Here is a 288,358-nt window from a genome sequence, read left to right as displayed (position 1 = left end):
ATCAGCTCTACACAGAAAGTGACACGCTATCAGAGAACTACCATGGCTTTTCAAACATCAGCTTCACCAAGCTGTCCACATCTGTCCCCACCCTGCCTTCCTTCCCTCCTGTTTCAGTGCTGTGTCCCCGCCAAAGAACAGTCCTTCTACCTCTGCCCTTAATCCCTATCCTCTTCCAGATTTTCAGGAACTTTATGTTGGCAGTTGTCTTTCCTCTGTATAGTGACTTCAGCCTTCTTCTTGATGTGCTTCCTATTATCAAATATCCTCAATCTATTCCATCTTAAGGAGAAAAAAGTCACCCTTGATATAACATTCCCTTCCAGCTATTCTTTTCTTGGCTTTTCTTTACCTCTACCTAACCATTAGGTGATGGAATTCCTCAAGGTGAATAACAAATGCTCTTCTCTTTTCAGTCTATACTCTTTTTTTTTTAACTTGCTTATTTGTTTATTTCTTTTATTGAAGTATATTTGACTTATTAGTTTCAAGTATACAACATAGTGATTCAGTATTTTTACAAATTATATGCCATTAAAAGTTATTACAAGATAACGGCTATAATTCCCTGTGCTATACAATGTATAGCAACAGGTTGCTTATGTATTTTATACATAGTGGTTTGTATCTCTTAATTCCACACCCTTAAATTAATACACCTTTCTTTGTTACCTCTCCTCTCCAGTAAGCACTAGTTTCCTGTATCTATGAGTCTTTCTGTTTTGCTCTACATTCATTTGTGTTTTTTGATTCCACATATAAGTGATAACACACAGTATTTGTCTTTGTCTGATTTATTTCACTAAGAATAATGTTTTCTAGGTCCTTCGATGTTACTGCGAATTACAGAATTTCATTCTTTTCCATGAGTGAGTAACATTTCATTTTTTATACACACACACACACACATATATATACATCTTTTTGTATTCATTTGTCTGTTGAGGGACATTTAGGTTGCTCCCGTATCTTATCTGCAGTAAATAGTGCTCCTATGAAAATTGGGGTGCATGTATCTTTTAAATTAGTGTGTTCATTGTTTTAGATATATATCAAGGAGTGAAATTGCTGGATCTTATGATAGTTCTTGAAATTTGGCCTTGGAGTACAAAATGAAGCAGGGCAAAGACTAATAGAGTTTTGCCAGGAGAACGCACTGGTCATAGCAAACACCCTCTTCCAACAACACAAGAGAAGACTCCACACGTGGACATCACCAGATGTTCAACACTGAAATCAGATTGATTATATTCTTTGCAGCCAAAGATGGAGAAACTCTATACAGTCAGCAAAAACAAGACCAAGAGCTGAGTGTTGTCAGATCATGAACTCCTTATTGCCAAATTCAAACTTAAATGGAAGAAAGTAGGGAAAACCACTAGACCATTCAGGTATGACCTAAATCAAATCCCTTATGATTATACAGTGGAAGTAAGAAATAGATTCAAGGGATTAGATCTAATAGACAGAGTGCCTGAAGAACTATGGATGGAGGTTCGTGACATTGTACAGGAGACAGGGATCAAGACCATCCCAAAGAAAAAGAAATGCAACAAGACAAAATGGCTGTCTAAGGGAGGCCTTACAAATAGCTGAGAAAAGAAGAGAAGCGAAAGACAACGGGGAAAAGGAAAGATATACCCATTTGAATGCAGAGTTCTAAAGACTAGCAAGGAGAGAAAAGAAAGCCTTCCTCAGCGATCAATGCAAAGAAATAGAGGAAAACAATAGAGTGGGAAAGAATAGAGATCTCTTCAAGAAAATTCGAGATATCAAGGGAACATTTCATGCAAAAATGGACACAATAAAGGACAAAAACAGTATGGAACTAACAGAAGCAGAAGACATTAAGAAGAAGTGGCAAGAATACACAGAAGAATATACAAAAAAGATTTTAATGATCCAGACAAACACGATGGTGTGATCACTCACCAAGAGCCAGACATCCTGGCATGTGAAGTCAAGTGGGCCTTAGAAAGCATCACTACGAACAAAGCTAGTGGAGGTGATGGAATTCCAGTTGAGCTATTTCAAATCCTAAAAGATGATGCTGTGAAAGTGCTACACTCAATATGCCAGCAAATTTGGAAAACTCAGCAATGGCCACAGGACTGGAATAGGTCAGTTTTCATCCCAATCCCAAAGAAAGGCAATGCCAAAGAATGCTAAAACTACCGCACAATTGCACCCACCTCACATGCTAGTAAAGTAATGCTCAAAATTCTCCAAGCCAGACTTCAGCAGTATGTGAACTGTGAAATTCTAGATGTTCAAGCTGGATTTAGAAAAGGCAGAGGAACCAGAGATCAAATTGCCAACATCTGCTAGATCATTGAAAAAGCAAGAGAGTTCCAGAAAAACATCTATTTCTGCTTTATTGACTATGCCAAAGCCTTTGACTGTGTGGATCACAACAAACTGTGGAAAGTTCTTCAAGAGATGGGAATACCACACCACCTGACCTGCCTCCTGAGAAATCTGTAGGCAAGTCAAGAAGCAACAGTTAGAACCAGACATGGAAGAATAGACAGGTTCCAAATTGAAAAAGGAGTACATCAAGGCTGTATATTGTCACCCTGCTTATTTAACTTATATGCAGAGTACATCATGAGAAATCCTGGACTGATTGAAGGTCAAGCTGGAATCAAGATAGCTGGGGGAAATATCAATAACCTCAGATATGCAGATGACACCAACCTTATGGCAGAAAGTGAAGAGAAACTTAAGAGCCTCTTGATGAAAGTCAAAGAGAGTGAAAAGTTGGCTTAAAACTCAACATTCAGAAAACTAAGATTGTGGAATCTGGTCCCATCACTTCATGGCAATAGATAGGGAAACAGTGGAAATAGTGACAGACTATTTTCTTGGGCTCCAAAATCACTGCAGATGGTGACTACAGCCATGAAATTCAAAGACACTTGCTCCTTGGAAGGAAAGTTATGACCAAACTAGACAGCATATTAAAACACAGAGACATTACTTTGCCAACAAAGGTCCGTCTAGTCAAAGCTATGGTTTTTCCAGTAGTCATGTGTGGATGTGAGAGTTGGACTATAAAGAAATCTGAGTGCTGAAAATTTGATGCTTTTGAACTGTGGTCTTGGAGAAGACTCTTGAGAGTCCCTTGGACTGCAAGGAGATCCAACCAGTCCTTCCTAAAGGAAATCAGTCCTGGGTGTTCATTGGAAGGACTGATGTTGAAGCTGAAACCAATACTTTGGCCACCTGATGTGAAGAACTGACTCATTGGAAAAGACCCTGATTCTGGGAAAGATTGAAGGTGGGAGGAGAAGGGGGTGACAGAGGATGAGATCTTTGGATGACTCAATGGACATGAGTTTGATTAAACTCTGGGAGTTGGTGTTGGACAGGGAGGCCTGGCGTGCTGCAGTCCATGGGGTCGCAGAGTCGGACATGACTGAGTGACTGAACTGAACTGAATGGTAGTTCTGTTTTTGGTTGTGTTAGTTCTCCATTCTGTTTTCCATAGTGGCTGTACCAATTGGCATTCCTACCAACAGTGTACAAAGGTTCTCTTTTCTCAGACTTCCTTGGCAGTCCAGTGGTTAAGACTCTGTAATTGCATTGCAGGGGGCACAAATTTGACCTATGGTCAGGGAGAATCCCACATGTTGTATGGTGAGATAAAAAAAAATGTTCCCTTTTGTCTACATCTTTGCGAACATTTGTTATTTGGACACCTTTTGATGATAACCATTCTGATAGGTGTGAAGTGATATCTCACTTGGTTTTGATTTGCATTTCTTTAATTATTAGTGATGTTGAGCTTCTTTCTATGTGCCTGTTGGCCATCTGTAAGTCATCTTTGGAAAAATGTTTATTCAGATTTTCTGCCCATTTTTTAATTGGTTGTTTGGATTTTTTGATACTGAGTTATAGGAACTGTTTATATCATTTTGATATTAGCCCTTTGTTGGTTATATCATGTGCAAATATTTTCTTCCATTCCATAACATGTCTTTTCCTTTTGTCAGTGGTTTCCTTTGTAGTGAAAATGCTTGTAAGTTTAATTAGGTCCCATTTGTTTATTTTTGCTTTTATTTATTTTGCCTTGGGAGAGCAATCCAAAAAATATTGCTGTGATTTCCATCAATGAATGCTCTGCCTGCGTTCTCTTCTAGGAGTTTTACGGTCTTACATTTAGATCATTAATCCACTTTGAGTTTATTTTTTTTAATAAAATCCAAAAAGGTGAGGAAATGTTCTAATCTCATCATTTTACATGGAGCTGTCCAATTTTCCTAGTGCCAGTTACTGAAGAAACTATCTTTTCTCCACTGTATATTCTTGTCTCCTTGCCATAGATAACTGACCATAGGTGCGTGGGTTTATTTCTGGGCTTTCTCTCCTGTTCCATTGACCTGTATGTCTGTTTTTGTGCCAGTACCAAGCTGTTTTTATGACAGTAGCTCTGTAGTATTGTCTGAAGTCTGGAAGGATGACACTGCCAGTTTGTTCTTTTTTCTCAACATTGCTTTGGGAATTCAGAGTCTTCTGTGGTTCCATGTGAAGGATCACTCTACCCTCTCTCTTCAGGAAACCTCATCTACTCCACAAAATTCCATTTTCTTTTCGTCTCCAGCTCAGACTTATGCTCTGAGTCTCCAGTCCAAATAGCCTACTGCTTACTTGATATTACCATGATATCACATGATGTGATGGTGATATCATCATGATATCACGTGATATCTGGTTCCTTAAATTCAACATGCCCCAAAATGAACCTGAGATAGTTTCCATTAAGTTTGTTCCTTATCCTTGTACTCTCTCTCTGTCATTAAATGCCATTAACAACCACTCAGATACTCAAACCAAGCACCTAGGATTGACATTTGACTCATCTCTCTTTCCCAATTAAGTCCATAAGCAAGTATTACTAAATTAGTTACCTGAATACCTCTTAAGTACCTTCCCTTTTACCTTCACTTTTATCTGTCCTCACTCTCCAGTTCAAGCCACTGTCATCACTTACTGGATGACTGAACGCTTCTCCCCCATCTATTCTTTTTGGGCTCTAATCCTTTTTCTACTCTGCATTTTAAAAATGCAGACTTGTTTTAAAATCTTTCAATAGCTGCTCTTTTGCTCTCAAGAAAAATCCAGATTTTTAACATATTTCCACAACTCTATCTCATTCTTTACCTCATGTCCCTCTTCCCGCACTTTCTACCTTTGAGTCCTGTAATCCTTAGGACATCATAGGTGCTCCATGAATATGTTTTTGATGAATGAATACCTTTTAAAAACAGTTTATAAAATGTACCACATATAACATAAACTGATATAAAATAATTCTTTTCTGCTCTAAACACAGAATAAAATATGGCTAAAACTTTAAGTATGTGGCTCACTTGAAACCAAGAGAGCCCCTCCGTATGTCAGAATTGAAGAGGGAATGTCAAATCAGAGTGCTAAGCAGACTCTTATGCCCAAACAGCTCATAGAATTGTTGGAACCAGATATAGGCCTTAGATGCTGAAACTGGTTCCAACAACTAACTGCCCTGGAAGGAGAGCCCAGGCTCCAGGCCCTCGGAGGAAAGCTGGAACTGAGCTATTTCAATAAATCTGGGAGTCACAAAGGATTGTGGCAACTTTGAAATGAAACTTAGGCAACTCTTCCCAACAGCCCATATAAACAACAAGAAGGTTTATAATATCCCAGGATCATAAATGAGAAAACCTCACCTACAAGAAATCAAAACCCCAGATGTGTGCCACATGCAGATGGAGAATCTAAAATCACCTTCCTTGTGTGAAGGGACCTGAAGCTGGGAAATCAACCTGAGCAGAAATCTGATTGTTTTGCTCAAGTTGAGAAGAGCAGCACCCTGTAGACTATTTCCCCAGAGGGAACTCTCTTCTAATGACAGTCACAAATGATAAATCATACCTTAAAACAAATCACTATCTGTAAGAGTCAGCAGATGAAAGAAAGAGGAGCCAAAGCTTGAAAGAGAAGAATAACTAGAATAAAATGTTTGCAATATATGTTTTACATGTTCAAAGCAATGAAGGAAGGAGTATAAAACATAAGGGAAAAAAAACAACAGGAAAAAATGATAAGGATTTTTATAAATCCAATAGAATTTAGAAATCAAATATAATGTTCTTTTCCATCTGAAGACCTTTAGTAAATGTTCTTGCCTCTGCCTGTGTACTCATGCCTCACTGCTCCACCTTCAACCTCCTACTCATCTTTGCTGACCTGTGAGAAGATGTTGGTTTCCTCTGTAATAAATTCTCATGGTTCCTTTGCTTCCCTTTTTAGCAACATTCATCACTGTAGTAATGTCTTGTTCAATGTTTATCATTCCTAGATGACTATAAACTCCATGATGACAGGTGCGATTTCTGCCTAGTTTTCCACCTTATCCCTAGTAACTAGCACAGTGTCTATCTAATATGTGGATTATTGATTGGGTAACAGTATACTAGGGACATTCCAGTTTACATCTGCTGCCTGGAGTAACGATTAATAATTTCTTTCACTTCCTCTCACTGTTTGAGCAATAAAACTTATATGAATACCCTGATTGTGGGCTGATTGGTTTATTGAACCAAAATGCCTAATTCACTGTCTCCCTCTTTCCTGGCCCTTAAAATCTCATTGAGACCTCTGGTTTCTTTGATCCTCCTCCTTTTCTTTTTTACTGCAAACTCACCTAACCTCTTTTAGCTTACTCTCTTGCCTAGCTACTTTAGACTGAGCTCTTCCATGAAAAGTATTAATATCCCATATCTCTTGATCCTTTTTTTTTTCCCCTGTCCAACAACCCTTACAAATCTCTAGGTCTACCATAAATCCACTTTGTTTCTTTGCTTTTTTTTTTTTTTGACCTGGTCTGATATTTTTTGTGATTTTGCTGTAGCGGCAGAGTGAGTTGATTCCACTGCATATTCACTGTCTCCATTCTGAGTGGACCCTCAAGGCTTCCTAGTAAAGTTTCCCTGCTACTCCTGTCTCTAAAATCCTGGCAAACTGCAGGTGTACCTCTGCCCTAGCATTGTCACACTGTTCTAGGGTTATGTGATTGTGAATCTAGTTATCCTGCTGAATAGAACTCCTTGGCAGTGGGGCCCTTCTCTTACACATCTCTTCCTCTAGCATCTAGCAGATTTCCTGGCACAGAGAAAGTGCCAGAAATAAGTACCTGAACAATGAATGAATGAGGACAAGAATGAATGACAAAGAACTAATGCAAGAAGCATAAGTGGGAACAACGGAGCTTAGTCTCAATATTCATGTGGTGTGACAAGATTCAGTTCAGTTCAATCACTCAGTCGTGTCCGACTCTTTCAACCCCATGAACCGCAGCACGCCAGACCTCCCTGTCCATCACCAACTCCCGGAGTCTACCCAAACCCATGTCCATCGAGTCTGTGATGCCATCCAACCATCTCATCCTCTGTCGTCTCCTTCTCCTGTCCTCAATCTTTCCCAGCATCAGGGTCTTTTCCAATGAGTCGGCTCTTCGCATGAGTTGGCCAAAGTATTGGAGTTTCAGCTTCAACATCAGTCCTTCCAATGAACACCCAGGACTGATCTCCTTTAGGATGGACTGGTTGGATCTCCTTGATGTCCAAGGGACTCTCAAGATTCTTCTCCAACACCACAGCTCAAAAGCATCAATTCTTTGGTGCTCAGCTTTCTTTATAGTCCAGCTCTCACATCCACAAATGACTACTGGAAAAACCATGGCCTTGACCAGACAGACCTTTGCTGACAAAGTAATCTCTCTCCTTTTTAGGTTGCTGTCTAGATTGGTCATAACCTTTCTTCCAAGGAGTAAGCATCTTTTAATTTCATGGCTGCAGTCACCATCTGCAGTGATTTTGAAGCCCCCCAAAAAACAAAGTCTCTCACTGTTTCCACTGTTTCCCCATCTATTCGCCATGAAGTGATGGGACCAGATGCCATGATCTTAGTTTTCTGAATGTTGAGCTTTAAGCCAGCTTTTTCACTCTCCTCTTTCACTTTCACCAGGAAGCTCTTTAGTTCTTCTTCATTTTCTGCATAAGAGTGGTGTCTTCTGCATATCTGAGGTTATTGATATTTCTCCGAGCAATCTTGATTCCAGCTTGTGCTTCTTCCAGCCCAGCATTTCTCATGATGTACTCTGCATATAAGTTAAATAAGCAGGGTGACAACATACAGCCTTGACGTACTCCTTTTCCTATTTGGAACCAGTCTGTTGTTCCATGTCCAGTTCTAACTATTGCTTCCTGACCTGCATACAGATTTCTCAAGAGGCAGGTCTGGTGGTCCGGTATGCCCATCTCTTTCAGAATTTTCCACAGTTTATTAGCACCTAATTTATAAACTTTTTAAACCATGGCAAAAGAGACAAGAGTATATTATGTTTTTTCATTTGCCCCAACATGAACGGACCTAGAGGTTTTCAAACTAAGTGAAGTAAGTCAGACAGAGAAAGACAAATATCATATGATATTGCTTACATGTGGAATCTAAAAAAAAATTATACAAATGAACTTGTTTATAAAACAGACATAGAAGACAAACTTATGGTTACCAAAGGGGAAAAGGGGGGATAATTAGGAGTTTGGGATTAACATATACACACGACTATGTATAAAATAAATAACAATAAGTACCTCCTCTCTCTGCCTCCTGAGAAATCTGCAGGTCAAAAAGCAACAGTTAGAACTGAACATGGAACAATAGCCTGGTTCCAAATTGGAAAAGGAGTACATCAAGGCTATATATTGTCACCCTGCTTATTTAACTTATATGCAGAGTACATCATGTGAAATGCCGGACTAGAGGAAGCACAAGCTGGAATCAAGATTGCCGGGAGAAATATCAATAACCTCAAATATGCAGATGACACCACCCTTATGGCAGAAAGTGAAGAGAAACTTAAGAGCTTCTTGATGAAAGTCAAAGAGGAGAGTGAAAAAGCTGGCTTAAAACTCAACATTCAGAAAACTAAGATCATGGTATTCAGTCTGATCACTTCATGGCAAATAGATGGGGAAACAGCGGAAACAGTGACAGACTATTTTCTTGGGCTCCAAAATCACTGCAGATGGTGACTGCCGCCATGAAATTAAAAGACACTTGCTCCTTGGAAGAAGAGCTATGACAAACCTAGAGAACATATTTAAAGGCAGAGACATTACTTTGCCAACAAAGGTCTGTCTAGTCAAACCTATGGTTTTTCCAGTAGTCTTGTATGGATGTGAGAGTTGGACCATAAAGAAAGCTGAGCACTGAAGAATTGATGCTCGTGGACTGTGGTGTTGGAGAAGACTCTTGAGAGTCCCTTGGACTGCAAGGAAATCCAACCAGTCCATCCTAAAAGAAATCAGTCCTTAATATTCATTGGAAGGACTGATGCTGAAGCTGAAGCTCCCATACTTTGACCACCTGATGCGAAGAACTCATTGGAAAAGACCCTGATGCTGGGAAAGATTGATGGCAGGTAGAAAAGGGGATGACAAAGGATGAGATGGTTGGATGGCATCACTAGCTCAATGGACATGAGTTTGGGCAGGCTCTGGAAGTTGGTGACGGACAGGGAAGCCTGGTGTGCTGCAGCCCACAGGGTCACAGAGTCGGACAAGACTGAGCAACTGAACTGAACGGAACTGAACCTATTGTATGGGCTTCCCAGGTGGCTCAGTGGTAAAGAATCCACCTTCCTTGAGTCAGGAAGATCCCAGGAGGAGGAAATGGCAACTCACTCCAGTGTTCTTGCTGGGACAATCCCATGGACAGAGGATCCTGGTGAGCTACAGTCCATGGGATCGCAAAGAGTCAGATATGACTGAGTGGCTGAGCATGCACACACCTACTGAAGCACTAGGAACTATATTCAAAATGTTATAATAGCCTGTAATGGAAAAAATCTAGCAAAGAATATATCTACACATATACGTGTGCGAGTATATATATATATATGAATCACTTTGCTGTACACCTCAAACTAACACAGCATAAAAATTTAAGAGTATATTTTTCTTATTTATAAGTTATGTAATATGAGATAGCATAATAATTAAAGCTGTAGGTACATCATACTAGGATTTAATTGTATTTTTATGCTTACATCTAGCTGACCTTATATTCCTCTGTGTTATCTGTTCTGAGACGCCAAATGACACTGAGATCAAGGATATTTGAAAATTCTGTCACTGGAGGTTGCCAGTTCATATATTTCCAAATACACTCTCAGTCTTACAAAATGCTTTCAGTTTTGCTGAGTTGCTATAGTTCCTACCCTAGGGAAAGCTCCATGCTACATTTCCAGCCATCTGTGCCATCATCTGGAAGTTCTCATCCTAGTCCTTATTCTGGTTGTCCAGTATCTGTTCATCCTGTTCTATCTCTGCTGATGTCTCTGTTCCTAATTGTTGTCTAGCTCTTGAACATTGGTAATTTTACATTTGTCTAGCCTCTCTCCTTATCACCTATTTTCTATACTCATGGATGACCCTGAATTTGACAGTCATAAGGTCTTTATCTCTTGGATGCAGATTAATTCTTATCTGAGTAAATCCTAATCATAGTCCAAATGAAGTATCTTAAAGCAATCAGCCTCATCCTAAATTGCCAAGAAATGAGACCAATTCAAAAAATGTTTTTAAGTGTATTCTTTGTCTCTGTCTCAAAAAGAGGTGCTAACAGTTCATGAAAACATATTCTCTCATTAGGATTTAGGTTAAACAATTGTCTAGCAACTCAAGAGGTATGTTTTTTGTTGTGGTAATGTTAACTGGTGACCATCACTGAGGAACAGCTTAAATTCACCCAACTGAGGAGATTCTATTCCTAGATCCTACTATTCTGCCAGCAAGAAACATAAGCTGGAGAGAGAAGAGGTGAAATTAGAGACTGCTAAGTAATCTTTGGCAACTGTGTGGGCCACATCTAGGTATACTGAAGAGAAGGGCCATATTTATGTGGAATATAGTACTTTTTACTCAAATATCTGTGCTGTCACATGTTTATTAGTCAGTACCTAAAACATAAGAGACAGGGTGATATAGTAGGGAAAGCATTCAAATTGGCCTGGATTCTAGCTGAGTCTGCCTTCCCTTATGTGTGACCTTTGATAAGTCACCAAACTTCTCTGAGACCTTGTCTTCATCTGTAAAATGGGAAGAATAATAGTTACTTCACTGGGTTGTTAATATAGTAAATAAAAAAAGATATTTAAAAGTATCTGAACATCTGGCATGAAAGAGACAATTATTTAAAACAAGTTTTTGTTAAAATTTCATTTTGTCTTATTCATCTACATGATCTTGGTCTCAGGACTTCAAGCTGGAGAAGGAAATGAAGTGGGTTTTTACCTCAGTTTGAGAAATATGGAACCGGGCTGGTCTGCCAGTAGGAGCAGGCTATTTAGATGAGTCTATTTGATTTCAGGACGTTGTCCAGCCTCATCCTTCACCAGCCTGAGTACTGCTTGTCCCAGAAGTGCATTGCTGAAAGAGTGGAGTCATACAGAGTCAGGCATGGGTGTCTCAGGAAAGCAATGCCAGGACACAGTTTTGGAAACATGGTCTGGTAGTCATCCAATAACACTTATTAGTGTTCTGTGCATAGAGACAACTAGACAATGTGAGGTGATGCAACAGAACAGATCAAACTGAATTTTACAGCATAAAATTTTTTTTTCTAGAGTTGACCTTAATTACTACTATATATTGCTAAAGATCAGAGTCTACTTCCTTCATTTTATGGATGAAGAAATGATCGTCTGGAGAAGTAACTTGGCCACTTTACTGATAATCCAGTATATTTGCCACTAAACTCTTCTGGTGGTACAATTTCTGCTTCATGTAGAAATAAAGAAGGGGTTCTCTCCTCTCCTGGAGGCCTAAATCATCTGCTCTTCCCACAGAATTAGAATCACTGCTTTCCAGTTCTTGACCACTTGTCTTTGGAAAGATTAGGAGTCATAAAGACATGGTTCTGATCTTGCAGCCTGTCTTTGAGCTTCTAAATGCAAATTGTCCAAATTTTACATAAAGACAACACAGAAAGATCTATTAACCAATGTAATCACTTCTGGTTACATAAAGAAAACTAAATTTGTTACTATAAAAAAAACAACTTTCCTATAAAGTTTGGAAACTTTATAGGAAATTCCCTCTGATTTAACTAGAAATTATTTTTGGTGCTTATATGGCAAATTCTCCCTGTAGAACGTGGCCATCTCCTGAACAAATGCTGAAGTTATTGGAATGACTGGATTCAGGGGGCACAAATCAGGGAATATCTTAGGCAAAATGTTTCTCTGGGCAGCCAAGATATGAAACCTATAAGACATGTGTAGGAAGAGTCTGTTGGGATCAGAAAGAAAATGGGAGTTTATGACATTTAGAGAGGATAGAAAGTAAGGATGGAGCAAGTAAGAAATGCTATGTTGCTCATCCATGTTTGTTTTTCTTGACTCCTTAGGATTCTCAATAAAATTTCACAAAGGCCTCATTTCAAGATAGAGGAGACAATATTTCCTTCTGAAAAATTTTAAACATAAATTTCAGACTCTCAAACAAAAGTCAAAGAGGCCTAAAAGGTTGACTGGACTCTAACTAAAATTTGCCTCACTTACTCAAATTCTTACTGGCAAAAGGCAAAGGCTGGCTAGCTCTCTCAACATTCCTATGTGGGGTTTCTGTTTTCTTTACTTTCTGATTACTTCTCGGGTGCTGGTTTATAATATTGTAGGAGATATGGAGGAATAGTCTGTATTAATAAGATATGTTTTTACAACACCTTTGAATTAACTGTGAAATCGTATTTCCTGCCTTTCAAATCTCATTGATTTATAGCCAGGGCTAAGGGGAAAATGTATGCATATTGTGAGATATAAGAAAAGCCGGCAGGCAGTGTTAGAATCAGAGGTCAGCAAACAAGGAGTGAAGGAGTTTGTGGTATCGAAGCCATGCAGCAGATGTGAATGCATGTCCAGGTATGAATGCGTGTCCAGGTATCTTCAAACCTTCATTTGTTTTACCAACATGACGTTGCCTGTGGCATCCATCCTGCCTTTAGCCTCTACACTATTTTCTCAGGCTTTATCTGACAGTGTCCCCAAAACTGTCACACAGGCTCTTTAACTGGCCTGCATACCACCTTCTGCTGACAGTGACTCACGAGATCCCTCTGATGGATGGACAGTGCCTTTTCCAGGACTCCAGTCAATCCTCTGCTGGGATGTGAGCCCACAACGTCCCATCTGCTGGGGAGGCACTTGTCTCCGCTTGGCCACTCTGTCCTAGGAGGAACAGAACCCCCTCTTCCCAAGGCCCACATAACCACCAGGCTAGAGAGGGGGAAATAATCCCACAAACCTGAGAACTAGGGTATCCTCCTAAATGCCTATTACCTATCCCAGGATTTGCTTCTTTTCTAGAGTTCTCAAAGTAGGACTGCTCATTTTCTTCTAAAGAAACTGTAACCTCAAGCTGTGAACTTGCCCTCTAAGCCCCAGGACATTTGATAAAAAAATGCAATTGCTTGGCTTAAGAAAATGTGATTCTTGTAGCCCTCCCTGGTGCTACCATGGATGCTGCATATTGAGGGTATAATTGGCCTATAGTGGTGGCTTTCAGACTTAAGCATCAGGATTGCCTAAAGTTTCTCTTAAAAGAGATTACTGGACACAAACTCCAGAGTTTCCAATTCAGCTGGTCTGGTGTAGTGCCTGATAATTTGAATTTTCACAGGTTCTCATGTGATCCTGATGCTGTCGGCCCAGGAATCACATTTTGAAAACCACTGGCCTGGTGTATGGTTAGATCTAGACAAAATCACAACAAAATACAGTGGCCCAACATCAGAATGCCTGGACCACATATCACATAGTGAGGGTATATTTGGCAAAAAAAATATTAAGCTATTTTTCAGTAAGATAAAAATATTTTAAACTGACAACATTGAGACAGAATATCACACTGTAAGACAATAAATCACTAAGAAAGCTCCCAAGCATCACCATGGCATCATTATATTCAAATCCTCACAGAGAATGAAGTGCATTGTTTTCCAGACTCATACAAAACTGTGGTCCTCGCATCCTGCTGTCCTCTATTTTCCCTTTGATATCAAGGAATGAATTGAGTATTTTTTTCTTTAGAGGTCCTTTACTTCTTTTAAATCCTGAATTTAGCCCAGACTCTGCTTAAAGGTAAGCTGAAATCAAAAGGACAATAAAGAAAGTTGACATCGTAAGGTAGACAAATATAGTAGAATCAGCAGAATAGCAGATTATTTCCTTCTCTTATATAGGATGACTCTGTAATGTAAATAGCATCACTATTTATTACCATAGATTCACTTGGTCTTAAAAATGATCTAGAAGTTGTGATCTGTGATATTCAGGAAGGTAAACTGGGGAAGGAAATACTTCTGGCCATGTCTTACAGCTGTTAGATGCTGGCACTTGGCGCGGCTATGTTTACCGTCGCTGAGAACCAGTCTTATCCTCTGTCATGCACATCAGGCTGCCTGAAGAGATTAAGAACGTGGAGCACACCCATCAAGGCAAGGGGCTTCCGCGGTGTCCCAGGATCTAACTCTCAGAGCATTTAGAAGCTCAAAGACAGGCTGCAAGATCAGAACCATGTCTTTATGACTCCTAATCTTTCCAAAGACAAGTGGTCAAGAACTGGAAAGCAGTGATTCTAATTCTGTGGGAAGAGCAGATGATTTAGGCCTCCAGGAGAGGAGAGAACACCTCAGAGTGCAGGGAAAGGTCTGTTCTGTGTGTAGACAGGGCAGGGAGACTGCAAATTGAGCCATGCCTCAGAGCTGCCAGGTGACCCAGATACCTCGTCAAAATGCCCACTTTGAAAACAAAACACAGCCTGAGTTGGAATGTTTCTGTTACTTTGCTTCTTCAATCCCAGAAATGAAATCAGATTCCTTCTCATGGCTGAGTCCCATTTCTGGTCATCAAATTACTGAGTAGGACATCATCTCAAATAGGAGACTGAGCCCCAGCATGCCCAGTATCCATTAGCCATCACGTGGAGTGCATGAACAAACCCAAGTAGAGGTATGATATTACACTGAAAATGCATTTGGAGGATTTTTACTATCATTCTAACTTTGTGAGTGTGCCAGCAACATCTCTTTCAACTCGAGGTAAACAAAGCTAGGTATTTAGAGAGATGAAGTTTTTCAGACCCAGACTAGGTCACCACTGAAGGCACTTGTGCAGGGAGAAATAAGCCTCTGTGGGTCTTTAATGTTCATCTTTCAAAGAGAATATATGGATATATGTAAAAAAACATCATGATCAAGAAATAGAGTTCACACCAGGAATGTATATATGTTCATGTGTATGTATGTGGAAATGAGTAGTACGTATCCTTAAAAATACATAGTTTAGTCTTTGGCTTATAAATTTTACATAAATTGTACAAATTCGCTTATTTTTTCACTAACAATATGTTTTCAGATTTCACATTTCTATACACTGTTTAGAATAACATTTTTCCGTCTCACTTCTGCCTGAGTCATGATTCTAGTAATAAATGTAGTATTAATATATACCTCCAATTATTCAGATCTTGTATATTTAATAAAATTTTGTAGTCTTATGTTTAACTTTTAGAGAAGTTTCTAGACTTTCCTTATATATTCATTGTTGATTTATGTAGAATCTTCTTAGTTTTTTGTTTTTTTTGTTACTATTGTGATAGCTTACCTTCTACTCGTTGGAAAGTGGAACGCCACAAATTTTGATATGCTCATTTTCTACCCTATTTCTTATTTCTTTTTAGTTATGTAATTTTGAACTTTTATTGGCCAGGACTTGCAGTGTTCTGTGCCAGTGATAAGGAGAATCTTCATCTTGTTCCTGAACGTAAAGGGAACGCTTTTTAAGTTTTTCCATTAATATGATTCCTGCTAAAGGTTTTTTGATAATTTTATCAAAGTAAGGGTCTTCCTTCCCATTTCTAGTTTTGTTAAGAGCTTTTTAACATATATAGATTTTGGATGTACTCAAATTATTTTTCTGCATCTATTCCTTGAAAGAAAAGCTATGACCAACCTATTCAGCATATTAAAAAGCAGAGACATTACTTTGCCGACAAAGGTCCATCTAGTCAAAGCTATAGTTTTTCCAGTAGTCATGTATGGATGCGAGATTGGACCATAAAGAAAAGCTGAATGCCAAAGAATTGATGCTTTTGAACTGTGGTGTTGGAGAAGACTCTTGAGAGTCCCTTGGACTGCAAGGAGATCCAACCAGTCCATCCTAAAGGAGATCAATCCTGTGTGTTCATTGGAAGAACTGATGCTGAAGCTGAAACTCCAGTAATCTGGCCACCTGATGTGAAGAACTGACTCATTGGAAAAGATCCTGATGCTGGACAAGATTGAAGACAGGAAGAAAAGGAAATGACAGAGGATGAGATGGTTGGATGCCATCACCAATTCAATGGACATGAGTTTGAGCAGAGTCCGAGAGTTGGTGATGGACAGGGAAGCCTGGCGTGCTGCAGTCCACACGGTCACAAAGAGTCAGACACAACTGAGCAACTGAACTGATTAAGTTGGTCATATACCTTCCATCCTTAGACTTTACCTTCCTGGCATGAACTCTACTTGATCATGATGTTTTGTTGCTTTTCTTGTCCTTGTTATTATTATTTGTAGCACACTGGGTTCTATTATTTTATACCTTGTTTAGTATTTTTGCATCAATGTTATATATATAATTGCCCATAATTTCCTTTGCTTCTCCCATCCTTATTATATTTTGTATGAAGAGAATACTAGGGTTATAAAATTAATTGAGTAGCTTTTCCAGTAATTGGAAATTATGGACTTTAGCCAGTTTTTAAAGATTTTTTTTAAATAATTGATTAAATTTTCTTAGTACTTATTGATCTATTCAAGTTTTCTTTCACTTGGCCAATTTTAAAATTTTATCTTCAGTATTTTCATTTCATTAATTTTTCAAGTTCACTAATTCATTTATGGTATTCTTTCATAATTTAAAAAAATCTGTTATCCTTTTGACTATTTTAACTTTTTTGTTCCATATATTGTTATTTACATCTTCCTTTTCTTTTCTCTTAATAAGCCTTCATTCATTTCTAAATATTTTGAAATTTTCCTCATGATGTTTCTTTTAATTATTGCCATTACTGCTGCTACTGCTAAGTCACTTCAGTCGTGTCCAACTCTGTGCAACCCCATAGACGGCAGCCCACCCGGCTCCGCCGCCCGTGGGATTCTCCAGGCAAGAATACTGGAGTGGGTTGCCATTTCTTTCTCCAGTGCATGAAAGGGAAAAGTGAAAGTGAAGTCGCTCAGTCGTGTCCGACTCTTAGCGACCCCATGGACTGTAGCCTACCAGGCTCCTCCGTCCATGGGATTTTCCAGGCAAGAGTACTGGAGTGGGATGCCATTGCCTTCTCCGATTGCCATTACTGACAGAGTTACTGAGAGAGGGACAACTCAATAGAGTGAGCAAGAGTTTCACTAAAAGACACTCAACATAGTTACATGCATATATGTGTGTATACATATGCATGTATATGCATATATAGGTAAACATGTATGTATATGTATATACATACATGTGTGGATATAATACATGAAGACAGCACTTTTTTATGAAAGTTAGTTGAAAATGTTTAATAACAACAGATTTTTATCAACATTAATATCTATTTACATAATTAAGATGTGATCCATTAAAAATATTTTACTTAGGCTAGGTGACCTTTTTTACCATCAGTTTTTTTAATTTATTTTATTATGTTAAAAACAGCTAACGAGATCTACACACAACAAATTTTAAATGTATAATATATTATTGTTGTTTGTAGGTAGTGTTGTTCAGCAGATCTCTAGAGCTTATTTATCTTGCTTAACTGAAACTTTATGCCTGATGATTAGTAACTCATTTCCCCTTCCCCAAACCCCTGGCAACCAGTGTTCCAGTCTTTGATTCTGTGAATTTGACTATTTTAGGTATCTCATATAAGTGGAATCATGCAGTATTTGTCTTTCTGTGACTGGCTTATTTCACTTTACATGGTGCCCTCAAGGTTCATCCATGTTGTTATATAAACCCTGAATACACATTGGAATAGTGAAGATGAATAGTATTCCACTGTATGTATGTATGTATATATATATATACCACATTTTTAATCCATTCATCTGTCAGTGTACATTTAGATTGTACCCATGTCTTGGTTGTTGTGAATAGTGCTATGATGAATTTGTTGTTGTTTAGTCACTAAGTCCTGTCTGACTCTTGCGATCCCACGGACTGCAGCCCACCAGGCTTCTCTGTCCATGGGATTTCCCAGGCAAGAACACTGGAGTGGGTTGCCATTTCCTTCTCCAGAAGATAACACTTTTCTATTGAAAAGAAGTTATGTAAATGTAGTCAATTTTATTTATAATTTATTTAATTTGTTGTTGTTCAGTCACTCAGTCATGTCCGACTCCCTGCTGCCCAATGGACTGCAGCACACCAGGCTGGTGTCCTTCATTACTATCTCCCAGAGTTTACCCAGACTCATGTCCACTGAGTTGATGATACCATGCAACCATCTCATACTCTGTCTCCCTCTTCTCCTCCTGCCCTCAATCTTTCCCAGCATCAGGATCTTTTCCAATGAGTCAGTTCTTCTCATCAGGTGGCCAAAGTATCGGAGCTTCAGCTTCAGCATCAGTCCTTCCAATGTGTATTCAGGGTTGATTTCTTTTAAGACTGACTGGTTTGATCTCCTTGCTGTCTAAGGGACTCTTAAGAGTCTTCTCCACACCACAGTTTGAAAGCATCATTTCTTTGGTGCTCAGCCTTCTTTATGGTCCAACTATCACACCTGTATATGACTACTGGAAAAACCTTAACCTTGAGTATATGGACCATTTTCCACCAAAATGATGTCTCTGCTTTCTAATATGCTGTCTAGGTTTATCATAGCTTTTCTTTAAAGGAGCAAGGGTCTTTTAATTTCATGGCTGCAGTCACTGTCCACAGTGATTTTGAAGCCCAAGGAAATAAAGTCTGTCACTCTTTCCGCTTTTTCCAATCTATTTGCCATGAAGTGATGGGACTGGATGCCATGATCTTCAGTCTTCATTCTCTCCATTTTCTCCTACACCCCCAAGCCTCCATATGACATCATTTTTCTTCCACATTTAGAATGGTGACCAGTTCTCTCAGCTTTATCTGAAAATGTCCTTGTTTAATGTTTATTTTAAATTGGTTATGGAATTTTTTTCCAGCCCTTCAAAGCTATCATTTCATTGTCCTCTGGCTTTTTTTTTATGTTTTAAATTCAGCAATGAATTGTATTGCTTTGTGTGTGTGTGTGGTGGTGAAAGTGAAAAGGTTAACCACTTAGTTATGTCTGACTCTTTGCGACCCCGTGGACTGTAACTCACCAGGCTCCTCTCTCCATGGGATTCTCCAGGCAAGAATGGAGTTGGTTCCAATTCCTTTCTCTAGGGGATCTTCCCAACCCAGAGATTGAACCTGGGTTGCCTGCATTTCAGACAGTTTCTTTCACCTTCAGAGCCACCAGAGAACCCCCTGTGTGTGGCAGTGGGTGGGGCAGGTAATCTGTTTTTAAGATTTTTTCCTCTTTCTACTTGTTTTAGCAGTTTTACAGTTATATTCCTTAGTATTTTTCCTCTATGTTTATTCTCCTTTGCTTATCATTCTTTTGAATCTGTAGCTTGTTACTGTTTTTGAAAAATTATCAGTCATCATCTTTTCAAATGTTTCTGTCCCATTTTCTTTCTCCTTTTTGGAACACCAATTACATGTATATCAGACTGTCCCACTGCAATTTCTGTCTTTTACATTGTTTTCTCTACTTTTCATTCTTCTCTCTGTCCTTCAGTTTGGACATTTTCTTGTGGTCTGTATTCTAGTTCATCAATCCTTTTTTAAGCTGTCTGTAATTTGCCTTCAAAGCAATCCATTGCTTTACTATTGTACTTCTCAGTTCTAGAATTTCTATTCAGCTATTTTGTATCATTTTTAGTTCTCTGTCAAAATTCTAAATCTTGTTTGTAGTTCCTTGAAAATATTGTGTTATTTTAAAAACAGTACCATATCTGATAGTATCTGTATCTTTGTGCCTCTTTTTCTATTGTCTGTTATTTCAGCATGTTTTCTAGTATGCCTAGTTTTTTAGATTGAGTGCTTGAATTGACTCTGAAAAATTGTAGAAAATTTTGAGGCCAGACTGTTGCTATTTTTCTTCCAAAGAAGATTTACCCTTGTAGGCAAGTGTCCAGGGATACAAGTGATCTCAGATTATTTTAACTCAGCCTAGTTGTTTGGTGATTTGAAGCTGGCTTTTATATTTTAGTTCACTTATTCCTCAAGTGTAGCATTTGGGGATGCCACCTGAAGCTGGGGGTGTTACTAGCCCCATTTAACACTTAATTGGTCTTGAACTTCAGTCTTTATGCTGCTAATCCTGTGAGTCTATGACAAGCTCATTTCAGCTTTTGGCCTAATTAGCTGATTCTTCAGTAATTAATAGATATTCCTAATAGCAGGCTTCCTATCTGTATTTCTTCTCCTGGCCTTGGTACTGTGATTCTTCACATGCTCTCTGATGCCAGTTTTTCTAGTTGTTCTCAGAGGGTGCATTGACTGGAATCACCAGGTTCACCATTACAGGAAAAATACAAAATTTTTAAACTTTGCAAGACATTATTGCTACTGTTTTATATCACTCATTGTTTATATAGGTTTACCTGTATAGTCATCATTTTATTCATTTATAGATGCTTTGAATTCTCCTTACTATGAGTGTATTTTGATAAATGCTTTCGTTTTTGTCACAAAATGACTATTTTGCCTTTATTCTTAAAAAATATGGTTGCCGAGTCTAGTTTGACTATTATTTTTCAGCACAACAAAGATGCCATTCTACTTCCTTTTTCCATTGTTGCTGTAAAAATCAGCTGTAAGAATTGAAAAAGACACGTGTACCCCAATGTTCATCGTAGCACTGTTTATAATAGCCAGGACATGGAAGCAACCTAGATGTCCATCAGCAGACGAATGGATAAGGAAGCTGTGGTACATATACACAATGGAATATTACTCAGCCATTAAAAAGAATACATTTGAATCAGTTCTAATGAGGTGGATGAAACTGGAGCCTATTATACAGATTGAAGTAAGCCAGAAAGAAAAACACCAATACAGTATACTAACACATATATATGGAATTTAGGAAGATGGTAACAATAACCCTACATGTGAGACAGCAAAAGAGACACAGAGGTATAGAACAGTCTTTTGGACTCTGTGAGGGAGGGCGAGGGTGGGATGATTTGGGAGAATGGCATTGAAACATGTATATTATCATATGTGAAATGGATTGCCAGTCCAGGTTCCATGCATGAGACAGGGTGCTTGGGGCTGGTGCTCTGGGATGACCCAGAGGGATGGGATGGGGAAGGAGGTGGGAGGGGGGTTCAGGATGGGGAACACATGTACACCCATGGCTGATTCATGTCAATGTATGACAAAACCACTACAATATTGTTAAGTAATTCGCTTCCAATTAAATAAATTTATATTAAAAAATAAATAAAATTAAAATTAAAATTAATTAAATAATTAAATAAATAATTGAAAGCAAGAACAAGAAGAAAAATCAGCTGTAAGTTTTCTTGTTGGTTGTTTGGATTTCTTGAATATATAAAAAGGTGTCTTTCATAAATTCTATACACAGCTTGGTTGCTATCTTTTAAAATATTGATCATTCTCTTCTTTCATCTGAGACTCCAGCTGATTGTTAGACCTTCTAGTCTGTCCTTTAACTATATTACCCTCTCTTTTATATATTCTATCTTTTTATCTCCCAGGGCTGCATTCTGTATATTTTCTTCCTTATACCAATTCTCTCTTCAGCTGTTTGTAATCTACTCTTTCACCTTTCCACTGAGTTCTTAATTTGGTTCATTGTAGTTTTCAGTGCTAGAGGCTTTGGTTTCTTTTGGATATGATCTATCGGTTTTCAGGTTCTCCTTCCTTGCAGACTTTTCCCTCCAGATTTGTCTTATTTATTTAAACATAGTTGTTTTATAGTCTGTGACTAATAATTCTGGTATCTGAAGGTTTATAGATCTATTTCTTTTGTCTGTTGTTTTTTCCGGTTCTTGTTTGTTGTGTTCTATTTATTGGTTATCTTTGGCTGCCTTGTAGCCATTGTACTTAAAAAATATTACAGAAAATTCTGAGATCTAGAATACTTTTTTTCCAGAGAAAATTTAAATTGGCTTCTATTGGATACCTAGGAACATTAATTGTATCACTATAATGTGCCACCCTGAGGCAAGTTCAAGACTTAAGGTCCCTCGGTCTGCTGCAATTATGGAAATGTATACTATTATACATATATGTGCTGATTTGTTTCCAGTTAACCCCAGTCTCAGAGTCTTTGAGATCCCAGCTTATTATGAGAAATGTCTAGCATTAGATTCCTCACCTTGTCTGACACTGAGCTTTTTTTTCTGATCTTCTCATTCAAATGAAGTTATCAAAATGAAAGTTCAAATTTACTGCGATCAGCCTTCAGGTCAAAAGAGCACCCTGGGAGAGAGCAGAAGATGGCGGAGGAATAGGACGGGGAGACCACTCTCTCCTCCACAAATTTATCGAAAGAACATCTGAACGCTGACCAAACTTCACAAAACTACTTCTGAAGGCTGGCTGAGGACGTCAGGCTTTCACAAAAACTGCGCATTATCTTCAAAAGAGGTAGGAGAAATTATAAAAGATAAAAAGAGAGACAAAAGAGTTAGGGACGGAGACCCGTCCCGGGGAGGGAGTCGTAAAAGAGGAGGAATTTCCAAGCACCAGGAAACCCTCTCACCGGCGGGTGTGGGGGAGGATTTTTTATCTCGGAGGGCAACGTAACTGGGAGGAAAAAATAAATAAAATCGACAGATTACGTGCCTAAAGCAACTCCCAGCAAAGAACCCCAGACGCTCGCATCATCCGCCACCAGCAAGTGGGGGCTGAACGGAGAGGAGCGGGAGGCATTGCCTAGGGTAAGGACCGGGCCCGAGTGCCCCGAGGGCAATCTGAGGGAGCTAACGTGAGATAGTAACCTAAACTGTGGGACAGCGAGAGAGAGAGAGAGAGAGAGAACTATCCCGCGAAAAGCCCAACTCTAAGGCACTGCCGGCCCGCTCACAGAACAAAGGACTGAGCGATACCAGAGGAGAGCTAGCCGGCTGCGGACCGCGCCATCCCCCGCCGGACACAGCGGGCAGGCGGGGCCCGCTAGAGCCGGAAAGGGGCAAACTCGGCTCCAGAGAGGGCACCCCCTACCAAACTGCAAACAGGCTCCCAGTTTTTAAGCAAAGACTGCCTGAGATCCCGGAGGGTCGACAGCAGCCGGGAGGGTCGCAGCCAGAGACCAGCTCCCCAGAACCGACACAAAGCACACCGGAGCCGGGCGCGCCCGTAAACCGAGGCGGGGACCAGGGAGGTGATAAGCCGCACCGCCCCAACAGGGGACAGCGCCCTCGCCAAACTCCTGGCCGCCTGGGCAGCTCCGACCGGGAACGGCACAAGCCGCGGGCAAAATCGAGTCTGCGCCTTTGTGGAGTAACCGGGAGCCTGAACCTGAGCGGCTTAGTCCTGGGAAGTGCACGCAGCTCAGGGCCCGCTCCCCGGCCGAGTAACCTGAAGCCTGAGCAGGGTAGACGGGGAAAGCACACACGCCGTGAGCGGGGGCGAACCCAGTGCGGCCGAGACACTGCGAGCTTACCACACACACGCCAGAATTGCAGTGTTCCTTCCTCCCCACAGCACGATTGAACAAGCGAACCTAAAGAGATCACCTCCACCGCTTTGTTGCAGGGCGGAAATTAGATACTGAAGAGATCTCCAAACAGAAGCCAAATAAACAGAGGGAAGTGCTTTGGAAGGGACAGGCCAACAGATTAAGATCCCTGTAGCTAATACCGACTGCACTAAAAAGGACCTACAGATCTTGAAAAGTATAAGCAGGAATAAGGATCTATCTAAAATTGAGCAGATCCCACACTGCTCACAACAGCTCCAGAGAAAGTCCGGGATATATATATTTTTTACTATTATTTTTTTTTTTTTTTAATTTTTTTTTTAATTTTTTTTTTAATTAAAAAAATTTTTTTTTCTCTTCTTTCCTTTTTCTTCAAGTCCTCTATTACACCTTTAACTTTCATTTTCATAACACACTATTAACTTGCAAAAAAAAAAAAAAAACCCTATTTTTGAAGCAAACTACATACATATATCTTATACCTTTTGTGTTCTTTTTTTTTTTTTAATGTTTTTTTCCTGTTCTACATTTTTTTACTGTTTCTTTTTTTACTGTTTTACTGTTTTCTTTTCTTTTTACACTGTTCCCTTTTTTTTTTTTTTTAGATTGTAAGTTTTATAAGAGTCTAACCTCTACTCTAGATTTTTAATCTGTGTTTTACATATTTGATAGCAACTTTGTACATTTAAGAACCCAATCTTTAGGACCCATTTTTACTCAGGAGTGTGATCACTGGCCTGATCACTCTCTCCCCCTATTGATGCTCTTTCTTCTCCCCCAGGGAACCTCTATCTCCCACCCTCCTCCTTCTCTTCTCAACCCAATTCTGTGAATCTCTGAGGGTGTTCTGGGTACCGGAGAACACTTCAGAAACAGGATACTGCCCAGATCTCTCTCTCCCCTCTTAATTCCTCCCTTTCTACTCATGCTCACCTCTGTTACCTTCCTCCCCCCTCTCTATGTATCTCTGTGAATCACTCTGAGGGTTCCAAACTGTGGAAAGCACAGAGGGAAGTGCTTACTGGCTAGATTGCTCTCTCCACATTTGAATTCCCCTCTTCCCCTCCTGGTCACTTCAACCCACCCCCCCCACCTCATCTCTCCATGTAACTCAGTGAACCTTTCTGGGTATCCCTCACTGTGGAGAATCTTTTCACCATTAACCTAAAAGTTTTATTATTGAGGCTGTATGGAAGGAGAAGTCTTGAGGCTACTGCAAGAATAAGACTGAAAGCCAGGGGAAACATTAATTAATAAGAGACCATCCAATAGCCTCCATAAATTCACTGAAACCAAGCTCCACCCAAGAGATAATAAGTTCCAGAGCAAGACATACCACGCAAATTCTCCAGCAACGCAGGAACATAGACCTGAGCATCAATATACAGGCTGCCCAGAGGCACACCAAATCCATAGACATCTCAAAAATTAATACTGGTCACTCCATTACACTCAAGAGAGCAGAAATCCAGCTCCACCCACCAGAACACCGACACAAGCTCCCCCAACCAGGAAACCTTGACAAGCCACCTGTCCAACCCCAACCGCAGTGAGGAACCTCCACAACAAAGAGGAACTTCATACTACCAGAATACAGAAGGGCCACGCCTAACACAGCAATCTAAACAAGATGAAAAGGCAGAGAAATACTCAGCAAGTAAAGGAAAATGAGAAATGCCCACAAAGCCAAACAAAAGAGGAGGAGATAGGGAATCTATCCGAAAAAGAATTTAGAATAAGGATAATAAAAATGATCCAAAATCTTGAAAGCAAAATGGAGTTACAGATAAATAGCCTGGAGACAAAGATTGAGAAGATGCAAGAAATGTTTATCAAGGACTTAGAAGAAATAAAAAGGAATCAATATAGAATGAATAATGAAATAAAGGAGATAAAAGACACTCTGGAGGGAACCAACAGTAGAATAACGGAGGCAGAAGATAGGATAAGTGAGGTAGAAGATAGAATGGTGGAAATAAACGAAGCAGTGAGGAAAAAAGAAAAAAGAATCAAAAGAAATGAGGAAAACCTCCGGGACCTCTGGGACAATATGAAACGCCCCAACATTCGAATCATAGGAGTCCCAGAAGAAGAAGATAAAAGGAAAGGCCATGAAAAAATACTCGAGGAGATAATAGTTGAGAATTTCCCTAAATTGAGGAAAGAAATAGTCACAGAAGTCCAAGAAACCCAGAGAGTTCCAAACAGGATAAACCCAAGGCGAAACACCCCAAGACACATATTAATCAAATTAACAAAGATCAAACACAAAGAACAAATATTAAAAGCAGCAAGGGAAAAACAACAAATAACACACAAGGGGATCCCCATAAGGATAACAGCTGATCTTTCAATAGAAACCCTTCAGGCTAGAAGGGAATGGCAGGACATACTTAAAGTAATGAAAGAGAATAATCTACAACCCAGATTACTGTACCCAGCAAGGATCTCATTCAGATATGAAGGAGAATTCAAAAGCTTTACAGACAAGCAAGAGCTGAGGGAATTCAGCACCACCAAACCAGCTCTCCAGCAAATGCTAAAGGATCTTCTCTAAACAGGAAACACAGAAAGGATGTTTCAACACGAACTCAAAACAACAAAGTAAATGGCAACGGGATCATACTTATCAATAATTACCTTAAATGTAAATGGGTTGAATGCCCCAACCAAAAGGCAAAGGGTTGCTGAATGGATACAAAAACAAGACCCCTATATATGCTGTCTACAAGAGACCCACCTCAAAACTAGGGACACACACAGGCTGAAAGTGAAAGGATGGAAAAACATATTCCATGCAAACGGAGACCAAAAGAAAGCAGGAGTCGCAATACTCATTTCAGATAAAATAGACTTTAAAATAAAGGATGTGAAAAGGGACAAAGAAGGACACTACATAAAGATCAAAGGATCAATTCAAGAAGAAGACGTAACAATCATAAATATATATGCACCCAACATAGGAGCACCACAATATATAAGGCAAATACTAACAAGTATGAAAGGGGAAATTAACAATAACACAATAATAGTGGGAGACTTTAATACTCCACTCACGCATATGGATAGATCAACTAAACAGAAAATTAACAAGGAAACACAAACTTTAAATGATACAATAGACAAATTAGATTTAATTGATATTTACAGGAGTTTCCACCCCAAAACAATCAATTTTACCTTTTTCTCAAGTGCACATGGAACTTTCTCCAGGATAGATCACATCCTGGGCCATAAATCTAGCCTTGGTAAATTCAAAAAAATTGAAATCATCCCAGCCATCTTCTCTGACCACAATGCAGTAAGATTAGACCTCAATTACAGGAAAAAAACTATTAAAAGTTCCAACATATGGAGGCTAAACAACACGCTTCTGAATAACCAACAAATCACAGAAGAAATCAAAAAAGAAATAAAATTATGCATAGAAACGAATGAAAATGAAAACACAACAACCCAAAACCTATGGGACACTGTAAAAGCAATACTAAGGGGAAGGTTCATAGCAATACAGGCGTACCTCAAGAAACAAGAAAAAAATCAAATAAATCAACTAACTCTACACCTAAAGCAACTAGAGAAGGAAGAAATGAAAAACCCCAGGGTCAGTAGAAGGAAAGAAATCTTAAAAATTAGGGCAGAAATAAATGCAAAAGAAACAAAAGAGACCATAGCAAAAATCAACAAAACTAAAAGCTGGTTTTTCGAGAAGATAAACAAAATTGATAAGCCATTAGCCAGACTCATCAAGAAACAAAGGGAGAAGAATCAGATCAACAAAATTAGAAATGAAAATGGAGAGATCACAACAGATTCCACAGAAATACAAAGGATCATAAGAGACTACTACCAACAGCTATATGCCAATAAAATGGACAACTTGGAAGAAATGGACAAATTCTTAGAAAAGTATAACTTTCCAAAACTGAACCAGGAAGAAATAGAAGATCTTAACAGACCCATCACAAGCACGGAAATCGAAAGTGTAATCAGAAATCTTCCAGCAAACAAAAGCCCAGGACCAGACGGCTTCACAGCGGAATTCTACCAAAAATTTAGAGAAGAGCTAACACCTATCCTGCTCAAACTCTTCCAGAAAATTGCAGAAGATGGTAAACTTCCAAACTCATTCTATGAGGCCACCATCACCCTAATTCCAAAACTAGACAAAGATGTCACAAAAAAGGAAAACTACAGGCCAATATCACTGATGAACATAGATGCAAAAATCCTTAATAAAATTCTAGCAAACAGAATCCAACATCATATTAAAAAGATCATACATCATGACCAAGTGGGCTTTATCCCAGGAATGCAAGGTTTTTTTAACATCCGCAAATCAATCAATGTAATACACCACATTAACAAATTGAAAGAAAAAAACCATATGGTTATCTCAATAGATGCAGAAAAAGCCTTTGACAAAATTCAGCATCCATTTATGATTAAAACCCTCCAGAAAGCAGGAATAGAAGGAACATATCTCAACATAATAAAAGCTATATATGACAAACCCACAGCAAACATTATCCTCAATGGTGAAAAATTGAAAGCATTTCCCCTAAAGTCAGGAACAAGGCAAGGATGCCCACTTTCACCACTACTATTCAACATAGTTTTGGAAGTTTTGGCCACAGCAATCAGAGCTGAAAAAGAAATAAAAGGAATACAGATAGGAAAAGAAGAAGTAAAACTCTCACTGTTTGCAGATGACATGATCCTCTACATAGAAAACCCTAAAGACTCTACTAGAAAATTACTAGAGTTGATCAATGAATATAGTAAAGTTGCAGGATATAAAATTAACACACAGAAATCCCTTGCATTCCTATACTCCAATAATGAGAAAACAGAAAGAGAAATTAAGGAAACAATACCATTCACCATTGCATCAAAAAGAATAAAATACTTAGGAATATATCTACCTAAAGAAACAAAAGACTTATATATAGAAAACTATAAAACACTGATGAAAGAAATCAAAGAGGACACAAACAGATGGAGAAATATACCGTGTTCATGGATTGGAAGAATTAATATAGTGAAAATGAGTATTCTACCCAAAGCAATCTACAGATTCAATGCAATCCCTATCAAGCTACCAATGGTATTTTTCACAGAACTAGAACAAATCATCTCACAATTTGTATGGAAATATAAGAAACCTCGAATAGCCAAAGCAATCTTGAGGAAGAAGAATGGAACTGGAGGAATCAACCTGCCTGACTTCAGACTCTACTACAAAGCCACAGTCATCAAGACAGTATGGTACTGGCACAAAGATAGAAATATAGATCAATGGAACAAAATAGAAAGCCCAGAGATAAACCCACGCACATATGGACACCTTATCTTCGACAAAGGAGGCAAGAATATACAATGGAGAAAAGACAACCTCTTTAACAAGTGGTGCTGGGAAAACTGGTCAACCACTTGTAAAAGAATGAAACTAGAACACTTCCTAACACCGTACACAAAAATAAACTCAAAATGGATTAAAGATCTAAACGTAAGACCAGAAACAATAAAACTCCTAGAGGAAAACATAGGCAAAACACTCTCCGACATAAATCACAGCAGGATCCTCCATGACCCACCTCCCAGAATATTGGAAATAAAAGCAAAAATAAACAAATGGGACCTAATTAAAATTAAAAGCTTTTGCACAACAAAGGAAACTATAAACAAGGTGAAAAGACAGCCTTCAGAATGGGAGAAAATAATAGCAAATGAAGCAACAGACAAACAATTAATCTCCAAAATATACAAGCAACTTCTGCAGCTGAATTCCCGAAAAATAAATGACCCAATCAAAAAATGGGCCAAAGAACTAAACAGACATTTCTCCAAAGAAGACATACAGATGGCTAACAAACACATGAAAAGATGCTCAACATCACTCATTATTAGAGAAATGCAAATCAAAACCACAATGAGGTATCATTTCACACCAGTCAGAATGGCTGCTATCCAAAAGTCTACAAGCAATAAATGCTGGAGAGGGTGTGGAGAAAAGGGAACCCTCTTACACTGTTGGTGGGAATGCAAACTAGTACAGCCACTATGGAGAACAGTGTGGAGATTCCTTAAAAAACTGGGAATAGAACTGCCATATGACCCAGCAATCCCACTGCTGGGCATATACACCGAGGAAACCAGAATTGAAAGAGACGCGTGTACCCCAATGTTCATCGCAGCACTGTTTACAATAGCCAGGACATGGAAGCAACCTAGATGTCCATCAGCAGATGAATGGATAAGGAAGCTGTGGTACATATACACAATGGAATATTACTCAGCCATTAAAAAAAATACATTTGAACCGGTTCTACTGAGATGGATGAAACTGGAGCCCATTATACAGAGTGAAGTAAGCCAGAAAGAAAAACAACAATACAGTATACTAATGCATATATATGGAATCTGAAAGATGGTAACGATAACCCTATATGCGGGACAGAATGAGAGACACAGATGCATGGAACAATTTTATGGACTCTGAGGGAGAAGGTGAGGGTGGGACGTTCTGGGAGAATGGCATTGAGACATGTGTATTGTCATATGTGAAACAGAGCACCATTCCATGTTCGATGCATGTGACAAGGGCTCGGGGCCGGGGCAGTGGGATGATCCAGAGGGATGGGAGGGGGAGTGAGGTGGGTGGGGGGTTCGGGAAGGGGAACACACGTAAACCCATGGCTGATTCTTGTCAATGTATGGCAAAAACTATTACAATATTGTAAAGTAATTAGCCCCCAAGTAAAATAAATAAATTTATAAAAAAAAAAAAAAAAAAAGAGCACCCTGTATGAGCTTACCTCTTTACCTTCCTCTGTGCCCTTTAGGCTTTGCCTAGTAATTTCTTACAGTCTTGTCAATTCTTCATTAATTTAAAGAAATCTTTAAAAATCGTATATTCAGTATATTTAGATTTTTTCAACAGAAGGATTCATCCAGTAATATAGGTTGCTATAACCAAAAACAGAGGAGGAGGGCAACCTTGTGAATATTGTGAATGATTTTCCCTTCTAATTTTACTGCATTAGTGTCAGAATATACATTGTGTCAAGTCACTCAGTCGTGTCTGACTCCCTGTGACCCCATAGGACTGCAGCACACCAGGTTTCCCTGTCCTTCAGCATCTCCCGGCTTGCTCAAACTCATGTCCATTGAGTTGGTGATGCCATCCAACCGTCTTGTTCCTGTCGTCCCCTTCTCCTCCTGTCTTCAATCTTTCCCAGTATTGGGGTCTTTTCCAATGAGTCAGTTCTTCACATCAGGTGGCCAAAGTATTGGAGCTTCAGCTTCAGCATCAGTCCTTTCAATGAACATTCAGGACTCATTTCCTTTAGGATTGACTGGTTTGATCTTCTTGTAGTCCAACGGACTCTCAAGAGTATTCCCAAACTCCACAGTTCAAAAGCATCAATTCTTTGCCACTCAGCTTTCTTTATAGTCCAAGCTCACATCCATACATGACTACTAGAAAAACCATAGCTTTGACTACACGGACCTTTGTTGGCAAAGTAATGTCTCTGCTTTTTAATATGCTTTCTAGGTTGGTCATAGCTTTTCTTCCAAGGAGCTGAAGTCACCATCTGGAGTGATTATGGAACCCAAGAAAATAAAGCCTGTTTCCATTTTTTCTCCGTCTATTTGCCATGATGTGATGGGACTGGATGCCATGATCTTCATTTTTTGAATATTGAATTTTAAGCCAGATTTTTCAATCTCTACTTTCACCTTCAACAAGAGGCTCTTTAGTTCCTTTTTGTTTTCTGCAATAAGGGTGGTGTCATTTTCATATCTGAGGTTACTGATATTTCTCCTGGCAATCTTGATTCCAGCTTGTGCTTCATCCAGCACAGCATTTCCAATGGACTGCAAGGAGATCCAATCAATCCATCCTAAAAGAGATCAATCCTGGGTGTTCATTGGAAGGTCTGATGTTGAAGCTGAAACTCCAATACTCTGGCCACCTCATGCGAAGGGTTAACTCATTGGAAAAGACCCTAATGCTGGGTAGGATTGGGGGCGGGAGGAGAAGGGGACGACAGAGGATGAGATGGTTGGATGGCATCACCGACTCAATGGACATGGGTTTGGGTAGACTCCAGGAGTTGGTGATGGACAGAGAGGCCTGGCGTGCTGCAATTCATGGGGTCACGAAGAGTCAGACAAGACTGAGCGACTGAACTGAACTGAACTGAACACTTCATATTAATTAAATAAACAAGGTGACAATATACAGCCTTGATGTACTCCTTTCCCGATTTGGAACCAGTCTCTTGTTTCAGGTCCCGTTCTAACTGTTGCTTCTTGATCTGCATAAAAGTTTCTCAGGATGCAAGTCAGGTGGTCTGGTATTCCCATTTCTTTAAGATTTTTCCACAGTTTATTGTGATCCACACAGTCAAATGCTTTAACATAGTCAATGAAGCAGAAGTAGATGTTTTTCTAGAGTTCTCTTTCTTTACCCATGATCAAACATATGTTGACAATTTGATCTCTGAATCCTCTGCCTTTTCTAAATCCAGCTTGAACATTAGGAAGTTCTCAGTTCCTGTACTATTGAAGCCTAGCTTGAAGAATTTTCAGCATTATTTTGCTAGCATGTGAAATGAGTGCAACTGTGCAATAATTTGAATGTTCTTTGGCATTTCCCTTCTTTGGGATTGGAATGAAACTGACATTTTCCAGTCCTGTGGCCTCTACTGAGTTTTCCAAATATGCTGGCATATTGAGTGCAGCACTTTCACAGGATCATCTTTTAGGATTTGAAATAGCTCAACTGAAATTCCATCACCTCCCTTAGCTTTGTTCGTAGAGATGCTTCCTAAGGCCTACTCGACTTCGCACTCCAGGATATCTGGCTCTAGGTGACACACCATCGTGGTTGTTTGGGTCACTAAGATCTTTTTTGTACAGTTCTTCTGTGTATTCTTGCCACCTCTTCTTAATATCTTCTGCTTCTATTAGGTCCATACTGTTTTTGTCCTTTTTTGTGCCCATCTTTGCATGAGATGTTTCCTTGGTATCTCTAATTCTCTTGAAGAGATCTCTAGTCTTTCCCATTCCATTTTTTTCTTCTATTTCTTTGCATTGATCATGGAGGAAGGCTTTCTTTTCTCTCCTTGCTATTCCTTGGAACTCTGCATTCGGATGGATGTATCTTTCCTTTTCTCCTTTGCCTTTTGCTTCCCTTCTTTTCTCAGCTATTTGTAAGGCCTCCTCAGACAATCATTTTACCTTTTTGCATTTCTTTTTCTTTGGGTTAGTTTTGATCACTGCCTCCTGTACACTGTTAACAAACCTCCATCCATAGTTCTTGAGGCACTGTGTCTACCAGATCTAATCCCTTGAATCTATTTCTTACTTCCACTGTATAATCATAAGGGATTTGATTTAGGTCATACCTGAATGGTCTAGTGGTTTTCCCTACTTTCTTCCATTTAAGTCTGAATTTGGCAATAAGGAGTTCATGATCTGAGCCACACTGAGCTCCTGGTCTTGTTTTTGCTGACTGTATAGAGTCTCTCCATCTTTGGCTGCAAGGAATATAATCAATCTGATTTCAGTATCTACCATCTGGAGATGTCCATGTGTAGAATATTCTCTTGTGTTGTTGGAAGAGGGTGTTTGCTATGACCAGTGTGTTCTCTTGGCAAAACTCTGTTAGCCTTTGCCCTGCTTCACGGTGTACTCCAAGGCCAAACTTGCCTGTTACGCCTGGTATCTCTCAATTTCCTACTTTTATGTTCCAGTCCCCTATGGTTAAAAGGACATCTTTTTTTGGTGTTAGTTCTAGAAGGTCTTGTAAGTCTTCATAGAACAGTTCAACTTCAGCTTCTTTGACATTAGTACTGTGAGCATAGACTTGGATTACTGTTATACTGAATGGTTTGCCTTTGGAACAAACAGAGATTATTCTATCATTTTTGAGATTGCATTTCCAACTTTTTTGTTGACTATGTGGGCTACTTCATTTCTTCTAAGGGATTCTTGCCCACTGTAGTAGATATAAAGATTATATGCATTAAATTTGCCCATTCCATCCATTTTAGTGCACTGATTCCTAAAATCTCAATATTCACTCTTGCCATCTCCTGTTTGACCACTTCTAATTTACCCTGATTCATGGATCTGACATTCCAGGTTGCTATGGAATATTGTTCTTTACATCATCGGACTTTACTTTCACCACTAGACACAGCCACAGCTGGTCATTGTTTCCGCTTTGGCTCAGTCTCTTCATTCCTTCTGGAGCTTTTTCTCTGCTCTCCTCCAGTAGCATATTGGGCACCTACCGACATGGGGAGTTCATCCTTCAATATCATATCTTTTTGCCTTTTCATACTGTTCATGGGATTCTCAAGAATACTGAAGTGTTTTGTCATTCCCTTCTCTAGTGGACCACGTTTTGTCAGAACTCTCCACCATGACCTATCTGTCTTGGGTGGCCCAACACAGCATGGCTCATTGTTTCATTGAAGTAGACAAAGCTGTGATCCAAGTGATCAGTTTTGTTAGTTTTCTGTGATTGTAGTTTTCATTCTTTCTCCCCTCTGATGGATGAGGATAAGAGGCTCATGGAAGGTTCCTGATGGGAGGGACTGGCTGTGGGGAAAACTGGGTCTTGCTCTAGTGGGCAAGGCCATGCTCAGTAAATCTTTAATCCCTTTTTCTCTTGATGGGTGGGGCTGTGTTCCCTCCCTGTATTTTTCTGGTAATTACCCCTAAGGTACTGAATCAAGGGCATTTACCTAAAGTTTATCAATATCTCAGTCTTTACCACAAGCAAACCAGTAATGTTAACTTGTTCTTTTTTAAAACTAATTTTTATTGATTTATCTATTTTTGGCTGTATTGGGTCTTCATTGCTATGCACGGGCTTTGTCTGGTTGGGGCAAGTGGGGGTTACTGTCTCACTGTGGTACATGGGCTTTTCATTGCTTGGCTTCTCTTGCTGTGGAACATGGGCTCTAGGTGTGTGGGCTTCAGTAGTTGTGGCTCAAGGACTCCAGAGCTCAAGGGCTCAGTAGTTGTGGCGCATGGGCTCACTTGCCTCGAGGCATGTGAAATCTTCCCAGACCAGGGACTGGGAAGTCCCTGTGCCCTGCACTGGTAGGCAGATTCCACTGGACCACCAGGGAAGTCCTTTTAATTCGTTATTAACACACAAGAGAGTTCCAGAAAAACATCTACCTCTGTTTTATTGACTATGCCAAAGCCTTTGACTGTGTGGATCACAATAAACTGTGGAAAATTCTTAAAGAGATGGGAATACCAGACCACCTGACCTGCCTCTTGAGAAATCTGTATGCAGGTCAGGAAGCAACAGTTAGAACTGGACATGGAACAACAGACTGGTTCCAAATAGGAAAAGGAGTACGTCAAGGCTGTATATTGTCACCCTGCTTATTTAACTTCTACGCAGAGTACATCATGAGAAACGCTGGGCTGGAGGAAGCACAAGCTGGAATCAAGATTGCCTGGAGAAATATCAATGACCTCAGATATGCAGATGACAGCACTCTTATGGCAGAAAGTGAAGAAGAACTAAAGAGCCTCTTGATGAAAGTGAAAGAGGAGAGTGAAAAAGTTGGCTTAAAGCTCAACTTTCAGAAAACTAAGATCATGGCATCCGGTCCCATCACTTCATGGCAAATAGATGGGGAAACAGTGACAGACTTTATTTTTGGGGGCTCCAAAATCACTGCAGATGGTGACTGCAGCCATGAAATTAAAAGACACTTACTCCTTGGAAGGAAAGTTATGACCAACCTAGATAGCATATTAAAAAGCAGAGACATTACTTTGTCAACAAAGGTCCATCTCGTGAAGGCTATGGCTTTTCCAGTGGTCATGTATGGATGTGAGAGTTGGACTATAAAGAAAGCTGAGTGCCAAAGAATTGTTGCTTTTGAACTGTGGTGTTGGAGAAGACTCTTGAGAGTCCCTTGGACTGCAAGGAGATCCAACCAGTCCATCCTAAAGGAGATCAGTCCTGGGTGTTCATTGGGAGGACTGATGTTGAAACTGAAACTCCAATACTTTGGCCACCTCATGCGAAGAGCTGACTCATTTGAAGAGACCCTGATGCTGGGAAAGAGTGAGGGCAGGAGGTGAAGGGGACAACAGAGGATGAGATGGTTGGATGACATCATCGACTCAATGGACATGGGTTTGGGTGGACTCCGGGACTTGGTGATGGACAGGGAGGCCTGGTGTGCTGCAGTTCATGGGGTCGCAAAGAGTTGGACACGACTGAGAGACTGAACTGAACTGAACACACTTTGACCTATACAACCACAAACTCCTATTTGTATCATTTAGTGTTTAAATTCCAAATTCATATTGATCAAGTGGGTTTATTTGTACTAATTACTGAGTTAAACAATAATAAAATACTCAATGCTTTAGTCCTTCACACATTTCTCACTGCCTGCTCCTGGGCTCTTAGATCTTTTACCTGGAGTAAGGCCTGTGATAGTTATTTCAAAAAGGATATATGGTAAACTTTCTGTAATATTTATTTTGTCTTTGCATTTACGGTTTAGCTGGAAATAAGATTCTAGGTTTGAATGTTTTTTCTTTCCAAATTTTGAAAGTATAACTCCAGCAGGGCTAAGATGGCAGAGGAATAGGACGGGGAGACCACTCTCTCCCCCACAGATTTATCGAAAGAACATCTTAACGCTTAGCAAACTTCACAAAACAACTTCTGAACGCTGGCAGAGGACATCAGGCATCCAGAAAAACAGTGCATTATCTTCGAAAGGAGGTAGGAGAAAATATAAAAGATAAAAAGAGAGACAAAAGAGTTAGGGACGGGAACCCGTCTTGGGGAGGGAGTCGTGAAAGAGGAGAAGTTTCCAAACACCAGGAAACCCTCTCACCGGCGGGTTTGGGGGAAGATTTCGAATCTCGGAGGGCAACATAACCAGGAGAAAAAATAAACAAACCCCACAGATTACGTGCCTAAAGGCAACTCCCAGCAAAGAATCCCAGATGCTTGCATCCACCACCGGCAAGTCGGGGCTGAATGGAGAGGAGCAGGCGGCACTGCTTAGGGTAAGGACCAGGCCCTAATGCCCTGAGGGCAATCTGAAGGAGCTAACATGAGATAGCAACCTAAACTGTGGGACAGCCAGAGAGAGAGAACTATCCTGCGAAAAGCCCAAATCTAAGGCGCTGCCAGCCCACTCACAGAGCAAAGGACTGAGCAATACCAGAGGAGAGCTAGCCAGCTGTGGACAGCCCCATCCCCCACCGGACACAGTGGGCAGGCGGGACCAGCCAGAGCCGGAAAGGGGCAAACTCGGCCCCAGAGAGGGCACCCCCTACCAAACTGCAAACAGGATTCCAGTTTCTAAGCAAAGACTGCCTGAGATCCCAGAGGATCGACAGCTGCCAGGAGGGTCACAGCCAGAGACCAGCTCCCCAGAACTAACACAAAGCACACCAGAGCCGGGCGCACCCGTAAACTGAGGCGGGGACCAGGGAGATGATAAACCGCACCGCCCCAACAGGGGAGAGTGCGCTCGCCAAACTCCTGGCTGCCTGAGCTTCTCCGACCGGGAACAGCACAAACCACGGGCCCAACCGAGTCTGCGCCTTTGTGGAGTACCCGGGAACCTGAACCTGAGCGGCTTAGACCTGGGAAGTGCACACATCTCAGGGCCCACTACCCGGCCGAGTAACCAGAAGCCTGAGCAGGGTAGACTGGGAAAGCACACACACCGTGAGCAGGGGCAAACCCAGTGTGGCCGAGACACTGCGGGCTCTCCACACACACGCCAGTGATATTGGTTTGCAGTGTTCCTCCCTCCCCACAGCACGACTGAACAAGCGAACCTAAAGAGACCACCTCCACCCCTTTGGAAGTGACAGGCCAACAGATTAAAATCCCTGTAGTTATCACCGACTGCATTGAAAGAGGCCTATAGGTCTTGAAAATTATAAGCAGGAACAAGGAGCTATCTGAAACTGAACAGACCCCACACTGCTCACAATAGCTCCAGAGAAAGTCCTGGATATATTTTTACTATTACAATTTTTTTTTCTTTTTAAATTAAAAAATTTTTTTTTTAACTTTTTTCTTTAAGTCCTCTATTACACCTTTAATTTTCATTTTTATAACCCACTATTACCTTGCAAAAAAAAAAACAACCCTATTTTTAAAGCAAACTGCATACATATATCTTATACTTTTGTGATTTTGTTTTCTTTTTTCTTTTTTTTATATTGTATTTTTCTAAGAATCTAACCTCTACCCTAGATTTTTAATCTTTGTTTTACATATTTGATATCAATTTTGTACATTTAAGAACCCAATGTTTACTACCCATTTTTATTCAGGAGTGGGATTACTGGCTTGATTACTCTCTCCCCCTATTGACGCTCTCTCTTCTCCCCCAAGGAACCTCTATCTCCCACCCTCCTCCTTCTCTTCTCAACCCAATTCTGTGAATCTCTGAGGGTGTTCTGGGCACCGGAGAACACTTTGGGAACAGAATACTGCCCAGATCTCTCTCTCCCCTCTTGATTCCTCCCTTTCTACTCATGCTCACCTCTATTAGCTTCCTCCTCCCTCTCTATGTATCTCTGAGAACCTCTCTGAGGGTTCCAGACTGTGGAGAGCACAGAGAGAAGTGCTTACTGGCTAGACTGCTCTCTCCACGTTTGAGTCCCCCTCTTCTCCTCCTGGTCACCTCAAACCCCCCCCTTCACCTCTCCATGTAACTCAGTGAACCTCTCTGGGTATCCCTCACTGTGGAGAATCTTTTCACCATTAGCCTAAAAGTTTTATTATTGATGCTGTATGGATGGAGAAGTCTTGAGGCTACTGCAAGAATAAGACTGAAAGCCAGAGGAAACATTAATTAATAAGAGATCATCCAAAAGTCTCCACATATACACTGAAACCAAGCTCCACCCAAGAGCCAATAAGTTCCAGAGCAAGACATACCACGCAAATTCTCCAGCAATGCAGGAACATAGCCCTGAGCATCAATATACAGGCTGCCCAGAGGCATACCAAATCCATAGACATGTCAAAACTCAATACTGGACACTCCATTGCACTCTAGAGAGAAGAGATCCAGCTCCACCCACCAGAACACCGACACAAGCTCCCCCAACCAGGAAACCTTGACAAGCCACCCGTCCAACCCCACCCACAGTGAAGAACCTCCACAATAAAGAGAAACTTCAATCTACCAGAATACAGAAAGGCCACCCCAAACACAGCAATCTAAACAAGATGAAAAGGCAGAGAAATACTCAGCAAGTAAAGGAAAATGAGAATGCCCACCAAACCAAACAAAAGAGGAGATAGGGAATCTATCTGAAAAAGAATTTAGAATAATGATAATAAAAATGATCCAAAATCTTGAAAACAAAATGGAGTTACAGATAAATAGCCTGGAGACAAGGATTGAGAAGATGCAAGAAATGTTTATCAAGGACCTAGAAGAATAAAAAGGAGTCAATATATAATGAATAATGAAATAAAGGAGATAAAAGACACTCTGGAGGGAATCAACAGTAGAATAACAGAAGCAGAAGATAGGATAAGTGAGGTAGAAGATAGAATGATGGAAATAAACGAAGCAGAGAGGAAAAAAGAGAAAAGAATCAAAAGAAATGAGGAAAACCTCAGGGACCTCTGGGACAATATGAAACGCCCCAACATTCGAATCATAGGAGTCCCAGAAGAAGAAGATAAAAGGAAAGGCCATGAAAAAATACTCGAGGAGATAATAGTTGAGAATTTCCCTAAATTGAGGAAAGAAATAGTCACAGAAGTCCAAGAAACCCAGAGAGTTCCAAACAGGATAAACCCAAGGCGAAACACCCCAAGACACATATTAATCAAATTAACAAAGATCAAACACAAAGAACAAATATTAAAAGCAGCAAGGGAAAAACAACAAATAACACCCAAGGGGATCCCCATAAGGATAACAGCTGATCTTTCAATAGAAACTCTTCAGGCTAGAAGGGAATGGCAGGACATACTTAAAGTATGAAAGAGAATAATCTACAACCCAGATTACTGTACCCAGCAAGGATCTTATTCAGATATGAAGGAGAATTCAAAAGCTTTACAGACAAGCAAGAGCTGAGGGAATTCAGCACCACCAAACCAGCTCTCCAACAAATGCTAAAGGATCTTCTCTAAACAGGAAACACAGAAAGGATGTTTAAACACGAACTCAAAACAACAAAGTAAATGGCAACAGAACCATACTTATCAATAATTACCTTAAATGTAAATGGGTTGAATGCCCCAACCAAAAGACAGAGACTGGCTGAATGGATACAAAAACAAGACCCCTATATATGCTGTCTACAAGAGACCCACCTCAAAACTAGGGACACATACAGACTGAAAGTGAAGGGGTGGGAAAACATATTTCATGCAAACGGAGACCAAAAGAAAGCAGGAGTCGCAATACTCATTTCAGATAAAATAGACTTTAAAATAAAAAGGCTGTGAAAACAGACAAAGAAGGACACTACATAATGATCAAAGGATCAATCCAAGAAGAAGATATAACAATTATAAATATATATACACCCAACATAGGAGCACCACAATATATAAGGAAAATACTAACAAGTATGAAAGGGGAAATTAACAATAACACAATAATAGTGGGAGACTTTAATACTCCACTCACGCATATGGATAGATCAACTAAACAGAAAATTAACAAGGAAACACAAACTTTAAATGATACAATAGACAAATTAGATTTAATCGATATTTACAGGACTTTCCACCCCAAAACAACCAATTTCACTTTTTTCTCAAGTGCACACGGAACTTTCTCCAGGATAGATCACGTCCTGGGCCATAAATCTAGACTTGGTAAATTCCAAAAAATTGAAATCATCCCAGCCATCTTCTCTGACCACAATGCAGTAAGATTAGACCTCAATTACAGGAGAAAAACTATTAAAAATTCCAACATATGGAGGCTAAACAACACGCTTCTGAATAACCAACAAATCACAGAAGAAATCAAAAAAGAAATCAAATTATGCATAGAAACGAACAAAAATGAAAACACAACAACCCAAAACCTATGGGACACTGTAAAAGTAATTCTAAGGGGAAGGTTCATAGCAATACAGGCGTACCTCAAGAAACAAGAAAAAAATCAAATAAATAACCTAACTCTACACCTAAAGCAACTAGAGAAGGAAGAAATGAAGAACCCCAGGGTTAGTAGAAGGAAAGAAATCTTAAAAATTAGGGCAGAAATAAATGCTAAAGAATCAAAAGCTGCTAAGCTGCTGCTAAGTCGCTTCAGTCGTGTCCGACTCTGTGTGACCCCATGGACGGCAGCCCACCAGGCTCCACCGTCCCTGGGATTCTCCAGGCAAGAATACTGGAGTGGGTTGCCATTTCCTTCTCCAGTGCATGAAAGAGAAAAGTGAAAGTGAAGTCGTTCGGTCGTATCCAACTCTTAGCGACCCCATGGACTGTAGCCTACCAGGCTCCTCCGTCCATGGGATTTTCCAGGCAAGAGTACTGGAGTGGGATGCCATTGCCTTCTCCGAAAGAAACAAAAGAGACCATAGCAAAAATCAACAAAACTAAAAGCTGGTTTTTTGAGAAGATAAACAAAATTGACAAACCATTAGCCAGACTCATCAAGAAACAAAGGGAGAAGAATCAGATCAACAAAATTAGAAATGAAAATGGAGAGATCACAACAGACTCCACAGAAATACAAAGGATCATAAGAGACTACTACCAACAGCTATATGCCACTAAAATGGACAACTTGGAAAAAATGGACAAATTCTTAGAAAAGTATAACTTTCCAAAACTGAACCAGGAAGAAACAGGAGATCTTAACAGACCCATCACAAGCACGGAAATCGAAACTGTAATCAGAAATCTTCCAGCAAACAAAAGCCCAGGACCAGACGGCTTCACAGCTGAATTCTACCAAAAATTTAGAAAAGAGCTAACACCTATCCTACTCAAACTCTTCCAGAAAATTGCAGAAGATGGTAAACTTCCAAACTCATTCTATGAGGCCACCATCACCCTAATTCCACAACCAGACAAAGATGCCACAAAAAAAGAAAACTACAGGCCAATATCACTGATGAACATAGGTGCAAAAATCCTTAATAAAATTCTAGCAAACAGAATCCAACATCATATTAAAAAGATCATACATCATGACCAAGTGGGCTTTATCCCAGGAATGCAAGGTTTCTTTAACATCCGCAAGTCAATGTTCCTGACTTTAGGGAAAATGCTTTCAATTTTTCACCACTGAGGATAATGTTTGCTGTGGGTTTGTCATATATAGCTTTTATTATGTTGAGGTATGTTCCTTCTATTCCTGCTTTTTGGAGGGTTTTTATCATAAATGGATGTTGAATTTTGTCAAAGGCTTTCTCTGCATCTATTGAGATAATCATATGGTTTTTATCTTTCAATTTGTTAATGTGGTGTATTACATTGATTGATTTGTGGATATTAAAGAATCCTTGCATTCCTGAGATAAAGCCCATTTGGTCATGATGTAATATCTTTTTAATATGTTGTTGGATTCTGTTTGCTAGAATTTTGTTAAGGATTTTTGCATCTATGTTCGTCAGTCATATTGGCCTGTAGTTTTCTTTTTTTGTAGCATCTTTGTCTGGTTTTGGTATTAGGGTGATGGTGGCCTCATAGAATGATAACAGAGTCTGACTAATTGGAAAAGACCCTGATGCTGGGAAAGATTGAAGACGGGAGGAGAAGGGAACGACAGAGGATGAGATGGTTGGATGGCATCACTGACTCAATGGATATGAGTTTGAATAAACTCCGGGAGTTGGTGATGGACAGGGAGGCCTGGCATGCTGCAGTCTATGGGATCACAAAGAGTTGAACACGACTGAGCAAGTGAACTGAACTGAACAGGAGAATGAGAGGAAAAGAATTTAGCATAAGCACACTCCACATCTATGCATACCCCGTTTGTAGCCCTGTGGCCCTTCCCTCCAGCCTCATCACCATTTGCCCTCTCCATTGTGACTTCAGCTACTTTTTGATTCTGAAGGACCACTAATAGGGCTTGTTTCCATTGCTGAGCCTGACTCTGGGTTCATAAATTTCCTCCTCCCTCTTGTGGCCTGCCCAAAGTTTAGTGTAAGGTGAAAACTATCAGCCTGGACTCAGTTCCCTCATCTGGCAGAGCTGGGCTTGCATTATTCTTCAACTCTCATGTGGTTCTTTAACTTTGCATGAGTGTATGTAGGTGGATTAACTTTTTCCCCAAGATGCCTGACCTAGTCTACTATAAACAAATTCCAAAACTAGTTTACTATGGGAATAACACCTCAAGCTGGAGAGAGGCAGGATAGCATAGTGATTAAGAGTGTGGAGCATGTGGTCAGGTGGCCAAGGCTCAAACCTCAGCTCTTGAGGTAAACCAATGCTTTTTAACTAAATAAGTTCCTTCAGCCCACTGTATCTCAGTTTCCTAATCTCCAAGGTATATCCGGCTAAGGCACATCTTTTTCCCCATTGTTTTTCTTTACCAGGTAAGCACTATCACTGACCTTGCATTTAATGTAGGTGGCAGCTGGGTGGCCAAGGATAGTGGAGCTGAAATACAGCAGCCTTTTTGAAGAAAACAATATGAAATTAGACACAGGGCCTTGGAAGAGGCTATGCAAGTGTGGGCCCCTAAATTTTTTTAAGTTAATTTTTATTTGAGTATAGTAGCTTTACAATGTTGTGTTATTTTCTGCTGTACGGAAAAGTGAATCCACTATATGTTTACATATATCCCCTCTTTTGTAGATTTCCTTCCCACTTAGGTCACCATAGAGCACTGAGTAAAGTTCCTGTGCTATGCAGTAGGTTCTGACTAGTTATCTATTTTATGCGTAGTAGTATATATATGGGCTTCCCTGAGGACTCAGATGGTGAGGACTCTGCCTGCAATGGAGGAGACCCAGGTTTGATCCCTGAGTCAGGAAGATGCTCTGGAGAACAGAATGACAACCCACTCTGGTATTGTTGCCTCGAGAATTCCATGGACAGAGTAGTCTGTGGGTTGCAGCCTATGGGATCACAAAGAGTTGGATACAACTGAGTGACTAACACACACACAGAATATATATATATATATGTCAGTCCCATCTCCCAATTCATCCCACCTCCCTTTCTCCCCTTGATTTTCATATGTTTGTTCTCTACAATGTGTCTCTTTCTGCTTTGCAAATGAGTTCATCTGTACCATTTTTCTAGATCCCGCATATATGCGTTAATATACGGTATTTGTTTTTCTGACTTACTTCATTCTGTATGACAGTCCTTAAGTCCATCCATGTCTCTGCAAACAGCACAATTTCATTCCTTTTTATGGCTGAATAATATTCAATTATATATGTGCCACATCTTCTTTATTCATTCCTTTGCTGAATAATGGACATTTTTAGTTGTTTCCATGGAGGACCCCCAAGTCTTAAGTCTTCGCTTCGTTGCATATTCACTGCTACAATGGTAATGACATGGAATCTACTTTCCTGTTATTCTCTTCTCTCTATTTAAGTGTTCTTACTTAATACAGTCCCTGGCAAATAATAAGTGCACAATCAGGGTTAGCTTTTATTATTTTTGGAGGGGAAAATAAGGATCTGTGTTGAAAAAAGTGTGGAAATGCTATACAGCCTTTCACTCTTGGAAATTTACAATGCATGTTAACATAATTTAAATGTACAGATAGCTTGTAGCTTCTTCACTTTGTAGCTGATCTGGTCTTCTTCCCATGCTCACCATTCTCTGCTTAAAAAACAATAAAAAAAAAAAAAGATGTCCAATCCAGTTAAAAGTCTTATCCAATATTTTAAATAATTCTTCTGGGTAGTGCTTGGGTTTTCTTGCATAAGATACTGAGTCTCTTATCTATCTTCTTTCCTCCTTCAGGAGGGCCAGATACCTGGGGAGAGAGGTACGTGGCTTACATGATCTTAAGATACAGGGGCAGGAGAGGCTCCTGGGACCCCAGGACCCTTCTTAGCTGCCTCCTCTCCATGAGGAGTAGTGGCCCCTGTGGCCTGGTGGCTGAAGGAGACTGCTGATCCTTCTCAACTTGGGCAAAGCCTCCTGTGGGCCTCACAGACAGACTCAGCCTCACTTTTAGGCTTCCAATGGCTATAGACCAGTGCTTTAACATGAATCAGTCATCTGTAGAGCTTATTAAGATGCAAATTCCTTGGTTTTGAGAGAATCAATTCCTAGGCAGGTTGATAAAAAGTCCGGGGTCCCCAAGGAGGAGAAAGGGGTCTGGGGCTCTCAAAATGGAGATAGGGGTCTGGAATTCTCAAGGAGGAGCGAAAAACAAACATCTTTTTTTTTTCTCTACATTCCTTAGCCTTAGTCACATAAAACGTTTTTTTCTTTAAACTCGGAACTGATGATTACAGAACAAACAACTCAGTTTAAACTCTGTACTAAGGATTATATAACAACAATGTATCCTGCTTGAGGACAGTTTCTCCTTCCTGAAAACATTCTGGCTAATCCTGTTATCTTAAAATGCTAATTATGGGAGTAGGTCTAGTAAGATCTTTACAACCTTGAGACATTCTTTTGATTTATTGTAATAACTAATTAAAAAAGTATATGACTCCCTTGCTTAGACTAGCAAGGGGGGCACTCTCTGTCCCCCTTCTGATGTCTATGTCAGAAGCTTCCTCTTTCCTTTTTTCACTTTAATAAAACTCTGCTACACAAAAGCTCTTGCGTGATCAAGCCTGGTCCCTGGTCCCGAAGCTAAATCTTTTTCTTCGGAGATCAGGAATCCAACATCCTTCATAGTAAGCTATAAGCTTCAACCCCAGATATTCTAATTAAGTAGATCTAGGGTAGGGCCTAGGGCTTCCCTTGTAGCTCAGATGGTAAAGAATCTGCCTGCAATGCAGGAAACCTGAGTTTGATCCCTGGGTTGGGAAGATACCCTGGAGAAGGGAATGGCAACCCACTCTAGTATTCTTGCCTAGAGAATCGCATGGACAGAGGAACCTGTCAGGCTACAGTCCATGCGGTCGCAAGAGTTGGACACGACTTAGCAACTAAACCACCAAAACCAGGGTAGGGTCTAAGAATTTAAATTTCTAACAAGCTCTAAGCCAGTGGTGATGCTGACGCTGCCCAATATAGGGGCACACTTTGAGTGAGCAAGCTCCCCTCTGAAATTTGTGACTGCCATTCAGTCCTGCCTGAGAAAGCCAGCTTCTGAGGATGGTCATCTTCCCTGCCCATGGCCACCGTCTGATAAGTTTCTCAGCCCAGAAAGCTAACCTCTTAGCTTCTGTCTGTCTGCCCATGCTTGGCGGGAGCGGGGGCGGGGGCGGGGGCTGGGGTCGTGCAGAGAGAACTTGCTTCCAGAAAATGGGGAGAGGCAAGAGCTGTTCCCCCTGCCCTGCCTTTGGTATTTTCTTGCCCACTGAACACACTTCCCATCTCTAAGCCAAAGCCAGGAAAGCAGAAACAGGTTCACATAAAGGCTTTCCTCAGTATTTTCTCCAGAAAAGTTTGTGATAGCTATCTCCTCCACCCTAAACCACCCACAGAACTGAGTCATTTGTGGAATATATTTACAGGCACTTCCATTAGAAAATATTCAAGAGAATTCAAATGCATTACAAATAAGAAATTATTGTTTGTTTCCCTGTTTTATTTCTGGATTTTCTCTTTTAAAATGAGAAGTGTCAAGTTCCTTTAAAAATACGCCTTTAGGGATTAAAGAATGAATATGACCTGAAGTTTTTTTGGAAAACTACTAATGCAAGTGCTGACAACGATTACAGACAGGTAGACTTTTCAAAGGAGTCAACCTCCATGGCCTTATATGGCGATCTCAGGACCCAGTATAAGCAATGAAACAAAGAGGAGGAAAAGTATGTACCTGTTATTTAACCATTTGTTCTACATTGAAACTAGAGGCTTAAAATACCCAAGGAATGATAGGGGGGCTACATGATTATGTGCTTGTAATGGAAGGAAGTTCTTAAGCAGGCTGCCTGCTGATGAGTGGGAACATTTTGACAGGCAATATGTGAGTTTTTATGCTCTTGAAAAACAGTGTGTCTGCACGGCATTTGGATGGGCCAGTGAACTGATTGATAAACTGAATGTGGCTTGTGTCAGCTTTTGTCACAAGAGAAAAGTAATATGTGTTAAACTACTAAATGGTTAACTGCTTTTGAATGGATTTTTTGAGCTATAACTGACATGCAGCATTATATGTTTCAGGTGTGCAACATAGTGATTCACAACATTTAAAGCTTATATTCCATTTATAGTTATTATAAAATATTGATTGTATTCCCTGTGTTGTACGATATATCCTTGTAGTTTATTTATTTTATGCATAGGAATTTGTTCTCAAAGGAGGGGTTGAGCTAAGACTGCAACCTAGTGGTGAGTTTGTTATTGAAAAAAGTGGCTGGACCATTGATGAATGCTGCCTTTGAATTCAGAGTGGGAACACACACACACAGACAAGTGTCCTGGTGCCATTCTTGTGTAAACTGACCTTCAAGTGGGCTAGAAATGGAGGAAGGATGACTTTAATCAGATTCCTGAAGCTGTTCATTTGATGTAGCATTTTCTACAGGGTCTGAAGCTTCTGATTATATCTCTCAGTTTGTCTCTTTAAAGATGCAATAATACAACATTGTAAATCAAATATACTCCAGTAAAAAAAAAAAAGAAGGAAAAAAAAGAATAAATCAAAAGAAAAGTTTAAATTAAAAAAATTTAAAGCTGGAAAAAATAATTTTAAAAAAGAGGCAGTAAGATCTTGACAGGACCAGCAAACTAATTTCTCTTATTTGCTTGTTTAATCAGTTCTACTTTACAGCAGACTTTTAGTTGCTTTTATCTTTGTGATTGAAGAGATTACACTATTCTGTAATCCAAATAAATTTTTCATGTAACATGATACTAGATATCATTCTCGTTATAATGTTTTGCTTTTTGCAGCCGTGGGGTTTTAGCTGTTGCTGTTTTTGCTGTGTCACATGGCTTTCAGGATCTTAGTTCCCTGACCAGGGATAGAACCCAGCTCACCAGTAGTGGAAGCTTGGAGTCTTAATCACTAGAACACCAGGGAAGTCCCTTAGCTTTCCTTTTGTATAGCTTTATTTTACCTGCAAAACTTTACCTGTGATTCTTTTTTCTTTGTTTGCCCCTCCAAAATCTTTTTCTGAAAAAGCTTGGTATTTGGGTGTGAAGTCTGCTTATTCCTCATGTGATAAATCAGTCTTGGGCTTTTGTAAAGGTTATCAAGAGATAATATCATTAGCTTTTAAATTCTTTCTTCACCTCAAGTCTTCCACATTTAATTCAAGTGTATTTTTAGACAATGTCTTAATTCTTTCAAATTTATATTCTCCTAAGTTTGGAATATATGACTCTGTAGCATTGCCAAAAGCAGATAGCTCACAATTACAAAACTTAACTGAAGTACGTTGAGTACACGAAGCCCATCTGTCAGTGAAATGATGTCCTCTATATAATTCAAAGGATTTTTTTTTGTCTCCAATGCCACCTTAATGAAATGGTGTTAGATTCTCTTGTGCTCTTTAACACAACTTTTGTCTACAAAAGACAAGGACTTGACTTATAGTAGGGGGGACGGTGAACCAAGAAATCAGCCTTTGTACTTGATGCAAGAATCAGTGCTGAAATAGCGAGTTATCTGAGAGAGCTTTCTCTTTTCCTACTCCTTTTTTGGGATATATGTTGAGAAGTCTGTTACATAAAGATCACAGTGCCTGACATGGCACTCTAAAGGCAATCTGCTATTAATGAAAGTTCATGGGACTTGCAACAACATGAATGGAACTGGAGGATGTTATGCTTAATGAAATAAGTCAGACAGAGAAAGATAAATACTGTATGCTACACTTAATGTAGAATCTAAAAAATCAACTAGAGAATATAACAAAAAGAAACAGACTCAAAGATATAGATGACAAACTAGTGGTTCCCAGTGGGCAGAGAGTAGGGGAGGAGAGCAAGATAGGGGTAGGAGATCAAGAGGCACAAACTAAATAAGATACAAGGATATATTGCACAGCACAGAGAATATAGCCAATATTTTATAATAGCTATAAATGGAGTATAATCTATAAAAATTTTGAATCTCTTACATTGTACACCTGACACTAATATAATATCGCAGATCAATTGTATCTCAATTTTAAACAGTTCATAGGCAAAATGCCTTTCTGTAAACTAGTTAATGAAATGTTGAGGGCAAAAAAATAAGTCTCCCCTCCCCAACACACTAGAAAAACACCAATACAGTATACTAATGCATATATATGGAATTTGAAAGATGGTAACAATAACCCTATATGCGAGACAGAATAAGAGACACAGATGCATAGAACAGTCTTATGGACTCTGAGGGAGAAGGTGAGGGTGGGACGTTCTGGGAGAATAGCATTGAAACATGTATATTATCATATGTGAAACAGAACACCATTTCAGGTTCAGTGCATGAGACGGATGCTCAGGGCTGGGGCGATGGGATGGCCTAGAGGGATGGGATGGGGAGGGAGGTGGGAACGGGGTTCAGGATGGGGAACGCTTGTAGACCCATGGCTGATTTGTGTCGATGTATGGCAAAAACCACTACAATACTGTAAAGTAATTAGCCCCCAACTAAAATAAATAAATTTATTGAAAATAATAATAATAATAATTATACCGTGGAAGGAGGAGGCAAGTTAATAAAATAGCACAACAGGTCTTATAGCTATTGATTTTCAATGAATACTTACATAAAGCTATGTAAAATGTATTACATGAGATAGTTTTACCCTCAAAATCTTTTTTAAAGTAATGTCTTTAATAATTCATGTTTATTAATTGTTCTAGAAGTAATGTATTAAAAATGAAGATACATTTTATACTGGAAAGTATCATTATATAAATTTTTATTAACAAAAAACCATGTTGTGTTAAATATGTATAAACTACAGTGATCTGAAAGCACCTTAATGGTATCCTTTTAAAAAAAATCCTTATCCATGAATAATGCCCTAGTTCTCATATATAAGCGAAATCTACAAGGTTTATTTTTCAGCTCTCATAGAGCTATTTTATGTGGCATTCTAAATATATCTAAAATAAATATAAGGAGTATTGTACTATTTTATTTCCTTCTTTAACAACAACAAAATCTTCACTTGGTGGTTAATGTTACTTTACATCCATAGGAAAAGCTCCTGGATATGGAATTGTTTACATGCATATTATAATAAGTTACAGAATTAGGAGTTTAGTTAAAGAAAGACAAAGCAAACAAATTTTGACCCACAAAATCATAAATTTGCGGAGGGTAAAAGTGGTAAGAAAAAGGAGTGGAGTAAGTAGTTTTAATTTAAAGAATAGACATATAAATGACATGAAAAGAATTGGCATGCTCCTGTTTTTTACTCTGTGGGTTTAAATAGATGATTTCCAGGCAAGAATACTGGAGTGGGTAGCTATTCCCTTCCTCCAGGGGATCTTCCCGACTCAGGGATCAAACCTGCATTGCAGGCAGATTCTTTACCATCTGAGCCAATAGTTGTTGTTCAGTTGCCGAGTCATGCCCAATTCTTCACAACCCCAAGGACAGCAGCATGCCAGGCTTCCCTGTCTTTTGCCATCTCCCAGAGTTTGCCCAAGTTCATGTCCATTATATCAGCGATGCCATCCAGCCACATCATCCTCTGTCACCCTCTTCTCCTTCTGCCTTCAATCTTTCCCAGCATCAGGATCTTTTCCAATGAGTCGGCTGTTCACATCAAGTGACCAAAGTATCGCTTCAGCATCAGTCCTTCAAGTGAGTATTCAGGATTGATTTCCTTGCTGTCCAGGGGATTCTCAAGGGTCTTCTCCAACACCACAGTTCAAAAGCATCAATTTTTCAGTGCTCTGCCTTCTTTATTGATTGTCCAGCTCTCGCAGCTGTACATGACTACTGGAAAGACCATAACCTTGCTTATACGGACTTTTGTTGCAAAATGATGTCTTTCCTTTTTAACACACTATCTACGTTTGTCATAGCTTTCCTGCCAAGAAACAATCATCCTCTGATTTCATGGCTGCAGTCACCATCTGCCGTGATTTTAGACTCCGAGAAGAGGAAATCTGTTGCTGTTTCTACTTTTTCCCCTTCTGTTTGCCATTGATGGGACCAGATGCCATGTTCTTAGTTTTTAATATTTAGTTTTAAGCTGGCTCTTTCACTCTCCTCCTTCACCCTCAGCAAGAGGCTTGTTAGTTCCTCTTCACTTTCTGCCATTGGAGTGTATCATCTGCATACCAAAGGTTATTGATGTTTCTCCTGCCTATCTTGATTCCAGCTTGTAACTCATCCAGCCCAGCGTTTCTCAAAACGTGCTCTGCATATTAGTTAAATAAATTAGAGCCACCAGGGAAGCCCCTAAATAGTAATAGATGGCTAGAAAGAGAACACACACACTCTCCTCAAGTTCTGACATATTTGTGTATTTGGCTAAGGTCACACAGACTTAATGGAAACCAGCTGGCCACATTTCCTGGCATACCTCAGTGCAGCTTCCCTTGGCCACCAGAGCCCCTGAAAAGAGAGATTTACAACTGCTAACACTAGCTGCATGAGGCAAGTCCTTCCAGATCTGGAAAGCTTAATTTTGTCTTGTGCTTTGGATACCAAGGACACATATCACTATTTAGGAAGCCCTTAGGAAATATATGGGCTTCCCTGATAGCTCAGTTGGTAAAGAATTCACCTACAATGCAGGAGACCGCAGTTCGATTCCTGGATTAGGAAGATCCACTGGAGAAGGGATAGGCTACCCATTCCTGTATTCTTGGGCTTCCACTGTGGCTCAGCTGGTCAAGAATCTGCCTACAATGCAGGAGACCTGGGTTTGATCCCTTGATTGGGAAGATCACCTGGAGAAGGGAAGGGCTACCCATTCCAGTATTCTGGCCTAGAGAATTCCATGGACTATACAGTCCATGGGGTCACAAAGAGTCAGACACAACTGAGCAACTTTAACTTTCACTTTTCTTTAGGAAATATATATCCCACTGTAAAAAAAAAAAATTGACATCTGGAACTCTGGTTTTCTAGTCTAACTCTGTGATGAACTCATTCAGAGGAAAAACTAAACTGAATGCCCAAATATTCACAAGTGGTGTCCAGACTCCAGCTTTCTGGTACCTTGGAAAGCTTGTTTTCCTACCACATACTCTTTCCTCCTTCAATCCTGTATCCCCAAGGCACTACCCAGAGCAACAAATCAATAGGATACAGAGAAATGAATAGTAAATGTATAGATGATAAATCTTGGACAAGCTCTGTGCTCAGGCAGATCTGAGAGAACCGGTAAAGCTTTGCACTGTGTAAATGTACTTTGTAAAGAAATGATTTATTTATTTGTTTATGTTGGGTCTCAGTTGTGGCACCATCTTTCATTGTGGTGCACAGGCTTAGCTGCACCATGGCGTGTGTGGTCTTAGTTCCCTGACCAGGGATTGGACCCATGTCCCTTCCATTGCAAGGTGGATTCTTAACCACTGGACCACAAGCAAAGTCCCTAAATGTACTTTTTATACTACTACAAAATTAAAATGTACGTGGAAAAAAGCATCATAAACTGTACTTGCCTTTCATAATCAGCAAGCAGATGATTGAAAATAAAGTAAATTTTTTCCCAGTAAATTCTCTTAGTCACATTTTTCTTCCTCCTTAACTATTAGCATAATGTTTGGGATAAGAGTGAATGGAATAAGTCAAAACTTAGTTCCAGCCTCAGCTTACATTTCTCTTTGTTCTTGTCACTTGGTGTGAAATATATGGACCAGCATCATGGGGGGACTTGTTAAAAATGTAGAAGCTCAGTCTGCACCTTATATCAACTAAGTTAGACTCTGCATTTTAAAAGATCCATGGGTGATTCACAGCATATTCAATTTTGAAAAACACTGCTTTATGTAACTTTTTGTAACTGAATATCTCTCCTGCTTTGTTTCTCTTTGATGTTTCATCATCTTTGACCAGATGATGATGTTGATCTAGATATTGTATATGTATTGTATATTGTATATGAACTGAAAGGAATCTATAGTAAGGGTTAGTGGTTTAGGGCATGTGGACTATGGAACCATTGTGCCTGGATTTGATTCCAAATTCTGCCACTTACTAAGTGGGCAGATTATACAGCCTCTTTGTGCCCCAATTTCCTCACTTGAAAATAGGAATTTTAATAATTTCTACTTCATAAAGTTGATGTGAATAATTGAGTTTAGTATAGATAAAGTAGATTGGCGCTTGATACAGAATACGCACTATGTAAGTATCAGCTCTCATTATGAGTTAAGATTCTTGACTAATAACATTCTAGAACATGTGGAGGTGCCAACGGACTTGAAAGTTACTAATGAGTACGTGTGGAATCTAAAATATGACACAAATGAACTTACTATGAAACAGACTCGCAGACATAGAGAACAGACATGTGGTTGCCAAGATGGAGGGGGAAGAGGGAGTGTTGGATTGGGAGTTTGGGACTAGCAGATGCAAACTGGTGTATACAGTATGGATAATCAAAAAGATTCTACAGTATAGCACAGGGAACTGTATTTAATATCTGTCATAAACCATAATCGAAGAGGATATATGTATTATATGTATATAATATCCTATGTATATAATACATATATAAGATATATGTATTATATCTTCCATAATGGAAGAAGATACATATAGGTATTAATATAACTGAATCACTGCTGCACAGCAGAAATTAACACAACATTGTAAATCAATTGTACTTCAATTAAAAAAAAACTTAAGTTACTAATTGAGGGTGTTCTATTAGTGTCAGTGTGAAGAATTGAGGAAGCTTTATGGAGGAATGGGAATTCAGAATAGTTTTATGGGATAACTAGATTAGGAAATGATTAGAGACAAAAACCTGAAGAGTTTTCCAGGTAAAACAGACTTAAAGGCAGTAATGAAGGTTTGGAGAGGGACTGAGAAAATCAAGGATCATGTCTGCTAGGTGCCAGGAACTTTGAGGAGGGCACAGGGTGACTAGAGCAGAGGCTTGTTGGACAGTTGAAAGGCTAAGATTGGATCCTCTTAATTCGAGACTTAAAAAAATGTTAGCTTAAACTGTAAGGAATAGAGAATATATATACATATTTGTGCTGGAAAGTAGAATAAAGTGATAGGAAAACATTAATCAGATGGCTCAGTAGAAGAGAGCAAAAGGAGTAAGAAGCTAGATTTTGGCATTAGACACAGCGAATGTGTAGGGGAGGAGGCAATTATGGCTCCAAGACTTTAAGTCTGAAGGACCACCAATGTGATGGTACTTTTAGCAAAAATGAGAATGTTGGAAGCATAACTGCTTTCAGGAAAAGATGTTTGTTTTGAAAGTGTTGTGTCCAGGTGATGGGGATGTCTGTTAAAAGGCAAAGACATCATTTTGCTGACAAAAGTCTGTGTAATCAAGGCTATGATCTTTCCAGTTGCTGCTAAGTCGCTTCAGTCGTGTCCAACTCTGTGCGACCCCATAGACTGCAGCCCACCAGGCTCCCCCATCCCTGGGATTCTCCAGGCAAGAATACTGGAGTGGGTTGCCATTTCCTTCTCCAGTGCATGAAAGGGAAAAGTGAAAGTGAAGTCACTCAGTCGTGTCCAACTCTTAGCGACCCCATGGACTGTAGCCTACCAGGCTCCTCCGTCCATGGGATTTACCAGGTGATCTTTCCGGTAATCACGTACAATTGTGAGAGCTGGACCACAAAGAAGGCAGAGCACTTAAGAACTGATGCTTTCGAATTGTGGTGCTGGAGAAGACTCTTGAGAATCCCTTGGACAGCAAGGAGATCAAATCAGTCTGAAAGGAAATCAACCCTGAATACTAATTGGAAGGACTGATGCTGAAGCTAAAGCTCCAATACTTTGGTCCCTTGATGTGAAGAGCTGACTCATTGGAAAAGACCCTAATTCTGGGAAAGATTTAAGGCAGACAAAAGGAGAAGAGGGTGACAGAGGAGGGCATGGCAACCCACTCCAGTATCCTTGTCTGGAGAATCCCATGGACAGAGAGCCTATAAGGTTAGGAAAAAACAGCATGAAAGTTAATAAAACAGCATGAAAGTTCTCAAAGCTATTGATTTTCAGTGATTATTTATATCAGTTCAGTTCAGTCACTCAGTCGTGTCCGACTCTTTGTGACCCCATGGACTGCAGCACACCAGGCCTCCCTGTTCATCAAAAGCTCCCAGAGTTTATCCAAACTCATGTCCATTGAGTCAGTGATGCCATCCAACCATCTCATCCTCTGTCGTCCCCTTCTTCCCCCGCCTTCAATATTTCCCAGCATCAGGGTCTTTCCAAATGAGTCAGTTCCTCACATCAGGTGACCGAAGTATTGGAGTTTCAGCTTCAACATCAGTCCTTCCAATGAACACTCAGGACTGATCTCCTTTAGGATGGACTGGTAGGATCTGCTTGCAGTCCAAGGGACTCTCAAGAGTCTTCTCCAACACCACAGTTCAAAAGCATCAATTCTTCGGTGCTCAGCTTTCTTTATAGTCCAACTGTCACATCCATACATGACCACTGGAAAAACCATAGCCTTGACGAGACGGACCTTTGTTGGCAAAGTAATGTCTCTGCTTTTTAATATGCTGTCTAGGTTGGTCATAACTTTCCTTCCAAGGAATAAGCGTTTTTTAATTTCATGACTGCAGTCACCATCTGCAGTGATTTTGGAGCCCACGAAAATAACGTCTGTCACTATTTCCACTGTTTCCCCATCTATTTGCCATGAAGTGATGGGACCAGATGCCGTGATCTTAGTTTTCTGAATGTTGAGCTTTAAGCCAACTTTTCCACTCTCCTCTTTCAGTTTCATCAAGAGGCTCTTTAGTTCTTCGCTTTCTGCCATAAGGGTGGTGTCATCTGCATATCTGAGGTTATTTATATTTTTCCCAGAAATCTTGATTCCAACTTGTGCTTCTTCCAGCCCAGTGTTTCTGATGATGTACTCTGCACAGAAGTAAATAAGCAGAGTGACAATATACAGCCTTGACGTACTCCTTTTCCTATTTGGAACCAGTCTGTTGTTCCATGTCCAGTTCTAATTGTTGCTTCCTGACCTGCATACAGATTTCTCAAGAGGCAGGTCAGGTGGTCTGTTATTCCCATCTCTTTCAGAATTTTCCACAGTTTGTGGTGATCCACACAGTCAAAGTCAATAATGCAGATAGATGTTTTTCTGGAACTCTCTTGCTTTTTTGATGATCCAGCAGATGTTGGCAATTTGATATCTGGTTCCTTTGCTTTTTCTAAAACCAGCTTGAATATCTGGAAGTTCACGGTTCATGTACTGTTGAAGCCTGGTTTGGAGAATTTTGAGCATTACTTTACTAGCATGTGAGATGAGTGCAATTGTGCGGTAGTTTGAGCATTCTTTGGCATTGCCTTTCTTTGGGATTGGGATGAAAACTGACCTTTTCCAGTCCTGTGGCCACTGCTGAGTTTTCCAAATTTGCTGGCATATTGAGTGCAGCACTTTCACAGCATCATCTTTTAGGATTTGAAGTAGTTTAACTGGAATGCCATCAGCTCCACTAGCTTTGTTCGTAGTGATGCTTCCTAAGACCCACTTGACTTCACATTCCAGAATGTCTGGCTCTAGGTGAGTGATCACACCATTGTGATTATCTGGGTTGTAAAAATCTTTTTGTACAGTTCTTCTGTGTATTCTTGCCACCTCTTCTTAATATCTTCTGCTTCTGTTAGGTCCATACCATTTCTGTCCTTTATTGAGCCCATCTTCACATGAAATGTTCCCTTGGCATCTCTAATCTTCTTGAAGAGATCTCTAGTCTTTCCCATTCTATTGTTTTCCTCTATTTCTTTGCACTGATCACTGAGGAAGTCTTTCTTACTTATATAAAGCTATGTAAAATATATGATATGAGATATTTTTACCCTCAAAATCATTTTGAAAGCGATTGTCTTTTATTATTGAGGTTCCAGAAGTAATGTATTAAAAATGAAGATACATTATATACTGGAAAGTATCATTATATAAGTTTTTATTGACAAAAAAGCTTCTTGTCTTAAATACGTATAAACTACAGTGATCTGAAATCACCTTAATAGTATCCTTTAAAAAAAATGCTTATCTTTGAATAGTGCCCTAGTTCTCATATATAAGAGAAATCTACAAGAGCTTTTATGTGGCATTCTAAATATATCTAAAATAAATATAAGATGTATTGTTCTATTTTATTTTCTTCTGTAACAACAACAAAAATCTTCACTTGGTGGCTAATGTTACTTTAGATCCATAGGAAAAGCTCCTGGATATGAAATTGTTTACATGCATATTCGAATAAGTTACCGAATTAGGACTTTAGGTAAAGAGAGACAAAGTAAACAAATTTTGATGCACAAAATCATAGATTTGGGGAGAATAAAAGTGGTAAGAAAAAGTGGGTGGAGTAGGTAGTTTTTATTTAAATAATAGACATATATAAATGACATGAAAAGAATTCGCATGCTCCTTTATTTTACTTTATGGGTCTAAATAGATGATTTCCAGGCAAGAATACTGGAGTGGGTAGCCATTCCATTCCTCCAGGTTATCTTCCCTTCCTTCAGGAGATCAGTCATGTCCAACTCTGTGCAACCTTATGAACCATAGCCCTCTAGGCTCCTCTGTCCATGGGATTCTCCAAGCAAGACTATCAGAGTGGATTGCAGTGCCTTCCTCTGGGGAATCTTCCAGACCCAGGGATTGAACCAGTGTCTCTTATATCTCCTGCATTGGCAAGCGGGAGTTATAACAGACTGAATTATGGGAAGACAAACAACATAGCCTGCGGTTACATAACTTACAGTTGTCAATCGGCCTTAAGCGTATGCCCATTTCCATTCCTTTTCATTGATTGCTTGTGGGTACAAGCCCTACTTTGCACCAGGCATAACCAAAAGGAGGAGACTGGACGTATAAAAGGGGGAAGCCAAGAGGGATCGATAGGAAGGATGACCTATCGAAGGATGATCGATAGGAAGACTCCTTTGGGAGTGTCTGATTAATAAAAGATTTGTCTGCTTGAGCTGAACTGAGCTTTAACTTGTCTGTTGCTCTGCACCTTTTAGTCTGTCACTCCAAATTATTGTTGCAATGAGACAAGAACTGATGAAGAGGAATAAACCAACCTGACAAAAACAAAGCCAATAATGCTTTCTCCTTTTATTGTATTACTGAGCACTTCACTAGCATCAATACAAACAAAGGTAAAACCTTAAAATTCTGTAATGATAACATCTTTGTTTTCTTTACGTATTTCAAATTCTTGTCTGTCTTTCCCATTAATCTAAATGAGTTGCAGTATTTATTTATGAATCAACAAAAGAACTTGAAAGAAAAATGAGTCTCAGATCCATTATTCTGTCATTCTGCTCCCTGGACAGCATTTGTACTCAGACTCGAAGAAATTAAGAACAAATGAAGTAGGTAGCTTTCAGCCTTTTCTACATCCTCCTAGGAGGCAAAAATAATGTTTTTGTCCAGGAAACAGCCCAGCACAATTCAGTATCCACGAGACTATTAGCCATCACCAATAATGTTTATCAGTCTCTTGCCTTTAATGAAACAGGAGCAGAGAAATTGATTGGGAGGGGGTATATGTATTGTCATAATACTGACCATTGGGTAAAAAGTGCATTTATGACCAAATCTAGTACTGCCTAGCAACTGTCTCTAGGCAAAAGGTGGCTGGGAGACGGGCGCTGCTGCCACCTTTCAGGAGCCATCTGCCTGTTTATACACACTTCCTGGGAGATCTGTTTTGGGTTATTTGAATTCCAGTTTTAAGGTACAATTTTTCTTAGCCACTCTTAATATTAAATATTTTGCTTTTTAGTGACTGATACAATAAATGTACAATTATTACTTTTAACCCATCTCTGAATATAACGTAAATATATAGATCTTCTAAACTACAGTATAATATGTCTGAAGTCAGGAGCTTTAGTGATTTTTCAAAAATGTTCCTCTCTGTTCCTTTTAGGCTTGATACATTCTTGAGTGGTCTAGGATGATAACCCAGATTTATACCCACTTCCAAGAGCATAAGCTATGGTGTTAAACATACCTCAGGAACTTTCAACTCCTCCTGAAAAACCCATCCCTGACCACCTTGTATTTCCACCTTGTATTTCTACATTTCTACTCCTGCTACTGACTGGGATTTATTTTCTTGCTTCTGGCCATTGCAGCAGGATACAGCTCAGCTAATAGCAGTGAAGCAGGAGTTTCCAGAGGAACCAAGGGTTATGCCAGAACTTGATGAGGGACATCCAGACCATCTTAGTGGAGAAGTCTGTCCAGGGAGAAGGATTGTAGTGAATACTGTAGCTTCACACTGGCTGAGTACTTCCTGATACTCTTGGTCGTTCAGCCCCTCTAACCATGTCCAAGCTGCTTATTCCCAGAGTTCTCACATGCTTCCCTAAGTATTCACGGCATTCAGTCAAACATACATCTGTTCTTTGATCCCTGTGGATGCTTGGAAGTCTCACCCTCTCTCCTTGCCCATTTTCTTACTGCTGTCCAGTCTCCAAATTCAGTTCCACAGGGTCCTCTGAAAGCCCTATTCCTTTGCAAATGCACTTTGCTCAACCTGTTCAGAGTATATTCCATTGCATCTTTACTTCAGACCGTATTCATGTTTCAGCCCCTCAAACAGAGCCTGCTCTTTGTGCATAACTTTAACCTCATAAACCAGAGCCAGGGGGCAGGTTGTCATCCACTTTAGCCACCTAGGCCACTTCAGACTTTTCTTACTTTCATGAGAAGCCCTTCTTCATTTGGGAGACAATGTATATAGCATTTAGGATCATGGGATTTGGATTTGAACCCATATTTTGAGATGTTGAATAGATCACACTACATTTCTGAGTCTTGATTTCCACATCTGAAAAAGGGGAGTTTTTTTTTGCAAGGCTATGGAGATTAAATGTACTCAAAGTACTCAACAAAACAAATTCTTCTCTAACAAACCTTGTAGTTTCATGAGTCAAGAAAGTTGAATATACACAAATAATTACAAAATCTAATATGGGAGAAAATATAGGGTGTTGTAACAAAGGTTTATTTAGAGATATAACTTAGGTGGTGGAGAGGTGGTCAGGAGGCAAGGCCTGAGGAGGTGCATTTAAAGTGAGAGGAGCAAGACAGGTAGGATATAGGCAGTGGAGCAAAGGAAGGCGAGAGCTTTGTAGACAGGGGACCTTAAAGGCCTTTGTGAGAGAGCGTGAGTGTCACAGAGCATGGTTAGAGATGGAGGCAGGGCACACAGTTTGTGGGACCCGAATGTGAAGGCCACATGAAGGAGTTTTAATTTCATTTTAAATGTAATGAGAAGCAATGATTTTACGTAAGGGTGTAACATGACTTACACAGGTAAAAAATATCTCTGAGGGCAGCATTTAGAACAGTACTTATTCAGTAATTGAAGTTACATTCACGTGGGTTTGCTCTGTAATATTTATTGAGTGTAGTCTCCCTGGGTCAGTTTTTCTCTCTAATCCAGACTCCTGCAGCTTTCGGTTGATAAGCTCATCTTCTTCTCCTATTTCAGAGCTCCTGACATCCTCAACTCCAGGGGCCACCCTACAGGAGACATCTTATATGCCAGTAAACTCCTGACCACAATTTCTGACTTTCTAATTCCTGCCACACTTACCTGTGGCCAGGCCTCCGGGATGGTAGGAGATAAGGAAAGAAAGATAGGCCAGAGCCAGCTTGTGAAGGATTGCTCTGAGGCTAAGGAACTTGAGATTTATCCTACAAGCATAATAAAGCCACACTGATGCTGGCACTTGCTGTTGCCTGCGCTTGCAACACTCCCTCTTCCAGGGTCTTCTTCAAGCTCCTAGTCATGCTTTAGAGGCTGGCTTGTGGCTCAGATGGTAGTCAGTCTGCCTGCAAAGAAGGAGAATCAGATTCGATTCCTGGGGTGGGAAGATCCTCTGGAGAAGGGAATGGCTACCCATTCCAGTGTTCTCGCCTGGGAAATACCATGACAGAGGAGCCTGGTGCGGGCTGTAGCTCACAAAGAGCCGGAACATGATTGAGGTACCAACACTTTCATTTCACTAACGTCTCTCTCTTCTGGGAAGACTGCCTTGGCAAAGAAGGTAGTTAATCATGTTACATATTGCATATAGTTCTTGGTGCTCTTACACTGCATAATCAGTGTTTTTTTTGTGGTCTTCCCTATAAGCCTGAACTCCTTGAGAGCAAGAAATTGTATTCTTATTGCATCCTCAGTACCTGACATAAATGATTTCATTAAAATTTGATTTTGTCAAGTTTTTTGAGTTTTCAGCTTCCACTAAAAAGGAAAATACCCTAATAAAAGATTGGCACATTGAAAGTAAAGATTGGTAATTTCCTCATATAATTCTCTAAAACTGCGTTACTTTGCTAAAGTTTATCCAGATATCTTTGCTCTAAAAATTGGCATGAGGTTTTAAAAAAACTTTATATTTTTAGTTATTTTAATTTGATTCAGTCAGTTCAGTTGCTCAGTCATATCCGACTCTTTTGCAATCCCATGGACTGCAGCCCACCAGGCTTCTCTGTCCATGGGATTTCCCAGGCAAGAACACTGGAGTGGGTTGCCATTTCCTTCTCCAGAAGATAACAATTTTGTATTGAAAAGAAGTTATGTAAATGTAGTCAATTTTATTTATAATTTATTTAATTTGTTGTTGTTCGGTCACTCAGTCATGTCTGACTCCCTGCTGCCCAATGGACTGCAGCACACCAGGCTGCTGTCCTTCATTACTATCTCCCAGAGTTTGCTCAGACTCATGTCCATTGAGTTGATGATACCATGCAACCATCTCATCCTCTGTCTCCTTCTTCTTCTCCTGCCCTCAATCTTTCCCAACATGAGGGTCTTTTCCAATAAATCAGCTCTTTGCATCAGGTGGCCAAGGAATTGGAGCTTCAGCTTCAGCATTAGTCTTTCAGTGGATATTCAGGACTGATTTCCTTTAGGATGGACTGGTTGGATCTCCTTGCTATTCAAGGGACTCTCAAGAGTCTTTTCCAACACCACAGTTCAAAATCATCAATTCTTCAGCGCTCAGTTTTCTTTACGTGAAAGTTTTCTCAACTTTCACATCCATACATGACTACAGGAAAATAATAGCTTTAACTAGATGGACCTTTGTCAGCAAAGTAATGTGTCTGCTTTTTAATATACTGTCTAGGTCTGTCATAGCTTTTTTTCCAAGGGGCAAGTATCTTTTAATTTCATGGCTGCAGTCACCATCTGCAGCAATTTTGGAGCCCCAGAAAATAAAGTCTGTCACTGTTTCCACTATTTCCCTATCTATTTGCCATGAAGTGATGGGACCAGATGCCATGACCTTAGTTTTTGAATGTTGAACTTTAAGCCAGCTTTGTCACTCTCCTCTTTCATCTTCATCAAGAAGCTGTTTAGTTCCTCTTTGCTTTCTGCCATGGGGTGGTGTCATCTGCATATATGAGGTTATTGATATTTCTCCCGGCAATCTTGATTCCAGCTTGTGCTTCATCCAGCCCAGCGTTTCTCATGATGTACTCTGTATATAAGTTAAATAAGCAGGGTGACAGTATACAGCCTTAACGTACTCCTTTCCCAATTTGTAACCAATCTGTTGTTCCATGTCTGATTCTAGCTATTGCTTCTTGACCTCTATACAGGTTTCTCAGGAGACAGGTAAGGTGATCTGGTATTTCCATCACTTTAAGAATGTTCCACAGTTTGTTATGACCCACACAGTCAAAGGCTGTAGTGTAGTCAATGAAGAAGAAGTAGATGTTTTTCTGGAATTCTCTTGCTTTTTTGATGATCCAACAGATGTTGACAATTTGATCTCTGGTTCCTCTGCCTTTTCGAAATCCAGCTTGAGTATCTGGAAGTTCTCAGTTCATGTACTGTTGAAGCCTAGCTTGGAGAATCTTGAGCATTACTTTGCTAGTGTGCGAGATGAGTGCAATTGTGTGGTAGTTTGAACATTCTTTGGAATTGCCCTTCTTTGGGATTGGAATGAAAACTGACCTTTTCCAGTCCTGTGGCCACTGCTGAGTTTTCCAGGTTTGCTGGGATATCGAGTGCAGCACTTTCACAGAATCATCTTTTAGGATTTGAAGTAGCTCAGCTGGAATTCCATCACCTCCACTAGCTTTGTTCGTAGTGATGCTTCCTAAGGCCTACTTGACTTTGAACTCCAGGATGTCTGGCTCTAGGTGAGTGATCACATCATCATGGTTATCTGGGTGATTAAGATCCTTTTTGTATATTTCTTCTGTGTATTCTTGCCACCTCTTCTTTTTTTTTTTTAATTTATTTATTTCTGTTGGAGGCTAATTACTTTACAATATTGTAGTGGATTTTGCCATACATTGACATGAATCAGCCATGTGTGTACATGTGTCCCCCATCCTGAATCTCTCATCCACCTCCCTCCTCATCCCATCCCTCTGGGTCATCCCAGTGTACCAGCCCTGAGCACCCTGTCTCATGCATCGAACCTGGACTGGTAATCTGTTTCACATATGATAATATACATGATTCAGTGCCATTCTCCCAAATCATCCTACCCTTGCCTTCTCCCACAGAGTCCAAAAGACTGTTCTATACATCTGTATCTCTTTTGCTGTCTTGCATATAGGGTTATCGTTACCATCTTTCCAAATTCCATATATATGCATTAGTATACTGTATTGGTGTTTTTCTTTCTGGCTTACTTCACTCTGTATGATAGGCTCCAGTTTCATCCACCTCATCAGAACTGACTCAAATGCATTCTTTTTAATAGCTGAGTAATATTCCATTGTGTATATGTACCACAGCTTCCTTATCCATTCGTCTGCTGATGTACATCTTGGTTGCTTCCATATCCTGGCTATTATAAACAGTGCTGTGATGAACATTGGCATACACCTGTCTCTTTCATTTCTGGTTTCCTTGGTGTGTATGCCCAGCAGTGGGATTGCTGGGTCATGTGGCAGTTCTATTTCCAGTGTTTTAAGGACTCTCCACACTGTTCTCCATAGTGGCTGTACTAGTTTGCATTCCTGACAGTATAAGAGGGTTCCCTTTTCTCCACACCCTCTCCAACATTTATTTCTTGTGGGCTTTTGGATAGCAGCCATTCTGACTGGTGTGAAATGGTACCTCATTGTGGTTTTGATTTGCATTTCTCTGAAAATGAGTGATGTTGAGCATCTTTTCATGTGTTTGTTAGCCATCTGTATGTCTTCTTTGGAGAACTGTCTGTTAAGTTCTTTGGCCCATTTTTTGACTGGGTCATTTATTTTTCTGGAATTGAGCTGCAGGAGTTGCTTGTATATTTTTGAGATTAATTCTTTGTCAATTACTTTGTTTGCTATTATTTTCTCCCATTCTGAAGGCTGTCTTTTCACTTTGCTTACAGTTTCCTTCATTGTGCAAAAGCTTTTAAGTTTGATTAGGTCCCGTTTGTTTATTTTTGCTTTTATTTCCATTACTCTGGGAGGTGGGTCATAGAGGATCCTGCTGTGGTTTATGTCGGAGAGTGTTTTGCCTATGTTTTCCTCTAGGAGTTTTATAGTTTCTGATCTTACGTTTAGATCTTTAATCCATTTTGAGTTTATTTTTGTGTGTGGTGTTAGAAAGTGTTGTAGTTTCATTCTTTTACAGGTGGCTGACCAATTTTCCCAGCACGATTTGTTAAAGAGATTGTCTTTTCTCCATTGTATATTCTTGCCTACTTTGTCAAAGATAAGGTGTCCATAGGTGAGTGGATTTATCTCTGGGCTTTCTATTTTGTTCCATTGATCTATATTTTTGTCTTTGTGCCAGTACCATACTGTCTTGATGACTGTAGCTTTGTAATATAGCCTGAAGTCAGGCAAGTTGATTCCTCCAGTTCCATTCTTCTTTCTCAAGATTGCTTTGGCTATTTGAGGTTTTTTGTATTTCCATACAAATTGTGAAATTATTTGTTCTAGTTCTCTGAAGAATACTGTTGGTAGTTTGATAGGGATTGCATTGAATCTATCAATTGCTTTGGGGAGTATTCTCATTTTCACTATATTGATTCTTCCAATCCATGAAGATGGTATATTTCTCCATCTATTTGTGTCACCTTTGATTTCTTTCATCAGTGTTTTATAGTTTTCTATATATAGGTCTTTTGTTTCTTTAGGTAGATATATTTTATTCTTTTCATTGCAATAGTGAATGGTATTGTTTCCTTAATTTCTCTTTCTGTTTTATCGTTGCTAGTGTATAGGAATGCAAGGGATTTCTGTGTGTTAATTTTATATCTTGCAACTTTACTATATTCATTGATTAGCTCTTAATATTCTGGTGGAGTCTTTAGGGTTTTCTATGTAGAGGATCATGTCATCTGCAAACAGTGAGAGTTTTACTTCTTCTTTTCCAATCTGGATTCCTTTTATTTCTATTTATTCTCTGATTGCTGTGGCTAAAACTTCCAAAACTATGTTGAATAGTAGTAAGAGTGGTCACCCTTGTCTTGTTCCTGACTTTAGGGGAAATGCTTTCAGTTTTTCACCATTTAGGATAATGTTTGCCGTGGGATTGTCATATATAGCTTTTATTATGTTGAGGTATGTTCCTTCTATTCCTGCTTTTTGGAGGGTTTTTATCATAAATGGATGTTGAATTTTGTCAAAGGCTTTCTCTGCATCTATTGAAATAATCATATGGTTTTTATTTTTCAGTTTGTTAATGTGGTGTATTACATTGATTGATTTGCGGATATTGAAGAATCCTTGCACCCCTGGGATAAAGCCCACTTGGTCATGATGTATGATCTTTTTAATATGTTGTTGGATTCTGTTTCCTAGGATTTTGTTAAGGATTTTTGCATCTATGTTCATCAGTGATATTGGCCTGTAGTTTTCTTTTTTTGTGTCATCTTTGCCTGATTTTGGTATTAGGGTGATGGTGACCTCATAGAATGAGCTTGGAAGTTTACCTTCCTCTGAAATTTTCTGGAAGAGTTTGAGTAGGATAGGTGCTAGCTCTTCTCTAAATTTTTGGTAGAATTCAGCTGTGAAGCCATCTGGTCCTGGGCTTTTGTTTGTTGGAAGACTTCTGATTACAGTTTCAATTTCCATGCTTGTGATGGGTCTGTTGAGATTTTCTATTTCTTCCTGGTTCAGTTTTGGAAAGTCATACTTTTCTAAGAATTTATCCATTTCTTCCAAGTTGTCCATTTTATTTGCATATAGTTGCTGATAATAGTCTCTTATGATCCTTTGTATTTCTGTGTTGTCTGTTGTGATCTCTCCGTTTTCATTTCTAATTTTGTTGATTTGATTCTTCTCCCTTTGTTTCTTGATGAGTCTGGCTAATGGCTTGTCAATTTTATTTATCTTCTCAAAGAACCAGCTTTTGGCTTTGTTGATTTTTGCTATGATCTCTTGTTTCTTTTGCATTTATTTCTGCCCTAATTTTTCAGATTTCTTTCCTTCCACTAACCCTGGGGTTCTTCATTTCTCCCTTTTCTAGTTGCTTTAGGTGTAGAGTTAGGTTATTTATTTGACTCCAAAAGTCACATTCTCTTATGTTCCACTGGCTAAAGCAAATTTAATGGCTGAGTCCAAATTCAAAGGGTGGGGAAGTTAACTGCATTCTTAGAGAGAAGTTGCAAAATATTCTTACTGTTTTGTCAAAGAATGGGATCTACTCCAGGCAATGAGGTGGACTGCCTATGCAGGAATTAACTGGGGTGTGGAGAGAAATATACACCTGTAGGCCGATCTCCCCATGAAGAAACTATGCAGGAGAGAGATGTTTTTTGAACCTTACCTAAGAATCCATGTATGGACTGGGTAAAAAAAAGTCTAATGTGAGAGTTGTGAGTTCAGTTTTATTTGGAGTTTAATTGGACTAGAGCCTGGGAGACAGCCTCTCAAATAGTTCTGAGGAACTGCTCTAAAAAGGTAGGAAGGTGGGGAGAGTCAGCATATGATTTTGGTGAAGGGAGTATGTGTAATTAAGCACACATCTTCGTAGAAGATTACTGCAAATCACAAGGCACAGATATCTTAGTTAATGATTTTAGTGCTTTTCTAAGCATGAGAAGATACAAGAAATTGGGATTCATAAAATTTTCTCCTGCAAACAACTATCTGACACCTGTTCCTTGCCCTTTCTTCTCACTCTAAGCAACAGAGTATAGCTTTGGCCTAAGTTAAGACAGCATAAGAGAAGAACTGACCATCAGAATGATGTCTTTCTGGTAGTTGGAAATGTCTGCATGACTGTACAATCTTGCTAAGGGAATTAAAGGAGACTCTCCACAACAAAAAGGGGAATTTAACAGAGCACAAAGACTGAAAAAAAGGAATAAGAAGCAGAGGTGGAAGACACAAGAGTGAAGGGGGCATAACTAATGGAGCAAGGTGCTCAGGGAGGTTGAAAGGGTTGGAGTCAATAAAGCCTGGATTTGAAGAGGAGGAATCGAATTTCATCCTTCAGAAATAGAGGAAAGGTGTTAAGAATGGGTTTGAACATAGGTGATTGTGCATGGAGGAGTCTGGAAAGCTGATAACCTCAGTTTTTTAAATGAAGTAAAAGGAAGTAGGAACAAGTGTGTCTGGTGAGAACAAGGACAGCTTGAACAGTAAGGAAGGTTTAGAATGTTCATTGAAATACTAAGGTTAAATTTGACTCAAGATAGAGAGATAAAAATAAATTACTTTTTTCTGTACTAGCAGCAAGTTATAGAAGAGAAAAAAATAACAATGGGTCAGCTGGAAAACTTTATACAAAGACATTAAAAAGTATCTGTTTTTAGATAGAAAGATTTAATATCATAAAAACATGAATTCTCCCAAAATTAAGCAAATGTAATACAATTCTGATTTAAATGGGAATAAGATGGGTAGATAAAGTGATCTTAAGGGTTATTGAAATCTTGTAAATAAGACTAGGAAAGAATTACTTGTGTCATATGATTGAAACATATTATGACCTCCTTTTTGGCTCTGATTTGAGTTTAGAAAGAGACCAGTCAGAAAACAGATTAAAAGGTCAGAAATAGATCTTAGTACATGCAGATATTTGACATAAAACAAAAATGGTATTTCAGTAGCAAGGGAATAGATGAGTTATTCTTACAATGGTGCTAACTCAACAACCTAGTCATCTGGAAAAAAGTATATCAGATAACTTCCAGATTGACTAAAGAAAAGAAAGAAGAAATAATAGCTTTTATATACCTACAAGTATCACTTAGGTTGTAGATTAACTAGGAAGCTGTAAAGGAAAAGATACTCATTTTAAAATTTGATCTATTTACAAAAGATTAAATGTAAATTAGAAAGAAATGAAAGTTGTGCTTCAATAAACTTTAAAGAAGAGAATAATAACTTAGGCGAAGTTATTTGAAGTACGTAATAGAGAAGATCTAAACTATACAAGATTGCAGGGAGAAATATCAATAACCTTAGATATGCAGATGTCAATAACCTTAGATATGCAGATGACACCACCCTTATGGCAGAAAGCGAAGAAGAACTAAAGAGCCTCTTGATGAAAGTGAAAGAGGAGAGTGAAAACGCTGGCTGAAAACTCAACATTCAAAACAACAAAGATCATGACATCTGATCCCATCACTTCATGACAACTAGATGGGGAAATGATGGAAACAGTGACAGACTATTTTCTTGGGCTCCAAAATTGCTGCAGATGGTGACTGCAGCCATGAAATTAAAAGACATTTGCTCCTTGGAAGAAAAGCTATGACCAACCTAGAGAGCATATTAAAAAGCAGAGACATTACATTGCCAACAAAGGCCCGTCTAGTCAAAGCTATGGTTTTTCCAGTAGTCATGTATGGATGTGAGAGTTGGACTATAAAGAAAGCTGAGTGCTGAAGAATTTATGCTGTTGAACCGTGTTGTGGGAGAAGACTCTTGAGAGTCCTTTGGGCTGCAAGGAGATCAAATCAATCCTTCCTAAAGGAAATCAGTCCTGAATATTCATTGGAAGGACTGATGTTGAAGCTGAAGCTCCAATACTTTTGCCACCTGATGTGAAGAACTGACTCATTGGAAAAGACCCTGATGCTGGCAAAGATTGAAGGCAGTAGGAGAAGGGGAAGACAGAGGATGAGATCATTGTATGGCTTCATGACTTGATGGACATGAGTTTGAGCAAGCTCTAGGAGTTGGTGATGGACAGGGAAGCCTGGTGTGCTGCAGTCCATGGGGTCACAAAGAGTCGAACACAACTGAGCGATTGAATTGAACTGAAACTATACAAAAGTGCTTACCAATGAAGAAAAACATAAATAACCACAAAGAAAAATGGGCAAATGAGATTTGGAGAAAACAAATCCAAGTGGCCAGTAAATGTGAACTCCTGCTCAACCTTGCTAGGAGTTAGGGAAGTAAACAATGACATAGCCTCTCAAAGCCATCAGATGACCAAAAGCTGAGAGTGAAAATACCTGTTGTGAAGAAAGCTGGGGAGAAGGGTACTCTAATATATGTGGAAATGGCCATTGTTTCAGTCATTTTGAAAAGAAATATGTTATTAGCCATTGAAGTTAATAACACATTTACTTATACCACTCTTAGGAATCTACTCCAGGGGAATAAAATCACTAGATTAGGTACATAGGAGATTATGTTTAGTGTACACTGTACTAGTCAGAGTGAAAACAAAGTGAATGACACTCAGGAGGTAAATGATTTAAGTATTTATGGCATAACCATATCAGGTATTGTGCAGCCATTGAAAGAAAGAAATTGGGTTCTTATGAAGCGTTTCCCCTGGTAGCCTCTCATGTGATCCTCACAACAACCTGATGAAGTAGGTAGTAATAATATTACAGGTAAGGAAACTAAAATAGAGTTTTTACAAAGTTATTCAAGGCTTCAATGAACACTGTTCAATACACAATATTTTCTCTTTACACCAGTTGACTTGGAGAAATTTTCCTAATATTGTTCAGTATGAAAATCTTCAGTTCAGTTCAGTCATTCAGTTGTGTCTGACTCTTTGCAACTCCATGGACTGCAGTATGCCAGGCTTCCTTGTTCATCACTAATTCCTAGAGCCTGCTCAAACTCATGTCCATCAAATCGGTGATGCCATCCAACCATCTCATCCTCTATCATCCCCTTCTCCTCCTGCCTTCAATCTTTGCCAGCATCGGGGTCTTTTCCAATGAGTCAGTTCTTCACATCAGGTGGCCAAAGTATTGGAGTTTCAGCTTCAACATCAGTCCTTCCAATGAACATTCAGGACTGATTTCCTTTAGGATGGACTGGTTGGATCTCCTTGCAGTCCAAGGGACTCTCAAGAGTCTTCTCCCACAACACGGTTCAAAAGCATCAATTCTTTGGTGCTCAGCTTTCTTTATAGTCCAACTCTCACATCCATACCAGACTACTAGAAAAACCATAGCTTTGACTACAATGCACCTTTGTTGGCAAAGTAATGTCTCTGCTTTTTAATATGCTGTCTAGGTTGGTCATAGCTTTTCTTCAAAGGAGCAAGCATCTTTTAATTTCATGGCTGCAGTCACCACCTGCAGTGATTTTGGAGCCTCACAAAATATAACATTATTGTAAAAATAAATGGCCCCTACACTTTGTATACAGATACACACAAACCCCATATATGGCATGCTATGTGTCTAGGATATGTTTGTATACCAGAAAAGTCTGGAGTGTTATATATGAGGTAACATTATTTCTTAAGGAATAAGGAAATTTACTATTCATGGTAAAAGAAAATTTTGAAGCCTCTATTCCCATATAGCTATTTATGAAAGAATGATTATCTGAGTATTAAATAGTGGATTGTTTGTCATTTTTATTTTTACCTTGGTTTTTAATACTTAATTGTATTATTATTTAATGAGCATGCATGATTGAGGGAACAGAAAGTGATACCGACTGTGGGGGAAAACCTAAGTTAATGGGGACATAATAATGATAATAATTCTGTAAATCCACCTCAAGATTATTTCCCCCACATCTCTAGAACTTAAAAAATTAATGCTAATGAAAAGGTATGGTGATGATATGTAAGATTTTATATGTAAGACTCTAAACATCAAGTCATGAAAGCAAAGGTGTTTTCAGCAGAAGTTAAACTTAATATGTATTTTAATATGTATGCAGATCCCTCAAGAAAATAATTTCATTTTAATGTGGTGACATACTGTTTCTTACATTAATTAATTGGAAGCAAATTAAAGTGTGTTTCACTTACTGAGTAGGAACCAGTAACAATTATTTTGACACTCCTATAGAAATAATTACATATCTGAAATGAATTTTGTCATACACAAGCTATAATCGTATTACTTTTAATAGTATTGATTAAATTGTGAATTCCTGAGGAGCAGCACAGACTTACATTATCACTGAAGAGAATTTTTTTTTATTCTGTTCTCCATGGATAACATCATCTCTGCATCATGTGGACACTAGGGTGGAGAAGCGTGGACCCAAGCCCCAAAGTTCCCACTGAATAAGGGAACATGTGTAAGGGATGGATCTGAAAGGGTGGGGAAGGAAGTTCCCTGGTGGCCTAATGGTTAGAATTCTGGGCTTTCACTGCTTTGGCCTGGGTTCAATCCCTGCTTGGGGAACTGAGATCCCACAAGCTGTGAGGTATAGCCAAAAAATAAACTCATTAAAAAAAAAATAAAATAGAAAGGCAATGAAGCATAGCAGAGAATATGATCCCACAGCAAAAGCCTCAAGAAACAGGGAAATGCTCCTGTTTGGAGACGTGTGCACATAGAGAATCTTCTGTCCATTTTGGAGGACGGGCTGCAGGAGAAGAGCTATCCTCGGAGGAGGCCCAGGTTCCCCTTAGGGCCTAGAGGCAAAGAGACTGCTATGACAAGATGAGGATGTAGGAGGTTGACTGGACCGGGATTAGGGTTCCAAAGGCTGCAGTGAAAGGGGCTGAGGTGAAGGATAACAGGGGGATTCACCAGGCTGAGGAAACAGAGGAAGGGCATAAAAGAGCTAGAGAAGACAGGTGGTCTTAGCTGGGCTTGAGTTCTTGCCTCGCTCCCTCTACATGAGAGTTATGATTAGCCTCCACCAGTTTGATACAGATTCTATTGGTGATGCTGTAACCACCTGCTTGTCTCGGGAACTTGTTTATATGGGCCTGGAGACAGTGGTGGAGCTGAAGGGCAGGTCCTCCAAGGAGGTTCATGGGAGTTCTAGGTGATGCATATTATTATGCTGAGCTGTTGTGTTCTCACTTTCTATCCAAGTCACTATTAACAGTGGTATGTTTTTGAGTACAAAAATGCCATTGTTAATAGCTAGTATTTACTCTTTGGTTATGAGCTAGACTAGACTCAATCTCTGGAGATGTTTGGGTTTTTTTCACCTAATTCAGGACATGGCCTATCTCAGTTTGTGAAGTAGAGCTGTTGGTGTGTTGCGGTTGTCATATTTGCCTGTGAGCTCCTTTCTTTGAGCTCCCTTTGTATTGTGAAGCTTGGTTTTCTAAGTTCTCTTGTCCTCAAGGTCCTTGGCTGAGGACTGCTTTGTAACCACATTCTTCTAGACAGCCTGACGTAAAGTAACAGAGCTTGCCAGTAACACTCAATATCTCAGACTGAGAGATCACTTTAAGAAAAAAGGCTGACTTCAGTGACTCACAAAACCAGACTTTTGCCATATATAGGAGGAGGGGAAGGTATCAAGGAATTCAATGAAGAAATGTGAGAAAGTTCAAGTTGCAGTAATTTATTCTTAAGAGCCATTGTTGGCCCCATTTGTGTCTATTCTTTAACTTCTCAAAACTGCTGTCTTTATCTGAAAACATTAAAGTATTGTGAACTGGACTCTGTTAATGCCAAAAAAAAGGAATGTATGAGTTTAGAATTTCATTGCAAATAAAACTTTATTGCATAGATGTTAACTAGACTTATTGTAGTAATCATTTTGCAATATATATATAAATATTGAATTATTATTTTGTATGTAAAAAGTGAAAGTGTTGCTCACTCAGTCATGTCTGACTCTCTGCAACCCCATGGACTGTAGTCCACCATGCTCCTCTGTCCCTGGGATTTCCTAGGCAAGAATACTGGAGTGGGTAGCCATTGCCTTCTCCAGGGGATCTTCGCAACACAGAGATTGAACCTGGGTCTTCTGCATTACAGGCAGATTCTGTACCATCTGAGCCACCACCTGAAACTAATATGATGTTATAATGTCAATTAAAATAAAACTTTATTGAACACTTTCTGTTAATGTTTCGGCTTAGAGTTCAGGTATTTCTTTAGATCCAGGCAGTTACTGTGACAGTGGAGGTTCGTTTTCAACATTAGGAACTTTTTAAGGGCAGTCAAGAACCGGTTGATATTTTCATGGACCTAGTTTTGATGTGACTTTCAATCCCAAGTTACTTTGATCTTTTTGGCTTCTATTTTTTGAATTAAGTTGCTTTGAAAACAACTACATATTCAGAGCCTAGGAGTGGGCTGATGATATGGTCATTTATGAACTGCCGTTGGACATTGGTCTGTTATCCCCACACTCTCCTCCAGGTTTTCCTACCTTCCTTGATGGGACTAGTTCTAGAAAAAGGCTTTTTTAAGCCATGGTCCTAGACTTATCAGTCCATGTTCCTCTTTGGGGATATCCCACCTCAAAATATGAACCCTTAAATACTAGTTTCTTAACCTTTTATTTATAGTTTTTGTGAGAATTGAATAGCTTCCCATATCCTGGGCTGAAAGCATACACTTTGAAACATGTTTTCTCCCATGATATCTACAAAATATGATTAAACTTGTGTGTTGACTCATGGAATGGGAGACAAATTGGAATTTTAGGATATACTTCTTTCTCCTTTAATGCAGATATGACTATTGTGCTTGACCTACACTATCTAGTTAAAGTGACATTAAGGCAAAGTGTTTTATATAATTAGCTCTTTTTATTCATTTAGGATATTTTAAGAGGAGTAGGCTTTGAAAATTAAAGATAGATATTAAATAATAACCACAAAAGACTTCAGCTTGAGCGATGATTAATGCTTGAGAGATTCCAAGACAGATAAGTATATTAGCCCACGGATAACTAGCTTTTATTTCTTAATGTAACAGTAACATTTCTTAACGATGCTACATGTTCATTTTCAGTTACATAAAAGTCTAGTCACACTTGCTTTAAATTAGAAAGAAATATATTCCAGATTGTTTCCCTAAGTGAAAATATGGTTTCATTCTCTTAAATACTATAAATATAGTCAATAATTACAGAAAAGTCAATACTATTTAATGTTATTTGAAATAAAAGTCATATTATGGCACTATACTTTTATAAGAACCAGTATATAAAATGTAATTTTAGATAGTTACTATAAAATATATAAAAGATTGAAAGGAAATATATCAAAATATTGAAAGATTTTATCTTTGAAAAACATGCTGTCAGGGGACGTTCAGCTTTAAGGAATCATATATATTGTGTCTTCTTCCTTGGTGTGCCATTTCTCAAGGGTTCTCTGTTCCTTGTCAGTTCCTATTCTGGGAACAAGTAGAGCTGCACGCAGTGCTCAGGACTGAGATCATGGGAAAGGGTACCTGCTTGGGTTCCTTTCAGTAACTCCCTTCAGTGACTCTTTTCAGCGTCAGCGACCTTGTATGTATTAGACTATCCATTTTGTTGCAACTGATGGAATTTCATTCTTTGTAATGGCTGAGTAATCATTTTACTGAAGATATATAAGCCTGCATTTCTGCTAATAAAATACCCTTGCTTCACTAGAGACCTGGGTCCCCTGTGTTCTTTTGTCTCTGGCTAGTGCTTCGGAGCATGGAAGCCTGCCGAGCTCACTCTCTCACCCCGGCTTTCAAGACCTCCTTGAGAGGACGCCCTGTGCCTTCATGAGCGGTACGAGTCCTGTGTATGGGCTTTATTGGTTTTCCATGTAACCTGAGAGATACTGCTCTCTCTCTCTCTTGTTCTCTCTTTCTTTTCATTGACTCCGGTCCACCAGGCCCTGGTCTGTAAAAGAGCACACATGCTTATTTTTTTTTTTCTGCTTAGTCTTAAAATAACTAATAGTAGAGTTAGTTTAATTTCTGTATCACTTACACTCTTAAGTGGAAGTAAAGTTAATAAAATACTGACCTATGAAGAATGTTAAAATTTAACTTTTAGTTGCTTTTTGATGATTCATTAGAAAAACCTATAGAGGAAACAGTCTCTAAGAGGTGAATATTTTTAAAGCTTCTCAGTTACCTAGGGACAAAACTGGAGATTTAATTCAGTTCTCTTGATTAATACATTTATAATTAAATTAAGCTTTCTTCTTAAAAATATACATGGTGTGTTCAGGCAGGATGCATACAGAGATATACAGAATCTGAGTAATTCTACAGGATAAATAATTCAGTCTTTTCATCACAAGGAAAAGAAAAGAAAAGGAGAGTGGCTATTATAGATTTTAAAAGGATTAAATTATATTTCAGTTAGTACTCTGTAAGATACTTATTTGGATCCTAATAAAAAATCAAAGCCAGAGATTTAGGTCAGACAGGTACATTGGACATGGATGTTTCCATGTGCCATTAGGGAATAATTGTAGTTTTTGTTAGCTATTAATATAATGGTGATATTTTGGTTATTTTTAAGGCCATATTTGTTATAGTTTATGGTATAGTATTATTGTGTGTGTGGAGGAAGTAACTTCCTTGGGTTTATACATAAAGTTGTATGGTATCTATAATACTGTTTGACTACAAAAAAATTGGAAAAGTGTAAGCAAATATGAGAGAACAAAACAATTTAATCAATTGTCAATTATTTTCTGACTTCTCAAATCATCTTCAGTTTATTGTGAGGGTCATTTTCTGATGCTGCAAATTATTCTAAAGGATAATTCTAAAATAGGACTCATGCCTTGCTTTTCTCCTTCTTGCTGAAGTTGTTGAGGGAACAGGCTAATATCCAAAGGGGGCCACCGTGAGGGAGTAACTGAATTTTAGCTGCTCTTGAAGAGAGGTTTCCACTAATTTCAGTGAAGGTGCTGGCGCTTGAAGGAAGACCTTATCTCCAGAAATGATCAATGACACTTCCTATGGTGACATATTTATTAACTAGTCGTTTGTTTGCCTTTAATCAGCCCCACAGGAATGGTCTAATATGGTTGAACCCAGAATGTAGTTTATACCAGCCTTTATAAGGCATTTCTTTAACCAAGTGGCAAACTATTCCCTTAGTAGGCGTTCCATCTAAAATTATAGTAGATTTGTTTTCCATGGACTTCCCAGCCCTACATTCTAAGAAACTAGCAGTGGACTCCAGGCATAACCACTCCATTCTTTTATTATTGTTATGTTGTCTTGTGGAGAGATCTGTTAGACTCACTGTGAAGCAGATTATTAGTTTTCTTTTTTTTGATCTTTCATCAGCCTTTGACTCCTGGAATGGGAATCAGTTATGAGATAAAATGCAGCACCTGTTATAGATGCTTGTGCAGAAACAGGGGCTGAGCAGTGGAAATATTCTCTTGTTGCATATGAAAATATTTGGGAGTGCATAGGAAATAGGAATGTGTTCCAGACTTACTTTTGGGTAAATGGGTTATATTTTTTTTTCTCAGCCTCCAAAAAGAAAAGACCTCTATTCAGATGATATATTGAGTTTGTTATCAGGAACCAGGAGTGACCTTAGAAGGCTCTTGTTTCTACTCTCTAATCTCTGCCAGAAAAAAAAAAAAAAATGACTTCAGATCAACGATTCCAAAACTAAAGTCATTAACCTAGTTGGTAGTTGACAGCCCTGTAATCAACTTTCCTCAAATGCATTGCTGCCTAGGATGCTCCCTTCTGGTACCGAGGACATGAGATTTACACCCAGAGACTCCTCAGATCAAGATGGCCAACTGAGCACACATGGCTACTTCTCAAAGTCCCACCTTCACTTTCAGGATGCTCCCTGGTGGGGTGGAGATTAATTAGGATAGGTTGTAGGAAATAGAGAAGTTATGTTCCTTGAAAATCTGAGTAGTAATATGAGTTAATTTTTATTCTAGTACAATAGCTTTTTAGCAATTTGGTTATGCATATATTGGTCCTAGCAAAGCAATGCTCAAAATTCTCCAAGTCAGGCTTCAACAGTACATGAACCATGAAATTTACATGTTCAAGTTGGATTTAGAAAAGGCAGAGGAACCAGAGATCAAATTGCCAATGTATGCTGGATCATCAAAAAAGCAAGAGAGTTCCAGAAAAACATCTACATCTGCTTTATTGACTATGCCAAAGCCTTTGACTGTGTGGATCACAACAAACTGACCTGCCTCTTGAGAAATCTGTATGCAGGTCAGGAAGCAATAGTTAGAACTGGACATGGAACAACAGACTGGTTCCAAATCGGGGAAAAAGTACATCAAGGCTGTACATTGTCACTCTGTTTATTTAACTTCTATGCAGAGTACATCATGAGAAACGCTGGGCTGGATGAAGCACAAGCTGGAATCAAGATTGCTGGGAGAAATATCAATAACCTCCGATATGCAGATGACACCACCCTTTTGGCAAAAAGTGAAGAAGAACTAAAGAGCCTCTTGGTGAAAGTGAAAGAGGAGAGTGAATAAGTTGGCTTAAAGCTCAACATTCAGAAAACTAAGATCATGGCATCTGGTCCCATCACTTCATGGCATATAGATGGGGAAACAGTGGCTGACTTTATTTTTCTGGGCTCCAAAATCACTGCAGATGGTGACTGCAGCCATGAAATTAAAAGACGCTTGCTCCTTGGAAGAAGAGCTATGATCAACCTAGACAGCATATTAAAAAGCAGAGACATTACTTTGCTAACAAATGTCTGTCTAGTCAAAGCTATGGTTTTTCCAGTAGCCATGTATGAGAGTTGGACTATAAAGAAAGCTGAGTGCCAAAGAATTGATACTTTTAAACTGTGGTGTTGGAGAAAACTTTTTTGAGAGTCCCTTGGACTGCAAGGAGATCCAACCAGTCCATCCTAAAGGAGATCAGTCCTGGGTATTCATTGGAAGGACTGATGCTGAAGCTGAAACTCCAATACTTTGACCACCTGCTGCAAAGAACTGACTCCTTTGAAAAGACCCTGATGCTGTGAAAGATTGAAGGCAGGATAAGAAAGGGATGACAGAGGATAGGATGGTTGGATGGCATCACTGACTCAATGGACATGAGTTTGAGTAAACTCTGGGAGTTGGTGATGGACCGGGAGACCTGGCTTGCTGTAGTCCATGGGATCACAAAGAGTCAGACATGACTGAGCAACTGAACTGAACTGAACTGAACTGATGTTGGTCCCATGATAGCTTTCTGTTTAAGCAGAATATTCCCCTTGACCACCCTAGGCAATGAAGTAGTTGGGAAAAAATGGAGTGAAAGTCTTTCGAAGGAAAAGAAGCCATAAATGTGGAATATATACAGAAGAAACAATTATAATTTAAACTTTAAGAATCATAAAGAAGCCTTGGAAAAGAAAATAGAATTGCTAATAGAGCCACAAAGGCAACACCTGAGAGAAACAAGTTGAATAGTAATCTCTCTCCCATTTAGGACTGCAGAGGTAAGGCAGGAGGGCTTTATGCCTTTTGATTCCTCCATCAGTAAAATTGGAATGATCATGTCCCCATGCTCACTTAACAAAATACCAGGGAAATAATTATTTAAGAGTCTTGTTTAAGGTTTATTGGTAATAAACACAATCCAAACTTAAACTCTGGTAGACATATCTGAGGAATCCTTTGGATTTTTCTTGCTTAAGAGGTTGGGCACATGGGAGTAATTTCTAAAGAAACATTTTAATGAAAATTTCGTATCTGGAATACAATGATGGTAGATTTATCATTTTAAGTAGTTACTTATTTATCTAGATATTTGAGAGTAAATTTTTTTATTTCACTAGAAATAAAAGAATAAAAGTTCTTATACAAGCAAATACCATTAGAAGGGAGCAGAAGAGTGCATTATGATAAATATGAGCAAGATTGTCCCAATATTGAAACAGATTACTGTATCATGTTGAGATAGACAGCATCCAACTGTGTTTTTTGACTTTAGCATTTGGTTTCTGTTAGGTCACCCAGGGGATATCAAGTTCTACAAAATTTTGTCTTGCCCTGTGATTTACAAACCTGAGATGTTTACTTGGAATTCACAATTCTCTCTAGTGTATTTATAACTTCCTTTAGTTTTCATCTATTTGACACATCTTAAGTTTCCATTAGGTATTAAGTACTCAGCTAGGAATTGGGCATGCTAATGAAAAGACATCTTTTTTTTTTTTAACTTTTCTATTGGAGTACAGTAAATTAACAATATGGTGTTAATTTCAGATGTACAGCAAATTAAGTCAGTTATACATATAAATGTTTCTGTTTTTCAAATTCTTTTCCCGGTTTGGTTGTTATATTGAGCAGAGTTACCTGTGCTATACAGCACGTCCTTGTTGGTTATCTATTTTATATATAGCAGTGTGTTCATGTCCATCTCAAACTTGTTAACTAAAACATCATTTCTGTCATTTGAGTGAGAATACATAAATGCAAACCATTCATTACAACTAAGTATATCTTATTAGGGACACATATATAAAATGTAATGGGAGGATAGGGAAAAGTGCTCCTAAATCAGTCAATGTAGACTATGACTAGTTCTTTGGCCACTAGCTGTGGATCCTTGGTTTCCCATTTTCAGAAAGAATATGTAGGAATTTTAACAAATCATATTATACCAAGTTCCAGTATGTGTGTGTATATATTTTTTCAACCAATGATTGTTAGGATTAGGATAGCATCTTGTAAATCTTTTTCAGCCATCATTCAGAAAAGGTAGCATGAGAGGTCTTGAAAAAACAAGACTCTAATATCTATGGAGGAACCATTCAGTTGGGCTCACAACTACTGAAGGAGACTAGTAATAGTTTAGTGAACCTGATAACTTCAGGTTATTTTTTCCTGAATAAAAACCCTGAAGTTATCTGATGTTAACTGATGATTTATAGTGAAGCAACATTTTTCTCTTTGCAAGATATTTACTTTAAAAACTTAGTTCTGCATTTCAACAGGGAGATGAATCTTTGTTCCAGTGTTATAAGAGCATGCCTCTTAAAAATAAAATTGAATCTAATTTATGCCTAATGTTGGAATTCTGGAACTTGAAAGAAAAAAACTCAATGATTAAATTTATTATAAACTTTAAAAATTCTCGAAGTAGTAATTATTTTATTTAGGTACTTCCAATTACAGTATTTAATTAGATATTTCTGAGCGATGTTTTTGGTTCTCAGCTAGGCAGATTTTTTAGAATGTACAATATAATGGAAAGATTTTCATAGGCTAAAATGATAATAAAACTTATATTCATTGAGTGCACACTAATTATCAGATGTGGTTCTAATAGTGATGAGCATTTCTAGTTTTGGGGCTATCATAAATAATGATGCTGTAAATATTCATGTCTCTTGGTACACATAAATTTTTATTATGAATGTGATTTCCATATCTTATGATAGGAAAATATTTCAGTTCAGTTCAGCTCAGTCTCTCAGTCGTGTCCGACTCTTTGCGACTCCATGAATTGCAGCACTCCAGGACTCCCCGTCCATCACCAACTCCCGGAGTCCACCCAAACCCATGTGCATCAAGTCAGTGATGCCATCCAACCATCTCATCCTCTGTCCTCCCCTTCTTCTCCTGTGCCTAATCCTACCCAGCATCAGGGTCTTTTCCAATGAGTCAATTCTTCGCATGAGGTGGCCAAAGTATTGGAGTTTCAGCTTCAACATCAGTCCTTCCAGTGAACACCCAGGACTGATCTCCTTTAGGATGGACTGGTTAGATCTTCTTGCAGTCCAAGGGACTCTCAAGAGTCTTCTCCAACACCACAGTTCAAAAGCATCAATTCTTCGGCACTCAGCTTTCTTTATAGTCCAACTCTCACATCCATACATGACTACTGGAAAAACCATAGCCTTGACTAGACGGACCTTTGTTGGCAAAGTAATGTCTCTGCTTTTAAATATGCTATATAGGTTGGTCATAACCTTCCTTCCAAGGGGTAAACGTCTTTTAATTTCATGGCTGCAATCAACATCAGCAGTGATCTTGGAGCCCCCCAAAAATAAAGTCTGACACTGTTTCCCCATCTATTTGCCATGAAGTGATGGGACCAGATGCCATGATCTTAGTTTTCCGAACACTGAGCTTTAAGCCAACTTTTTCACTCTCCTCTTTCACTTTCATCAAGAGGCTCTTTAGTTCTTCTTCACTTTCTGCCATAAGGGTGGTGTCATCTGCATATCTGAGGTTATTGATATTTCTCTCGGCAATCTTGATTCCAGCTTGTGTTTCTTCCAGCCCAGCGTTTCTCATGATGTACTCTGCATAGAAGTTAAATAAGCAGGGTGAGAATGTACAGCCTTGACGTACTCCTTTTCCTATTTGGAACCAGTCTGTTGTTCCATGTCCAGTTCTAACTGTTGCTTCCTGACTTGCATACAGGTTTCTCAAGAGACAGGTCAGATGGTCTGGTACTCCCATCTCTTTCAGAATTTCACAGTTAATTGTGATCCACACAGTCAAAGGCTTTGGCATAGTCAATAAAGCAGAAATAGATGTTTTTCTGGAAATCTCTTGCTTTTTCAATGATCCAGAGGATGTTGGCAATTTGATCTATGGTTCCTCTGCCTTTTCTAAATCAAGCTTGAACATCTGGAAGTTCACGGTTCACGTATTGCTGAAGCCTGGCTTGGAGAATTTTGAGCATTACTTTACTAGCGTGTGAGATGAGGGCAATTGTGCAGTAGTTTGAGCATTCTTTGGCATTGCCTTTCTTGGGGATTGGAATGAAAGCTGACCTTTTCCAGTGCTGTGGCCACTGCTAAGTTTTCCAGATTTGCTGGCATATTGAGTGCAGCACTTTCACAGCATCTTCTTTGAGGATTTGAAATAGCTCAATTCGAATTCCATCACCTCCACTAGCTTTGTTCATAGTGATGCTTCCTAAGGCCCACTTGACTTCACATTCCAGGATGTCTAGCTCTAGGTGAGTGATCACACCATCGTGATTATCTGGGTCGTGAAGATCTTTTTCGTACAGTTCTTCTGTGTATTCTTGCCACCTCTTCTTAATATCTTCTGCTTCTGTTAGGTCCATACCATTTCTGTCCTTTATCGAGCCCATCTTTGCATGAAATATTCCCTTGGTATCTCTAATTTTCTTGAAGAGATCTCTAGTCTTTCCCAATCTGTTGTTTTCCTCTGTTTCTTTGCATTGATCGCTGAGGAAAGCTTTCTTATCTCTCCTTGCTATTCTTTGGAACTCTGCATTCAGATGGGAATATCTTTCCTTTTCTCCTTTGCTTTTCGCTTCTCTTCTCTTCCCAGCTATCTGTAAGGCCTCCTCAGACAGCCATTTTGCTTTTTTGCATTTCTTTTCCATGGGCATGGTCTTGATCCCTGTCTCCTGTACAATGTCACGAACTTCTGTCCATAGTTCATCAGGCACTCTGTCTATCAGATCTAGTCCCTTAAATCTATTTGTCACTTCCACTGTATAATCATAAGGGATTTTATTTAGGTCATACCTAAATGGTCTAGTGGTTTTCCCTACTTTCTTCAAATTAAGTCTGAATTTGGCAATAAGGAGTTCACGATCTGAGCCACAGTCAGCTCCCGGTCTTGTTTTTACTGACTGTATAGAGCTTCTCCATCTTTGGCTGCAAAGAATATAATCAATCTGATTTTGGTGTTGACCATCTGGTGATGTCCATGTGTAGAGTCTTCTCTTGTGTTGTTGGAAGAGGGTGTTTTCTATGACCAGTGTGTTCTCTTGGCAAAACTCTATTAGCCTTTGCCCTGCTTCATTCTGTACTCCAAGGCCAAATTTGCCTGTTACGCCAGGTGTTTCCTGAGTTCCTTCTTTTGCATTCCAGTCCCCTATAAAGAAAAGGACATCTTTTTTGGGTGTTAGTTCTAAAAGGTCTTGTAGGTCTTCATAGAACTGTTCAACTTCAGCTTCTTCAGCGTTACTAGTCGGGGCATAGACTTGGATTACCATGATACTGAATGGAAAATATTTAGCTCTAGGTAATAACGCCAAACATCTTTCAAAATGATTGTACCAATTTTCCTCCCATTTGTAGCATATGAGAGTTCCAGTTGTTTATTATCTTAACCAACATTTGGTGTTCTCCCAAGTCTGATGGGTGTCTAATGGTATCTTATTTTGATCTTAATTTGCACTTCATAGTGACTAGTAATGATGAGCACATTTGCATATATTTATTAGTCCTCTAGTCAAGGCTATGGTTTTTCCAGTGGTCATGTATGGATGTGAGAGTTGGACTATAAAGAAAGCTGAGTGCCGAAGAATTAATGCTTTTGAACTGTAGCATTGGAGAAGACTCTTGAGAGTCCCTTGGACTGCAAGGAGATCCATCTTGGACTGCAACAAGTCCATCCTAAATGAAATCAGTCCTGGATGTTCATTGGAAGGACTGATGTTGAAGCTGAAACTCCAATACTTTGGACACCTGATGTGAAGAGCTGACTCATTTGAAAAGACCCTGATGCTGGGAAAGATTGAGGGCAGGAGGAGAAGGGGACGACAGAGGATGAGATGGTTGGATGGCATCACCGACTCAATGGACATGAGTTTGTGTGGGCTCCAGGAGTTGGTGTTGGACAGGGAGGCCTGGCGTGCAGCAGCTCATGGGTCGCAAAGAGTCAGACATGACTGAGTGACTGAAATGAACTGAACTGAACTGATTGATCCTCTTTTGTAAAATGCCCACTTAGATATCCTCTTTTGTAAATTGCCCATTAAAATTTGTAGCATTTTAAAAATTGGGTTATCTTTTTCTTGCAGAAGTTACTTTTATTTTATATGTGAGTCCTGTTTAAGATACCTTTATTGCAATTATCTTTTCCTATGTTATGTTTCACATGTTCATGCTTAGTATCATTTCATAAAAAGAAGGTCTTTCTTTTAATTTGATACTGTTACTCAGTCTTGTTTATGGATATCCTTTTTGTGCTCTGTTTAAGAAATATTTGCCTATGCAGGGTTATGAAAAAATACAAATATTGGCAGGTTTTACTAAATAGTTTGATGTCATTTCTATTGTCTTTTAGCTTTCATCAATTCTATTCAAAGGCAGTTGTAAATACATCTTTTGAGGATGATTTATAATATCTCTTTTCCTCTGCTGTTCTGAGATCTTCTATTTGTTTTTCAGCAGTTTTACTAATAGGTGCTTAGATGTGATTTTATTGGACTTTATCTAGCTTGGTATTCATGGAGGATCTTGAATCTGTGACTTGATGTTTTTCATCAGTTTTGGAAAATCCTCTATTATCTATTCAAATATCACTTATGCCCATTCTCTATATCTTTTCCCGAAACTCTTAATTTCACCTATAATACATATTTTCCTCTTATAAGTCTGTTACATTTTTCATCTTTTTAAGATTTGAAGATTAAGTCTGGATATTTTTTGTGGTCCAATCTTTCTCTTCACTATTCCTCTTATTGTTGTTGTGGTTAGATGCTAAGTTGTATCTCTTTTGCAACCCCATGGACTAGACCCCACCAGGCTCCTCTGTCCATAGGAATAGGAGCAGTGGTCTTGGTCTTATGCACTGGAGGAAATGGGAGCTGAGATCCATGCATAAAACTGAGATAATGCAGTTGTTGTACAGATGTTCTGTTGTACTTTATCCTAGGTAGATTCACTCTTTTCTGTTCTCTTTAGACTTGTAGAGTCGATCTCAGTTGTTAGATCAGGCTTGGAATCAGGTTAGGAATCTGTGATGATGACTGTAGATTATGTGTGTTGAACTTCCTTGTCCATAAAGACTGAGTAATCCTAGATCTGAATAAGTAGTAATGTCCCAGAAATTGAACTCTTTCTGGAACTGAGCTAGGCGTTCTCCTGGGAAATAATTGATGGGCCCCCAGTAACCGCTTTTAATTGGAAGCTAATCCTTTAATTTGAGATGATCAATTTAGCTCAATTGCAAGTAGTACATTAGGTGGAGGAGGGGTCATAGGAGGAACTCTGGGAAGCCAATGAAATGATTTAAAGCATCTAGCTCCTTTGGTTTAGGTCATAGGTTATCCCTAAATTGCCTCTTGCACAAATAATTCTAATTCTCTATTACAACATGGAAATAAAAAAAAATTTAAAGGTAAACAGTGAAAATACTGTCCAAAATATTTTACTGAAGGTCAAGCAAGGCCTGATAAAGAAGCTAAACTGCACTAGCTAAAACTTTATTAAAACCAGTAGCTAATTCCTAAACAAGGACCCCTTAACATGATCATGGTTTCTTACAGGTGGTCTAAAACTATTCAACTTTTCTTTTCAAAATGTAAACTGTCTTACTGGGTTTTTTCTGACTCCAAATGTAATCAGTGTTCATTACAAAAAGGTTAAGTTCTCAAAACAAAAGGCTTTCTCAAATTCCAGTAATTTCAGACTCAGCTAATAGCTGTCTTATTTTTACTGAGCAAACTGAGTGATTTCTTCAACTCCACTCTATAAATATGTATGTGGTAGATACTTTTTATTGCCTGATCAAATTTCTTATTACTTGAAATACTTAAAACTCAATGTATACTTAAGTAATAAACTCCAGTAAGCTTTAAGTGTTTCAGATCTTGGTAGTTCAGATCTTGGCAAGAATAACCACAGATAAAGTTTATGAAGGGAACATAACAAAGCATCTTCTATGAGTATTTTTTCATTCTTAGACATTATAGTAGGCCAGGTCATGGTATTTTTCCATTTGGATTTCTGCAGAATGATTGGCTTGTGCTACAAATCTCTACCTAATTACTTAGAGTTGCCAAATTAATCCTAAATCTATTCTAGTCGAGGACAATTTTTATTACATCACTTTATAATTTAGGAACTTTCAGTGGCTGCTTTATGTCTCTAAACAAATCACCCTAGTGGGCCCCAAGCCTTGCTGTTTCTCATGGATTCATTTTCTTCCCATTTATATGTGTTTCAGGCTCACTGCCACCCCTGTGGCTATAGCATCAACTACACATTTTCTTTCAACAATTAAAATCCTATGCTTGTCTCATGACCCTAATCAAAGCTTACTCACTTTTCGCTGACCTCTTGTGATTTACATTTTACAGTATATTCTGTCCTCTGTCCACTGGTATGTACTTACTGGCTGGTTTGCTTATAGCTCTTTTGTAGTGATTTCATGACTATCGTATCTCTGTGGCTGGCCTTATGGAGGTACTCTGCGCCCCTTGAGCACATCATGAACTAGCACTGATTTCCCAGTGCGGAACCCAGAGGTCTCTTACGGATCACTGCAGCACAAAGTTGGTAAAGGCTTCAAGTGTGAAGAGGGAGGGCAAACAGTGACGCCTTCAGTGAAGAATTAGGCCTAACGGGGGAACCTTGCATTTGATCCTAATTATTTAGTATGATATGCCTGAAATATATAGAACTAAATACTTGTTTTATCTTAGTGTAGTCAACTAGTATACATTAGAAATTAATACTGATCAGACAAATCAATTAATATAAGTATTTCATATTCTAAAATTGTCAGAATGTGACTACTCCAATTCCATCAATATTATGCTGAAGGGAAATTGTATTCCTGAGCTACTGTCTTTGTGTATAAAAGTTACTTTAGTTAATTAAAGCATTGTAATAAGTAGGAATGTTTGATTCATTTAAAGTCTAAAAAAGTCTGAACTATTTAGATTTTGTATAATTTATGCTTCTCCACCACTCTGCAGTCTAGGCATATTCTTTACTATACCTCTAGAGAGCTAACCCTCACGTTAATCTACAGACTGTGAGCTGTGTAGGTTCCAGCCTTTCTTTTTCACATTTAGTTTTGCCACTGGACTCTGGGCCTCTGTCCTCACCTGTTATGTAAGGAAGTCAGGTGAAGTTATCACCAAAGTCTCTTCAAGCGTGGGTTTTCCATGACTAATCCATTGTAGAACACAACTAAAATAATGGTTCTTCTGTAGTTCTTTGGGAGCTTTTATTGTTGCTAGGAATCACGCTGGAAAGATAGAGGCATCACAGGGAATGTGCACGGAAACATCACTGAATTATGGCCAACATGTTTGAGACTTAAGCACCAAGAAGAACCTAGTAAAGGATGTTTTGTTAGTGGTGTTTTACGGAGAAACATGCTTGGAAAATGTTGAGTATTTCTGGATAGAGAAGTACCAAATGGATGTGTCCTTTTAAATGTTTAATTACATCAAGCACTTTTGCCCTGCATTCTCAGTGTGCACACTAGTTAGGAAGGGCAGAGTCCCTGACCTAGGCTTGCATGGTGTGAGGTTCTGAGGTCAAAGTGGGTTTGGCTGCTCAGCCTGGACCGGAGCGCCAGAACCCTTAGCTGGGAAGACCTCGGTGAGGCTGCTGAGTTTGTGCACGTGGGCTCCCGTTCTCCCCCACAGCCGCACAAGGGACCAACCCCTCTTCTCACCTGGCAGAGCCCAGAGTGTTAGCAACCCTGGTGGCTCAAATCAGGGGCCAGGACCGTGAAGTGACTTGCTCGTTTATGTTGTCTGAAATTTGGGGGTCTCATTCCTGCTGGGGTCGGGGACAGTCGCAGTCTGGATAGTGTATAGAGGGTGGGCGTGAGGGCGGTGGCCGGACCCGCTAGTGGGACCCGCTGGCCTCACGGCCCAGCTCCGCCCTTGCCCGCGACCAGCGCCTGAGGACGTGATCCCGGCTGCCCCGGCCGCCCGCCGGGCGCTGGAGTGCCGCCCGCAGAGGGCGTGCCCTGGAACCGGGCGCGCCCCTGCGCCGCCACCTGCGGGGCCGGCCAGCCGGGTGCTGGGCGCAAACCCTTCTGGAGCACACGGCGGCGGCGAGAGGAGGAGCCCGGAGCGTGGCCGAAGGACACCCCGTCCTCCAAATGCTGCCACTTGACTGAGCCGCCGCTGGCGAGAAGGCGGCGCCACTGCCCGCACAGCTGGATCGCACTTCGCTCCGGGCCGGGCTCAGCTCCCGCCCGCCCTGACGCCCACCCGCCTCGGATGCCTTCTCCCTCCCCGCCGCCAGCCAGACGCCCGAAAGGCGCGAGCCTGCCCGCGGTCCTGTCGTGTAAGTGAACTCCTGGGAGGTGGGCGACCTGTCCGTCGGCCTCTGCTCCTCCGTTTTGCCTTTTTGATTTTGAGTGACAGAAATCTGAGTTGCAGGAGGCTTTGATTAAACCAGACCTTTCTTGGCCAGCTTTCTGCTAGAACCTCGTGTCTCCGGCTCCTAATTAAGAACGTAGCCCCCGCCCCATCCCCCTTTTTCGCAGCCCCCAAATTCAAAGCTTTGCATTAATGAATTGCAGTTTCACCTTCTTCCCTCCTTCTTACCTAAGAGTGAAGATTTTCAGGTAAAAGATTTGCCTATGAACGTTTAATTTGTATGCCAAGCTGTCAGGCTTGTGTTCTGAATGGCATGTCAGGAGCAAAATGTGAGCTCCCGTTGGAGCTGTGGGAGGCTGAATCTGGAGGTGAATAATTATATTGCAAACGGGAAATGAAGCAGAGCTGACAGTAAAATCCTTTGGCTGTTAACGAAGGGGTCTGGGAAGCAAAGCAGAACAATTAGAGTTTGTTTCTCTCCTGTGTCCTGTCTGCCCATCTCTTGTGTCCCGCTCCCCATCTCTTATGGAAATAGTGAACATTCTCATCAAAGACCCCATCGTTTTCTGATCGGAGATTTATGGTGTTTATCTTAGAGAATATTTTAGTTAAGAATCCAGAGCAATACAGGGTCTATTTTTATTATGACAGTGTATAAATCACATCAGGATCAACAGTTGAATATACCTTTAATTTTTGGATGAGGTAGTTTTCAAGTACTTGATATAGATACCATATGTAAGTGGGAAATAACTAATGTTTAGGTATTCAGCAGAATAGTCTGTTAAAACCGTAACTTCAGTTTTTAACTTCTTTGTTTTGCCATCAAACAAAAATTACTTATTAGGCCCACGGTCTTACAACAAAAGGATACTTTAAAATCATTGACCAACCTCCTGTCCATTTTAACATTCCGTCTATTGCTCTCCTGACAGACTGGCCACACTTTGCGGGGAGCATTTCAGTGACAGGAAGCTCACTGCATTGTGAGGCGTCCCTCCTTTCTGTTATTGTCAGCAAGGCCTTGTTTATACTGAGCTGACAACTGCTTCCTTGGACCAGCTTCTCATTAATCCTGCTTTTGCCAGTAGCCCTCTAGCTTGTGAAATTATATGTAGAACTTTTCAGCAGAGAAGATCTAAGACTTTCATCCATCAGAAAAAGTTTGTGACCAAAAAATTGTTAAGAAATGGAAAGTCTAAAATGATTTAGAGTTAAACTTTTGTTTCCTTTACTTGACAGCTTTGGTTTCCTCATCTGTAAAATAGGAATGATAATATACTCTGTCTACCTATAGGGTTTTTGTGAGAATTAAATTAGATAATATTCATAAAGTACTTATCATAGTTGCCTAGAAGTTAGTAAATGTTTAGTTATCATCCCTAAATAATATTCATTTTGTTTCCCCTTACCTAAGACCTTTCTCTGTGCTAAAGATCCTTAGTCCCAAATTGAATTCAACAATGCAGTCTAGTCTGAACAGTACAGACTGCAATGAGTTCCTTGTATTTACTACAAAAGCCGATTAAAAATCAGATGATTTTGTTTGAAGATAGGAATATCTTCAAACAAAATCATCTGATTTTTAATCGGCTTTTGTAGTAAATACAACAAAGTTGACTAAAAAACTCACCATCACCACCATCCACCCCCCACGCACCCCCCACACACACTTTGCTGTCTAGGTAGGCTTTATTCATTTTTAAATTATGCAATTAATTTCTTGAATATGAACATTTTTTCTCTTGTCGTCTATTACTTTAAGTCTCTCTCCAATTTCCAGCTTGTTGTTGTTGTTCAGTTATTAAGCCCTGTCTGACTTTTTGGAACCCCATGGACTGCAGCCCGCCAGGCTTCTCTGGCCTTCACCATCTCCCAGAGCTAGCTCAGACTCGTGTCCATTGAGTCGGTGATGCCATCCAACCATCTCATCTTCTGTCACCTCCTTCTCTTGCCCTCAATCTTTCCCAGCATCAGGGTCTTTTCCAATGATATGTGTTAATCTTGATTGTGGCTTTCATCATGTTCACTCTGCCTGCTGGCTTTGTGTTACCTCCACATGTGGTGACTTTGTTCACTAGACATTTATATCATTGATAATACATGGGACAGGTCCTTTTGGCATGTGGCATTCTATAGAAGCCTGTGGCACATAGAAAGATGTGGACTTTTGGATCCTGATTTTGGAGCCTGGCTACTAGCTTTGTGACCATGAGAAACTTCTTTTCCATATCAATAAATTGAGGTTAGGAGTTTCTGCCTTTTAGGTAGTTATTAGAATTCAAAGTAATGTACTGAAAGTGCCAACTACAGTACTAGTTGGGAAGATGTATTTGGCCCTCAGTAGGTATTGCTGAGACTAATTACTCAGCTGAACTTAGCACTGTCCTTCAGATTAAACTCTTCTAGCCCACAGATCGGAGAAGGCAATGGCACCCCACTCCAGTACTCTTGTCTGGGAAACCCCATGGACGGAGGAGCCTGGTAGGCTGCAGCCCATGGGATCGGGAAGAGTCAGACATGACTGAGCGACTTCACTTTCACTTTTCACTTTCATGCACTGGAGGAGGAAATGGCAACCCACTCCAGTATTCTTGCCTGGAGAATCCCAGGGACGGCAGAGCCTGGTGGGCTGCCGTCTCTGGGGTCGCACAGAGTCGGACACGACTGACACGACTTAGCAGCAGCAGCAGCAGCAGCCCACAGATCAGTCTTCTTCATACAGACATTTTGAGAATAATTTTAATCAAATGCTTTACTAAAATTAAAGATCATGCATATTCTCTGATCTATCACAAAAGTAAATGATGTTGGCTTAAAAATGACTGATTCTCAGTAAAGTCCTAGTTCTTTGAAACCCTCAGTATTTTTCCCCCTGTTTTCTGATTAAATCTTGAATTTTGCTGGAGATTGGTGTTAAATTATCTGATTTGCCTAGGAATTCTAATTCTTTCCTTCAGTTTTGAATTCTTTTTTAATTAGGGGAGAAAAAGTGTGTTTCCATCTCTAGTCTCTTGAGACTTCCTTCCATGTTTCTCTGAGGTTGTCAGAATATTTTTGTGCTTACATCTGCCAATTCTCTCTGGAATGTGATTCACCAGATTTTGAAGACATGAACTCTTTTAAAGTGGCCTCTTTTGCTTGTGCCTTGGTTCTCTCTTAATGAGGTTTCTTCTGTATTTTGCAGCTTAAAGATCATTTGCTTTTAAGAAAGCAACACAATCGCTGAGCAGTTCTGTTTCCTCTCCCTAATTGATTAATATACCATCTGCCTTGGATTGGGGATTTCTTTTTTTTTTAAACTGAAGCCTATTTTCCACAGTAAGATTGATATGAACAGAATGGTGGTGGAGAAATACTATATTATCATGTTGAAAGTTTAGGGAGTAATAAATTACTAGTCAATATATGATATAGGAAGAGCCTATACTTGAAGAATTTATTCCTTATAAATTAAGAGTTGTGAAATAAAGGATGTTTCACAAGGGGCTTTGAAGGTAACGTAAACTAGTGAAGCTGGATGGGTTCCAGACACAAGAGAGTGACAAGAGTCTTGCAAACTGGAGAGTGAATGCCCAGCTTAGAGCTATTCTGATTCAGAGCAGCTGGAACATTACACTGGCCAAAGGAAACACCGGCCCTAACACTGCTGTGAGTGTGTGGCTTCTGCTTGCTGCAAGTGTCCTGAAAGAGGTAGAACCACATGGAGTTTCACTGTTTTATCCCCAATATCTAACACACCTTGAAGCACATGGATATTTGATAAATAGCCAAACTCTAATTAGCATTCATTAAGTGCCTCTAGGTAGAGAACTGTTCTCTGCCAAATAACAAAAGGAGAAATTGCTCCTGCCCTTGAGGAATGTTTGATCTCATTTGAAGAGGCAGCACTTATAAATTAGTAGGCTGGACACGAGTTCAAGAAGAATTCTGGGTAACGGTTTGAGGAATTCCACGAGGTCTGCACGAAGGAGATGGCGTTTCCTCTGGCCTTAAAGATGGCACAGATTTGGTTTACGCAGGGACGAGGGAAAGGGTTTTGGAGATACAGGGTGGAGACACAGGGCAGGTGGTGTTTTTCAACCTAAGAGAAAGTCGGAAGGAGAAGATGAGGATGTCTGTGTGTTTGTGGTAAGGATAATCGTGTGATGGGGGAGGAAGTATCCTTGGATTAGTGAGAAATTAAATCCAATAGGTAAAAAGAAAACTTTTTAGAAATGTTTAAATGTACCTCTGCCGTACCTTACCTCCACCACCCTGAAATACTGTACCATCAGCTAAAGAGACTAGGGTATAATCACTCTATAATCACTTCTTAGTAGTGTGGTATATGTATCATGAGAACATTATAAAAATTTAAATAGCAAAGCTTTCAGAATTCTTGGTCTTTTGACCTAGAGTCCAAGTGGATTTGGATACCATGTTTTCTCATGTCTCTACATAAGAATAATGGTTCTTTTAGTTATTCAAAATTATGTGTACTGCTGCCTGGAATTTAATTCAGTGCATAGCACTTAACACTCATTATTTATGCCTCCTACTTGTTCTAAAATATTTGAAGTGGCTTCACTACATAACATAAGGACTAACTTATTTTGACTATTTAGGGAAGAAAAAAAAGATCATCTACTCTCTTAGGGTCATTGGCTGGGCCTGCAAATCAGAATGGTTAACAGGAGAAAGGAATTAACTGCCTCTGTACGCATGGGAGTTCACAAAAAAACATGTTTCAAGGGGATGGTTAAAATTGCAGACTTACATATCATCTTAACAAAGGATGTTAAAGTGTGGAAAGAAGCTAGACTAAAGAAAAGGGCATGACAGTGAGTTCTGTGAAGGTGGCTAGGAAATATATGACAAATAGGGTTGTTTGTTCTGCAGAGAATTGTCTCCAGAGTGGCACTCCTCTTGGTATAGGAGAGTGAGACACCTTTACAAAGGTGATTTTGCCCTGCTTTTGGACAAAAAGTTGGAGGGCAGAGGCCTAATTGCCTTTGGCTCAAAACAAGGCTTGGGCAGTGTGGCATATTTCAGGGTGACAAACCCTAATCCCTCTCAAATTCCTTAATGACAATTGAGATAAATAAAATGTAATGGCTCAGAAAAAAATGTCAGTTAAGATTATTTGATCAATTAAAATGATTAAGATTTAGGTATTTTGGACCAACCTTGATTAGACACTACATATTAAGGTTCAGGCTTGACTAAGGCAAAATTTCTACCCTCCATGAATTCATAGGTTTGTGAAAGAGACTGACAGACCCACCATCCATCCCATTAGAATGGGATATGCATTCACAGTGAAATGTAATTCCACAAGGATCAACATTTTAGAATTGTTTTGGAGTATATGGCTTCCACCTTTAAGAGAAGTTTTGAGATTGAGGTATCTGATGTGTTTCTTACGGGTAGATTTTTGTGGGGGAGATTGGAAGAACTGTTCAGAACCAGGAAATGTGAGTTACCCAACATAATCTACTCAACAGTCATCTTTTCCTTCCTTTTCACAGTGTTTTCTACCTTCTTTTTACCTCCTTATCAGTTTAGTAATAATAATAGCAAAATAACTGCTACATTTCTATGGTGCTTTCTGTTTTTCCTTATCACTATTCCCGATGAATTTGGGGCAGGCATTATTACATCTAGTATAAAGACGAGGAAGCAGAGTCTCAAAGAAGAAAAGAAAAATTCCTGTGGTTGCACTGCTAATTAATTTTTTTAGACAGAAGTCATGTGAATAGCTGTCTAGTTAGAATCTATTGGTTTTTCTGACTTTTCTGAGTACAGAATGACACAAGTTTGCTGTGCATGATAAATTTCTCTCCTTAAGCTCATAATGTTCAAAGAAAACTCTGTGAGAAAAAGATTTTATGCATTGATTTTGAGGGTAAGGTCATTTTGTTTAGTGGAGCCTTTTAGGTTTGATATTTTGTAATATCAAGGTGTCATTTTTCAAAAGAACTTTGTCTGGATCTTGGATGAATGACCTGTCTGCACTCAGAGAAGTGAGAAACGGCTCGACAAAAATTAATTTTACCAAGTCCTAAAGTCTGAAACAACTTTCCCCTTCTCCCTGTACATAAAGCTTTAACAGAAAATACACTTTATACTGTACATAGAAAAAATCCTCGAAGTTGATATAGGCTAGAATGTAAGATTCATGCATATTTGGGTAAATCATGCTGCTGCTGCTGCTAAGTCGCTTCAGTCGTGTCCGACTCTGTGCGACCCCATAGACGGCAGTCCACCAGGCTCCTCTGTCCCTGGGACTCTCCAGGCAAGAATACTGGAGTGGGTTGCCATTTCCTTCTACAATGCATGCATGCTAAGTCCCTTCAGTTGTGTCCGACTCTGTGCAACCCCATAGATAGCAGCCTACCAGGCTCCTCTGTCCACAGGATTCTCTAGACAAGAATACTTGAGTGGGTTGCCATTTCCTTCTCCAGGTAAATCACAGGTGATAAATATTGAGTTTATGGGAGATACAGGAGTTGCTCAGCTCTTTAATGTTCTAATTTATTAGTAAACCCTGAACTTCTGGAACCAGTACCATGGAGCACATCTGTCATATCCCCTCACAAACTCATTCCTGCTTCTAACCCTGCATTAATTTAACTCTCATATGACTCTCAGCATCAAGGCTACTTATTCATCTTTTTTTAAAAAAAGAAATTTAGATATACTATATTATTGACTTTTTACTTGCTAACTGAGTGTTATCCCCTAAATCTGGATAAGGGTTCAATGCTACTATTCTCTCTCTTCACAAAATGATTGAGTCTTTTATTCACATTAAATCTTGGTTTGAAGCAACTAAAATGTATTGCATCAAATTATCAGTTTGACTTTCTTAAAAAAAGATGTATTTGATGATAAAAAATAATATACGCATTTGAAAAATTGGGAAGCAGAAAAAAGTGCAAAGAAGAAATTTAAATTACCTATAATTCCACCATCCAAAGAGAAACACTTGTTGTTTTCTATTTTTTTTTTAAATCCTTCATGGAATTGAGTCCCTCCTTTAAAATGTTATTTATTTATTGGCTGTGCTGGTCTTTGTTGCTACATGGGCTTTTCTTTAGTTGTGGCAAATGGGCACTGCTCTCTAGTTGCAGTGCTGTGGCTTCTCTGTTGTGGAACATGGGCGCAGGGCACAGGCTCAGCAGTAGCTGTGGCGCGTGGGCTTAGCTGCCCCACAGCATGTGGGATCTTCCAGGACCAGGAATCCAACTCACATCTCCTGCATTGGCAGATGGATTCTTTACCACTGAGCCACCAGGGAAGCCCTGTTTTCTATTCTTTTAAAATCATATATATTTTAAAAGTTAGAATCATACATGTATATTATAGTCTTCTGCCTTTAAAAATTAACTATGAATTCTAGAGACTTGGAAGAATCTTCTAATCTTCGCAAATTTTTCTTTATTTTAGGAGACAGACTGTAATGTCGTCAATGTTTGGTGTCATTTCTTTAGCTAAATGCTAATTACAAGTAAGATTATATGAAATTACAAGGCAGGCTTATAACAGCCTTGAAAATATTTTCAATAAATAGAAATATTGTAGGAAGTTATTAGTTCAAATAACAAATATGTGAGTGCACAGTCTGTTTTTAAGCAATATTTTTGTTATTTACAGCCTGAGTTTTTTCATTGTTTTGCTATGGATAAATAACCATTTGACCAGTAATTTAAAAAATGAACATATGAACATTTTCTCATGTTACTAAATATTTTTAAAGTTATTTTCATATAATGAATTGCCCTATAACTTAATTGCTTAAAATGACAAACATATATTTATTTCACAGTTCCTGTGGATAAGGAATCTGGATACAGCTTAGATGAGTACCTCTGCTTCAAAGTCTCTCAAAATCAAGTTGTCAGTTGGGGCTATAGTCTTATCTGAAGGCTTACTTGTGGGAGAGTTCTTTAGAAGAATAGGTTTATAAAATAAACTGTTCGGTAATTAGGCAATTTATTTGAATTGGCACAAGTCATGAAATGTGAAAGGACAGCAGTGTGATAACAGCAAGATCCCTGAAATTAGAATCAAAAGATATGGATGTTAGAACAGGCAGTGCATTTGTTTTGTCATACAGTATCATCAAGGTCGCATGCTTCCCAAGGCAGGACAGTTAAGCTGCTTACTTACAGAGTTATACATCAATGTGTCTTGTAAAATGAGGAAAAATATTCCCGTACTGTTGTATAAATTCACTAATAAGATAGCAGGAAAAAAAGAAAAGAGAAAATGCAAATGAAATATGCTCAACAGAAATAGAGCTAGATGGGTAATTTACTCTGAAAAGCTCCAGACACTTGGTTATCATTTGTAACTCAGGACTATACATACTCTGTTGCTAAGAGTGTTGGACTTTTATTTAAAATATCTAAACTTAAATTATTTACATCAGTTATGGACGCCCCTCACTGTGCTAGGTATATAAGAGTGAGATACAGAGATGAACAACTACTTATTACCCATCTTCTTTCACAGAGAATTTAAAAAGGCTGTTTGTCTGCCTTCAGGAGTCTAGCACACTTATAAACAAGCAGAATGAGAAAAGTACAGTGACAAAGATAACTATGTTATTGAAACCCAAGAGAGGGATAGAGTACTATCAGGTAGTGAGAGGGCCTTTACACTGGAAGTGTACTTGGGATGGACACTTAAGGATGGGTCTATCTGGGGGATTTCCCTGGTGGTCCAGCGTTTAGGACTCTGTGCTATCACTGCCAAGGGTGCAGGTTCAGTCTGTGGTTGGGGAACTAAGATCCCACAAGCCACAAAAGACCTATATATAGAAAACTATAAAACACTGGTGAAAGAAATCAAAGGTGACACAAATAGATGGAGAAAAATACCATGTTCATGGATTGGAAGAATCAATATAGTGAAAATGAGTACACACCCCAAAGCAGTCTATAGATTCAATGCAATCCCTATCAAGCTACCAACTGTATTTTTCACAGAACGAGAACAAATAATTTCACAATTTGTGTGGAAATATAAAAAACCTTGAATAGCCAAAGCAATCTTGAGAAAGAAGAATGGAACTGGAGGAATCAACCTGCCTGACTTCAGACTATACTACAGAGTTACAGTCATCAAGACAGTATGGTACTGGCACAAGGAAAGAAACATAGATCAATGGAACAAAATAGAAAGCCCAGAGATAAATCCACACACCTATGGACATCTTATCTTTGACAAAGGAGGCAAGAATATACAATGGAGAAAAGACAATCTCTTTAACAAGTGGTGCTGGGAAAGTTGGTCAGCCACCTGTAAAAGAATGAAACTAGAACACTTTCTAACACCATACACAAAAATAAACTCAAAATGGATTAAAGATCTAAATGTAAGACCAGAAACTATAAAACTAGAGGAAAACATACGCAAAACACTCTCTGACATAAATCACAGTAGAATCCTCTATGGCCCACCTCCCAGAGTAATGGAAATAAAAGCAAAAATAAACAAATGGGACCTAATTAAACTTAAAAAGCTTTTGCACAATGAAATAAGCTATAAGCAAAGTGAAAAGACAGCCTTCAGAATGGAAGAAAATAATAGCAAATGAAGCAACTGACAAAGAATTAATCTCAAAAATATGCAAGCAACTCTTGCAGCTCCATACCAGAAAAATAAACGACCCAATCAAAAAATGGGCCAAAGAACTAAACAGACAGTTCTCCAAAGAAGACATACAGATGACTAACAAACACATGAAAAGATGCTCAACATCACTCATTATCAGAGAAATGCAAATCAAAACCACAATGAGGTACCATCTCATGCCAATCAGAATGGCTGCTATCAAAAAGTCTACAAACAATAAATGCTGGAGAGGATGCAGAGAAAAGGGAACCCTCTTCCACTGTTGGTGGGAATCCAAACTAATACAGCCACTACGGAGAACACAGTGGAGATTCCTTTCAAAACTGAAAATAGAACTGCCATATGACCCAGCAATCCCACTGCTGGGCATACACACCGAGAAACCAGAATTGAAAGAGACACATGTACCCCAGTGTTCATTGCAGCACTGTATACAATAGCCAGGACATGGAAGCAACCTAGATGTCCATCAGCAGATGAATGGATAAGGAAGCTGTGGTACATATACACAATGGAATATTACTCAGCTATTAAAAAGAATGCATTTGAATGCATTCTAATGAGGTGGATGAAACTGGAGCCTATTATATAGAGTGAAGTAAGTCAGGAAGAAAAACACCTATACAGTATATTAATGCATATATACGGAATTTAGAAAGATGGTAATTATGACCCTATATGCAAGAAAGCAAAAGAGACACAGATGTAAAGAACAGACTTTTGGACTCTGTGGAAGAAGGCAATGGTGGAATGATTTGAGAGAATATCATTGAAACATGTATATTATCATATGTGAAATAGATCACCACTCCAGGTTTGATGCATGAGACAGGATGCTCAGGGCTGGTGCACTGAGATGACCCTGAGGGATGGGATGGGGAGGGAGATGGGAGGGGGGTTCAGGATGGGGAACACATGTACACCCATGGCTGATTCATGTCAATGTATGGTAAAAATATTGTAAAGTAATTAGCCTCCAATTAAAATAAATAAATTAATTTTTAAAAAATCAGTCACTTTGTAAAGAGAAAAGATCTGTGTGAATTAGAAGGGAAAAAAATAAGAAAGCCCTTTTAGAACAGAAAGCATTTTACAAATGTGATACAGGAGTCTATGGAGTCAGTAATTGGCTTAGTATATAAGAATGAGTGGATCATGATTTTCAGAGTGCAGTGAATTGAGAACTGAACATTCATTTTTGTGTTTTGTGTTATATTAGTTTCATGTTCTGATTTGGGCTCAGATTCTTAATTTCAATTACAAGGTCTAAATAATAATCCAGTTGTAACAAACTAACAACAATATTCTGACATTGTTATCCAGTACCCACCATTCCCCACCTCCATTTAGCAACAGTTGCTTAAGGAACTGGCTTAAGAATTTTACAGAGCTTAATTCATGTGTCATTAGTACAGTTGTGTCATTGAGTTAGAACATAACATGACTGAGAAATGAGTACAGAATATGAAGTTTAAATGTTTTACCATCTTAGTGGTGATCTAGATCAGGTATTCTTCAACTAGTTGATCAGGAGCTACTTATCATTTTCTACAGGGGTTGAGATTACAGGGCTGGAGACTGAAATTCAATACTTATAGTCATAAATCGGCATGGTCAGGTGAAGCAGACTTGCACCCAGAACAAAGCCTGTTTCCTGTCGCCACCTGGAGAACCTGGTAATTGAGATGGAACATTGACATCTGGCATAGATCGGTCACCTGATAACTCTTTAATATCCCAGATGACTGTCAACATTCTTGGGTTATAATTCTCTTTCCTAATTATAATTCTGAAACATGACCCTATATGTGAGACAGCAAAAGAGACATTGATATTGTCTTTCCTATCCATTTGTCTAAAGCAGTTAAAATAGTTAATAATTTGATTTTAGTAGATTTAGGAGACAATCTAAGAGAGAGAAGGAAAAGAAACCTTACTGAACACCTTCCATGTTCCAAGGCAGTTCTAGATGCTGTAAGTGTAGAAGCACACATCATTTTTATGATGAACATCTGAGGTAGATTCCCAGTTTACAGAAAAAGGCACCACACGGCTCTACTCAGGTTTATTAGACTCTCAGATATCATCCTTTCACTTCTCAATGTTGTTTTCTCTGCCTCTCCATTGAGATGATTTGGCCCCACGTGTGACTTCATGACGAGCCCCTGTGACAGCCTGCTCAAGACCAGCTGCCCACAGCGTGTGTTCTGTGTGTCTGAGGACGAAACCAGCTACTCAGTTTCCAAGACTGTACAGGAGTGCTCTTTAGGTGACCTTCAGACAGGCCAAAATCCCATCTGCTAGCCTTTACTTTTTCATAAGAGTATTAAATTTGAGTTCCTTTCTGTTTGCCAGTTTAGCTGGTGTCATTTGATCCTGTTAAGAATTTATAGTCAGTATTACCAATATAGAGTCCTTTGTTAACTGTCTGATTTTCATGGACCTCTACAAGAAGGAAAATATACTCTTAGTATTCATTATTACAGAATGAACAATGACAAACATGCTGTTAGGAACTTTATTTCTTTAATGAACTTTATATTTTTAAAGAATTGGCATTTTAATTAACTGCATTAAACTTTGAAAGACAGTATATTCATTCAGCTTTCAATGTGGTTTTTATTATATAGATATTTGCATTAATTCAGGGCTAGGGCCCATTTAAAGCTATAGCTTGAGATATGAAACCTTAAAACCTATTTAAAGACTTAGAATATGATATAAAGTAGGATAACAGTAATAACCATTTCTGTTAATCTAGTATTTAAGAAAGACTCTCAAGGATTTAGCAGCCTGTTCATTCCCAGAGCAAATTTTGGAAGGTTTCATGTTTTTTCTTTGATAGAGCTATATGTATTGGCTCCACTCATATTCAAGTTGGGGATTCCTCGGTGGCTCAGACAGTAAAGAGTCTGCCTGCAATGTGGGAGACCTGGGTTCAATCCTTGGGTCAGGAAGATCCCCTGGAGAAGGAAATGGCAATCCATTCCACTATTCTTGCTGGGAAAATTCCATGAATGGAGGAGCCTAGCAGGCTACAGTCCGTGGGGTCACAAAGAGTTGACATGACTGAGCGACTTCACTTTCACTTCACTTTCATATTCAAGTTATAGCTTTTTGGTGAACCTTCCCTGACGTATTCCCAAGGAGCTTACTCACCAGGCTCAATCTGATGACATTGAATCCAGGATGGAGGGCCACAGCTTCAAGATGAAATATACAGAATGAGCTGCTGTAAACTGCATCTTCTATTTGAAGGATCTAAGATCCACTAGGGGATGGGTGGAGAAGGGCATGGGTACCCACTCCAGTGTTCTTGCCTAGAGAATCCCATGGACAGAGGAGCCTGGTGGACTACAGTCCATAGGGTTTCAAACAGTAGGACATGACTGAGCGACTCACATTACATTACATTAACATGGAGGGAACCAAGTAAAAGGGGCTTTCTTTTCTTTATGTATGACTCTGATGTATGTGTATGTATATATGTATAAGTGTTGGGATTTGGGGAAGGAATGGTGAGGGGAAAAGTCATCTTTGTATTTTATTTTTGCTGGCAGTGGCATGAACAAATGGCCACTTCACATATTGGGACAAAGATAATGCTAAGGATCCTTTCTGGGCATTTGCACTAATTATAGCCTGAATGAGCTGTCATTTCATTCTCACTCTATCTCCCTTTGATTTTATTTTGTTAAGTACATTTTGAAAGCACTTATATTGATGGATATTGGTCCTGAACACACAGAAACTCACTAAAAACTGGCTAGATGGTTGAAGAATGTTCTCACTGACAGCTCTTTATGTATCTTAAGATGTTAAACTATAGTATAAAAGAAATTGATTTTCAGTATTTTTGAAAAGTGTATTTTAAAAAACATTTTATACTTCTGTATCAGCCAGTTACAATAACAAGAGAGCCAAAAAACTTTTCTTCGCTAATGTCCAGCATTAAATACATCATACCTTTAACTGATAGCTGTGGTAACTTTCTAACCTGCCAAATGAATAATACAGTCTAAGAATTAACTTAGGAGAGCTCATCCTAATGCCAATCCTTGGAAGGCCAATTATATCTGCTCAACTATTGGCGTGCATTAATAGCGAACACTGTTGAAACTATTTCTTCATTATGAATCAACTGTCTTATTAGGGGAGACTGAAATTATATAAAGCTTATTCTTCGGTGATATACAGGTTGGGATTTCATTGCCTTTAAGGTAATTTTATTTACATTTCTTTATTCACGTCTGTAATTTTATTTATTTTTGGCCATGACACACAGCTTGGGGGATCTCAGTTCCCCAAACAGGGACTGAATCCGGGCCACAGTGGTGAAAGCACCAAATCTTAACACTACTAGACCACCAAGGAGGGCTTCCCTGGTGGCTCAGTGGTAAAGAATCTACCTGCAATGCAGGAGACATGGGCTTGATCCCTGGGTTGGGAAGATCCCCTGGAGAAGGAAATGGCAGCCTACTCCAGTATTCTTGCTTGGGAAATCTCATGGATAGAGGAGCCCCGAGGGCTACAGTACACACAGTCACAAAGAGTCGGACATGATTTAGCAACTAAATAACAACAAGACCACCAGGAAGCTCTCTATTTTTGCCTTTTACTATGTCTGTCAAGTGTTTGAACAGCTGTTACCATCAACAGAAGTAGCATAAACTTTTTGTTTTCAGCTCTGATTTTCCTTCCAGGATCACTCTTCCAGAAAACCACAGAATTACAATCTGATTAACAAAGATATGGGATTACCAATCCTGTTCTATCAGGGAAAGTACATCTTTTCTAAGCATGTGACGATAAGAAATTCCATTAGACAGCTACTGAACCGGTTGATTACCCAATGACATGAATGTATCAGTGTCATTTTATCCAAGATAGGCCCTGAAGACCAGAGTTGACAGCTGGTCCTAGATAGTGGTCTCTGGGAGCCTGGGAAGCTCTGAACTATAATATCCCTGCTGATGGAGACCAGATCAGACACTGGGCCAGTGAGCAGAGAGTAACAGGAGAGCCTCGGAAGGAGCTGTATTGGTCTTTGTCAGAATTAACTTCAAAACTAGAGGTGGGGAGGGAGGCTCTATAAATTCAAGAGGGGGAGGATGTTCAAAACCTGTAAGTGTTAAACACTTAAAAACTATAACATAAAGTATTAGGGGAGCAACTGTTATTCCCAGAAGAACCTGCAATTAGGAATGGGAGCTCACACTGGGAAGTGTGACCTCTCTGGGTCAGTTTCCTCTACAAGTGGAAATATCCAGGCCTGTCTGCTTATTGGTTCTGTTAGTTGGAAAGAAGCAGATGGTAAACATGATATAAATTAATGAACTAAAGTGATAACTATAGAATATTCTATCCATGATAGAAGCACTATTGCTAAACCTAGTTGGTGGCATAAATATTTTACCACTTAGATATTTTGAGGTCCTGTAGATAACCAAGATAATGTACTCAAACTAAAGACTGTATTGTAGGGAATGGAGTATCATTAATCCATTTCTTTAGAAAGGCTGTCTATCCCTCTCCCCTCTCCACTCCCATTAGCTACAAGTTCAGGAACAGTACTGTTAAGGACAAAGGACCGTCATATCCAATTTGTAAACGGATTTCTCTTTTATTGACATTATTTCAAATCAAAGCACTTGACATTTCCATCAAGATACAGACATTTCCATAACCAATACATATCTTTCATGCCTCCTTCCAAGCAGTCGTTACCATACCAACTCCCACTCAGAAGAACCGCTCTTATGATTTCCATTCATAGGATTAGTACTGTTCATTCTTAAAGTTCATATAAATATGACCAATCCTTTGTATCTGGCCCAACATATTTCTGTGATTCATCCATGTTGTCGCATGGATTGTATTGACAAGTGGTATTCCATTTTATGGATATCCCAGTTTACTCATCCATTCAACTATTGATAGACATTTGTTTTCAGCTTTCAGTATTATGAATAAAGCTGCCATGAACATTGGACTAAACTTTTTATGCAGACATGTTTGCATTTGTCATAAATACCTAAAATAAAATGGTGAGTTCAGTTCTTTAAAGCAGTTGTACTGTTTTCCATTCAGACCACAATGCATTCCACATCCTCACCAACACTAGGCATTGCTGGGTTTTTTAATTTTAGCAGTCCTAATGAGTATATAATAGTGGTATTGTTTTGAAAACATGTTTTTAATTTTTACTTTACACAGAGCAAGGCTGACCTTATTTTGGTGAATAGTTCTATGAGTTTTGATATGTATAAATTCATATACCACTATGACAATCAGGATACATAACAGTACTCAGTTCAGGTTATCACCCAGTCATGTCTGACTCTTTGCGACCCCGTGCACTGCAGCATGCCAGGCTTCCCTGTCCATCACCAACTCCTGGAGCCTGCCCAAACTCATGTCCATCGAGTTGGTGATGCCACCCAACCATCTCATCCTCTGTCGTCCCCTTCTCCCACTTTCAATCTTTCCCAGCATCAGGGTCTTTTCAAAGGAGTCAGTTCTTTGCATCAGATGGCCAAAGTATTGGAGTTTCAGCTTCAACATCAGTCCTTCTAATGAACACCCAGGACTGATCTCCTTTAGGATGGACTGGCTGGATCTCCTTGCAGTCCAAGGGACTCTCGAGAGTCTTCTCCAACACCACAGTTCAAAAGCATCAATTCTTAAATGCTCAGCTTTCTATATGGTCCAACTCTCACATCCATACATGACTACTGGAAAAAACATAACTTTGACTAGATGGACCTTTGTTGGCAAAGTAATGTCTCTTCTCTTTAATACACTATCTAGATTTGTCATAGCTTTTCTTCCAAACAGCAAGTGTTTTAATTTCATGGCTGCAGTCACCATCTGAAGTGATTTTGGAGCCCAAGAAAATAAAGTCTGTCACTGTTTCCATTGCTTCCTCATCTATCTGCCATGAAGTGACGGGACCAGATGCCATGATCTTCATTTTTTGAATGTTGAGTTTTAAGCCAGCTTTTTCACCCTCCTCTTTCACTTTCATCTTTGCTTTCTGCCATAAGGGTGGTGTCATCTGCATATCTGAGGTTATTGATATTTCTTCCAGCATCTTGATTCCAACTTGTGCTTCATCCAGCCAAGCATTTCTCATGATGTACTCTGCATATAAGTTAAGTAAGCCTAACAGTTCTAACACCCCAAAAACGTTTCCTTTTGCTGCCTCTTTGTAGTCACATTCTCCTCTTACCCTGACCCCTAAAGACCACATCTGTTGTCTGTTCCTATAATTTTGCCTTTTCCAGAATCATGCACTGTGCAATAAATAAAATCATGCAACATGAAACCTTTTAAGACTGGGATCTTTCAGTCAGCATAATGCCTTTAAGAGTCATCCATATTGGTATCAGTATCTTTGCTACTTTCAACTTTTGGCAGTTATGGATAAAACTGTGATAAATATCTACATAAAGCTTTTTATGTGAACACAAATTTCATTTCTCTAAATACCTAGGTGTGTTGGGTTATACAATAAGTGGATGTTCCAACTTTATAAGAAAATGCTAAGCTGTTTCCCAGAGTAGCTGTGCCATTTTGCATTCCCACTAGCAATTATGAAAGTTTCAATTGCTTTGCATACTTACCAGCACTTGGTATTGCATATTTTTAATTTTACCCATTTTAATAGATGTACAGATGTATCATACCATGGTTTTAATTTTCATTCTTCAAATGGCCAGTATTGTTGAGCATGTACTGGTAGGCTACAGTCCATGGGGTCGCAAAGAGTCGGACATGACTGAGTGACTTCACTTTCATTTCATGTATTTACTTGCCATCCATAGATGATGTCTTGGGTGAAAATTCTGTTACACATCCTTTAAAAATTGGATTGTTTTCCTACTATTGACTTTTGGTATTTGACCATTCTAGATTGAAGTCATTTGTTGGGCAAATGATGTGTAAATATTTTTTTCTCCATCTGGGGCTCATCTTTTTATTTCCTTAACTGTGTTCTACTCAGAACAAAAGTTTTCAATTTTTAGTCAAGTTTATAAGTTTTTTTATGGTTCGTGCTTTTGGTGTCATATCTAGAAGTTCTTTGTCAAGCCCAAGATCATGAATATTTTCTGTAATGTCTTGTGAAAGTCTTATATTTTACATTTAGATTTATGACTCCCTTTGAGTTAATTTTCTATATAAAGGGTAAGGTATAGATCTTTAAGGGGGTGGATATGACTGTCCAGTTGTTCTAGTTCCAGTCATTGAAAAAATTAGCCTTTTTGCACTGAATTATTTTTGCACAGTTGTCAAAACTCAATTGAGCATACTTCTGTGGGTCTATTTCTGGACTCTTCTGTTCCAAAAATTTGTGTGTCTGGCCTTTTATCAATATAGCACTGTCTTGATTATTGTAGCCTTTTAATCATTCTTAAAAGTGGGTAATGTGAGTATTCCAAATTTGATCTTTCTCAAAATTGTTTTGGCTATTCTAATTTCTTAGCATTTCCATAGTGAGCTTAGACTTGGTGTGTTTATAACAAATCCTGCTGGGATTTTGAATGAAATTTTAGAATCAGTTTGTCATTGTCTACAAAAAAGCCTCCTGGAATAGTGCTTATATGTTAATTTATATATATATATAAATTGGGAGAGAACTGACATCTTAACAATATTATCTTTGAGATCATGAACACTTTATCTATTTAGTTTACAATTTATATTATTTACATATGGCATATACAATATACAATGTAGTTTTTCATAGATTTTGTTAAATGTATCCCTAGCTGTTCAGTTTTTATATATTGCAAATGGCACTAATTTCATCTGTCAATTATTAGTATACAGAAATACAGTTAATTTTTGTATATTAACTTTGTATCATGAGACTTTGCTAAAATCATTTATTTTAGTAATTTTTTCACTTATAATCCTTTGGATTTTTTACATACATATACAAGTCATGTCATCTGCAATTAAAGGCAGGTTTTTTTCTGACAAACTTTATGCTTTGTATTTCTTCCTTCTAGTACAATATTAAGTAAAAATTGCAAAATAAATGGAAATTGTAAGAATAAACACTGTTGCTTTGTCCCCATCATGGCTAAAGTTACTCCATCTTTCACTGTTATATATTTGTTTGAGGAGGTCTCTCCCATTGCTAGTTGGCCAAGAATTTTTATCATGAATGGTTGTTTTATCAAATGCTTTTTCTGCATCTATTGAGAAAATCATCTGGCTGTTTTTTATATTAACACAGTGAATTATGTTCATTGACTTTTGAATGTTACAATCAAAATTTACATCGTGTTCTGGTATAAATCCCACTTGGGTAATGATGTAGCAACCATACTATATATATGCTGGATTCAATTTGCCTTTAAAAAAAAATGTTATGTGAGTCTGTATTCATGAGGGATATTGACTTGCAGAGTGTTCTTTTCTCAAACTGTCTTTGCTTGTGGTAGCAGGGGGATCCTGACTGCTTACAGAATGAATATGGAATCCTCTCCCTCTATTTTCTGGAGTTTGGGTAAGATTAGTATTATTTCTTTCTGAAACATTTGAAAGAATTTAGAACTTTAGAATTGCCATATGAGCCCAGAGATTTCTTCTTGGGAAGGTTTAAGTTATAAATACAATTTCTTTCATTTATATAGGGATGTCAGACTGTTTTCTCTTGCGCCAGTTCTTCTAATTTGGTGTGTACAAAGTTGCTTATAATATTCCCTTCTTAGTCTTTTAATGTGTAAGGAATATACAGTAATGTCCTTTTCCCCATCACTTCTTGGTTATGTGTGTCCTCTCATTTTCTTGATCAGACTAGATACAGACTTAGCTATTTTATGAGATTTTTTAAAAGAACCACTATTGGTTCCATTGATGTTTCTCCACTATTTGCCTTTTTCCTTTGCTTTTTTCCCTGCTCTCATCTATACTATTTCTTCCTTGTGTTTACTCTGGGTTTAATTTACTTTTCTTTTTCTAGCTTTTTAAGCTGAAAGCTTAGATCACTGACTTAATGCTTTCTTCTTTTCTGTTACAAGGATTTAAGTCTATCAGTTTCCCTTTAAACTTTCAACGGTGCATTTAAAATTTTTGATATGTTGTGGCTTCTGTTACTTGGTTGAAAATATGTTAATTTCCTTATGATTTCTTCTTTGCCCCATGGGTTATTTAGAAATTTGTTGTTTAGTTTCCAAGTATCTGGGACTTTTCTGGATATTTTTATTATTAATTCTGTGATGGTTGGAAAATATACTCTAAGATTCCAAGCTTTTGAAATCTGTAGAGACTATCATGTAGTCTATCTTGGTGATTGTTCTATATTCATTTTATAAAAGTGTATCCTACAGTTGTTGGGTATAATCTTCTATAAATGTTAGTTAAGTCCAGCGGAATTATAGTGTTGTTAAAAAATTGAATTTCTTATATTTTTCCTTTGGGTATTCTTATCAGTTACTGAAAGAATACTGTTTCTGCCTTTAATTATCAGTTTTTCTTAATGTGTTTTGAAGCTTTGTTATTAGTTACCTATACACTTATGATTATCATGTCTTCTCCTCATTGACACATAAAATGTCCCTCTTAATTTCTGTAATACTACTGGTTCTTTGAGGTCTGATTTGTCTGATATTCATATAGCCACAGCAGCTTTTTTATACTTCTTGTTTGCATTGTATATCCTTTCTCACCTTCTTGTTGCAACCGATATATTTGTATGTAAGGTATATCTCTTATAATTAGCATATAGTTGGATTTTTTAAATAGACTTCCTTTTTTAGAGCAGTTTTAAGTCCACAGCAAAGTTGAGCAGGAAATACAGTTACCTTCTTCCCACTCCCCTCACCTCTTCCAACACACACAGCCTCACCCACTGTCAACATTCCAATATGAGTGTTACAGTCAATGAATCTACATTGACATATGACCTCTCCAAGTCTTTACTGGACGTTAGGGTTCATTCTTGGTGCCGTACATTCTGTGGGTTTGACAACTGGCACATTATCCATCATTATAGTAGCATACAGAGTATTTCACTACCCTAAAAATTCTCTGTGCTCCACCTAGTCAATCTTCCCTCTTCTCTAATTGCTGGCAACCCCTGGGCTTTTTACTGTCTCTGTAATTTTCACTTTTTCAGACTGTCATATAGTTGGAAAGATTATCTTCTTTAGAGCTTAGTAATATGCATTTAAGGTTTTTCATTTTCTTTTCATGACTTGATAACATATTTCTTTTTAACACTGAATAATATTCCATTGTCTGGATATACCACTATTCACCCATTCACCTACTGAAAGACATCTTGGTTGCTTCCAGTTTTTGCAGTTATAAATAAAACTGCTATAAACATCCATGTATGAGTTATTGTGTAGATATAATTTTTCAGCTCATTTGGGTAAATTCCAAAGAGTGTAACTGATGGATCATATGGAAAGAGTATATTTAATTTTGTAAGAAACCGCCAAACTGTTTTCTGCAGAGGCTGTGCAGTTTTGCATTTCCCCTAGCAATGAATGAGAGTTCTGTTTCTCCACATCTTCAATAGCCTTTTGTGCTGTCAGTGTTTTGGATTTTTGCCATTCATATAGATTGTACTGATATCACAATGTTGTTTTAAAATGCAACTCCCTAATGATATATGATGTTAAATATTCCTTCACATGCTTATTTGCCATTTGTCTTCTCTGGTGAGGTATGTTTGTTCAGATCTAGTGTCCATTTTTTAATCAACCTGTTTTCTTATTAAGTTTTAAAGAGTTCTTGTATATTTTGGATCAGTCAGTTCAGTTCAGTTCAGCCGCTCAGTCGTGTCGGACTCTCTGTGACCCCATGAATCACAGCACACCAGGCCTCCCTGTCCATCACCAACTCCCGGAGTTTACCCAAACTCATGTCCATCGAGTCAGTGATGCTATCCAGCCATCTCATCCTCTGTCATTCCCTTCTCCTCCCACCTTCAGTCTTTCCCAGCAACAGGGTCTTTTCCAATGAGTCAGCTCTTCGCATCAGGTGGCCACAGTATTGGAGTTTCAGCTTCAACATCAGTCCTTCCAAGGAACACCCAGGGCTGATCTCCTTTAGGATAGACTGGTTGGATCTCCTTGCAGTCCAAGGGACTCTCAAGAGTCTTCTCCAACACCACACTTCAAAAGCATCAATTCTTTGGCACTCAGCTTTCTTCATAGTCCAACTCTCACATCCATACATGACCACTGGAAAAACCATAGCCTTGACTAGATGGACCTTTGTTGGCAAAGTAATGTCTCTGCTTTTTAATATGCTATCTAGGTTGGTCATAACTTTCCTTCCAAGGAGTAAGCGTCTTTTAATTTCATGGCTGCAATCACCATCAGCAGTGATTTTGGAGCCCAAAAAAATAAAGTCTGACACTGTTTCCCCATCCATTTCCCATGAAGTGATGGGACCAGATGCCATGATCTTAGTTTTCTGAATGTTGAGTTTTAAGCCAACTTTTTCACTCTCCTCTCTCACTTTCATCAAGAGGCTCTTTAGTTCTTCACTTTCTGCCATAAGGGTGGTATCATCTGCATATCTGAGGTTATTGATATTTCTCCCAGCAATCTTGATTCCAGCTTGTGCTTCTTCCAGCCCAGCATTTTGCATGATGTACTCTGCATAGAAGTTAAATAAGCAGGGTGACAATATACAGCCTTGACGTACTCCTTTTCCTATTTGGAACCAGTCTGTTGTTCCATGTCCAGTTCTAACCGTTGCTTCCTGACCTGCATACAGGTTTCTCAAGAGACAGATCAGGTGGTCTGGTATGCTCATCTCTTTCAGAATTTTCCACAGTTTATTGTGATCCACACAGTCAAAGGCTTTGGCATAGTCAATAAAGCAGAAATAGATGTTTTTCTGGAACTCTCTTGCTTTTTCGATGATCCATTGGATGTTGGCAATTTGATCTCTGGTTCCTCTGCCTTTTCTAAACCCAGCTTGAACATCTGGAATTTCATGGTTCACGTATTGCTGAAGCGTGGCTTGGAGAATTTTGAGCATTACTTTACTAGCATGTGAGATGATTGCAATTGTGCGGTAGTTTGAGCATTCTTTGGCATTGCCTTTCTTTGGGATTGGGATGAAAACTGACCTTTTCCAGTCCTGTGGCCACTGCTGAGTTTTCCAGATTTTCTGGCATATTGAGTGTAGCACTTTCACAGCATCATCTTTCAGGATTTGAAATAGCTCAACTGGAATTCCATCACCTTCACTAGCTTTGTTCGTAGTGATGCTTTCTAAGGCCCACTTGACTTCACATTCCAGGATGTTATTTTGGATAAACAATCCTTTATCAGATATGCTTTTACAAATACTTTCTCCTAGTCTGTAGCTTGTCTTCTTGTTTTCTGGGCAGTGTCTTACACAGAAATGTTTACTTTTGACAAAGTCCAATTTATCACTTCTTTCTTTCTTGAATCATGCCTCTGATGTTGTATCTGAAAGGTCATTGCCAAACCCAAGGTCATTTAGGTTTCTCTAGATCTTACTCCTGGATTTTAGGTTTTACAGTTTGCTCTATATTTGGACCTGTGACTCACTTTGAGGTACCTTTTGTGGAAGGTGTTAGGTCTGTCTAAGCTTTTACATTGAATGTCCACCTGTTTCAGTACATATTGAAAAGACTGTCTTTGCTCTATTATCTTTGCTCCTTTGCTGAAGATTAGTTGACTACATGTGGATCTTATTTACCTAGTCTGCCTTTTAATTGAAATTTTTAGTTCATTAAGTAATTTTTGATATCTATGGTCAGCGACTTTGCTGTTTGTTTTCTAATTGTCCCATTATTTTTTTCCTCCTATGTTCATCCTTTCCTGCCTTCTTCTAGGTTAAATATATCTAATGTCTCATTGTTTTTAGGCCATATTTACATTATCTTTTTAGTGGTTTCTCTGTTTAGTTTTTTAAAATCTTCCCCCCTTTCAGATTGGCTGTATCTATGGATTTATATTCTAGCTTACTAATCTTTCTTCTCCAATGCCCAATAGCCCATATGAGTTTTTCATTTGTTCTTGAATTTACTTCTTGTGTGTTTTGTTACAATTCCTATTTCTCTGCTGAGATACTCTATTTGCTCACTCAGTGATCATTTTTCCTTTATGTCCTTGTGTGTGTATGTTAGTCACTCAGTTGTGTCTGACTATTTGTGATCCCATGGCCTGTAGCCCACCAGGCTCCTCTGCCCATGGAATTCTCCAGGCAATGATACTGGAGTGAGTTGCATTCCCTTCTCCAGGGTATCTTCCCACCTCAGGGATTGAACCTAGGTCTTCTGCATTGCAGGCAGGTTCTTTACTATGTGAGCCTTGAAATTATTTACATTGCTGTTTAAAGTTCGATTAAGTTTTGTTAATTACCAAGTGCTTGGTCATCTGTGCATATGTTCCTAGTAACTTTTATTTCTTGAATAGGCACATTTTCCTGCTTCTTTGCATTATTAGTAATATTTTATTATGTGGTAGACATTGTGGATAATTTGTAGGAATTTGGATTATGCCATCGTCCTTTAACTAGTATTGAATTTTATCCTTTGTTCAAATGGAACTGTTTGTGCAAACTTAGTCCAATATGGCCCATTGGACTGGCGGCCTGTTTTTTAAACATTAACTTTTATTGGAACTTACTCCTTGCCCATCTGTTTACAAATTATCTATGGCTGCCTCTGCACTACAATAGCAGGCCTGAGTAATGTAACATAGGCCATATGGCTCACAAAACTAAATTATACACAGTAAGTCCCCTATATGTGAAATTTCAAGTTGTGAACTTTCAAAGATACAAACATGTCTTGTCACTTAAGTTAGTTCCCATGTCTGGCCTCCATGTGTAATCCTCTACAAGTGGTTCTGCTTTTGCCTATTTTACTGCACAGTACTGTATACAGTTTTAGTACAGTATCTTCAAGTTTAGGATGTCCAGAAGCAAGCATAAAAGCAGCAGTGATGTAGCTGGTATGGTTAAGAAGCACCAGCTGTTGTTACTGTACTACTGTACTTTTCAAGTAAAAATGTTTCATTCAAAAATATATATATATAAATATATATATATATTTTGTTGAAGTATAGTTGACTCAGAATGTTTCAGGTGCACAACAAGGTGATTCAGTTATACAAATACACATATATTATTTTGAAATTATTTTCCATCCTAAGTCATTACAAGATATTGATATAGTTCCCTGTGCTCTACAGTAAACCTTTGTTGCTTGTTGTATATCTATTTTTAATTAGAAATCAAAATTATATTCATACTAAATCAAACAACCAAAATGTCATAATTATGCAAAAATTCATAAGTTTTCTAATTATATATTATACACATTTGTGTATATATATATATGTATACAGAAGCTTTTCTACTACACTTGTTGAAGGCTTGAGAAAGAACAGCAAATAAAAAGAGAAGGAGAAATTGGAGAACATAAACTAAATGAAGTGGGAAATTGAATATGAAATAGAAAAAGTAAAACAAACTAGATAAAAATAAAAGATCATCATATAGTCCAGTTGTTTTTAAACATAAGACTGCTCTTTAGAAACATAATATCTGGAGCTCTGGAGAAAAAAAGCAATACCTGAGTATTTGTATTTTTCAAAAAATTTCAAGATAATTATGATATGCATCTGGATTTTAAAAACTGATTACAGATTTTTCTATTAGATCCTAGTCTTGGTGATATAAAGTTCTATTATTTTTCTGTTGACCAATCATGATACAGTGATATTAAGTGAGTAATAGTTACATAATCACAATAGTAAAAGATGTTTATCAGTTTTCACAATCAATAGCCAGACAAAACATAGAAGATAATTATAAGTCATAATGGGAACATGATTAACAATATAAAGCAATTACATACAATTGGGGGGAGGGTCAAGCAGAGTGTCGTGGTAAGTTGAAGCGCAGACATGCACATGTTTTCATCCACTAGTCAGTCTAAGTCTTTTGGTTGGTGCATTTAATCCATTTATATTTAAGGTAATTATCGATATGTATGATCCTACTACCATTTTCTTAATTGTTTTGGGTTTATTTTCGTAGGTATTTTCCTTCTCTTTGGTTTCTTGCCTAGATAAGTTCCTTTAGCATTGATTGTAAACCTTGTTTCGTGGTGCTGAATTCTCTTAACTTTTGCTTGTCTGGAAAGCTTTTGATTTCTCCATCAAATCTGAAGGAGTGTTGCTGGGTAGAGTATTCTTGATTCTAAGTTCTTCCCTTTCATCACTTTAAATATGCCATGCCATTCCCATCTGGCTTGTATCATTTCTGTTGAGAAATCAGCTGATAGCTTGATGGGAGTTCCCTTGTTGCTTTTAATATTTTCTCATCTGTCTTTAATTTTTGTCAGTTTGATTACTATGTGTCTTGGTGTGTTCCTCCTTGGGCTTATCTTTCCTGGGACTCTCTGTGACTCCTGGACTTGGTTGACTATTTCCTTTCCCATGTTAGGGAAGTCTTTAGCCATTATCTCTTCAAACATTTTCTCAGGTCCTTTCTCTCTTTCTTCTCCTTTTGGGACCATTATAATGTCAATGTTGATGTATTTAATGTTGTCCCTGAAGTCTCTTAGGCTGTTTTCATTTCTTTTCATCCTTTTTTCTATATTCTGCCCTGTGGCAGTGATTCTCACCATTCTGTCCTCCCAGTCACTTATCTGTTCTTCTGCCTCAGTTATTCTGCTATTGATTCCTTCTAGTGTATTATTCATCTGTTTGCTTGTTCTTTAGTTCTTCTAGGTCTTTGGTAAACATTTCTTGCATCTTCTCAATCTTTGCCTCCATTCTTTTCCTGAGATCCTGGATTATCTTTACTATCATTATTCTGAATTCTTTTTCTGGAAGGTTGCCTATCTCCACTTCATTTAGTTGTTTTTCGGGGATTTTATCTTGTCCCTTCTTCTAGGACATAACTTTCTGCTTTTTCATCATGATTAACTTTCTGTAATATGGTTTTTGTTTCAGCAGCTGTGAGACTGTGCTTCTTGCTTCTTCTGTGTGTCCTCTGATGGATGAGGCTAAGAGACTTGTGTAAGCTTCTTGATTGGAAGGACTGGCATGGGAAAAACTGGGTCTTGCTCTGGTGGGCAGAGCCTTGCTCAGTAAAGCTTTAATCTAATTGTCTGCTGATGGGTGGGGTTGCACTTCCTCCCTGGTAGTTGTTTGGCCTGAGGAGACCCAGCCCTGGGGTCTACAGGCTCTACGGTAGGGTTAATGGTGAACCCCAAGAGGGTTTACACCAAGGACCTTCCAGTGCCAAGGAGGACCTTCCAGTGCCCCGTCCCTGTGGTGAGTCCCTGCTGACCCACGCCTCCACAGGAGGCCCTCCAACACTAGCAGGTAGTCTTGGTTCAGTCTCCTGTGTAGTCACTGCTCCTCTCCTGTGGGTCTTGGTGCATGCAAAATTTTGCTTGTGCCCTCCAAGACTGGAGAGTCTCTGTTTCCCTCAGTCCTCTGGAAGGCCTATAATCAAATCCTGCTGGCCCTGAAGGCCAGATTCTCTGAGGAATCCCAGTCCCTTTGTTGGATGCCCATGCTGGGAAGCCTGACTGGGGGTTCAGAACCTTCACAATAGTGCAAGAACTTCTTTGGTATTATTGTTCTCCAGTCTGTGGGTCACCCACCCAGCAGGTATGAGATTTAATTTTATTGTGATTGCATCCCTCCTACCAACTTGCTGCAGCTTCTTGTCCTTGGACATGGGGAATCTTTTTGTGTTGGGTTTCAGCGTCCTCCTATCAATGGTTGTTCAACAGATATTTGCAATTTTAGTGTTCTCACAAGAGGAAATGAGTACATGTCCTTCTACTCTGCCATTTTCAAAAATGTTTTATTTTTTATGTATTATTTGTGTGAAAAGTATTATAAACCTATTATAGTACAGTACTATAGTATAGTATAGTACTACAGTACTATAGTACAGTATAGTATAGTACAGTACTATATAGCTGATTGTGTTAATTGGGTACCTAGCCATGAAATTAAAAGACGCTTACTCCTTGGAAGGAAGGCTATGACCAACATAGATAGCATATTTAAAAGCAGAGACATTACTTTGCCAACAAAGGTCCGTCTAGTCAAGGCTATGGTTTTTCCAGTGGTCATGTATGGATGTGAGAGTTGGACCGTAAAGAAAGCTGAGCGCTGAAGAATTGATGCTTTTGAAGTGTGGTGTTGGAGAAGACTCTTGAGAGTCCCTTAGACTGCAAGGAGATCCAACCAGTCCATCCTAAAGGAGATCAGTCCTGGGTGTTCATTGGAAGGACTGATGTTGAAGCTGAAACTCCAATACTTTGGCCACCTCATGCAAAGAGCTGATTCATTGGAAAAGACCCTAACGCTGGGAAGGATTGGGGGCAGGAGGAGAAGGGGACGACAGAGGATGAGATGGTTGGATGGCATCACCAACTCGATGACATGGGTCTGGGTAAACTCCAGGAGTTGGTGATGGGCAGGGAGGCCTGGCGTGCTGCAATTCATGGGGTCGCAAAGAGTCAGACACGACTGAGCGACTGAACTGAACTGAAATGAACTGAGGCTAACTTTGTTGGACTTAGGAACTGGACTTACAAATGTGCTCTCAGAATGGAATCTGTTAGTATGTAAGGGACTTACTATATTATCTAGCCCTTTAGTGAAAAGTTTTATTAAACTCTGCTCTAGGGTTCACTCCTAAAGTGTCACATAGAGTAGCAGCTAAATGCCTCAAGTGTTCAGTGAGGTTTCTTCAGTTTGGCTGGTGTGGAACTTCAGGAATTCCCTAGCACTATTGAACTTATAGCATCACTGTTCAATTCTAAGTCCCAGAGCAGGTATTCATTTGCTAAGTCTTGCAAATGTTTTCTGTATATACACACCCCAGCCCTCAACCAAACCAGATTTTAGGTCTGCTTTTCTGATGCACAGCAAAGCTAAGCAACTGACACCAGGTTGTGGTGAAGGAAAGCAGTGTTTATTGCAAGATGCCTAGTGTGGGGCCAAGCAAGGAGAATAAACAGATCATGGTCAAAATCCCTGAACTCCTTGATGGCTTTTGGTGAAGGGGTTTTTGTTTTTAAGAAGCTTTATTACCCGTGTTCAGATTAATTAAGGATGCTGTAGTGACCAACATACAGAAACACTGTTTAAAACATAGTCATTAAATAGAAAAGTGTCAAATTTATTTTTTGTTATCATTCGACATTTTGTCTTTAACTTTTTATTTTACATTGGAGTAAAGTTAATTAACAATATGTTAGTTTCAGGTGTATAGCAAAGTGATTCAGTTATACATATACAGGTATATATTTTTCAAGTTTTTTTTTTTTTAAAGGCAGGGTGAGGGAAAAGGTCTTGGGATGTGTGATCACCTCATGGACATCCTTCTGATTGGTTAGTGGTGAGGTAACTAGGTGGCACTTTGGAGTTAATATCATCAACCTTCTGGTTCCAACCAGTCTGGGGTCTGCATGCCTGGTGGTCAGCAGACAGTTAACTTCCTTCATCTGGTGGTTTTAGTATCTGTAAAGCAAGAATATGTCTCAAGGTATTATCTATAGCACTTGCAGAGGAACTAAAGATCCTTGACTTTGTTTCATGGCTATTATTATTTTGTCTTACTTGACTGTTTTCCTTTGTTTCTGCATTTGTTCTTTGGAACTCAGAGAAGGTCTTGGAAAAGGCAGAGGACCCACGGGTCTCTCCCGAGGAAGGCCCTGCAGGGTCCTGCTTGGTTTTAGTGAGACCTCATGTAAATTTCTGCCTCCCTCCCAACTCCCTTTTCTCTTGAATTCTCTTGTAATTTCATCTGCTTCAGTAATTCAGTCTCTGCCTGTGTAACACAGCAGAGTTGCCACTCAGCTTGGACTCAACCTTCTAGTGTTAATGCTGGAAGATGCCCCAGGCAGAATCTCAAGATGATCCTTTTTTTCTTGGTGAATCTGGCTGAAGGTTTATCAATTTTATATTTTCAGAAAGCCAGCTTTTTTTCCCCATTGATCTTTTCTATTGTTTTGTCTCTTTCATCTACCTCTGCTCTGGTTTTTATGATTTCTACTAACTGGGTTTTGTTTGTTCTTTCTCTAGTTGCTCTAGGTGTAAGGTTAGGTTTGTTTCCTGATGTAAAATTGTATGGCTATAAACTTCCTCTTAGAATTGCTTTTCCTGCATTCCATAGGTTTTGGATCATTGTGGCTTTCATTTTCATTTGTCTCTAGATATTTTCTCTGATTTCTTCAGTGATCTATTGATTTTTTTTTAGTAGCATACTGTTTAGCCTCCACATGTTTGTGTTTTTTACAAGTTTTTTCTTGTAGTTGATTTCTAATCTCATAGTGTTGTGGTCAGAAAAGCTGCTTAATATGATTTCCATTTTCCTAAATTTAAACAAGGTTTGCTTTGTGGCCCAGCATGTGATCAATCCTGGAGACTGTTTCATGTGCACTTAAAAAGAGTGTATTCTGCTTTTGAACAGAATGCTCTATAAATATCAATTATCTCCATCTAGTCTGATATGTCATTTAAGGCCTGTGTTTCCCTATTGATTTTCTGTCTGGTCCATTGATGAAAGTGGGCTATTAAAATCTCCCACTATTATTGTTACTGGCAATTTCTTCTTTTATAGCTGTTAGGAGCACCTGAATATATAAGGCAAATACTGTTTTGGGTGCATATATGTTTATACTTGTTATATCTCCTTGGATTGATCCCTTTATCATTATGTAGTGTCCTTTGTCTCTGGTAACAGTCTTTCTAGTCTATTTTATCTGATGAGTATTTCTCCTCCGGCTTTCTTTTGATTTCTATTTGCATGGAATATCTTTTTCCATCCCCTCACTTACAGACTGTATGTGTCCCTAAATCTGAAGTGAGTTTCCTGTAGACAGCATATATAAAGGTCCTGTTTTTTTTTTTTAATCCATTCAGCCAATATATTTCTTTTAGTTGTAATGTTTAATCCATTTACATTTCAGGTAATTATCAATATATATGGTTCTTATGGCCATTTTGTTAATTCTGGTGGATTTTTTTTTTGTAGGTTTTTTTCTCCCCTTCCTCTTGTTCTTTTCTCTTGTGACTTTTAGTACTGTATTTGGATTCCTTTTTGTGTGAGTGAATTTATTGTCAATGTTTGGTTTGCCCTTATCATGAGGTTTTGACATAGCATTCCATATATACACAAGATTGTCTTAAGTTACTGGTCTTTTAACTTCAAATACATTTCCAGTATCCTGCATTTGTACCCTCCTCACAATTGCTGCTTGTAATATTGTATTTGTGTCCGATGATTTCCTACCTTTACTGTATGTTTGCCTTTACCAGTGAGCTTTTCCATTCATAGTTTTCTTATTTCTAGTTGTGGCCTTTTTTTCTTTCCTGCTTAAAGAAGTTCCTTTAATGTGTTACAAAGCTGGTTTGATAGTGTCGAATTCTTTTTGCTTTTGTCTGTAAAACTTTTGACTTCTCTGTCAAATCTGAATGGAGAGGCTTTCTGGGTAGAATATTCTTGGTTGAAGGTTCTTCCCTTTCATCACTGTAAATCTATTGTGCCATTCCCTTCTGGCCTGCAGAGTTTCTGCTGAAAAACTTTATGGGAATTGCCTTGTATATTATTTGTTGCTTTTCCCTTGTTTTAGTATTTTCTGTCTTTGATTCCCACCATTCTGTTTTCCAACTCACACTTATCCGTTTTTCTGCCTCATTTATTCTGATGATTTATTCTCCTGTACTTTCAGTTACTGTCATTGTTCACCTCTTTAGATCTTCTAGCTCTTTATTAAACATGTATGTATCTTCTTGTACTGTGCCTCCATTCTTTTCCCGAGACTTTGGATCATATTTACTGTCATTACTCTGAATTCTTATTTGGCGGTAGACTACCTAGCTTCACTTCCCTTGGTTGTTGTTTGGGGCTTTTATCTTGTTCATTGTCTGGGACATATTCCTCTGCCATCTTCACTGTGTCTGACTTTCTGTGATTGTCCTTTCCATTTCACAAGCTGCAGGGCTGTAGTTCCTGTTGCTCCTGCTGTCTGCCTCCTGGTGCATGAGGCCAGTCTAAGAGCTTGTGCAGGCTTCCTGGTGGGAAGGACTAGTTACTGTCCATTGGTGGGCAGGGCTATATCAAGGGGTGTGTTTAGCTGGCAGTTATGGGCTCATGAAGACTTTAGGCAGCCTGTCTGCTGATGGGTGGGTCTGTGTTCCCACCCTGTTGGTTGTTTGCCTTGAGGGTTTCCAGTACTGGAGCCTATAGGGTCTTGGGGCGGCCAAGTTTGGGGGAGAAAATGGCCACCTCTGAACTTCCCTTGTGGCTCAGCTGGTAAGGAGTCTGTCTGCAATGCAGGAGACCCGGGTTCGAACCGTGGGTTGGGATGATCCCCTGGAGAAGGAAATGGCAACCCACTCCAGTATTCTTGCCTGGAAAATCCCATGGACAGAGGAGCCTGGCAGGCTACAGTTCATTGGGTCACAAAATGTCGGACACGACTGAACGACTTCACTTCTCGCTATGGCCTCTCTCAATCACCTCCAGGAGAGCTCATTGTTGTTCTTCAGTCACTCAGTTGTGTCCATCTCTTTGCGACCCCATGGACTGCAGCATTCCAGGCTTCCCTGTCCTTCACCATCTTCTGGAGTTTGTCGAAACTCATGGCCATTGAGTCAGTGATGCCATCCAAACATCTCATCCTCTGTTGTCCCCTTCTCCTCCTGCCTTCAATCTTTCTCAGCATCTCACCTGGTCAGAGGAGCTCATACTAATGAGTTTTCCCCAGTACTGTGGCCACCAATGTTTTTTTCCCTGCAGTGAACTACAACCAAAGGCTATATATAGTTTGCTGAACCCTGGTGTACATAGAAAAATCTAAGGTAACAACAGTTACCTTGACTGTTTTCAGTTTTATAAAATTTTCACGATCTTAAAAAAAATGTTTTCCTATTTCTTAATTGCCAGTTTTGAATGATTATCTTTTCTGTTGATAAGATAAAGCTGTTGATACCTTAGTAAAGTGGTAAAGATTTGTTTCTACTTTCTACCTAATTGGGCAGTGTTTGCATTATAATAACTTCAAAATGAAATTTACCTTCTCTTGACAGATAAAACACTACATGTGAAGATTGGTGAAAGGGAATATTGATTTCTGAAGTGTCCTGGAGAGGAAAAACACTGGTCAGTATCAAGTGGACAATGGTTGGTGTTTTCCAAAGATGCTATTGAAGTAGTCTTTGCTACTGCTTTCCTTCACTCAGTCAGAGCTCTTCATAACATGGGCTGCATGAAATCAAAGCAAACTTTCCCATTTCCCACCACACTTGAGAGTGAGAAGAGGCATGTGAGTGAAGAAAACTTTATGCCTGAAGAGAAATTTCTACCCAGGATACCTTCTCTAGTTAATGTCAAAGAGGAAGTGAAGAAACCCTCAGGGCCTCAAATTGTGGTCTTCGAATTTGCACAGCACCTGTCCCAGGAAATCTTGAGTGATGCCTTGCAGCAGTGGGCAGGCAACAACCTCAAGTACTATGACATCCCATATATTGAGAGTGAAGGGCCTTGATTCTATGTGTAGGATGACAACATTTTCTTGAACTGTGGATAAAGTTGGTGCTAGTTTAAATACATGAAACAATAGGAAAAACTGATGTGAATAAATACAAATAACTCCATCTGGGTGTAAAGAAAAATGTTACAATAGCTTCAAGAGCCTAATACCTAAAATGAAGTGTTTTAAGCAGTTCTACATTAACAGCAGTTTCTCTCTGCTTGGTCTTGGATTTCAGTCATTAAAGGTTTAAATGTAAGTCCTCTGGAGCCACAGAAATCAATCAGCTGTGTGTCACACCACTTCCTTCCAGAGGCAGTAACGCCATCACCAAAGAAATAAGAATTTTAAAAGCACCTTGGGTTTACAAATGGTTATTTTAAAGACATTTCTTTAAAATAACTGTCAATTTATACAAAAACCACAAGGTACGAAAGGATTTTTCTTGAAATGCCTGGGTAAGGGAATGGCACTCAAGCCAGAGTGGTTAATGAAACCTTTTGGGTCAAGGTTTGGATCCCTCCTTAACACAAATGGTCAAACATAAGAAAGCAACCTGTGTGGAAGAGGTCTACCATGAACCCTGCCCTTAATTAAATATTTACTTTTGCAGATGAAAAGCCTAACTATCACCTGGGTAGTTAGTCGGGGCCCTAACTAATCACAGCTGTTATTGGATGATTCAGACTTTGCATATAAGCGTCTTAACAAGATACAATTTATAGAAGTCATGACAATGTTTACTGCATTGAATTAGGTAGCCCAGTGATATTACTATACAAGAAAACAAGCATGCATAGCTTTTATAAACAGCAATCCAGAAACTATAAGTTAACAGAAACCCTAGCTGGCAAGGCAGGAAGAAGGACCCAGTGTCAGTGCTGCATGCGTGTTAAGTTTTACTGTCTGACAGATATAAGGGACTGGTACATGGTCAGGCACCATTCAGATTACTATTCGGGTTATGCATGAGATTTATAGTTATTACAAAAGATCAAATACTCCTCTAAAGGGAATACTCATATATATATTTTTACTGGTAAAAAAGCCCATGGGGGCATTTGCAGCCATATACTATACTATTTTCATAAATTTGGCTTTTTTGGGAAGTTTTCTGAAAAAAAATTAGTTTAAGATAGTGATGGAAAATTCAGGAAAGCAGAAGATACTGAGAAGACATAACTTGCAAGAAAACCGATACATTATGAGATCCTTTTGCTAAGATACAGTAGACCCTTATAATCGAAAGTAAAGAAAGGCAGAAAAAAGCTTGTGACCTCTAATGACATAAATGTATATGACCTTATGAGCAGGCAGAATTGCGACCTCTAATTTTAGCATTACACTCTGAAGCCCACAGTCAGACTCAATTTTCCAAGGTAAATGGGCAAAGAAAATTCTTCGAAGTGAGAGGTGTGTCATCTTTCAGTTGCATTTGGACAACTGGTCATTTAACCTTCACCTAATCCCAGGGTTTGTACTTTACTGTTGTACTTATAATCTAGCAACTTTACAAAACAGAAAAACCACCACCCCGTTCATACAAAGATCTGAAGTCGCAAGGCTAAGAATAAAGTTTCCAAAATGTGCAAAACATATTACCAGCTCATGAAGAAAAATTCAGTTTTATGAGTGTTTATACTAATGACTCAGACAAAAACCTAGATGTTGTCATTTTTCATTCATTTTATATCTCACATCATATACTTTCACTACAAGGTTATTGCTGTTTAAAAGATATAATTAAGTATATAAGATAATACATATTATGGTGAGAACACAAAGCCATATGAAAGTGCATTACACTAGATTTTTCAGCACACATAGGGATATAGACTAGAGGGCTTTGATTACACCTATTTTAATCTCAGGTTCCTCCTTTGCACTGGGCCTTTACTTCCTAGGGGAGTAATACAAGGATGTCTGCAAGATGGTAATCTAGCTAGAAGCCTAATCTCTGTTGCCACCCTCTCTGATACTATGGCTTTGTCACTGAGCACCACCCCCTCACTCCCCACTCATTTTAACAGAGTTATAGTAGCTTGTGACACAGAGACTTAAACCTTGTATAATCAGTGAGTTAGTGGCTAAACCATGTTGGGGGCAGGCAGGAAACAGCTGGATCAAATGTACTGCATATGACTGTTACCAAGAACTAGTCTGGGGTGATGGCAAGATAAACGAGAACATCTTTGACAGGATAATTCAACTTCTAACCTGCCTTCATATTTAAATATCAGATTTCCTCCATTTGAAGGTCTTTCATGAACAAAGTAGAAAGGCTGTTTGAGAAGGAAGGAGACATACATTAATAAAGTAAGACTGAAAGAATTATTAGCTACTGGAATTGAAAACATTTGTTCCAACTTAGATCACAAACATGAAGAAATAAGAATAGTGACCAAACTATAAGGGAAAGGAAAGTGGGGAAAAGAGGGACCAAGAAACAACACTCCCATCAGGCTCTAAAAACAAGCTTCCAGTATTGCTGTGTGAGGGCAAGACCCCCCACACTCCATTGGTTACCCCATGACACGCGCGAAACCATTCAATCTTTTACCTCAAGAACATCCAGTGGAGGGGGAGATGAGTGCCAGCAGATGACGGAGTACCTGCAGGGGCAGCCATGGAAGCAGCAGATGAGCAGAGAAGAGGTGCCAGTTCCTCACTTAAAACTCACATACCCCACAGATGTGCTTTCCCCGCTCCCTTCCCAGTGCAGTGTCTCTTCAGGGCTAGTTACCACCTTTCACTCACAGGCCTTTGATCTGAGACCTCTCCACTTTCTGTTGCCTTATCAGTTCTTTGCAAACTACCTATGGTTATTAGCACTTACAGCACAATTTTGAAGGGGCTAAAAGTGATCTTAGTCCCAAAGGAATCGTTTGTGCCAGACTGCCTTATTAGTATTAAAGAGAGACATGCTGAATGAATCAAGTAGCATGACATGCATATAACCCACTCGGTATCATTGGCATTTTATGAGATAGGGGAACTATACTTTTGTAATTATATAGTTTTAGAAATCAGAAGTTAAGAGACAAATTATAATATCAAGGAACAGTAATTTAAAAACAAAGTTCTAATAAATAAATGGCTTGCTTAATCATAATGCCCTCATCCTGTATCTTTGTGACAAAACTGGACATGTTTTCCCTGGAGCAGTGGGCATGAGCTCAGACATACTCCCTACATCTTGAAATGACATTTGTTAGTAAATACTCTTCACTGTAAGACTTACCTATGAAATGGTATATTTTTTGCAAACATTTTTGTGAAAACACTTTTCCTAACTGTACAATAAAAGTCCAGTTGCAATTAACTAGTTATGAGTTCTTATTTAATTGATGCAAACAACTGCTTTTTCCCATTGTGTGATTTCAAATTTTTTTTAATATAAAGGACTTAACATTTTCTGCATTTCTAGCAAATACAAAGAAAATAAAAATCCATTTATATAAATATTTTCTTAGATCATTTGCATCCACATTTAGGAGCTTTAAAAATATAAATGTAGGACTTCCCTTGTGGTCCAGTGGCTACGAATCCATGCTTCAGCTGCAGAGGGCATGGGTTTGATCCCTAGTCAGGAAAGAGTCCTCATGCAGTGCAGGGCAGCCAAAACAAACAAAATAAAGAATATAAATGCAAACATGTTCATTCACTGCTATGGCATCTTTTTTTCAAATATGTTCCTAATTTGGGGGGAGGGGAGGGATGATTCATGTTAAATATATTGAGAACAGAAGATATAAAGCAAATCCTTCTGGACTGCAATTTCCTCATCTATGAAAAGAGTGCTGGATATAATCTTTATCTGAAAAAGTTCTACCTGCTTTTCAGTTTTCAAAACTAAAGTTTTCTTAGTTTCTGAGGGGTTTGGAATGAAGGAAAAACTGAACCAAGCTAAAAAATAAATTATAAGCTCATCTTTAAAAATGATTCTTACCCAGACACTAATGTTCCAAGTCTAGGACATCCACAATTGTGTTGTTCACTCAGTCGTGTCCAATTCTTTGTGACCCCATGGACTGCAGCATGCCAGGCCTCCCTGTCCTTCACCATCTCCTTGAGTTTTCTCAAACTCATGACCACTGAGTCAGTGATGCCATCCAACCATCTCACCCTCCATCACTCCCTTCTCCTCCTGTCCTCAGTCTTTCCAAGCATCAGGGTCTTTTCATATAAGTCGGCTTTTCACAACAGGTCACCAAAGTATTGGAGCTTTAGCTTCAGCATCAGTCCTTCCAACGAATATTCAGGGTTGATTTCCTTTAGATTGACTGGTTTGATCTCCTTACTGTCCAAGGGACTCTCAAGAGTTTTTTCCAGCACCACAGTTCGAAAGCATCAGTTCTTCGGTGCTCAGCCTTCTTTATGGTCCAACTCTCACATCCAAACATGACCACTGGAAAAACCTTAGCTTTGACAGTTGTGTACCTTAAACTTTTTGTCAACAGTAGCAATTACTGAAGGTATTTCATAGAACAAAAGGGTTTCAAGTATTTTTTTGAAACCAGAAAACCAGAGGGTTTTCAAGTTTTTTCTCCTGATTTGAACTACTGTAAGGACAATTACTGTTATCACACCAAAGTCTGATGTAAATTGCAGAGTGTGTATCTTAAGAGATAAGAAATTTCTAATGCCTCATTCTGCCAGATTAGCAAATATTGCAAGCAACAAAAAATAATGCTTTTACTTTCACCATAGGAAGGGATTCTGATTAACTTCAGGGAAGGCCAAGGCTGAGTTAATAATGAAGAGACAATCTCATAATAACCTTTTTCTCTCTGCTTGAGATTTCTAATGTTATAAAAGGAACAAGTCAGCTACAGTAACTTGGAATTCTTTAAAATAGATTTTATACTATGAAATTCTATGAAGTGTTAACAAAGTATCAAAAAAACATTTTATAACCTATATATAAGTTTAGTTAACATTAAAAGACACTTACTCCTTGGAAGGAAAGTTACGACCAACCTAGACAGCATATTAAAAAGCAGAGACATTACTTTGCCAACAAAGGTCCATCTAGTCAAGGCTATGGTTTTTCCAGTAGTCATGTATGGATGTGAGAGTTGGACTATAAAGAAAGCTGAGCGCTGAAGAATTGATGCTTTTGAACTGTGGTGTTGGAGAAGACTCTTGAGAGTCCCTTGGACTGTAAGGAGATCCAACCAGTCCGTGTAAAGGAAATCAGTCCTGAATATTCATTGGAAGGACTGATGCTGAAGGTGAAACTCCAATACTTTGGCCACCTGATGTGAAGAGCTGACTCATTGGAAAAGCCTCCGATGCTAGGAAAGATTGAGGGCAGGAGGAGAAGGGGACGACAGAGGATGAGATGGTTGGATGGCATCACCAGCTCAATGGACATGAATTTGGGTAAACTCCGGGAGTTGGTGATGGACAGGGAGGCCTGGTGTGCTACGGTCCATGAGGTCACAAAGAGTCAGACACAACTGAATGATTGAGCTGAATTGAACATTAAAAACCAATATCCAGAGCCAAAACATAAAATTCCCACTTCAGTTAGATATACTAACTCAAGAATCTCTAAAGACCTTCAAATTTTTCCATCTTTTAGAGGATGGCAATAGAGGTTGGCAAACTTCTTGTGAAAAGGACCAGATAAGTAAATATTTTAGGCTTTGCAGGCCTTACAATCTCTACTGCAACTACTCAAAGCAGCCATAGATATGTAAACAGATGAGTAAAACCATGTTCCAATAAAGTTTTATTTATAGACAATGATATTTGAATTTCATGTAATTTTCACATGCCATGCCATATTGGTCTTTGATTTCTTTTCTCCCAAATTTAAAAATACAAACGCCATTCTTAGCTGAGCGATATATAAAAAAACAGGTAGCAGGTTGGCTTTGTGCCATAGTTTGGCAATCTCTGCTCCAAAATAATATTTTAAAAATCCAATCATTTCAAAATTTCAAATCATTACTTCCCAGAGATTTGAAGTAATCATTCAAATCTTCTTCAGTAACTTCTTTTAGGTGAGCTGGTTTCCACTTTGGACTCTGGTCTTTATCTATTAAAACTGTCAAGTAGAGACATAAGAAATGTTAATATTTTTTTTTCTGGTATTACCAGATTTTAATTACTGAATTGACACAAACTACCTTGGACTAGGCATATTTTTCTACAGCACATCTTTTTCTGCAAAATTGAAATTTTTGTATATGTTCCTTCCCCTACTCGCCATAAATTAAGCCCCTACAGAATTTGGATGATGACCTAACATGCTACGCCTGATGCTTCTAACTTGAATACAGCCTACTGAACTAATCCAGTGATTTAAGCCTTCGAACTTTTTCCAATTAAATCACTAATGAAATCTCTGCTGTAAAAGAGCTAAAACCAGAGTTGGTGTGGTTTGAAGGGAAGGCAGGGGAGGGTGGAGGGCCCAGATCTGTCTTCTAACCTCTACACTGCACTGAGAGGAAAATTACTTAAGGTACAGGGAAAGGGACTTTATGCATAATTAATATGCATACTGCTGTTTCGCTGAATCATCTAGCTCACACTGAATTAAAACACCAGACCACCTCAGGTTATCAGGAAAAGCTCTACTCTTATTTCAAGTGTAGTCATCACTTAGTGTAGCCACACAGTATCCCCACAGGATTTTAAGTATGAAGCAATCCATAACCTCCTTCTAAAAGGGAGGAAAATGTCAGTTTCCTGGTTGTGATCACATACTAAAGTTATACAAATGTTACCATTTGGGAAACTGGGTGGAGGGTATGGAGAACCTCTCCATATTATTTCTCACAACTACATGTAAATCTACAGTTATCTCAAAAAAATTAAAAACAAGGAAGAAAATGAGGCTATACTTAGTATGGCTGTGGAAGGGAATTTCAACCATGCTTAGAATGTGCATAATTCTTGTGAGGAATGAAAATATTTAAGCATACAAGGCCAACCGACCAACATTAAAAAATGAGTTTATCACTAAAAGCCTAAATAATTAAAGAAGCAATCTGGGAACCAAAGGCAGCGGGTTGTCTCAGGAGATAGAGGGAAGGGGGATTTATGCATAAATAAGTGCGGATACTGGAGGGTTCCAAGGTTTGGCCGCCTGACTATAGGACTCCAGTATCTGATCAGTGGCGACACTGAACAATGATGCTATGATCCAAGCCAATTTGAAAGTTTTACATTCCCTGGACAGAGTAAATAAAAACAATCCTGGAACATTCTTTCTACAAGAATCTCTTTTAAGCTCTCAAGTCAGTGCCATATACCTTCTTAACAGTCTACTGAAGGACAAAAGGAAAGAGAATATTAATCAAATCTTCAATGTTACTTAATTTCAAACTAACACCATGTTTAATCCAGCACAGATAAAACATTCTTGCCATGTAGGAAACTTAGGTTTTTCAGAAGGTTTTATGAGGTACCCACTCAAAACTCCAGTTGGTAACTCTCCAGCAAATCTGAGTTAATCCTTTTAAAATTCTTTTCTGTAAATTCTAAAGAAAGAAGTTTATTCTAGATGTTAAGAGCATTTCTGACAACCATTCCTCTAATTTGGTAGTTTAATTAATTTGCTAACACACTTTATAATTAGCAAATTGTAGCAAACATTTGGTTATGCAAGAACATTTTAACAGTTTTACTCAGAATAGATACTGCTTTCTGAATAAAGAGGTTATGCTCAAAGATGAGGCTGCAAACTTACTCTTCATTAAAAAGTAGCTTGATAAGCCCCTGCCCTGTGAATTACAGCTTTGATGTCACTTGGTTTCAGTCCTTTTTCCTTAAAATATCTAACGGTATATCTAAAAATAATACCTTTCTTTTTTAAGTTAAGAAGGGCTTCTATTAACATACATTGAATACTTTAGAAGCATAACCCAAGTAGCACACAGGTCCTCCTCAAATCAGAGGTCTAAGCTCTGATCCACATGCAGCAAGAATTTGCAGAGAATCAGTGGGATGAATGTGTGTTTTCTCTAAAACATATAACCATCTCCTCTGATTCAGCTCCATGTGTTCTCAAAAAGAATTTTTTATTTCTTATACTATATCATGCCAGAAATGAAGAGAATTCTACCATAGTGACCAGTGTTTACTGAAGCTTACCGCTCAGAGAATATAACCTTTTATTCGGATAAAGTATATCCAGAGTCTGTACTATATTAAAGTGATGAATAAAAACACAAGAAACGTAGATATGTAAAATACATGCAGAGGGAAAGAACTCATTTTATACAACATAAATGACAGCGATTATTTATAGGGATATGAGCTCATACATAAAAAAATGATTGCAAATTTGCTAGAACAAAAATCAATTGCTTGCTTTTTCTTAATATTCCGACTGAAGATGACAAGCAAAAATAGGAATTAATACCATTTGCAGATGCTGCTAATTATGTCATGCAGTTTTTTCTCCAGGCAATGTTTTGCTGCTAGTACAGGCAAAGTGGTAGATGGCAGGGCTCAACATGGCTGGGGTTTCACCAAGGCAGTACAAAAGAAGAGCAGGGACTTCAGGGCTTTTTGCAAGAGAACAAAGGCACCTTTCAAAGGCTTCAGCTGCAGAGTGAGTTGACAAACCCACACTGCACTCAGCAGAGGTAGTCGGTGTGACTGCTAGGAGCAGGATTACTTCTTATATATAAATTAGGGAGCAGTGACAAGGATACTGGAATTTTTAAAACAATTTTGGTTTCAAAGATTGATCTTCCGTGATATGCCAGTTGGTAATATTAAAAAATTTTTTCAGTCTTTACAAAAGTTTGATTTTCACTAACAAAACAACTGTCTTTTTTAAACAAATATGCTCAAAAATCCCGTTTCCATAATAGCCAGGAAGGAAACAAGTGTCACTTACCTGCCCTAACGCCTTCATGAAAGTCATGGCCTTTCTGAAAGAAAATCAAAATTCAATGAGGAATTTCTGGGCATCCTTCTTCCTGATGAGCCCTGCTCTTCCACCCGCTTTAGTCCCCACTCTCGTGGCCACAGCCTGAGCCATGACATTCAGAGATTGGACCACCTCTGATCACCTCCTCCTATTCTTATTTGCTAAGTATCTCCACTGCTTCAAATCCCCAATCTTACTGAGCTCCAGTGACCTATGACTTTCTCACCATTTGTTCTGGCTTCACTTTGTTCTTCATCCAGCCCGGTTTCCCCAGTTATTTAATGCAGTCATTTTTTTCTTGAAAATGCCCTCATCTCCCCTCAGCCTTTTTCTCCCATTTATTCTATCCTGCCAAAATCTCAGCACCAGCTAAACCCTACCATTTATCTCTGCCTGCGTTCACACAGCTAAATCTCACTGCAGAAGAATCATACAGCTGTGACTGGCTTCGTAAAATTCATGATCACAAATCTCAAAAGGCACAGAAACTCCCTCACAATCCATGTGCTCTTTCCCACTGCTGGATATGACTTCCACTGTCTTTGTCCTCTCAACCTCTACCCCTAGGCAAGTTCTACTCCCTACACTAGATTCTCAACTAATGATCTAACCTCCTACACTATATTCTCAGCTAATGACTTAAACTTTATTTTAAAAAAAGAGAGAAAGACAAGCCCTAAGACATGAACATTCTCTTCTTCCCACTATCAAAACACCTGCAGTCCAACTACAGCCATTTGCACCATGCCTTCCGATTCCCAACTAAGGCAGAAGGGACCCTCCCCTGCCAAAGGCCAGTCCTCCCCTGCCTTCCCATTCATCTGCTCTCTTCTCAAGGACTATGCCTGAGAAGGTCTCTCTCGCTCTTTTCCCGGCACGGTCAATGTACTCAGTGGTTAAGTGCATGCACTTCAAATATCTGGGCTCATCTCCTGGTAACTACGTGACCCTGGGCCAGTAATTTCTCCACTTCCCAGTTTCCTTATATGAAATGATAATATCAAAACCTCCATCCTAAGATTATTTTTAATCAACATCCCAACACAATGTCTGACAGACAGTAAGTGCTCAGTAAATGTTAACTATTATTAGTAGCATCAACATAATCCTTTTCCCCTGTTGGATCATTCCCAATCATTTACAAACATGTTCTAGTAACTTCCACCTTACAAAATAAAAAAGGAATCTCACTTGATTTCACAGCCTCAGCTTCTACCCTGTTTCTCTTTCAAGAAGAAAAGGTTGTGAACACAGTCTTTGCTCCTTCACATCCCATTTCCTCACTTCCCCTCCCCTCCCCAACTTACCACACTGTAACTTTTGCCTCAACACACCCCTGAAACGGCTTACCAAAATCACCTGTAACTTGAGTGTTGCCATCACATAGTATGCCTTTATTCTTGTCTACTGGAGGCTTCGCAGCACTCCTCCTCCTTGGAGCACTCCTCTCTTGCTTTCATGACACCATGCTCTCCTGATTCTCCCACCTCTGTCCTCCTCCTCTTCCACTGCTCATTTTCCTTCTACACAATCTTGTTGTTGTCATTCAGTCACTAAGTCATGTCCGACTCTTTGTGACCTCAGGGACTGCAGCACACCAGGCTCCTCTGTCCTCCACTCTCTCCTGGAGTTTGCTCAGATTCATGTCCATTGAGTCAGTGATGCTATCTAACCATCTCATCCTCTGCTGCCCCCTTCTCCTTTGACCTTCAGTTTTTCCCAGAATCAGGATATGATCTTATCCACTCTAAACTCAACACAGCGGTGCCTAAGTAATCAATTCTGTTAAATATAAGATTCTGTCCCTCCACTGCTCAAAGAACATCCAGTGCCTTCCCATTTTACTCTGAACAAAAGCAAGCAGTTGCCAGAGCTAAAACAGATGACTACTGTACAGGAAACGTTCAGGGAAGATTACTACCCTACCTACAGCCACATGTTAAAGTGAAGTGAAAAGGAAAGAGAATCGATTAAGTCTTTTATGAATTTAACTTCAGCTTCGCAGGAACTCATTCTTCTGCCCTCAGTGCTGTATGGACATGATCCCATAAAATGCCATGACAGCAATCCTACTCCACGTTCCTGCCTTTCTGGTTGCAGGCCATGAGAATTACGGCACCCCTGCAGCAATCTTATAAAGTCTTATAAAGACCTCCAAGGCTCCAATGCTCTGCACAGCCGTTCCCTACCTGTCAGCTCTGATCTCCTTTCTCTCTCACTCACTGACCACCCCTCCCCACTCTATCCACGAGGCCTACCTGCATTTCCTAAAGCAGGAAGGCCACCTCTCACTCACCTCGGAGCTTTGTACTGAGGTGCCCTCCAGATACGTGCGTGACTCACTACCACACTTCCTTCAGGTTTCCACTCAGTGACCGTCCTCAGTGAGGTCTTCTCTGCTCATTCTATCTACAAGTTCAACTTCTATCCTCCTTATTCCACACCCCTCTTCCCAATTTACTTTTTCTCCTTAGTATGTATAATAATATACTACATATTTAACAAGTTTATCTATTTATAGTTTATCTGCCCCACTATAAAATAAGTTCCATGAGAGGAGGGATATGTCTGTTTTGTTCACCTATGTATTCATGCTGAGCACATGGTAATAAGCACTCTTATTTGTTAAGTAAATAAGTAAATCTCCAAAGTTTTGTTTGTTTTTAAACTGGTGCTGTATTTCAGACTTAAATTTCTAACCCACACCTGTAAACTCCAACTCCTAAATGTGTTCTGTCCTTCATATCCATCAAGCCCTATCTATCTTCTACATCTATCTCAAATCCATTTATTCCTCACCACTGCCACCTCTTGAGTCTAAGCCACTACTATTTTGCACCTGGATTACTGCAGTAAACTCATATCTGATCTTCACCCCCACTCTGAAATCCCTCCAACCCCATCATCACTCAGCAGGAATAATTACCTTCTTGAAACAAATCAAAGCAAATTACTCCCTGCTGAAACCCACAAGGCTTTTCATGCTCATGTCTCACCCTTCAGGTCACAGGTGAGCTAAAATCTCAAGATGTTTTCCTGGACCTACTTATCTAAAGATTCCCCCCATTCCTTCTTTTCCCCACATCATTCTATCACCAACCTTGTATGTTTCCTTTAGAGCACTTACCACAATTGGTAATTATTTTACTTATTTTATTTGTTCTTTATAGTCTCAGGAAGCTATAAATTACATGCCAACAAGGACATACAACAATGTAATACACAGCACAGTGCCTGGCATATGGCTAATGTATTTGCTGGGAGAATGAAGGAAGGAAGGAATCAATCCATCCAGTCAGTCAGTGCACTAAATGTGCAGTGAAAAACAGGGACTGGGTGAGGTATACTGGGTAGTGGTCAAGACTCTGACTGCCTGGTATCACATGCCATGTCTGTGCCCACTTAATAGCTGCATCACCTTAGGCAGGTTACTTTTCTATGCCACTGTTTCCTCATCTGCAAAGTGGAAACAATAATAATACCTGCTTTCTAGAGACAGTGTAATATATAATGGAGAGAATGCATATAAAGTACCAAGCACAGTACTGACTCATAATAAAAGACCTCACTGCAATTTACATCCTTTGGAGTAACCTCAAGATATGACTAATAGAGCTTAATTTATGGTTGTATGAACTATTTTGAGTATCTTCACAATAATATTCCAGGACATGAAGTCTATTAGGTATATCTGCTTTCTAGATATTAAACATAATATTTCCTTTAGGTGATGAGTTTATTAATGCAAAGGTTCTCTACACATAACACAAAAGAGATAATTTTGCTTTAAAAGAATTTATCTGGAAGAAGAAATCACTATGACTGAAATATTTCATGAAATCAATAATATTCTATGTGATTATTGCCTATTTTAAGTGTATCCATAAAGGTATTTTAATGCTAGTCTATTAACTGAAACATGTAACTGACTAATAACATCCCTTTGTGTCTTTTATATACATTTAGATTCAGAGGATTTATGTTTCTTGCCTATGCCTGAAAATGGCATCTAATTTCTGAAAATGGTTATAATTTCTATTTGAATTTCAAGAGGTCAGAGTCCTTCTTACAATTACATGCAAATGTAACTGCTATTTCATAAAGGCTTCACAATCTAGTATTTCCACACACCTAAGGTAACTGGCCCATTGTATTTTCACAGAGTAGATTTACAGACAGTTTCAATTTTCTTGTTTATAAATTTTCTATATTCATTCTATAATGAACATATATGACTTTCACAACTAGAAAATGAAAATACTTTAAAGAAAAATTCTTACCATACAAGCTTGACTCAGCCGATATTCCATAGTTAATACTTCCGGCAAGGTCTTTGAAGACCCCTCAATGAGTTGCCTTAGTGTGATCTTTAGCGAAGTTGGAGACATTTTATTAATTACCTATTAAAGAAAAAAAAATTTTTTTACTAGCTTTAGCTCAGTACTGCCTTTACTTTTTAATAATAAACTAGCTGAGTTTTGATAGAAATCACATTAAAATTTGCTCCTTAACAATACCTTCATACAAGAAAATCTCACAAAAGTAAGATTATGCTTTAGCCTAATCCTGGCAAAGCACCAAACAAAAGTTTTTAGTCCAGTACCACAAAGAAGATCATTTTTTCTTTGTTTAAAAAAAAATATGTACAACGTTCTCTAAAGTTTAAATTCTGTCAGGTTTAATCTCAAAAGAAGGAACACTAACAGAAATTCAAGTAAATTTAGATCATTTTACTCTTTAAAAATGCATTAAAAAATGGAGCTGATACTGACATTAAATAGAGGGTAAAGACAATGAAGAGAAACTGAGAGCTTAAGAAGCTAATTAAAGGCAACAAATTGGCTTTTTCTTCATCTAACTCAAAAGAATACATAAAGGTATAGGAAAAAATATAAATGCATATAATTCTGCTCTCTTCTGATGAAAGACTACAGAATATTCCCAATCTATTAGCATACTATGAGATGAACTTTCTAATCCTTTCATGAAAAAACCAAAATCACTACTTTAAAAGACTGTCTTTGGGGCCTTCCTAGTGGCTCAGTGCCAAAGAATCTGCCTCCCAATGCAGGAGACACAGGGTTGATCCCTGATCCGGGAAGATCCCACGAGCTGCAGAGCAACTAAGTCTGTGTGCCACAAATGCTGAGCCTGTGCTCTAGAAACCAGAAGCCACAACTCCTGAGCCCACGCGCAGCAACTACTGAAGCCCGTGCACCCAGAGCCCACGTTCCGCAACAAGAATAGGCACCGCAACGAGAAGCCCACGCACCACGGCAAAGGGCAGTCCCAGCCCGCACACCCAGAACCCGCGCTCCGCAACAAGGATAGGCACCGCAATGAGAAGCCCATGCACCACAACAAAGAGTAGTCTCTGTTTGCCGCAACGAGAAAAAAGCCCCTATGGCAACGAAGACCTAGCACAGCCAAAAATAATAAATAAAAGAAAAAATAAGCTTAAAAATTAATTAATTAATTTAACAAATAAAAACTTTCTTTGAACTGTTAAAAACGCCATGGAGAAAAGTTTCAGTAAGTCACAGGCAGTATTCACTTAAGAAGTATTCAATGTAGTTCTCAAATTACAGAGGTCAGAGAAGAAGAATAAATCATTTGTTCATACAAGAGAAATTATGTAATCATTCAATTTGAATAGTAGATATTTTAAAATACTTGCAAGGCACAAGAGAAATAAATCAGTGCTAAACAGGTCAAAACAAATTATTTGAAAAAGTATAGAAACCATTTTGAGTATAAGTAATGTTTTCTACAAGGGGAAATGACAGAAAATTAAAAAGTAAGGAATACTAATTAGAGACACTGTATACAGTTGGATTTTTTATTTTTTTAAGAAAAATCTAAAATGGTATATCCAATCACTTTTTAAGAAGCTAATAAGAATAATAACATAGTTAAAACAACAGATATCAAAACCTCAAAATAACAAACTCCTGCCCTACATTATAGTTGATTAATGTAAAGAGTCTTTAATGAAATCTCCCATTTATGGGTCTGCCCCAAATCTTCAGGATACCTTCTTCACATATTTTGAACAGAAATAAATGCCACCATAAAGAGAGAAAAAAGGCAAGTAACAGGTAGGAGGAAGATATATGTAGTTTATGTACTAGATAAAGGACTTAATATGGATAGAAATATCCATATACATAGAAATAACTCCTACATATTAACAGTAATAATAAAAGATTTAATAGACACTTCACAAGAAAGGATACCACACAGTCAATAAAGGTATGAATTGATACTCAACCTCATTAGTCATCATGGGAAACACAAATTAAAACCACCATGCAATGCTATTTTACATATACCAAAGTGACTAAAATGAAAACGACAAGTAATCTCAAGTATTGGTGAGAATGTGGAGCAACTTACTATGCAATGTAAATTGGTACAACCATATTGGAAAACTTCTTGACAGTAACCAACATAAATGTACATACTGTTAAATTAAACAGAGGCCATTCAACTGAAGTGCTCTTAATGTTTTAGTAGCCTGTAAGCAAACCAAAATCTAAGCCTGTAATGCCTCAAGTTTAAAAATCGAAACTTAAGGACAACTAATCATAAACAGCCAATTTAGGCTTTCCCAAATAAAGCTACTGTTTAAGCTACAGCCAGTCAAATAAGCTTTGCTTCCAGCTCCTTTCTATAAAAGACTTTGCCCCATTTGGATCAATTTTTGCTCAAACAAACTCTTAAAAATTTTAATATGCCTCAGTGTATCTTTTAACAACACATGTGATTTTGCAGAACTACTCCTAGGTGTATACAGAAATGCGTATCTTTGTTACCAGAAGACATAGACGAAATTGTTCATAGCAGCATTATCTCTAACAGTAAAAAACTATAAATAACCTCAAATGTCCAAGAAAAAGGAAAACTGCAGCAAATTTAATGCCTACTTCTATAAGCGCAAACTTTAAAACATAATTTGGCATATCATTTTATTTTTTAAATAATTAGCTTTACTATAGTATACTTTACATATGATAAAATTCACTCATTTTAAGTGAATTTAGGTCTACAAATTTTGATGTATACAGTTGTACAGCTACCTCCACAATAAAGATATAGAACATTTCCATCACCCCAGAGAGTTCGACTTCCCTCAATTCTATCACTGAGCAACAGTTTTCTGCGCCTACAGTTCTGGCTTTTCTAGAATTTCATAAAAATACAATCATACATTAAGTAATCCTCTGTGTCTGCCTTCTTTCACTTGGCATAATGCTTCTGAAATTCATCCAAGCTTTTAATGTACCAACTCATCCCTTCTTATAGTTGAGTATAATATTCCACTGTATGAATTTATCACAATCTGTTTACTCATTCAACACTGCCAGGGATTGGATTGTTTCCAGTTTGGGGCAACTATAAAGTTACTATGAACATGTAAGTACAAGCACCTGTGTAGACATATGTTTACATTTTTCTTTGGTAAATCCTTAGAAGCAGAATTGCTGGATTTTTCCAGTAAGTGTACATCTAACTCCATAAGAAACTGCCAAACTGCTTTCCTCCCAGAAATATGTGAGATATAGGTGCTCCACATCTTTACCAACACCAAGTGTTGGTACTATCAACCTTTTAAATCTTAGTCATTCTAATAGATGCTCAGCAGCATCTCATCATGGCTTTAATCTGCATATTCCTAAAGATTAAAGATCTTGAGGGACTACCCTCATGGTTCAGTGGCTAAGGTTCCATGCTCCCAATGCAGGGGGCCTGGGTTCAATCCCTGGTCAGGGAACTAAAAATCCATCAAGCCGAAACTAAGACCTGGCACAGATAGATATATTTTTTTAATAACAATAATAATAATAAAGATGGCAAGCATCTTTTCATGTGCTTCCTAGCCATTTGCATATCTTCTTTGGTGAAATGTCCACATTTCCCATTTTTAGTTGTGTTTACATTCTTAAGTCATAAGAGTTCTTCATATACGGTGGATTTAAGTCTTGTTATCAGATACATATCTTACAAATATTTCCTCCCAAAGTGTTGCTTCATTTTCCTGATCGTGTCTTTCAAAGAGGAAAAGTGTTTGACTGTAATAAAGATTTATCAACTTCTTTTTCTTTTGCAGTTCCAGCTTTTCACATGAAAAGAAAATCTTATCTAACCCAAAGTCACTAAGATTTTCTCCTATGCTTTCCTTCAGAGTGGTACAGTTTTAGCACTTACATTTAGGTTTGTAATCCATTTTGAACTGCATCTGGTGTGAAGGAGCTCAAAGCATGTTACCCCAAGATATGCCACCTTGGCATACTGATTATTTTGAGTTAAGGCATTTGGGAAACAATAGGTATGAGAAGGGCACTCTGACCCTCCTTTTCTTCCCGAAAGCAGGAGATGCAACCCCCATGTGAAAGATACCCTCCCCGTGCCAGGAGGAAGGAAGACATCCTGATCATCAGAAACAGGGAATTTGGGGCCAGTGCGTGAGTGCTAAGTCGCTTTAGTCATATCTGACTCTTTGCGACCCCATGGACTGTAGCCCGTCAGGCACTTCTGTCCATGGGATTCTCCAGGCATGAATACTGGAGTGGGTTGCCATTTCCTTCTCCACTGGGGCCAATAAATCTGTACAAATAAGCCTTGTTTACTTCTTCACCAGGTACTACTCCTAACCAAAAGTTCTTTGTCTTGTCAATTCTTCACAAATTTATTGTCTTTTTTATCTAAAAGGTATGAAAGCTTCCTGCTCTGGTCATCCCTCAGGTCTTCATTCTCTTGTACAGACATCCATGTACATGTAAAAATTTAACAAAATCTGTATATTCTTTTCCCATTGATCTGTCTTATGTCAGTGTGATTCTCAGACCAGCCAGAGAACCTAAGAGGATAGAGAATTTTTTCCTCCCTACAAGGGCAAAGTAAGAGCCAATAATCTTTTTTTTTTCTTGACTATGGATATCCATTTGTTTCAGAGCCATCTGTTGAAAAGACTTTCTTCTCCCCACTGAATTATCCTGGGAGTTCAGAGCAAGTTTCACTCTAGTATTAATTTATCCCCTCTGCTCAAGTGTAAACCTTCTGGCTAATGGCAATGTGAACACTTCCCAGACCTGTGTGAGCCTTGCTAACTGTTCAAACTATTGTTTTCCTCTGACTCTTTCCCTGGTTTTGTGGAGTTTTACCCATAACGTTTACAGATCAATATCCTGGAAATTCCTCCAAGAAGAAAGCTGAGTCAGTCTTAGGGCTCTCTTGTTTGTTTCCCTTCTCTCAGGAATCATATGAGCTGCCTGCTTTGTCCAATGTTTATAAATACTTGTTTCATACATTTTGTCCAGTTCTCTAGTTGTTTACAGCAGAAGAATAATTCCTGTAACAAATTTTCTGAATACAGGTCACTTTATTCTTAAATACTACAGTGTACAGGTAATTCTCAAAGCTTACAGAAAGATTAGTAACCTTTTAAGGTTCTCTTTTTTATTACTTTGCTACTACTCTTTCTTAAAATCTATGCCCTGGTTAATGTTCTCAGTTTTCCTATTTTTCCTCCAATTTTTCAGCGCATGAGTTCTTTACAGAGGCTTGTCATATTGGTGTATGTTAACTTCTTCAAGTAAAAACAGTTTCATTTTATTCTTCATGAAATGAGCATTGTAAAATAAAAACACACATAAATCTCACATTGGTGATTAGAGAGAAGAAATACCTAAGAATCTAACAAATTTTCTAGTACTGGAAAAGGAAAGTACATGCCCTCTCTCTAAGCCTTTAACACAGCAGGCTGTCCTACATCGATAACAAGAAAACACCTAAAGGACAAGCCAAAAGCAACACTGGATTCCCTGCTCATCTGCTCAGGACCACCTTCCTGGACACTAATCTGACTCACTGCTCCCTGCTCTTCTTTCTCTGCCTCTCTTGGCCGTGAACTTCATTCCTCAGTGCTCCTAAGGGCTGGTGACTCATTTAAATTCCTTCCTTGGCTTAGTGTTCTTGCTGAGAATTAGGCTGATTCCTTTGATTACTGACATCACTTGTAATCCTGGAAAAGAAATACTTCTCTTATTGGCCCCCAAGAACCGTCTTCACTTTGGCAAGCCTGCATGTCTCATTAACAGAAAAGAGAGATTGAAACAGGAGAGCACGACCTACGACTGAGCACCAAAAAAACAAACAGCTAATTTAAAAACGACCAAAGAACTGAAACATTTCTCCAAAGAAAATACAAGTGGTCAATATGCATAGGAAAAGATGTTCCATATCACTAACTACTAGGGAAACGCAAATAAAACCCACAATAATATATCACCGCCCAGTCATTAGGATGGTTATGAGGAAAAAAAAAAAAGACAACAAGTGTTGGCAAGGACGCAGAAAAATTGAAACCTCTGTGTACTGTTGTTGTCTGTGGTGCACCTGCTATGGGAAGGAGTACAGAGGCCCTCAACACATTAAAAATAGAATTACCACGTGATGCAGCAATTCTACTTCTGGGTATGTACTCAAAGAATTAAAAGCAGATATTTGTACACCCATGTTCATAGCAGCATTATTCAAAGAGCTAAAAAGGCAGAAGCAACCCAAATGCTTCCAGATGGATGGATAAACAAAATGTGGCATAAACATACAATAGAATATTATTAAGCCTTAAAAAGGAATGAAATTCTGGTACCAGCTACAACATGGATGAACCTTGGTATTTCATCATGGTAAGTGAAATAAGTGAATTATTTCATCATGGTAAGTGAAATAAACTAGTCACAATAGGAAAAAATGCTGTATGATTCCACTTATGCAAGGTGTCCAGTGTAGTCAAATTCACCGAAAAGGAAAGCAGAATAGTTGTTGCCAGGGTCTGGGAGGAGAGGGAGATGAGGAGTTATGGTGTAATGGGTATAATGTTTCAGTTTTGCAAACTGAAGTTATTCTGGAGATTGGTAGCACAGCAATGTGACTATACTTAACAATGCTAAACTACACTTAAAAGTGGTTCAGAAGGGACTTTCCTCAGTCCAGGGAATCTGCCTTGCAATGCAGGGGTCACCGGTTCGACCCCTGGTGGGGGAACTAGGATCTCATATACTGTGGAGTAACCAGGCCCTTGTGCTGCAGCTACTGAGCCCGTGCAGCACAAGCAGAGTCCACAACAAAAATCTCACATGATGCAATAAGGATCCCGCATGTCACAACTAAGACCTGACACAGCCAAGTAAGTTTGCTTGGCACCAGGAACAACGTACCCCTAAGAAGGATAGGAGATTTGATGAATTCCAACCTTAAGCATTATTTAAATAATGAAAAATGGTATACTGGAACTTAAGAGGAAAATCTAAGAAAGCACATTAGAAGCCATAAAATAAGGTACTATGAAAATTCCATCAGTTGTAAAGAATTTACAACTTCCCTATTTATCATTTTTTAAGTCCATATGTTATCCTATAGTGAAAGTGAAAGTCGCTCAGTTGTGTCCGACTCTTTGCGACCCCATGGACTATACAGTCCATGGAATTCTCCAGGCCAGAATACTGGAGTGGGTAGCCTTTCCCTTCTCCAGGGGGATCTTCCCAACCTAGGGAGCGAACCCAGGTGTCCCGCATTGCAAGTGGATTCTTTACCAGCTGAACCACCGGGGAAGCTCAACAATGATTGGTAGTTAAAAATCTAAAGAAAGGATTAAAGAAAAACCTTATGTTACTTAATGATAAGCAAGTATGTTGAAAAGAATTCTGTCCTTCCTCATGGACAATCCTGGAGAGAAAAGAACCCCTAAGACAGAGCAGATGTTTGCAACTTCCAACATCAACACAGACTAGATCACTAAGGCTTGCAGAAGAAAGACAGGAATCCTTGAAGAGCCCCACAGGGTTAGGAGCAATCCTTGAGGTTTACCGACACAGAGTTAGAATCTTCTTTAAAATTTGTTCAAACACATGATTTGCAAACCTGTCACTGAAGCACTAACAACTATCTCCCTTCGGGGTTGTTTTCTGGTGTGTGTTCCGGTCGACATAGTTAAAAGGAGCCCTATATCTAAACTCGGTCAGGGAAGCCTCAGTGGGAATTTTTGATCCCCATATCACATTATGCCCAGCAGATACTAATATGTGGAGCCACATTCATTCACCAGAGCAGGTCAACTGAATAAAAACGAACATCAGTCCTTCCAGTGAGAGTGCTCAGGGCTGATCCTAGCTGTGATAGGTGATTTGCCAAGTAGCCTCCTCTGAAAGCAGAATAAACATACTGCCAGAGGAATGGGAGGAAAACTGATCTGAGTTCCATCCTCAGTTTTGGGGTAGGCCAGTGATTTTAAAATAATATGGTTAGTTGCTTTTCTGTACTGCCTTAAAGTGATACTATATAGCCTATGAGATAATATGCTGCCCCATGACTCTTTTGAAATGAAACTGCTGAGTGCATACTTAATGCTGTTGCTGGGGGGCGGGGGAAGGTGAGGCCAGGAATGCTGGTTTCTGTGTTGCTCTGAAACCAAGAGAATCAACTTCCAAGTCAGAATCCTTGAAATATAAAAGGATTACCTACATTTGTGCAAACATTCCTCAGAGTTGTTAATGGTAACATTACTCTTGTGAATTAGGGAAACATATGGCTGTTTTGGGCTTCCCTTGTGGTTCAGCTGGTAAAGAATCCACCTGTAATGCGGGAGACCTGGGTTCAACCCCTGGGTTGGGAAGATCCCCTGGAGAAGGGAAAGGCAACCCACTCCAGTATTCTTGCCTGGAAAATCCCATGGACGGAGGAGCCTGCTGGGCTACAGTCCATGGGGTCACAAAGAGTCTCACAAGACTGAGCAACTTCACTTTCACTCTCACTTTGAAAGTTCATAAAATCCCCATACTAAATAAGATCCTAAGAGACAAATTAACATTCCCTCAAGAATGAGGAAGTGTTTTCATCTTTACAAGTAAGATTTAACTTAAATTTTTGTCAGTAAGTTATCTGACAACTGAAATGCTATACCTATAAATTGAAAAATACTATCAGATAATGAGAAGCCACCTTCTCAGGATAAGGAAACATACTTTTTCTTTCCTTTGTCTAGAAGTCTAAAATCAACCAAGTTTAACAGTCACATGATGGTTCCACAAATGTCAGTATCCAATGTGTACTCATTTACACAAAAACAGCTTTTCTTCTGCTGTCACAAGATGAGTCATGTTGAAGAAAGATCAAAGTGTGCTAACACTGGGGGACACCACTTAGCACTCAGCTACGGCTGGAGATGGAGCCTCTTGCTAGTTTAAAAGGGATCACTTTCTTATTAAACTTTCTGCTAAAAAGGCCATATCCTGACATGTTGCTAGTTTAACATAACTTACATTTTAATGTCACAATTGCAATAAATTATAAGGTGATTGTTGTCCATCAATCCAACCCTTCTAATAAAAATGTCCCTGAACATTTCTCCCTCAAGACAAAAAGGACTACTGGAGATGAAGCATGCTTATGAAGTCCTTCTCTGTTCCATTCAGAGAACCTAAAAACAGCTTAGCTTTGCTGTCAATATCCAGTGGGTAGACAAGGCATTTGAGTTTAGGTAAAGGTTTTGTGGAACTACTTTCTGATGCTCAATTGAGTTCAGAAAAAACACTGTGCAGTGGGCTATGTCCCCACCACAGAGCTCTGACACCCCTCAGAGGCTTCTCTATCACAAGAATTCACCACACTCCAGGCAGAAACAATCTATTTATTACCTTCAGCTGCTCCAGGGCAAAAGATGAACCGTCTTGCTGTAAATTGTCAACAATCTGTTCCACAGTATTAGCTGAGAACCAACTATTAAAAAAAGGAAACATATGACTTCAACAATATGCAAGCGATTTCTTTCCATGATAGCAATGCATCTAAACATAGATTTTCCTTAAACTTTATTTCAAAAATGAAAAAATTTCCAACCTATACTACAGGATGATGAAATAAAATACTGCCTCTCCAGGTATGTGTTTGCAATCTACCTTCACTAATATGAATAAAGCCTAAATTTTCTCTTCTGCTTTCTTGAATCTATTATATATACATAAATGATGTCTGAACTATAAAAAAAAAAACTGATGCTTCTAAAGTATAAAGATAGTTGCCTTATATTCCAGTGGGTTTTTTTCTCCTCTTATGTTTCAGTCAGTCTGTCAGTCTCTCAAACACTGCACAAAACTTTTTGCTGACCAGCTTGATAAGACCTTCAGAGAAGATGACTTCACGAAGATAAAAGATAAGTTAATTGTTATTTTCTAGCCTCTCTTCCCCATTAAAGAAAAAGAAAGATGTTTTGTGATAAAATGAAACAGCATGATAGATTACTTAAATATAATGAATTTATTTCCCCCTGAAAGAGTGGACAGAAAGCCACTTTCAAAGGTAAGTGAAAATAAAAACACTATGTTATCTGATCTCAGAATTCAGTGCACTGTCAAACAGCACAATTACAGTGTCAGTAAATTCAATTTAATATAGTCTTTCCAAAGGAACAGATATAATTGAGATCTCTCTTTAAGTACCTGTTTATTTTGTCCATGTGTTCCTCAAGTATAAAAGGCTTGTCTTGATCAATCTTTGACTGTTTGAAAAGAAGACCTTTAATTAATTTGAAGTAATACAAATCTTTGTAAAACCTTTAAAATTTTCACCATATTTAATGATATATTTTGAGGGGAAATTACAACTTTCAGTCAAAATTACATCCAGTCTCATAAATAACTACCACTGTAAGTTCAAAAGTCAGACTATGTATTATTCCAGACTAGCACTTGATAAAAGTATCGACAGCAAAAAAAAATGTTCTTGTATTTTTATTTGTAGGCATTATACATGATGATGTTATCATCAAAGTTTTTCCGTGAATTTAAGGATTGCAAGGCACCTGAGAAGTCATCCTGCCCCAATTTCTGATACAGAAATTCCTACCACATCTCTGATGTCCCCACAGCACTGACCTCCAGGGGAAAAACTCTACTCATGAGTGAGTGAAAAACTATAATTAGGATTAAAAAAAAATTCTGAGCCAAATATCCACCCTCTCCTGTTTATAGTTCTAGTTAATCCCCCTGAGTTTCAAATCTCTTCTTGTACAGTGCAGTTTTGAGCCTCCTTACAATCCAGAGCCACCTTATGTACAAGTTCCAGTTTATTAAGTTCATTCTTCAAGTGTGGTACAGTGCCTTAGCTGCAGGTGTGGCTGAATCATAGCACAGTACAAGGCTCTGCATACCCTTGCTTGTTTTGGAAACAGTGCTTTACATAACAGGACTAACTGTTAGGGGAAGCACACAGACTGAAACCACCCACGCTGGCTAGGCACCATAGTAACCATTTCTGTGAGACGTTTTAGGACAGGAGGTCCTAGTAAGGAACACAGAACTAATAAGTTACTACCAACCAGAAGAGTTCAGAAAAGATCAAAAGGCAATGCCACATGTCCTACCATCTCCCAGAATCCTTCCCATTGGCATCCACCTTGGCTGAGCAATGTGTACACCACCAGGAAGAACTCTGAATCAGAATGACTGACCCAAGACAACCCAGAAACTAGTCCCGTACCATAAAACCCAAGACTGCGAGCCACGAGGCAGAGCAGTTCTAGGTTCCTTTACCCTGTTGCTCTCTGACTGGGCACCCTGGCCAGTAAAATCTCTTGCTTTGTCAGCATGTGTGTCTTCTCGGAAATTCATTTCTGAGTGTTAGACAAGAGCCCACTCTCAGGCCCTGGAAGGGGTCCCCCTTCCTGCAACAACTCTGGCTTAGTTTGGGGACAGTCTTATTATGCTACTGGCTTCAACTGAACAGTTAAGACTTTTTTAAACTGGTGCCATTGTAGGCTACATTTATCCCATCCTGTACTTATGAATTTGGTACCCTGGGCTGAAATTCAATTAACTCTATTGTGATGTTGTGATTTAAAATAAAAAATATGTATCTGGTCTTCACCCATATATTTGGCCATTTATTCCCGGCTCGCAGTTCCCAAAAACCCACGGAAATCCCTAAGTGGAGCATCTTTTGCCCTCAGTTCCTGAAATAGAGGTGAAATGGGTGTCTTCTGTTATTCACAACAAGCCCTTTTCAATCATACCTTTGTTTGTGTTACTGAGAAAAGCCCCTAAGGATGGGGACCAGGTGCCAGGGGAACCAACCAAGGGAACTTTGAGTCTCATCCTTCACTGTCCACACTCTCCCACACCTCCCCCTTCTCCACCTCCAGTGAAGGGAAAGGGGCTGGAAATCGAGTTTGATCACCAATGGGCAATGATGTAATCAACTGTCCCTACGTAATGAAACCTCCATAAAAACTCCAAAGGATGGGGTCTGGAAAGCTTCCAAGGTGATAAATGCAGCGAGAGTGATTCACCTCAACTTCATGGGGACAGAGCTCCTGGGCTTGGGGCCCTTCTGGACCTCACCCAATGATTCTGTTCATTGAGCTGTGCATTCATATCCTTCATTGTATCCTCTATAATAAACCAATAAATGTTATGTGTGTCCCTGAGTTCTATGAGTCATTCTAGCAAATTACCCACGCCAAGGAGGGGATCGTGAGAACCCCAGTTTACTGCCAGTCAGTGAGAAGTACAGGTGACAACCTGAGATTTGTGACTGGAGTCTAAAGGGCCAGTCCAGCTTGTGGGACCGGGCCCATGAGTTGTGTGATCTGACGGTAATCTCAGGTAGGTAGTGTTAGCACTGAAGTGAGTCACAAGATACCCAGCTGGTGTTGTGGAGAACTGCCTAATATGTGGAAAACAAACATATCTGGCGTCAGACGCATTGTGAACATGGTAGCAGTGAGAGAATAAAGGAAACACATGGAATGTTTCCCCATATATCGATCAAACTTCATATTTTTACTATTAAACATATTACTCTGAACTTTAAGTGGTTTTTCTTTTTGCCCACATGTTTACCTAACTTATTTTCTTAGTCTCAAATCAATCTGATCAAAATGCCATCAACATTCTTATCCAAATAACTGAAAAAAAACACTGAATAAGGCCAAGATGACTTTACTTATAGACCAACAGCTACACACTCATCAGAACTCTCTGGTAAGGCCCTTCAACCTCCACACACTATAATCCATCCCACATTTATCCAACTTGACAACATAAGAGACTGTCAAGTGCTTTGACAAACTCTGAGGAAACCCTCACATGCTTGCATTCATATTCACAGCACTAAGTATTCAAGGCCCATGAATCTCTACTCATGTTTTTCAGTTCTGGCTAAGTTTTAGGGTGAGGGTGAACTATTTCTCTAAATATTTCCTATCCTTTATTACAAATTCCTGACAGTTAGGATATTGGACCTCCTGGAATAATTTTCCTTTCTCTTCATTTTTCATCTTATTATTCTCTTAGAGTTTTCCCTATCCACCAATTTTAGTCTAATCTATTGTGGGTTTTTCTTCTTCCTTTCACTGTCATATTTTAAATATCTTTTTTATTCTTTAACTATTTCTCTTAGTAACAACTGTTCTTATTTCACAGATAAAATATTTTCCTCTTATCTGAAGATTAAAAAAAAAACACAGCCAAATCTATAATTGTTTAGTTTCCTTCTCCTTGCACTGTCTACTCCCTTCAAGTACCTTTTTTGGCCAATCTCTGGTTTTTAATGCCTGACAATCCTTGTTTTTCTGTGTGAAGTACTAAAATTTAGAAGCTTTGTAATGTCAATTGCAGTTATAGAACTGTCAATTATCTATACATTATGAGATGATCACACAAAGACCCAAATGTTTCTTTCATTAGAGGGGTCTTCGAATGTCAATAGCTACACGTTTTCTTTTCCTTCTAATGAATTGCTTGGGAGTAGGATGGTGCTAAGGACTAAATGTTTGTGTCCCCACAAAATTCATGTTGAAACCCTAACTCCAATGTGATGGTATGTGGGGGGTGAGGCCTATGGGAGGTAACTAAGTCAAGAGGATGGAGCCCTCAGGATGGGATTAGTGCCCTTATAGGCAGAGCCCTGAAAGAGCTCACTTTCTCTCTCTGCTGTGTGAGGAGACAGCAGGAAGGCATTCATCTGCAGAATAGGAAGAGGGCTCTCACCAGGAACCTAATCAGCTGGCACCTTGATCGTGGACTTGCCAACCTCCAAAACTGTGAGAAACTTCTGTTGTTTAAGCTACAAGTCTACAGCATTTTTCTTATGGCTGCCAACCAGAAAAAGAGGCCAGCATTCTTCACATTTAATATGTTCTGCATCTTTTCAGTAGAACACCTCATCTACCCTGCCCTTAGCCAGTGAGGCTTGTCAGAGGCTCTGGTACCTACAGAGTCTACAGCAAGAATTGGTTTGCTTATTGGCTTCCCCCATTGAAGGATAAGTAGCTGCCCCTATCCTTCTACTTTCAAGCTTCCAAAACAGTGACTTCTCATACCTGCCACTGTCTCCTCTTCTGTTCTACTTCTCTTTGTGGATTCCTGCCTTTTCTATTTCTTTATTATAATTTTAGTGGGGTTCAGGAGAGAGCATATATTCAATCTATTGATATCATTTTTAACTAGAAGTCATGTAGCATGTTTATAGATTCTCAGCTCTCAAAAGAAAACTTCTACATAAGCAATTAAAAGAAAACACTGCAGTGTACTTCATTATTATATTCAGACATATACCAGAGTTTCACTTTAGCAGCTTCACAAGTAGCATCTACATTGAACCTACATTATAGAAAAGTCATAGTGTGTTGTAAAAAGCCCTTGCAAGGGCCAGTCACAAGGCTATCCCCTGAAATTCACCAGCAACAAGAAAACAAGCCATGTAGTTGCAGGTAAAGAAGTCATCTTCTCAGATGGCCATCCTAACAATCGTGAAACACTGACACTCCCATCAGGTTTTAAAGTAAATAAATCCCAGTGTGTTTATTTATATTCACAACTATAATATTCATCAACTTCTAATTTTTCAGTCACTTCCCCTTTCCCATGAATTAAAATCTGAGGTTAGAATACTGACAAGATTACCTTTGCATGGTAAGTTTCTAAGACATCTGCAATATTTTCTTTTGAAGGAGATTTCAGGGCTAACAAATCTTCTTCTAACATGCCCAACTACAGGTGGAAAAAAAAAGGAAAACATTTACAAAGCCATAGAAACACAATTTTTTTTTTTAAAGAAATCTTATTCTTTATAAAAATCCTTGTCTTAAAATTATGACACTCTCTTTTCAGCTGAGTCAATGAAGGCAATTTTCACTGAAGTTGAAGGCACACACATTCCCACAAAGCAAATGCTGCCTTGCAACGAATGGATAAAGATGAAAAAAACTGAAGAGGAGAAATAGAGACATTTATTTTTGTTTCCCTCTGGCTATTGAGCACTTGAAATGTGCTACTGCAACCAAAGATCTGACTATAAATTTTACTTTAATCAATTTTAATTAAAAACTGCCACATGTGACTAATGGTTACTGTAGTCAATGCACAGCTCTATAATATAGCCACACTTAACTGTTGAACAGCTGTTAACTGATGCCATCTTGCACCCATCTAGTTTCTTCTGTTCTTCCACTGACCCCACCAGGACTGTACTGTGCAGTACATCCCTTCTCTATCAAGAGCTCTGTAGTTAGTAGACATCATTTAATAATCATTAAGGCCAGGTGGTCTCCACGCTCTGTTAAGTCCCCAGATGATGATGAAGACTCTCGCTAACATATTCCCAGTGCCCAAGAGATGCCGTGGAATTCATGTGTGTGTGCTAAGCTGCTCCAGTCATGTCTGACTCTTTGTGACCCCATGGACTGTAGCCTGCCAGGTTCCTCTGTCCATAGCATTCTCCAGGCAAGAATACTGGAGTGGGTTGCCATGCCCTCCTCCAAGGGATCTTCCCAAGCCAGGCATTAAACCCACATCTCTTACATCTCCTGCATTGGCAGGCAGGTTCTTTACCACTAGCACCACCAGGGAAGCCCACCATGGAATTCTCCAGGCAAGAATACTAGAGTGGGCAGCCATTTCCTTCTCCAAGGGATCTTTCCAACCCAAGGATAGGACCTGTTTCTCCTGCATGGCAGGCAGATTCTTTATCATCTAAGCCACCAGGGAAGCCCAGAAATGAATTAACCATTCATAAATCTTGATTTAGGAATGCATGTACTGTTTCCAAGCACACACCCCCATACCTAAAGGTCAACTATAAAACCATCCCAGTGGCCCCTCAGCTGTGAATGCTGCCAGATCACTGTCCACTCAATCCCACCCTGAGAGTAAGTTACCCTATAATAAACTGATCCAATGATTACATGGAGACACCTGCCTCATTTTTTGGTCTCAAGATACCATCCCAGTTTGGTGGGTACTTTTTGTTCCCTCCATCTTCCAACAGCTCTCCATCTATATCCCTCACATACCTATTCCTAAGCTCAGCCAATGGACTTTTTACTGTTTCTAAAACAAAGCTAATGCTTTCCTACCACTATGGGCTTGCTCATTAAAGCTTCCTCTATCCAGAAAACCTTCTTCTGACTTAAGGCCCAGTTGACCTGTTAAGATTCAAGTTGAACTGCAACCTCTATGAGAAAACTTTCAGTCCTTTTTTATAAGTAAGCTCTTCCTCCTTTCAGTCCATTGAATCCTTTCTTTGTATTCTGTTTGTAGACTTATCATACTTTACTCTGTCAGATGATACAGGTGGTTTTTTATCTTTTTTACCTCTAGCTCCATTCTCAATGTGTATTACTCATTTCTATTATCTGCTTCAGGCCCTGTAAATGGTAGCCTATGCACTGCAGATATTACTGGGCAGACTGACAAAAAAAGGAATGGTTGTGGATCAGTTCTCCCCACCAGCCTTAACCAAATTCCACTATAATCAAGAGTGTCCCTCCAGAGTAGATAACGGAGTGCCCTTGTTTGATCCCTGTTACAGCTTGGGGAAGAATGAGACAGCCACCTACTCAATGACCGAGGATGCCCATAAAGATCCCCACCAGCCTTAACCAAATTCCACTATAATCAAGAGTGTCCCTCCAGAGTAGATAACGGAGTGCCCTTGTTTGATCCCTGTTACAGCTTGGGGAAGAATGAGACAGCCACCTACTCAATGACCGAGGATGCCCATAAAGATCTGAAAATTCAGGCAAATGTGATGAAAGGCCCTCCTGTCAGCATTACAGGGACAACCCTCAATTTTGTATACTTTCATACATTTTAATAACATTCCCTCCACTATCTCCTAACATCCTCCCGCAAGATCAGAAATCCATGAGTTTCCTGAGAAGCTGACTTTACCCCCACAGTTCCAGGAGTTGGGAGAAATTAGTCAGTGTATTCCACCCACCCATGTGGTTCAGGCATTATACAAGCTAGTCGAATCAGACTGAGCTAAACTAGTTGAAGAATAAATCTCAAATCTCTTGCTAAGAATTCTGAGGCAAAACCAACTTGAACTATGGTTTCTGTTACATTTAACACAATGAGTTTCAACTGTATGATAAAACTGCCGTCCTCACTTTGGAGATGGGAAAACTGGAGCTAAAGAGGCTAAATTCAAGCTAGGGTTTAAAACCAGACTGTCCATCTGCACATCCTTTGCTACTATGCTATCCTGTGCTAAGAAAACTGATCGTGCTGCTTAAAAAAAGATTTTAAAACAAAGATAAGTAATATGGGTTTCTTACAACAGATACCCTTTAAGAAGAGTTTTTAAGATCATATTTTACAAATTTTTAAATGCACTGGGAAAAGTAACAAACAACAGAAACTTTCAAAAACATCTTTATAAAAGCCACTGTTGTTCTTCAGTCGCTAAGTCATGTCCAGCTCTTTGCGACCCCATGGACTGCAGGTCACCAGAGTTCCCTGTTCTTCACTACCTCTCAGAGTTTGCTCAAACTCATGTCCATTGAGTTGGTGATGCCATCCAACCATCTCATCCTCTGTTGCCCCCTTTTTCCTCCTGCTTTCAATCTTTCCTACAATCAGGATCTTTTCCAATGAGTCAGCCTCTTCACATTAGGTAGCCAAAGTACTGGAGCTTCAGCTTTAGCATCAGTCCTTCCAATGAATATTCAGGGTTGATTTCCTTTAGGACTGACTGGTTTGATCTCCTTGCTACCCAAGGGACTCTCAAGAGTCTTCTCCAGTACCACAGTTCAAAAGCATCAATTCTTCAGCATTCTTCTTTTATAAATTCAGATTTTTATATATTAGGCTTTCTTAAAATATTACTTTTTCTTTTTACACAGACTATAATTATTCATTAAAAGATACTCACTGGAGGTGCCAGGCAACACAGCCCTGGATCTAGATATAATTATCTCCATTTTGCATATGAGGAAACAAGATTAAAGAGCTTAACCACCTTCCCCAAGGTCACATAGCTTTAAGGGTAGATGCAGAATTCAGACCCATGTCTACCAAAAGCCTGTTATCCCAAACACTCACACCACCTCCTCATGCAATATGAGTTATTCCAACAACACAAAATGCAGCCATCCAGTAATTACCTTTTCAAAATCTACAAAGTGTGTAGCAATTCCTGCTGTGTACACATCTCTTCCTTTCAGCCTGAATCCTGTTAATGCAAGGAAGTACCCAAGTTTTCCCTGAAGTCGTGGCAAGAAATAACCTCCACCCACATCAGGGAATAGCCCTGTAATTAAAAACAAAAAGACATAATGATTCAAATGAAAGAGATAACTGCAGCTCTCTTACTTTATATCAAAGAGCCATTCTTCTCTGGAGTCTGAATCTATATTAAAAATATTATTACTATACCATGGTACTATAACGCAATACATACAACACAACCAATATCACAAAAGACTTGCTATAAATTCTGCTAACTTAATTGGGATAGCTTTCAAATTTTTCATGTTTCATTTCAATGGAAGACAATAAAGGATTTGATGACACAATGTTTTATACATAACTACTTGATAAATATTACCTAAATTTCTTACCTCTACTACTACTTTTTAAGAATCTCCAATGTAGGTAAAGACTGAAAACAAATATTTTCTGTCCAAATGATTAGCACAGAAAAAAATATAATCTGTGGCTATTATGTGATAAATTATTATTATCATTTAATCAATTTCTAAACAGTCAAATATCTAATATTCAAGATACTTAAAGTGATGTGACAACCATTAGTTCTAATAAATGAACAAGTTTATACCTAATCAACAGAACTTGCACATATTCTTTTCTTAATCATGAGTATTTAAAAAATTCCCTTATTCTCTCTACTGGCAACAACTAAAAACAGCAGATATGCAAATACTTGTCAATATACTACTTTTTGGTGTTTAAGAGCTTCTTAAACAAGTTTGACCCTCTAAGTTTAAAAGCTATCTATTTCAAAATCGCTTCAATTAATTAAGCTGAGATAAAAATACAAGCATTCAAATTCTTTCCAGGTCCACTTGCCAAAAAGTTCCAGACTTGAAAGAATCAGTGGCATGTTACTATAAATAGAAATATCTCTTAACATCTCAAACAACGTAAGTCTAAAGTTGAATTCATATCCCCTGCCCACCCCGCCCCCCAACACCCTCATCCAGTATCACCCACCCCAATAAAAGGTACAACTATCCAGACTCAAACTCCTCCTGTATCAACCCCTTAATCCTCCATAAACAACTATGATCTGTTGCTTCCTCCTCTAGACAGTTCTCTACACAACAGCCAGTGATCTTTTCAATAACACAAATCTTTTTTTAATGGTCTTGTCTGATTGAATTTTTTAAATTATCTTAATAACACAAATTTTGATGAGTCTTGCATTCTATTGCTTAAAAGTCTTCCACGACTGCCATTTCTTTTAGATTAAAACTAACACCTTTATCAGTCTTCAAGACCCCTTATTACTTTCTCAATTACATCTCTTACCACTCACTCACTATAGCCCAGGCACTTTGGTCATCTTTCTGTTCCTCAATGTTCATTCCTACTTACCCCTGAACTTCAGAAGCACTCTGCCCAAGCAAAAACACCTCTATCCTGAAGCACTTTCGTCTGTTCCAGAGCCCCAGGCTCTCCCTTCACTGCTTGCCTCAGTGGCTGCTTCCTTCCAGTGCCTCTGCTGGCTTCACTTCCCTTGCTGGGCCTGCACATGCTGCTGTACCTCAGCCTCATCTTAGACTATCTGCTCCCCACTACACACGTTTCCTTAGCTCTGACAGCTTTAGATAACATCAATATGATGGACTGAATTGTATCCCAAATTGTGTCTCAAAATCTTAAACTGAAGTCCTAGCCCCACAATGTGACAATTTGGAGAAGGGGATTCTAAAGAAGTAACTAAGATTAAATGAGGTTTTAAGGGTGGGGCCTTATCTAATAGGACTGGTGTCTTTATAAGAAGAGGAAAGACTTCAAGACAAAGGGCCATGTGAGGACACAGAGAGAAAGCAGCTCTCTACAAGTCTAGGAGAGAGGCCTTGGGTGAAACCAAATCTGCCAATACTTTGATGTTGGACTTCCTGTCTCCAGTGGGAGGAATAAGTGGGAGAAATAAATGTTGTTTAAGCTATCCAGTCTTGGTATTTTGCTATGGCAGCCCAATACAGATCCAAATCTATCTATCTAGTTATGATTTTTTTCCCCTAGATATGAACTCTCATATCTGCATTTAACCACACAGATAGTAAACATCCCAGATATAACAGGGCAAACACGAGCTTTGAGTCACATTCCTCCAACCACACTGCTCCTTCTCTAGTGGCCTTATCGCCATCTAGCAGCACTAGCTAAACACCTTGGAGTTATTCCTGATTCACTACATCACAAGTTAACTCCAAAACATTTTCCAAATATATCCTCTCTATTCCAACTTTACAGCTTCTTATCACTCCAAGCCTAAAATTATCTCTCTCTAGACTTGTGCTGCTCAATGATGATAAAAATGTTCTGTAATCTATGCTGCCACTAAACAGATATGGCTATTAAACACTTGAAATGTGGTTGGTGCAACTGAGGAACTGAATTTATGTAAATAGTCATATGTGATTAGTGGCTACAGTATTAGATAACAGAGCTCTAGATTAATGTAATAACCTTCTAACATGCCTCTCGGCCATTACTCTTGCACCCCTACAATCCATTTTCCTTAAAGCAGTCAGAATGGTATCAGAATGTAAACCAGACCACGTCACTCTCTGCTTTTAACTCTCCCACAATTCCACATAATATTTAGGTTTAAATCCAAACTCTTCACATGAGTTCCCTGTGTATCTCTGGAAGAGTACAGTGTATCACTCTGCCCCCAGTTCAGACAGTAGACTCTATTTGGTTCCTTGAACAAATAAAGTAAGGCTTCATTCTTGCTTCAGACTAACTTTTCTTAATACAAATTATTCTGTTCTAAAAGATATTAATATAGCTGCTTGCTTCCTGTCATTCAAATCTCAGCTTAAAGACATCTCCGTGGACAACTTCTTTAACCATCTAAGCTAAAATAAACCATTCGGTTATGACCTAAAACAAATCCCTTATGATTATAGGGTGAAGTAACAAATACATTCAAGGGATTAGATCTGATAGAGTGTCTGAAGAACTATGGATGGAGGTTTGTGACCTTGTAAAGGAGGCAGTGATCAAGATCATCCCCAAGAAAAAGAAATGCAAAAAGTCAAAATGGTTGTCTGAGGAGGCCTTACAAAATGCTGAGAAAAGAAAAGACGCAAAAGGCAAAGAAGAAAAGGAAAGATATATCTATCTGAAGGCAGAATTTCAAAGAATAGCAAGGAGAGATAAGAAAGCCTTCCTCAGTGATCAATGCAAAGAAATAGAGGAAAACAATACAATGGGAAAGACTAGAGATCTCTTTAAGAAAATTACAGATACCAAGGGAACATTTCATGCAAAGACAGGCACAATAAAGGACAGAAATGATATGGACCTAACAGAAGCAGAATAGAAGAGGTGGCAAGAATACACAGAAGAACTATGCAAAAAAGATCTTTATGACCCAGTTAATCAGGATTACTCACCTAGAGCCAGATATCCTGAAATGCAAAGTCAAGTGGGCCTTATGAAGCATCACTATAAACAAAGCTAGTGGAGGTGATGGAATTCCAAATGACCTATTTCAAATCCTAAAAGATGATGCAGTGAAAGTGCTGCATTCAATTTGCCAGCAAATTTGAAAAACTCAGCAGTGTTCAAAAGACTGGAAAAGGTCAGTTTTCATTCCAATCCCAAAGAAAGGCAATGCCAAAAAATGCTCAAATTGCCACACAATTGTACTCATCTCACACATTAGCACAGTAATGCTCAAAATTCTCCAAGCCAGGCTTCAACAGTACATGAACTGTAAAATTCCAGATGTTCAAGCTGGATTTAGAAAAGGCAGAGGAACCAGAGATCAAATTGCCAACATCCGTTGGATCATTGAAAAAGCAAGAAAGTTCCAGAAAAACATCTACATCTGCTTTATTGACTATGCCAAAGCCTTTGACTGCAGATCACAACAAACTGGAAAATTCTGAAAGAGACGGGAATACCAGACCACCTGACCTGTCTGAGAAATCTGTATGCAGGTCAGGAAGCAACAGTTAGAACTGGACATGGAAAAATGGACCAGTTTCAAATCAGGAAAGGGGTATGTTGAGGCTATATACTGTGACACTGCTTATTTAACTTATATGCAGAGCACGTCATGAGAAATGCTGGGTTAGATGAAGCACAAGCTGGAATCAAGATTGCTGGGAGAAATATCAATAACATCGGATATGCAGATGACACCACCCTTATGGCAGAAAGTGAAGAGGAACTAAAGAGCCTCTTGATGAAAGTGAAAGAGGAGAGGGAAAAAGTTGGCTTAAAACTCAACATTCAGAAAACTAAGATCATGGCATCCAGTCCCATCACTTCGTGGCAAATAGATGGGAAACAGTGAGAGACTTTATTTTCTTGGGCTCCAAAATCACTGCAGATGGTAACTGCAGCCATGAAATTAAAAGATGCTTGCTCCTTGGAAGATATGTTATGACCAACCTAGACAGCATATTAAAAAGCAGAGACGTTACTTTGCCAACAAAGGTCTGTCTAGTAAAGGCTATGGTTTTTCCAGTAGTCATGTATGGATGTGAGAGTTGGACTATAAAGAATGTTGAGCCCCGAAAAATTGATGCTTTTGAATATGGTGGTGTTGGAGAAGACTCTTGAGAGTAACTTGGATTGCAAGGACATCCAACCAGTCCATCCTAAAGGAAATAAGTCCTGAATGTTCATTGGAAGGACTGATGCTGAAGCTGAAACTCCAATACTTTGGCCACCTGATGCGAAGAACTGACTCATTTGAAAAGACCCTGATGCTGTGAAAGATTGAAGGTGGGAGGAGAAGGGGATAACAGAGGATGAGATGGTTGGATGGCATCACCGACTCAATGGGCATGAGTTTGAGTAAACTCTGGGAGTTGGTGATGGACAGGGAGGGCTGGCGTGCTGCAGTCTGTGGGGTCGCAAACAGTCGGAGACAATTAAGCGACTGAACTGAGCTGCAGTGAAGCTAAAATAGCCATCGAGGAGAATTACACTTTGAGCAAGATTCAGTAAGAGGGGCCAAATTTACTCTTCTACCTGAAATAAGTTTAGAAAAACAACTTCAGTATATGAAATAAGTTTTTAACATACTGGACCACCAAGCAGTAAAGGAAAGTGATGTCTGAATATCTGAAAGCAAATGAGGTAAAACGTATTTAAAAGCTTCCTTGGTGGCTCAGTAGTAAAGAACTCACCTGTTAATGCAGGAGACACGGGTTTGATCCCTGGGTCTGGAAGATCCCCTAGAGAAGGAAATGGTAACCCACTCCAGTATTCTTGCCTGGGAAATCCACGGACAGAGGAACCTGGCGGGCTATATAGTCCGTGGGGTCTCAAAGAGTTGGACATGACAAAGAGAATAAACAATAAGCCCTACAAAAGCTCCAGCATAATGTCTGGAGAGAATGTCCAGGCCCAAAACAGTCCTTGATTTGAGGGGAATTAAGCTAAAAATTCAGGGAGACAGAGGCAGAAAGAATTCCCAGAACAGAGTACCAGAAAGGAGAGAGTTGCACAGAGAGGAAACACTGGAGATCTGCAGAGTGTCTCCCTTAAGTCCCTGGCTTGGTACTGATAAATACATGTGTTCAATGAAGAAACTGTGAGCTTAAGGAAAGTATCACAGGGAAGGATTATAGAGAATGGTACTGGGAACCTACACAGGGCTGAGAATAGCACCTGTTCCCACCGACCAGACCAGGAAAGCTCAGGATTCATGGGGGCACTGAGTAGAATGCAAAAAAGGGTCTTGCTTCAGCAGTAGGAAATAATTAGCCCTAGTCTGAGCACTGCTCCAATCCTACACTAAAAAAAACCAAACACACACAAAACCTAAAAGACTTGAACAAACTATTTCCAAGTAATTTAACCTCATCCCAGAAGCAAAATAAAGAACATTTACAAGAATACAGATCTTCCTCAACTTACATTGGGGTTGTGTGTGGGGTTACATTCTGATAAATCCATCATAAATTGAAAATACTATAAGTCAAAAATGCATTTAATACACCTAATCTATCAAAAAATCAGAGCTTAGTCTAGCCTACCTTAAATGTGCTCAGAACACTTACATTAGCCTACAGTTGGGCAAAATCATCTAACACAAGGCTTATTTTATAATAAAATATTGAATATCTCATATAGTTTATTGAATATTATACTGAAAGTGAAAAAAAAAATGATTCTAAGACCAGATATTTATCTTAGTGATTGGGTGACTGCCTAAGAGGTATGGCTCCCTGCTACTGACCAGCATCACAAGAGTACAGTACCAGATATGGCCAGCCAAGGAAAAGGTCAAAATTCAAAGAACAGTTTCTACTACATGTATATTGCCTTTGCACCATTGTAAAGTCATAAGTCAGACCATCATAAGTTAGGAATCATCTATATAAAGGTAGACAGCACCCAACAAAGTAAAGCTTACAATGTCTAGAATCCAATCAAAAAATACCAGGTATCTAAAACCAGGAAGATATTACCAATAATGACATGATAAAACAATCAAAATGGACTCAGAACTGATATACACATGAGAATTAGCAAACAAGGAGATCAATACAGTTATAATAAACATATACCATATGCTCAAAAAGTTAAGCAAAAACAAAAAAGATACTTTAAAAAAATCACCCACATGATAGTACCACACATGAAAACTAAGATGAATATATAAGCTAAAAAAAATTACCTAAATGGGATTAAGGGCAATTTTAACTTTGCAAAAGAAAGGATTAGTGAACTTCAAGATACAGGAATAGCAATATCTTTGCAACTGAACATCAATAAGGTGAAAAAAAGAAAATTTTAAAATATGAACAAAGCATGAGTGAGCCTAAAAAAAGTTTAAATGGAGTTCCTGAAAAGGCAACAGTGGGGCACAAAAATATTTGAAGAAATAATGCCAAACTTTCCAAATCTGACAAAAACTATAAACCTACCTAGACAAATAAACACAAGCATTAAAAAACATACACACAGAAACATAAGAAACACGAAGAAAGCTACACTAAAGTACATCATAATCAAATGATCAATAGAAAATTTTAAGAGCGGCCAGAGAGAGTAAAAAAGAAAAAAAAAAAAAAAAGACAGTTACAGAGGAACCAAGATAAGGGGAAGAACACATTTAAACGTCAGAACAGAATTCTATATCTGATCTCAGGTTTAACCTTAGCAGACTAGAGAAAGAGGTAAAACTTAAAGTAGAAGGAAGTAATAAATATCAGGGCAGAAATCAATAAAATAGAGAATAAATAAAACCAAAAAAAAATTTGCAATCAATAAAATTAACAAACCTGTAATTAGATTGATCAGAAAAAAACAGAAGACACAAATTACTAATATCAAGAATGAGCTGGGAAGGTAACTCATGAAGTTCAGCATCATTCATGACATGAAATTATAAAATCTGTATAGAGCCTGGTGTAGTATTAGAGCCATGATGTATACTTCAGTGTGGTTGAATCAACATTATCTGTATCACAAGATGTCAGGCCTGCCTCTTATATTTACAGCATCCCAAAAAGAATAAAAATGGAGGCTTATAAAAAAAAAAAAAAAAAAAGAATGAGAGAGCCAGTTCTGGAGGGGGAAAACATGTACACCCATGGTGGATTCATGTCAATGCATGGCAAAACAAATACAATATTGTAAAGTTAAAAAATAGAAAATAAACTAATGAAAAAAAAATTAAAAAAAGAAAAAAAGAATGAGAGATCCAGATATTACTATAGGTTCTACAGATACTGAAAAGACAATAATGAAATTAACTTTATGCTAGTAAAGGGACAAACTCTTTAAAAGACTCAAATTACCAAATCTTGTGCAAGAAGAAACAGACAACTTGAAAAGTCTACATCTATTAAAGATTTTGAATTTGTAGCTAAAAACCTTCCCAGCCTAGATGGCTTCACTGGTGATTTCTATCAAACAGAGAGGGAAAAAAATAAAAAGAACCAATTCTACACAAACTTTTCAAGAAATGAAGACATTACCCTGTATCAAAATGAAGCAAGCATGTTACCAGAAAACTACAGACAATATCCCTCATGAACACAGATGCAAAAATTCCAAGTAAAATTTCAGTGAACCAAACCCAACAACATATAAAACACATCATACTAGAACACATACAGAGTGAGATTTATCCAAGCAATAAAGAGTTAGTTTTAATGTTGAAAAAACAATCAAGTAACTCACCATTAACAAGAAACTAAAAAAGAAAAACTAAAAACTAAAAATGAAAAACCAACAGTCATCTGAACAGGTGCAGAAAAAAAAGACAAAATCTAAAATCCGTTCCTAATAAAAACCCCCATAAATCAAGCAACAGAAGGAAAGTTACTCATCCTGATAAAGGGCATCTATGAAAAAGCTATACCTAACATTATACTTAATCGGTGAAGACTGAATGTTTGAAGGTCCACTCTCAACATATCTCTTCAACACTGTATTGGAGGTTCTACCCAGCAGAATTAGACAAGAAAAAATAAAAACTATCCAGATGGGAAAGAAAAAAGTAAAACAAAATTTATTTGTAAAGAACATAACTATCTATATTTAGAAAATCCAATTCAATCTACCAAAAATCTACCAGAACTAATGAGTGAATTTATCAAGTTTGCAGGATACAAAGTACAAAAGTCAATTTCTATACATTGATAACTAACAAAAGATCTTCACGACCCAAATAATCAAGATGGTGTGATCACTCACCTAGAGCCAGACATCCTGGAATGTGAAGTCAATGTGGGCCTTAGAAAGCATTACTACGAACAAAGCTAGTGGAGGTGATGGAATTCCAGCTGACCTACTTCAAATCTTGAAAGATGATGCTGTGAAAGTGCTGTACTCAATGTGCCAGCAAATTTGGAAAACTCAGCTGTGGCCACAGGACTGGAAAAGGTCAGTTTTCGTTCCAATCCCAAAGAAAGGCAATGCCAAAGAATGCTCAAACTACCGCACAATTGCACTCATCTCACACGCTAGTAAAGTAATGCTCAAAATTCTCCAAGCCAGGCTTCAGCAATACGTGAACCGTGAACTTCCAGATATTCAAGCTGGTTTTAGAAAAGGCAGAGGAACCAGAGATTAAGTTGCCAACATCCAACGGATGATCAAAAAAGCAAGAGAGTTCCAGAAGAATATCTATTTGTGCTTTATTGACTATGCCAAAGACTTTGACTGTGTGGATCACAATAAACTGTGGAAAATTCTGAAAGAGATGGCAATACCAGACCATCTGACCTGTCTCTTGAGAAACCTGTATGCGGGTCAGGAAGCAACAGTTAGAACTGGACATGGAACAACAGACTGGTTCCAAATAGGAAAAGGAGTACGTCAAGGCTGCATATTGTCACCCTGCTTATTTAACTTATATGCAGAGTACATCATGAGAAACACTGGGCTGGAAGAAGCACAAGCTGGAATCAAGATTGCTGGGAGAAATATCAATAACCTCAGATATGCGGATGACACCACCCTTATGGCAGAAAGTGAAGAGGAACTAAAAAGCCTCTTGATGAAAGTGAAAGAGGAGAGGGAAAAAGTTGGCTTAAAGCTCAACATTCAGAAAACTAAGATCATGGTATCTGGTCCCATCACTTCATGGGAAATGGATGGGGAAACAGTGGAAACAGTGTCAGACTTTACTTTGGGAGGCTCCAAAATCACTGCAGATGGTGATTGCAGCCATGAAATTAAAAGATGCTTACTCCTTGGAAGGAAGGTTATGGCCAACCTAGATAGCATATCAAAAAGCAGAGACATTACTTTGCCAACAAAGATCCGTCTAGTCAAGGCTATGGTTTTTCCAGTGGTCATGTATGGATGTGAGAGTTGGACTGTGAAGAAAGCTGAGAGCCGAAGAATTGATGCTTTTGAACTGTGGTGTTGGAGAAGACTCTTGAGAGTCCCTTGGACTGCAAGGAGATCCAACCAGTCCATCCTAAAGGAGATCAGTCCTGGATGTTCATTGGAAGGACTGATGTTGAAGCTGAAACTCCAATACTTTGGCCACCTCATGCGAAGAGTTGACTCATTGGAAAAGACCCTGATGCTGGGAAGGATTGGCGGCAGGAGGAGAAGGGGACGACAGAGGATGAGAGGGCTGGGTGGCATCACCAACTCAGTGGACATGAGTTTGGGTAAACTCCAGGAGTTGGTGATGGACAGGGAGGACTGGCATGCTGCGATTCATGGGGTCGAAAAGAGTCGGACACGACTGAGTGACTGAACTGAACTGAACGATTAGAACTAGATTTTTTAAACATCATTTATAATATCATTGAACAATATTAAATTCTTAAGGAAAAACGTGACACAGGATGTATAAGAAATTGAAAACTACAAAATTTGGCTTCGAGAAATTAAAGATTTAATAAATGCAAAGAAACACCTTGCTCACAAGTTTGAAGACTCAATATTGTTAAGATGTCAATTCTCCCTAAATTGATAGATCCCAGACAAGCCAAATGGAGAAGGCAGTGGCACCCCACTACAGTACTCTTGCCTGGAAAATCCCATGGATGGAGGAGCCTGGTAGGCTCCATGCAGTCCATGGGGTCGCTAAGAGTCGGACACGGCTGAGCAACTTCACTTTCACTTTTCACTTTCATGCATTGGAGAAGGAAATGGCAACCCACTCCAGTATTCTTGCCTGGAGAATCCCAGGGACAGAGGAGCCTGGTGGGCTGCCATCTATGGGGTCGCACAGAGTCGGACACAACTGAAGTGACTTAGCAGACAAGCCAAATAAAAATTCTAATAGGCTTTCTTGCTGAAACTTACAAAATCACTCTAAAATTCATATAGAAATACAAATGATCTGTACAGCTAAAACAATTTGGGGGAAAAAAACAAAGAACAAAATTAGAGGATTATCATTATCAAGACTTATTGTAAAGCAACAGTAATCAAAACAGCAGGGCATTGGCACCACGATCAGCACTTACAAAGGCACAAAGGCAATCAGTGGAGAAATAGTAGCTTTTTCCAAAAAATGATCTGGGAATGATTTAATCTACCTACGCAAATAATAAACTTTAATCTATACCTTTGACCTAAACTTTGATCTATACCTTTGACCCACACTTCACCCCACATAAAGTTAATTCAAAACAAAGAATAGATCTGAATGCAAGAATATTTCCTCTAATAATTTTTTATCTAAAATTAAATATATGTACAGCAGAACTTAGCAAGCATTGTAAATCAATTATACTTCAATAAGAATAAATAAATAAAATCGACTACAGTGTGCTAGTGTTTCCAGTTAAATATGCTTGCTTTTGCGTTTTCAGATAAAACTATGAGCTAATATAAACTTTCAGGTATCTTCCTAGTATAATTTTGTTTTAAAAGTTCTTTCATTGCTGTAGCTCACACAAAATTCCATCAATTCCTTCAATAATAATATAATCTGAAATGCATCAAAAGATGATAAGTCTAAAAGTAATTATGAAAATTTTGGTGTTTTTTGTTTTAATTTACCTATTGCTGTTTCAGGCATTGCAAAAACAGACTTTTCAGTAGCCACTCGGAACTGCCCATGAACTGAGACACCAACTCCCTAGGAAAAAGGCAGAAAATCATTTTAAAATAATATGGGGGTAAAAAAAAAAATCAAACTCTCATATTTATAAAAATTAAAAGCCAAGTAAATGATCCCTATATATTATATTAAAGATATACATAATATGTATTATATATAACTCCTCATAAAGCATATCTTTAAAGGAATTTCAGGAGACAGAGGAGAGGGAAAACCTAAACCACACAATTTCAGAACTTACTAAGCAAAAAGATACATGGGTATCCCTGATACCTGAACAGATGTGTTTTAGCTAAGCCACTTTCCATCAGTGTCCTGTGTTATGCTTCACGTCCTCTCCCACAATTCGTTCTCATTTCAAACCAGACAGAGCATTGCAGTGTACTGACTATTCCCAGAACCACTGGCTGTTCTCAGTGGAACCAATCATCAAAAAAGCATAACCAAGCTACTCTAGCAAATTTCAGTGGCCTTAAAATAGAATATTCACACATTTATTCACATTATTTCATCAAATAAAATTAGCAACATTTTTCTCAGACACACAGTAACTGTTTAACTCTTAAGATTGGTTGGTAAGCATAAATTTAACAAAATAAAAAGATTTGGCTGAAAGTCTATTTCTGATTTGATAAATATCACTGAAAAGGACAAACTTAAGAGACATCTCTGAATAAACAGACATATTCAAATAAAATAAGAGGTATACATGTAATTACAAAGAATCCAAGTTTGTGTCAATGCTCACATTGTGACATACATTTCTTATGTTATGTTCTTTTCACAATATTCAAAACATCTACTTATTCTTAATCCTTTTGAACCAGTGTATTCTATCTTTGGCTTTCCTGGTGGCTCAGATGGTAAAGTATCTGCCTGCACTGTGGGAGACCTGGCTTTGAACCCTGGGTTGGGAAGATGACCTGGAGAAGGGAACAGCTACCCACTCCAGTATTATGGCCTGGAGAACTCCATGGAGAGAGGAGCCTGGCAGGCTACAGTTCATGGCGTCACAAAGAGTTAGACACGAGTGAAGCGAGTTGGCACACACGCATGCACCAGTTTCATTAATAATTTTTTGTATTATTGTAAGAACCCTTGCCTCATATTCTACTCTCCACTTTTGTTTATCACAGTGTTTTTGCTGTTATTCAGCCGCTCCGTCGTGTCCAACTCTTTGCAACCCCATGTACTGCAGAACGCCAGGCTTCCCTGTCCTTCACTATCTCCCAGAGTTTGCTCAAACTCATGTTCATTAAGTTGATGATGCCATCCAACCATCTCATCTTCTGTCACCCACTTTTCCTCCTGCCCTCAATCCTTCCCAGCATCAGGGTCTTTTTGAATGAGTCAGCTCTTTGCATCAGGTGACCCAAGTGTTGAAGCTTCAGCTTCAGCATCAGTCCTCCCAATGAATATTTAGGGTTGATTTCTTTCAGGATTGACTGGTTTGATCTCCTTGCTGTCCAAGGGACTTTCAAGAGTTTTCTCCAACACCATAGTTCAAAAGCATCAATTCTTTGGTGCTCAACTTTCTTTATGGTCCAACTCTCACATCTATACATAACTACTGGAAAAAACACAGCTTTGACTATACGGACCTTTGTCGACAAAGTGACGTCTCTGCTTTTCAATACACTATCTAGGTTTGCCATAGCTTTTCTTCTAAGGAGCAAATGTCTTTTAATTTCATGGCTGCAGTCACCATCTGCAGTGATTTTGGAGCCCCCAAAAATAAACTCTGTCACTATTTCCACTGTTTCCCCATCTATTTGCCATGAAGTGATGGGACCAGATGCCATGATCATAGTTTTTTGAATGTTGAATTTTAAGCCAGCTTTTTCACACTCCTCTTTCACTTTCATCAAGAGGCTCTTTAGTTCCTCTTCACTTTCTGTCATAAGGGCAGTATCATCTCCATACCTGAGGTTATTGACATCTCTCCCCACAATCCTAACTCCAGCTTGTGAGTCATCCAGCCCAGCTTTTCATATGATGTACTCTGCATGTAAGTTAAATAAGCAGGGCGACAATACACAGCCTTGACGCACTCCTTTCCCAATTTTGAACCAGTTCGTTGCTTCATGTCCAGTTCTAACTATTGCTTCTTGACCTGCATACAGGTTTATCAGGAGGCAGATAAGGTGCTCCAGTATTCCCATCTCTTTCAGAATTTTCCACAGTTTGTTGTGATCCACACAGTCAAAGGCTTTTGCATAGTCAATAAAGCAAAGGAGATGTTTTTCTGGAATTCTCTTGCTTTTTCTATGATCCAACAGATGTCAGCAATTTGATCTCTGGTTCCTCTGCCTTTTCTAAATCCAGCTTGAACATCAGGAAGTTCTCAGTCCACTTACTATTGAAGCCTAGCTTGAAGAATTTTGAGCATTACTTTGCTAGTGTGAGATGAGCGCAATTGTGTGGTAGTGTGAGCATTTTTTGGCATTGCCTTTCTTTGGGATTGGAATGAAAACCGACCTTTTCCAGTCCTGTGGCCACTGCTGAGTTTTCCAAATTTGCTTGCATATTGAGTGCAGCATTTCACAGCATCATTTTTTAGAATTTGAAGTAGCTCAGCTGGAATTCTACCACCTCCACTAGCTTTGTTCATAGTAATGCTTCCTAAGGTCCACTTAGGGCCTGTTCTTTCCTGGAGAATTCCATGGACAGAGAAGCCTGGTGAGCTATAGTCCAAGGGGTTGCAAAGAGTCTTACATAACTGAGAGTCTTACATAACTTTCATTTGCATTTGAAAACTAGCTTAATTCTACTGGGGCCAGAGAACAGCCTGTAAGATTAATCCTTTGAAATATGCTAAGACTAATTCTATGGTCAATTTTTGTAAGTGCTGCATGCACACATGAAATGAACATGAAAGTTATTGAATACCTATAAACTGGATCAAGTTTACTGAACAACTTTCAAATCATGTGCATGCATGTAAAATGAATGTGTACATATGTTTATATACTGTTTGTATCTGTTTCATCTGTTATTGAAATTAGTATGTTCAAAACTTCTCTTAGGGTTGTGGTTTTGTCTATTTCTCCTTTAAGGACTCTATAGTTTTTTGAGAGACCACACATTTTTAAATGCTTGAAAATATCACACCAGTAGAGTTATCTCAAAGAGGCAGAGGTTTGTTCCCACTGTTTCTCAGTGTCATATGTTCAGTTCAGTTCAGTCACTCAGTTGTGTCTGACTCTTTGCAACCCCATGAACCGCAGCACACCAGGCCTCCCTGTCCATCACCAACTCCCGGAGTCCACCCAAACTCATGTCCATCGAGTCGATGATGCCATCCAACCATCTCATCCTCTGTCGTCCCCTTCTCCTCCTGCCCCTAATCTTTCCCAGCATCAGGGTCTTTTCAAACGAGTCAGCTCTTCGTATCAGTACTGGGGTTTCAGCTTCACCATCAGTCCTTCCAATGAACACCCAGGACTGATCTCCTTTAGGATGGACTGGTGGGATCTCCTTGCAGTCCAAGGGACTCTCAAGAGTCTTCTCCAATACCACAGTTCAAAAGCATCAATTCTTCAGCACTCAGCTTTGTTTATGGTCCAACTCTCACATCCATACATGACCACTGGAAAAACCATAGCCTTGACTAGACGGACCTTTGTTGGCAAAGTAATGTCACTGCTTTTTAATATGCTGTCTAGGTTGGTCATAACTTTCCTTCCAAGGAGTAAGCGTCTTTTAATTTCATGGCTACAATCACCACCTGCAGTGATTACTCATTAAGTCTCTTCTGCTTCATTGCTATAAACAGTTTTAGACAAGTATTTATAAAATATCTTTCCATAGTTGATTATAATCCATAAGATTACTTTCAGAATCTGATCTCACTGATCTTAAGGAGAAAGGCTGAACAATTTTCAATGAACTGAACTAAGTCCTACCTGCTCAGAGAACAAGAACTGAAATTTAGGGCTTGCTGAATTGAGTGAGCCCCCAAATGTTACATGTTATGAGTTACAGTGGCCCGGATTCAAATAACCCTTCACATGAAGTGAAGATCAGCTTCAAAGCCTCTCATTCCTGACTAAATTGAGATGATCTGGGATGCTAGTGCCTTTAGCCTAGATACTACTAGAAACAAAGGTCAGAGGATTATATCTTAGGGCTCAAATAATACTGAAGTAGAAATAACTCAATCGGAAATAACCAGCACTTGATTAGAAATAATGCGACATAAGACCACATGACTAAAGCCTAAGAGAAAAAATACACAATAGAAAGATTCACAGGACATACAAATTTAGATTTGTTGTACCTAACTATTTTTATAACTGTGAAATGTCCTTCTATACCAAGTACAAGTTTTTGCCATAAAACGTACCTTATCTGGGGCTTCCCACGTGGCACTAGTGGTCAAGAACCCACTTGCCAATACAGGACACAAAAGAGACGTGGGTTCAATCCCTGGGTCAGGAAGATCCCCTGGAGGAGGGCGTGGCAACCCACTTCAGTATTCTTGCCTGGAGAATCCCATGAACTGGGGAGCCTGGCGGGCTACAGGTCATGGCATGGCAAAGAGTCAGACACAACTGAAGCGACTTAGCACGCATGCACGCGCCTACGTTATTTGATATAAAAATAACTATCAGCTTTATTGTGCATTGGTATGGTATCTTTTTCTATTATTTTACATTTAATCTTTCTGGGTCTTATATTTATGATATTGTAAGCATTCTGACATTCTTTGTTTTTCAGTTGGATTAGTATTAAATAATCTTAATTGCAGTACTGTATGAACACTGTGCAGATAAAGTAAAATGAGTCTGATCCATATTTATAATCTCATATAGAGAATACTAATGTGGATAAGCATGAATAACTGAATATATGAATGTAGGCAAACTTATAACCTACTTTAAGCTTCCCATTCTTAAAGGCAAAACTTAGGCAATCTAAAACTTTTTTTTTGAATTAAGAGACATAACTAGATGAGTTTCCAGACTGTTTAATAGAGAGGAAAGGCTGGTACAGCTTTAAGGCTTTTAAAGATCTCATTATAAGTACTTAGAAAAGCACAATTTTGTTGTTGTTTAATCGCTAAGTTGTGTCCAGCTCTTTTGCAACCCCATGGGCTATAGCCCGCCAGCCTCCTGTGTCCTGTAATTTCCCAGGCAAGAATACTGGAGTGGGTTGCCATTTCCTTCTCCATGCTATCTTCTCAATCTAAGGATCAAACCTGCATCGCTCACATGGGCAGGTGAATTCTTTACCACTGAGCCACCAACGAAGCCCCAAATTAAACCCTTCAAAATGCAAATCTGTTTATCAGTAACTAGAAATAAGCATCACTTCTGTATTTCAATATTGCTATTCTAGACAAAAAAGCAACATTAATTTTTAAAAACGGATAATTATACAGATATTTAAAGTTAATTTAATAGAGTCAACTGTTCCATGGTTTCTACTAAAGACAAGATTTATCCCCCAACACAAGCAAACAAACAAACCACATGTAGAACAATTTAGTTCGGTGCCTGAAAAAGAAATGTTCCAGATATTTCAGTGTTAAGTTTCCTGATTCTGGTGTCCTTATTCCAAGGCAATACATACTGAATAATTTACAAATAGAGAATTATCATGTCTTCAACATTCTCTCAAATGGTTCAGCAATTAGACACATATCGGAAAAGAGAGAAAATAAAACAAATGTGGAAATAACAGGGAATGTGGATGAAAGATATATTGGAGTTCTCTGTACTATGTTTGCAACTTTTCTGTAAGTTTGACAATTGTTTCACAATAAAACAATCTTTTTAACCAAAATGAAAATAAAAATAAATGTTCCAGAGTAACCAGCACCAACAACCACAGTAAAGAAAACAAGTCAGAAAGGCATACAATGGGGTGAGGTGACTAATGCTCACATGAAGAGTCATGAATTTAAATTATAATCAGAGAGAATGAGTAAGCGCCTGTCCAGAATGAACACTGCATCACAGTATCAGAGAGTATGTGAGGGAGTCTTCTATTACCATCACTCATGATTATAAATGGTGTTTTGAAATTAGATATTTTTGTTAGAAATTCAAATAGATTTTTCATCACACATTATCTCACTATGGTATGAAAGTTAATATCATTTCATAATGTATCTTCTGGACTACATGCTTTAAATTAGCAGCCTACACAGTAAAAACAAAGACTTTTATTACACTTCTCACATTAATATTAACAGGCTAACACTGCATATTAGAAGTAGTAACATACTGATTATGCAACATTAATGTATACTGATAGACTACAGAGATTAGCACCAAACACATTTTTTTATTCTGCTTTGGATGCACATAATTCATGCTATATTTAGACAAAACATATTAAACAGGAATAACTGAGGTAGTCATATTTAACTTATTTATGAATCAACAATCTAACATCCTTGGAAGTACAGTTCTGCTTTAAATGAAAAAGAGAGATGTGAACGTTGCTAGGAGGATAAATCTTAAAAGTCCTCATCATAAGAAAAAACATTTTTTTCAAGTATGTGTAGTGATGAGTATTCACATTGTTTTACAACATATACATAAATCAAATTATTATGTTGTACACCTAAAACTAAAATTATTCATCAATTATGACACACAAAAAAAGCCAGTGAGGAGAAATATGAATTTTGGTACATACTTTAAAACATAAATTAGAAATAACTCTTATACACCTCCTAAATTCATACTCAAGGTTTTTACCTCAATAACCACATTCTCCCAATACAACATTATCACATATTATATTTAAATGTCTGTATTTGTGGCCGCATGGACTGTAGCCTGCAAGGCTCCTCTGTCCATGGGATTCTCCAGGCAAGAATACTGGAGTGGGTTGCCATTTCCTCCTCCAGAGGATCTTTTCCACGCAGGGGTCAAACTCAGGTCTCATGCATTCCAGGGAGATTCTTCATCGTCTGAGTCACTAGAGAAACCCCTATATACTTAATAGATGCTTAAAAAGAGAGGTTCTAAGATACCACTGCCTCATATCATATATTCAAACAAGAAGGATTATTATAATAGAGGAACTCTTAATAGACCTCAGATTTACCAAAGATTTCTATTAACTCCATAAAACATTAACTAATATCCATATTAACTAGCATTCTGAAAGCTACTCTCTGATATGCCTGATTCAGGGCTTCCCTGATAGCTCAGTCAGTAAAGAATCTGCCTGCAATGCAGGAGACCCCGGTTCAATTCCTGGGTTGGGAAGATCCCCTAGAGAAGGGATAGGCTACTCACTCCAGTATTCTTGGGCTTCCCTTGTGACTCCGCTGGTAAAGAATCCACCCACAGTGCAGGAGACCTGCGTTCGATCCCTGGGTTGGGAAGATCCCCTGGAGAAGAAGGGAAAAGTAACTCCAGTATTCTGGCCTGGAGAATTCCACGGACTGTATAGTCCATGGGGTCACAAAGAGTTGGACACAACTGAGCGACTTTCACCTCTCTGACCTTTTGAGTTCAGAGTTTACCAAATAACAGTCATAAATAAAGAATTGCTTCATGAGAATCAAATACTCTGGGGAAATATGAAAAAGCTAAGTTGCTAAAGTAAATCGGTATAGGGCAAAGATAGCAATTATCTCAAGTGACTATTCTTCATAATAATGTTGATATTGTTATTCTGAAACTATTATACACGTTAGGACAAAGCAAATTTGTCACAATGTTAATGTTATTTTTTAACTTTTTATTTTATATTGGGAGTATAGCTGATTAACAATGTTGTGATAGTTTCAGGTGCACAGCAAAGAGACTTAGCCATATAAATGTTATTTTTTAAAAAACAAGATATTCAACCTATATGGGAAGAAAGATACAAATATCAAAGGAATAAGAATCTAAATTTGAATAGGAAGTATTCAATTTAGGATCTATTTTCTCTTAAAAACAAAACACATTCTAAGTTCTCTTCAAAAAAGCCTAGAAAACAATTACAAACTTAACTAGTGCCCAGGCCATTACTGGGGCCTCCCTGGTGGCTCAGCGGTAAAGAATCTGCCTGCAATGCAGGGTATCTTCCTGGAGAAGGAAATGGCAACCCACTCCAATATTCTTGCCTGGGAAATCCCAGGACACAGGAGCCTGGCAGGCTGCAGTCCATGGGGTTGCAAAAGAGCTGGACACGACTTGGTGACTAAACACCAATGACGAAGAATATTACTGCTAACCATCCTTGGAAAAACAGCTGATTTCTAAGTCTGGTGAATGAAATTTACAAGATGAACCTGGAATATGGTTCTTTACCACAAAGTAAACTATCAAAGGTTTCTGGGGGTATAGAAACCAACATGAAGGTTTCCAAGACAAGTCCATTCTTCCGGTTTGCCCCAATCTTCTGGGCTCCCTTTTTTCAATGTCTTTTATAGGCTCCTTGTTCTGCCTCTGGCCAATAAACTTTTGTATTCCATTCTGGACTTATTTTGGCTCTCACTCTATTTCATCACATTTCCTAACACAAACTTTTCTACTGACAAATTTTCAATACAAGCATCTCTGCTATAACATGAGTTACTGAAAAACTCCTCAGGTTCTACAAAACTGGACAGATCTTATAAGAAAAATAGTTTCAGCAGTCTGCTCAAAACCTATGCAGCTTTGTAATCTGAGTGCTAACAGAAAGTATAAATGGTCCCAGGGACTTGATTAGGACCGCTAGCTCAATATGGATAAAGAATGCCACAGCAATATTTAAAATGCACAAAAATAAAGTAGAAAGAATGACAATACTTTAATCAGAGCAGGACTGGCAGATACTGAGACAAAGTGGCTGAAGTGAAGCTATAAGCCAGTGGGACTGCCATTAAACACCCAGTGCCAGGAGTTGGGGGTTCGCCTTATGGAGGAGGTTCCCCCCAGCTACAGGCATTTGTTTCTGTGGGTTTTTTTTTTTTTTAATTTTCTTAAAATACAGACAAGAAAATTCCTATTCACAGTATAACAACTGAGCTACTTAAGTGCTCTTTTCCTGTCTGAAGTGAAGCGTTGGTTGCTAAGTCGTGTCCGACTCTTTGAGACCCTACGGACTGTAGCCCAGCAGACTCCTCTGTCCATGGAATTCTCCAGGCAAGAATATTGCAATGGGTTGCCAATGCCTTCTCCAGGGGATCTTTCCTGACCCAGGGATCGAGCCTGGGTCTCCCGCATTGCAGACAGGTTCTTTACCGTCTAAACCACCAGGGAAGCTCCACTAGATGGTTATATATCTACTGCCACTATCCTATCTCTCCTTGCCTAGGAAAAAAAGAAAGAAAATTGCACTCGAACCAATCTAATTTTTGCATTATCCTAACATCATTTTCCCATTACCAATCACTTATGACTTAATTCATGTTGCAGAGCATACATCATAAAGCACACTGTGCCTGAGTCCTCAAGTTACACTTCCTACCTAGGCAGCACCCTGAGCTCCAGACCTGCAGCACTGATGAAACACGGTTGCTCAGACAACATACTCCCACATGGATAAACTCACAGGCATTTCACACCTAACAAGGCCCAAATTAAATTCATCTCCCTTCACTCTCTCTCCAACCCACTCCCTAGCCATACTTCCTCCCAAATCTTAAATAGTTCATTGTTCATCCCACTGCCCAGTCTAAAATTCTGGGATTAACCCTTGCCTCTTTCTTCCCATTATCTCTCACACCCAATACATCACTGAATCCCACAAGTCTCCTCCTAAGTATCTCCCTTAAACCTAATTTTCTCCCCCTTCATTATCGCTACCTCAGCTCAACATCACCACAATCACTCACCTGGATCCCTGCAATAACTTCCTGAATAATCTCTTTACATCCGATCCTACCCATGCCCCCTACACCTGTTCTTTTCATGAGAAAGTTCTGTCTAAAATTCACCATTCAAGCCATTCCCCTGGCTAAAAGCACTTAAAAATGGCTCTCTCTCTTGATATCAGGATAAACAACTTAATATATCTTATATAAGAGGACTGACCTGGCTTCTTGCTTTCCTCTCTAACCAAAGAACTGAACCACTTTCTCCTTCACAATCTCAAATCTAGGCACACTTAACTTTTCCCAAACATGAATTTTCTCAGCTTCACATATACTATTAATACTGTCTTCTCACACACTATCTTCTATACTCCATCAACCTCTTAACACACCTGCATCAACTATATCACATTTCTCCACTATACCAACTTGTTTGTTCCTGGTTGATTTTTCTTTAAGTCTCAGCTTAAATAAAACTTCCTCCAGTATCCTTTCCCTACACCATCCCCATTACTAAAGTGCTTGCACATACATACACAGTTAAGGCTGGTACTCATGTATTTCCAGACCACCTTATACCCGCCTCACAAGACAGTAAGCTCCATGAGGAAAGAAAACAGATTTATCCTGCTCACTATCTTATCCCCAGAGCCTAACCAGTACATCCAGTAACTTTTTCTAGTTGTTGAAACAGCTGAGAGCAATCTCATATTATGGCTAAAATCATAATGAACCTCTAGTTAGTCTTAAACCTCCTGTGTCCATATACCTTAGGAGAATGAGCTTGTTTTATGGGCATGTGGAGCTCCCCTACCCCTTTCTTCTCTGTGAAATAATATGAAGCATCAATAAGGCACAAAGCTCTCTAGACCACAAATCATCCAATCTAGCACAGTGGGGATAAAATAGAGGCAGGGTAAGAATGGCACAGAGGAAAGGTGACTGCCAGTTGACCAAGAACCTAGTATGCTTCCCTGGTGGCTCAGATGGTAAAGAATTTGCCCATAATGCGGGAGAACAGGGTTCGATCCCTGGGTAAGGAAGATCCCCTGGAGAAAGGGAATGGCAACTCACTCCAATATTCTTGCCTGGAGAATCCCATGGACAGAGGATCCTGGCAGGCTACAGTCCATGGTGTCGCAAAGAGTTGGACATGACTGAGTAATTAACACTTTCACAGTTAAAAAGAAAATGAACCAAAATCCTGACCATTAGGGCCACAGGAAATGGCCAAGGAAAAAGGAAAAGAATTCTCTGTAGATCTGAGAATCTGCAAGTTTACGAAAGTTGCCAAGAACATCCACACTCTTGGAAAGTTAAAAGTCCTACTTCCCAGAAATCAATACCTAAAAATGAGGATAGGGATTGAGCAGAGGGCAAGCCGTAAAGGGAAGTTCCTGGTTAGTAAGTGGAAGCACTCCCCAATTCTGTACTAGGTATGTCTGGGCTAAAAGCCAGGGTGAAAAGAGTAGAGGAAAGGACAGACTAAAAGGCCCTATTTAATAAGACAGACAATGGGTGACATGGGGTTAAACGATGGAGAAACATTTGTTAGAGGGTAATCCATCATCTCTTGAAAAACAGAACCCCATGCTTACCTATGAAAAAGGCTTGCTGAGAAATGAGATAGCCCTAAAAATCTGTTATGAGAAATTCTGCAACTAAAAGCAATCTTTACTCTTTCCTAAAAAAGCAGAACAAAATATAAGTAGAGAGAATCCTATGGGGGAGGGGTAGGAACCTACCCCTCTCTACCAAAAAAAAGATCTCCATCTCTTTGAAGAAATTTCATTAGTGATCGCAAATGAAAATGAATGTACAATTGCACATATTCTAAACACTTAGAAATCCAAGGCAAATTTCCTCTCTATTCTTCCTTTCATAGATCCTGCCATGTCACCAATCTTCATTCTTTAAAGAGGCTCTTTTTCTCTTTTTTTGGCCATGCCATGCAGCTTATGGGATCTTAGTTCCCTGAGCAGGGATCAAACTCAGGTCCTGGCAGTGAAAGCACCTAGTCTTAAGCACTGGACCACGAGGGAATTCCCCATATCCTTTTTTGTCTGATTATTCTCCCCCTCTTAATATACTTATTGTTTTCTCCATAAGACAACTTTGCCTGTCAATACAGTTCTTTTAATTTCCCAGGGCAACTGCACTGCAATACCTTCCTTTAGCCTCTGACTGATCATCCTTTATCCTTGCACATTCAAGTCTAGTTTCATCACACTTGCAACTGAGTGCTTCCACCCTAAACCCATAAAGCACAATCAGAGTTCAATGCATACTTGTCTCAGATTCACGTGTCTGAAATGAGGTAACGTTGATCTACACAAACAGGCTTAGCAATAAAAATGTCTATCATTCTTATTAGACAAAACACTATAAGAAAAGAAAATTACAGGACAATATTCCTGATGAACACACATGTGAAAAACAAAATATCAGGAAATCAAATTCAACAATAAAAGAACCATATATCATGATCAAGTAGGATTTATTCCTGAGATGCAAGAATGGTTCAACATATGCAATCAACGTGATGTACAACATTAACAAAATGAAGGATAAAAATCACATGATCATCTCAATAGATGCAGAAAAAGCATTTGACAAAATTCGACATTCTTTTATGATAAAAACCCTCAATAAGTTAATGGATGAAATGGACCTCAACATAATAAAATCCATATATGACAAGCCCACAGCTAATATCATACTCAACAGAGTATGATCAAGAATAAGATAAGGATGCCCACTCTCACCACTTATATTCACCATAGAAAGTCTAGCCCAAGCAATTAGTCAAGAAAAAGAAATAAAAGGATCTAAAGCAGAAAGGAAGTAAAACTATCTCTGAAGATGACATGATCTTATATATAGGAAATCCTAAAGATGCCACCAAAAAACTGTTCAAACTAGTAAATAAATTCAATAAAGTTGCAGAATACAAAATCAATACACAAAAGTCAGTTGCGTTTCTGTACACAAATAACTTTCAGAAAAAGAAACTAAAAAACAATCCTATTTACAACTGCATCAACAAAAAAAACCTAAGAATAAATTTAACCAAGGAGGTGAAAGAGCTGCGTATGCACAACTATAAGACACTGATGAAAGAAACGGAAGAAGACACATATTATGGAAAGATATTCTGTGCTCATGAACTGAAAGAATTAACATTGTTTAGATGTCCATATACCCAAAGCAGCTACAGATTCAACATAATCTCTTAAAATCCCATTGGCATTTTTCACAGAAACAGAATAATCTTAAAAATTGTATGAAACCACAAAAGACCCCAAACAGCCAAAGCAATCTTGAGAAAGAAAAACAAAAGCTGGAAGGATGACACTTTCTGACTTCAAATCATATTACAAAGCTACAGTCATCCAAACACTATGGTATTGGCATAAAAACAGATGCAGATATCAATGGAACCCCACTCAAACAAAAAAGTTAAGGGAGCCTATAAATATTAATAAAGTCACACAATATGGTTGATCAATTTTCAACAAAAAAGTCAAGAATCTACAATGGGGAAAGGACAATCTCTTCAATACATGGTGTTGTGAAAACTGGAATGGGAAAAAATGAAACTATCCACATGGGAAAAAATGAAACTAAATCCCTCACACCATACACAAAAATCAGCTCAAAATGGATTAAAGACTAGAATGGAGACCTGAAATCATCTACCATCTGAAATGGGAGAAATATCATATAACTGATAAGGAGTTAATATCCAGAATACACTAAACTCTCCATACCTGCAGATTCAACCAACTGAATTGAAAATATTTGGAAGAAAAAATTTCAAAAAGTTCCAAAAAGCAAAATTTGAATTATGCTGTGCAACAGCAACTATTTACACAGCATTTGTATTTACACAGCATTTACATCATATTAGGTGTAAGTAACCTAGAGATAATTTAAAGTTTATGAGAAGATATGCATAGGTTATATGCAAATACTCTGCCATTTATGTGAGGGACTAGCTGCTCAGTTGTGACTCCCTGTGATCCCACAGACTGTAGCCCACCAGGCTCCTCTCTCCGTGGAATTCTCCAGACAAGAATACTGAAGTGGGTTTCCATTCCCTTCTATAGGGGATCTTCCCAACCCAGGAATCAAAACTGGGTCTCCTACACTGAAGGCAGATTCATTACCATCTGAGCCATCAGAGAACCCAAAGGGGACACTGAAGCTGCATGGGCTGGGACTCAAACCCATGCCTCCCATGTGGCAAGTGAGAATTCTACCACTGAACCACCTGTGCATCATTGAGCATCCATAGATTTTAGTATCCATGGCAGAGGGGAGGGGGCATTGTCTTGGAAGCAATCCCCTGTGGATACAAAGGGGCATCTGTATACAAAAAATTCACACAACTCAGTAGCAAAAAAACAATCCAATTGAAAAGTGGGCACAAGACCTGAACATTACTCCAAAGAAGGTATATAAAATAGCCAACAGGTACATGAAAAGGTATTCAACATCTGTTAATACATATCAAGGAAATGCAAGTCAATACTACAGTGAGGTATCACCTCACATATGTTAGGATGTCTGTCATCAAAGAGACAAATGATAAATGCTAGCAAGGATGTGGAGAAAAGGGAACCCTTGTACACTGTTGGTGGGAATGAAAAATGGTACAGCCCCTATGTAATATAGTATGGAGGTTCTTCAAGAAATTAAAAACAGAACTACCATATTATCTAGAAATTCCACTTCTGGGTATATATCTAAAGAAAATCAAGTCATTGTCTTGAAGAGTTATCTGTATTCCCATGTTCACTGCAGCATTATTCACAATAGTCAAGACGTGAAACAACCTATGTGTCTGTCCATAGATAAATGGATAAAGAAAATGTGGTGTGTGTGTGTGTGTGTATTCACACATTTATATAGCACATTATATATAGTATAGTAATTACATATACATATACATATATTACTATACATGTATAGTAATTATGTAATATACATATAGCATAAATTACATATATATAAAATATGGAATATCATTCAACCTTAAAAAAGGAAATCCTGCCATTTGCAACAATACAGATGAACCTGGAGGACATTATGCTAAATGAAATAAGCCAGAGGAGAAAGACAAATACTGGATAATATTGAGGTTGCCAGGACTCGGGGGTGAGGAAAATATGCAGACATTGTTTAAAAGACACAAACAAAAATGACAAAAATTATAAGATGAATAAGATCAGAGGATCATTTCATAATATATTCCTTTCACAATGTATTTATATACCATCAAGTTATATACTTTAGTTGTAATTTACCTATCAATTACACCTCATTCTAGCTGTAAGAATTATTATGATTTTTATGTCACTGGAGGAAGGTTGATCATTCTAAACTCTTTTTTTGCAATATGGCTAGGCCTCTCAATTAGTCCTCAAACAAAACATCACTAATGAATGGTGTGCAGTAGCAAATACACTATTGATTTTCTACACATAGCCCTTTCTATCTTTATTGCATGAAAAAGAACATTCTTTGGTTGGTGGACTACAGCCTTCACAATGAAAGTCTCAAGCATGAGCAACTGAAATGGCTAAAATGTAAATTTAGAATGTTTTCCAGGCTGTGTTAATGATTTAATAATATCTGATCTTTTGAAAGCTTCTTGGCTGGTTTCTCATTTAAAAATGGCATCGCCCACGAAAGTCTCACTGTTCTCATCATACTACAATGTACACACATTAAAGAGTATTATAATAATGTTTTTTAATCAAGAGATTTAAATGGCATGGGAGGAGAGGTGTACCAAAGTTAATAGCTTCTTTAAAAATCTTCCTTAACATAGTTAATAAAGAAGACATACAGATGGCTAACAAACACATGAAAAGATGCTCAACATCACTCATTATCAGAGAAATGCAAATCAAAACCACAATGAGGTAACATCTCATGCCAGTCAGAATGGCTGCTATCAAAAAGTTCTCAAACAATAAATGCTGGAGAGGGTGTGGAGAAAAGGGAACCCTCCTACACTATTGGTGGGAATGCAAACTAATACAGCCACAATGGAGAACAGTGTGGAGAGTCCTTAAAAAACTGGAAATAGAACTGCCATACGATCCAGCAATCCCATTGCTGGGCATACACACCAAGGAAACCAGAATTGAAAGAGACACGTGCACCCCAATGTTCATCGCAGCACTGTTTACAATATGCTTCCAGGATATGGAAGCAACTTAGATGTCCATCAGCAGACGAATGGATAAGGAAGCTGTGGTACACATACACAATGGAATATTACTCAGCTATTAAAAAGAATGCATTTGAATCAGTTCTAATGAGGTGGATGAAACTGGAGCCTATTATACAGAGTGAAGTAAGTCAGAAAGAAAAACAACAATACAGTATATTAATGCATATATATGGAATTTAGAAAGATGATAACAATGACCCTATACGTGAGACAGCAAAAGAAACACAGATATAAAGAACAGACTTTTGGACTCTGTGGGAGAGGCCGAGGGTGGCATGATTTGAGAGAACAGCATTGAAACATGTATATTATCATATGTGAAATAGATCACCACTCCAAGTTCAATGCATTAAACAGCACTCAAAACCGGTGCACTGGGACAACCCAGAGGGATGGGATGGGGAGGAAGGTGGGAGGGGGGTTTGGGATGGGGGACACATGTACACTTGTGGCTGATTCATGTCAATGTATGTCAAAAACCACCACAATATTGTAAAGTAATTAGCCTCCAATTAAAATAAATAAAAAATTAAAAACAAAAAAAAGACTTCCCTGGTCGCACAGTGGGTAAGAATCTGCCTACCAATTCAGGAGACACTGGTTCAGTCCCTGGTCTGGAAAGATTTCACATGTCACAGAGCAATTAAGCCTGTGCGCCACAACTACTGAGCCTGCACTCTAGAAAGAGCTGTGCAGCCACAACTACCGCCCATGTGCCACAACTACTGAAGCCCGCGTGCCTAGAACCTGTGCTCAACAAGGAAAGCCACCACAATGAGAAGCCCGTGCACTACAGTAAAGAGTAGCCCTCATTCACCACAACTAGAGAAAGCCCACACAAAGCCTACAAAGACTTAGAGCAACCAAAAATAAATAAAAACAAAAAACATGGTTAACAAAATCATTTCATCTCTTCTTTCATAATTGCTCAGATTCTACTGAGTAACTAAATGCTGCTGTAAAAAAATTCTAGGATTTCATTATAAAACAAATGGTTTCTTAAAATGTCATCTATTCAAATTGTCACTAACAGCAGCAAAACAAAGTATCCGTTAAAACAGAACAAAGATGTCTTATGTCTTACAGACCTTTGCAGTACATCAAGCTAATTCAATCCGTGAGACCATTAATCTTTTCAAAGAACATGTCTCAGTGACATTAATCAGTGGCTAAACTTAACCTGATTCAGCAGGTCCCATTTAACTGAGCACTAGTCAGTTTTCCATGCGTCTCGTTTATGGCCCAAGAAGTCTTTCGGAGATTGTACATGCTCTGTGTTTTCAATCCAGCTCCCACTTCTCCTCTATTCATTAGAATATACCTCTTCTAAAGTATGCCTCGAAACCTTAATTTTCCATTTATATTGATCACAAAACCCTTTTGCTGGCAGCATCTTCAGGACACTTTGAGAAACACAAAAACAATACCATATTGTATAAATTATTTTGAGTTGGGGGAACTAATTTTGTTTCTATGGTAAAGGGAGGAAGGGAGAGAGGAAGGGGCAAAGAAAGGAAGGAATCAAAAGTTCTTTAAATTCAATTCAGTTCGGAAGGAAATGCGGGTAGTACTACATATACAAAATAAAAACGATTTTTTTTCTCTTCTATATATACTTAAAATTTTAATTTTAAAGCAAGTTTGTCTTCCTGTTATATATTAACTTAAGCAAATAGGACTTTAGATGTTTAAAATAAAAGATAAAGGAACTTAAAATTCTTTCTTCCTGGAAACAGAATAAATTATTCTTTCAAATTGCTATTCTGAATAATTTGGTATATTTCAGAAACATTGTACAGACATAATCTTACATAGTTTTGATTAACCAAATGGAAAACCACTCAGAAACATTTTATTTTACTGCATATTAAAATATCAAATAAACATTTGAATTTCTGAAAGCTGAAACATAACAGAATTTAGTCATCCCCTCTACATAGTGCATCCCTTCTACTCTTCATGGTAAACATCAAGAGACTGTAAAACTGTCATTTTCCTTAGTGAAAAAAAAATTTTTTTCCCTATACTAAAAAGAAAAAAATAAAAATCAAGCTCTATGGCGCCATCTTTTGGACTGTTCAAGTTTTCTTATAATTCATTTTTTTTTAATTTAGTAAATTTACATTTATAAAGCAATTGGGTTTTATTCTACCACCTTAGAATTTGTTTTCTTTTGGCCTTTCTTTTTTTTAGTATAAATTTCTTTAATTGGAGGCAAATTACTTTACAATATTGTATTGGTTTTGCCATACATTGACATGAATCCAACATGGGTGTACATGTGTTCCCCATCCTGACCCTCCCTCCCACCTCCCTCCTCATCCCATCCCTCTGGGTCATCCCAGTGCACGAGCTCCAAGCACCCTGACTCATGCATTAAACCTACACTGGCAATTCGTTTCACATATTATAATATACATGTTTCAATGCCATTCTCCCAAATCATCCCGCCCTCGCCCTCTCCACAGAGTCCAAAAGACTGTTCTATACCTGTGTCTCTTTTTGCTGTCTCGCATATAGGGTTATCATTACCATCTTTATAAATTCCATATATATGCGTTAGTATACTGTATTGGTGTTTTTCTTTCTGGCTTACTTCACTCTATAGGCTCCAGTTTCATCCACCTCATTAGAACTGATTCAAATGCATTCTTTTTAATAGCTGAGTAATATTCCATTGTGTATATGTACCATAGCTTCCTTATCCATTAGTCTCATGATGGACATCTAGGCTGCTTCCATGTCCTGGCTATTATAAACAGTGCTGCAATGAACATTGGGGTACATGTGTCTCTTTCAATTCTGGTTTCCTTGGTGTGTATTTCCAGTAGTGGGATTGCTGGGTCATATGGCAGTTCTGTTTCCAGTTTTTTAAGGAATCTCCACTGTGGTTCTCCATAGTGGCTGTATTAGTTTGCATTCCCACCAACAGTGTAAGAGGGTTCCCTTTTCTCCACACCCTCTCCAGCATTTACTGCTTGCAGATTTTTGGATAGCAGTCATTCTGACTGGCGTGAAATGGTCCTCATTGTGGTTTTGATTTGCATTTCTCTAATAATGAATGATGTTGAGCATCTTTTCATGTGTTTGTTAGCCATCTGTATGTCTTCTTTGGAGAAATGTCTGTTTAGTTCCTTGGCCCATTTTTTGATTGGGACGTTTATTTTTCTGGAATTGAGCTGCAAGGGTTGCTTGTATATTTTTGAGATTAATTCTTTGTCAGTTGCTTCATTTGCTATTATTTTCTCCCATTCTGAAGGCTGTCTTTTCACCTTGCTTATAGTTTCCTTTGTTGTGCAAAAGCTTTTAAGTTTAATTAGGTCCCATTTGTTTATTTTTGCTTTTATTTCCAATATTCTGGGAGGTGGGTCATAGAGGATCCTGCTGTGGTTTATGTCGGAGAGTGTTTTGCCTATGTTTTCAACTAGGAGTTTTATAGTTTCTGGTCTTACGTTTAGATCTTTATTCCATTGTGAGTTTGTTTCTGTGTATGGTGTTAGAAAGTGTTCTAGTTTCATTCTTTTACAAGTGGTTGACCAGTTTTCCCAGCACCACTCGTTAGAGATTGTCTTTTCTCCATTGTATATTCTTGCCTCCTTTGTCAAAGATAAGGTGTCCATAGGTGTGTGGATTTATCTCTGGGCTTTCTATTTGGTTCCATTGATCTATATTTCTGTGTTTGTGCCAGTACCATATTGTCTTGATGACTGTGGCTTTGTAGTAGAACCTGAAGTCAGGCAAGTTGATTCCTCCAGTTCCATTCTTCTTTCTCAAGATTGCTTTGGCTATTCGAGGTTTTTTGTATTTCCATACAAATTGTGAAATTATTTGTTCTAGTTCTCTGAAAAATACAGTTGGTAGCTTGATAGGGATTGCACTGAATCTATAGATTGCTTTGGGTAGTACACTCATTTTCACTATATTGATTCTTCCGATCCATGAACATGGTATATTTCTCCATCTATTTGTGTCCTCGTTGATTTCTTTCACCAGTGTTTTATAGTTTTCTATATATAGGTCTTTTGTTTCTTTAGGTAGATATATTCCTAAGTATTTTATTCTTTTCATTGCAATGGTGAATGGAATTGTTTCCTTAATTTCTCTTTCTGTTTTATCGTTGCTAGTGTATAGGAATGCAAGGGATTTCTGTGTGTTAATTTTATATCCTGCAACTTTACTATATTCGTTGATTAGCTCTAGTAATTTTCTGGTGGAGTCTTTAGGGTTTTCTATGTAGAGGATCATGTCATCTGCAAACAGTGAGAGTTTTAGTTATCATTTCTTTGTTGGCTTCCCAGTATCTTTCTTTCATATTCATTACCTCAAAACATTTGGTCTCATCATTCTTATCCTTGTCCTTTTTTGGTGAGTGCTTGTCAAGTTTGTCCTCCACAGACACAACTTCATATCTGTAATATTAAATTTGACTCCTCATCTATGGCCTTCAAAGTAGAATGTCAGGTTCTGCTATTGTGTTTTAGTTTCCAGTCAGCCCTCCTTATGTGACCTGTTCCCCTGTGTAAACTGCTGCCCTTTCGTCTGAACCTGTTGTCTCCTTACAGACTATCTTTCCTATTTTACTGGAGCCACATCATTTTACATGTTATTAAGTATGCCCAATGGTTTTTGTTTGTTTTCATTTTTTCCTAGTTCCTTTCACATTCACAGGGGGCTCTTTCTTCCATGCTTCCAATTATGCTCCTTCCCCTTGTTCTGCAGAATTCTTTCAGAGACTTCTCATTTTTCCCATGGTAATACTTTATTGACAAAAAAAGGCACAACCAACTCAGGCTTAATACCTGCCACTAACAGAGATGTAGATTGCCCTTGATCCTGTTCCTAACCACATGGACTAATGGAAGCCCTTTTCCAAAATCATGTGCAGAATCTAAGCAATTCCAATGGATAGGGAGTTTGTGATTAGCAGGTGCAAACTATTACATACAGAATGGATATACAAAAAGGTTCTACTGTACAGTACAATAACCATACTCAATATCTTGTGATAAACCATAATGGAAAAGAATATGAAAAAGAATGTACATATAAGTGTAAATAAATCACTCTGCTGTACAGCAGAAATTAACACAGTATAAATCAACTATACTTCAAAAAAATAAACTTTTAAAAAAATCTAAGCAATTACAAGTGCCCAAGAGACCTCATCTAGTATGTGGTTTTCCTAGAAGAAGGGAGACTTTTCCCACTGACAAAATCTTTGAAACACTTAACAAGTTCAAACACTGAAATTTCACCCTTCAGCTTCCTACTACCTTCTTAAATCCTATCTTTTCCTGCCACAAAGACCCACTGTGACTTCTCACTTTAAAAGTGTGTCTTTGTCAGTGTCATACATTTGAACAGTTCTTCTGTAACTATTTCACGTTTTCTCCAACTCCTTATAAAGTTATTCAAGACCAGTGATATCTAAGACTTATTTATTTTGCATCCGTGTTATTAAAAAGTTTGTCAATTGACAGAAATGTACTTTCAGAGAACTTTATAAAGTATCCAAACACTTTCACTAAGGCGAGATTTTGTGCAGTAGATATAATTTAGGTAACCACATCCTATACAGAGTCTAAAAAAACCTCAACATTCTAGTTTCTTTCATGAAACTGTTGAAAGCAATCAGTTCACTTGTAAGTAGAAAAATGGCTCTACATAAGAAAAAAGACTCAATCATTTTTGTCAGCTAAAGTGAAGTGAAAGTTACTCAGTCATGTCCCACTCTTTGCGACCCCATGGACTATACAATCCATGGAATTCTCTAGGCCAGAATTCTGGAGTGGGTAGCCTTTCCCTTCTCCAAGGGATCTTCCCAAACCAGGGATCGAACCCAGGTCTCCCACGTTGCAGGTGGATTCTTTACCAGCTGAGCCACAAGGGAAGCTCAAGAATAGTGGAGGGGGTAGCCTATCCCTTTTCCAGCATATCTTCCTGACCCAGGAATCAAACAGGGGTCTCCTGCATTGCAAGTAGATTCTTTACCAAATGAGCTATCAGGGAAGCCCATTTGTCAGCTAAAAAAACTTACTAATTGAAGAAGCAGAAATAGCATATAACATAATCTTCTGAGTGAAGCAAATATTACAACCCAAACCTGCAAGGCTCCAAATATGATTTTGTTTCAACAAGTTCTATTGTATTACATTCATCATCTCACTTCTGTTCAATAATCAACTTTTTTTTAATACCACTCACATAACAATAATGAGAGTGAGCAGGCTACTTACCCCACCCATTGTAATTCCATGAATAAGTGCAATGTATGGTTTCTGGCAAGAATCTAAAAGAAATGGAGTTGTAATTAGTTACAATGTTTAAAATACATTTGCTTTTTCCAAAAATCACATGTTACATGAACTGTGCAATATCAAGTAGACTAAATATACAGCTTATGATACAAACATGTTTTTTAAAACATCAATTCATATACAATCCTAATCAGCTATTCATTGTTATTAAATAACTCAATACCTCAATTTGAAACAAATGAAAGCCGATAAAATTCAGCTATTGAGAAAAACAATGTTTCCCTTATAAGCCATGAATGTTTATCTAACACAGCTGTATTTTAAAGAACATAATTTGTTTTTTATGCATCTAAAGAAACATCTGGATATAAAGAGAAGTGCAGCATACAGGAAAAAGCATGGACTGAGAGTGAGAAGACCCAAACTGTGGTCTCTGCTTTGTCATTAACTGGCAATTCAACAATATTCAATATATATGTTGGTATTAAATACTTATTGTTGTTCAGTCGCTAAGTCATGTCCAACTCTAGCAACCCCATCAACTGCAGCACACCAGGCTTCCCTGTCCTTCACTGTCTCCCAGAATTTGCTCAAACTCATGTACATTGATTTAATGATGTTATCTAACCATCTCTCCAGTGACAAAATGTGGTCCACTGAAGAAGGGAATGGCAAACCACTTCAGTCATCTTGCCTTGAGAACCCCAAAAACAGTATGAAAGGCAAAAATATATGACACTGGAAGATGAACTATCGGCAAGAATCCCTTAAAAGATATGGAGTAGCCCTCATAGTCAACAAAAGAGACCGAAATTTAGTGCTTGGGTGAAATCTCAAAAATGACAGAATGATCTCTGTTTGTTTCCAAGCCAACCCATTTGATATAGCAGTAATCCAAGTCTATGCCCCAACCACTAATGCTGAAGAAGCTGAAGCTGAACAGTCCTATGCAGACCTACAAGACCTTCTAGAACTAACACCAAAAAAAGATGTCCTATTCATCATAGGGAACTGGAATGCATAAGCAGGCAGTCAAGAGATACCTGGAGCAGCAGGCAGGTTTGGCCTTGTAGTACAAAATGAAGCAGGGCAAAGGTTAACAGAGTTTTGTAAGAGAACGCACTGGTCATAGCAAACACCCTCTTCCATACACAAGAGACAACTCTACATATGGACAGCACCAGATGATCATTACCAAAATCAGACTGATTATATTCTTTGCAGCCAAGATGGAGAAACAGTCAGCAAAAACAAGACTGGGAGCTGACTGTGGCTCAGATCATAAACTCCTTATTGCAAAATTCAGATTTAAATTGAAGAAAGTAGGGAAAACCACTAGGCCTTTGAGGTATGACTGAAATCAAATCCCTTAGGATTATACAGTGGAAGTGACAAATAGATTCAAGGAATAAGATCTGATAGACAGAGTGCCTGAAGAACTATGGAGAGAGGTTCATGACATTGTACAGGAGGCTGTGATCAAAACCATCCCCAAGAAAAAGAAATGCAAAAAGGCAAAATGGTTGTCTGAGGAGGCCTTACAAATAGCTAAGAAAAGAAGACAAGCAAAAGGCTAAGGAGAAAAGGAAAGATACATCCATCTGAATGCAGAGTTTCAAAGAACAGCAAGGAGAGATAAGAAAGCCTTCCTCAGTGATCAATGCATAGAAATAGAGGAAAACAACAGAATGGGAAAGACTAGAAATCTCTTCAAGAAAATTACAGATACCAAGGGAACATTTCACGCAAAGGTGGGCACAGTAAAAGACAGAAACGGTATGGACCAAACAGAAGCAGAAGATATTAAGAAGAGGTGGCAAGAATACACAGAAGAACTATACTAAAAAGATTTTCATGACCCAGATAACCATGATGGTATGATCACTCATCTAGAGCCAGACATCCTGGAATGTGAGGTCAAGTGGGCCTTAGGAAGCATCACTATGAACAAAGCTAGTGGAAGTGATGGAATTCCAGCTGAGTTATTTCAAGTCCTAAAAGATAATGCTGTTAAAGTGCTGCACTCAATATGCCAGCAAACTTGGAAAACTCAGCAGGGGCCACAGGACTGGAAAAGGTCAGTTTTCATTCCAATCTCAAAGAAAGGCAATGCCAAAGAATGTTCAAACTAGCACTCAGTTGCACTCATCTCACATGCTAGCAAATTAATGCTCAAAATTCTCCAAGCTAGGCTTCGACAATACATGAACCAAGAACTTCTAGATGTTCAAGCTGGATTTAGAAAAGGCAGAGGAACCAGAAATCAAATTGCCAACATCTGCTGGATCACTGAAAAAGCAAGCTGCTGCTGCTAAGTCGCTTCAGTCGTGTCCAACTCTGTGCGACCCCACAGACGGCAGCCCACCAGGCTCCCCCGTCCCTGGGATTCTCCAGGCAAGAACACTGGAGTGGGTTGCCAAGAGTTCCAGAAAAACATCTACTTCTACCTCACTGACTAAGCTAGAGTCTTTGACTGTGTGGACCACAACAAACTATGGAAAATTCTTCAAGAGATGGGAATACCAGACCACCTTATCTGCCTCCTGAGAAATCTGTATGAAGGTCAAGAAGCAACAGTTAGAACTGGATATGGAAAAACGGACTGGTTCCAAATTGGTAAAGGAGTATGTTAAGTCTGTATATTGTCACCCTGCTTATTTAACTTATATGCAGAGAACATCATACGAAATGCTGGGCTGGATAAAGCACAAGCTGGAATCAAGATGCCAGGAGAAATATCAATAACCTCAGATATGCAGATGACACCACCTTTATGGCAGAAAGCAAAAAGGAACTAAAGAGCCTTTTGATGAAAGCGAAAGAGGAGTGAAAAAGCTGGCTTAAAACTCAACATCCAAAAAACGAAGATCACGGCATCCGGTCCCATCACTTCATGGCAAATAGATGGGGAAATATGGGAAACAATGAGAGACTTTATTTTGGGGGGCTCCAAAATCACTGCAGATGGTGACTACATCCATGAAATTAAAAGATGCTTGGTTCTTAGAAGAAAAGCTATGACCAACCTAGACAGCATATTAAAAAGCAGAGACATTACTTTGCTGACAAAGGTCTGCCTAGTCAAAGCTATGGTTTTTCCAGTAGTCGTGTATGGATGTGAGAGTTGGACCCCAAAGAAAGCTGAGCACTGAAGAATGGATGCTTTTGAACTGTGGTGTTAGAGAAGACTACTGAGAGTCCCTTGGACTGCAAGGATATCAAACCAGTCAATCTGAAAGGAAATCAGTCCTGAACATTCATTGGAAGGACTGATGCTGAAGCTCCAATACTTTGGCCACCTGATGTGAAGAACTGACTCTTTGGAAAAGACCCTGAGGTTGGGAAAGATGGAAGGCAGGAGAAGAAGGGGACGACAGAGGATGAGATGGTTGGATGGCATCATCTATTCAATGGACATGAGTTTGAGCAAGCTCTGGGAGTTGGTGATGGACTGGGAAGCCTCTCAAGTTGCAGTCCATGGGGTCACAAAGAGTCAGACACGACTGAGCGACTGAACTGAACCATCTCATCCTCTGCCACCCACTTCTCCTTCTCTCAATCTTTCCCAGAATCAGTGAGTCAGCTCTTCACATCAGGTGGCCTAAGTATTGGAGCTTCAGCTTCAACATCAGTCCTTCCAATGAACATTCAGGGTTGACTTCCTTTAGGATGGACTGGTTTGATCTCCTCCTGTCCAAGGGACTCTCAAGAGTCTTCCAGCACAATAGTTTGAAAGCATCAATTCTTCAGCTCTCAGCCCTCTTCATGGTCCAGCTCTCATATCCCTACATGACTACTGGAAAAACCATAGCTATGACTATACGGGCCTTTGTTGGCAAGGTGATGTCTCTATTTATACTTATATACTGGCATTTCCATATATGAACACATTTGTATACATATATACACACATAAGCTATATGTATATATGCCTATCATACATGTGTATATCACGTATATGATACATAGATCCGTTTTCTTATCTATTATATGCGACTTGCCTCAGAAGTTCCTTCCAGCTCAAAAATTCTGCAAACTTTTACTCTGCTCCTTTCCCTTTTTCATTTTTCCTTCCTCTGAGAGAGGGAATTACCCACAACATAAACATATCCATCACTGTACTTCTACTACAGTTTGTTGCCATTATAACTTCCTTACCAAAGACCAATATAAAACTTGAGTTTTGATCCATCTAGCAATTCTGTAAATATTCCCAACCTGCCAAATGAGCCACCAAAGTACAGTTATAACTTCACATACACAAGCATGTCCACAGCCCTCAATTTTTAACTAGAATTCCCTAGAAACAATGGAAACTAATGTCTCTATATATTGGGGTGGAGATACATACAAATACACCATTTCAGCTACAGACGCATATATTTTAGTTATAAAGCATTAAAAGCTAACTGATGCAGGACTCAAGGCCAAAATTTGTCAAATTCCTTAATGATTAAGATAGGTCATTATAATGTACAGAAATTATGTCTGGAAGGCTTTCTCTTGTATATTAATATTTTACCAAACTCTTTTCAAACTAGAGACCAGCCAACAGCCAAATGTAGTTAGATTAATTACAATTAAAAAATGGTAAAATTAGGCTTATTGATCACAAGTAGCCCCATTCCAAGTGCTCGTTAGTCACGTGTGACTAGCAGTGGCCATATTACACAGCACAGAAGCAGAATATTTTCATCATTGCAGGAAGTACCGTTGGACAGCACTGGTAAGAATTTTTAGAATGAATGAAACATTCTAAGTGAATCTGATCTGTATAATTTTACAGATTATTAAAGAAATGAGAGCTCTCCACTAAAAGTGGCTCACTTAGTTAAATTGGGAAACAGCCTCCTTTCCCCACTGCTACTTCAAAGACACTGAAATTCTAGAAAAAAAATTTTTTTCAATGTATATCCAAATTCAAAGCCAAACAAGGGAAATCCCCAAGTGCCAGAAACATACAAGAAACTCAAAGTTAATAGCTGTGTGGAAGCTACAGCCAAAGATTATGAGCGGTGTGTGTATCTGTTCTGAGTCAGGAACAAATTCTAGGCTACACAGAACATGCAATGAGCTACCTACATAAAGCCTTATGTAATAAGAGCTATGTGGTTTGTGAAACATAGCTAGGAAGCTCTATCTGCTGATACTGGGACTCAGTAAGTTCCTGCCCAGGAGAGAAGAGGAAAAAGTCAGAAAAAGTGGATGCTCAAGTACTGGACCACTGCAACTGAACAAACACAAAAAAGTACCCCAAACAACTTTGGAATAGAAATAATGTCTTTAACTTGGTAAAAAAGTGTCTACAAAAAGATTATTCTAAAGAATGAAATTTTAAAAGCTTTCCCACGTACATCAGAAATAAGACAACACTACAATCATTCAGCATTATAACAGAGGTTCTAACCAAATATAACAAGAAAAATCATAAATGTAAGGACTGGAAAGAAATGGGGAAAAGTCATGTGCAGAGGGTAGAATTGCCTATATAGAAAAGCCAAGATAATCTACAGAAACATCTTTAGAACTAACAACAAATTTCAGCAGGGTTGCTGGTTATAAAAACAAAATACTAAAATCAAAAATATTTCTATATGCTAGAATAGTCAATTAGGAAATGTAACAAGTAACAAAACATAAGCTATTTAAGAATAACACTTAAAAAAATATTTTTATCAACAAGATCTTTATAGAGAAAATTACAAAACATGAAAGGACATGAAAGTCAACCTGATGAAAATGTGCTAAAACTGGTTTATGGTGATGTCTGCATAAATTTACTAAACATCGAAATAATTTTAAGATCCATTTGGAAAATCAAGTCCAAGAGTAGCCAAGACAATCCTAAAAGAAAACAAGGGTAACTTGTCCTGCCACATAGAGACGTATCTTAAAGCTATAATAATTTTGACACTATAGTTTCATCATAAGTACAAATAGACCAGTGAATAAAGTTGTCCGGAAACAGATCTGATCACAAAGAAGAACTTGATATATAATAGAAGTATCATTAAAACCAGTGAGGATAACAAGGCCTATTCAGTCAAAGACATTACACATCTAGTTTTCTAAAAAGAAAATAAAAGTTAGATTATGTCACATGCAAAAAAGTTCCAAGTACATTAAGGACTTAAGAGTATAAAAAAACAAACTATTAAAAGAAGACATAAAAGAACATCTTAAACACTCCCATGTTATTGTTTTTTTTTTAGTGCAAAAGAACACAAATCATAAAGGAAAAGAATGCATACATTTCATCTCAAACAAAAACTTGTATATATGAAAAGATAAAGTAGCAGACTGAGAGAAGTATGTTTATAACATACATAATCTACCAAAGCAGAGAATTCAGAATACATAAAGACCTATAAAATCAATTAAGAAAAAGACAATCCATAAGAAAGAAAAACAAAGGATGAAACTGAAAAGAAAATCTAAATGATTAACATAAAACACCTTCTACCTCATGCACTTACAATGAAGCACAAATTAAAACCACAATAAGATATCAAGCATGCAAAGTTTAAAAACAAACAAATGATAGCAATGACATGCAGAAAACAAAGTCTTGTACTTTGGAGAGGAATATGGAAACATATTGAAGAGGTATAAATTATGATCCATCCATTTGGTTTCTATTATTTCTAGAAACTTTTGCACATGGCACCAAGGATTTACATATAAGGATGTAACAATCTGTATTAATAAAAATTTGAAATAATCTAAAATATCCATTAATGTCAAATAGATAAGTAATATTGGGTAGCTGAGTAATATAGAACAGTTACATTCCATGCTATTAAAAAAAAATAACTTTTGGCATATGCAGTAAGAAAGTACTTATGAAAATTTCAAAAACATGAAGTAATACTACTTTTGTTCATAAATATGTAGTAAAAATATAAAGTACAGCCTAATCAGATGTGCTAAAAATTAATGACAATGGTTTCTTCTGAGGAGGGATCAGGCAGCTTCTGGAGAAAGAAATGGCACTGAAGCAAGCAACGAAGTAGACTGGACAGTAATTTTAAAAATTCATAGTATTCTATTTAATTTAAATAAGTTTCAAAACATCAAACAAAAATAAAATATAGAGGTCTATTCATTCTGAGGATGGGTATACAAGTATTCACTATATTATCCACTGTAATTTAACATTTGAAACACATGCTTGATAAAAGTAACTACTACTGCACTTCCAATGAAATCTGGAATGATGACTATAAAGAAATTTCATCCCAGAGTTTCTCAGGAATTAGGAAATGATACTTCATTTTATAGAGAAAACTGGGACCCTATTTTTTTGTTTTCCAAGAAACCCAACCATATGATCAGAATGCATGATTCCACATTGATTATAGGGCAAACAGTAGTTAAACCTGACTGTAGTCCACCAGGCTCCTCTGTCCATGAAATTCTCCAGCCAAGAATACTGGAGTGGGTAGCCATTCCCTTCTCCAGGGGATCTTCCCAAACTAGGGACAGAACCTGGGTCTCCTTCATTGCAGGCAGATTCTTCACCATCTGAGCCACCAGGGAAGCCCATTTAATAATGAAGTGTGAATTGTTCTGGAATGAGCAGTCAGACTTTGTCGGCAAAGTAATGTCTCTGCTTTTTAATATGCTGTCCAGGTTGGTCATAGCTTTTCTTCCAAGGAGCAAGCATTAAAAGACATTTCATGGCTAGAGTCACTAACTGCAGTGATTTTTGAACCCCCCAAAATAAAATCTCTCACTGTTTCCATTGTTTACCCATCTATTTGCTATGAAATGATGGGACTAATGCCATGATCTTAGTTTTTTGGATGTTGAGTTTTAAGCCAGCTTTTTCACTCTCCTCTTTCACTTTCATCAAGAAGCTCTTTGGTTCCTTTTTGCTTTCTGCCATAAGGAGGGTGTCATTTGCATATCTGAGGTTATTGATATTTCTCCCAGCAATCTTGATTCCAGCTTGTGTTTCTTCCAGCCCAGAGTTTCTCATGATGTACTCTGCATAGAAGTTAAATAAGCAGGGTGACAATATACAGCCTTGATGTACTCCTTTCCCAATTTGGAACCAGTCTGTTGTTACATGTCCGGTTCTAACTGTTGCTTCTTGACCTGCATACAGATTTCTCAGGAGGAAGATAAGGTGGTCTGGTATTCCCATCTCTTGAAGAATTTTCCAGTTTGTTGTGATCTACACAGTCAAAGGCTTTGGCGTAATCATTAAAGCAGAAGCAATGTTTTTTCTGGAACTCTCTTGCTTTTTCTATGATCCAATGGATGTTGGCAATTTGATCTCTGGTTCCTCTGCCTTTTCTAAATCCAGCTTGAACATCTGGAAGTTCACAGTTCACATACCGTTGAAGCCTACCTTGGAGAATTTTTAGCATTACTTTGCTAGCGTCTGAGATGAGTGCATTTGTACAGTAGTTTGAGCATTCTTTGGCATTGCCTGTCTTTGAGATTGGAATGAAAACTGACCTTTTCCAGTCATGTGGCTACTGCTGAGTTTTCCAAATTTGCTGGCATATTGAGTGCAGCACTTTAACAGCATCATCTTTTAGGATCTGAAATAGCTCATCTGGAATTCCATCACCTCCACTAGTTTTGTTTGCAATTACTTTGCCAAGAAAGGCCCATCTAGTCAAAGCTATGGATTTTCCAGTAGTCATGTACGGATATAAGAGTTGGATCATAAAGAAAGCTGAGTGCTGAAGAAGTGATGCTTTTGAACTGTGGAGTTGGAGAAGACTCTTGAGAGTCCCTTGGACTGCAAGGAGATCAAACCAGTCAATCTGAAAGGAAATCAACCCTGAATATTCATTGGACGGACTGATGCTGAAGCTGAGCCTCCAATACTTTGACCACCTGATGCAAAGAACTGGCTCCAGGGAAAAGACCCTGATGCTGGGAAAGATTGAAAGCAGGAGGAGAAGGGGACGACAGAGGATAAGACGGTTGGACGGCATCACCGACTCAATGGACATGAGTTTGAGTAAGCTCCGGGAGTTGGTGATGGACAGGGAAGCCTGGCGTGATTCGGTCTACGCGGTCGCAAAGAGTCGGACACGACTGAGCGACTGAACTGAGCAGTCAGACTAATTGAGTTCATTTCTGTCAAAAAGTATATAAAAGACTAAATAAAGAGTGTTGACTACACTTTAATAACTCGTTCTATGCAGCTTTTGTCTTCATTCCATTTTCAAAGCTCTCAGCAAAGCACACATACCAATGGCGTTGTTCAGAATATATTCCTCTCGGAATAAATCTTGAAGCATTTTCTGGTTTGTATTTCTAGCTTCTGAGAGTGCTAAAATATGAGAAAAGGAAAAAAAAGGATTACAAATATGAAAAAGTGTTTTTCAGTCAATACAGTTAGATAAATTTAAGATACTGTGATAGAAAGTACCAAGGGAAAGTCTAGAAAGGTTTCTTAAGGTTCTGAAGTCACCCAAGCCACAGAAATATTATAGTCAGCCCCAGATCCATAGTCCAACATCAAAACTTCAAGGCAAAAATTCTTATTTAGAACAACTTACAAGGTGTTATAAATTGTAAGTTATATATTGGTCCCAAATACATATTATTTTGACTATTTTCTATAGCACCTGAATAAACGTTTGCTGGATACATGTTTTCTTTGGCAACATATCTTAACACAAATACATTATAGGAATTCCCTGGAAGTCCAGTGGTTAGGACTCACACTTCCACTGCAGGGGGCACAGTCCCTGGTGGTGGAACTAAGATCCCACAAGCTGTGCAGCATGGCCAAAAAAAAAAAGTACATTATATGTATACACACAAAGAAATAAATGTACACATGTGGGCATGCACACATAGAGTTCTATATATTCTAACTAGTTAAATACTTTCTCCATATTCATTTCATGGAACATTTGTTGAGCATCTAGTAAGTACCATGCGCTATTTTCAGTGCTATTATAAGACAGGTGCCTGGAGTTCAGACTAGTAAAACAGATAATTAAAATATACTCCCTGTGCCATGCCCACTTTAACGTTGGGATGTGATAGGAATGGAAGCAGAAGAGATATGATTAAAAGAAGGCTTTCCAGAAGAGAGACATCTGAGCCAAATGTGAACAATGTGTAAGAGTTTCCTAGAAAATGATGGCAGTGGGGGCGTTGGGGGCTCAGAGTAGACAAAGGAGTACCTACAAAGGCAAACAGGCAAGAAAGAATAAAATCAAGAAATAAGTAAAGAAAAAGAAGTAGTTTTAAAAGACTAAAGGAGAATGGTAAAAGGTGAGGCTCAAGAGGTAAATGAGATAGTAATATTCTTATTATATTTTCATGGATATTAATAAATAAGGACATTAAAATCAAATGGTTTCATTTCTGTGGCAATTTTCTGTTATCCAGAGTTCACATCCACTGCTGCTGCTGCTGCTAAGTCACTTCAGTCGTGTCCGACTCTGTGCGACCCCATAGACGGCAGCCCACCAGGCTCCTCTGTCCCTGGGATTCTCCAGGCAAGAATACAGGAGTGGGTTGCCATTTCCTTCTCCATGAAAATTACCTACTAAAATATAAACTAAATATATATACATGTTTCTTCTTTTATGGGAAAGAGCTAAATAAAAATTGGTGACTATTAGATTTTTAGACAAACTTCAGAACTGATATAGCTTCCTTCAAAATGTTCCAACCAAATATTGACTTCTTTTCCTGTTTTTTTTTTTAAAAAAAAAAAAAGATTGGGAACTCTCTGGTGGTCCAGTGACTAGGAATCAGGGATCACTGCCGTGGCCCAGGTTCAATCCCCGGTCAGGGAGCTACCCACAGGCCATGCAGTGCAGCCAAATTAATTAATTAATTAATCATCAAAAGTGAAATTAAAAAGATAAAAATTTTAAAAAAGGTTTGATATTGGGCCTCATTCTGAGGCTTTCACTGATAAAATCCCTAAAACTCTTATCTATTATCTTTTTTCATTTCTTACCAACTCTAAAAGAAAAGGAGTACAAATTGTATTGCTGGTGAAATAAATTTCTTTTACTTCAGAAATTCTGAGATTGCCTTCTAATCTTATTCTAATCAATTATTAATAGTCCCATATAAATTAAATGACATTTTAGTAATATCATTTAAAAATTTTTTTTAGAGTCCTCACTTACTGTTTTGGACTATGACATTTAAAGAAACTAAATTTCTTGGAATTGAAATCTGTTACTTAATACATGTAAATAAGAATAATTCTAGAATTTGTAAATGTATTTCCAAACAGCAATATAAAGTTAAAACTCATATGCAAAAATAGAAGATGCTAAAATCAACACACAAGGCTCTGCTCATTTGTAAACTGACAGGATCAAAGGCCCAACTCTAGAGCAAAAGTTCATTCTAGGCTGAAAGACAGTGTTTTAAAAACATTTCCGTTGTAGGCAAAACAATAAGGTCAAAAACAATTCAGTTAACAAGTCAGTTTAGGGCTTCTCTGATGGCTCAGACAGTAAAGAATCCGCCTACAGTGTAGGAGAGACCTGGATTCTATCCCTGAGTCAGGAAGATCCCCTGGAGAAGGGAATGGCTACCCACTCCAGTATTCTTGCCTGGAGAATTATAAGGACAGAGGCTGATGGGCTACAGTCCATAGGGTCACAAAGAGTCAGACATGACTGAGCAACTAACACTTTCACTATGCAAAGGACATCAGTTTGATCTCTGGTCTGGGAAGATCCCATGTGCGGCAAGACAACTAAGCCAGTACGCCACAACTACTGAGACTGCACTCTAGAGCCCAAGAACCACAGTTTCTGAGCCCATGTGCACCAACTACTGAAGCCCACATGCCCTGGCGCTCATGCTCTGCAACAAGAGAAGCCACCGCAAGAAGAAGCCCAGGCACCACAACTAGAGAGTAGCCCCTGCTCACCGCACCTAGAGAAAGCCTACCAGACAGACCCAGCACAGCCAAAAATAAATTTTTTTAAAACAGTCTAAGTAGCTGAAAATTTTAAAGAGAGATTTTAAGCTTCAGTTACTTTAATAGATACTTGAAATTATGTCCTGAATCAAGCTTGTTTCTTTCTATTCCAAATGTAATGGTTTACATACAATTATAAATTTAGTAAACAGAATAACCCTAACATCATCTTAACACAATACAAAAAGTCAAATACAAAAAATAAAACATACACACAAAAAACCCCAGGAACCTACAAACTCCATAAGAAACAAAACTCAAAATGTGAAGTTTTCAGTATATATAAAATACTGACAACCAGTGGTAGTAACATTTCTTCTCTCTTTTGTCTTTAATTGTTAAATGTGTACAGATTGACCTAAATAATTAGCAATATAAGGAAAATTAACCTTTTTGTCTATCTCAACATGTGTATTTAAATACATAAAACATTGATAATATAAACAGGATAAATACTAGAATTAAGTGCATTCTTGCTTTGGGACCATGAACAGTGGGAAAGCACAGACAAAGTCACAGATATATGTAAAGTAAATTATATCTGGAGAATGGCAAGTACTCAACATAGCCAGATTGTCAAGCCTATGTGTGTTTAGGGAGAGGAAGCTGAGTTACAACCAGGAAGCATTTCTGGTAAACTGCCTAAAGAAAGGGCTTCCCAGGTGGCTCAGTGGTAAAGAATCTGCCTTCCAATGCAGGAGATGTGGGTTCAGTCCCTGGAGTGGGAAGATCCCCTGGAGGAAGGCATGGCAATCCAATCCAGTATTCTTACCTGGAGAATCCCATGGAGAGAGGACCCTTGTGAGCTACAGTCCGTGGGTTCACCAAGAGTCAGACACAACTGAGCGACTGAGCATGCGTGCATGCGTGCCTGTGATAAACTGAGTTGCTTAATAACAGCTATTCGAAAATAAAAAGTGAATTCACATACCATAAACTAGACATTTTGTTCACGATAATTCAGGGGAAATAAAGTATTTGGGTGAAAGGAAAAAATGTTTTTACCTCTGATATCACCTCCAGCACAGAAAGCCTTTTCACCAGCTCCCTTTATGATGATCAGGAAAGTTTCCGGATCTTGTTCCCAATTCTAGTCAAATGTAAAAGAAGATGGTATAAGCATATTATAAACACAAACTCATGACCTATGGCTGATTCATGTTGAGGTTTGACAGAAAGCCACAAAATTCTGTAAAGCAATTATCCTTCAATAAAAAAATAAATTAAAAAAAAAAACTCATGAATGATATATATCCATACACACTAAACATATATGTGTATATACAGACATATATGGATAGATGAAAAGCATAAGCTTTATAAAGCATATCCAGAAGAATAGATTCTAACTTCACTTTCTTTTCTGACATAAATTAGAGGCCATTCCAAAGTTGCTAAATGAGTACATTTTGTGATCCAAATTTGATAATGATAACTTTGATACCAAGGTGGAAAAAATATGGCCCTAATAATATTATGTTACATAAGCTTATAAATCTGATAAACAAATCACCCCAGAGACTGCAGATAAATAGAGCAGTAACCTTTCTACTGTGGTGATAAAGGCTCTGTCCTACTGACAAATTTGTAAATAACAGAGTGGAAACACTTCTCCTGGTCAAATCTGGAAATGTTTTGGGGTTGGTAATGACAGCTAATAAATAAGTAGGATGAAAGAATCAAGAGCCAATAGAAACTGAAAGGCTAGAACAATGGACTAAATAAAAAATTAGTTTACCACAGTCAGAAGAATTAACCAGGGCTCCATGAATTCTACACTAGATAATAAAAATATACATGAATAAAGAAGAGATGTACCTGGGAAGATGTGGCTGTCCAACAGGTTAATGCATACTAGATTACATTAATAGAAATAGGGTATTCTAACATGGAAGTTTCTACTTTTCTTCCACTTTAACCTGGAACACCGGGTTTATTCCTTTGTATCACACTTAAGTACATATTATAAGGTGGCCCAAACAGATAAAGCAGAATGGAAGAGACTCATCAAATGAAGAATTGAGGAACTGGTGAGCAGGGGAGAACTCATCTTTAACCCCTAAGTGACCAAGTGTATCTGGTATTCTATTTCACTTCATCTTTACAATTCTATGAATTACCATCCCTGATTCACAGCTGAGGAAAATGGAACACAGAGAGAATAACATTCCCAATCTATACAGTTAATAAATAGAAATCCAAATTTTAAACCCAAGTAGTGTGACTAAGTCATGTTTTTCCACTACACCATGCAGTTTTCTTAGAATAGGAAAGCTTAAGGCCTTCTCCAAGAAAAGGATGACAAGCACTTCAAAAACAGTCATCTTCCAACCAAAAAAGCCATCATGTAGAAGCAGACTAGACGTGTATACTCATGACCCAAGAGGCAGAGCCAATATTACTGGTCAAAAGAGGGGCAGAATGTAAGAAGAAACTTGTGTGTGCTTAGTTGCTCAGTCATATCTGACTCTTTGCGACCCCATGGAGTGTAACCAGCCAGGCTCCTCTGTCCATGGGGATTCTCCAGGCAAGAATACTGGAGTGGGTGGCCATGCCCTCCTCCAGGGGATCTTCCTAACCGAGGGATTGAACCCAGGTCTTCCGCATTGCAGGTGGATTCTTTACCGTCTGAGCCACCAGAACTTGGAGCCATGTAAACATGGAAGAGAATGTCTTACGCAGCAACGAACTCCCTGTTACTAGGGATGTTCCAGGACAACCACTGAGGAAAGAACTGAGGACTCCAGAAGTAATGAGGCTTGGGCACTGCGCCCATACACTCAAGTGATTCTGTGGGAGAGAACACTAGGAAAGTTCTATAAAGACACACTTTTAAAAGGATCCATATGATTGCTTTAAGAAAATGACAAACCTTTAGCTGTGGGTAAATCTGCCGAATCATATTAAGAGTCAGTGTATTCAGAAACCTTGGTCTGTTTAGTGTTATCACTCCTGCACAACCTTTTCTTTCCAACAGGACTTCTGCTGCTGCATCTGTGTGATTAGACATTTTCTGTGTAAACAAAAGAATAACTTTAGGATAAAATTCACTAAGTTTTTGTCACAAGTCAACATCAAAACACACATTAAATGCAAATCTTTCACACAATGTTAAGAGCAGCTAATCAAATGGACAACTTGGTACATCTGACAAAGTGTCCTGAAGTTATTTACACAGTGTAGATAAACAACTCCAAAGCAAACAATATATACCTCTTAAATCTCTAATTTTTGAGTAAACTTAGTGAATTGATTAGAACCCAGTCCTAGAATTTCTTAGCCTATGAAATACTCTTAAACCTTTATTACTGTATACCAAGCAATATGTTAGGTACTTGGAAATCAAAGATGAATAAGAGGGCAAGTAATTCTGACTATAGTAGCTACCAACAACTTGAAAAAAAGAAAAAACAATGATATTTGAGCTGGACCTTGATGTACCCTAAGAAAAAAAGGAGAGAAAATCCTGGAGAGTAGCACATGCTAAAACATGAACAATGAATATCTGGAAATATTAAGATGTTTAACAGGAGTGGAATGAAGGCTGATTGAGAAAATGACAGGAAAGTAGGCAGAAAAAGTGCTTTAAGGCCAGATAATAAAATGAGATTACAGGATCATATTCAGTAGTAGGAAAGAACATGCCTATACAGAAGTTCTTAGGGCCTCACCCAGGCTTCCCAGGCAGTTCAGTGGTAAAGAATCCATCTGCCAATGGGAGACTCAGGTTAGATCCTTGGGTTGGGAAGATCCCCTGGTGAAGGCAATGGCAACCCACTCCAGTATTTTTGCCTGGGAAATCCCATGGACAGAGGAGCCTGGTGGGCTATAGTCCATGGGGTCACAAACAGTCAGACACGGCTGAGCGACTAAACCACAACAAGCAGGGCCTCACACACCACACTGAGTGAGGCAAGTGGCACATCTTGGGGGGGCGTGTTTTGCTCCCCTTCAGTACTCAGTGGTTCTGCTTCCTTGATTAAACCCTTACTCATACGAAAAAACAGATGATAGACTAAAGAAGTTGTAGCTTTCAGATACCTACATCATTCTAAATTTTAAAGTAATACAGATAAAAGTTTTCATATTATACAACCTGCTACATACAAGTATTAATAAACTTTCATCTCTCTCCACACTAAATTTCTTTTTTACTTAAACCAAGTCAGAATTGCCAGTCAAAAAAAAAAAGAAGTTTCACTGAACAACAACATAAATTACCGTCTAATATCAGAGACAATCTTTTAAAACTATTACTTGGTTTCAGCTCAGAGATGTTGAGGCTGAAAAGATGCACCTCCTGACCTTCTAACAAGAAAAAAGGGTGAAGAGACTGCAAATTAACAGCTTTTGATGAACTCAGTCAGACACAAGAGGTCATAGGGCAAATAGTCCCATAATAAAGTCTGGAGAGAGAGGTGCCTTCAGGGAGGTGTAGAACCAGTATATTTGCTTACCTCAGGCAGAAGCCCTAAGGAAGATTAAATGTTTAATGACTTGCTAGAGGTCAAGTCCGGAGAAGGCAGTGGCACCCCACTCCAGTACTCTTGCCTGGAAAATCCCATGGACGGAGGGGCCTGGTAGGCTGCAGTACATGGGGTCGCAAAGAGTCGGACATGACTGAGCGACTTCCCTTTCACTTTTCACTTTCATGCATTGGAGAAGGAAATGGCAACCCACTCCAGTGTTCTTGCTTGGAGAATCCCAGGGATGGGAGAGCCTGGTGGGCTGCCGTCTATGGGGTTGTGCAGAGTCAAACACGACTGAAGCGACTTAGCAGCAGCAGGAGCAGAGGTCAAGTCACCGACTCAATGGACAAGAGTTTGAGCAAGCTCTGGGAGTTGGTGATGGACAGGGAAGCCTGGTGTGCTGCAGTCCACGGGGTCGCAAAGAGTCGGACACAACCGAGCAACTGAACTGAACTGAACTGAGAGGTCAAGTGTGGGCAAATTGATAGTATGAAGTTCCGGGGTGGGGGGGTGTCACAGTCATGGGGAAGCTCCTACTCTTGCTGGCTCTTCCTCCTGGAAACCAATCAGGTTCTCCCAGGGAAGACTAGAGAAAGCTCTCCAGTGTGGTGGTGGCTGAGGGGGGAGGGAAGCAGCAGACACAGCTAAATTCCTTCCCCTCATCTTCCAAACAGAGCAAAAGGCTAAATCTGCAGGGAAGAGAGAAAGGACTTCAAAACAGTGTTCCAGGGGAGCCCTTCCACAGTGGGGAAACAGGATGGAGGTTTACAAAATAAGAAACTTAATCCAAAGGGAGAAGCATTTCAAAACCACAGCGTCCTGACCTTAGTGTTTACCAACCAGAGCTGGGGAAAAGGAACAGGAGTCAAAGGAAAAGCGGAGAAAACGGCAGCCTATCCCCAGAGAAGGGACAGGAACACTTATAAGGACCACACCCTTGGTCTCTGGCTCACAGTGCTTTCCAAATATTAAGGATTAATGGGCTACAACATTAAAGCATGATGCACGAAAGAAAATACTGATAAAAAGAATTTCATCAAATTTAAAAATTCTCTGCAAAAGATAAAGACAAGTCAGAAGAAGATACTTGCCTATCATATATCTGATAAAGAATTTGCATCCAAAATACACAGCTGACCCTTGAACACCACCTATTTAAACTGTGCAGGTCTTCTCACACTCAAGTGTTTTTCAGTCATAAATACTATAGTACCACATGATCCCCAGCTGGTAGAATCCACAGGTGCAGAGAAGGAATCTCAGCTGTAGAGGGCTGACTGTAAAATTATACTCGGACGTTTTGACTGCACAATCAGTCCCCCTAAATGCCACCTTGTTCGAGGATCAACTGTATAAAAAACACAAATTTAAAAAAATCTAATATTAAAATGGGCAAAAAAAAAAAAAAAATCCTAAGATCTTCAAGGAAAAGAGAGGGATGGCAAAAAAAAAACCCACACACACACAAAGTGCTCAACATTTCTCGTTCGGAAAATGCAAATTAAAACCACAATGAGACACCACTACGCACATATTAAAATGGTTAAAATCTAAAAACAGACAATAACATGTTGCCAAGGCTTCCCTGGTGGCACCAGTGGCAAAGAACCCACCTGCCAATGCAGGAGACATAAGACGTGGATTCGATCCCTGGGTTGGGAAGATCTCCTGGAGGAGGGCATGGCAATCTAATCCAGTATTCTTGGCTAGAAAATCTCATGGACAGAGGAGCCTGGAGGGCTACAGTCCATGGGGTTGCAAAGAGTCAAACACAACTGAAGCGCATGCACACAAGGATGCAGAACAGCAGGAAGAGGAGGAGGATGTGATGCCATCATCCTTCATTGCTGGTGGAACTGAAAAATGGTACTGCTACTCTGAAAGACAATCTGGCAAGCTCTTATAAAGTTACACACAGACTTACCATAAAACCCAGCTATCATACCCTGGACACTTACCCAAGAGAATTAAAAACTTATGTTCACACAAAAACCTGTACACAAACAGGCTTAGCATTTTTATTCTTAATCACTAAACCTGAAGGCAACCAAGAAGCTCTTCAACAGGGAAACGGATAAACAAACTATGGTACGTCCAAACAATGGAGTACTATTCAGTGGTAAGAAGGACCACATTATCAATTCACACAACAACATAAATGAATCTTGAATGCATTTTGCCAAATGAAAGAATCCAGATTCAAAAGCCTACATACTATACGACTCCATTCAAACGACATTCTGTAGACGCCAAGACTATAGGGGCATACCACACGTCACTGATCGAGAGTGGAAGTGACTGCCTACAAAACAGAGGCAGGAGAAGTTTTAGGGTGATGGGACTATTCTGTAGGACTTTGGGTGATGGATGCATCATTCATTCATCTGTCAAAACCCACAGAAATGTACAAAGAATGAACTTGAATGTATATAAACTGAACATAGTTTTTAAAAATCAGCCAGAATGTCAGAGGACTCCAACATGGAATGCAGACTGTGACAAGCGATTTGCTTGTAACTGAATTACACACATATGACATAACCACACTGAAGTGTCTGTGGGGATGGTGGCAGGAAAGCTGACCTAAGTAAAAGTAGAAAAAAGTCATTCGATTGGAAGCTGTAAAAATATATATACAAAAACAACTGTATGTCAACACTGTGCTCTAGTTATAAACTTGCTTTGGATGGGCAGAGTGGGAATTATAAAATCACTTTGCATGTACACTGAGGTTAAACAAGTAATGGAGGGTGATGAGGGCCAGGCTCTCACTGGTCAGGAGGAGAGTTAGAAACAAGCAAGAAGGAAAGGCTAGAATGAACCCTGCCCTGTGGTACTGGATGAAAGTCAGAGATAGCAGTATGAACATGTTTTCTTAATATACACAGAGGATAAACACAGAAACAATTATTGATATGTATGTATACACTGCATAGGAAACAGTATACAGAATACGTTTTTTTTTTTTTTTAATTTTATAAACGTATTTTACTCTAGATAAATTCATTGTGCATGTGTGCATGCTAAGTCACTTCAGTTGTGTCCAACTCTTTGCAAGCCCATGGTCTGTGGCCTACCAGGCTCCTCTGTCCTTGGGATTTCCCAGGCAAGAATACTGGAATGGGTTGCCATGCCCTGCTCCAGGGGATCTTCCCAACCCAGGGATCAAACCCACATCTCTTACATCTCCTGCACTGCTAGGCAGATTCTTTAACCACTAGCGCCACCTGGGTAACCCAGACACATTCATTACCCTAGTTCTATTCCCCAAGAGAAAACCATGAGACCCCAGTAGCAAGGAGCATTCCCAGACTCAAACCTTGATTTCTAAGCACAGCTCTCCAATAAAGGCAACCAGTGCTCATTGGAGAAATGACTGAATCCAGAGCCAGGGAACACCTTTCAGGACCAGAAAGTGGGAGGTATTTTTTTAAAAAAATTGAAAATTAAAAGGGAAAGGTCATATCGAAGGGACACAAGAAGCTAAAATAAAGGAATTCCTAATGGCCAAAGTTGGAACAATTTGAGTAACAGAATAAACAATGTGCTATTCGATTATAACCCAAAGTATAAAATAAATATCCATGAGTCCACACTACTATAAATACATAAGTCAATGAGGGAGGTACTTCTTTGATGGTCTAGTGGATAAGTTCCAAGCTCAGAAGACAGGGGGCCCAGGCTTGACCCCTGGTCGGGGACATCAGTTCAGTTCAGTTGCTCAGTCATGTCCGACTCTTTGCAACCCAATGCCTGCAGCATGCCAGGCTTCCCTGTCCATCACCAGCTCCCAGAGCTTGCTCAAACTCATGCCCATCAAGTCAGTGATGCCATCCAATCATCTCATCCTCTGTCGTCCCCTTCTCCTGCCTTCAATCTTTCCCAGCATCAGAGTCTTTTCTAAAGAGTCAGTTCTTCCCATCAGGTTGCCAAAGTATTGGAGCTTTAGCTTCAGCATCAGTCCTTCCAATAAATATTCAGGACTGATTTCCTTTTGGATTGACTGGTTTGATATCCTTGCAGTCCAAGGGACTCTCAAGAGTCTTCTCCAACACCACAGTTCAAAAGCATCACTTCTTCAGCACTCAGCTTTCTTTACAGTCCAACTCTCACATCCATACATGACTACTGGAAAAACCATAGCCTTGACTAGACAGACCTTTGTTGGCAAAGTAATGTTTCTGCTTTTTAATATGCTATCTAGGTTGGTCACAGTTTTTTCCCAAGGAGCAAGTGTCTTTTAATTTCATGGTTGCAGTCACCATGTACAGTGATTTTGGAGCCCCCCCAAAATAGAATCTCTATTTCCATTGTTTCCCCATCTATTTGTCAGGAAGTGATGGGACAGGATGCCATGATCTTCATTTTTTGAATGTTGAGTTTTAAGCCAGCTTTTTCACTCTCCTCTTTCACTTTCACGAAGAGGCTCTTTAGTTCCTTTTTGCTTTCTGTCTTAAGGGTGGTGTCATCCGCAGGTCCAAGATTATTGATATTTCTCCTAGTAATCTTGATTCCAGCTTGTGCTTCATCCAGCCCAGCATTTTGCACGATGTACTCTGCATAGAAGTTAAATAAGCAGGGTGACAATATACAGCCCTGATGTACTCCTTTCCTGATTTGGAACCAGTCCATTGTTCCATGTCCAGTTCTAACTGTTGCTTCTTGACCTGCATACAGATTTCTCAGGAGGCAGGTCAGGTGGTCTGGTATTCCCATCTCTTGAAGAATTTTCTGAAGTTTGTTGTGATCCACACAGTCAAAGGTTTTAGCATAGACAAGAAAGCAAAGGAGATGTTTTTCTGGAACTCTCTTGCTTTTTCGATGATCCAACAGATGTTGGCAATTTGACTGCTGGTTCCTCTGCCTTTTCTAAATCCAGCTTGAACATCTGAAGTTCTCCGTTCATGTACTGTTGAAGCCTGGGAACAGGCTTTTTGAGCATTTGAGAATTTTGAGCATTACTTTGCTAGCGTGTGAGATGAGTGCAATTGTGCGGTAGTTTGAGCATTCTTTGGCATTTCCTTTCTTTGGGATTCGAATGAAAACTGACCTTTTCCAGTCCTGTGGCCACTGCTGAGTTTTCCATATTTGCTGGCATATTGAGTGCAGCACTTTCACAGCATCATCTTTTAGGATTTGAAATAGCTCAACTGGAATTCCATCACCTCCACTAGCTTTGTTCATAGTGATGCTTCCTAAGGCCCATTTGACTTCACATTCCAGGATGTCTGGCTCTAGGTGAGTGATCACACCATCATGATTATCTGGGTCGTGAAGATCTTTTTTGTTTAGCTCTTCTGTGTATTCTTGCCACTTCTTCTTAATATCTTCTGCTTCTGTTAGGTCCATACCATTTCTGGGAAAGACTAGAGATCTCTTCAAGAAAATTAGAGATACCAAGGGAACATTTCTTGCAAACCTGGTTAGGGAACTAGATACTAAATGCTGCAAATAACAGTTCACAAGCTGCAATTAAAACTCTGGCATGCCACAACAAAGATCAAAGATCCTGTGTATCACAACTTAAGACTCCATGCAGCCAAATAAAAATGGAATAAATATTTTTTTTAAAAAAATCAATGGGAGAGATGAGATGATCTTACCCATAGAAGAATTCTAAATAATTTATGGAAATGCCCCTTCCAGAAGGTAAAGCATAGTCCCCCTCACCTTCTGAGTGTGGGCTGAACTTACGGACATGTTTCCAAAACACAGAGCAGAAAAAGGAAAAAAAAACAGTAACTTCAGAGAGCAGTGAAAGTTGCTCAGTCGTGTACAACTTTTTGTGATCCCATGGACTATACAGTCCATGGAATTCTCCAGGCCAGAATACTGGAGTGGGTAGCCTTTCCCTTCTCCAGGGGATCTTTCCAACCCAGGGATCGAACCCAGGTCTCCCACATTGCAGGTGGATGCTTTACCAGCTGAGCCACTGACAAATACCACCTTCACTACATGATAAAGGTCAGCATCACCAGCTGTCATGAGGATCTCATGTACTGCCTGAGGCATATGTCAAAACCCTCAGATAGTCCCGGATATGTGATGAGAAGGAGGGCTTTCCCTTGTAATATTCTTTCCAAAAACCTTTTAACCGCAGGGTAGTTATTACAAAACAAACAAAAACAACAGATGCAAGCCCAGATTAGAGACTATTCTATAGGCTACCTGGACAGTGTTCCTCCTAACTGCCATGGTCATGAAAAATAAGGAAAGACTAATAAACTGCACAAATCGGAAGACTAAGAAGACATGACCAAGAAAAGCCATGGGATATGCTGGACTGGATTCTGCAATAGAAAATTAAGGGGAGAACTGGTGAAATCCAAACAAAGTCTAAAATTAATACTAATACCAATATTGCAATGTTCTTAATTTTGACAAGTGTAACACAGTAACTGTATTCCTTTGCTAGGGCTGTTGTAACAAAGTACCACAGACTAAGTCTAGGCTTAAACAGAAATTTACTGTGTGGAGGCTAGAAGGCTGAGATCAAGGTGTCAGCAGGACCAAATCCCCTCTGAAGTCACTAGGGAAGGACCTATTCTAAGCCTCTCTCCTAGCTTCTGATAATTCCTTGGCTTGTCACAGCATAACTCCAATATTCACATGGCATTCTCCTGTGTGTATCTCCAAACTTTCCCTTTATATAAGGACAAGTGGAGGACAGAGGAGCCTGGCATGCTGCAGTCCACGGGGTCACAGAGAGTCAGACATGACTTAGCGACTGAACGACAACGAGGACAACGTAAGGACAAGTGATACTGAATTACTCCAGTAATTCCTACTCCAGTATGACCTCATTTTAACTAAATACATCTGCAGTGACCTGCCTGGCTGTCGGGAGAAGCCATCCACCGCGGGTCCTGAGGTTTCCCTGCACTTTATTGCCATATATGTCATGTATCCAGGAGTCTGACTGCTCTGCCCCTGGGTCATTTCTCAGAGTTGTATTTGCTGTGAGAAACTTTGAAGAAAAGGTAAAGTGTCCCTCTGGGACAGAGAGTAGCTTGCTTACAGCATACTACAAACTGGCAGGCTCCCCCAAATTCAGTACCATTGTCTTGTAATGCAACTCACTGCATATGAACTCATTCATTTGGGCCTTTTGCCACCCCTGTGGGGCTTGGGGAGCAAGGCGAGCCAGTACTAACCTGAAGCTCAATGCTGCTCGCTGGGTCACTAATAATGATGTTCTCTAACTCAAGAGTTTCATATCTTTTCCCAGCATCCATGGAACGCTAACAGGCTAACTACTAGTTACCAGACTAAAACCTATCCCAAACCCTGTCACCTCGCCAGCTTCACTTGCCCCAGCCCGATCACAGACTCCTCCTTCCCTTCAAAAGTAACAACTGCCTTGGTTTTTATGATAAACACAAAGTATACATCCATAAACGTCATCTGTTCATTTTTTAAAAGTGGATGTATCTTTTGAGTCTTAAAATCTCAGGTTCAGCCTCCATCCCTTTGTTTTCTCTACAGTTTGTTGCAGGGGAGGGAGAAGAGCATTTAACCTATAATATTTCCTAGTATGCATTTTGCCAATTGCACACTCATGCTACCCACGTATTTTTAACAGTTGTTCATTCTAGATATTGATTTAGTCAGTCCTCTACTGATCAGCACTGTGTCTAATTTTTTACTGTTGCTATTACAGTGATCTAGGAATATCTTTAAACATGGACTTTCCAGCACTTAGGTGAAGTATTTTTGCAGGACATTTACAGAGGGTCAAACTTCGAACAAAGAATATTACAAAATCTTCTGTTAAAAGCCACTAGAATGATAAAATTAATAAAGGATCCTTTTTCCTATCTGAAAAGTTCATGGCCTTCTTAAAACCTGGAAAGAACTATTGGTGCATTAATCAAAAACATTCAAGCAAAAGGGAAGAAGGGGAAAGGATGAAGTCCTCACTATTAGTGTCTTTTATGCATATGTTAATTCTGCAGGAAAAAAGCTCTTTTCCAAAAATATCTTTAACTTTTAGTTAAAACCTAGAAAAGGTTTCTATGAAAAGAAATTTCTCATAATAGGAAAGATTACAGAGAATGAGAGTCAGAAATGAAATTCACATACAGCCTATATCTGGGGGTGGGGAGGACAACAGCAGGGATAAGGAGAACATCCATTCAATGGAGAAATGTGAAGGAAACTTCTTACAATGTATGGACACCATCAACACACAGCCCTATGCTGATCTGAGTGCGTAAAGCCTGTCAAAATAAAATCCCTGAGACAAAAATAACTTAGAATATCCTCTGCTGGAACGTGGAACTATTATAGCAAAATCCACAGTAACAACATTTCCCAAAGTGTGCAAAAAGATGATTATTGCTGCTTTGTGGAAGGAGAAAATGACCCATGGGCAAATAAGTTTGAGAAAAACTTAAACCAATATAAAGTTTAACTGCTATAAGATTTTCAGTCTTTAATATGCAAATACACAATGTAAACTTTTAAAATACAATGAGCAGATATTTCTCACTTGATTAAAGAACTTTTAAATTTTCATGGAAAAGCTATCTCTTGGGACTTGTATTTTACAGGTTACATTTTGGAAAACACTGTAGAGACTTCATAAACATTGAGAGAAACGAGCCTTTCCTTTGAGGAAGATTGAGTGCCTGACACACAGCAGGTCTCCCACAAATGTTTAATAAGCTGAATGAATAATCCATCATTATATGGATGCAGTCCTACTATAACACAAGCAAATCTCAAATTTCAAGCACATACCTTTCACTATATATAATATCCTCTGGCAGTGAACTAGGTTGCACTCAAAGACATACCCAGGGAGATAGCCTACCTTTTGCAGAGTATGATTTATTTTGACATGTAATCAATTTCCAGCCAATATTGAAGAATGTAATTTAAGTTAACATAACAAAATATGACACCAAAGCACATACAACTAGAAGCATCAAAAAACAATGGCTAAAGGATTACTCAAGCTTCCCTCAATCCTTCCTGCCTTCAGACTGGGTCAGTAAATTCCTCCAGATGGAAATAGTTTAGAGAATCTTTCAAACTGTCCTCCGCTGTGCTCTATTCTCATACCTTTTGTTATATCATCTACTTCCCATCTTCAATTATTACCTCTAAGCAGCTGACTCAAACCTACATCTGTATCTTTACTTTTCCCCAGCCCCAGCCCTTTATTCCAAATGCCTGCTACAATTACAGAAGTACCTACTCAGCACCCCAAACTCAACTTGTTAAAAACCACATTTATCAAGAAATCTCTCTCTGACACACCTGTCTCTCCTCCTCTGTTTCCTCTATCAGGTAAAGGTAACACCATTTTTTCAGTTAAGCAAGCACACAATGTTTGTGTTATCTTTGATTCCTAACTGCTCTCTTCCTCTCTCTGCCAACAACTGGAAGCAGTTACCAAATACTAGAGAAACTATTTCTAAAATGATTCTGCCTATCCATTACTTTCTATTCTCATTACCTTAGCCATACAGCAGTATTATAACTTTCCTTGTTGGCAGACTTTCAGAATTTTTGCCAGATGGTTTATTTGTCACACTGCATTCAGAGAATTTTGCTAAAGCACAGTTCTATCTTGTTACTTCCATGCAGAAATGTTCCATGACTTGGGCCATTAATTTCAAAAACATCCAGATTACATGACCTGGCCTTCAAGTCTCTCCACATCTGATTCCAGGTAAATTCGCCAGACCCACAAGGTCCTTGGTCCTTACCAAGGATACACACAAAGCCCCGAGTGTAATCTCCACTCTCCTATCTCACAGTTCTTTGCACAAGAATAAATATATTGTGTAACAGAAAGAAAACAGATTTTGGAGTCAGATAAACTCAAACATTAGTTTTGCCACTCACAACTACACACCCTCAGACAAGTTTCTCTCAGAACCTCAATTTCTGCATTTGTAATAGAAATCACCTTCAGATAGAGAATAGAATCACCTCTTAGTGTTACTATATGAACTCTCACCACTTCCCATCTCTAACCATTTGAAACCCTAACCACGCTTCAAGGCTCAGATCAAATAAATGGTTTCTCTCCACTTAGCTTTCACTGGATACAAAGTCAATATCACTCTATCTCATCTTTGTTCACACCTCTAATTCATCTGGCCTTTTTACATTACATTATTCGCATATATTTCTACCTCTTTAATTAGATTATTCATTTCTTAGTCAGGAATTGTCTTTTTCATAATAATGTTCCTAACTGCTTTGTCAAGTTCTTTACATACACAAAGCAAACATTTAATGTATGTCTTTTCAAAAGGCATAGACTATAAATCGGTTGATACTGATTCTATATCATCTGGACATACAGAATACGAACATGATTGCTGTCATGGAAGTGACATGTGCAGTATCAATTCATGCAGTCCAATCAGCATGCCTTCATACTGAAAAGAACTACTTTCTGAAGGAAAAAGTTTTTTACATGTCCAGGTCAAACTTATGTGGAAAAAAATGAGCTTCTGCATTTTAAATGCTGTATACGAGTTTTAAATATAACATTATAAACATTCATTCAGCCTATGAATATAAGGAAGACCTCATTAATAGGTCCCACTAACTTGCATTAGCTTGACAAATCCCATCTGAAGAGATGCAGAACCATGACCTCCTTTCCAGGTTAAGTTCAGTCACTCAGTCATGTCTGACTCTTTGCGACCCCATGGACTGCAGCACGCCAGGCTTCCCTGTCCATCAACAACTCCCAGAGCTTGCTCAAACTCATGTCCATTGAGTAGGTGATGCCATCCAACCACCTCATCCTCTGTCATCTCCTTCTCTTCCTGCCTTCAATCTTTCCCAGAATCAGGGTCTTTTCTAATGAGTCTTTTCTACAATTCTTCACATCAGGTGGCCAAAGTATTGCAGCTTCAGCATCAGTCCTTCCTATGAATATTCAGGACTGATTTCCTTTAGGATTGACTGGTTTGATTTCCTTGCAGTCCAAGGAACTCTCAAGAGTCTTCTCCAACACCACAGTTTAAAAGCATCAATTCTCTGGCACTCAGCCTTCTTTATGGTCCAACTCCCATATCCACATGCGACTACTGGAAAAACCATATCTTTGACTAGATGGACCTTTGTCAGCAAAGTAATGTCTTTGCTTTTTAATACGCTGTCTAGGTTGGTCATAGCTTTTCTTCCAAGGAGTAACAGTCTTTTAATTTCACGGCTGCAGTCACCATCTGCAGTGATTTTGGAGCCTAGTAGACAATGACTTTGCACAGTATGTAACAGCTGAGACTGCTTATGGTACTGTGCATGCACATCATGAGGTACTCACTTGGTCGCAGGCTAGTGTGTGCAGTACACCTGTATGAGCTTCACCATGAAAGCCCCAGCTGCTGCTGCTGCATCAGGGCTAGACTGGAGCGACATCATGGTTATGTTATGTGAGGCTATGCTATGGCTATGTCACAGCTGTGTTTTGGTTATGTTACGGCTGCTGCATCAGCCAGAAGAGAGGCTGTGTTATGGCTGCCGTGCCAGCTGGGAGAGAATAAATGAGTCCGCAGTTCCTAGGGCTCCTTGAGCCTCCTTCCAGTCTCTTAGCTTGTGCCTTGAATACCCTGGGTTCAGCAAACACTGCGGACAGTGTGAACAGCAAGATAGCCACCAAATGCATTTACCACAAACATCCACAAATGTCTGATTTTGAGGTTTCAGAACTACAGATGACAGGTCTATAGTTATCTATCCCATATGACTATGAGAATCAACTGAACTATTAATAATAAGTATCAGTACTTGGAATAGCACCTGGCATACCATAAGTGCTACATCAGAGGGACTTGTCATTTTTATGTGCAAGGTGCTTGTCAGGTTGTATGAGAGGGTGTCTTAGCCCATTCAGGCTGCTATAACAAAAGTACCAGAGACTGTGTAGCTTATACAGCATTTGACTCTCACAATTCCGGAGGCTGGGAAGTCAAGATCAAGCTGCCTGCAGATTCAGAGTCTGGTGAGGTCTCACTTCCCAGTTCACAGTCAGTGGCTGTCTTCTCACTGCATCCTCCCACAGAAGGCAGAAGAGGGGAGGGAGCTCTCTGGTGTTTCCCTTATAAAGGTGCTGATTCACTCATGAGAGCTCTGCCTTCCCGACCTAATCACCTCTTAAAAGCCCCATCTCCAAATATCAACACACTGGCAATTAGATTTCAACATATGAATTTGGGGGGACAGATTCAGTCAATAGTGGAGATATACAAAAATGAATAAAAATCATTTCTTCCTTACAACATGATAAACTAAGACCATCTAAGCTCTGGAAGGGTACTATTAGTACAATAGTAGGTAACATGTATTAAATGATTATTATATGCCAAGCACTGTTAGATTTTTAAATGAATTATTTATTATTCATAAGCACTCTAAGGTGAATACTAATATCCCTCTTTTTAAAATATCAATAAAGGAGGCTGAGAGAGATCAAGTAATCTGCCCAAGATTAAGTAGTAGACCCATTATTTAAACCTAAGCATTCTGACCTGAAGATTCATCCTCTTATCTATAACCTTATGCCACCTCCTACAAGTTATATGTGTCAAATTTGACACTATAAAATTGGGAGCCACAGTGTATCATGGCCAACAAAATCTGCCAGTATTTTTCTACTTCCTTAACAATGACATTTTAAATTACCCATCATAATCTAATAATGCCAGCAAAACAAAGTCCAAACTTACCAAATGCTGCAGTATGATATTAGTCCTTTTATACGAATTAAACCTGAAACAGATGTAGAATACAATGAACACAGTAATGTGGGTAGTCATGTTTCAATGTATAAATACTACATTCCCTTATGCTTGCTTTAGCTTCTTTGAACAAAAGTTTAAACAAAAAGTTAGAACAAAAAGTTTAAAAAAAAAAGTTTCATTCTCATTCATTGTGGTATGAACACAAAACAACACAGCCACTTTCAAGGAAAGTTTGGTAGTTTCTTAAAAAACTAAACATACTCTCATCATATGACCCAGCTATTGCACTCCTTGGTGTTTACCCAAATGAGCTGAAAACTTATGTCCACCTACACGTGAATGTTGATGATAGCTTTATTCATATTAGCCAAAACGTGGATGTAACAAAGAGGTCCTTCAGTAACTGAACGGATAAACAAACTGTGGTAAATATACACAGTGAAATACTACTCAGCAATAAAAAGAAACAACGCAACTCCATAAAAAAACAAAAAACAGAGAAGAACCTTAAATATACACTGCTAAGCAAAAGCAGTGAATCTGAAAAGGCTATATATTGTGATTCCAAGCATACGACATTCTGGAAAGGATACAGACATTGTGTGTCCTAACACAACAAAATAGGGCCCATATTTTGTTTGACGCTCCTCCTAAATGATTCCAAAGTTCAGACAAGTTGTCATTAAAATCAATACTTCATAAAAATTAACCTGAAGTGACAGATTCTAGCTTTAGGAGTATTTCTAAAATAAATTTCATATAGACTTTTAAAATCTGAACTATACTTACCCTAAAGCACCATTTCTAAAATTTTTTTCAACTTAATTCAAAAACTTCCAAAAAGAAAAATTAAGTAACAAAAAAATTAAGTGCTAATTTCTTTAGATCCAGAATAACACTGAACTCCTTTTTATTTCATTAATATTTATTTGGCTGTGCCAGTTCTTGGTTGAGGCATGTGGGAGCTAGTTTCCTCATTAGGAATCAAATCCAGGCCCCCTGCATTGGGAATCCAGGAGTCTTAGCCACTTGATCACAGAGAAGTCCCCCCGAAATAACTCTGAATTCCTTAATGTTGTTGTTTAGTCACTAAGTCATGTCTGACTCTTTGCAACCCCATGGGCTGTAGCCCACCAGGCCTCTCTGTCCATGGGACTTCCCAGGCAAGAATACTGGAGTGGGTTGCCATTTCCTTCTCCAGAATTCTTTAATGGCCAGTACCCAAATGCCACTTCAAGGCTAATGCTGCCAGACTGGCAAGTTTTATGTAATAATTGAAGGACTACCTGTAGCATAAAGAATAAACAGAAGTACAAGGCCTGGTTTCAAATCCCAGTTTTATTGATGAGAGAGAATTTTATTTGGGACTTCCCTGTTGGTCCAGTGATTAAGGCTCTGGGCTTCCACTGCAGGAGGCGTGGGTTCCACACCTGGTTGGGAAGCTAAGATCCCACGTGCTGTGTGATGTGGCCAAAAAAATTGTTTTATTTAAAAGTCAGAAAGACGGGGAAAAAGTCAGAAAGATGAAAATGAGTATCATATAATATTGCTTATATGTAGAATCTAGAAAAATGGTACAAATGAACTTATTAGCAAAACAGAAATAGAGTCGCAGATGCCAAGAATATTATGGCTACAGCGGGGATGGGGGACGAATTGAGACACTGGGATTGACATACGCACTACTATATATAAAAGAGATAACTAATGAGAACCTCCTATTTAGCACAGGGTTAGCTCAATGATCTGTGGTGACTTGAATGGGAAGGAACTCTATAAAAGAGTAAATATGTTTATATGTATAAATGATGTACTTTGCTGTACAGCAGAAACTAACACAACATTGTAAAGCAACTATATTTCAATAAAAAAAAATTTTTTTTAAAGGAAACTAACCCAAATTTCTTCCACCATTCCAATAGTGAAAATTCAAGTCCACACTAAAGGGGGAAAGGTGAATAAATCAATGAAGCTCAAAAAAAATTTATTTCATTTGAAGAAAGTTACTGTGGCTCAGATCATGAACTGCTTATTGCCAAATTCAGACTTAAATTGAAGAAAGTAGGGAAAACCACTAGGCCATTCAGGTATGACCTAGATCAAATCCCTTATGAGTATACAGTAGAAGTGACAAATAGATTTAAGGGACTAGATCTGATAGACAGAGTGCCTGATGAACTATGGACAGAGGTTCGTGACATTGTACAGGAGACAGGAATCAAGACAATCCCCATGGAAAAGAAATGCAAAAAAGCAAAATGGCTGTCTGAGGAGGCCTTACAGATAGCTGGGAAGAGAAGAGAAGCGAAAAGCAAAGGAGAAAAGGAAAGATATTCCCATCTGAATGCAGAGTTCCAAAGAATAGCAAGGAGAGATAAGAAAGCTTTCCTCAGCGATCGATGCAAAGAAGTACAGGAAAACAACAGATTGGGAAAGACTAGAGATCTCTTCAAGAAAATTAGAGATACCAAAGGAACATTTCATGCAAAGATAGGCTCGATAAAGGACAGAAATGGTATGGACCTAACAGAAGCAGAAGATATTAAGAAGAGGTGGCAAGAATACACAGAAGAACTGTACAAAAAAGATCTTCACGACCCAGATAATCATGATGGTGTGATCACTCACCTAGAGCCAGACATCCTGGAATGTGAAGTCAAGTGGGCCTTAGAAAGCATCAATACGAACAAAGCTAGTGGAGGTGATGGAATTCCAGTTGAGCTATTTCAAATCCTGAAAGATGATGCTGTGAAAGTGCTGCACTCGATATGCCAGCAAATTTGGAAAACTCAGCAGTGGCCACAGGACTGGAAAAGGTCAGTTTTCATTCGAATCCCAAAGACAGGAAATGCCAAAGAATGCTCAAACTACCGCACAATTGCACTCATCTCACATGCTAGTAAAGTAATGCTCAAAATTCTCCAAGCCAGGCTTCAGCAATACGTGAACCGTGAACTTCCAGATGTTCAAGCTGGTTTTAGAAAAGGCAGAGGAACCAGAGATCAAATTGCCAACATCCGCTGGATCATCGAAAAAGCAAGAGAGTTCTAGAAAAACATCTATTTCTGTTTTATTGACTATGCCAAAGCCTTTGACTGTGTGGATCACAATAAACTGTGGAAAATTCTGAAAGAGATGGGAATACCAGACCATCTGACCTGTCTCTTGAGAAACCTGTATGCAGGTCAGGAAGCAACAGTTAGAACTGGACATGGAACAACAGACTTGTTCCAAATAGGAAAAGGAGTACGTCAAGGCTGTACATTGTCACCCTGCTTATTTAACTTCTATGCAGAATACATCATGAGAAACGCTCAGCTGGAAGAAACACAAGCTGGAATCAAGATTGCCGGGAGAAATATCAATAACCTCAGATATGCAGATGACACCACCCTCATGGCAGAAAGTGAAGAAGAACTGAAGAGCCTCTTGATGAAAGTGAAAGAGGAGAGTGAATCAGTTGGCTTAAAGCTCAACGTTCAGAAAACTAAGGTCATGGCATCTGGCCCAATCACTTCATGGGAAATAGATGGGGAAACAGTGGAAACAGTGAGAGACTTTATTTTTGGGGGGCTCCAAAATCACTGCTGATGGTGATTGCAGCCATGAAATTAAAAGACGCTTACTCCTTGGAAGGAAGGTTATGGCCAACCTAGACAGCATATTTAAAAGCAGAGACATTACTTTGCCAACAAAAGTCCATCTAGTCAAGGCTATGGTTTTTCCAGTGGTCATGTATAGATGTGAGAGTTGGACGGTGAAGAAAGCTGAGCGCCAAAGAATTGATGCTTTTGAAGTGTGGTGTTGGAGAAGACTCTTGACAGTCCCTTGGACTGCAAGGAGATCCAATCAATCCATCCTAAAGGAGATCAATCCTGGGTGTTCATTGGAAGGACTGATGTTGAAGCTGAAACTCCAATACTTTGGCCACCTCATGTGAAGAGTTGACTCATTGGAAAAGACCCTGATGCTGGGTAGGATTAGGGGCAGGAGGAAAAGGGGACGACAGAGGATGAGATGGTTGGATGGCATCACTGACTCGATGGACATGGGTTTGGGTAAACTCCAGGAGTTGGTGATGGACAGGGAGGCCTGGCATGCTGTAATTCATGGGGTCGCAAAGAGTCGGACACGACTGAGCGACTGAACTGAACTGAATATAAACCTATAAAACGTCAGTTCAAATCACTGTGTATCACATTTACAGGTCAAAAAAATCTCTGGACCAATTACTATAAAGCAAAATAGAAAACAAACTTAAGTACAACTAAGTTCCCTGCCAGATTCTATATAATCATATTACTTCTGTATGTTCCAACTTATACTCAACTATTATTTAATATCTGGTATTAACTTTTATAACTCAAAAATGTATCTGCATGTTCAGTCTCCAAGTAATTCTGAATTTACGATCTTCATATTGCTTCCTATTGGCTCCAAGAGTGCCATCTGGTGGAAGGGAAGAGGCGTGCACATCCCAGCTGCTGCTAATTCACTAATTCACTTTGTAAGGCTTACTTCCTTCACATGATGGTCAACTCTGCTGCTAGCAACTGCTGCTACTGCTAAGTCGCTTCAGTCGTGTCCGATTCTGTGCGATCCCATAGATGGCAGCCCACCAAGCTCCCCCATCCCTGGAATTCTCCAGGCAAGAACACTGGAGTGGGTTGCCATTTCCTTCTCCAAAGCATGAAAGTGAAAAGTGAAAGTGAAGTCGCTCAGTTGTGTCCGACTCTTTGCAGCCCCATGGACTGCAGCCTACCAGGCTCCTCCATCCATGGGATTTTCCAGGCAAGAGTACTGGAGTGGGGTGCCATTGCCTTCTCCAGCAGTTGTTCCAAAAGTGGTTCCTGGGCCTACATCATCAGTTTACCTGGGAACATGGTAGAAATGCAAATACTTGACCCCATCCCGCACCTACTGCATCAGACACTGTGCGGAAAGGCTCAGAAACCTATGTTTTAACAAACCCTCTGGGTGATCCTGATACATGCTAAGGTTAAAAACAACTAAGAAGAATGAGAAACTTATCATTTAGATTTTTGATTATCAAAAAGAAAGCACACATGGGCTTACAAAATTAACTTTCAGTGAACCTGTTTAAGATGACCATACAATAAAAATAGTGCTTAATGAAGATTATTACAGCAGAAGTAGGCAAAGTAGAATGTGAATAGAATAGAAGATCAAGTCCAAGGCCAAGTAATTCAGACAGGAACTGATGCAGAGCAACTGTGGAAACAAAAGCATGATTTACGGAGTTATTTTCAAGTAAAACTCAACGGAAAAGAAAAAGAATTATGCCAAAAATGACCCCAAGATTTCAAGCCAGGAGAATCAGGAGAAATAGGTACTGAAAATCTTGGAAAGGAAACTAGTTGGTTTGTAGGATGAAATATGAATTCCATTTTTAATTTCTTGAGTTTGTAACAGTATAAGTAAAAATATTCAACAGTGAGTGGAGAAGAGACCGGAGTTTGAAAGAAAAGTTAGCTAAAGACATGTCAACAAGTCACATGCATATGGGGAATAAATTACAAAGTTGCAGCTGAAACCTGTGGCCTGATGACTGCCTGTGCCTACAAATGTGTTGTATGGTAACCAGGATTTTAAATGACAAAGATTTTTAAAATCAAGAGATTTCACTTAAAAATGCAGTTTTCCAGCCTTTCCAGAAATATTGATAGTTATGGAAACCCTGGGCCTAGGTTTCACAATGGCAACAATACCCAGGATAAAGCTGAAAAGCTGCCTGAAAAAGCTGAAAAGCTGCCTCCTTGAGACAGAGGGCTCTCTATTGCTCACTTGTTGTTTAGTCACTAAGTCATGTCTGACCCTTTGCGGCCCCAGGGACTGTAGCCCACCAGGCTCCTCTGTCTCTGAGATTTCCCAGGCAAGAATACTGGAGTGGATTGCCATTTCTTTCTCCAGGGAACTTCCCAACCCAGGATCGAACTCACGTCTCCTGCACTGGCAGGCAGATCCCTTACTGCTGAGCCACCAGGTAAGCCCCCTCCATTGCTCACTAGTTCCCGGCTCATCCTCACTGCTGCCACCAGCCAGCACCACTCAATGCTTCTATCTGAGCACCTGCATTTGAGTTTGTGACTCAGCATAGAAAGGGGCTACAGTCCATGGGGTCCTTCCTTCAATGGAAGGACTGATGCTGAAGCTGAAGCTCCAATACTTTGGCCACCTGATTCAAAGAGCTAACTCACTGAAAAAGACACTGATGCTGGGAAAGATTGAAGGCAGGAGGAGAACGGGACAACAGAGGATGAGATGGATGGATGGTATCACCGACTGGATGGACATGAGTTTGAGTTAACTCTGGGAGTCGGACACGACTGAGCGACTAAAACTTTCACTTTCAGCATAGAAAAAACATAACTGAATCAAGTATTGAGTCTTCAGAAACAACTACATAGAAGTAAAGAGAGGTAGACCAAGAAGCAAACCAAAAGAATACAGTTCAGCAGACCACAGAGGAGATGCAGAAGGGAATGAGTATTACTAACAACTTAAGGAATCAGTCTCTTTGAAGAGGCTCCCTGATCGCCCATTCCTTCTAAACCTGGTCCTCTTTTCCTTTAAGACACTTATCCCCAGAGTTGATAACTATTACTTTTGTTTAAATATCTGTTTCTCATCTGATCTCTTTGGACTTCAAGGACCTGAAGTAAGAAATAATAAGAACAAGTAGTCTAGTTCGGCCACTGGATAATAGAAGTGCCTAGAATACTATCTCCCAGGAGCTGGTAACAGAACAGTAAGTACCATTGAATTCATGAAGTAAACTGGGGCCAAATCTTTGAAACCCAGGCTGGGAAGCTTTTATTTAATTCCATAGATAAGAGGACAACCTCTAAAAGCTTCTGAGCAGAGAAATGGATGGCACTGAAGTAAACTTTAGCAAGATTAATATGGCAGCCATGTGCAGAACCTATTCAAATTGCAAACAGATGAGAGAGAAATCAGCAGTCACGTACGGATTCGAGAGTTGGATCATAAAGAAGGCTGAGTGCCGAAGAATTGATGCTTTTCATATGTAGTGCTGGAGAAGACTCTTGAGAGTCCCTTGGACAGCAAGGAGATCAAACCAGTCAATCCTAAAGTAAATCAACCCTGAATATTCATTGGAAGACTGATGCTGAAGCTCCAATCCTCTGGCAACCTGATGCGAAGAGCTGACTCACCATAAAAGACCCTGATACTGGGAAAGATTGAGGGCAGGAGGAGAAGGGGACGACAGAGGATGAGCTGATTGGATGGCATCACTGACTCAATGGACATGAGTTTGAGTAAATACGGGAAGATGGTGAAGGACAGGGAAGTATGGTGAGCTGCAGTCTAGGGGGTCGCAAAAAGTCAGACACGACTTGGCGACTGAACAAGAGATAACTAAAGTTTCCACAAAATGAACGCGTGATAAGGTCATGAGAAGAGTGGTCAAATTCGAATCAGCAGGAAGAGATAAGGATTGAGAGCGTGGGAGAACTTAGATAACCTTAGGAATCTAAAAGGATGGATAGTACTAAGAAGTTAAAACTGTAAAGGTGGAACAAGGGTTGCAGTTATGTCCAAATGTACATTTGAGGTGCAAAGAAGACATTCAGGTGGTTGTGAATAGTACTAGAGCTCAGGATAAATTAGGGTTAGTCATACGAACTTGAGAGTTATCTTCAAAGTGAGGTACTTTATTGGGAAACAGCAACGATGACAAATTGCAAGGGCTGTACTGGCACCAGGGCAAGATAAGTAGTGAAGAATGACAGTAGGAAAGCAAGACACTGGCCGAAAAGCCAAACGTAGCCGGACTTTAAGGACTGGACAACAATGTCAACCAGAGAACAGAGACCCTACTTCCTCTCAGAAAACTTTGGCACTCTATAACTTAATACATTTGTAGACTACATGTTAAAGAGTGGATGATACTGGCCTCCGTTCTCTGCTTTGCTAGGGTAATACCGACACCAGGCCTACCCCTGGAAAACGCATCTCTCATCAAAGCCCCCAGATGGGTCCGGGACTTGCCTAATCAGTGCACCTTGCAACTCGGGGAGGAATAAGCCAACCTGAACTCTGGGAATGACAAAGTCTTTCCCAAGTCATTTAATTTTGTTAACAAATATGCCTTCCCAATTTGTTTCTCAAACAATTTGGTATTTGTTCAAAGCTTCAAAAAAGCAGCAGCAGTGATTACATATACTGATTTTCTTTATATCTGCCAAGTCTCTCTGTGAGCTAGTTAGAGTCACAGGGACAACTAATTTCAAGGTATAAAAATAAACAAGTCAATAATTTTTTTAAAAAACACACAGGGAGAAGGAAAGCAACTCTATTTTTTTTTTCAAATACTGAACATCAGGTCCGCAGCGTGCATTCATGCTGTCCTTTCAGTCGTGTCCGACTTTTTGCCACCCTGTGGCCCATAAGCCCACCAGGCTCCTCTGTCCATGGGATGCTCCAGGCAAGAACACTGGAGCGGGTTGCCATGCCCTCCTCCAGGGGATCTCCCAGACCCAGGGATCAAACTCACGTCTCTTTTGTCTCCTGCACTGGCAGACGAGTTCTTCACCACTAGTGGCTCATGGGAAGCCCCCCCTCCCCCAGGCCCATGGATACCGTGTTAAAACAAGACACATTGCTCTAAAGCTGTGCATGCTAAGGCTCTTTAGCCGTGTCCAACTCTTTGCGACCCTATGGACTATAGCCGGTCAGGCTTCTCTGTCCATGGGATTCTCCAGGTAAGGAAGCTGGAGTGGGTTGCCATTTCCTTCTCCAGGAGTTCTTCCCCATCCAGGGATCGAACCCGTGGTCTCCTACGTCTCCTGGATAGGCAGGTGGGTTCCTGACCACTAGCGCCATCTAGGAAGCCCACTCTAAAGCCGTAACTATCCTTAAATCAAAAAAAAAACACGCCCATCTCTTTTCCCCAAGGCAAAAACCAAGGTTAAAAACCCCAGGAATTTCACCTGTCAAGCTAATCAGCTGGATCTCCCTTAAAGCGGTCACAGCTGCTACCGGGTAATGCACGGGGGTCAGGCAAATGGTCTCAGGACTGCTGCAGTCTAACCGCCTGCCTCGTGATCGCTACCAGATTTTCTCAGCTGAGCTCAAGCTGCATTGACAGCACTTCCAAAAATTAAACGTTTGCACACATACTTCCCCAAGGCAAGCTGCGTGTGCGTAACACAGGGCTCAAAGTTTCAGACACCTATACCAACGCTGGAATCATGCGACAGAGCTGAACAATAGTCACACCACAAGCACAGAGACACATAGCAAAGCACGAGTGTTTGTTAGCAGCACAAAAGATGCCACAAAATTCCTCCAAGTTAAAACTCTGCGTCTCTTCCAAACTTACTCAACTCTAAAGAAGGAAAGGAACAGGGGTCAAGGATGCCTAAGAGCCAGAGAGGCAGAAAACGAAGGCGATGCTGAGAAGACGGTGCTAGAAGGAATAAGGCGAACCTCGGAGGAGGTTGGGGGGGGGGCGGGTGATCCGGGCGAGTCGGGTCTGAGAGCTGCGTCTCCAAAGCCGACGCGAAACTTCAAGGCCAGACAGTCCCCACTCCCGACCTTTTTCATCCGGGCAAGCGCAACGGACGAGGCTGTCCTTAGCCGCTCGCTTCCTCACCTCGACATGAGTCTGCACAACTCCTGCAGCCCCATCGCCAAAACCCCGGAGCTAAGGCAGCCCTGCCAGAGCAGCCCACTCGGCGTGGCTCTTCACGTCAGACCCGCCTACTGCCGCCAGGAGCCTCCGGAAACAGAGGACAAGTCCTCCAGGGGGCTAGAGAGGCCCAGAGCAGGCTGTTTCCGCTGGGCCGCGCTGGGGGGCAGGGCTCACAGAGAAAGGAGGTGGGTGGGGCGGGGAGTGGCCCCGCCCCCGGTGGAGACGGAGGTCGAGGTGGGGCTGAAGCCGTGGTCAGAGAGCAGAGGCGGGCTGATAGGGAGCGTGGAGGAAATTGCTCGCTAGGGGCTCCGTTGGGAAAAGCCCAAGCGGTCTAGCTAGCTTAGTTTCCAAGAGTGCTAGGAGAGACTTTTCTGGAGCTTTAAGGACTTTTTTAAAATTAAAAATGTAAGCTTAGGACTTCGTTAGCGGTCCAGTGGTTAACACTGCGCAGCCAGCCACTTCAGAGGACATAAATTTTACCCCTGGTTTGGGGACTAAGATCCCGCATACCTGGCGGTGGGGTCAAAAAAAATTTGTTTTTAATTTTAAAAAAATATAAACTTACTTTCTATTCTGAGAATCAAATGGATGAAATGTGATAAGAAGAGGACATTTATGTAATTTTTTGCTAGCCTAACATTAGCAGAACTTTCATATTAGGATTGAGATACTAACATTTCCAATTTTTTGGAAAAGTTATAAATTCCCCACTCTTTCTTAATGACAGATAAGAATTATCTCCTTAAGAGATGATAGATATGTCTTCAACTGAACTAAGTTACTGTTATCAGTGAAAGCATAATTGCACTTAGAAAGTAGCCTACTCTTGAATGAAACCAAAATTTAACTCATCCACTAGTATCCACTGTTACGTAGATACACAAGATTGGCCCTCTGCGACCTGATACACCCAGATGTCCCCCAGCAAACATTTCATCACCACTGAAGCACTGATATATTTATCAAGAAGGAGTAACTCAAGAATTTCAGAGAGAGGGAATTTGAAGGAGTTAGTCTCAGCAAGTTGACATCTGTGGATATACTGTCAAGGCTTTGGTCCAAAATTACCTCTCTCCTTACCTCAAATATAATTACCAAATACCCATTGAACAGAGGACAAACAGGGCAAAAGAAAGAACTCCTGACTTCCAATTCAGTTTTTAATCAGTTGGGGGAGATTGATATTTGACATCACCCTATGACATCACCTTCTCTGGGACTTAAGAAAGGCAATCCCAAAGAAAGGCAACGCCAAAAGATGCTCAAACTATGGCACAATTGCACTCATCTCACATGCTATCAAAATAATGCTCAAAATTCTCCAAGCCAGGCTTCAACAGTACTTGAACCACGAACTTCCACATGTTCAAGCTGGATTTAGAAAAGGCAGAGGAACCACAGATCAAATTGCCAACATCCGTTGGATCATCGAAAAAGCAAGAGAGTTCCAGAAAAATACCTACTTCTGCTTTATTGGCTATGCTAAAGTCTTTGACTGTGTGGATCACAATAAACTGTGGAACATTTTTTCAAGAGATGGGAATACCAGACCACCTGACCTGCCTCCTGAGAAATCTGTATGCCAGTCAGGAAGCAACAGTTAGAACTGGACATGGAACAACAGACTGGTTCCAGTTTGGGAAAGGAGTACGTCAAGGCTGTATATTGTCAACCTGCTTATTTAACTTATATGCAGAATACATCATGAGAAATGCCAGGCTGGATGAAGCAGAAGCTGAAATCAAGATTGCTGGGAGAAATATCAATAACCTCAGATATGCAGATGACACCACCCTTATGGCAGAAAGTGAAGAAGAACTAAAGAGCCTCTTGATGAAAGTGAACGAGGAGAGTGAAAAAGTTGGCTTAAAGCTCAACATTCAGAAAACTAAGATCATGGCATCTGGTCCCATCACTTCGTGGCAAATAGATGCGGGAACAATGGAAACAGTGACAGACTTTATTTTGGGGGGCTCCAAAATCACTGCAGATGGTGGCTGCAGAAATTGAAAGATGCTTGCTCCTTGGAAGAAGAGCTATGACCAACCTAGACAGCATATTAAAAAGCAAAAACATTACTTTGCCAACAAAGGTCCATCTAGTCAAGGCTATGGTTTTTCCAGTAGTCATGTATGGATGTAAGAGTTGGACGGTGAAGAAAGCTGAGCGCCGAAGAATTGATACTTTTGAATTGTGGTGTTGGAGGAGACTCTTGAGAGTCCCTTGGACTGCAAGGAGTTCTAGCCAGTCCATCCTAAAGGAAATCAGTCCTGAATATTCATTGGAAGGACTGATACTGAAGCTGAAACTCCAATACTTTGACCACTTGATGTGAAGAACTGACTGATTTGAAAAGACCCTGATGCTGGGAAAGATTGAAGGCAGAAGGAGAAGGGGACGACAGAGGATGAGATGGTTGGATGGCATCACTGACTCAATGGACATGAGTTTGAGTAAACTCCGGGAGTTGATGATGGACAGGGAAGCCTGGTGTGCTGCAGTCCATGGGGTCGCAGAGTCAGACACAAGTGAGCAACCGAACTGAACTCTGACATCACCGTCAGTTAGTGTGCACAAAAAATGAACAATCATCAGCATGGGTTACTTTGAAAAGCATGGGCTTTCCCATGGTAAGTCCAAAATTCAAATCTTCCCTATGCCCCAGCTTCATGTTTGTGTTATCTGTGGCTCACAGGGCCCCATGCTTAGAAGGACTGTGCCTTTGCTTTAATGCTATTCTTTTAATAATTTTTGAACAAAGGAATCTGCATTTCATTTTGCAATAAGCTCCACAAATTATGTATTCAGTCCTGACCTGCCTCTAGCACACTAAGAGTTTAGTGACCTTAGGCAAATTATGTAACCTAAAACTTTTTTCAGTGTTTGTATTATTTTAGACTAAGAATTCTAGTTGCTGACAATCCACAGAATGGGAAACAAATTTGCAAATGATATATATGGTAAGGAGGTCGTATCTACAATATGTAAAGAACTGTAACAACTCAATAGTAAAAAATGACAAATAGCCCAATTCTTTAGATGGACAGCAGATTGAAAAGACAGTTCTCCAAAGAAGATATTGTTGTTGCTTAGTCACTAAGTCATGTCCAATTCTTTGCCACCCAATGGATTGTAGCCCACCAGGCTCCTCTGTTCACAGGATTTCCCAGGCAAGAATACTGGAGTGGACTGCCATTTCCTTCTTCAGGGGATCTTCCTGACCCAGGGGTTGAACCCAGGTCTCTTGCATTGCAGGTAGATTCTTTACTGTTTAAGCCACCAGAGAAGATCAAAGAAGATGTACAATTGATCAATAATCACATGACAAGGTGCTCAATATGATTGGCCATCAGGGAAATGCAAATCAAAACCATGATGAGATGTGACTTCACACCTATTAGGATGGCTATCATCAAAAAGACAGATAATAACAGCTGTTGGTGGAGAAACTGAAATCCTGAATACTGGTGGGAATGTAAAATGCCATGGCCATTTCAGAAAAGAAGTCTGACAGTCCCTTAAATGGTTAAACACAGAGTTAACATGAGACCTAGCAATTCCACTTCTGGATATACACCCAAGAGAAATGAAAACATAGTCCACACAAATCTCTATGAAAGCATTATTCATAATCATCAAAAAGTTGGCCTAACTGGTGGATTTTTAAGTGAATATGCACACAATAAAATATTATTTGACAATAAAAAGAAATGAACTGTTGATACATGCTAACACATGAATGAACCTTGAAAACACTGCAAAGTGAAGAAGCCAGTCACAATAGATCACATTTTTTTATGATTCCATTGATACAAGTGTCTAGAACAAGTAAATATATAGAGATAGAAAGTAGACTAGTGGCTGCCTAGGGCTTGGGAGGAGTGGTGGGACAACTGGAGGGTGACAGCTAAGTCATTTGGGTTTCTTTTTGGTGTAATAAAAATACTCTAAAATATGTTGTGATATTTTTGTTGTTGTTTAGTTGCTAAGTCATGTCTGACTCTTTTGTGAACCCATGGACTGTAACCTGCCAGCCTCCTCTGTCCATGGGATTTCCCAGGCAAGAATACTGGCATGGGTTGCCGTTTCCTTCTCCAGGGGCTCTTCCCAACCCAGGGATCAAACCCGAGTCTCCTGCATCTCCTGCATTGGCAGGTGGATTTTTTACCACTGAGTTACCATGGAAGCCCACTGTGATGGTTGCACTATACTAAAGACCATTGAATTACATAATTTAAATTGGTAAATCTGTATTATACATGAATTATATCTCAACCTCAACCCGACTTCCCTGGTGGCTCAGATGGTAAAACGTCTGCCTACAGTGCGAGAGACCCAGGTTCGATCCCTGGGTTGGGAAGATCCTCTGAGGAAGGCAATGGCACCCCACTCCAGTACTCTTGCCTGGAAAATCCCATGGTCGGAGGAGCCTGGTAGGCTGCAGTCCATGGGGTCGCAAAGAGTCAGACACGACTGAGCGACGTCACTTTCACTTTTCACTTTCATGCATCGGAGAAGGAAATGGCAACCCACTCCAGTGTTCTTGCCTGGAAAATCCCAGGGACGGGGGAGCCTGGTGGGCTGCCGTCTATGGGGTCACACAGAGTCGGACACGACTGAAGCGACTTAGCAGTAGCAGTAGCAGCCAGTACTCTTGCCTGGAAAATCTCAGGGACAGAGGAGTGTGGTAGGCTACAGCCCATGGGGTCGCAAAGAGTCGGACACGACTGAGCGACTTCACTTTCACTTTCACATATCTCAACCTAAAGAAAAAGAATTGTGGTTGCTCCACATCCTTATCAATATTTTGTGCTGTCAGTCTTTTTAATTTTAGTCTAGTGGTGTGTGTATAGTATTATCTCATTGTGGTTTCCAGTTACATTTCCCTTGTAGCTAATGATATTGAGCACTTTTTCATATACTTTTTATCTTTTTCTGTAAAGTAGCAGTTTTAACTCTCTTGCTCATTTTTAAATTAGGTTATCTTTTTATTAGTGCTTGATGCAATAATTATCAGTTGCTGATACAAGTTACCCCAAAGTTTAGCAACTTAAAACAACAAACATTTAGTATGTCTCTGATTCTGAGGCTCAGGAATCAGAGAGAGGCTTAGGAGGGTGGTTCTGGCTCAGAATCTTTGCTGAGATTGCAGTCAATTCGTTAGCTGGGACAGTGGTCATTTGAGTGCTCTCCTGGGGCAGAAGAGCCCACCTCCAGACTCACTCACATGCTCGTTGGCTGCTTTCAATTCTAGCCTCAAGGTCCTCTCTTTAGGGTTTCTCACAAAGTAGCAGCTAGCTTCTTCCAGACGAAGTGATCCACAAGAGAGCCACCAGACAGAAGCCACCATATCTCTTATAACCTAATCTTGGGAATGAGGTACCATCACTATTGCTTTATTCTATAGGTCACACAGACCATGCCTGGTACAGTGTGGGAGGGGACTACACCAGGGTGTGAATACTGGGAGGCAGGGGTCATTGAGGGTTGTTTGGAGGCTGGCTACCACTCTTGAATAGTTTTTTCTTCTCTCGTTGCCAATCAGTCATCAAGACATACCAGTGATTTCTTTGCAACCTATCTCAGATTTGCCCACTCCTCTTAACACCTCACTGCTACGGTTCTAGTACCCACATTCATGTATATTCTAGTACGTTCATTCCAGATGTAACTTTTCTCTCCTCTCTCAATCATCACATCCTGTACTGATTTTACTGATAACAAGTCTTTCTAGGATACCCTTCTGACTTATTATTTAGTTGCTAAAAAATCTCACAGTCATCTATTACTATGTTGTTCAAGCTCCCCAGGTGGTGCTGGTGGTAAAGAACCTGCCTGCCAATGCAGGAGACATAAGAGAGGAGGGTTCGATCCCTGAGTTGGGAAGATCCCCTGGAGCAGGGCATGGCAATCCACTCCAGTATTCTTGCCTGGAGAATTCCATGGACAGAGGAGCCTAGCAGGCTACAGTCCATGGGGTCCCACAGAGTTGGACATGACTGAAGCGACTTAACACACACACATGTTGTTCAACACCAGACACAAGTGATACTGAGCACTTGAAATGTGTCTAGTGCAACTGAGGAAATGAATTATTTTTAATTTAAATTTAACAATTGAACCAGTGACTAAAAATTGTTTTAGTATTACTTACCTTTGAGCCACATTTCTGAGTGCCCTTTCTTTTCAACTTTTTCTCTCCGTGGTCACATGGAATTTCACACACACTTGTGGTATATTTGCCTCTCTCTTGGTGCTTTGTCTAGTCACTGAGGACCTCTAATGATCCAGATGCTGAGTTAGGTGCTGGGCCCTGCAGCCTTGGAGTTTACATGGAGCAATGGGAGCACAGGGTAGGGCCACTTGTCATAGTCTAGGAATTAGAAAAGGCTACTCAGAAGAATTCAGGTTGTTTTGTTTTTTATTCATTTGGCTGCTATGGATCTCAGTTGCAGCACATGGAATCCTCATTACATCATGTGAGGTCTTCCACCGTGGCCCACGGACTCTCTAATTGTGGTTCACAGGCTCAGTAGTTGTGGCACGGGCTTAATTGCTTCGTGGATGTGGGATCTTAGTTCCCCAAACAGGGATCAAACCCACCTCCCCTGCATTGAAAGGCAGATTCTTAACCACTGGACCACCAGGGAAGTCCCCGGTTTAACTTTTTTGAGCTATAAATTGGTCACCTTAGATCCAGAGATCATGAGATTTAACCATCTATTTGGATCCTGGGGATGTTCATGAGTTCCAGGATTATGTGGATTCGGTAGGCAATGTTGGATTATTTCTCAGATCATCAGCCAGTATCCATGCTTAGTGTATTGATTCAAACAGCAGCTGATAAAGTTAGGAGCATGAATAAAATAGGAAATTTCAAAAACAAAGATGGTTTCTGGTTAGAAAAAAAAAATCTGTGTATATATGCACAGAAACACTCTAGAAGAATATATACCCAAAATGTTAGCAGCAGTTATCCTTGGGTGGTAGTAGAAACAGGGGTGACTCTCTACTTCTCTATTACAATTTATATTGTTTATTGTTTCTCTTGAGAGTAAATAATTGTTTTACAACAAAAAGTGATTTTTAAGGACATAAAAATCATTACACAAAACCTACCACGTTTTCTTTGTAGGCAATTCCCCAAATACTTTTCAGATGAATTTACGACATACACTGAGTTTCTAGTAAGTTGCCACCAGGTGGTGATTACATCACATCAAAGATTGAAAGACATGTTTTTTTCTTGAGGTAGTGTCTCCAAATCAGATTTCTTACAAAAGAGCTTTCATTTATTGCTTGATTTTGATATATTGAATGCACAATTGTGCCCTTAATAATTAAAATAAAAATACATGCATAACTCTTATATATACAACCCAAGATATAACACTGACATTATGAAGCACTGTATTTTCAAAAAACATAAGCCTTGATACATGATAATAGTACAAATGTCTATTTGCATATTTCTAACATGTAATGTCAAATTAGCTTCATTATTTTGAAATATGCATATTATATACAGTCTTGAGGATTTCAGTTTAGCAATAAATATTTTATATTACCACTATAACATCCCCAAATGAGTAAATGTGTAAACTGACCTGTCCTTCCAGGTTTGGTAAGTAGGATTACAAATACTGTGATGTTAGCAAGGTCAACCGGAAACTATGTAATCAGGAAAAACCTTTTGTGATAATTATAGCCTTTAAACTCTTCGAGGTTTCCCTACAATTCTCTAGAATTGTATGCATCTGTACATAGCAATGGGCTTCCTGGTGGCTCAGCAGTAAAGAATTCGCCTGCAATGCAGGAGCCACAGGAGATGGGAGTTCCATCCCTGGGTCAGGAAGATCCCCTGTAGGAGGGCATGGCAACCCATCCCAGTACTCTTGCCTAGAGAATTCCTCAGACAGGAAGCCTGGGGGGCTGCAGTCCATAGGGTCGCAAAGAGTCAGACACAATTGAAGCAACTACACACGCACGCGTACATAGCAATAATAATATGTAAGAAGACTAAAATTTATCTTAAAGTATGCACATACTTCGCTGTTATGAACTTTGGATTTCTTAATATTTGCTATTTCTTTGGGGAGGAGAAATAAAATCAAATGACTGTCAAAATCATATGCTTTTCCACTTATATGAGAAGCCTTTGATTCCTTTTCAGCGTCACATTTTTATTGTTCTGGTGTTTCCTTGGTGAGGTTTGCTATTATTCTTAATGCTACATTCACTTTCCCAAAGATAAAGAGGTAACAGGAGAGAAACTTGCAGATATCAGTATTTTGTGCAGCCTCAATGCTCAGAAACCCTCCTTTGAGACCCTTGCCTCCAAATCTTAAATTAAGAAAACAAGATAATGCATCCCATGTTATTACTGGTAAGATCAATCAAAATTTGTAAAATTTCTGCCTGTATTTAGGAGCAAATAGTCACTTAAAACAAAAAGAGAGTGGAAGGCAAGATCACAATATTTGTTTGGTGTGTGTTTTTAAGATTCAGAGTGGGGGCTTCACTGGTGATCAATGGTTAAGAATCTGCCTGCCAACGTAGGGGACACAGGTTCGATACTTGGTCTGGGAAGATTCCACATGCCACGGGGCAACAAAACCTGTGTGCCACAACTATTAAACCAATGTCCTTTCCTCGAACTGCAATGAAGACCCAGCAGAGCCTAAATAAATAAATGAAATTTTAAAAAAAGGATTCAGAGTGGATGAGGTAGGAAATAATATTCAGCTGATGAAAAATTTATGATAAATGGTAACATTAAAGATTTCTCTTTTTTTTATTCCAAGTTTTAAGTTATGACTTCAACAACAACAAATTAGAGACAGCTGCAGCTATACTCTCGTCTCCTCCTAGACCCTGGAGTATGTTGAGGACAAAACCTCCATAATCACCCAGAAGATAAGACTATTTAAAGCGAAGACAGGGGCTTCCCTGGTCGCTCAGTGGTAAAGAATTCACCTGCCAATGCAGGAGCCACTGGTTCAATCCCTGATGTGGGGGAAGATGCCACAGAGCAACTAAGCTCATGTGCCACAACTACCGAACCTGCGCCTTGGAGCCCAGGAGCCACAGCTACTGAAACCCATGTGCCCCAGAGCCCGTGCTCCAGAGCAAGAGAAGCCACTGCAATGAGAAGACGTGCAGTGCAATTAAAGAGTAGCCTCGGCATGAACAACTAAAGAAAAGCCTGCACAGCAATGAAGACCCAGCACAGCCAAAAATAAATAATTTAAAAAAAAAAAAGGGAAGACGAGCAAGAGACCAGAAATGACAGTGGAGACATAGATGTGACTGGGAATTAGCGTCCTTTTGCTCATCTTGGTGTCAAGCAATAGTCTGCAACTTTCATTAACTCATTGGTGCTCACAGAAGCATCTACTGAACCACATTTGTTGCTGTTTCCAAGATAAAATTTAACTGTATATTAAGGTAATATATTTAACTTGTGAAAAAAAAAAAAAAAAGAGGAAAAATGTGGGTGAAGAAAATAACTATGTGGGGACTTCCCTGGTGGTCCAGTGACTAAGACTCTGTGTTCCCAATGCAGGGAGCCTGGGTTTGATCCCTGATCAGGGAACTAGATCCCACATGCCACAACTAAGTTCGCATGTTGCTACAAAGACCCAAGATCCAGAGCATCTCAACTAAGACCAGGTGCAGCCAAAGAAAGAAACAAACAAATATTAAAAAGTAAAGCTGTGTGAATAATAACAGCCAAAACAGGAGCTAAGTATATGTTCTTTCTAATCTTCCAATGTGTTCTTTCCATTTATGACACTTCATTTGTAGAAATTTGAAATTAATCACAATAAGCAAACATTTCAGTAAACATTTCAGTGTCAGCATATCCTGTAGGGAACAAACACTTTTCTTTTCATGAAAAGCGCTTAGGATCAAACGTTCAGTAACTGTAAAGATATTATGAAAGCTAAAATTATTTTTAAGTTGTAAAGTGTTGGGATTAATAGTACAATCTCATGTAGCCGAATATACTTGTTTCCTAATATTACCTAAGTAATGATGAACTTTATGGATCATAGAAGGAAGTCACTTAACAAAAGAGAAACACAGTATAATTTGCATATGAAAGATATACTTGTTTTCACTGGCCTTTCCAGTCTCTTGGCTTAAGGTTTCACCAGAATAATTAGGTAACATGAGGCATGGAGGGTGTGGTTTGGGGAAAGAATTGGATTCTGCATATTAGACATCTTAAACAAGCATCTTAAAGTTCTATTTTTGAATGCCTAAGAAGTTTAAAGAATTTTAATGCACCTTTCCCATGAAATTAGTATCATACTCACGCTTGCCATGTAATATCCAAAAGATAGATTATAAAATTAACAGTTCTAAAAAAAATGCTGAGCAAATGTATTTCAAAGCAAAAATCAAAAAAGGAAAAAGCAATGAGTATATAAATATTTGAAATATAAGCTAAAGGGTGTCAAGGGGTCTCCAACAAAAGTTGATTTTAGGACTTTCCGTGGATAGCTGAAGTAAACAAGAAAATATTGAGGAATGTTTAACATATTGCTCAAGAGGTTAACCTTTGTACTTGAACAACAGAGAATTCTACACCTAATCAGCAGGGACTGGGCTGGGCAGTTAATTTAAAAAGTGTTCAGATGAAGCAAGGCAATCCAGCGTCCCTACCCTGAACATTTTGCTCTCAGTTTCCAGCTTTTAATTCCCTGGAGACAGAGGGGAGCTCAGATCCTATGTCTCCATACTTCAAGGCTTAGACATTTATTATGTTTCACATATTCGAATTCAGTAAGCAGCCCTTCTATGGAAAGGTAAGTGAAAAAAAAGATAATTCCCATTTTATGAAGTTTAATGCATATATATATGTGTGGGGGTGTTTGTGTGTGTAGAGTGTGAGAGAGTAAAGATAAACACTCAGGCCTGGTGAGACTCTGATAGAGATAAGCCTATATTCCCATATACTGGGAAGTGCCTATAAATATATCTGCATGATTTGTTCTAGAAATTAACCTTTTGCAGGATTTAAGCTACGTGTAGCCCTCAATACCACACTCAAAGCCCCCTAGTTTACATAGTTTAGTTAATTTCACTGTAATTTAACAAAAATTCAAGGAGTTTTAAATATGCTATCAAAAATGTTAAGGGTTCTTCTTCCCCTAAATTCTTCCATAAACCATGGATATGCTTTATTTTCATGAGAGTTGTTCAGTCTTTTCTAAGGCAACTATAAATGATTTATATTAATTAATGATTTTTTTTTTTTTTACATTGAGTCTTCATTACAGCACGCTGGCTACTGAGTTGTGGCTCAAGAGCTCCAGAGTGCAGGCTCAATAGGTGTGGCACACCAGCTTCGTTGCTCTACTGCAAGTGGAATCTTCACAGAGCAAGGATTGACCCCCTGTCCTCTGCTTTGGCAAGTGGATTCTTATCAGGGAAGTCCTATCAGTTAATGATTTTTAAAGGAAAACAAAAATAAGATTGTGCAATATGGTGCTAGAAATCTCATAACTAAATCAGTTCAAGTTTAGTTCTTGTGTGAATAACCTACATTTTTGCCTATTTGTTAGCTACCTAACATCCTATGGTTGAGTCATTTTTACAGATGCCTAACCAGATAAGATATAGGTGACAAATGCTCCAAAACCCATTACAATCCAGCAGATTACAGTCAACACCGATTTCAAGTTTGCAACAGCTGATTTCAAGCTCTGAAGTGTGACAGTGGCAGGCATGTAACACTGATCCATGTGACAACAACTGGTGACCTCAATGCTAGCTTGATATGACTGAGTGAAGGATATGACTGAGTCTAGGAGGCTGTGAGCACTCCCTGCTGACACTACTATATTGGCCCTTATGCTAGAGGCCTTGGCTAATATGTCATTAAAAATCATATTTCAAAGGAATATTTAATGATATAAATGCTCATAAATGATGATTAAAGAGCAGTTTACAAAACAGTATGTTTGGTAGTATTTGTGGAAATAATATATATATACACACACAGAAAAGACGGAAAGTTATACTCCAAAATGTTAACAGTCACAGAATTTGGGATGGGTTTTGTTTCATTCTTGACATTTTCCATATTTTCTCAAAGTTTCCACAACTTGTCTTCATAATGCATTATTTTTATAACCAGAAAAGTAGTTAATAAATTTTGTCTGAAAACACAAATATTTTGAATATTTTGAAGAAGTGAATTTTGATGAAGAGTTACCCAGTTTGCTATTAAAAAGCTATGCCAGGGACTTCCCTGGTGATCCAATGGTTAAGAATCTGCCTTGCAATGCAAGGGTCATGGGTTCAATTTCTGGTCTGGGAACTAAGATCCCACATGACAAGGAACAACTAAACCCACATAATGCAATTACTTAGTCTGAGTGCTGCAACTAAGACGTGATGTAGCCAAATAAATAAATACAATAAATAAAAAGCTATGACTTTGGTGCAGCAATCCAGAGGTGGATGAAGATGAACAAAAACAAATAGAGGATCCAGAAATATAGCCTAGTGCATAAAAGAATTTAATACATGATCTATTTGTCATTAAAGATTAGTAGGAAAAGGATGTCTGTTCAATAATCATGTCAGGAAAATTGGCTAGATTTTTGAGCCAGGGAAAGTCAATTTAGAGCTTCCCAAAATAACCTCTAGGGACTTCCCTGGCAGTCCAGTGGTTGAGACTTTGCCTTCCAATGCAGGGCGTGCAGGTTTGATCCCTGGTCAGGAAGCTAAGAGCCACATGCCTCTTGGCCAAAAAAACAAGACAAAACAGGAACAATATTGAAACAAATTCAATAAAAACTTAAAAACCTTCCAGATTATTAAAGACTTAAATCTAAAACATCAAATAGTGAAAAATAGCAGGACAAATAAAAGTGAATATCGATCTGATCTTTGGTTGTAAAAGGATTTTCTAGGCATAAACACAAAGACCCATAGATTTGACTACATAAAAAAATTATAAATTTGTAATAATAAAAATCCATCATAACAAATTACTCACAACAAATGTGACAAAGAGTTGCCATATGCACTATATTGTTAATTGAATTAAACAGGATAAAGAGTAAGACTACAATATTACTAGTTTGTGAGCTCCATTAGGGCAGAGGCATAATTGTATTGTTTATCATTTATATTCATTAGCATAATACCTAGATACAAGGAATTATATGTGGAAGCTGCTATATAACACAGGGTCATCTTGTGTTGGAGTGGATGGGAGGGGAGAGGGGGTCTCAAAAATGAGGGGATATACATATATGTGGGCTTCCCTGCTAGCTCAGACAGTGAAGAATCTGCCTGCAACGCAGGAGACCCAGATTTGATCCCTGGGTCAGGAAGATGCCCTGGAGAAGGGAATGGCAACCCACTCCCTTGCCTGGAGAAATCTATGGACGTAGATGTCTGGCAAGCTAGAGTCCATGGGGTCGCAAAAGAGGAATTAACACTTTCACTTATGATTCATTCACATTGTTGTACAACAGAAACCAGCACATTGCAAAGCAATTATCTTCCTTATAAACAATAACTAAAGAAAAAATATGTATTGAATAAATTTAAAATGGTCAAACATGAAAATGCAGCTAAAAGCAGGTGGGAAGGAAGAGGATAAAAGGAAATACAAATGGCAAATAGACAAGGGAAAAAAATTCACTAATAATAAAAATGCAATTAAAACTATGATGAGAAACTAGGAAATGTGGGGGGTTTTTTGTATTTCATAATAGATCCAGTAATGAGAAAAGCAAGATCATTCACAGTAAGGAGGGTTTTGAAGGGCAATTTGCAAAATCATATGGTTGACCATGTGATTACAGGAATCTAATCTAGAGAAATATACTGGACACTTGATATTTATGAAGGATGTATCTTCCAGACTCTTGGACTCTCCAAATCTGCATTTTTAAACTGTGTTCCAAGGAGCCCTGGGATTCTGCAGGGATGTCCTAAGGTCTGGTTCAAAGATGAGAAAGAAGCTTCCCCCAAATCTACATATGACTTTTGTCTTACTTATATGGTATTCTTGATATTTAAGAATATTTTCTTACAGATTCCACTGAAAATATCAAATGTTAACACCACCATACCGTAGTGTATGATGTCTTCAATAAAATGCAACGGAGTGTTTCTTCTCAAAAAACATCTGAAGAAGTGGAGAACAATAGTCAGAGTGTTACATTCCCAAACACTGGCCTCACAGTAATTCAAATTCCTGCTTCAGGAAACTTGTAAATCATTCTCCAATTACCTTGCCAATACTTGAAAGCTCTGATGTAAAATACGATGCATACAAAATAAAAGATTTGTGTTTCACGGTGTTCACCAATGTTCTTTAATCCATCTGTCTGTCTTAATGGGAACCAATTTCCACTTAGATGCTTCAACAGAAGAGATTTTATTGAGCTGACTATTTACAGAAACTTAGGGTTAGGTTTCGGGGAAGGCACTGGCACCCCACTCCAGTACTCTTGCCTAGAGAATCCCATGGACGGAGGAGCCTGGTGGGCTGCCGTCTATGGGGTCGCAAAGAGTCGGACACAACTGAGTGACTTCACTTTCACTTTTCACTTTCATGCACTGGAGAAGGAAATGGCAACCCACTCCAGTATTCTTGCCTGGAGAATCCCAGGGACGGGGGAGCCTGGTGAGCTACCGTCTATGGGGTCAAACATAGCTGGACGCGACTGAAGCGACTTAGCAGCAGCAGCAGCAGGGTTAGGTTTAGGGTTGGGTGAAGGGAAACAACTCAACATGAAGGTTCTCAAATCTTGCAACAGTAAGAAGCTGTTACCACTGCTAGGACTGAAGGGATTAGGTTGTTTTTAGTTGCTAAGTCTGATTCTTTTGTGACCCCATGGACTGTAAACTGACAGGCTCCTCTGTACGTGCTATTTCCCAGGCAAGAATACTGGAGTGAGTTGCCATTTTCTTCTCCAGGGGATCTTCTCGACCCAGGGATCAAACCTATGTCTCTAGCATTGGCAGGCAGATTCTTTACCACTGAGCCATGAGGGAAGCCCAAAGGATAAGTGGGGATAAGTGTGTGATAAGGGATAAGTGTGTGTGTGTGCTCAGTTGTGCCTGACTCTTTGCAAACCCATGGACTGTAGCCCACCAGGCTCTTCTGTCCATGGAATTTTCCAGGCAAGAATACTGGAGCAGGTTGATTTCCTATTCTAGGGGATCTTCCCAACCGAGGGACTGAACCCATGTCTATTGCATCTCCTGCATTGGCAGGCAGATTCTTTTACCACTGTGCCATCTGGAAATCCCCAGGGGATAAGGGGAAGAGATCAAATTAGCACAGTGGTAGGGGCCACCTTGCAGGAAACTTAGAGGCCCAAAACATTAAAAAAAAAAAAAGGTGGGAGAAGAAATCCCCCAACCTTCCTCCTTTTTCCTTTTGCTAGTCTCCAATCTACTGTTGGGCTTCCCTGATAGCTCAGTTGGTAAAGAATCTGCCTGCAATTTAGGAGACCCCGGTTTGATTCGTGGGTTGGGAAGATCCGCTGAAGAAGGGATAGGCTACCCATTCCAGTATTCTTGGGCTTCCCTTGTGACTCGGCTGGTAAAGAATCCACCTGCAATGCGGGAGGCCTGGGTTTGATCCCTGGGTTGGGAAGATCCCCTGGAGAAGGGAAAGCATACCCACTTCAGTATTCTGGCCTGGAGAATTCCATGGACTATATAGTCCATGGGGTTGCAAGGAGAAGGCAATGGCACCCCACGCCAGTACTCTTGCCTGGAAAATCCCATGGACGGAGGAGCCTAGTAGGCTGCAGTCTACGGGGTCGCTAGGAGTCGGACACGACTGAGCGACTTCACTTTCATTTTCACTTTCATGCATTGGAGAAGGAAATGGCAACCCACTCCAGTGTTCTTGCCTGGAGAATCCCAGGGACGGGGGAGCCTGGTGGGCTGCCGTCTATGGGGTCGCACAGAGTCGGACACGACTGAAGCGACTTAGCAGCAGTAGCAGCAGCAGGGGTTGCAAAGAGTTGGACATGACTGAGCAACTTTCACTTTCAATCTACTCTTGGTTCACCCACTGGCCAATCCTCAGAGGAAGCCAGCTGGCAAGAGAGCCCAAAGAAAATAGTCTCTGAAAGTTCTGCCTTTTGAGGACAGAGTCCGGCAGAGAGGGAAGGAAACCGGATCTGGCAGACAGCAAGTAGGAAATAACCAGCATACTTAACAACAGGGGATACTGGGAACCCAGATGTCCAATAACAGCGGAATGCATAGCTAAATAAACATACTGACCATTCTCCAGTGAAATAAGTAATGGTACTCAAAAGATCATTGTGTATTCAGGGAGTACACAGAGAGAGGGAAAGTGAATTTGGGGAAGATTTTCTCAAACTGACAACTAAAGGTCTTGTCGCTGCCCAAGCAAAGTTTATTTTTACTTATTACAAAAACAATTACATATTCACTATTGGAAGCATATACATACAACAAAAAGCCCCAGATATCTACAATCTCACCCCCACCCCAAGACCACTATCAACATCTTATATTAACATCTTATAATATCAACATCTTATATTTTTCCAGTTCTTTCCCTATGCATATATACACATAATCAGGCTTCCCTGGTAGCTCAGTCAGAAAAGAATCTGCCTGCAGTGCAGGAGACCCAGGTTCCATCTGTGGGTCAGGAAGATCCTTTGGAGAAGGAAATGGCAACCCATTCCCATATTCTTGCCTGAAAAATCCCATGGACAGAGGATCCTAGTGGGCTACAGTCTATGGGGTTGCAAGAGACACGATTTAGCAACTAAACCACCACCACCATACACATAATTATGTTTTATTTGGGATAAATATTCTTTGGTAAACTGTATTTTTCCATTTAACAAACCATGAATACTATATCATGCAACAAATATCATTCTGAAAATTTTTTAAACATTTAAAAACTTTTAAAAAACTTGTTTCACACCTGGTTGGAATGAATTTCTATCCTCAGACATTTAGTTGCTTTCTCTTTTTGACTATTACCAAATTCACCATGATGAACTTTCTTGCAGTCAACTCTTTGCACGCATTACTGACCTCAGGCCAATTTCAGGCCACAACCAGTTTTTCTACAACATTCAAACTAATGGCTTTCATATTTTTGCAGAGTTAAAAAAAAAGCACACAGACAAAGAAGAAAAGCAGGAGAGACGTATGTGGCCTGCACAGCCTAAAGTATTTACTGTCTGGATTTTTATAGAAAATATTTGTCAATCCCTGTATTATGAATTCCCAGAAATGTAATTTTTGAGTCCAAGGGTGTGAACATTTTTGAGGCATCTACTGCATTCTGCCAAACTGCCCTCCAGAAACACTGAGGTAAGTTATGCTTTTCTCAGCAGTGAGCTTATTCATTTGCCACACATCCTGTCTCAAGGGTCAGTGGCCCAAATCATTAGCTCTATTCCCTTATTCTCTTGAAGGTGCATTATAATTCTACATTTTAACTTCTCTTAAAAATACTTTGGCCATTTGCATTTGACTTTCATGATTTAACTAATTTATATTTTGCCCATTTTTAAAAATAAGATATTTATATTTCATTTTTAAGATCTTCTTATTAAATGAGGATGTTACTCTTTCATCTTTCATATATACAGATTTTTAAAAGATTTTTTTAATGTAGACCATTTTTTAAGTTTTTATTGAATTTGTTGCAGTATTGCTCCTGGGGTTTTTTTGGGCCACACCACGTGGCATGTGAAATGTCCCTGACCAGGGATTGAACCTATGCCTGCTGCAGTGGAAGCGTGGAGTATTAACCACTGGACTACGGGAAGTGCTGCTTGCTGCTTCTGTTTTATGTCTTGGTTTTTTGGCCACAAGGTATGTGGGATCTTACCTCCTCAACCAGGAATCAAACCCACAGCCCCTGCACTGGAAGGTGAAGTCTCAACCACTGGACCACCAGGGAAGCCCCTATATTGTATATTTTGGAGTAATTTTTACTTTTACCATATGGGTTTCTTTGATGAAAGAAGTTAAAAATTCCATAGTCAGATCTGTCACTTTCCTTTGTAATTTTATCCTTTGTTCCATACTTACTTTGAGATGAAAAGCAATTCAGTTATATTTTCTCTTTGCACTTTCAAGATTTTTTTCTTTTCACTTTTAAGATTGTTAAAAAACTTTAAGTCCTGCTCAAATTTAGTATCTGAGAATTTTTTAAAAGTATGAACAGGTACGATAATGTGAGTCTTGAAGTCATACTCCTGAGTTCAAATGTGGTCTCACCACTCTGGGCTTCCCAGGTAGGGCTAGTGGTAAAGAACTTGCTTGCCAAGGCAGGAGACATAAGAGATTTGGGTTCAGTCCCTGGGTGGAGAAGATCCCCTGGAAGAGGGCATGGCAACCCACTCCAGTATTCTTGCCGGGAGAATCCCATGGACAGACAGTCCATAGGGTCCCAAAAAGTTGGGACATGACTGAAGCGACTTACCACATATGCATGCTACATAGTCCAGTAAATTGCTTAACCTCTCTAAGTCACAGTTTTGTTGTTTATTAAATTGAGATTAACAGTAATCCTACCATAGGGTTGATATAGGAATGAATAGCTATAAAAGACAAAAGCACTTAGCTTGTGCCATTAGCTATTATCATAGCAGCAGAGAATACTCCAGGCAAAATAAATAACATGTATAAAGGCACAAAGGAATGAAACAAATTTATGCATTTAGGAAACTAGATGTGATGTGGTAAAACGGAGTGTCAAGTGTGAGGGGGGCAGGGTTGACAGATTGGAGGGGGAGAGATGCTTTGCCTAGAAGCTTGCTCTCCATACAACTGGGGAAGTGGGAGCCAGTGAAGGCTTTTAAGCGAGCAACCCACTGAGACGTGCAATGTAGGGTGAGCTCTGTGGTAGCAAAGTGGCAAGTGGAATAGATTCAGTCGCAGATGAACACAGCTTTGTCACAAAAACATCCTGCTCCACCCTTCACGCCCCCAGTTCCTGCTCCCTCAGGGCAAATTCTTTGATCTCATTATTCTGGTATTTGCTTCTTTACTTCCAAATATCATGTTCAAACTATTTCTTGACTTTTTACCATCATAGATAGAAATGCGACTAGATACGATAATGATAAATAAACAATAACAAAGGCAATGGACCTAATGAGCCCTAAGGGGATGGATCTAAAAAATGAATCAGGAGAGAGAAGAAAGAATGAATCAGCTGGACTTGCTAGTGAGTGAAAGCCCATTAATGGAGTAGGGGTGAGAAGGGGTGGGATGGAGCAGAAGTTGTCTCAGTCAGACATCACAGAAGCAGGCTGGGAGCAGAAAGCGTGTTCTGTCTGGGAGACTAACCTTTGAAGCATCATTTCCTGGACTAGGACAAGTTGAGCCCCTGTCTTGCTGGTTCCCCACTGTTCTGAGGTCCAGGTCTTGACAACTCAGGAGGTTTGGGGAAATGGAGATCAGAAAATCTGGTAGCTAGAACAGTAAAACAGAGCACTGTAATTTCATGCCAGGAAATGAGTATATTGACAGTGGTCTCCTCTGCCCTCCAAGGTGGAAGGGCCCAGTCCCTCCTACATGAGCAGCCTCCTGTTTGCCATTTGGGGTCCTGCCGATGTGATCATTTCTTAGGTGTGCCATGAAGTGATAGGATGTGTGAAGGGCTTTAGAAGGCCCAGGGTGCTCACTAACCACATCCTGCTTGCTGGGCCGCTGGCCAGATCCCTTATATTCAAAACTCTGTAGCCCTTTAAAAATGTCTACCCTTCTCCCCGTCACCACTCATTCCTGTCTCCACCCACCATTCAAAACCATCCTTAAGGTATGCTGAATCCCACAGTTTAAAGCGTTTGAGAGAAGAGTTTCCTACCCACTATGTGCTTCCGGTCAAGGTGGCCTTAGGCCCACACCTTGTAAGTCAAGCGCCCAGGAGAGGCTGCGAGGGTTTGCTGAACAACCCGCATGCTTGACATTTCTAGTAGAACAATGGGACCCCATTGTCACCCGCAGGAAGTCCATCTTCACAGCTGCCAACCCGTTTGTCAAACCCATAATCCTCAAAAAAAAAAAGAGGACGGAAGAATGGAGGAGGAAGATACTAAAACCGAATTTGTGGGCGATTGCAAGAACAAAACAGTAACAGTGGATTAGGTGACCCTGGAGCCCTTCTCTTCCTGGCACTGCCCTCTGAATCATCACGCTCCACTTGTGACGTTGCAGACTCGGGCAGGCAGGCGTGGGATGCCCGCTTCGCCCCGGGAGCCTCGAGGCGTCACCGCGCCTTTCCACGCCGCGGTCCCGGGGGACACGAGGGGGCGGCGGCTTGGCGGATGCTGCGGTCTGCGATCCTCGGCCGAGCGAGGCCGCGCGCCGCTCGGCTGCGCCTGGCTTTCAGACGACCGCCGCCGCGCTCCCCTCCCCTCGCCCTGGAGCCGCGCCGGCGGCCGCACGCCCAGCGCCCCTCGGTAGCCTCGCACGCCCGGCCACCTCCTCCGCCGCATTTTCCTCCTCCTCCTCCCCCGCCTCTTCCGTTTCTGGAGGGAAAGGCTGCAGCCTCCTTCTGGGCTCCGTATCCCGGCTTAGGTAATACGTTTTCCTCTTTACGCGCCCCTCGCCCCGGCGCCACAACCTCCCTTCCTGCTCGGATCTGGGTCTCCGGGCTGGGCGAACAGCACGCACCCATTGCCTCTCCGCACGGTAGGTGAGTAAATCTGGGTTGGGAGGGCGCCTTGCCTCTCCGCCCGGCCTATGATGACCTCTGTCCGCCTCAGCGAGCCCGCCACCCGGCCCGGCCCGGCCCGGCCCGGCCCGCTCGCTGCTGCTACCAGCCGGGCGGAGGAGCTCGCGAGTCTTCTGGCTCCCTCGGTTCCACAGAAACTGCCCAAAAGAAATAGAGGGAAGGAAGAAAGACTGGCAAACAACTTTTTAAAAAATTCGATCATTAGCACTTGTAAGTCGTAGAAGCTGATCTGACTAGCCGAGCGCAGTGGCCCGGGTTCAACAGGTAGATGGCGTAGCTGTCAAGCGCCCCTTGGTTTTGCTTTGAGAGATGCTTCCAAGTGTCCATCGCTGTTAGCTGCCGCTAGTGACCTACGATGAGAGTAAAATAAACATGAAGGGACTATATTTAGAAGTCTTTGCCTTCTTGCTTTTAATCCCCTGCATTTTGAAAGGCGGTTTTGTGAGATGTGCATAGTTATTTGGTGTGACCACAGTAGAGGGGAAAATAGTTAACATGGGTTTGGCCGAATTAAGAATACTGTTAAGACATAAAGAGCGTGAAAAAAAAATCCCTAGATTATTTATTACATTCATGAAGAATCCATAGAAACAATTAGAGTATTTGGGGGATTTTCCGTTTTAAAGCTACTTTTAAAGCGTTGAATAAGCAGAAGTTTGCCCGCTGTGTGAATGCATTCACTTCCACAGAACAGTGGGTTAAGGCTGTGTGGATAGACCTCTTGAGTGCATCCCACATGTTGAATAAAACCTTTTTTTTTTTTTTTACTTTTTTCCTGCGACTCCTAGCTTTAAAAACCAAAGAAGTTGATAAGGATCAGCTCTACTCAGCCTGATAATAGTCTAATGATGAAAATAATCTACCGAACCACTATTGACTGATGACTTAGCTAAGTGACCTAATTTTTTTCCCTTTTAAAATAGGGAATATTAGGGGGAGAAAGGTAATAGAAGAGTTCATTATTTCGAGGCAGATATTTGTTTGTATACTTAGAATCTACTTTTAAGCTCTTGAGGATTTTTAAACTACTCTTGAAGTTAGTGGAGAAAGCAATGGCACACCACTCCAGTACTCTTCTTGCCTGGAAAATCCCATGGGCGGAGGAGCCTGGCGTGCTGCAGTCCATGGGGTCGCGAAAAGTCGGACACGACTGAGCGACTTCACTTTCACTTTTCACTTTCATGCATTGGAGAAGGAAATGGCAACCCATTCCAGTGTTCTTGCCTGGAGAATCCCAGGGACGGTAGAGCCTGGTGGGCTGCCATCTATGGGGTCACACAGAGTCGGACACGACTGAAGCGACTTAGCAGCAGCAGCATGAAGTTAGTTCTTAGTCATAGTCATGAAGAAGATTATGTAAAATGCATAAAGTTACAATTTATTTTTTCATAGAATCAGCTACCATTTCTTTTCAAGATTTAGGACTAAATCACCACTTGGTTGGAAATTGCAGCTTGGACTCATACTATTTAATGTGACATGTCTTATTATAGATTTAAATTACAGCTATACTTGTGGTAGTTCTGAAAAAAAAATCATGTCTAATTTGAAATAAAAGGCCTGTGAAACAAAAGCTATTCATATATATTTATTTCTGCTTTTATTTCTGTCTCTGATACCAATTAGAGTATGTCTTAATCCATTTCATTTTGTAGACAAATTGCCTGAGATAATGGTGTCCTATAAAGTGATTAATAAAACCATGTGTCTTCATTTATTAAGTGTGAGGATGCTATATATGTGAAATTTTTCTAGATATGTGTCCTCAATAAATGTCCTTGTTAAAATATTTTGAATCTTGTAATGAAGCAATAAAACTCTCTAGATTGATGTTTTTGTTTGATTTGGAGTTTAGAGATAAAGGAAGAGCTGAGGGTACTTTGTTTCTCATCTCTCATGATTGGTGAGTAGTAGTTCCCAAACTTGTCTAATTTTTAAAATTACCTAGGGACTAGAGGGCATGTGAGAGGAAGTGGGGATAGTATTGGTTTTAAAAGACTTCCAGTTTGCTACCTGGAATTTCCTGAATCAGAATTTCTAAGGGAAAAAAGATACTTAAAATAGGTCAAAATGATAAAAATTTAAAAGGGCAAACCAAAACAAACAAAAAAAGGCAAAATTGGAAATCACAGATGGGCAATAAATGTTGTTGATATAATCTATTAGCATTCCTGAAGATAACATGTTCATAAATGGAAGCTGTGGTTTTGCTAATGTGATAATGTCACACATTGAGGAAATCTGAAACTTTTATATAGTTTTTAGTCAAGCCTTGCAGGGTGATTGAATTTAGCAAAGATTTTTACATATTCAGTCTCTTTTTTGTGGTAGGCAATCTTAATTCAAGTTCTTTAATGTTATAAGAGCATTTTATTAATGGATATTTAGTGCAGGTTACTGTGAAAGTAATCTACAGCAAAACATTGTACCCGATCATTTCTCTTTCATATAACAGCCTTATTTGTTACTTCTTTTGTGTTCCTAATCAGAGAAACCAGCATGCAAATTTTAGTAACTTATTTATAACTTTTATTAAAATGACCCAACACCATCTAAAAAAAGAGAAAAAAAACCAAAACTTGTGCATAAAATGTGGTTAATTATATATAAAGACGAATTGACAAAGTAAAATATTAATTATCTATAAAAGAATTCATTAAGATGAATTACCACATGGAAAGTATTCGTTTCTTTCTGTCTGTATTCCTTTTCCTTTGCACTCTCTCTGTCTTTTTCTTTTTCTTTGAAAGGTGGAAAAGGGTTCTTTGCTTTCTTGTTTTAATTTTAATCAACTCAGTATTTAAAATCTTTTAACTTAATTATCCAAGTTTAAATTAATGTAAGTATTTGCTAACTTTAGCAATAGATACTTAAATTTGTCCTTTTCTTTACAGAGTGATGATGGTAAGTTTCCCTTGATACTCATGAGAGCTGTAATAAATAGCAAAGGATTAAATTCAAATGACTAAAGGAAAATGTTATTTAATATAGTTAAGGTAATCCTAACGTACTTAAAAATTTTTAATTATCAGTAGTTTCAAAAATAGGATCTTATCTTCCAAGTTCTAGAAAACCCCTCTAGTTAACTCCTTGGAGTTTGCCAGAATGACATATAATCCCATATAATCTCAGTTTGATCTGGGAATCATGAAAGATCTGTTTTTAAATTATGGCTGATTGTAAGCTTCCATGAATACAGAAATGGAAAAATGAGATCAAGAAGATAAATATTAACCAGCTTAAACAATTACCTGTGGTTTCAGGATTAACAAGAATGCAAGTGCATTTAGTATATTAATGTATTGGATTGGCTTTAATGAACCTTTTATATCTTTTTAGTACTTTGACCCTTTCAAGTAAAAGGTACTATTTCTTTGTGTTCCTTAAATATCTGTTAGAAATAAACATTCACCTCTACAAAATGGAAATAGAATGATAAGATAAAGGCTGCCAGAAACCCAGGCTGCCAAAATGACACATAATGTGATCTGTGATCTTTGCTTTCTTGCTATAATATTCAGAGAATATATAGGTCATATAATCTATCACTGCAGAAATAAATAATAATAACCATCTTCTAAAATGTTGTGTTAAGAACTCATTTGAATCATGTTTCCTCACAGTTATAATCCTAAAATTTACATAATGAATAAACTCTTCCAGATTAATCTTAATGCAATAAAATCCTTTTAAACATGTTTATCACAAATGGAATGATATCAGTTAAATTACAGAATTCCCACTGTGTATCATGAGGAGACGAAAAAATTGTGTGTCCTGCTCTCAAGGAACTTAAAACCTATTAGAGAGAGAACAATTAGAATTGGGGTCAGGGGCTTAGGCCTTCTTCATAAGGTTCACTAACCCGAACCACTGTAACCCAGAAACACAATTTAAGTATAAAAACTAGTGTGGGCACTTCCCTGGCAGTCCAGTGGTTAAGACTTCTTGCTCCCAATGCAGGGGGTATGAGTTCAATCTCTAGTTGGGGAATTAAGATCCTATATGCCACACAACATGGCCAAAACAATAAAACCAGTGTGATTGCAGTGTAAAATCAAATACAAGGCAAAGAGCCTAGTGCTCTTTTTCAACTTAATTTTCATGACTTCTCCCCAACCTTTTTTTTTTTTCATTCAACCAACAGTATTTATTATGCCCTTTCTTATTAGCTTGGTGATAAACATCAAAAGCTTTTGAAACGTATGTTTTTTTGAACTTGTAATTTTGTGTTTTACTCTTTAAAAATTATAGTTAAATACGTATAACATAAAATTACCATTTTAACCAATTTCAAGTGTGCATTTCTCTTGCATTAAGTACATTTCCACTGTTATACAACCATCATAACTATCCATCTCCAGAACTTTCCTGTCATCCCAAACTGAAACTCTGGATCCATTAAACAATAACTCCTATTGCCAGCTTCTCACAGCCCTGGTAACCACCATTCTACTTTCTGTCTCTATGAATTTAACTATTCTGTGTCCCTCATATAAGTGGAATCATATAATACTTGCTTTTTTAAGCCTGGCTTCTTATAATTAGGATAATATTTCCAAGGTTCATGTGTATTGAGGCATATGCCAGAAAATTTCATTCCTTTTTAAGGCTGAATAATATTCCCCAACCTCTTTTATCTGGAAAGTAGATAATTAAAAAGTCAGAAAATTTGGCACTGGAACAGACCATAGAAATCATCTCCTCCAATCTCTCTGTCCTTTTTTTCTTTTCCTTTTTTATGTTTACAAAAATGAGGAAAACAAGTCCCTGAGAGCTTACTCATGTGGCTAAGGTTTTACACCTGGTTGGTTAAAGTCCAAGCAGAGCCTAAGAACCAGCTCTCCTGTGGCCTAAACATGGCTCGTATAGACCATAAAAAGCAAGTGTTAAGTGAGTTGGTGCCACAAGTAAGTGTTGCAAAGTTCAGAAGAAAAGATAAAATGACTAAAAATGTTACATTCAAAAGGAAACATTAAAAATGGATTTGAGGATTAATAAGATTAATGATATTTATGGAGAAAGCAACCTCAGATATGCAGATGATACCACTCTAATGGCAGAAAGTGAAGAGGAACTAAAGAGCCTCTTGATGAAGGTGAAAGAGGAGAGTGAAAAAGCTGACTTAAAACTCAACATTCAAATAACTAAGATCATGGCATACAGTCCCATCACTTCATGGCAAGTAGAGGGGGAAAAGTGGAAACAGTAACAGATTTGATTTTCCTGTGCTCCAAAATCACTGTGGATGTTGACTACAGCTATGAAATTAAAAGACCTTACTCCTTGAAGGAAAGCTATGACAAACCTAGGCAGCAAAGACATCACTTTGCCGACAAAGGTCCATACAGTCAAAGCTACAGTCTTTCCAGTAGTTGTGTATGGATTTGAGAGTTGTACCATTAACAAGGCTGGGTGCCAAAGAATTGATGCTTTCGAACTGTGGTGCTAGAGAAGAATCTTGAGAGTCTCTTAGACAGCAAGGATGTCAAACCAGTCAATCCTAAAGGAAGTCAACCCTGAATATTCATTTGGAAGGACTGATGCTGCAGCTGAAACTCTAATACTTTGGCCACCTGATGTGAAGAGCCAGCTCATTGGAAAAGACCCTGATACTGGGAAAGATTGAAAGCAAAAGGAGAAGGGACTGATAGCAGATGAGACGGTGAGATAGCATCACTAACTCAATGGAAATGAATTTGAGCAAACTCTGGGAGATAATGGAAGACAGGAACCTGGTGTGCTAGTCCATGAGGTTGCAAAGAGTCAGACTTAGCTACTGAAAAACAACAAGATTAATAATAGGATTAACAGCTACCAAACTAATATTCTGCTGGAAAAGATTCTTTCTACAAGCCATACTTCTTGTGTTTTTTCTTTTTGCCTTGAATTAGGCATTAAATTTTAAAATATTTTATTTTTTCCCGCAATTAAGATAGCTACACTGAATCTACTTTCATGTTTTTTTTTAATATTCTATATGATTTCAGGTTTCATTTCTGATACCTCGGTGGTATGCTAAAAACATATTTTAGCATATAGAAGTTTAAGTGTGTAGTTGGAAGGTAGCAGATAGAAAAGAGCTTATATTTAGTGAAAATGTTTCTAACTCTGGAGGAGAGGATAAAAAGGAGTCACTATCAAATTTAAAAGTATTTCTAAATGGAATAATATTTTTCATACTTTTCAAATGCATTCTGAGAAGACTTTGAAATCTATATTTCAATGGCAATATTATGCTAATGTGGAATACTTATTATGTAGATCAACTTGCTTTTTTTCCAGCACTTAATTTTTGTTACAAAAAAGTCAATGTAGCTGACCCTTAGCCAACCAAGGCAGTTGCAGTATGCTAAGCTAATAGCTTTTCCCTGTTCTGCTCCTGAATACCCAGTGAGAGACATCGCTGGTGGTTGAACCTGGTGTTTCCTTAAATTTTCGAATAAAAATAGCTGAGTGACATTCCCTGTCCTCAACCCAGATCTCTTGGATCAGTATCTCTAGGGGAAGTCTAAAACGCTATATTTTTAATGAATGTTTCAATTAATTCTTGATCTTACTCATTTGGAAAACACTACTTTAGCACAAGCTCCCACTTAAAAGCTACCAGAATAACATTTGAGGATAGAGGCTATCTTTGTGATCTATTGCTTTGAGCCCCATCAGTTAGCAAAATTGTGGGCTAATGTGGTCCAAGAGCAGCCTCAGTAGGGCTAGGGTGAGGTAGACTGATCAGCCTAGAAACAGGCCTGTATGTCAACACTGTTTGAAGGATGGGAATAAGGGAGGGAGAAATGTGAAGGTTAAATAGATAGATTTACATATCCCCTAGTTAATGTCTTCTCTAACGAAGCCAAATTAAACTTACCATTTTGGGCCATTTAATCAATGAAACTAATCCAGATAGGTCACTGCCAGATGACAGAGCATGATACCAGATTCTTCTTTGGTGCTCAGAAATGTAGTTCAGTTGCTAATCATCCGGATACAGCTTTGATTTGTTTTTGTAAATGAATGTAGGATGTATGTAGTGGTGGTGGTGGTTTAGTCGCTAAGTTGTGTCAGACTCTTGCAACCCCATGGACCTTCTCTGTCTGTGGAATTCTCCAGGCAAGAATACTGGAGTGGGTTGCCATTTCCTTCTCCAGTGGATCTTCCTGACCCAGGGATCAAACCCTGGTCTCCTGTGTTGCAGGCGGATTCTTTACTGACTGAGCTACCAGGGAAGCCCCGATTATATGTAGGCTTTGATATAAGTTGATATGGATCCATGTGGCTAATAGCACCTGTGGAATGGCATCTGGGTATTAAACCAAGTGTAATAAACAATATGACAAAGATGAATTTTGTGTTTACACGGCTAAGAGGAAATTCATCAGCCAACATATATTGAACACCTCTGAGGTATGTGCTCAGGGTCATAAGAAACCACACACATTTAAATCTCCTGCCAGACAGAGCACAGAGAAGCAAACCAGTGTATAATGTGTTGGAGGGCTGGGAAATAGGTTTGGCCTGCCTGCATTCTCCCGTGGCCCTGGTACAAAAGATGGAGGGTCAGGCATGGCTCCTGGAGGAGCCAACTGTCACATGGACTCGCCTCTCTCTCTCTACACACACACCCTTTTAAAAACTTTTATTCAATTAGAAATACATGCAGAAAAGTATGCAAGGCCTAAGTGTGTAACTTGATGCATGTACACAAAGTCAATCCGCCCACATAACCATCACTCAAATCCAGAACATTCCCAATGCCTAAAGGCCCCATCATTTACCCCCATCAGGGGTAATCCCTGATCAGTAAGTAATCCCTCTTCCTTCTCCAAGGGTAACCCCCATTGCAACTTCTAACACCATAAGTTGGTTTTGCCTTCTCTTGAACATCAACTAAATTAAATTGCTCAGTGTATTTTTTTTGGTGTCTGACTTCTTTCACTCAGCAGTATGCCTTTGTGAGATGAATCCATGTTATTGCCCAAAGCAGTAATTCAGTAATTCTCACTGCTGTATAGTATTTTCTTCTGTAAGTCTGCCTCAATTTATTTCATTTTATTGTTGATGGTCACTTGGGTTATTTCAAGTGTTCAGTTCAGTTGCTCAGTCATGTCTGACTCTTTGCAACCCCATGGACTGCAGCACGCCAGGCTTCCCGGAGTAAACTCCTGGAGTTTACTCAAACTCATGTCCATTGAGTCAGTGATGCCATCCAACCATCTCATCCTCTGTCGTCCCCTTCTCCTCCTGCCTTCAATCTTTCCCAGCATTAGGGTCTTTTCCAATGAGTCAGCTCTTCGCATCAGGTGGCCAAAATATTGGAGTTTCAGCTTCAGCATCAGTCCTTCCAATGAACACCCAGGACTGATCTCCTTTAGGATGGACTGGTTGGATCTCCTTGCAGTCCAAGGCACTCTCAAGAATCTCCTCCAACACCACAGTTCAAAAGCATCAATTCTTCAGTGCTCAGCTTTGTTTGTAGTCCAACTCTCACATCCATACATGACTACTGGAAAAACCATAGCTTTGACTAGACGGACCTTTGTTGGCAAAGTAATATCTCTGCTTTTTAATATACTGTCTAGGTTGGTCATAACTTTTATTCCAAGGAGCAAGCATCTTTTAATTTCATGGCTGTAGTCACCATCTACAGTGATTTTGAAATTATGCTGCTCATAAATATTGTATATGTCTTTTAATATACATGTGCAGGAATTTCTGTTGAGGACAAGACTACAAGAGAACTTGCTGGGTCATAGGTTATGCTTATAGTCAACAAATTCTAGTTTTCCAACATGGTTGTACCAATTTCATTCACACTAGAAGAGGCTCATTGCTCCACATCCTCAGCAAACCTTGAAATTTTCAATCTTTACTTTTAGCTATTTGGTCAGACATGCAGTGATACCCTGTAGTGATTTTTAAGTTGCATTTTCCTGATTATTAATTAATTATTAACATTATAATTATTAATTAATTATTAATGTTATATTTTCATATATTTATTGGCCAGTTGAATATCCCCTTCTATGAAGCATCTGTTCAAGTTTCTTGTCCTTGAATAGATTCTGAGAAGGTGAGTAGATATCAGGCATAAAGGCAGGAGGAAGGGCTTGTCAACCAGAGGGAACAGCATGTGCAAATTAATGATCTGCCCAGAGCGTGGGAGTAAACGGACAGAGAGTGGGAAACCAGCCACTGAAATGCTGAACTTAATCAGAGCCTATGAAGTGATGACGGTAGTATCACAGAGATCAAAGTAAAGTGACACAAAAGAAGTACAGGCTGTCCCATGCTGTACTCAGTGGATTTTGAGAAATGTATAATGACCAAGCATCTGAAAGCTGAACAAAGCTTATTCACTGGAAGGACGGCTCAATTTCCAATGAGCTAAAAGGTACAGTTTGTAAATCCCTGTTAGTGCTTGTGGTACAATCTTCCTTCTGGCCTAGGTGACGAGGTGGGCAGATGAGCGTCTCCTAGGGATGTCAGGGGAGGCTACTGTTGGCAAACTGCACATTCACCATCATCGGTTGATCCAGTTGAGCCCCTCTGTGTGGGCTTGCTTTTGTACACCATCCTTTCTGCTAGGGCAGCTTCCATTCTTTAAACTACTCCCTGAAGCAGCCCTAAGCTGGAAGGGGATGAGGAACAAGGTCTCTGTTCCTCCTGCAGAGCAATGTGAGCTAAATAGAGTTTTGGCCAGCCTCAGCATGCCACCCAGGGTGAGTCCTGGACAGCTGCACCCCGTGAGAGGTCACCAAAAACACTTCTAGTAAAACACCCAGGTATTTCATGGAAGTTGAGCTGTTTTCCCCAACAGCAATAGCAATCAGTCAGGGCCACCACACAGTCATTTCAAATTGCCAGTCCTCCGGATGAGTAAAAGAGTGAATTCAAGTTATGAATGGTGGGAATGGGGTGGAATTGTCTAATGGGCAAGAATATGGGCCCTATAAAAGGGGTGGATTATCTGCAGGAAAAAATGACTGTCAACAGAAATGCTCTGACCTACTTGCCTATTCATTAGCGAGCATTTCTGTTTTGTTGATGCCCTTATCTATTTTGTCACACTTCTATCATCACAAACAACACAAGGGCATGGCCAGCTTCTGGTACAACCAGGGTCCTCACACAAGAACGGACACCGTTGCCCTTAGAAGCGCTATAGATTTCCTGACAAAATAACCCTTTGACAGAATAATGACCCTCCTGAGCCATCTGTAGATAGTCTACCATGAAGCCAGAGTAGTCTTCAGCATCCAGGAGCCAGAGTTTCTACCCAGACACCCAGAAACCGAAGCAATCAGATCTGGCCTTCATAAAGGAACTTTCTTCTGGGTTATTTGACTAATTACAAGTAGATTCCAGCCTTTTGGATTTAATAGAGTAGTAAATTTTCATAAAAGATTTCAGTGACCCATACAAAGCTGCCAGTCTCTTATTTTTCAAGTAAGGACTGTGGTTGTGAGTTCTGTAAAACTGTATTTAGTAGTTGTTGCTGTCATTTGTTATGGGCTCCCAGGTGGCGCTACTGGTAAAGAACCTGCCTGCCAGTGCAGGAGACTTCAGTTCAGTTCAGTTCAGTTCAGTCGCTCAGTCGTGTCCGACTCTTTGCGACCCCATGAATCGCAGCCCGGCTCCCTGTCCATCACCAACTCCCGGAGTTTACCCAAACCCATGTCCATCGAGTCGGTGATGCCATCCAGCCATCTCATGCTCTGTCGTCCCCTTCTCCTCCTGCCCCCAATCCTTCCCAGCATTAGGGTCTTTTCCTAATGAGTCAACTCTTCGCATGAGGTAGCCAAAGTATTGGAGTTTCAGCTTCAACATCAGTCCTTCCAATGAACACCCAGGACTGATCTCATTTAGGATGGACTGGTTGTATCTCCTTGCAGTCCAAGGGACTCAAAAAGTCTTCTCCAACACCACAGTTCAAAAACATCAATTCTTTGGTGCTCAGCTTTCTTCACCGTCCAACTCTCACATCCATACATGACTACTGGAAAAACCATAGCCTTGACTAGACGGACCTTTGTTGGCAAAGTAATGTCTCTGCTTTTAAATATGCTATCTAGGTTGGCCATAACCTTCCTTCCAAGGAGTAAGCGTCTTTTAATTTCATGGCTGCAATCACCATCAGCAGTGATTTTGGAGCCCAAAAAAATAAAGTCTGACACTGTTTCCACTGTTTCCCCATCTATTTCCCATGAAGTGATGGGACCAGATGCCATGATCTTAGTTCTCTGAATGTTGAGCTTTAAGCCAACTTTTTCACTCTTCTCTTTCACTTTCATCAAGAGGCTCTTTAGTTCTTCTTCACTTTCTGCCATGAGGGTGGTGTCATCCGCATATCTGAGGTTATTGATATTTCTCCTGGCAATCTTGATTCCAGCTTGTGTTTCTTCCAGCCCAGCGTTTCTCATGAGGTACTCGGCATGTAAGTTAAATAAGCAGGGTGACTATATACAGCCTTGATGTACTCCTTTTCCTATTTGGAACCAGTCTGTTGTTCCATGTCCAGTTCTAACTGTTGCTTCCTGACCTGCATACAGGTTTCTCAAGAGACAGGTCAGATGACTTAAGAGACACGTATTTGATCCCTAGGTCAGGAACATCCCCTCTACTATTTGTAAGGCTTTGTGTTTGGTACTTTTCCAGAAATACCTCATTTGATCTTCCTTAAGCATGTGTGTTTTCTTATGACTCTGGGAGCATGTCCCACAAGATAAGTATTGTCTTCATATTACAGATGAATAAAAAGGGTAGGTAAATTTCCTAATGCCACACAGCTAATTGATGGCAGAGCCCTGGTTTACAACCCATGTTTGTCTGATTCCAAAGCCTGTATCTTTCCCATTATACTGTTTATCCCATCTGAAATATGTGTATATTATTCAGATATGATTTTTAAACATCTGGTTAGAAATTAAAACTGAGGTTTGTCTTTGTAGAGAGATTTGGGCATCCGTGAAGAATCTTAAGATTTGTTTTTTCCTTTCTCATTGACTTACTTCAGTTTATTCAGCGTTTCTCTGATAGATGTGAAAATCCCATAGAAGCTAAAGAGACATTCTATCTGACATTGTGACATGATGTTATGTAAACATGTAGATACACATTTGGTCTGAGGTAATGAAGAATATAACTTCTTTAAACCTCTTCTGCTCAAATGTGACTTGAAATGGGTTGTCACAAAATAAGGCTTATGAGTATTTCAGTGTTCATTGACCATTAATGATTTGGCTGTAAAAGCAAGTGGCTTCTAGTGAGAAAGACTCACAGAATTAAAGTTATTGACCACATAAACAGGAAAAAGAACCCTGCCCCACTTCTCTGGCCAGAAAACAGAAGACAAAGGAATAGATTGGGATGGTATTTGCTGAGATTATCAAGGTCTCTTTGGGCTGAATTTTATTTCTCTAAATTCGTATGTTGAAGCCCTATCTTCCCTGTACTCATAACGTGACTGTATTTGGAGATAGGGTCTTTAGCTTAGCTCAGTAAAGGTTAAGTGAGGTCACATGGGTGGGCTCTAATTCAGTCTGACTGGAGTCTTTATAAAAAGAGGGAGAGACACCTGGGGCTGCTCATCTACAGAGGAGAGGCCCCTGCAAGTCAAGGAGCGAGGCTTCGGAAGAAACCAACCCTGCCAGTCTTGGACTTCCAGTCTCCAGAATTGTGAGAAAATAAATTTGTTGTTTAAGCCACCAAATCTGTGGCACTTACTTATGGCAGCCCTAGCCAACAAGTGCTTGAGGAATTAGATATTTGGGCATAAGCTCACACCCCCACCCCACCCCTCATGCCAAGATAGCCAGCTAAGACAGACCTCAGTAGAACATGGGCTTTTACTATCCAGAAAATATGGTTTACATTGAGACTGAGGATCTGCTAGAGAAAAGATTTTCCTGAGAGTAGAGGGGAACTGAGTATCAAATCATGGTTTTCTTTTTTAACAGACTACTGACAGCTATCAGGTAGGTATGTGTGTTTCTCTCCTTTTTGCTATATAATGTACCTTATAATAATAGTCTAGTGATTATTTATCCCATGATTGCTCATTTTTTCCCTTAGTTAACAGCTAACAATTTATGAAAGGATTTTATTGGCTAGAGCACTGGCTTACAGTGTGGGTTTCTACCAGTTTACTTGGGCTTGAATCTTGTCCTAGCCACTTCCCACCTGTGTGGTTTTGGGCAAATTACTTAACCCTCTTGTGCCTCAGTTTCTTTATCAGTTAAAATAGAGATAATAGTATTTTCTTCTTAGGGTTGTGTGAGAATTAGAGTTAACACATGTAAAGTGCTTAGAAGGATACCTGCCATAAAGTAAGCACCTAATACATATTGGCTATTATTATTTTAACTTGGGTCTTGCTTTGTGCCTGGATAACTGATAGCACATGGTTCCACCTAGATACCTCAGCCCCGCTGAAATTACCAGCGTAGTATTAAAGAAGAATGAATAGCCTTAAGAACAGTAGCTATTACATCTCAGTGTTTAGCATCATCTACGAAGCTGACAAACATGCAAATTCCTGGACCCTGTCTCCAGAGATTCTGACTCACTAACTTGGGATGGAACCCAGAAATCTGTCTTGTAGTAGACACCTTAGGTGTTCTAACGTGTGGTTCTCAGAACACCCATTAACCACTAATCCCCAGGAATTTCTTCTATATTCAAGGCTGTTAAATTATGGTAAATGCAATAACTTACTTACCATGAGTCTATAATAATTTTCACTTAAAGTATTTGAAATGTTTAAATAAAGCTAACTTAGGTCAGTCATGAGTATATAAACTTCCTTTTTAAAATCATCTAAATGATAATTTCCACAAGTGTTAATATGAGCTGTTAATAAGCTCGAAGAAATTCTGTATTGGATATACAACTCAGTTTCTTCTAAGACAATTTCTCTCAAGTTGAGTCCTTCAAAGTGAGGGCAGATTTTGTCCAGTATGCCCCTGAGTGCTGCGGCCTGGAGAACGAACTGAGTTGAGGACAGAGAGAGATCCGGAAGCAGTTAACGGAGAGAAGCACAGAGGACGGGGCCTCATTCATCTGGACAAAACAGTCCAGTCAGCCAGAAAGAGCTGGCTAGCTATGCAAATTAATTAGGAAGTCTTGCATGTAGATGATGATAGCTATGAGAGATTTTTTTTTTTTTTAAGGGGGCTAGGATCCTGGAGTTAAGAAGTTCTAGGGGTGGCTTACAGAAAGCCTAGTCCTGAGCTGAAACTGGGTGCTCAGCCTGGAGCTTGACAAGATACTGTAGTGTTTTCAGGTTCAGAAGAAAGGACGATTAAGGGTGAGCGCTGGGATAACTTTGGAACTGAAAAACCTGATTTACTGTGTTATGATGAATTCTGAAAATCTGTGCCCCTGTTAATTATGGGACTGAAGTTTAGAGCTGAATTTTTTTCCCCCACTGGTTAAGTTGCTCTGCTCAGGTGATGTGAGAATACTCATTATTGAGGAAATAAAGATAAGGATCAAAGGGGAGAAATACCAGATCTCTCAGCTGCTGCATAGAAACTTATCAGGACTAAGTTGGTGAGTTTTCTGTGTGAAGACAAGGATGGTGGTGGTGCTTGTAACACAGCTTGTAACCTGTGTAACTCACCTGAGTGAGTTCTGAGGACATCATAGGGAGAGAGATTTGGTTATTTTGGTGTGGTGGTACGGTGTTTCTTTTAAAAAAGCTAATCAGTTTTAACAAAGTGGAGTAAAATAGACAATACTGGTGTTTTTTAACAATATGCGTGGGATGGACGCTTTTATTTCTTTTGGCTGCACTGTGTGGCTCGTGGAATTTTTGTTCCCTGACCAGGGATTGAACCTGGGCCCTCAGCAGTGAAAGCATGGAGTCCTAATCACTGGACCGCCAGGGAATTCCCTACTGGTATTATTAATCTAGGGGTAAAGAATCTGCCTGCCAATGCAGGAGACATAAGAAATGTGGGTTCAATCCTGGGTGAGGAAGATCTCATAGTGGAGGAGATGGCAACCCACTCCAGTATTCTTGCCTGGGAAATTCCATGGACAGAGGAGCCTGGTGGGCTACAGTCCATGGGGTCTTAAAGAGTCAGACATAACTGAGCACGCGCATGCACACAACACACACACACACACTGATTGTTAATCTAGAAAGTTTTTGAATTGGACTCCTTAAAATCTTCATGCTGTTTTTTTGTTTTGTTTTGTTTTTCATTTGGCATCTTTGGATTATTTTAATGGATTATGTCCCAGATGGGTATTAGCATATTGGTAGGGCATGGTCAAATTTTTTTTTTAATAAATTTATTTATTTTAGTTGGGGGCTAATTACTTTACAATATTGTAATAGTTTTTGCCATACATTGACATGAATCAGCCATGAGTTTACATGCTGTTTTTAAGATAAAAATTCCTTAGATACTATTACTTCATTGATTCTTTTCCCTTATAATAATTATATAATGCATGCTAAGAAATCAAAATTATTGAATTTATATACTTGGAACTTATGTATTCTACTGATATATATGTATCCATGCATGTATATATTATATAAAACTTATAATTAATAGCATATAGATGCCATAAGTTATTTCTTATGCTCAGCTATATTTCTTATGCCTCAGCTATATTAATATCATTATCTTTCTTAATGTTGAGGTTTGTTGACCAAAGTGATTTTTTTTTAATGTATTTACTCCTTGGGGGAAAAAGCCATTTAGGTAGGCAGGTGTTTTTGTTTAATTTTTAACTCGATCGTCTCTATTATCTGAATTTGTGTTGTTGCCATAGCACCACTTTGTTTGGATAGTTATCTTTAGGAATTGAGGAATTCTTGTCCTTTGTGCTTAATTGTTCCAAAGCATTTTAACGTATCATTTATTATTATAAAAACAGTATATATTTACTGTAGAATATTTGATAATTACAGAAAAGCATAATGAGAAAAATCCTCCACAATTCTAGTACCCAGTGATAACCACCATTAAACATTTAACTACCATTAGAACATCATCTAGTCTTTCAAACTCTCTCTCCATATGTATGAAGAGTGTATGTGTGTATTAAACACAAATTAGGAACATACTGTGATACTATATATACTTAACATTATAGCATCTTAACGTATTCCTATTAAATTTCTTCAAAAATATTATTTAATAACTATATAATAGTTCATCTACATTTCACCAGTATTTAAGATTTTTTAACTTTTTTCTACTGTCAGAATACTAATCCTTCTTGTGCAGAAACATTTAAAATATTAAATATAACTTTCTTACATAAACATAACTTTCTTAATTCAAAATAAGGCCAGCTGGAATTAGTGGCTAAAGGTAATAGCATCTCTAGGCATTTTGATCCATTTTTCTCAAATTTTCCTCTATAAATCCACATTTTTATGTGCTCATTAGCAGAATATCAACACCTGTTTCACCACACCTGCAAGAATGAATATTAACTTTAGAAACAGTTTTGCCCATCTGATAGTGAAGTAGGATGTCTCATTGTTTTATTCACTTTCCATTTATTACTATTGAGGTTGGACATATTTTCTTATGATGGTTGGCCCATTATCTTAAGAAAATAGCAAATGATTTTTAAAGCAGACTTGCTTAAGACAACACAGCTATGACAGTTCACAGTTAACTCCATTGCATTGACATCTTCACTGTTGCACTAATTGTCAGCCTCCCACAGTCCGTTAAGGAATTTTTTTTTTTTAAGAAGTAAAATATTTGTTAGGATAATAAAGAGCGTGAGCTTCTGTGTACAACGGAGTCTGAGCCCTGCCGTTTAGTCTTATGTAACCTAAACAAGTTGCTTAACTTCTCTAAGCTGCAGTTTCCTTGACTGTAAATAAGGCTGATAATCCTCACAATAATTCTCATAATAATGAGATAGGAATTATTAAAGCATTCAATAAAATGCAGCTACTATGGAAATGGAGAAATGTTTCTCTGCTGTTTACCCAATAGGTACGTCAAGGCATTGTAGCATGCCTCTTAGAAGCCAGAACTTTTCAAATCCCAACAAGTTGCATGTTTTACTTCATTTTGTTATTTAAATTTGCTGTAAGCAGCACAGCTAGTGGGACATTTTTAATAGAAAAAAAAAGGGGGGTGTTGGTACATCACCTGGGCTGCTAGCTCCAGTGTGATCTCAAGAGTCTTGCAGGACACTGAGACGTCTGCTGGTGTGGTGCTTGGTACTTTAGAAAGTTGCTCCCAGACTGATAGGATAAACCCACTTTCACTCCTTCCTTCTTCCCCCAAAGGGTGAAAGAAAGCGCACTACTTTAATAATGTTGCCAAGCTCATGTGCTCATTCGAAGGTCATTGCATGAACTTGGCTTTTCCTTTTAACCTTGTGCTCGTGTATCCACCTGCCTATTGGTCTAGAGTTTGGTAAATATAGTGTAGATTCTCATTTACAGACTTTCTTTCACCGAGAAGTCAGTTCTTTGCCTAATGGATCTGAGACTATAAATATGTTGATCTTGAAAGATAAGTTTCAAATTTTAGATGAAGCTTCCACCTGAGGTTGTGACTGTGATGTCTACTAGCCACTCAGCCATGCTGACGGGTTGACTCACTCTCTGAACTGCTTTCTGTTTCACATTCTTGTACTTTCCCAGCTGACAGCTCAGCGGGTGGGTGCCTGTTCCACCAGCTGCTGCAACCAAACAGCCAGGTTCAGAAATGTCCGATATCCTCCAAGAGCTGCTCCGAGTCTCTGAGAAAGCTGCCAACATTGCCCGGGCGTGCAGACAGCAGGAAGCCCTCTTCCAGCTGCTGATAGAAGAAAAGAAAGAGGGAGAAAAGAACAAGAAGTTTGCAGTTGATTTCAAGACCCTGGCTGATGTACTGGTACAGGAAGTTATCAAAGAGCATATGGAGAACAAGGTAAGGAATGTCACAGCCCAGGTAACTGCAAATTATTTGCCCCTGTGGCTCCTCCCCCCACCCCCGCCCTGTAAAATAGCTCGCCTCCTCCTCCCCACAACCTGCCCCCCAGCACCATGGATTCTAATAAACAACTAGGTTTTCCCCCCTTATTTTGCCTGCAATATTACTAAAATGGGTGTTACAGGAAAAACTTAAAAATGTTAAATAATCCTCCTAATTCTATCACTAGAGAAAACCACAACTGTTTTGCTAAATATTAGAATGTTTTCCTTCTGAGTGTGCACGGCAGGTTTAACTTAACTCTAAAGAAATGAGAACATACTGTTTTATAACTTTTTTTTTAACTTGATGATAGTAAGTCCCACTTTTTGACATGGTCATTTATCTAATGGTTACCTCAGTGATAGCCTCATAGGGTTCTGGAGACTTAAAGTCTCTATTTTAGTAGGAAAACGTTTGTAACTTACAGTGATTGTAATTGTAATGCTTACTGTGAGCCAAGTACTTCTCTAAGGGCTTTAAATATATTAGTTTAACTCATAACAATTTTATGAGGTAAGAACTATTTCAATGTAATGGAAGAGAAAAGGGAGACACAGAGGTTAAATAACTTGCCTAGGGTTACACAGCAAATGAATGGTACAGCTGTTTTTTGAACATGGGCTGACCAACTCCAGAGTCTACGCTGTTTGTGATACTATATTACCTTTTATATAATAATCTAATTACTTTTCTTTTAGATTTGGGAGGATAGAATTTTATGTCAGAAAGCCCTACACAATATTGGAATTGTTTCTATGAAATTCTCAAAATGTTAGGGATTGTTTAGAATCATTTAACTGAGTCCTTGACCACAGGTAGGAAGAGAGAATAAATGACCCCTTGAGATTTCTACAGCCTGTTCTTTTTCATGCCGTACAATCTGGATCCAGTGGAAGGAAATTTATTTTTGTTACTGATCAAGAGAGCTGGGTGGAAGGGATGGTTCAGCACCTGGATTAGAAATGTAAGTTTTGTGGGCTAATATTTGCCTCAGAGCATTATAACAAGTTCAGGCAGTTGTTCATTCATGAAGTATCTGCCAGGATTATGAACACATAAATGATATTCACTTTTGGTATGTGTAAAATATCACAACTCTTACATACTATAGCCTCAGAAAGGGACTCGAGGAAAATTGGGAGACTGGAGCTTCAGCCTTTGATGACTTGATCAATAGGTTCAGTGCCAGTATGTGTTGACTTGCATTGTTCTTCAGAAGAGTTAAAAATAACAAATAGTTGGGGGCACTATTACATCTATTGGCCATCTGTGAACAACTGAGCTCAAATATTTGAAGCATTTCCTTGCTTTCATTGCCTGAGAATTGTACTCATACCATAATTCAGCACATATTTTGAGAGAAATTATCTTTACTACAGAGAAAATCAGAAGCAAAATGTGTCTGAAAGCTTCCTGGTCATACAGAGATGAGAGAAGTTTCCTATTTAGCTTGTTTCTTTTTGTTTGTTTTTTCATTCCATCAAAATATTGATGCATAAGTTGTTGGCAAATAAAATATTTCCCCTTTTTTACTACATTGCCTTCCTAGCCTGATGGCTAATGATACCTTAACATGTGCAGAAAACAAAATTAAATGTTATCCTCTGCTCCTTTCTATCCAGTCTCTATAATCATCTTAGGAACTTGGTCAGTAACATTAACTTGTACAAGTTACTTGGATACTTTGTAGGAGCAGCAGTTAAAACATCTCCTTTGTAAACATTCTAGCTCATGGCCCTTGACTAGAAGGATGAAGTTCTAGAAGTATTTCTGCAGACTCAACAGAACATAAGGAAACCAGACTTCTATTATGATTTAGACTTTCTAAAGGGGCAAAGGGGCAGGAAGATATTAGAAAACTACTGATATTAGAAAAGTGCTGGACCAATCTGACTTCACTTATTACACTTGGATTGACTTCTGAAATTGTAAACTTCCAAATTTCTGACCTACTTATGCTATTTAGTTTGAAATATAAAGTGGAAATCTATTCAAAATTGAATATGAATGTGGGATTTTTTTGTTGCTGTTTTGTATTCTTGTCATATTCTGAATCATTCAGTTTCCAGGCTTGGGGAAAAAAATTTTTGGAGAAGAATCCAATGAATTTACTAATGATTTGGGTAAGTACAAGAATCTTAATATATTTTTATAACTTAATTATCATATGGTATTTTTATTTTCAACTTACATCATGAAATTAATGTTTGGAGGCCTTTCATGTAAATAACATATTTGAATGTTAAACTTCATTCAGCACTTCAGGATAACCTGCCACGTAAGACAGAGATGTGACATCTTAGAATTATTTAGCAAGTTCACATGTCTTCTAGCTATAACTCTGTAGCATTGAATAATGATTTAACCGTTGGGAAAGTTGCATGGCCCTTTGAGAATCGGATGGAAGTTATAGATGCCCCCCAAAGGATGCAGATCTACACAGATGTGCAGACAATCTCAGGTCCAAGTAAACCCATTTGTGGACCTCCTGGAGAGTCCAGGACTTCCCCGGTGGCTCAGCAGTAAAGAATGCACCTGCAATGCAGGAGACCCAGGTTCGATCCCTGGGTCAGGAAGATCCCCTGGAGAAGGGAATGTCAACCCACTCCAGTATGCTTGTCTGGAGAATCCCATGAACAGAGGAGCCTGGTGGGCTACGTCCATGGGGTCACAAAGAGTCGGGTAGGACTGTGTGACTAACACTTTGGGTAGTCCACAGACCTAGGCTGAGAATTCAGAGGAGGTCCTGTTCCTGAATGACCTCATTGCCTCTCTGGTCTCAGAACCTCTGTAAAAGGAGCTGGACAACCTAAAAGGTTCCTTTTAACACCAAGTTTTAACTCTAATTAGTTTCCTGTGAGCCAAATTCTCCTTTGAGGGACCCCCATGTTCCCTTGCGGTAGAGAGAAAAATACAAAATCTCTGACCCTTTTTTAGAGAAGCAAGTGGTTTTTAGTTTGCCTGGGTTTTGTTTGTTTAATGGTAGAAGATTAAAATAGTGAACTTTAAACAGATCATGTGACAAATAGTTAAACATCTAGAGGCATATTTACAAAGAAAACTAATTTCTGGATTAACTCTGGAAAAAATTTGTCATTTCATGGACTGTGTATTAAGATACAGTTAGTTCTATGACACTCAGTAAGAAAGAGAAATCTCACTTAAACTTAAGGTTAAAGAAATCACCTGTGACTTACCCATAAGAAATCCTACACTTAAAAACCTATATTTGGCTACATCATAAACAATTATTGTAATATTTATCTAGAATGATAGTGGCAAAAATGGCATTCCGCATACATTTTCCTGAGAACTGAGAGGATGGGTTTAGTATATTGGAGGACAGAGACCCGTGGTGAAGGAGGGGCTGGTGGATGAGGTGAGATGAGATCATGGAAGTTCAAAGGAAGGAGTTTCCTTAAGTATGATGAGAATTCAGTGGCAAATTTTAAGCAGAGGAGTAATATAATATGATTTGCTCCTTTGAGTGAACCCATGACTTTTACTGAGCCTAGAGTAGCTGCTCAGCAAGTGGTGGTGATTAACATTATTCCCCAACTTTAACAATCTCATTTAATTTGAATTAAACTTAATTGACTGATTCTTGCTGTTTCAGAATCATCATTGTAATAGATTCACAGTGTGCTTCCCAAACTCGAACAATCACAGAATCACCTGGGGATCTTGTCAGACCTCAGTAGGTCTGGGATAGGGACTGAAGTTCTGAATTTCTAATAGGCTCTCCGGTGATGCCGATGCTGCTGGTTCTTGGAATGGCTAGGTTAGCTAGGAGTATTTGTCGAGATACCTCAAGAGCCCCAAAATGCCATGTTTTCTTAATTTTTAAAAATTTATATTCTGCATTGCTGTCACTTTTTGTTGGTAAAATTGTAGGAGAGCCTCTTTTCTCATTTGTGCTTGGGGGGTTGGAAACCAGATGAAGCAAGGGTCTAAGAAGTATCTTAAAAGTGATGGTAAACACATGGACTTGGTAACTTGGGGTTTCAGTTGCAGAAGCAGCTTTGCTTACATCCTGATTTCCAGTGGTTTCACAGAGGAGAGCTATTCTATGTATGTGATTTAAAGTCCTACAGCTTTACTACATTTAAAGATGAATGTACTTCATCTTATATTTACGGAGTATAGACAGTTTTTAGTTAAAAGCAGCATCATAAAGGGAGATAGAAGCCCTTCTGTGTACTTATTAAAAACTTTTCTTTTCAATCAACATATTCAAACATGAACAGGATGACCTCCAGGATATTAAAAGCCACAAGGTAAAAAACATAGATGATTGTTTATCAAAGACTCAGGGTTCAGGGTTCTTAACATGAGCTGCCTTAAACTGGGTACAGAAAACAGTGCATGTGCCCATGTGGAAACTTTTTTTGGAGAGAAGGTCCTTTGGTGCCTGGAATTCATTTCTCACTGTGAGGTGGCTGAGTGACCACTGAATCAGCTTTGACTTTATGAAGTCCACTGGGTGATTCTGGCAGTCAGCCAGATTAGGAGACACTAGTCTGGATATCGTGTGTGTGTGTGTGTGTATGTGAGAGCCGCTCAGTTGTGTCTAAGTCTTTGCGACCCCATGGACTGTAGCCCACCAGGGTCCTCTGTCCACGGGATTCTCCAGTTTAGAATAGTGGAGTGGGCTATATTTAAAATGGATAACCAACAGAAACCTATTGTATAGCACATGGAACTCTGCTCAATATTCTGTGCCAGCCTGGATGGGAAGGGAGTTTCAGGGAGAATGGATACATGTATATGTATGGCTGAGTGCCTTCACTGTTCACCCGACACTATCACAACATTGTTAATTGGCTATACCCCAACACAAAATGTTTTGGTGTTAAGGAAAAAGAAAAAATGAATAGTGGAGCGGGCTGGATATGTTGTCCTCACCTAATCTGAGGTGCTTCTCCCAGTCCCCTGTTCTTTCTCCTCTGAAATTTGAGATGTAATGGTCTTCAGTTTGTCTTTACTCTAGGGGAAAAGATTATCATGAGACTGTGTGCAACAGAGGAAGAAACAGTAGCTCTTCTCAGCAAAGTCCTTAATGGCAACAAACTGGCATCTGAGGCCTTAGCCAAGGTTGTGCACCAGGACGTTTTGTTCAGTGACCCAGCTCTGGACTCGGTAGAGATCAACATTCCACAGGACATCTTGGGAATCTGGGTGGATCCTATAGGTAAGCAGAGGAGAGTGTTTGCTTTTGTCTATTTGCTTTTCTTAGTAATCCTTTTTTTGTGAGGTGGGGTGTTGGAAAATTGAAAATTGAGGGTATGGTTGAACTCTCCTAGAAGTTTTTAAATTTTTGAAGTTTTAAAATGATAAACGACTCTCACTGCTGTAACCTGGGTTCAATCCCTGGTTGGGGAACTGAGCTCCCACAAGCTACACGTTGGGGCCTAAATAAATAAATAAATGAAGAGTTGAGGTGTGTATTCTATACATATACACATATATTTAAAACACACATGTGTGTATACACACACACATAGAGGCACATATACAAAACTGAATTAACTCATTTTTGAAAGACCTCAGGGGCCAGACTGCTAAATATGAGAGAAGAATGAAATGATAGCAGCTATAACTAATTGAGCACACATGCATCTTAAGAACATTCAGCTCCAGCAGATTATTACCATCTGGGAGTACAGTGCAGATCTTCAGATTTAAAAATAATAAAGACACAAATGTAGGTTTTTAGATGAGCTCTCACAATTTAACTCCTGGCTCCTAATTCAGTTAAGTAAGTAAACAAGCAGAACCACTGTACAGGTCAAGCAAAACACATCTGAATGACTCCTAGCAGTCAGTTTGTGAGTCCTCACCATTATTTTTTTGGTCATGATTATGGTAGAACCATAATCTATAGTTCATTGTTTTAAAATGGTAAGCCTGTCTCATTGATGCCGTTAATATAATGCCTGAGGTCTAAGTTCCACTTTTCCCCCAGGTTCCTGGCATAGTCTACCCAACACAACTGGGACCAATCATTAAGCTGAGTAGGCAAACTCCCTTCACCCTCTCCCCTACAAGCATGTTGTTATGTGATAGAAATGCCTTTAATCATAGCAGTAGAACACTCAATGGATTGTTACGCAGACTACGAATGTTTTCTAGAATCTTATCGCCTAAAGGTAAATCAGCCTCAGTTAAGGTTTTTGAGGAACTGAAACCTTGTTTTGTTTTTATCCTGAATTGATTCTGTTAGCTAGCTCTCTGGATCTTGACTGGGTATTAATTCACTAGATGTTGGCAGTCAGCTGCTGGCAGGTACATCTTTTAAGGAGAAACCTCACTCCTTAGCTTCTTTTATCCAGGAGCACCATCAATTTCTTCCTCTTGTGACACCATCGTCTCTTTCCTCCTAATTTGAGGGACAAAACAAACAAGTAAAAAGGCAATTCCATCCCTGACAAATTCCTGGAAGGAGACTTTCCCACCCACCTTGGTTGGACCTATCTCTGATTAGTAAGAGCTCAAAGGAATCCCCCAGTTATCCTGAGCCATTACCTGTTAAATGATTTTGGCATGATGATGAATATTTGAGTGCTTCTTACCATTTGCAATGTGTTATGCCCTGGAGAAGGGAATGGCTCCCCACTCTAGTATTCCATGGACAGAGGACCCTGGTGGCTCCAGTCCTATGGGGTCACAAAGAGTTGTTCGTGACTGAGCAATTAACAACACAAGAAGGAAGGAAGACATGCTAGCTGCCATAGGAATTATAGACATGTCCCCTTTCTCCAAGAATTTATGTATAGTTGGGAAAATGAAACACAAGCAGCTTAAAAGTGAAGTACAAAAGGTCAAACAATAATTCCATATAAGTGGCACCCAAAGGTGATTGGTTATTATCTTAGTCCATTTGGGCTGCTATAACAAGATACCATGGACTAGGTAGCTTTTAAACAAGATAAATGTATTTCTCACAGTTTCAGAGGCTGAGAAGTCCAGTATCAAAGTGCCAGCATGATTAGGTGAGGGTCTTCTTCCTGATTCATAATTGGCATCTTTTCACTGTGTACTCGGACGGTAGAGAATCTGCCTGCAATGCAGAAGACCCAGGTTTGATCCCTGGGTCAGGAAGATCCCTGGAGAAGGGAATGGCAACCCTCTCCAGTAATCTTGCCTGGAGAATCCCACGGACAGATGAGCCTGGCAGGCTACAGTCCATGGGGTTGCAAAAGAGTCAGGCACGACTGAGCGACTAACACACACACAGAGTGTACTCATAAAGTGGAAGAGACTATCTGTGGAACCTCTTTTGTAAGGCATAATTCCATTCATGAGATTCCACCCCGAGGACTGAAGTACCTCCCAAAGGCCCCACTTACTAACACCATCAACTTTTGAGGGTTAGAATTTGGGGGGACACAAACATTTAGACCGTAGCTGTTACCAAATTAGAAATGATCTAGGACAGGTTTTCTAGGTGTCTTCATCATTATCTTCTAAATAATCATTACCTGAATCCTAACAGATTTGCTTCATTTTTCAGATTCAACTTATCAGTATATAAAAGGTTCTGCTGACATTAAACCCAACCAAGGAATCTTCCCCAGCGGACTTCAGTGTGTCACTATTTTAATTGGTGTCTATGACATACAGACAGGGGTGCCTCTCATGGGAGTCATCAACCAGCCTTTTGTATCACAAGACCTAAACACCCTCAGGTAAAAATTGAATACTTTTGGTATATTATGGTTTTCAGAATTTACAACCTCAGCTTTGTTTCTTGTCAGGATTCTCTCTCCATGTGACATTCCCATGACTCGATACATTTGGCATTCCTACCAAAAATCTCCACGTTTGAATTAATGGTCCTTTAATTTTCAATCCTGGGTTTCACAACAAAATGTGAAAATATATCTAACAAAAAGATAAGTAGGTATGGCCGGGATTAGAACCTCTCCCTATAAAAACAAAAAAACCTGTCAGTATCCCTTTTTTTTCTGCCTCCTCCTTCCTCACACTCCCATGGACTGTTCGCAGAGCATAGAGGGTGGCCAAGCCTTTGGTTGCTCTGATCCATGGCCTACGGATCAGAGTATGACGGGGTTGACTCCAGGGCATGGCAGGGTTCAAGTAGAAGCAGCTTTTCTCCTGTGGTTTCAGCTTTTTACTGAAATAGATGACCTATTTTTCCACTCATGTAAAACTATATATTTTTTAATTAAATTTTGACTTGCTTCAAGCAACTAAGAATTGTTCTTTAATAGTCATAAACTACACCTCTGCAGTTTGATATTTTTCATCTTCCCTGCCTTCTTCCAAACTGAAAGTGTTTGTTATCTTTAAAGGGTCGTTAAGAAGTTAAAAATAAGTGTGACTGGATGTTGACATAATCATGACCTAGAAATGGTTGACAAAGTAGTTGGTGGCACAAATCCTGGGTTCGATAGCAGATTCTACCACTAATTTACATTCTTAAACCCTAACATTTTCTAAGCCTCAGTCTCCTTCTCTGGAAAGAAGCTATCCAGTGTATATAGTAAGTTAAACATTGAGAAATGATAGATGGTATTTTTGTTGTTGCCCCCCACCCCCCACCCACCGCCAAAAAAGAGTCCATCTTTCTTGATATTAAAGCTAAAGTGGAGACAGTGAATTGGAGGATGAAAAGGTGTTACCAATTGAAAAAAATTGAGGATTGTGAAAGATTTGCAGATTGAAAATCTTGTTTATCTGTTCATCTTTACCCCGTTAAACTTTAAATGCCAAAAGAGGCAGTGAAACTTTGCTGTGTTCCCAGAGGCCGGAAATCCCACAAATATTTTAGCACTGTCCTCGATGGATGTGATAATGCAAAAAAAACCCTGAAAGCATTCCTAACTGGCAACAACACAGGCAGCAACATGCACAGGGAGTAACTTTTAGAAATGAATTAGCTATTTGATAACTATCTCTAGGCTTAAGGGTCTTGAGACTCACTATGTTATGTATTTTTCACATCAAGTTGGGAAGCCGTAGGAGCAATGAAAAACAAATGTGATAACCTGCCATCACAAACTGAACGTTCTCTTCCATAGGTGGAAAGGACAGTGCTACTGGGGCCTCTCTTACTTGGGGACCAATATCCATTCCCTTCTGCCTCCCGTCTCTACAAGAAACAACAGTGGAATGCAGAGCCAAGTGACCCAAAACCCCGGCTCCGAAGGCTCCCACCCGTTCTCAGCTGTCATTAGTACCAGTGAAAAGGAGACCATCAAGGGCGCATTGTCACGTGTGTGTGGAGAGCGCATCTTCCGGGCAGCTGGCGCTGGTTACAAGAGCCTCTGTGTGGTCCTCGGCCTTGTTGACATTTACATCTTCTCAGAAGATACCACGTTCAAGTGGGACTCTTGTGCTGCCCACACCATCCTCAGGGCCATGGGTGGGGGAATGGTGGACCTAAAGGAATGCCTGGAAAGAAATCCTGACACGGGGCTTGACTTGCCACAGTTGGTGTATCACGTGGGAAACGAAGGCACTGCTGGAGTGGATCAGTGGGCCAACAAGGGAGGACTCATCGCGTACAGATCAAAGCAGCAGCTGGAGACGTTCTTGAGCCGCCTCCTCCAGCACCTTGCCCCTGCGGATACACATACGTAGATGAGCTCTGTCCTCATGGGCTCCACAACCCAACTGTGAACCTCGTTTCCACATCTCTGTCTCTTGAAGACAGCTTTGTCCTATTGACAGTCAACATTCACCTTCCTCTTTGGGGGAGCATTTTTCCATTATGTGTTCATAATGTTAATAAATGAATGATATTCATGCAGCAGTTAAATGTGTGAGATTCTTTATAGTGGGTTTTGTGTGATTAGTGCTGCTTGAAACGCTTCAATAAAATACTGAAGACAGGAAAAATTCCTGCTCAATTAATGAAACTCTTCAGAACATGAGTTTAGAAGTGATAAGTTAATGTCACTGAAATATTAGGGAGAGCAAAGGGGATTGTGCTTAGTTTTGTTTCCTGTCTGGAACAAAACTCTCCAGCTTTAGCCTCTGGCAGAACATTTAGAACTGTGAATTTGAAGCATAATTTAGCCGTGTTCCTGTACTTTCAGTGCCACTATGTTTCTTATAAGAATTAAAGCCCAGAGCACTGATGGCTCCATCCTACTCACGTACTCTCACACTCACACACATCCACACTCATACCACATTCTGAAACTTGCTCTCAAATTTATATTCTTATTCTCATTCTAATTCTCTGATTCTGCCACTAATTATGTCTCTAGTTCTCTCTATTACTCTCACTTAACATACTCTTATTTCTGTCGGTAAGACAGGAGAGGATAAAGACATTTCTGTAGTTTTTGCATAGTATTTATTACACTTCAAAAACCAGAAGTAGAGTTAAATGTATACAGTCGTTGGTCTACTGAATCCCATGTTGAATGTCCTCTGAGGTGGGTGAGACTTCTTTTTTCTACCTCTTTAGCAGCCCTGGTGGGAGAAGGCGATGGCACCCCACTCCAGTACTCTTGCCTGGAAAATCCCATGGACGGAGGAGCCTGGTAGGCTACAGTCCATGGGGTCGCTGAGAGTCAGACACGACTGAGCGACTTCACTTTCACTTTTCCCTTTCATGCACTGGAGAAGGAAATGGCAACCCACTCCAGTGTTCTTGCCTGGAGAATCCCAGGGATGGCGGAGCCTGGTGGGCTGCCGTCTATGGGGTCGCACAGAGTCAGACACGACGGAAGCAACTTAGCAGCAGCAGCAGCCCTGGTGAGGAGATAGTTCCACCTTCTGGAGAGACCAAATTCTCAGCTATCTCCTTTCTGCCCTACGCCCTCTTGAGGCCAAAAGATGTTTCTGCAGCATCCTCTGTTTTTCTGCAATTACAAAGGATTCATAGTAAGTCGGAGAAGGAGATGGCACCCCACTCCGGTACTCTTGCCTGGAAAATCCCATGGACAGAGGAGCCTGGTAGGCTGCAGTCCATGGGGTTGCGAAGAGTTGGACACGACTGAAGCAACTTAGCAACATAGTAAGTCAAACTTTTATTATGTTTTAAATTTATTTATTTTAATTGGAGGCTATTTAAAGGTATCTCATTGCACACAGCAGATTCAATGACTTATTTAGTGAAAAAGTTACATAGTTTTTAAAGTCTGTACATGCTTTGTGATTGATCGTGGGTCCTCACGCTGTATATTCTAATTTTAAAAGTTGATTTTTAAGTCAAAGTGAGTTCATTCTTCACAAAACACATTAGAAACCAAACCCCAGAAACTAGTCGTGCTGCTTGATATTCATCAGAATGGAAAAATAGAATATAGTTCAAGAAAAAGCATGTTGTGCACATAAACAATTTTAGAATATGTAAATTATCAATAACAGTGCAGTGAAAACAGTCATCTTCAGTGTGATCTATTTATTTATGTGATCTATCAATGTGCCAGTTTATTGGGGGGAAACTGGATAGAACAGAGAATCCAATATATTCTGTAAACATCTATTGCACACATCCATTGTCAATCTTTGCGGGAAAGCTAAGGCCCTTCCTTAAGCATGTGTGTGCTGGTCTTGCATAAACCACACCCATGGGAGTGTGATCTGTAGCTCTGATTTCTTTCTTTTTGGCTGCACAGTGTGACTTGCCGAATCTTTCTTAGTTCCCCCATCAGGGACTGAACATGACCTGGCAGTGGGAGTACCGATTCCTAATCACTGTTCCACCAGGGAATTCTTAGGCGCTGATTTCTTTAGAGGAAGAAGTTAAAAAATATTCTCCATGTAGTCTGACAGCATAATCATTCTGGATTTTAATTTTTTTCCCCCTCTATCTTTACAATTGTCTCATACTCAGTAAATTTTTAAGACTCATTTCTATCAATACTTTCAAAGCCTTAAATTCTTTGTTTTCAAATTCATTTTACATTATACTTAATCTTTTATTAAAGATACCATTGAAATATGATTTTTGAATGAAGTCAATCAGTCTAAGCAAACATACAACTCAATTGATAGGAGTGGGAGTTGTGATGGAGGGGTGCTCCAAAGAGTAGCCTGTTGGTCATGAAGATCGAGTCTCTTGTGCATCAGCCAGTGTTTTTTTGCAGGAGGCTGGCAGACAGATGAATCTGCCAGGTTGCTTAAATAGAGGATGATAAAAAGAGACCCCCCTGAACATCAATAAGAGCAGTCTCTGGGAAGCCAGGTCAGTGTTGGTTCCCCTCTTGCTCCTACAGCCCACATCCAATTACTCAGGAGATCCTCTTGGCTCAACCTTCCAAATACACCTGTTACTCTCCACACTAGCCACATGCTTCCACTTAATCATCACTCCAGTCTCAATTCAACTGCTCCTAAGGCCTGGTAGCCATGTTGAGTAGGGTTCTAATGGTTATTTCCTTTTAATGCACTTTGTGTGTTGCTAATTTTTTGCTCTGGCTTCTAAGCCCCTAGTTATAGGCTCCCTGCATGAGATTTTGACATGCCAAGGGATAAGTATTGTATAAAGGGCTTTCTGCTGTGTTAAAATGATGGGAGTATGAAAAAGCAGACTTTTGAGTCTGAGTGTAAAGTCCCATAAGATACCCCTTCTGTCTAGAAGAAGTGCAGCCAGGATAAGTTTGCAGTAATACTTTGCATCAGTAGCATTAGGTTTAACTGTGAGTGGCAAAATGCCAAAATAACAATGGCTTAAATAAGATCAAAAGTCTTTGGCGAGCAGTCCAGAGCTGAAAGGAGGTTCCACCCCGAAGTCCTCAGGGAGTCACACTCCTTCCATCTCACTGCTCCCCCCAACCCCAGACCATGACCCTTCTTCTCAGGTCTAAGACAATAGAATCTGCGTTTTAGGCAGCAAGACAGGAAGGGCAATTTTTCACGTCACTGACCAGAACCTAGTCACATGACTGCACATAGAAAGTCTCCATTTGGAGCAACCATGTACTCAACTGAAAACCAGGCTTTTTATCACCCTGGAAGTTAGGAGACGGGCATTAAAGGACATCTAGCAATCTCCATCACCTGGGCCAAATGAGTTATCCAGGCTTCTGTCTTTGTCTGACCTCTGATCATACATCCCTTGTTCTATTCACTAAGGTCTCATGACATTTAAGAGCGGATTTTTTTAACCCTTAGCTACACTCATCTACTTTTGACATATTATCCACTTCATCCCCCAAAGAATGAAGAGTGCATAAATACATTTGTCAAGATCGTAAGGCTTCCCTGGTGGCTCAGCGTTAAAGAATGTGCCCGCCAATGCAGGAGACGTGGGTTTGATCCTTGGGTCAGGAAGATCCCCTGGAGAAGGAAATGGAAACCCACTCCAGTATTCTTGCCTGGGAAATTCCATGGGCAGAGGATCCTGGTGGACTATAGTCCATGAGGTTGCAAAGAGTTGGACACAACTTAGCAACTAAACAACAGCAACAATCAAGATGATAAAGAAAGGGAACTTCCTGCCAATAAGGCACAGATGAAAATATAGAACAAACATAAAAACAGTTATTGGTGTCTTGAGACTTGTGAGAAATCTCTGGGACTCTTGATCCTGGCAATTTGCCTAGAGGCCTACTGCCCCCTCATTTCAGACTCACACCTTTTGCCTCTGTTGAGTGCTCAGCAGGCAGACAAACCGTGTCAAGTCTCTGCTTTCCGTTCCTTACTTAGCCATCCGCTGAAGGAGTCTGCTTAGCCCAGTCCATAGCAGCTGCTCATAATTCCTTGTTCTGCTTGCATGGTCCAGAGCATGTAACTATAGCCAGCCTTAAACACAGCTACCACACGGAAGTAAGGGCTTACCAGGTGGCTCAAGTGGTAAAGAATCCACCTGCTAATTCAGGAGATGCAGGAGACATAGGCTTGATCCCAGGGTCAGGAAGATCTCCTGGTGTAGGAAATGGCAACCCACTCCAGTATTCTTGCCTGCAGAATTCCATGGACAGAGGGGCTTACAGAGTGCTACAGTGCATGGGGTCACACAGAGTCAGACACAACTGAGCGACTAACACATACACAGTAATTATTCAGGATTCCCCAGTGGTTCAGTGGTAAAGAACCCACCTGCCAATGCAGGAGACGTAAGAGATATGGGTTCTATCCCTGGGTCGGAAAGATCCCCTGGAGAAGGAAATAGCAACTCACTCCAGTATTCTTGCCTGGGAAATCCCGTGGACAAAGGAGCCTGGCGGGCTACAGTCCATGGGGTCGTTAAAGAGTTGGACACGACTGAGCATCTGAGCATGCACCGCGCACATGGCACAGAAGCAGCCCTGCCCACTCCATGGCAGAAAAAGCCAAACATACATTCCGAAAAGCAGGAAAAAGCAGACAACAGTTTCTGACAGTTTCCTTCTTGTCCCTCAGTTTTGTTTTGTTTTTTTTTCTGTAAGTGCTAAATGCAAAGAAAGAGTAGAAACAGTAAGTCATACCCTTTCACATCCATAGGTAACACCTTTCATTGTACCTGGCTTGGTACTTAGATTGTAACACATATCCATAAAACAAGCCTAAGGGACTGTGACTGTCTGCTCAGAGTGGCAGGGAACTCAATTAAAAGCTGGTATGTACACAAATGGATCTTTGAAACTTGTCCAGGGGAAGTAGCTGTGTTTAGCACTGACATCTTTCTTAAAATGTTTTAATATGCTTATAATTTCTATTTGATAATCAGCCTAGCCAACATTGTGACCACTCTGTAACAAAATGTCTGTGATTTTAAATATGATTTTTCTTTTCTAGGCTGTATTTTCAACGCTCCTGACCCTCAGGGGGCCATTATCTTATAGAATCAAGAGCTTTCTCCCTTTCTCCATTACAAAGAAAAAAGCCCATCCTGAGGCTGGCTTCAGGGGCTTGTGACTTGTGCAGGTGCAGAAGGCTTCTCACTCAGCAGGGCACCATGCTTGGTTCTGCAAGTGCCATCTTGAAATTCTCAAACATTTTGTCTTTGAACTTGTAAATTAAGTTTCTAGGACAGTGGAGCATGCGTGTGAACAGAGGTGTGATGTACAACACGTGTTTGCCCCCTTTCCCTGTAACCCCATTCCATTCACATAGTGTTCACAGTGCTGTGTGAGCACAGAATTCCTACAGACCCTTGATGTATAGGGGTTCAATGAGACTTAAAGCAAGTACAAGGTAAATGAATTACATTTATTATGACTAATTAGGTGGGGATAACAGCCCCCTAGAACTAGGATTTGCTTGGAATGCCAAAAGATGGTACTGGCATTCTCAGAAACATAAAAAGACCAAGGAAATCTATTATTCCCTTTCTCATTTTTTCTCCCTGTATAATTACAGCAAATCACATAGGCTGAAAATGATGACGTGGAAAGAAAGGGAAAGTTAGGGCCAACTAGGGACTTCTGGGTGGTCCAGTGGCTAAGCCTGTGCATTCCCAATGCAGGGGCCCAGGTTTGCTCCCTGATCAGGGAACTAAATCCTGCATGCTGCAATTAAGACCCAATTCAGCCAAATAAATAAGTAAATATTTTTTAAAAAGATAGGGCCACCCATAATTCCTTTTCTTCTTGTTCTTCCTTCCCCAGAAAACTGAAGGTAGAAAGAGCTATCAGGATGTATACATATCAAGAATAGAACTAAAAACCAGCTGAGTTACTTTTCTGCATTCTTTCCACCCTTGTAGTGAGGATAATATATGTATCCATGGGCTTCCCTGGGGGCTTAAACAGTAAAGAATCTACCTGCAATGCAAGAGACCTGGGTTGAATCCCTGGATCGGGAAGATCCCATGGAGGAGGGCATGGCAACCCACTCCAGTATTCTTGTCTGGAGAATCCCAGGGACAGAGGAACCTGGCCGGCTACAGTCCATGGGGTCCCAAAGAGTCAACATGACTGAAGTGACTCAGCACACATGCACAAGCTATGAAAAATGAAATGTATAATTTTGGTGATTGCACATATGAGTTATACTCTTATACTTAAAACTGGCATTGTGCCATATAAATACAAATGGTAAAATTCATGCTCACAATTTAAATTTAAAATTTTTCTTATTGACATTAAATAGCAAATAATAGCATGACAGGTTGAAAGAGAGAAGAGAAGAAAGGAAAACCTTTTAACTTTAGTATCTTTAATGACAACCTTTTCTCCTGCTCTCTGAAAGGGAGCCCCACTATTTCATCTTTCCAGGGTGCTACCAACTGTGTAGGCAGCTGTGAACTGGTCCCATGTCTTCTCCTAACCTCACTGTCTTTTGTTCTCTCTGAATTTTTATCATATTGGTTGGTCAGGTCCAAACCCAGCCCACTGGTGAGCAAGGTCTACCCCAACCTGGGAGAGGCAGGATCTTTTCAGTTATTTGGAAGCTGAGATGATAAGAGAACCAAAGTATGTTTTACAAACATTTCTCCCCTGGTAAGTAAGCTGGCCCTCCCTGCTATAATTTCCCAAGCAATTTGAGCACATTGGAATATTTGCTGTAAACTTTACAACACTCTCCACCAGGTGTCTCTAGCAGATTTGCATAGGCATCTATGTAACATTGAAGGAAAATTGTAGCAAAGTTCGTGTTTGTACTAACCACTTCTGATGGGTTGCCTTTAAAATACATCATCATGTTTTAAAGGCTTCCCAAGTGGTGCAGTGATAAAGAATCTGCCTGCCAATGCAGGAGACACAAGAGACGTGGGTTCGATCCATGGGTCGAGAAGATCCCCCAGAGGAGGAAATGGCAACCCACTACAGTATTCTTGCCTGGAAAATTCCATGGACAGAGGAGCCTGGTGGGTCAAACACGACTGAATCAGACATGATTAAGCACGTGTTGACACACACACGCATACACATACACACATCATGTTTTAAATAGGCTGTTTTTCTTTAAAAACTCATTTCATTCATTGTGTTTTAAATTATTTCCTCATTACATGCTTCTTAAAGAACTACAAAATATGAAAAAGTAGAAAAAGGAAAAACTAACATCTAGACAAAACTACTGTTGGCATTTTAGTCAACTTTCCTAGAGTTGTTTTCTTTCTCTACATAAAAGAATGAAAACATCAGCCACAGAGTAGGAGAGATATTTGTAACATATACCTAGCAAAGGATCTATATCCTGTAGATACAAAAGACTCCTATAAATCAGCAAGAAAAAGATACAAAGTCCAATTAAAAAATGGCCACCAGACCCTTTACAAAAGAGAGTATTTAAATGGCTGATAAGCATATCAAAAAGCATAAACATCATTAATCATCAGGAAAATGCATTTAAACACCGTAGAGCCACTACATCCACCACAATAATTAAAGCTTAACAATCAGTGTCAAATATTAGTGAGAATTTGAAACAACTAAGTGTCTTACATATACTCATTGGTGGAATTATAATTTGTACAAAAATATTTGGCAATATTTAATAAAGCTGAACATATGCTTATTCTATGACCCTTCTCTTGGTACATACCCAACAGAAATGCATGCAATTAATCATCAAAACACATGTATAAGAATGTCCATATCAACAAGTATTCATAATAGTCTAAACCAGAAAACTAAGCAAATGCTCAACTATCATAGAATGAATAAATATAGTATGGTATACAGAAATGGAATGAAACAGCATATATTTCACATACGTAATGTGAAATGAAAGAGGCAATACACAAAAAGTATATACTGTATGATACTCTATATAATCTTCAAAACCAAGCAGCACTCATGGAATACCATCAAGATCCCCCTTCAGGAAGTCTTCTTAGGAAGTGCCTCAGCTGAAGAGAGCTATTTGACCTCTGATTATATCCCCAATTATGGAGCTGGCTATAAAGGCCCTCACTCAATCTGGGAAAACTCTGAAGAGCTGTCCCAGGTTCAGAGTACCTCATAGAGTTAGCTGAAGACTTTGTTGAGACTGTAATTCAGCCCACTTTTACTTCTGCCCAATCATGTTTTTTTCCACTCTTCCCTTTTTCCTCTGGACCCCTGGCCTTCTACCACCTTCCCTCCCACAAGTACTGGTCCCAAGTGTACAGTAATCTCACTATCTGCTTCCCTGGGAACTTGATCTTCAAAGTGAGAGTAACAATTACCTTTGGGAAGGCAGTGACGGGGAAATGCCAGTAACGGTCTACACCTCGATGGCAGACACATAGGAGTGTTTACTTTGTAAAAATTCATTGCCCTACAGACTTAAGTTTAGTATATTTCACTGTATTTACAGGGCTTCCCAGGTGGTGCAGTGGTAAAGAATCCTCCTGCCAATGCAGTACATGCAGGAGCCACAAGTTCGATTCCTGGGTTGGGGAGATCTCCTGGAGGAGGAAATGGTGACCCACTCTAGTATTCTTGCCTGCAAAATCCTATAGAGAGGAGCCTGGCAGGTTACAGACCAAGGGGTTGCAAAAGAGTCAGATAAAACTGAGCACACACACATACACATACTATATTAACACTTCAATTAAAACATTTACCGGAAAAAAAGAAGCCAACGAATATGCTTGATGAATATGTACATCTGAACACTCTAATTATTTCATTTAGATAAATTCCTAGAAATGGAAGCGCTAGATCAAAAATGGACATTTTAGGGACTTTCCTGGTGGTCCAGTGGTTAAGACTGTGTGCTCTCAATGCAGAAGGCACAGGTTTGATTCCTGGTCAGGGAACTAGATTCCACATGCAGCACGGCATGGCAAAAAACAAAATAAAATAAAAATGAACATTTTAAATTTCGGTGCCTAGTGACAAAGTATCCTCCAGAAAAGGTGTACCAATAGAAATATCATCAACAAAGGATCAGAATATTCATTTGCCAACACAAGATAGCATCAATCTTTCAAATCTAATAGGTGAGAAAAGTAGATCAGGTTGTTTTAATATTCCATCGCTCTTCTTTAAAACTAATTATATGCTGATGATTAGTTGGCCAATTGTAAGCATTAGTGTAGTCCTTGAATTATACAATTTTACTGTGGAAAGAAGATAAAAGTTTAAATATTTATATTATAGAACCAATGAGCAAAGATTATAGGGAAGCAAGTTTGAACTCAATATACGAGGCTTTCAAAGAATTTGAAATTTCCAGCCATGAAACGAACTGTGTTCTAACTACCATTAATTTTACAGTCATTAAGCAGGTTCAAGTAGAATCTATATGACACTTTTCTGGGATTCTAACCATGACATCTAGTTTTCATAATGAATCAGATTATTTCTATTGTGGCTTTTGGGGTGGGAGTAGGAGTAAAATCGTAATATACTATGCTTAGAAATTCTTTTCTTTATATACTTATCCACTTAAAGATCTCATCGATATTTACAAAACTTTATATCACCCATATACTTGATTCCCAAATTTGTAAAAGATGGAAAAGAATAAAGGAACGAACGGATTAGAATGAGGAGAAAACCCAATCTCTCTTTTAAACTCCAGACCCATATATCTAATTACCTGCTGGCCATTTCTGCCTCCATGTCTTGCCAGTTGGTGAAACTCAACAGTTCCCAAAGTAATCATCGTTCCCATCCTGCCCACCCCCTTCTTCATAGACTCCTCCAGCCTTTCAGTTTTCTGATTCTAGCTCTTCTCTTTCATGTCCTTCCTCGAGGGGAAGCTCTGGGGTCCTGTTCTTATCCTTGAGCTCTTCCTCCCTGCTGTCTCCCTGTACCCTGGGCTCCAACATCCTTTCATCCTTCAAACTTGCAAGTCACCATGTTTGGCCAGACCTCTCCTTGCCTCTGACTCCCCTTGCACACACACTGCCAATGTGGCTTTGAGGCACCTGCAGTAGTTCAAGAAAACCTAGACTGGGGGTAGTGGTCTTCGCTCAGCTGCTGTGAGTGATCTGTGACTGTGGGTGGACACAACTGTCTATGCTACAGTGTCCTCATTGGAAGGACACTCACCAGAGGCTCTTCCAATGCCTGCATCATAAAACCGATTTTCAGTCAGGTCCTCCATTCCGTTAAAACCCTCTGGTGATTCTACTAGTCCCTGGCCTTTAGCTTGGCATTCAAGCCTTTCTTAGAGCCCACTTCCCACCCCTCTTCCCCACCACACATACACACACACACAGGAAATTAAGAAAAACAGGTGAAACCGTCAAAATTTCATCTTAGATTTTGAGACTCTTTGCACCTAGCAGCTCTTTGCAGAGTTTCTCAGCCTTTTACCCCGAGTATGTACAATTTAGAATTTGGAAAAGCCCTGGAAGGAAACTGCAGTCAAAGCGTCAGTCTCACTGCTGTATATTCCTCTTTCCTCTGGGATCTTAAGCCCTTAGATAATGGATGTTAAAGTCCCTAACTTTGATTTCTGTCTTCCCAGCCAGTAAGGCAGCTGCCAGCAGGGGCTCTCTGTCTCTAAGCCCTACAATGTGAGTTTAAAATACCATGGGCTGGGCAAAGATTTCTTAAACAAAGCACTAAAAGTACTAGTTATCATGGAAAAACTGGAAATCACCTCGAAGATCATAAATGGAAGAATGGTTGAAATAAATTGCAGTCTATATATGATGTGAAGAACTGACTCCTTAGAAAAGACCCTGATGCTGGGAAAGATTGAAGGCAGGAGGAGAAGGGGATGACAGAGGATGAGATGGTTAGATAGCATCACCGACTCAAGGGATATGAGTTTGAGCAAATTCCAGGAGTTGGTGATGGGCAGGGAAGCCTGGCGTGCTGCAGTCCACGGGGTCGCAAAGAGTCTGACACAACTGAGTGACTGAACTGAACTGATAGGATGGTATATCATGCAAGAAAAAGGAAGAGTTACATCTAAAGGCACTATATGAAAACATGCTCGTGGTACACTGTGCTGGTAAGTGAAAAAAAATTTCACAGTAAAGCAATACAGTTTGTAAATTAAAAATAATTTTTTACCCTCTGTCAGTATATATACCAAACTATTCATGGTAATTATGCCAACCTGTAGGATTACAAAAGAATCATCCTTTTCTGTATCATCTTTTTTGTTGTTTCCAATAAACAAGAATTTTTATAACTCAGGGAAAACAGTGAAACAAAACTTGATACTACATTTCTTTAAGAAAAAACTAACATTTGGGCTACAACTTATATTTTCCCTCTGGAATGTAAGCTTGATGGGAGTAGGGATTTTGTTCAGTATTCTGCTGTGTTCCTAGCACCTAGAACAGTGTGGGGCACAAAGTAAGTGCTTTGGTTAGATTAAAGTCACTCAGTCATGTCCAACTCTTTGCGACCCCATGGACCATGGAATTCTCCAGGCCAGAATACTGGAGTGGGTAGTCTTTCCCTTCTCCAGGGGATCTTCCCAACCCAGGGATCGAACCCAGGTCTCCTGCATTGCAGGCAGATTCTTCACCAGCTGAGCCACAAGGGAAGCCCAAGAATACTGGAGTGGGTAGCCTATCCCTTCTCCAGCGGATCTTCCCAACCCAGGAATTGAACTGGGGTCTCCTGCATTGCAGGTGGATTCTTTACCAACTGAGCTATCAGAAAAGCACAAGTGCTTAGTAAATATTGGTTGAATGAATGAACAATTGAATCAATATGCCCCCAAATATGTGATATGAGTGTTAAAACACTGGATCTGGTTTCCTATATCTAATTATCTACAAAGGAGTGTTACCCATGCTATTATGGAAGAATATTTTATGGAGGATCACTTGAATATAGACAAGTATTTTTCCTCAAATACAGTTGACCCTTGAACAATGAAGAGGGTTAAGGGTGCTATCCGCTTGTGCAGTTGAAAATCCATGTACTGTTATCTCTGCCTCAAAAACAAAGTAATTGACAAATGACTCACCAAGAGGGCAGGAACATTTTGAATAGAATTAGGGCTCAAATACTAATTTTTTTGATTCCACATATCGGGATCTTTAATCAAATACAAACTTTTCCTCACAGTTAAAGATCTATAAAATGAAAACACAGATACTATATTTATTGGTATTGGTATTCTCCTGAGAAATCTGTATGCAGGTCAAGAAGCAACAGTTAGCACTGGACATGGAACAATAGACTGGTTCCAAATCAGGAGAGGAGTACATCAAGGCTGTATATTGTCACCATGCTTATTTAACTTATATGCAGAGTACATCATGCAAAATGTCAGGCTGTATGAAGCTCAAGCTGGAATCAAGATTGCAGGGAGAAATATCAATAACCTTAAATATGCAGATGACACTGCCCTTATGGCAGAAAGCAAAGAACTAAAGAGCCTCTTGATGAATGTGAAAGAGGAGTGAAAAACTTGCCTTAAAACTCAACATTCAGAAAACTAAGATCATGGCATCTTGTCCCATCATTTCATGGCAAATAGATGGGGAAACAGTGGAAACAGTGAGAGACTTTATTTTCTTGGGCTCCAAAATCACTGCAGATGGTGATTGCAGCCATGAAATTAAAAGACGCTTGCTCCTTGGAAGAAAAGCTATGACCAACCTAGACAGCATATTAAAAAGCAGAGACATTACTTTGTCAACAAAAGTCCATCTAGTCAAACCTATGGTTTTTCCAGTAGTCTTGTATGGATGTGAAAGTTGGACTATAAAGAAAGCTGAGCACCAAAGAATTTGCTTTTAAACTGTGGTGTTGGAGAAGACTCTTGAGAGTGCCTTGGACTGCAAGGAGATCCAACCAGTCCATCCTAAAGGAGATCAGTCCTGAATAGTCATTGGAAGGACTGAAGCTAAAGCTGAAACTCCAATACTTTGTCCACCTGATGCAAAGAACTGACTAATTGGAAAAGACCCTGATGCTGGGAAAGATTGAAGGCAGGAGGAGAAGGGGATGACAGAGGATGAGATGGTTGGATGGCATCACTGACTCAATGGACATGAGTTTTAGTAAGCTCTGGGAGTTGGTGATGGACAGGGAAGCCTGGCGTGATGCAGTCCATGGGGTTGCAAAGAGTCGGACACGACTGAGCGACTGAACTGAACTGAACTGAACTGATATTTATTGGAAGAAAATCCACGTAAATGGCCTCACACAATCCAAACTCATGCTGTTCAAGGGTCAACTGTGACATATGTTCTTGAAATAGGCTGTAAGTATATCTTCTCTGTTGAGACAGCCAGGACTTTAATATCATGCTTGTTCTTTCTGTGCTCTGTATTACTTCATTTCAGTAAGGACTTTACCAGAACTTTCAGTGCCTAATAAATAGTAATTGAATGATTGCTAAGTTACTTACATATTATCAATAATAAAATAATGACCTGGTATTAAGAATGTAAATGTCATTCCTATTTTATTTTGGCAATATTAAATTTAACACACTCAACTTTGAATCTAGTTAAGTGATGATAGATAGAATTATGGTTCCTTTTACATTCCCCATGTACCATATAATAACATTTTAAAAATAGGTTACAAAGAAGAATATTAATATTACAAACAAATGTTCAACAGTAGCAACAGAAAGGAAAAGTACAAGGCTTCTGACTTTACAAGACCAGTGCTCTAACTCCTGATCTATGGAGCTCCTTTCGGCTTTAAAGGGAAACATTTACTGCATAATATTTTAAAAGCAAGACAAAGTTGAAAACACTTGAGATGTACAGAATGCAATTACAAAAATTTTTAGCTAAAAAGGCCTTAAAGATAATCAATTCTCAGTTCATTAATTTTATAAAAAAGACTCTCATATCTAGAAAGTTTCACACAGTGAGGGAACTCAGTTCCCTCAGAACTCAGGGTCCCACAGTGAACAGTTGGGATTTTTAATAATAAAACCTATTTGGTTTTAAATAATCAGAAATATTTTAATTGTTTCATACTTTTACTTTGAGATATATTTAAAATGCCATGTAGAAAAAGTAGTAAATTCTATTTGTACAAGTTGGTGAGTTCACAAGTATTTGCTTTGATTATTGTTTATTTACCTAAATCTATATACAAATATGTTGTTTTAACTACACAGCTCTCCTGAATTAAATGAGTCTATCATCATATAGAAAAATAACCAGTATACAAAAATTCAAGATTTACATTTTGTGCAAATCAATTGATTAGTAAATTCCCAGATACCGAAATGGTAAGACAGACCCTGCCATGGCTGTGGCAGGCAGAATACTGAACGAGGTAGAAACCAAGGCTTTACACTGAATCAAGGGGAAATGGTACCACTTTGGAGAACACAGTGATAGCTTTTCCAGAAAGGTGTAATGACCATACGTACATTTTAGTTGATTCCTTCACCCAAATAAAACACTTTCAGAAGGATACAGAAGATTTAGAAGTGATCAGAAGAAGTGATCAGATAGAGAAAATGTTCTTGTCTGTAAGTGCTATTTGGGAAATACTGAATTCTGTATATTAATTTTGTACCTTATCATATTACACAAACCGATTATTAATTCTAATAATTCTTCAGTTTGATTCTCCCAAATTTTCTAGGCATACAATCAAACAGTATAAATATTATGATTTTGTTTCTTCCTTTCCCACGTGTATAACCTCTCTTTCATTTTCTTTTTTTTTTTTTTTTTCAGGACCTCTCTTTCATTTTCATATTGCATTGACTAGAACTTCTGGAAGAATGCTT

The 288,358-nt window shown here is 39.3% G+C and overlaps 3 protein-coding genes and 1 long non-coding RNA gene across 22 annotated transcripts; 2 read left to right on the top strand and 2 right to left on the bottom strand.

Annotated features, from left to right (window-relative positions):
• Window positions 1-120,879: 120,879 nt before the first annotated feature.
• On the top strand, window positions 120,880-121,359 carry AKAP19 (A-kinase anchoring protein 19). Its single transcript, XM_081579305.1, has one exon. The coding sequence runs from the start codon at window positions 120,963-120,965 to the stop codon at window positions 121,248-121,250; it is 288 nt and encodes a 95-aa protein (XP_081435431.1). The 5' UTR covers window positions 120,880-120,962; the 3' UTR covers window positions 121,251-121,359.
• A 5,596-nt stretch (window positions 121,360-126,955) lies between these two features.
• Window positions 126,956-246,038, bottom strand: HIBCH (3-hydroxyisobutyryl-CoA hydrolase). 17 transcript variants are annotated; one of them, XM_081579297.1, is made up of 16 exons: window positions 245,888-246,038; window positions 244,559-244,684; window positions 239,317-239,372; window positions 215,521-215,563; window positions 201,229-201,369; window positions 199,362-199,446; window positions 195,639-195,719; window positions 186,404-186,456; window positions 164,112-164,190; window positions 152,576-152,721; window positions 149,091-149,177; window positions 144,627-144,685; window positions 143,826-143,907; window positions 134,409-134,528; window positions 130,096-130,129; window positions 126,956-127,290 (listed from the first exon to the last, which is right to left on the bottom strand). In XM_081579297.1, exons 5-16 carry the CDS (start codon window positions 201,364-201,366, stop codon window positions 127,175-127,177), a joined length of 1,080 nt encoding a protein of 359 aa, XP_081435423.1. In that variant the 5' UTR covers window positions 201,367-201,369; window positions 215,521-215,563; window positions 239,317-239,372; window positions 244,559-244,684; window positions 245,888-246,038; the 3' UTR covers window positions 126,956-127,174. The 17 variants fall into 17 exon arrangements, with proteins under 17 accessions (XP_081435423.1, XP_081435422.1, XP_081435415.1 ...); XM_081579296.1 differs by lacking the exon at window positions 245,888-246,038 and adding an exon at window positions 245,079-245,389; XM_081579289.1 differs by lacking the exon at window positions 239,317-239,372.
• Window positions 139,663-143,634, bottom strand: LOC145541824 (uncharacterized). The gene is made up of 2 exons (XR_014079314.1): window positions 142,932-143,634; window positions 139,663-141,649 (listed from the first exon to the last, which is right to left on the bottom strand). It is a non-coding gene; the product is annotated as an uncharacterized LOC145541824 (long non-coding RNA).
• INPP1 (inositol polyphosphate-1-phosphatase) lies at window positions 245,422-273,671 on the top strand. Of its 3 annotated transcripts, none has more exons than XM_081579303.1 (6): window positions 245,422-245,791; window positions 263,581-263,848; window positions 265,956-266,016; window positions 268,884-269,084; window positions 271,407-271,581; window positions 272,938-273,671. In XM_081579303.1, the coding sequence occupies exons 2-6, from the start codon at window positions 263,645-263,647 to the stop codon at window positions 273,497-273,499; spliced, it is 1,203 nt and encodes a 400-aa protein (XP_081435429.1). In that variant the 5' UTR covers window positions 245,422-245,791; window positions 263,581-263,644; the 3' UTR covers window positions 273,500-273,671. The 3 variants fall into 3 exon arrangements, with proteins under 3 accessions (XP_081435429.1, XP_081435430.1, XP_081435428.1); XM_081579304.1 differs by having other exon boundaries at window positions 245,422-245,905; XM_081579302.1 differs by having other exon boundaries at window positions 245,422-245,909.
• The last annotated feature ends 14,687 nt before the right edge of the window (window positions 273,672-288,358 follow it).

This window comes from Giraffa tippelskirchi, chromosome 3 (assembly GCF_054371585.1).
Source record: "Giraffa tippelskirchi isolate mGirTip1 chromosome 3, T2T-mGirTip1v1.2.pri, whole genome shotgun sequence".
Lineage (NCBI taxonomy): Eukaryota > Metazoa > Chordata > Mammalia > Artiodactyla > Giraffidae > Giraffa > Giraffa tippelskirchi.
This window is presented reverse-complemented; position numbering and strand designations above follow the sequence as displayed.

What these genes read in the sequence shown, in the direction of transcription:
- AKAP19 (XM_081579305.1), top strand. Translation starts at nt 120,963, where the DNA reads ATGGGCTGCATGAAATCAAAGCAAACTTTCCCATTTCCCACCACACTT.
- HIBCH (XM_081579283.1), bottom strand. Translation starts at nt 225,126, where the DNA reads ATGAAAAAGGTCGGGAGTGGGGACTGTCTGGCCTTGAAGTTTCGCGTC. An exon ending in AGATTTACCCACAGCTAAAG is followed by an intron (nt 199,447 to 201,228) that starts GTTTGTCATTTT and finishes ACATTTGACTAG; the next exon opens with AATTGGGAACAAGATCCGGA. An exon ending in TCATGAAGGCGTTAGGGCAG is followed by an intron (nt 127,291 to 130,095) that starts GTAAGTGACACT and finishes TCTACTTGACAG; the next exon opens with TTTTAATAGATAAAGACCAG.
- INPP1 (XM_081579303.1), top strand. Translation starts at nt 263,645, where the DNA reads ATGTCCGATATCCTCCAAGAGCTGCTCCGAGTCTCTGAGAAAGCTGCC. An exon ending in AAGAGCATATGGAGAACAAG is followed by an intron (nt 263,849 to 265,955) that starts GTAAGGAATGTC and finishes TGAATCATTCAG; the next exon opens with TTTCCAGGCTTGGGGAAAAA. An exon ending in TGAATTTACTAATGATTTGG is followed by an intron (nt 266,017 to 268,883) that starts GTAAGTACAAGA and finishes TCTTTACTCTAG; the next exon opens with GGGAAAAGATTATCATGAGA.